The 278,003-nt window shown below is 47.8% G+C and overlaps 2 protein-coding genes across 2 annotated transcripts; one reads left to right on the top strand and one right to left on the bottom strand.

Moving 5' to 3' along the window:
* The first annotated feature begins 40,309 nt into the window (after positions 1-40,309).
* NSG1 (neuronal vesicle trafficking associated 1) lies at positions 40,310-70,185 on the top strand. Its single transcript, XM_045075573.1, has 5 exons — positions 40,310-40,524; positions 40,880-41,034; positions 44,627-44,743; positions 62,501-62,611; positions 68,750-70,185. The coding sequence occupies exons 2-5, from the start codon at positions 40,906-40,908 to the stop codon at positions 68,951-68,953; spliced, it is 561 nt and encodes a 186-aa protein (XP_044931508.1). The 5' UTR covers positions 40,310-40,524; positions 40,880-40,905; the 3' UTR covers positions 68,954-70,185.
* A 237-nt stretch (positions 70,186-70,422) lies between these two features.
* On the bottom strand, positions 70,423-186,907 carry STX18 (syntaxin 18). Its single transcript, XM_004770545.3, has 11 exons — positions 186,644-186,907; positions 117,773-117,840; positions 106,598-106,713; positions 104,840-104,917; positions 104,609-104,675; positions 92,963-93,078; positions 84,706-84,794; positions 75,912-75,970; positions 74,447-74,516; positions 72,087-72,167; positions 70,423-71,363 (listed from the first exon to the last, which is right to left on the bottom strand). The coding sequence occupies exons 1-11, from the start codon at positions 186,809-186,811 to the stop codon at positions 71,268-71,270; spliced, it is 1,008 nt and encodes a 335-aa protein (XP_004770602.1). The 5' UTR covers positions 186,812-186,907; the 3' UTR covers positions 70,423-71,267.
* Positions 186,908-278,003: the final 91,096 nt, after the last annotated feature.

Below are 278,003 nucleotides of genomic sequence, written 5' to 3'. Positions count from 1 at the left end.
ATGGGTAGCGTCTATGTCCACTGGGTCCCCCAAACAGAGTACCACCAAGGAGAGAAGCAGGCAGGTAAGCGTTTTCAGGGGAAAGTGGCATGGTTCCAGACTGGAATGCCTGCTTTGAGGTCAGGCTTGGGTTCGCTTCCCGGTTTTTCCAGCCACCACTGGCCCTGCAGCCCTGTAGGTCTGGAGCAGCAAGGATGTAGTTACCCCCTTACAGATGAACCTGAGGTTCATGTGGGCACAGCAGCCTGCAGAGGGACACGTGGCCAGTCAGGCTGAGAACCTGCTCGCAGATATGCCTGGGAGTCAGCTTGAACTGCTGTAGCCACCTGTGAGCGGGGTTTTCCTCCTTCCTCCGCTTGTCCTCCACATCTCCCTCTGGTATCCTGGGTCCAGCAGCCCTCATCCCCTAGGACCTCCTGTCCAGTGATCCACTCAATCCGCCCACTGCCCCTCCCACCCTTCATGTCCCTTCCACCTCCTTCCCAGTATAAACCCGTGGCCCCTCACACCAGGATCCAGCCCCCAGCCGCCTTCCCAGAGCTGTCTGACCAGCCTCCAACCCTGCCCTCCTCCCAAAGTTGGGTGTCTGAACCCAGCCGGTGTCTCTCTGCTGTCCAGCTCACTTCCAGTGACCTCGGCCGCTTCACAGCCTTCCTCGCTGGTCCAGACCCCTCGGTGCTGCCCTCGGTGACTCTGCTCCGTGGTCTTCATAGTCCTTTCCAGCCTCCACACCCTCTTGCCCATTGTCTTGCTCATGATCTTGATTCCTTTTCCTCTGAGAGGGTAAAAACAAATAGGAACCTCCCCGACCCCTACCAGCCTTTCTGTGTCTGTAGGTTGCTCCCCCGAGTAAAACTACAGCTCTCCACACACACCCCTGTCCTCCCCACCAGCTCTGTTTCCGTCTCAGGACAACCACTGCCTGACCTGCTCTCGATTGTACTGGTTTCCTCATCCAGATGTGAGCTCCCTGGCCTTTTGTCTCCCGTTTACAGCTATCTCCCCTGAGCCCAGGACAGTGCCTGGCATTTGGTGATGCTCAGCAAATAATTGTCAAAAGAATGTTCTTGAAATACCTTTTAGTCAAAATATTGGGCCTCCTGGATAGATTCTCTAATTTTTTCTTTTCTCTCTAGAATCCTGTTCAGTCAGACAACTTTTGTCCTCACGACTCCATTGAAACCAAGCTGTGTCCAGGTCCCCACTGCTCGCCCAGGGGTCCCCACTGTAGCTGACTCCTAGGCAGTACTGGCAGTCCAACAGTGAGTCAAGGCCTCTTTCCTCCATGAGACAAGCATCAGGACATGCTGGGTGGTCTGTTTCTCTAGATTCCCATCGGCTCACCGGCTGCTCAGTCTCCGTCTCTTTCTCCATTCTCATCAGTCTACACTTGACAGCTGGGGTGCCTCTGAGCCCAGGTCCGGACCCCTTCCTGTCCTTGCTGCCTCGCTGGGCCATCTCCTCACATCTAATGAGTGCTTAAGGGCTGTTTGCTCACGACTCTCAAACTTGTGTCCTCCAGGGCCTCCCCTGGCCTCTGACACCCAGCTATCTCCCCATCATCCTCATCTGAATGTCCAGTAAGCCCCCCAGTCTGAAAACTTTCCAAAACCTAGGCCCTGATTCTGCCCCCTACTCTTTCTGACCTCATGAAACAGCAGCTTCATTCTTCTTGCTGCTCAGGCTAAAAGCCCTCAGAGTTGCCCCTCATCCATAAACACACGGAGCGCCTCCTGTAAGGCACTGGGGCCTCTGCAGGTGCTGGATTTGCCTGAGGCTCGAAGAGAAAGACCTGCCCAGGCTGAGGGCCTCCCCTTGAATAAATCTGCTAGACAAAGATAGGAGTTTGTTCCTGTAGAATAAAATTCCAGGGAGCCATTAATTTCAAATATCTTTTCATTCATATTTCCGGTCTCTTCCCTTTCTCCCCTTATCACTCTGCCCCATAGCCTGAACTGTAATAAAGAAAAACTTACAAGTGGTGAAAAGACTCAGAAGTGTGTGAATGTGAGCTGGGACAGCTCAAATTATCTGACAGGGACAGGCCTGGGCCAAGCGTGCCCTCCCCTCTCTGGACATCAGTGTCCTGACTCCTACGGCATGAGCCCCTCCAGCCTTAGTGCTTTCTGAGTCTCCGAAAACAGCCTGCCAGGGCCAAGAACTGCCTTTCCTATTACAAAATTGGGGTGCAGAGGTCAAGAGACTGGGCAGGTCTCCAGAAGAACCCAACATCTTAGAATGTCTGAGCTGGAAGGGACCTTAGAAATGATACCTTGTTTCCATGGGTCTCAACTTCCTGTGAGCTCAGCTGCAAGGTTCCCCTGTGGACTCTGCGAACAGTACAGATTTGGACATTTTAGGCAAGGCCTAGGAGTCCGCCTTTCAGCGAATTTCCCAGATGGCTCTGAGGCAGGTAGTAGGTGTGAGGTGCAAGGACCAGTCCCGCAGAAACCTTGGTCTTGTCTAGATCCCTCGCTGGACTGATGTTCTGAGATGGGAAGCGGTTTGCCCAGTTACAGCAGCAAAGACACGTCGTGTTTACCATGCACCAGGCACAAGGGAACTTGCTTTACTGGAGTCCGCACGTGTGAACACTGTAACCTGTGAGGTTGGTCCTGGGATCCCTCTATTTATAGATGAGGAAAGTGACCCCCTGAGGTCTGGGATCCCTGTGTCCCAGGGCATCTGGGTGGCAGAGCCTAGAGCCAGCACCAGTCCCAGCCCAGCCTGCAGGGCTTGCCTGCCTGGTGTTGATGGGCTGTGGACAGAAACACCTGCTGCCACGATATTCATGAGACTCACAGCCCATCTCTCCGTGGGGGTGAATGGCACCCGTCCTCTGTTTTATTTTCTTCTTTTTTCTGAGTCCTTAGACAGCAGAGAAAAATCAGAAAATATGTACAAGTAAAAGGGAAAAATGATTTCATCAGCCAGGGGTGATGATGAGGCTGATGAAGACTGAACCTGTCCTGACAACAGGGGCCAACACCTGCTGAGACTCTGCCCAAGCCTGGCCTCGGCCCTTCACGGGCTCGGTACCCCTTCCACATTCCGCGTATACACCCTGGCTTGTTTCCCTGCAGCTGTTTTCCTGTGCGCTCAGGTACAAATCAATCTCGCCACTTAGACCTGTTTTTAATCGGCTTGTACCATGCCTAATCCTCTGCCTTTTTCTGCCACACATTGTGAGAAACCTCTTCCCTTGTCCCAGAAACGTGCATTGCCATGCACACCTTGAACTCGCGTCTGATATTCCCATCGCGCTTGCCCTCAGCTTGAGGATGTTTGCGAAGGGCCCTGCCGGGTCCTGGGCTCTTGGGCAGGTAGCTGGTGCTCCACAAACAAGCTCCCTGCCCTTGAATTTGCAAGTTCATCTGCTGGCCGCCCTGGGCGCTTCGTGGCGGCTTTTCTTCCAGCCACCAGATGGCGCCATAGCTCCTCACAATAGGCCAGAGGCGGGCGGGGGTGGGGGGGGTGCGGTCCTCAGCCTTCCCGCAGGGAGACTCCTTGCTGGGCATCCCCCCCAACCTCCGCAGCACCCTGCAGGTGGCAAAGTGCATTCACCCTCCTGAACCCCCTCAAGCCTCCCAAGCCATCTGCTGGCAAAGCAGTGTTCTCTTCCCCCAGTCTGGAGGGATGCGTCCTAAGAAGGGAAGTTGCCTGGTCATGGATCACTTGTCCCTGTTGAGTGTCCTTCCGTGTCCTAGTCTCCAGGAGATACCCTGGGAGCCCCACAGCCTGGGCCCTCCCCCTTCCCAGAAGCTCTAAGAGGAGCCCCCACTCAACAGCGTTGTGAACTCAGCCCAGTTCCCTGGCTTCTCCGTGTCTCTGTACAAATGAACTTACATGAGAGCTCTAACACATGGGTAACCCTCACAAACATGATGCAAAGTGAAGGAGGCCAGACCCGGCGGGCCTGCGTGATGTGATTCCATTCACATGGAATGTCTAGAACAGGCAAAGCCACGGAGAAAGAAAGCAGATGCCAGGGGCTGGGGGAGGGGTAATTGGAAGTGATTGCTCACGAGCTTGGGGTTTCCACTTGGGGTAAAGACATTCTGGAATGAAAGAAAGTGCTTGTTGTGGACTGAATTTTGTCTACTCCCCCTTCCCCCCAAAATGAGGCCATAAGGCTGGGGTCCTATCCCACAGAACTTTGGAAAAGAAGAAGAGATGCCAGAGCTAATCAGGAAGTGGGGCTCCCCTCTGCTCCCCGGAGAGGGAGAATGGGGCACCTGTCTGATCCCCCTACGTCAAACCGCCTTCTCTCCTTCCTCTACCCTCAGGACAAAAACATCCCACTGGCCTCACTACCACCTGAGAACATTCCAGCTGGGCCTAGCCTGTGACAAGCCGACGGACAGGAGACAGGAGTTCTGAAAATCCTGTCTCTCTGCCTCTTAGAACAGATCTTCTTCAATCCCTTGGTCTTTCTCTTTGCTTCTTCTATAACCTCCTCCCGTCCCCACCCAAGGCAGATGGATGCTTCTGGCTATGAAGGAGGACAGTCGTGTTCTCGGAAGTGAAAGAGAATAAAATTAATGATTTTCGAAAGAGCACCCTTCCAGTTAAAGCATAAACCTGACTCAGCCTGGGGCCACAGGAGTACAAAATAATTCTTGTCTGTGGACAGGTAGACTCCGTCCTGTCCAGCTGAGCCTCAATGGGCCGCTCTCCGCAGCGAGGAGCCAGTCCTCTCTCCACTTCATATTCATGTCAATGTTCCCCATCTGAAGATGTGTCTGTTCTTTGGATTCTCTTTTGAATCAGTTAGAACATCTGCCCGGTTCTCTCCCTGATTAATGTGTTAAATAAAACCTTCAACACATATGCATAGTCATATCTGTATGAGAAGCAGGATTTCACCTTTCTCTGAAAATTATTTTTAACAGACTTCCGAAAGGGTCCAGATGTAGACAAAAATTTTCTCTTGTTTACTGTCAATGCCTGAATTTGGTAGGTTTCCAAGCACGGAAAGTACTCACTTGCTAGGGCTGCCATCCCAAAATACCACAGGCTAGGGATTTACACAACAGACATTGACTCTTCCAGCATTCTGGAGGCCAGAATTTGGAGATCAAGGTGTGGACAGGGCTGGATCATTCTGGCCTCGCCTTGGAGACAGACGTCTTCTCCCTGTGTCCATGTCCTGACCTCCTCTTTAATAAGGACACGGATTATATTGGATCAGAGCCCACCGAGATGACCTCATTTTTCCTGAATCATCTCTTTCAAGGCCTTGTCTTCACCTACAGTCACATTCAGAGGCACTGGGGATTTGGACTCGGATCTGAATTCAGCGGGGACACAAGTCAGCCGGTGACACGGTGCAAGAGACAGGGTGGGCTCGAGTCAATGACACGGAGAGGCGGCCGCTGGAACACCCCGAAGGGCCTGGCCCGGATATCACGCCAGGTGACCCAGTTCATCAGTTCGCCTGTGTCTCCCAGACCTGAGAGGGAATCAGCAGCCAGGCTACCAACACGCAAGTCCAATTGCTAAAAGATCTGGTCCTTTTACTTTTGGTCTCTCAGAATCTCAGACGACCAGATGTTCTTAGTGCGTTTGCTTTGGACTGCCCGACCCTTCGGCTGTAGGCAGATGGGCAGAGAGAGTGGACCGCCAGCTCTAAGGAGAGACATTTCCTCCTGCTGGCTGATCTGCCGGTGCTGCTCTGACCTCAGGATTTTCCCAACAGTCTAGGCCATGGGCTCAGGCGTAACAGGCTACATGGGAGCCCAGTGCACAGAGAAGAATCGACACGCTCTGACTTAGGGAGCAGGGGGTCCCTGAGCCCTGTGTGCCGGACCCCTCATCACTGTCCCCACTGCCACAGACCCTGAGGGGGCTTGGGGACTCCAAAGAGAACAGGGGGAAGACCGCAGGCCTCAGGGACCAAAGGGACGGCTGGGAAATACCAGACCTGCACGACACTGCATTTCCTGCCATTTGGGCTCCCGTACATCAACACACAATAGTTCCATTATTTCATCGTTTGTGGTCAAGACCTGCTTTGCACCCCTCCCCCAAAAAACCTAGAAATACAAATAAATGTTTATATTTCTTAAGTATACAAGGAGAAATGGAGGCGGGGATAAGGGGAATCCAGGAGCGTGGTTGTTACATGGGAATGTTTAACATATGGTGATGGGTGGTGATGCATTCTGTGTTTCTGTCCAACCCCCCACGCTAAGTCACCTGGTCAAGCCCTGCCGCCAGTGTGGCTGTATTGGAGATGGGGCCTCTAATGACATGATTAAGATTAAAAAGTTCATGGGGGGGGGGCTGACACTCCAGAGAGCCCCCTCCCTGCCCCCACACACACCGTGAACGTCTGCATGAGAACACGGCGAGCAGGAAGGAGGCTTGTCCCACACCAAGTTACACTGAAGTCCTAACGCTCAGAGCCTCAGACTCGATCTTCTTTGGAAATAGGGCTGTACAGATATAATGAGCCAAGTCAAGTCATTTTGATGAGGCCATACTGGAGTAGAATGGGCCCAACCTGGGATGCCCGGTATCCTTAGAAATGGAGAAATTTGGACACAGACACACACGGAGAGAATTCTATGTGGAAGTGGGAGTTCTGCCACCCCAAACCAAGAAAACACCAGAAGCTAGAAGAAAAGCCTGCAACACACCCTTCTCTACACCTTCAGAGAGGGTACAGCCCTGCAGCCATCTTGATCTGGGTCTTCTGGTGTCTGGCCTCCCAAACTGTGAGACCATAAATTTCCATTGTTTAAGCCTCTCAGTTTGTGGGACTTTGTTCTGACAGACTGAGGAATGTACATGCGGTCCTGCCAATCAACCATGAGCTTCACCTTTAGCCAGGAGCTTCCTGGTGGCCAAAGCAAAGAAGAACTCTCTTACTGGAATTGGAGTAGCACTTGTGTGCTAAGCTGGCCATCTTAAGAGAACTGCTAGGTCCAGAGTGCTCTGAGCAGCGTCTAGCACCCAGGTAGTGCTGAAAAATAAGTGTTACCTGGCGTTTTTATTTTTCTTAATTTTTCTTATTTTTAATTTTCTAGCCACTGAATTTTTTCCCCCAAATATCATCCCTTTGGAAAACAGTAGACTAGAAGCTGCCTAAATTTCCCTCTAGCTCTGCACTTTTAGATTTTATAATCCTCTTCTAGTGGCTAATGTTGGTTTTCAGTCCAGAGAAGTCGCTGATAAGGGATCCGTGTGAGCTGTGGGCTTGGGCAAAGCCACAGGGCCAGGCAGAGCCAGGCTCCGATGCAGAGAGAGGGGTCCTGTTCCCCAGACGTGTGTGAGGTGAATGTCCCCGTGTCTGAGGTTGTGGCCCGAGGTTAGCGATGGGGAGAGCATCAGAATCAGATATGTGCTTTCGGTCATCTTCCCAGGTGGCTGAGGGAAGTGTCCTCAGACAATTTGAATTCTGCTCCTTCCAGCTGTGCTACACTGGGGCAAGCATGCACTCTCTCTGGGCCTTGTTTCTTCCTTTGTGAAGTGATGGGGGTAGACCATCAGGAGTTTCCAGCACGTATTGGGCTCACCCAGCCCCACGTTTCGGGCAGACCCACCAGTCGATCAACCCCTGAGTTCACATGGATTTTGGGATCCTTCTCAACACCATGCTCCAAGCACTGCAGCCAGACCGGTTGTCCCAAAGGGAAGGTCTTTGATGCCCCCAGAGGACATGATCCGTAAAGCTCCATCAGGAGTGCATGTTCCGGAACATCCTCATTTCTGGGATGGGCCCCTGACCACGGCTTTTCTTATCATCTGTGTTTTTGTTCTCACAGTCTGGTGGGCCTTTGAGGCGGTCTTTGTGTTTGGGGGTCTGACCATCTCTGACTAGGTTGTGCCTCCCCCCAGTGGACGCACGTGGGGGCGCCTCACAGCCCCCGCCGCCCTCCCTCACACCCCTGCGGCTCGCTCAGGCGCTGGTGCCCCCAGACTCAGATGGTTTGTGCTCACGAGGAAAGAGCCACGTATATTTCTGGGAGCTTAGGACACCACCAGCCCCAGTGGGCACACACGACGTGGGCGGATGGACCAGAGGGGTCCGGCAAACCCACTCCTGGGCATATATCCAAAAGAACAGAAGGCTGGGGCTCAAAGAGAGGTTTGCACACCCGTGTTCAGAGGAGTGTTGGTCCTGTGGGCCCCGAGGTGGAGACAAGCCAGGTGTCTGTCCACCGACGGAAGGAACCTTGGTGTGCCTTCCTTGCAATGCTGTTGGGCGCAGAAAGGAAGGAAATCTCGTCACATGCTGTCACACAGATGAACCTTGAGGCTCAGGCAGTTGAGCACCTGACTCTTGATTTCAGCTCAGATCATGGTCTCAGGTCGTAGGATCGTGCCCCGGGTCAGGTTCTGTATTCAGCATAGAGTGTGCAGAGATTCTCTCTCTCTCTCTATCTCTCTCTATCTCCCTCTCCATCTGCCCCTCCCACTCTAAAAGAAGAGATAAGCACATATGAAAAACGACCAGTTCTGGACTTAAGACAAGGACTTTGTCGAACGGGGTGATTGGTTTGGGGAAAGGGCTCGAACCCCCAGCCTGGCAAACACCCTGAGGCCAGGCAGAGAAGGGCTTTCTTGTCCTGGCTGGAAGGAACCAGTGGGGGGGTGGTGAGATGGTCATATTGATGGGGGTGGGGACAGTATCTCAGAGGGCATCATTCCTGGTGCCTGTCATTGACCAGGTGTTCTCAGGAGGCCACGGGGCACTGCACGCTGGGCCAGGCTGGGAGCCAGCCTGCTGGGAGGAGAGAGGCTTCATGGGGTGAGGGGGTGGGGCACGTTGGGACCTTAAGGGACAGACTGGACAGTAGGGACAAACAGGTCAGCTTTCATGCACAGAGAATGGGAATTGGATGGTTTGTCTCTGGCCTTGTCACAGGTAAACAAGGGGACATCTGTGAGTCAGATCGAAGTCACATGGGAAGTCTGGTGCTTTGCAGTAAGCTGTTTTTTTCCAGAACACCAAAGGGCGGGAGGATTTCTGAATCCTTGCTGTTTTCCAGGAGCGCGGGGCTCAGGCAGAATTCATTATCGTTGACTTGAATAGGCTGGACTCCAGATGTGCTGTCCTATGGGTTTTTTCCTGGCACAGAGTAGACCCTGAATAACACTCAGGGGACTGGTGCATAAGTGAGTCCATGGCAGGGAGCAACCACCGAGCCTTGGAGAGGTCTGAGGAGGTGGCAACCCAAGTGTTGTGCGGGGCCCCAGGGAGCGGCTGGTCCTCTCACACCTCCCAGCAAAACGTTTATGAGGGATGGGAGGGCAAGAGAACCAGCGTTTGTTAGGTGCACATGCTGGACGAGGGCCCTGGACAGATCCATAGGGAAGACGGAGGGCTCTCTAGTAACTCCAAGCAGGTCCCAAAGCTGTTGAAAGGTGAGGAAGATTGGACGTCGGGCCCAGTGTCTCCTCTCCTGAGACCCCTGCTGCTTTGTTCCCCACCTCCCCGCCAGTGCCAGCCTCCCCACAGCCGCAGGCCAGCACCCCAGCAAGCCGTCTGGCATTTCCTGGAAATCCCCCACAGGCCGTGAGGATGGCATCCAAGCTTTTCAAACAGATTTCCCACCCGTACAGACCAGATCCAGGGAGGCTGGGCTCCCATCCAGCTGCTCTGATGGGAGACCGGCTCTACTCGCCAGACTGGCTCCTCCTCGGCTCGGCTCGGGGAGAGGAGCAGGAGGAAGCCTGGGGCATGGCGACAGATGTCCACCCTTCCTGGAGCCTGGGACGGCCTCAGAACGGCACCTGGGCCTCTCCTCTGGCCAAGGGGACAGTCACCCTAGGGCCTGGTCTGGGCCACCTGCCGGGTGCTATCATCCCTCACCCTTCCTGCACCACCTGCCTCCCTGGCCAGGGTCCCCACACTCCCCAGCGTCTGTGTGGCACCTTTGGTCCTGATATGAATGTGCTGGAACAAAAGGCTCAGGAACCAGTCAGGCCATGGTGCCCAGAGGTTCCCAAGGGAGCCAGTCTTGGCTTCATCAACATCCGCATCCGTGTTCAACACGCGAGTGAGTGTTGAAGCAGAGTGAGAAGGACGGCAGGGGACAGGCAAATGCTCTTGTATAAAAGATTCATCAGGATAAAGTGGCCTCGCTGCTGTTGTTCATTAAACCCGATCTTCAGGGTCCGGCTTCCTCGCGGTAGGAGCCCAGGGAGGATCCCCCGTCAGGAAGATGCCTCCGCCGGCTTCTTCTCCCCCAGGGGGACCAGGGGACTGGTACCAGGTGCTCATAAAGGGAGGTCTCCCCAGCGCCCCAGGAGGAGGTGCAAGCCCCATAGGCACACAGCACAGCCCCACAGTGAGAGACAGTGGAACCAAGTGTCTGCTTCCTTCCAATCTGTCCAGTGCACTCCGGGTGGGTCTGTAACTTTTCTCACCGTTATATCGGGATCAGCGCTCTCCAGCCTGGCTCTTGGGGGTGGAGGGTGTGCCCTGAGTTTCCACTGCCCCCTCTCGTCTGGCAGGGGTCTCCCATGCCCTGGGTGGGCCAGTCTCCCCCAGCCCGACAGCAGGACAGTCTGCCAGAGCTCACGTTCACTCTCAGCTGAGAAATGCCCCAGCTGTGGCCAACCCCCATGTCCCACCTGCCATCCCTCCAGGCCCTGGCCTCATCCCCACCACTCCCCGCCCCCCCCAAACCAGAGCCCACGGCCGCGGGCAATACCTGTTTGGGCCCCCAGCGCTCCAGCCCACCCAGACGCCCACCTGCAAGCCCCACGGCCAGCCGCATGGTCCAGATCCTCTCCCCCACCCACTGCCACCGGAGAGAGCAGGAGGGACTCTGTGGGTGTCACGACGGGAAGGATCTTGGGGTGGAGATGTTCTCCGGGATTATGTGTCTGGGCCCTCTGTGTTATCACAGGGGTCTTTACAAGAGAGGCAGGGGACGAAGGCTGTGCGATGTGGGGAGCAGAGAGACTCTGATCCTAGGGAGGCTCCGTTCAGTGGGAGGAGCCAAGTAGCAAAGAACGAGCAAGGTATTTTCAGAGAATGACCAAGGCTGGGGTGGGGGGCACATGGTCCGCTCAGAGAGCTGGTGTGGGGATGAGGTAGGAGGGCAGCGTGCCAGGTCCCGAGTCCTGCACGCGAGCGTGTGTGTGTGTACACTCGTGTGTAAGGTTTTCACGTACACATTACCTACATTCAGGCATGACACACAAGTGGGATCACATGCAGGCTTTGGCTGCCCAGATACTCTTCCCACAAGGGCCCAGAACACTCTTGCCAGAATCTGGGGGTTTTCCCGCCTTCCACATGGCACTGTTGCCCTTCATTCATTTATTCCCTCAATCAGTCAGTCAACAAACACCTCTGCAACTCTCCTTACCTTGGTTTGCTGTCATCGCCTCCTTGGAGCTCCGTAACCCTCCCCCAGGCCCTGATGCCCACCGAATGGCAGGACTCCCCCCTACAGGGCAGCCAGCTGCTTCTCACCTGGAGGAGAGAATGCTCATCCAGAGGTGTTTCTCAGCCGCCCCAGAGGAGAAGGAACACCTGGGAGTTGGCAGGCCCCACCCCACTTGCCGTGGAACCCTCTGGTCCAGGCGGGGGTGCCTGGGAGCACGTGGTCCCAGCCTGTTCCTGGGAATTCTGAGTTTAGGAGACACCGCATTTCCATGTGTGCACACAACTACCTGGGGCGGGTTAGACGCAGAGTGGAATGCAGCAATTTGCGGGGTGGGGGTGGGGTTGCTGAGTCTGCACTCCCAGCCGGCTTCCCAGGGCGGGGTGAGGGCGGCATGCCCAAGGACCTCCTCCCTCACCGTCTCTGACACTCCCTTTGTCCCCCAACAACTACTTTCTGCTGAGCCCTTCCTGGGAGTGGAACATCCTAAGGGCTTTGGGCGCAGTGTCTTGTTGATGAGTAATAGGCACCTTTTACAAATGGGGAAACTGAGGCACGGGGAAGTTAGGCACTCACCAAGGGGTAGACTGCACTCAGAACACCAGAGCAGGAAAGGACTGAGATTTTCTGGGTGACGGCCGTGTGCCAGAAGAATGTCCTGTCCTGCTGTCCTCAGAGCAGCACCATGGTGCACTTGTTAGAGGAAACTGAGGCACGGGAGCTCTCAAACTGGCCCCAAGTCATCAGTGGGCCCTAAGAAGGCAGCGCTGGGCCTGCATCATCATGGGGTCTCTGGCCTCCACACGTGCACAGCCCCTGAGCAGAGTCCGGGCTGGGGCCCCTCAGTGACCTGCTTCTCCACCTGCTCCCTCACCCCTGCCCAGCCACGATGCTACCTGCCTGTGGCCGCTGCAGCAAACACCACCAGTTGGCTGGCTTGGAACAACAGAAATGTCCTCCTTCCCAATCCTGGCGACTGGCAGTCTGAGATCAAGGTACGCAAACCTGCGTCCTGTCTGACGCCTCCAAGGGGAAGACCCTTTCTGGCCTCCAACTTCTGGTGGCTCTGGGTGTTCCTTGGCATGTGGCTGGCCCACTCTGATCCCTGCCTCCATTGTCTCGTGGTCTTCTGCCCTGTGTCTGTCTGTCTCCTCTCCCTACGAGGATACCAGCCCTATCCGATCCGACGTGATCTCATCTGAACGAATCATGTCTGCAAAGACCCCATTTCCAAATGGGGCCGCATCCTGAGGACCCACATGGATGGAAATCCCATGGGGATGCTCTTCAGCCCAGGATAAGCTGTCTGTCTGGTCTGGACCCCAGGCCCTAGCACCACACAAGAAGCCAGGAGGGGTTGAGGAAGCCACCCATGGACCCCACAGAGCCATGTGCGGGGCCAGCTGTGCAGTTCTGTCTTGAAAAAACAGGGACTTTTCCTCTTGGTTGCGTCACCATCCTTTCTCAAATGTCCCCTCCGGGCCTTTCCCCGCCATCTGTGGCTGGGAGCTCCCGGGCTGTTGCCGTGCTCTTGAGAAGGGAGCAAAGGGTGGCTCAGGGAGATGTTGTGAGTTACCAAGGCTGAAGTGTGTCCGTCACCCTGTTGGCCCAACAAATACAATTTGAACCTAGATACCATTTCTTGTCTTTCTAATTAGTGGATGTTTTTGTTTTTTTCTTACCGTAATCGCCAGTGCCAGCAGGGATGTGCTGAAACAGTGATGTTCACGCAATGCTCGTGGCTTCTTTTAGAAAGTAATTTGATAATGTTTCCCAAGAACTGCCAAAGGATGGGGCGCCTGGGTGGCTCAGTGGGTTAAAGCCTCTGCCTTCAGATCAGGTCATGATCCCAGGATCCTAGGATCAAGCGGCATCGGGTTCTCTGCTCAGCAGGGAGCCTGCTTCCCTTCCTCTCTCTCTCTGCCTGCTTCTCTGCCTACTTGTGATCTCTGTCAAATAAATAAATAAAATCTAAAAAAAAAAAAAAAAAAGTTAAAAAAAAAAACTGCCAAAGGAGTCCTACCGTTCCCTTCAGTGACTCCACTTTTAAAAATCTCTCCTTGGGACATATCAGAGATGTGGTCACATTTTCCATACGAAGATGTTATTATAGCCATTTAAAAGCTCATGGTGAAAAACAAATTGGAAGGAGTTTCAGTGTCTAATCAGAAGGGACTGACCAAGTAAACAATGGCCTATCACCCTGATGGAAGGTGTTTCCCAGAGAGCCTGGACTAATGGAGAAGAACGCCGTGTTTGGTGAAACATGGACCCGAGTGCACATCGGCAGGACTGTGGTGGTGTGTAAGACTGAATGCAAATCGAGGACTTGGGAGCTGATGATATTGAGCCTTGTCAGGCATCCCCATCTCTCTATAGAACAGGGGAACTGTCTCTGGGACAGACGTGGGCCCCAGCAGGGTGGGCAGTGGCAGCCTAGCCATTGTCCCCAAGGACCAGGGGCACCCAAGGATGGGTGGTTCTGGAGCACTGGGGATCACAGCCACCCTGATCCCCATGCCTACTCCCCTCAGGTTCTGTCTCCCTCCCTTCCTCCATCCTCCACAGTGTAGGCAGAGTCATCCTTCCAAAACGCAATCTAGTCATTGCTCTGCCATGCCCCCAAACCCTTCTGTAGCAACTCACAGGATAAATCCAAACCTGGGTGGGAAGGCCAGGTGCTTTGTAGTGAGCTTCCCTGTCTTCCCAGCCTCGTCATTCCCTGCCAGTCACAGGCCATGCTCTTCCATTGCTCTGCACCTTTGCTGATGCTCTTCCCTCTGTCCCAAATCCACTGCTTGTTTATTTACTCCTAGAAAACTCCAATGCATCCTTCAAAACCCAGATTGGTTCCTGTCTTTTCTGTGAACCTTTCTCTGACTATCCCCAAGGGACTTGGAGTTTCCCTCCTCTGCTTCTGTAACCTGTTTAAGAACCCAACAAAGACAGCAAGAGGCAGAGCTGGTGTTGTCTGAATCCAAACAGCTCATGTTCTTTGTCCGACACCTGGATCTGCCGGAACAAAGCATCACAAACTGGGGGACTCAAACCAACAGAAATGTGTCTCACAGTCCCGGAGCCACAGGCCTGAAAACCAGGTGTCCTGCAGGGCCGAGCTTTCTCCAGAGACCCTGGTGACAGTCCTTCTTGGTCTCCTCCAGCTCCTTGTGCCTCCCAGTGTTCCTTGCCTCGTGGCCACGTCACTCCCATCTCCACCTCCACTTTGCACAGCCTCATCTGTCCTTCCTGCGAGTGTCTTAAAAGAACGCTGCCCCTGAACGTAGAGCCCACCCAGGTAATTGCGGCAGCAAAGCCCCTTTTTTCCGAATAAGGTCACATTGCCAGGTCCACAGAGGTTAGGGTGTAGACGGCTCTTTTGGGCAGTCAACTTTCAACTCGTGACATATACCTATAGCTCCCGAATTTCTGATGGAATTCGTCTTGTTTCTATGGAGTAGATTTCGTTTGAACCCAATTCAGTTCCCTCAGTGTTGATTAAACACCTGCCATGGACCAGGCCTGACCAAGTTCCAGACATGAGCCGTGTGGTCCCCTCCCCAGAAAGGGTCCCCACTCTGACGAGGGGGGCTTCCAGGAGGGGGCAGCTGTGGGCCTGCAACAGGGGTGGGATTGCCAGAAAAAGTGACTCTTGAGCCCAGTCGGGGGGCTGAGGAGGAAGAGCCAAGGGACCGGAATGTCCCTGGCACAACCTCGTGAAGGCCCTGGGTGGCGGTTCCTGGCGGAGTCCAGTGGAAGCTGCTGCAGGAGGCGGCTGGCGCTTCGGTCACAGAGGCCCACCCCCCGCCCCCAGGGTGCTGGCAGCTGGGCTCTGCGAAGTGGACTGAGTACCCCCAGGGTCTCAGAGAGCCCTCTGCCCTCCCCACCCGCACCCACCACAGGCTCCCCAGGACCCAGTGTCTGCAGGCTGGCTTCCCTTTCTCTCCTCCTAATGGAAGCCCTTGGGCTGTGGCTGCCTCATGGTGTCCTTGGGGCCGCCCCAGGACTATGACACCGGACTCTCTTTACAATGAAGGAAAAGGGCGACCCAGCCCGCAGTGATGCTCCACACCTGCTCCCACTGGCCTCCGTTAGTGGTTAGCACATGGAGCTAGTTGAAAAGCTTTCTCGGTTCTTCCTGCCCTCTCCTCCTTGCTGGCTCCACCAGAGCCACTGTGATCCAAGCCATTGTGATCCCGAAAAGACAGTCCAAGGACATGATGAAGGGTGAACGCATACAGATCTCCCTGCCCATCCTTCAGAGTTGGAGAGTTCCTGTGGCTCTTTCTAAGAGCACCGAGTTCACTGGGACCCCCTCTCTCAGCCCCTCCACCCTGAGCTCCTGGGGTCCAGATTCTAAGTCCCGGGGAGCCCCACTGTGAGTTGCTGGAAGGTGGAACCACATCTCACCACACACTCGCTTTCCTCTGTCCATCCATGCTGACCCCTGCCTCAGGCTCCCACATCCCACTCATTCCCGAAGCTGCAGTGATTTCTCCAGCCCCAGTGGTGTGCTCCGCAGGGCCCCTGTGCTCGGGCCTCCCACCTCCTTCTGAGCCTTCCCGTGCGCCCCTGTACAATGGGGATAATGGTCACCTCTGCTTCACTGGCTTTTCTTTAAATTGAGCTAAAATCTATAGAACCTCGAATTTACCACTTCGACCATCATTAAGTATGCAATTCAGCGGCATGAAGTACATTCGCACTACAGTGCAGCCATCACCACCATCCATCTCCAGAACTTCCTCCTCTTCCCAAAGTGAAACTTTGTCCCCATGAAATTGTTCACACTCCGGGCTGCCACACCCACCATCTCCTCTCCACAGCAGGGTTCGTCGGCTCCAGGACCTCGAAGATGTGCACCCAGCAGTGTTTGTCCTTTCGGGATCGACTTCTTTCATTTAGCCTCCTGTCTTGGAGGTCCTTCAACATTGAAGCAGCTGTCAGAGCTTCCCCCAAAAGGCTGAGCCTGAAGGTCTTGTTCTCCGTCCACCGATCCACGGACACTAGGGCTGTTTCCCCCTCTTGGCTGGCGGGAGGATGGCTGCTGGGAACTTCACATGCAGATCTCTGTTGGATTCTTTTCTCTTCCTGGTCAAGTCTTTGGAGTAGATACCCAGAAGTAGAACTGGCTAGATCTCCAGAGGTGAGACTGCTGGGTCATAGGAGAAATCTATGTTTAGCTTCTAGAGGAACAGTCAGAGGATGGCCCTTGGTGGCTGCCCCATTTTTCCTTGTACTCCAGAGGGTTTTAGGTGAGAATTGAGGGGGCGGGGAGAGCAGTGCTCAGCGAGCAGAGGAGGCCTGCAAATGTTGGATCCTGGTGTCTCCTGGGGCTCCCCATCCTCCGCAGGGGAGCTGAGCTCCCTCAGCAGCATCCAAGGCCTCTCCAGTCCCCCAGCACCTTCTCCTGCCCTGCCCCCACCAAACCCTGGCTCTGTTGGGAGCCCCTGACAAGGAGACTTCAGTCTTGGTTTGTGCCAGTTCCTCTGCCTGACCCAGTGGCTTTGCCCAGCAATATTCAGTTACGTGCCATCTCCTACAGGAAGATGTCCTGGTTGTCCAGACTCACTTAAGTGCCTTTTAGTGAATCCCTGAGGGTGTGAGAGGAATAGGAAGGAGGAAAGGCTGGAACCCTGGGTGTTTTATTCATCTCTTGACTCTGCCGAAAGCTCCCTGAGAATATGGTGTCTCTGGTCGTTCTGACCCAAAGCTATCCATCCCGCTGATTCGTGGTGCAGTTCAGTGAATGGATGAGGGAATCAACACATCTATGGCCATTGATATGTGCTCTGGTCAAGGGTCCCCTCCCTGGTGTGGGGCTGGGGTGCCGAGCGGGGTCCGGGGGGCTGGGAGCGTGCTCAGGAGGCTTGTGGCATGAGGCTGCTTTGTGGCCTCAGGAAGGTGACCTGCATTCTCCAAGGCTTACCCAGTACCTGCTGAGATCCTGTGAGCATCAGAGATCATGGGTGTGGCCTTCTGTCTGGGTGGTCCCTCTTGGATAGGCTGGTGAGGGGACTCCTCCCCATCCTGGGAATGTCCTCCTCAGAGCTCACAGAGGGGCTCACAGCTATCTGTCAGCCCCAAGAGGGCAAGGCCAGGTGTCCCTTTAGAAACACACCTACAGGGGCACCTGGGTGGCTCAGTGGGTTAAGCCTCTGCCTTTGGCTCAGGTCATGATCTCAGCGTCCTGGGATCGAGTCCCACATCAGGCTCTCTGCTCAGCGGGGAGCCTGCTTCTTCCTTTCTCTCTGCCTGCCTCTCTGCCTGCTCGTGATCTCTCTCTCTAATAAATAAAATCTTTAAAAAAAAAAAAAAAGAAAAGAAAGGAAAAGAAACACACCTACATACAGGTGCACGCAGAGGAGTGGCACCTCAGTCACCAAGAGAATTCCACCTGTGTGGGACAGGCCACCAACCGGCATATGCCAAGAAGAAAGAATGGGAAGCATTCAGGGTCTGACAGACCCAGACAGATATGGCAGGTTGGTGACCTTGCTGTGGCCTCCCAGCTCCTCATAAAAAGGCTTTCTACTCTCAGGACCTGAGTCCCACGAACATGGCCGTGGGGCTCCCAGTCTTCAACAGCTGCAGAGCGGAGAGGGTGAACTCGTCTGGAGTTTGCATTACCCGCAGGCGGAACCCGGGAGGTTCCCCTTCATTCCTCCCACGGCCTCAGGAAGTGCAGGATTTTATTATCATCCCTCTTTGAGAGACAAGGAAACTGAAGCTCGGGGAGGTTAATTCCCTTGCCCAAGGTCACATTGCTAATGAACAGCAGCACTGAGATTGGAGCCCAGGCAGCTAGCTCCAGGTGCTGGGGCCACAGTCTCGGGCCCTCCTGGGGTCCAGACATGATGTGACCAGGAATGGGGGGTGCTCCCGCAAGGGCAGGTCGGCTGGCACCCCCTGCCGCATCTGCAAACAAGGCTTGGGGAGACCTCCGTGTCCTGTTAGAGACGCCAAGGGAGGCACACCTCGAAAAGCCGTGGGCTGGGGCTTGGTTAGGGGACACGAGGGGGCCAGACTCCTGGGAACCAGTATCTCAGCCAGGGAGGCTGTCCTACGCGGGTGGGGTGGGGGGCCTGGAGGCTTTGCCAAATATGGTCAGTCCTGCTGGGAGGCGGTGAGGTGGACCATTGTACCTTTTTGTCTCCCCTGCCCTGTGTTTGGGCCGCTGTGAAATCAGTGGCTAAGCATTTGCAAGCCCCTTATCGACACCTAGGGCAGTACTCATTTTAAGCCAGAATGGGACCTATCTCTGTCCCTCGAAGCCATCCTAAAGTTAACAGACATGCTGAGACGCTGCTAGGGTGCCCACGGTGTTTGGAAGCTCCCTGGAACGGGGGCCAAGAGCAGAGCCAAGTGTCGCCCACCCCCCGCTTCCATGAAAAGCTGGGGCATTTTGGTAACGTCATGAAAAAAGTCCCCAAATGAAGAGGTTTAGCCAAGGTTAAAAGCGGGGGGACTCTGGAGCCAGGCTGCCTGTGGCCCTGTGTGATGCCTTATTCCCCGGCTGATTGCAGGTGGGTAACTCCCGTGTGCTCACGTTCTTCTAGGTAAAACAGAGTTGATGATGGTTCGTCCTTGCTGGTTGTTGGAGAAGCCCGTGAGCTTGTCTTAAATTAGGGGTTGGGTGGACAGCACCGCGTCGGAAAGCATGCCACCCACGAGCAGCTGAACACCTCCTACAGCAGGAGGGGATGTTGCCCACGGGGTGACCCCCATGCTTTCTTGCCCAGGACTTGGTCATCCCCGGTTGGGGCTCCTCCTCTGCCCCAGCCTGTACCCCTGGGAGGGAGGAACCTGGCTGTCTGTATGGAGCATTTGCCTCGCAGCTCACAGAGGTGGCTGAGCCCTTTGCACATGGCTGGAGTCCATGCCTTACTGCCTGGTTCATTGTCTGGGAGGAAATAACCCAGGAGATGCCCCCCAGGGCAGAGGTGGGTCTGACTGGGGACCACGGACTTGCATCCTCGGCCTGGTAGGCGCACATGTGGGAACATGGATGCTGAACTTTGTGGGGGAAAACTTCTGACAGGGGCTGCCCCCCGCCCACATACCCTGAGCACCCCGAAACTTCCAGCTCTGTACTCCTGTCCCCTTCTCCATGACACAGTTTTCCCAGATCCTGTCCACTCCCCTTAGCATAAAGAGAAGAGCCAAAGGGACATGGGTTCAAAACCCACTTTCCCTGCTTGCTGCTGTGTGACTTTGATCAAGTTACTTGCCGTCTCTGGACAACTTCTTCCTCAAAGCGGGGATCATGATGCTTTCCAAAAAGGAGCTCCGAGTGAATTCAGTGAGCTCAGGGAGGACTCAGAGTGTTGGTTCCTCCTCAGATACAGTCAGCCTCCTCAGACCTCCCGTTCTCTTCGCCCGTGTGGGCCCCTTCTGCCTCGGACCATAGCTAATGCTGTGGGGGCTGCACACCCACCCGCCAGTGAGGTCCCCGAGTCAGAAACCCCGCTGTGCCCAGCAAACACTCGCTGATCAAGTCCTTGCTGCCGGGGATTCACACACCCGTCCGCATGGGCTCCTCCCACACGTGGCTGTTAGAATCCTGTGAAAAGAAGCAGTGAATGTCTTTCAACGTGTTTCGGGCGGAGAAACAAAAAGAGGGAGAGAAGCTTCCCGTGTGGAGTGTCAGGTGTGGGTGCGGGGGAGGCTGCGGATTTTGGGGCTCCGGGTCGGGGCTGGGGCTGGGCAGCTGCCGCATGGACACAGCGGGGGCAGGGGTGGGTGGTAGGAGTGCAGATCACACCATTGTCAGGGCTGTGCCCAGGGGCACGGCACCCCACACACCACGACACCACTTAGGAGCCAGTGGGCTGAACTTCTCAGTCCTCTGCGTTCACCTTATTTGGCAAAAGGGTCTTTGCAGGTGGGATTAAGATAAGGATCTCCGGGCAAGATAATCCTGGATTATCCAGCTGGATCCAAGATCCAGGAACAAGTGTCCTCCTGGGAGGGAGAGCACACAGAGAAGGAGGCTGAACTTGAGAGATGGGGCCGCTCTCACAGAGGGAAGAGCAGGAAAGACTCCCCCGCCCCTGGAGCTTTTGGAGGGAGCACAACTCCACTGACACCCCGAATCTGGGCCCTGGGCCCCCAGACTCTGAGAGAGTCGATCCCTGGCCTTGTAAGGCCCCCCCACCCTGTGGTGTTGGTTCCCGTCGCCGCAGGAAGCCAATCCTGAGCTTTGTGACATGCAAGGACCCCTGAGTCTTACAGGTTTCAGCCTCCCTCCCCTGTAAATAACACGGAACTTAAACAGTTGTCCTAAGGATTGATCCAAGTATTTAGGCTGAATTATATCAACTTGCCATTTTTACAAGTCAGAAATAATTGGATGTTGGCGGCTTCCTTGGAGTCAACTTACTGATCTGTGCAGAGCACTTAAAAAGGCATCCGGCCAGCAAGAAGGGCTCAGCAAACATGGAGACACACCCTCAGGGCAAGAGGGGATTACTAGTCAGCTGGGGTGTCAGGACCTCACTGTCTTGGGGTGCAGTGACATTCCTGCTGGGCTCTGAGAGATGGCAAGGAGATCATACAAAAATGGGGCCCCTGGGGGACACCTCCCCGAGACGGGGCAGGAAGGGAAACTGTGGCTTTGGCAGGTGCTGGTAGAGGACAGGGGCAGAGGGGTGCAGGGGTGATGTGTGCGCCTGCAGAATACAGAGCCCTCTGCACCTGCTCAGCCCCCAAGGGGAATCACTCCCCTATCCTGTCACCAGCACGATTTTCCTAGGACACCTGCTCAGACCCCTCATGGGAGCAGACCCTGGGAGAAAGCTAAGACCTCTTTAGCCTGGTATATGAGTTTCCTGGGGCTGCTGGAATGAATTACCCCAAACTGGGTGGCTTAAAATCACAGAAATGAGTTTTATTGCAATTCTGGAGGTCAGAAATCCAAACACAGTGTCACAGGGCCAAACTCGTGGTGTCAGTGGGATTGTGCTCCATCTGGAGTATCCAGGGGAGTCAGTGTCCAGCCCCACATGCCTCACATTCCTTGGCTGGTGGCCCCTTCCTCCATTTGCAGAAGCAGAAGCTTCTGCCTTCTGTGTCAAATCTCCCTCAGCCTCCCTCCTCAAAGGACACCTGCAGTGACAGAGTCTGTTTGTATAAACCAGGGTAACCTTCCCCTCACAAGAGTCTCGGTGTAATCATATCTGCTTGTCCCTTGCCATATACAGTGGCAGGCATGGGTTCCAGGGACCCAGACCAGAATACCAGGGGGCTGTTATTCAGCTCACCACAGCTGCTATTCTAGGTCCCTCCTGCTTTGGCCTCTGTCTCCTTCTGCAGCTTCTGCTCCTCACCTTCCCACATGCTCCACCTGCTCAGGGAGGCCAGTGACCTCCTTCTGGAATGCTCTCCCTTCCCTTCCACAGGGTTCCTCCTTCTGGGGACCTCTGTGATGCCTCCCTGGCTGTCCCTCCCTGGTGGCCCCAGAGCAGTCTATCTGCACCCCTCATCCACAGCATCCGAATCCCCCCGTGTCAGTTCCAGACTCCCATGGGAGGGACACACCATGAACAAGCACATGACTTTGAAGGTAGGAGATTGGAAAGAAAGGGATAGGACAGGTGAGAGCAGCTGGAGGAGCCAAGAATGCCCAGAACAGACACAGGTCAGGAGCAGAAGTGCTCTCCGATGGTCAGTATGAAAGCTTGGAGCTAGCATTGACTGAGGTCTCACTCTGTCCCAGCCACATGACGGTGCCAATGTAGTCCCCATGATGTCCCTAAGAGGGAGAAACCATGATCAGGTCCACTTGGTAGATGAGGACACAGAGGCTCAGATTTTAGTAATTTCCACAAGGTGAGCAACCCAGAGCAGTCTAGCTCCAGTGACAGGTGTTATCCGGTACGATGTTACAGAGAAGAGGGCATGAGGGTGAGCCTGGAGCTCCAGAGCACAGACCTAAGAAGAAACCAGAGCTCGGCAGAGGGAAGTGTCCAGGGAAGTGGCTGCTGGAGCGACATATGGGGTCCCCCTCAACCCCTGCCATGTGACCCATGATCACTGTTGGTACACAGTAGCTGTTATTGCCCATGACTAGCACAGTTGACCACGGTAGGAAAAAATGGCATGACGAGTGAGCTCGGTCCCTGGTGGGAACCATACTCACACAGCTGGAGTCATCCCCTAAGAAGGAGCACAACCGGGAGTCACTTAAGGAGCCCTTCCAACTCAGGGATCCCTAACTGAGGTGCCAGCAAGCACTGAGCTCAGGGAGCATTACTGTGTTTTAGGAGGAGAAAGAGGGTCTGGCCCCTGGAGCATATTGGTTGGGGAGAGAGAGAGAGGAGCTTCTAGACCAGATTGACCCAGAAAAGAGAGAGAAGATGAATTATCAATATGCAGAATGAAAGACGGGATGACAGACATTAATAGATTAAATGGACCAACTTTTTGAGATCTACAAACTACCAACTCATGCACTAAGAACCTGTTATTCTAGGTCCCTCCTGCTTTGGCCCCTGTCCTATTTATTACAGACTTTCAATGTTTAAAATGTGGTACAAAGAAAATTCCAGGCCCACATAGCTTCATCAGCTTATTTTACTTAACACATTAGGATGAAACTACTATTCTTCAAGAAAACTGAAGAAGGAAAACACTTTCCAACTCATTTTATAGGATCAGCATGACCTAATAGGAAAACCAGACAACATTACAAGTTAAAAACAGAAAACAGGGGCGCCTGGGCGGCTCAGTGGGTTAAGCCGCTGCCTTCAGCTCAGGTCATGATCCCAGAGTCCTGGGATGGAGTCCCACATCGGGCTCTCTGCTTAGCAGGGAGCCTGCTTCCTCCTCTCTCTCTCTACCTGCCTCTCTGCCTACATGTAATCTCTCTCTGTCAAATAAATAAATAAAATCTTTTAAATAAATAAATAAATAAATAAATAAAATCCTTTTAAAAAAAATCAGAAAACAAAAAGCTACAGACCAAGATCTCTCATGGATGTAGATGTAAACACTGACAAGACATTAGCAAATCAATTCCAGCAATATATAAAATGAATAATACTATATCATGACCAAGTGGAATTTAAGGAAGGAATTTAAGGAATTCTAAGTGGAATTCAAGGAAGGCTCAGCATTTGATAACTGATCCCTTATAACTCACCATGTTAAAGACTAAAAAAGAAAAGCTACAAGATCACATCAACAGATGAAGAAAAAGCATTTGACAAAAATCAATATCTATTCATGATTTAAAAAAAAAAAAAAAGCCCCAAACCAAAAACTGTTACCAAACTAGGATAGAATAGAACTTCCTTAATTGGGAAAAAAGATATCTTCAAAAATTCTACAACTAATTCACAATTAATGGTAGAAAAATGAATGCTTTTCATGTTCAGAATTGGAAAAAGGCAAAGTTATATACACTTACCACTTCTATTCAACATCATAATGGAAGTCCTAGACAGTACGATAAGGTGAGAGAAAGAAATGGCATATAGATTGGGAAGGAAGAAATAAAACTATCCCTATTTACAGAGGACATAGAAAAGCCTCTAGAAATAAAAAGTTAACTTAACAAGGCCACAGGACACAGGGTCAGTATTCAAAATTCAATCATATTTCTATATACTAAAAGCAAACTCTTTGAAACTAAAATTTTAAAAATGGTGCTATTTATAATTACTCTTGCCCCAAATAAATAATTAGGTATTAACAACAAAATATGTGCATGACCCGTATGTTAAAACTGCAAAAGTACTAGTGAAAGAAATCAAAGAATATATAAATAAGTGGAAAGATATACTATATTCATGGATTGGAATAGTCAATACTGTAAAGTTGCCGAGTCCCACCAAATTGATACATAACGCATCCCAATCAATATGCACAGGTTTTTTTTTGTAGTTATTTACAAGCTGATTTAAAATTTATATGGAGGGGCGCCTGGGTGGCTCAGTGGGTTAAGTCTTTGTCTTTGGCTCAGATCATGATCTCAGGGTCCTGGGATCATGCCCCGCATCAGGCTCTCCACTCAGCGGGGAGCCTGTTTCTCCTTCTCCCTCTGCCTGCCTCTCTGCCTACCTGTGATCTCTGCCTACTTGTGCCTACTTGTGATCTCTGTCTGTCAAATAAATAAATAAAATGTTAAAAAAAAATAAAATTTATATGGAAAAAAATTCTCATGTTTTCCATGAGAAAGAACAAAAGACAGCCCAAACAACTTTGAAATAGAAGAACAAAGCTGGAGGCTGACACTACCTGATTTAAAGACTGAAAACAATCAAAATACTATAATCAAAATATTGTGGTATTGGTGAAAGGATAGACACATAGTTCAGTGGAACAGAATAGGGTTCAGAAGTAAGTCCATAAATATATGGTACCTTGATTTTTGTTTCTGGGAAATACCTCATTGAGATAGAATTCCCATACCATACAATTTACCGATTTAATTTTTAAAATATTTATTTATTTATTTTAGATAGAGAGCAGGAGGGACAGAGGGGGAAGGAGAGAGAATCTCAAGCAATCTCCAAGCTGAGCATGGAGCCCAACAAGGCTCTCGATCTCACGATCCTGAGATCACAACCCAAGCCAAAACCAGGAGACAGATGCCCAACTGACTGCGACTTCCAGGCAGCCCCAATTTACCCATCGAAAGCATAGTACAATTCAATGCTTTTAGTATAACCTCAGAGTTGTGCAACCATCACCATAATCAGTTTTGGAATGTTTTCATCACCCCCAAAAGAAACTCTGATCTCTCAGGCCATCATTCTGTCTCCCTACCTAACCCACGCCTTAGGCCAACCACTAATCTACAAATCTCTATGGATTTACCTATTCTGGATATTTCATATAAATTGAACCATACAATCGGTGGTCTTCCAGGAATGGTTTCCTTCACGTGGTGCCATGCTTTCAAGCTTCCTCCATGTTGTAGCGGGTATCAGTGCTCTTTCTTTTTATCGGTGAATAATATGCCGTTGTGCGGATATATCATATATTATTCATCGATTCATCAGTTGGTGACACTGGAGTTGTTTATACTTTTTGGCTGTTAGGAGCAGTGCTGCTGGGAGCATTCACGTACACATTTCTGTGGGGTCACATGCTGCTATCCTCTTGGGTATACACGAAGAAGTATAACTGCCGGGTTATATAGTTAAGTCAGTTTAACATTGTAGGGAACTGCCAAACTGCTTCCCACAGCAGGTGCATCATTTTCCGTTTCTAGCAGCAGAGCCTGAGAGTCCAACTTCCTTACATTTGGGCCAACACTAGTCATTAACTGTCTTTTTAATTATAACCATCCTAGTGGGTGTAGAGTGGTATCTCGCTGTGGTTTTAATTTGTATTTCCCTGATGACTAATGATGTTGGGCATCTTTTCATGTGCTTGTTGGCCATTTGTATATTTTTTTTGGAGAAATATCTATTCAGATCTTTTTCTCGTTTTAATTGGGTTATTTGTCTTTTATAATTGAGTTGTAAGAGTTCTTTATATGTTCTAAATACAAGTCCCTTATCAGATATTTAACTGATTTTGACAAAAGGACAAAGGCAATTCAATAAGAAGAAATAATCTTTTCAGCAAATTATTGGAATAATTGGACATCCTTGTACAAAAACAAAACAAAACAAAGACCTCCACCTATACTTCACACCTTATACAAAAAATTTAATCCAAAATGGATCATAGGCCTAAATGTAAAATGTAAAAAACTATGAAATGGTTAGAAGAAAGCATAGGAGAAAATCTTTGTGGCTTCAGTTCCACAGTGAATTCTTAGGTAACAACTAACAATAAAAGAAAAAAAACTGATAAATTTACCTTTATCACAATTTGAACTTTTGCTCTTTAAAAGACACATCTAAGAAAATGAAAGGAAGGGTACAGACCGGGAGAAAATATTTGCAAATCACACATCTAACAAAGAACTTCTACTCGGATACTAAGGAATTTCCCAATGTTACCAATGACAAAAGAACAAGCCACCTAACTTTTCAAATGGGCAAAATTTTGAGTGGACACTTTGCCAAGGAAAATAGGTGAACACCCAATGCATGAAATATCCTCAACATCATTAACCATTAAAGAAATGCAAATTAAAAGCATAATGAGATACCACTAAAAACCCATTCAAATGACTAAAACACACACACACACACTCACAACCAGTGCCAGTGCTGGAGAGGATGCAGGGTGATGGAACCCATGTACATTGCAGGTGGGAATTAGGGGATTAGGTTTCAACTCATAAATTTTGGGGGGACCCCCCAACCTTCAGTCCATAGCTGGCTGGCATCTGGATCCTGGGCTCTAGCTTCCAGAAATGTGGGAAACTACATTTATGGGACTTAAGCCCCCCAGACCATGCTAGTTTTGCTATGGGAGCTCAAGCTGGGTGTCTATTCTCTGTGATTTCATTTTCTGGAAAAGATAAAGCTATAGACATGGAGAACAGACCAGTGGTGGCCAGGGGACTAGAGACAAGAGGTTTGAGCTACAAAGGAATTTGGGGGTGATGAACTCGTCTCTGTATTCCCACAGTGGTAGTGGTTACACAGCTCATAGAACTGACCCCTTCAGAAAGTGAATTTTACAAAAATATGCTTCATGTGACAGGAGAAAGCCCCATCTGGCTGTTGTTTGGAGAAAGGACTACACAGAGAAGACGAGTAGAAGCAGGAAGAACAACCAGTCATCCACAAGGCAGAGATGGTGAGCATAAGGCCGGGTGCCATTGAGAGGGAGCGTTGGTCAGACTGGGGCTGTGTTTGGAGGTGGAAACAACAAGATTTGCTGATGGGCCAGATGGGAGTGTGGTGAGAGAAGGAGAGAAATCGGCAGTGACATCTGAGTATTGGTTGAGCGTCTCCCCGTTGGAGAAGACCATGTATGTGGGGGGACACAATGTTCAGTCCATAATAGTGTGGTAAGCCTGAACAGTATCTTTCTACCTAAGTGTGTCTTCATCCCTGGAACCTGTGAATGTTGCCTTACATGAGAATGAAGGACAATGCAGACGAGATCAAGCTGGGGTTGAGATGGGGTTGAGTTGGGGTTGAGATCATCCTGGATTGTCCAGATGGCCTCACATGATCAGCAGAGTCCCCATGCAAGGGGACCTTGTCAGGGGCACAGGAGAGGCCAGTGTGACTGCAGCAGAGATTGGAGTGCACTCTTTGAAGGTAGAGGGAGGGGGCTTGAACTGAAACCACTGGAAGGTAGGACAGGTAGGGAAACAGATTCTCCCTACGAGCCTCCGGGAGGGAACAGCTTTGCCAACACCTCAACTTTGGCTGGGTGAGGCTGATTTCAGGCTTCTGGCATCCAGAACTGTAAGAGAAGACGTTTGTATGGTTGTAAGGCTGTGAGTTTGTGGCAGTTTGCTATGGCAACCCCTGGAAATGAATACAGTCGGGATTAGGTCTGACTGGGACAGAAAATCCCACAGAACAGCAGCTCAAAGGCAAGAGCCAGAGGCAGAGTATGGAGGCTAAGGGGCCAGGGCTGTGGGAGGCTCCATGAAGTCCTTGGGGGCCCAGCTTCTTCCTGCCCCAGCTGCACCATCCCCGCTGGGGCCCTTATCCTCGTGCTCCAGGAAGGCAGTATCCACATAACAGGCAGCAGGAGGGACAGGTGGGAGGAAGGGACAGAGGGGACAGAGGCAAGCAGTGGGCACCTAGATGGTGACTAGCAGCCACCGTGCAACGCTTCTCTTTCCAGAACTTACTTTCCAGAATGTACTGTGAGGTCATGCCTCCTTGCAAGGAATATGAAACCGTGGCATTTTTAACCTGAGCAGACATGTGCCTGAAGGAGATTTTTATTATCAAAGAAGGGGAGAATGTACATTGGGGAATAATTCTCATTTCTGGTAAACCTAACCTGTTTGAGCCTCTGTGAGTTAGAAATTGCTCAGTCTCAAGGAACAAAAATCCTGCCCCATTAGGGCCTGAGCAAATAAAGCTTGGTTTTCTCTGAGAACAAGAAGTGTTTGCTTGCTGGTGCAGTCTAGTCACTTGGAAGATGACCACACTTGGAGGTTTGGTTTCCATCATCAGACTTAGAGCCTCATGGACAGAAAAAGGCTGCTGTGGCTCCAAGCATTGCTTTTGCATTCAAGCCAGGAAGAAGGATGAAGAGTACCGCCAACCTGCATGTCCCTCGTCAACAGGAAAACAAAAGCTTTCCCACGGACACTCCCAGAAGATGTGTGTGTGTTTTGCTTATTGGCCAGAACTGAGTATCATGGCTTCTCTAGATGGAAGGAAGTCTGGAAAACCAAGGATTTCACTTTCCAGCCTTCTATCAGATAGTAGATAAAAAATATTTGTGCCCTTTGACCACTGATTTCACTTCCAGGAATTTCTGTAACAAGAAAGCTGGGCACTGAGAACGGCATATGACTAAAGATGTCCATTACGGTATGGCTTCTCAGTGTGGAAAATCAGAACCATCCTGTGTGTTCAACATTTGCTGTTTGGGGCCCAAACAGTGTGCCAGTCATTCAGTGTCTGACCCCCGCACCTCTGCTACTTCATCTGGAAAACAGAAGAAAATAGGACTTATCTTTTAGGCTTATGGTGAAGACCAGAGATAAGAAATAGTGTGTAGTCAGTGGTCACGCTTCTTAGTCTACAGCCCACCCACTATCCACCCCATCTTTTACCAACCAAAGCTATGCAGAACTGGCTGAAACTCTTTCCTTCCAATCTCTAAACTCAAGAGGGAGAGTTGCTCTGGGACAGGGTCGGGGCAGCACCGGCTTTGAGGCAGGCTGTCCCTGGGTCATGCGGGCGTTGGATGACATCCGCTCTATCATCCTGCTGGAGCGACTCTTGGCCCTTCTTCTGTGCAATGGACTATCATGAGGTTTCACGAGAAGAAGTGTCCCAGGTACAGTATTTGTGATCTAGCAAACCCCAAACAGACAACAGATGTTGGAGGAAGCTTGCTTCCCCTGACCCGGAGGCACCCTGACATCAGCACTGAGAACACTGTAACATGCCAAGGGTTTCCGTTCTGGCTGGAAGATTCCCTGGCCTGAGCCATCCCGGGCTCCTGCCTGAAAGGTGACCCAATTATTAATGAACGCTACAGAGATGAAAGCGAAGACATAATCCACCCCTGAATGGATTCGGAAGGAGCAGATAATGGGACAATAAAATTAATCTTGTAGAAAAACACAATTAGCTGTATCGTTTATAAATCTCCTCTCCTTCTACGTGGGGTGAAGCGGGGAGCTGCTACGCCTGAGCCATTAGCAGCTCGACCTCCATTGCACACGGACCAATGTGTCTTTCACTGGGAAAATATTTTCATTTCACATTCAAGGGGCATCGTTAGAGGTTCAAAAACAATCTCTGGAAGCCAAGATGACCCAGAGAACAGAACGAACGCAGTGGCCTTCCATCCCCCCAGCCGGATTTCTTGTCTATCTCAAGTCACTTCCATGCAACCTGTTCCACAAAGTCTTGGTGATAGGCCTGGAGGGCTTATGAGGAAGCCTCCGATCACAGGGGCCCCCGAGACACGGGCCCAGCCCCAGCTGTGCAAGCTTGATCAAGTACTTCACCTTGGTAAGCTTCAGTTTCCTCAGGGGTAACATGCAGCATGTAAAGGTGCCTCCCTCATTCCCAGGGCTGGGGGTGGGGGATTAGATGTAAGTCTGCAGAGCCGCCCTCCCCCCGCCCCCCCACTCCACCCCCCAGCTTGGGGCAGGAACCAAAACCTGGGTGACTCCCGAGGCTGGAGAGAGGGCCCTGTCAGCAGCAGAAGACAGGAAGTCTTCTCACTGGGGTCTCCTCATGACTCTTACTTCTCAGAGGCAGGAATTGAGGCTCGGGAAAGGCAAGTGACTCACACTTCACTGGAAAGTGACCAGATCCAGGTCAGAGCCCTGCCTGGCCGGTCTGGCTTGGAAGCCACAGCTCTCTTCTGCGACATTGCTCTATGAACAGTTGTGAGCTGAATTATGTGTCCCCAAATTTCACATGCCCAAGCCCCAACCCTCAGGACCTCAGAATGTGACTGTGCTTGGAGATGGGATTTTTAAAGAAGTGATTAGTTACAATGAGGTCATCTGGGTGGGCCCCGAGCCATTAGGACAGGTGCCCTTACAAGAAAAGGAGATCAGGACACAGACACGCACAGGGATGAGCACGTGAGACACAGGGAGAAGATGGACATTTGCCACCAAGGAGAGAGGCCTCACAAGGAACCAGGGCTGCCCTCGCCCGGGTCTCAGATGCCCAGCCGCCAGGCCAGGGTGGGGAGACATGTTTGTAGTGTTTAAGCCCCCTAGTCTCTGGTGCTTTGTCATGGTGGCAGAGGCGAGGAACTCGGGGTGTCCTAGGAACGGGGAGCTGCGGCAGCCTGGGTAGCTTCTTGTGGGTGTGCAAGACATAGTACACGTGTGTGCAGAGTTCCCGTGTGTGCGCACGCACACCCCAGCTCAGTATACACACATGCTCACACGCATATGCACTGTCACCACGTCACGCCGCTGGCCACCACAATGGCAGGGAGGGATCTGGGGAAGGGTGTCAGCCGCTCCTCCTGTGCTCGGTTTCCCCACATGTGAACGGCTCGGCGGACAACCCCTCCTGAGCATGCTTGCGGCAGGTACCGCGTGCCAAGCCTCGGACGTCCGCCAGGTCTTAGCTGCGTGCCTGCCCGGTGGGTGCTGGACGACGTTAGTAGCCGGTCCTGTTGGGCCTGAGTCATGCTGTCGCCGCCCTCCTTGTCATGCTGCCCCGTCCCCAACTGCTCATGCTCCAGCCATTTAGGACCAGTCAGTTTTTTTGTTTTGTTTTGTTTTTTGAGACTTAACTCATATACCATTAAACGTGCCATTCCCTGGTTTTTAGTGTATTCATGGAGCAATGCACCCAGCATACCTGCCTAATTCTAGAATATTATCCTCACACCTGAATGAAGCCCCATGTCTGCTGGTGGTCGCCCCCATTCTCCCCGCACCCCCAACGCCTACTACTACTACTACCCCCAACGCCAAATCTACTTTTTGTCTGCGCGAACTTCCCTTTCCTGGACATGTCACATCAGCGAACCGTACAGCACGCGATCTTCCATGGCCGCCTACCTCCGCCCAGCAGGATGTCGCCAAGGTCCATCCAGGGCGCAGCCCGCATCCACACTTCCCTCCTTTCCGTGGCCGGGCCACGCTCGGTGGAAGGGATGGCCCACGTGTTGTGTATCTCTCTGTCAGCTGGGGGACACTTCGGTTGTTCCCCCCTTTGGCTTCTGTAGTCTGCTTTTATAACATCGTGCTCCACTGTTTGCATGCACATGTGCTGGGCGCCAGTTTAGGAGGGACTGCCGATCCGATGACAAATCTGTGTTTGACTTTCTGGGGACATGTGGCTGTTTTCCACACTTTCCATGGTGGCCACGCCACAGGACACTCCCACTGGCCATGGGTTAGGGTTCCGAGTCCCTCACCTCTCTGCCAACATTTGTCATTGTCCTCTGGTGCTGGGGGTGGTCACCACCACCCATGGGGTATCTCCTGTGTTGCCCCCTCCCTATCACGGCTTTGGCCCCTCCCCCCTTTCCCTTCCTCAGGTCCCGGGGTGCCACCACGGGTTTCTGATTTCAGATCTCACTTCCTTGGGACTGCAGGATTCCCAGGGGCCCTCCATGAGCTTCTTCTGTTTGCCAACAAAGGCTTCTGAGCTGCTGGGTCACCCTGCGGGCAGGTGTGGACCATGGCATAGCCCAGGAACGTGCTCATTCCTGTCTGTCCCTCCGTTTCCCCACCTGTAAAATGAGGTCTGGGTTAGATTAGGGTCTCACATTCAAGTGCCTGCAGGTGCCAAGCAGGTTAGGTGGCCCCAGTGAATGAAACAGAAGCTCCTCTAATGCAGGGGTGAGGCAGCTGTGGGGTGGGGGCGTGGAGGGCAGGTGTGGGGGGCAGGCAGCCATTATCATTTGCAGCAGATTTTTGCTCTATGGGAATGTCTTTGTTGTTAGATGTCTCAGATTTTCAAAAGAAAGTAGAATCTGGATGTTTTGTGAAATCTCCCTGCTTTCCAATAAAAGCAATTTTTTTTTTTTCTTTTTTTGAGAGAGAGTGAGCATGAGCAGGGGCCCAGGAGTTTGCATGTCTAACAAGTCCCCAGGTAAGGCTGATGTCCCTGGTCTGGGGATCCACTCTGGAAACCACAGCCCTGGGCTAACACTCTCTAGAGTCCACTCCAGCTCAGGAATACAGGTTCAGGATTCTAACATCCAAAATGCAGCTGCTCCCCTGGGGTGGGAGACAGGGGTAGAGGCATCACCCACAGGCAGGGTGTGGACAAGGAGTTGGCAAGCTCTGGTGAGGACCGAGGACCACCCTGCAGAGACCAGCAGCCATGTCCCTTACCTCTATCAGGCTTCAATCATGCAAATTCACGCCAGGGTAGGGGAGATGCTTTGAAACTCCAAGTGGATATTTTAAAACTGCATCTGATGTCAACATATTCAATAGATGAAGATGTAAAGCTTAAAAGCATCAGGTCAGCTCTTTGGGCTGTAGAGTTTCTGTGTAAGTTTCTAGGGCCGTTATCATAAATGATGGTTGTAGGCAAGGGAGACTTTCTTCTGACCTTCAAGGTCTTCCGGCTGCAGGAAGCATGAAAATGAGGGGGGCCAAGTTACCAGGAGGGAAAAGCAAAGTTTAATGACACGTGTGCGGAGGACCTGTAATAAATGACCTAAAGAAGTGACCAAGCAGGCAGTTTTTATTCTTTTTAGGCAAAGAGATAATACATCGGTGAGGTCCTGACGGGATAGGGAAAACTGGAGCTTGGGAGCTTCCGTGAGTGAGGAATTCTAAACAATTTGGGCCGGGGTAGTCAGGTGGTAAAAAGTGATCAGGTTTGCTTTTGTAGCCTTCCCAGCTCCAGATGTCCTACCTCTGGTGACTGGGGTGTCTCTGTCCCTCCTGCTGCTGGGAGGGTTCTTTTCACAGGGAGATTTATCCCTGCTTTCGGGGGACGGAGGGGTGGTCTGCATGTCCTTGCACTTGCTATCTCTTGTTTGTAACTTTTGTTTAAAATAATGCCGGGGCTCTGGGGTGGCTCAGTCAGTTGAGCGTCCAACCCTTGATCTCAGCTTAAGTCTTAATCTCTTGGTCCTGGGTTTGAGCCCCATGCTGGGCTATAATTAATGCCAAAGCAGTACATTTTGGGGGCAGCTTACCCTTTGCCTCTATACTACAGACTGGAGGGCTTAAAACAATGGAAACCTATTCTCAGGTCTGGAGGCCAGAGGTCCAAAATTAAGGTGTCAGTAGGTCTATGGTCCCCTCCCCCATAGCTCTAGGGCAGGATCTGTGGTGTGATTCTCTCCCAGTTTCCAGTGGCTGGGGGCACTCCTGTGTTCCTTGGCTTGTAGCCGTCACGTGTCCTGTCTCTCTGTGTCCTCTGCTCCTCAGAGAAGGATACCAGCCATTAGCTTTTGGGCCCACCCAAATCCAGGGCAGTTTCATCCCAGGATCCTCAACCAATTGTATCTGCAGCGACCCTGTTACCAACTGAGATCACATTCTGAGGTGCCACAAGGACACAAAGTTTTAGGGGACACATCAACCCACTGCAGTCTCCTTACTCTTTTTTTTTTTTATGTGATTCTAATAAATGGGGCAATTTGGAATGTCTGCTCCCAGCAAATACTGGGGATGGGGTGAGAAGTGAGGAAGGTCCCAGGCGGTCCCCTGGCAGGACTGGAGGTCACAGAGCTCCCCAAAACAGAATCAGCACTGACCAAGCCCGGTGTGAGGGCTCCCAGCTCTGTGCAGAGAGCTGACCTGATTTTCCAAGAAAAGATAAGATTCTTTACAACATCTTCTGCTTCAGAAGGCAAGGGCAACGTGCCTTGCATTGTAGAATAAACTGGGTCCAAAATTAGGACCATTGGACCGTGAGAGGTAAAATTTCAATTTGGAAAATCCGCTCACAAGGATCCCACTCCCCTTCCCTAGCTGGGTGAGAGAAATAGGGGAGCCTGCCCGACAGAGAAAAGGTCATAAATTATAGATGTTAAAAAAAAAAAAAGAAGGTGCCACGGCCAGAAATCCTGGGTCAACTCAGAGCGTGCTAATGTTGCTGCGACCCAAGCCCAGCCCAGCCCAGTGCAGCTGCTGAGCGGAGACATCGCGGATGGAAAAGCCCCATGAGGTCATTGCCAAGCTGCCTGCAATGCAGCTCAGGCTTGCACTATGCTGTCTCCAGCACACCCCGGGGAGCCTGTGAATTTTAGACACTCTCTCAGGGACCCTGGCTCCGCGGAGCGTGGAATGAATTGCACTCATCCATCTGTGGGCTTTTAAAAAATTCAATAATTAATTCAAGCGTATGGCGGTGTTGTTATTAGAATTTGGCCTTTCTGTGGTTCTTTACTTTGGCAGAGTGCTTTTATAATCAGTTACCAGCTAAATAATTTAGTCCAAGTTATCGCTACACGCTGGAACGCTGGTGCAGAAGCCAGTGCTGGCAATCACGGAATACTCTGGAACAGGGCAGGGGAAGAGCTGAATGAAATGATGCGGCCCCCAGAGTTTATGACCCAGGTCACGTGCAGTGCCTTGACCTCCACATGTCCCCGGTAATCTTGACTCTGATTCGCTTTGGGCTGTACTTTCCATGGTGACTGTGACCAATGAGACGGGGACTTCTAAACTGGAAGGGGAGTAAGTGAACATTCTAGCCCAATCCTCTCATTTTGTGGATGGGGAAACTGAGGCCCAGGAGGGCCCCTGTGCTGTCCAAGGCCACACCACCAGCATGGCCTGCCTGCCCACGATTAAGGGAGTGACGGCACCATGAATGCTGGTCCTGGGGGCAATATTCAGGTTTAGGGAATTCCCCACTCCCACCTCTGTTTTGGGGGTCTAAGTGGACCATGGAACTGGGACACCAGAGGCGTAGCCAGGTCCTCAGGGTCCCTGGCACCCGCGTGGGGCAGGGCTGGGCCTTGGATGGCAGGAGGGGCTGCAGTTTTGTCTGAAGTTCTTGAAGCATCTGGTATTCTCCCTTCTTTGGCCAATGAGTCCTCCAAGCATCTTTTTGACAACACTGTCACCTAAGCCCCTATGGCGTCTATAAGACCAGAAGCCCCACCCCCCCAGAGATGGTTGGAGGGCACTGAGAAACAGAGCACAGAAAGTGCCTGTCAGCACTCCCTGCACATGAGTCCTTGCTCACAGGGTCATGTCCACCCGTTGTGATGGCTCCTTGAGCTGTAAAATACCTGCCCCTTCCCCCTCAGAATTTCCGTGATGCTTGGAAAGAAAAGAAGAAGATGGCAGAGCGAGATCACATAATTCTTCACCTTGGAGGAGGCTCGGGAAGGGTTGACTTCCTAGCGGCTCCAGGGAGGATGGAGGCAAGAGCAAGGATGTTCTCCCTTTGAGTTCTGTCAAGGCACCAAGGGGGCAGATCGTCTGAGGGGGATTTATGTCAAGGGGATTGTTTGCTGAGGCGGGGACAGGCGTGGGGAATGGCTGAGTGGGCCATGAAGACTACATACACAAAACACCAAACAAAACTCAAAAACTCCCCAAATCTAAAACACAAACACACATACACAGAGCTCTGTTTCAATATGTAACGAGTCATCAGGTGACGATGAGCCCCACAATACTATTTACTCAGTTTCTCTAAGGACAAAGAAACAAAAATGTCCTTCATTCATTTCCTAACCATTGCCTGAGTCCTTGGTAGGCGTTAACTGTCGGGGATGGAGTATGAAGGTAAACAAAACACTGAAGCCAGTAGGAACTGAATTTATGATTTTGTCTCTACCTTAGGTATTTTTAAATAAGGTTTGGAGTTTTCCAGAAGTGAGCATTTGCAGCAAGGTTGAATCTGGGGGGAGAATGTCACCGTGATGTCATGGGCACGCCTGCCTTTGGCTTGAATTAGACGGTGGATTTCCTTACTACATACTCGAGCTTGGCTTTACAAACCTGACATTTAAATGTCTGAATCTACTGTGAATGTGAAATGAAGGGATGCCAGTTTCACGTTTGTTTCCAGGTCCTTGCTATAGGCTGGGCTCTGTTCTAGTCTCAGGGGATGTAAAAATGAAAGATTAAGTTGTTCCACCAGGATTGGCTCACGATTCAGGAAAAGGTATAAATACGAGAACCCAGCAGGAGAGAAGCACAGAGAAGGGCCAGGTGAGGCTCAAAGAGGAGGTGACATTTGGTCTAGGCTTTGAAGGATGAGGAGGAGTTTGTGAAATGCAGAGGGGATGAGGGACCTGTTCCCTGCCAGGGAGACAGCATTGGCCCAGGCCTGGAGGCAGGTGCTTTGGGAATGGGCAGGTGGGTGTGGCTGGAGTGCAGGGTCCAAGAAGAGACAGGGAAGACTGCCCAGGGGGGCCCCGCTTCTCTCCCTAGTCCATGTCAGTGTACTAACCCACTCAGAATTAAGGATGGGGCGGAGAGACTTGAAACCATCAGAAAGGAGGTCCAGAGAAAGTAATTAGGTAGGTCTTAAACTTCTTAACCCCACCCCCACACAAAGGTACTAGACATGTTAACTACGCTTATTGTCGAAATAGCTTCACAATCTATACGTACATAGAATCACCAGGTTGTACACCATAATAGACACACTTTTATATCAGTAAAGCTGGGGAAAATTTTTAAAAAGAAAGGGTCTTGGCACTGAAAGAGAAAGTAGATTCGTAGTTGCGGGGGGCTGGGGGACAGGGAGAATGAGAGGGGCTGATAACAGGGACAGGTGTTCTGGAATACAGATGTTCCATACAGATGTTCTGGAATTAATGGTGATGGTTGCACAACCCTGTGAGTATACTAAAAACCTCAACAATGTATATACTTTAAAATGGTGAAATTTGTGGCACGTGGATTATTTTTCAATTAAAAAAAAAAAACAAGACTTGGGGGTGAAACTTGTCTGCCCCATCCTTAATCGACATGGTCGGGCCTTGGACTTTCCCCCCTCCTCCCTGCAGTCTCGGCCCCGGGTGGCCCTCACCTGTGCCAGGGGCCAGGCTGCTAGCAGGGAAGCTGCAGGGCAGCCTCACCCCTGCCTGGGCTCCACCCTTCCGCCCCCTCCATGGCCTGGGTCCAGGCATTTCCTTCTCTGAGCTGCGGAGAGGCTCACCAGGATGCTAGGGAGAGCCTTTTCAGTCCCTGTGAGCTCGAATCCTGTGCTCACAATGAGTGCCTGGCGCCTCATCCTGGCTCCCCGTAAGTCTCCTGGGAATCAAGATCAAGGGGAACAGAGCAGCGAGTAGCATTCAAAGTCGTGGCCGCAGCCAGAGTAGGTGCTGTTGTTTAAAATCATGCAGTAGCGCGTTTGAGTCTTTCAGCACCACTGTGATGGAGGTATTATGACGATCTCCATTTTATGGATGGGGAAACTGAGGCCCAGAGAAGTCAAGCAACTTGTCAGAAGTCACAGAGCATGGAAGTGGGAGCAGCAGGACTGGAAATCAGGCTATCACACTGTCCCCCACCCTCCACCCCACTGCCATGCAGTCTGGACTTGAGCCTCTGGGCAAGGACGTCAGGGAGAGGCTTGAACTTGGAAGTGGCACCAAGTGGCAGCTGACTGTCCTGTGAACAGGAGCCTGGCCGGATGGGGGTTGTGGTCATTGTCCAAGAGGCGGTGGGTGTGTGTCACAGAGTCATTTAGGAAAACCAAATACATGACAAAAATTCTTGCAAGGAGGTCTCCAGTGAGACTGTGTGTATGCTTTAAAACACCCAAAATCGGTCCCAGAAGCACTGTTGTTGGCTCAGCTGGCCCCACTTCTGTGACCCCTGCCACTCCAAGCAGATCTCTTGCCCAGACCCTGTCTCCCCAGGGCCACCTTGGGCCCCTGAGCCCCTTGAACTGTGGTCCCCCCCCGCAGGCTCAGTACCCAAGTAAATCCAGGTGCGGTCCCTCAAGACATCCGTGCACAACGCCCAGGACTTGCGAACGTATCTCACAGGTCATGCAATGATGGCTAATGCTGGGTCATGGAGTGGGCCCCAAATCCAGCGAGCAGCGTCCTCGTGGGAGACACCCAGGGAAGAGGAGACAGTGTGACTGATCTGGGGGTAGGGAAACCAGGCCACAAGCCCAGGGACTCCCGGGGCCTCAGAGGCTGGAGAAGGCAGCACCATTGTCCCCTGCAGCCTCCATAGGGAGTGTGGCCCTGCTGACACCTGAGTTTCGGACCTCCGGCCTCAGGACCTGAGAGACTATACATTCTATGCCCCCAGTTTGCGGTGGTTTGCCGTGGCGGCCAGGAAACTAAGTGTCTTGCACATCCCTTTCCTCCCTGCGTTCCCTCTGCCCTCCCTGGGGCTGTCGCACTTTGTCCACAGCCTCCCAGCAGTGACTGTGACCCTCTGGTGGGTCCCCTGTCCACCTAGGCACTCACCCCCAAGCTTTTGCTGGCTGGGTTGTAGGTCTGTTCACCGAGTCCTTCCCTGCATCCTTCCCCCGGCCAGATGCCACTTGGACACCACACAAACTGAGACTGCAAAGTCCGCGTGAAAACCCAGGACAGCACGAAAAAGCAAGACTGTCCCCTGCTGTCTCTGTCGAACCATGGGTCCTTTGTGTCCCTGTCCTCCTTTGTTCACAGAGCCTTTGAGGGCAGGAGAGGCACACATGGGGTTCTGGGAGGCTCACCCTGCAGCTCCCTGTGTGAGATTCTAGCCACAGTGTGTGTGTGTGTGGCTCCTGTGTTGGGGTCAGTAAAATGACAACACCCGAGATGGGGACAAAGCCACTTCCTCCCGAAAGCACATAGGGTTTCACTTCACAGGTATCACTGGGTCTGGTGCTGTGGTTTAAAAGCCTCTGCCGGAAAGATGCTGGCGGCCGCACCCAAGGCCTGTGGTGGGGGCCAGCACCTGGGACACTTGCTGTCCGCAGGCTGGCCAAGGGTAGTGTCTGCCAAGATCCTGGGTCCCACCAGGCTGCCCTGCAGTCAAAGGCCCACTTAAACCCTGTTGGGGAGCTGGGGCAAGTGGAGAAATCCAGGGACCTCATGTGTCAAAGGGGTGGGGCCCTCCTGGGGATTTGGAATTGGGGCTCCCAGGGCCAGGTTTCTAGACTGGGCTGCAGGCTCAGGGCACAGGCAGGCAGTGGCTGCTCCCGCCATCTCCGGGTAATCCCCGCGGTTCTAGGGGAGGGGAGGCAGGTTCCAGTGATGGTTCTCAGTTGGCTGATGGAAAAGACGCGGCCTCAGCCTTCAGTCGTGCAACTGAGGTGTGGAATGGAAGTAAGACTTCGGGAACCCCTACTCTGTGTTTCCAGCAGGGCCCGAAAGAGACAGGTGCCTGCAAGGTACTTCCCCTGCAGCGGCCTGCCGCCAGCTTCTGGTCTTGCCCGCACGCCACGCGTTTCTTGTCTGGGGAGTCCTGCAGCCAGGGTTGGCTCCAGGTCCGCAAAATGACGCCCTAATCTGGGCAGCTGCGATAGCGGCTGGAAACCCCCGCCCTTCATTCCGCGCCCCCCATCCTCTGCGACCTGGATGCTCCAGGCTGTGGCTGCAGCGAGGAAACCCCCCCTTCCTCTTCCTCTAACCAACAGACCAGAGAAACCTTTCCCTTTCCCTCCAACGCGGCGCAGCGCGCCAAGCGCTCTCTCTACCCTGAATACCCAACCCTCAGGCAGCCCCGCGGCGTCCTCTCAGCCGGGCGCCGTCCCCTGCTCAGGAGAGCTCTCCCCCTCGTGCCGAAGCATTAGCATTCGCGCCTCCTTCCCGCGGGGACACCCTACGCCCTGTTTTCGGGGCCCCCTTCCCAGCCCAGCCGCGCGCCACCGGCCCGCTCCCGTGCCCCCCACTCTGGCGCATCTCTCCCCCTTCTCGCCGCGCCTCGCCCCCCGCAGCCGCCCCGAGCCTCGGGTCCCGGCGCGCCCCTCGTAGTCGGGTCGGGCTCGGGTCCCCAGGGAGGGCTCCTTTGTGCTGCCCCGCGCGCTGCGTCAGGGCGGAGTTGCCGCCGCCGCCACACGCGCGCACTCACCCGCTCACGGGCGGCCCCGGGGGCGGCAGGAAGGGAGGCGGCGAGCGGGAGGAGGGAGCGGCCGCGAGCCCAATCGCTCGGCTCCCCCGCCCGGCCCCGCGCGGCGCCGCCTCCGCCATTGCTGCGCGCGGGAGCGGCCGACGCGGAGGCTCGCTGCGCGCTCGGAGCCAGACCTGCGAGCCGGCGTGGGTGAGTGCGGCCCGCGGGCCCAAGCCTTCCGCCCCAGGGCGAGGTCCGCGGGCCCGAGTCTTCCCTCCGAGGCGGGGTCCGCGGGCCACCGGTCACCCAGTGGGTGGGTGGGTGGGGAACCGGGGTGCTCCGCGCGGGTCCCCGGCGCCGGGACGGGGCGCGCCCCCTCCTCGGCCGCGGTGCGCCCCTGAGCCGGGCACTCGGGTCCCGCGGGGGGGAGGGCCTGGGACCCCCTCCTTCCCCTCCTTCCCCAGTCCCGGGCCCGCGACAGCTGCGTCCTCCCGATCCCTCCTCCCCGGAGGCCAAGGGGGAGCCGGCGAGCTCGCGGTGACTCCCGCCCGGCCCTCCCTCGCAGGCGGCAGCCTCGGGTCTCCTGGAACGATGGTGAAGCTGGGGAACAATTTCGCGGAGAAGGGCACCAAGCAGCCGCTGCTGGAGGATGGCTTCGACACCATCCCCCTAATGACGCCCCTCGATGTCAATCAGCTGCAGTTTCCGCCCCCGGACAAGGTGAGAGCCCCCCGGCACCCCCGCGCTGCCGGGTGCGCACCCCAAGCGTCGGGCGGCGGCCGCAACAAAAGAGACGCGCGGCGTGCGCGGGAGATAGGAAGTGGGGGCGAGCTCGGGCGGAGGGAGGAAGCCCCCCGGGAGGACCGCGTGCCGGCGCGGGATTCCGGATCCGGAGACAGCTCCGTTCCGACAAGGGAGCGCAATCGGGGGAAGGTCCCTTCTGGATTTTTGTAGCAGTCTTGTCCGAGAGGGGCCCCCGGTACCAACGCGGCGGCCCCGGCCCTGCTTCTCCCCGCCCATACTCCCCCCTGCCAAGATAGCAGGGGACTGTGGGTGTGGGGTGAGCCTTGGGGCGCGGCTGCCCCGTGCGCCTGCCCAGGTGGGGCGGTTTCCGTCGGATTCGCCCCTCCGATTCGCCCCGTGCGGGTGAGGAGGCTCCTCTCCTTGGCCAGGTGGACCCTCCTTAAGGGGCTGGGTTCCCGTCCTCACCCTCACCGTCTGCCCCTCCCAGGCCGGCTGTAGATGCTGCAGGGCGTATGTTCTTCTCGGGAGCTTCCTTCTTTTCTTTGTTCCTTTTGTGAAATCTTCTAGTAAGTGCTCTGCTGGCCGGGTGTTAGCCTAACTGGGGACAACCCTTCATCATCGTTTCCCCAAAGTGGTCTTTCCTTTTCTGAATTTAGAGCCCCTTCTTTTCCTGAGTAGAGTATCCAATCAAGTAGTTTCTGTATGTGAAGGATAATTTTTTCAGGAGTTAACGTCTTAAAAGGTAAATGGCAATGATTGAAAGTCTCGACAATTGTATTCCAAAGCTCAAACCTAGAATAATGAACACAGCATCCGTTCTGACCACCTTGCTGCCGCTTAAAAACCACCCAGCCGGGAGCGAGTTCATTCTATTCCCCGAAGTGCGTTTTCATTTATTGTCTCATTTAGCTCCAGCGAGGACATTCTGAGTCAGGTCTTTGTCCTTTATTCCTGCTCGCTGGTGATTGCTGACCACCGGACGGGGATAGGGGGATATCTTGGCGGCAGCAGAGGGTCCTTCCCTTCTGGAAGATTCCTTTATTCCCAGGTGCACCCTTTGACTTACTCAGCTGTCTAGAGTAGAGTGGTTTCCATCCCCCGAACTCTATTGTTTGTGTATTGGGTGGGGGGGTGGAGAAGGAGAGGCGGCTGATGGCAGGTGTTTCGGTTCAGAAAGAGGATCCGCAGGGCACACCTGTGCACCTAGGCCATGTGGGGCCAATTTGGGGTACTGAAAGTCTAGAGGAGGCTTTAGGGGAGGGGTGGGGCAGGGCAGCCAGCTGCCAGAGGCGCATCCCCCTTCCCTGACTTGCTGGGCTAGCTCAGCTGCCCATCCCCCCACCTTTCCCTCCCTCCTCAGCCCCAGAGTGGTGGTGGCCTGTGCCAGGAAGGCTGTGTCCCGAGGCAGCACCTCTGTCAGGTGACTCCCTCCGCTCAGCCTGAGTCTCCTCTTTTGCCCTCAGTCTATTGCATTCCAGAATTGTCTGACACACAGTTGTCTTCTACCGGCCGGGGGTGGGGGATGGGGTGGTGGATTTCAGGTAGGTATGAAATCCTGGCCAACCAATTGGGCCATTTCGAAGTAGCCTAGGTAGATCTGAAAGGTAGTGAGTCTCCCATCCCTGGGAGTGTTCAAACAGTGAGAGGGAATTGGTGGGAGTGTTCAATCAGAGGGAGGGAACCCCCTCTGGGGCATCCAGGAACCAGTGGTTGGGCTAGAAGATTTCTGAGGTCACAGATGAGGAGACTGAGTCTCGGAGAGTTCGGGGGATGGGCCCAAGGTCACACAGTGGAAGGCCACAATCCCCTCCCTCTGTACAGAAGCTTCTGGCAGGGTCCCATGCTCCATCCTGCTTGGGACGTGACCTCTCATGCAAGACCTCGCTTAACACGCACAACAGTGCTGTGCTGCTCACAGGCAGGGTTCAGGGGAGGTGATGTCTCCTGTCCCAGGTGCTGTGGCTGGTGGGGTCAGGCTGGTGGGGTCAGGTAACACAGCCAGGGTTGTGAGTGGAGCCTGTCCTGAGAGTGAGCACTGAGGGCCGAGGGTCGCTGGTGACAGTGGAGCTGGCAGCAAGGCACGGGCTGGTCTCGCCTGACATTTGTTGAGTAACTTTACTGTCATGGCCCCCATTTTACACATGTGGAGATAGAGGGTCTAGTTCGAGGTCACCGAGCGTGTTAGCGGCAAAGGCAGCTGAATCTGGGCCGGTAGAGTATCGACCGGGTTTGCACGGTGCTGAGGGTTGTGTGGACGGCCCCCTCCTCACTGCAGTGGGCTGAGATAGGCCGTGGTCCCATTTCACAGGTCAGGGCACTGAGGTTGGGAGAGGCCAGGCAGGTGCTGAAGGTCACATAGCGAGTCAGGGACACTTGGGATTTGAGGACAGTAGGGGAATGCACAAATGCTCCCTCCAGAGCTGGTGGGCACCCGCACGGTCACACTCGGCGTGCCCGCCCTCTCGGCATCCAGAGAGCCTCGTGCATGGAAGGGACTGAAGGAGGGAAGGCAGGAGTTGATGACAGGTTTTGTGGCCCGTGGATCACTTTTCGGTGGCAGCTGGCATGGGTCACTCTCTCTCCCGATTTTCTTCTCCCAGCTGGATCCAGGGTCACAGCTCAGTCCTAGAGTCCCTCCGGCAGCCCCCATGGCTCGCTATCCTGATTCTCCCCTGGCTCTTCCCTGGGGCCTATGGTTGCAGAGAGACGGTTTCCAACCCCGCTGTCTTAGGGTGGGTGGGTGGGGGCATGGGTGACTGGCCCTCTGCAGTCCTGCTGCCGCTTCTTGTCTCCTGGATTTGAGGTGGAGGAGTGGAGACTAGAGCAGTGGAAACCCTGAGGCCTCCCTGGCCTGTGGGGACAGAGCAAGAAACCGTCCGACAGGCGAGTGGAGGAAGGGGCTGGAGCCTCTGAGGGGGGAGGATGGAGGGTGGGTGGGGGCTGGTGGGAAGCTGCTGGGGGAGCAGGGAAGGGTGTGTATGGGGCAGAGTGGGGCAGGTGCATGGGGGGAGAAACCTCTTCACTTCGCAGTAGAGAGCAGGGGAAGAAGAGCAGGGAGATTCTCCCGGGGGCCATTGCAGGGGCGGAGGGGGGAGAGGGTGGCAGGGTGGGGGCTGAGAGATGGAGGCCTGCTCCTGCTCCTTCCTAATCTCTTTGCCTCTTCCCTCCCTATACCCACAGTGGCACCGAAAGACCCATGGAAGCCGAGGGCACCCCCTGGACCACCGGGGCTTCTGCGGCATCCTGGGTGGTGGAAGGAGCGCGGTGGCAGGAGTTAGCCCTGCCCCCTCTTAGCTGGGGGACCTCTGGCCGAGGAGCTTAACTTCTCCAGCGGGGAGTGACCGTCTTTCCTTCCTGGGGCTGCTCTCGGGATTACTCATGGGCCATTTCTCAGAAAGTCCTGGCCCCGAGATTTCAGGCCAAGGACGGCTGTTCTTTTCTGTGAAATACTTGTGGGTGAAATGCTGGCTGGGCCCCCAGGGTGCCCATGCCCATCCTCGCCGGACAGGTATGTCCACGGGCTTCGGACCACACCGCTGACGCTGTGCTTCTCTGCTTCCCGGCCAAGGTGGTTGTGAAAACGAAGACCGAGTACGAGCCTGACCGCAAGAAAGGCAAAGCGCGTCCTCCCAAGATAGCGGAGTTCACTGTCAGCATCACTGAGGGGGTCACCGAGAGGTTCAAGGTGAGTGGCCCTGGCGGTGGGTGGAGGGCAAGCTGGTCCCTGGAGTGATAGGACCGGATGCCGGTTGTCTGGCCCCTGGAGTGATAGGACCGGATGCCGGTTGTCTGGCCGATCCCAGCTGTGCAGAACCCACTCTGTGGTTTTCCAGATTTTCTTCTTTCTTTCCTTCGTCTTCCGGAATGACCATATACAAGTTTGTAGGAGTGTTTTTTGGTTTGAAAATTTTTTAAATTTTAATTTATTGTTTTAAAAAATTCTGGCATGATTAATACACAGTGTTATGTGAGTTTTGGGTGCACAGTATGGTGATTTGAGTCTGTCTGTGACACAGTGCTTGGAAGGGCAAGTGTTTTCTTCATCCCCTTGACCGACTTCACCCCTGCCCTGGCCTCCCTCTCCTCTGCAGCCGCCAGTTTGTTCTCTAGAGTTAAGAGTCTCATTTTGTGGGGGTGTTTGTTTGTTTGTTTTAAAGATTTCATTTATTTATTTGACAGAGAGAGAGAGAGAGAGATCAGGAGCACAAGCAGGGGGAGAAGCAGGCTCCCCACTGAGCAGGGAGCCCAATGTGGGGCTCAATTCCAGGACCCTGGGAGCACAACCTGAGCCGAAGGTAGAAGGTAGACGCTTAACGACTGAGCCCCCCAGGCAGCCCTCGCTTAGTTTTAATAACAGGGAAAACCCACCCCTAAACTTTCTTTTAGACAATGGCTAACAGACATGTGAAAAATCACTTACCAAACTTTAAGATCCTTACCTCACAGTTGCAGGAAGGACGCAGGCTCACACAAAGGTAAGGCAGCCTCTTTATTACCTGCAAGACCCGCTTCAGGGCCCCTTCCTCGTGCTTCTGAGCTTCTGAGCTCAGGGAGCCTCCCCAGAGGTCAGGACTGCCCTCGCTCCGGACAGTTGTCTAGGGAGGAAGAGCTGCTGGAAGGGGCAGGGTTCCAACCAGGCTGGGGGGCGGAGCCTCCCCTAACATCTGGGTGCCTCCGAGGGTGGAGACGGCTGCAGTGGAGGAAAAAGTTTGGATACGGATCTTCTGAAAGCTTGTTCTTTGAGGACACATGAGAGATGGTAAAATGGTGGCCCTCACCCAGTTTCAGAGGGGTGATTTGAGAGACACCAGTGGTCGCCCCGACCTTGCAGAGTGGCCGTGGCCGCCTCTCCTGTGGCTCTGTGTGACTGTGTGAGCAGATCGCTGATGTCTGGGAGCACAGACACCTGGGCCCCCCGATGCCTGCAGTTCCCAAGGCACCTCTGCATACAGTGTCCTGTCCCATGTCCTAGAAATTCCATGGATTGGTTCCTAGCTGCACACAAAGCTTGCAGAGCTGAGGTGGCTTCACGGGCCGGGAAGGGATGCCAGGATGGGGCGTGACCTTGAATCCCTCCTTCGCGTCGTTCCCACCATCCGCACAGGCTGGAAGAACACTGTGCCAGGCCTGCCTGGCTAGCAGACCCCCCGGAGTCGCATTGTTTTCCCCCGGAGTTGCAGTGTTTTCTGTCTGTGGGGTGTTTCGCCGGGTGATCTAGCTGTCCCGAGAGGTTGGTATGGCTGGTAGACCCCTCTTTGCAGTGGCAGTGTTGAGGTGCAAAAAGCCCCATGTCTGGGCTCTTGCCAGTGGTTAAGGATGGTGTAGGAGCTGAGATGCTCTTCGGGGGGCTCCTGGCTGTGCAGTCTACATGTACCATTAAGTTCTTCACCAGGACCAGATTGGGTTGACCCAAGATTGACATCTCTCTTTCACGCTGGTCAGCCAGCTCCACTCAGATGGCCTGCATAGCCCATGCCCTGCGGATCGCCTCCTGGCGGAGGCAGAAGTGACCTCAATTTCAAGGTCATCCTATCCATCATTCTGATGGTGGAGGCCATCTGGATATCTGAGTGGGTCTGGGTTTCTCATGTCTGATGTAACCTTTGTTCCTCTCAGCCCTGGCATTTTAGGTACTCCCCCCCCCCCCCCCCAGAGTGAGATGCTGTCCTTTGTCTTTTGGGGTCCTTTGTGTGCCAGGCTCTGTTCCCCCAGCTCCCGTGTCCTTTGTTTGTGTTTTTCCCGCATGCTTACCTGGTCCAGGTCCCCGGGGCCCCTGTGGAAGGCATGGGTGACGCATACGGGCCACCGGGGCTTTTGGCAGCATCGGTGTGGTTACCTGGCTTCGAGTACCAGAAGCTGAGGGCTCAGAGGATCCGAGCCTGTCCCTGTGGATGGGGCTGTGGTGGCAGAACCCTGCCTCATCTCTGCCCGCACCTCCTGGGGGACGTCTAAGAAGGTGATGTATACAGTAAGTGATTGGTAGGGCACTGCATCGCAGTGAGCACAGTCTCCAGTCTTACACGTTAAACTGTCTGGGCACGTTCATGTGCTTAGTGCCCATGGCCTCCATTGGGTTCACAGCCACACTGAAGGGCACAGTGCGGAGGCCTTCGAGTCCCAGGTGGTCACGGGAGGCTAGGAGACTTATGACTGGTCTGTGTCTCCAAGGCCAGTACCTCTCCTCCCCTTCTTCCATACTCACCTCCGCACAGGCTCACCCTCCAGCTCCTTCCAGGGCCAGCTCAGCCACCAGCTCCACCATGAAGCCTCCGGGGACTGACCTCACCCTCCTGAGGCCTGTGCTGTCCTTTGTTAGGAGCAGTAACAGGATAAAAACAGGGAGTGCTCCCATGAGTCACACCCTGGGGCAAGCTCGTGAGACTTCTCAGCTCACTTAATCCTTATAAAAATCTTGTGAAGTGTGCCCTGTCATCTCTATCTCACAGTGGAGGGGAAACTGAGGCAGAGAGCTTGGCCCCTGGCAGCGTGTACTTGGCCGTAACCCCCCAAGGTGATGTGGCTTCCCCTGGGAAGCTCCCCGCTCCAGGCAGCCCATGGTGCTGCTTTTTCTCTTGTTTTATAAAGATTTTTAAAATTTATTTTAGAGAGAGGAAAGCCAGCACAGGGGGTGGGGTGGAGAGAGAGAATTCCAAGCAGATTCTGTGCTAAGTGTGGAGCCCACTGACCCGGGAGCTCAGTCTCACGTCTCTGAGATCATGATCTGAGCCAAATTCAAGAGTCACCGGCTCAACTGACTGAGCCCTTCAGGCGCCCCTGGACTATTGCACTTCTAAGAATCCTTTGCCCCTTTGTTGATTTGAACCCCTCCTGGTGACCTCTGCCCTGGGGCCTCCATCTGTCCCCTGAGCCATACAGAACACAAATCCCCCTCCTCCCTGGCAGCCGCGGGATGTGGGGCAGGCCATGTACTTGAGTTCTTCAGTACTTTTCCTCTGGTCTCTTCCATCATGTCACGGGGTCCAGGCTCCCCCAGTGAGGGGTCCAGGCTTCTCTTCAGGTGTGACCAGGCATCTTGGTGAGGTCCAGAGGGGCAGCCCCTCTGCCAGCCAGGATAAGAGCCTGTCCTCTCTGGGGGTACGTCCTGGCACAGGAATAACCTGACAAGTCACTGGGTGACTAGTGATGGCACTGGCCTGGAGTGCACGGGGACTTGGGGAGATTTCCAGGGTCTGCCTGTGGGACCCTCGCTTGTGGAAGAAAGCAGCTCCCTAGGGATCCCTCTCTCTAGGCCGTGTGTGGATGTAAGCCCTTTCCAGGTGTTAACTCATCAGTTCCCACCGGGTCGGGCAAATGACCCCCAAGGTCAGAGTCAGTGGCAGGGCGTGACCTGAACCGGGTGGCCTGGCTCACTTGGCTGGGAGCCCGGGGGACTGACTCGCACAGCTGAATGCCCTGCGTTCCATGGGCACATCAGGCTTCAGTTCCAACACCCTTCTGAGCAGGGAAGGATGTGTACCTGGTCCCCCACACATCTGCCATGAGGTCTGTGTGGGAGACGCAGCCCGCAGGGCACTTGCTCTGAGTGTGGTGGGGACTGCTCGCACTGGAATCGCCTGGAGGTTGATTTTTAACAGAGGGACCCAGGACCCTGGGAACGAACACTGTAATGAGCTCTGCAGGTGACACATTGAATCTGTGGCGGGCAGGCTCAGGACGGCTGACACCTTTGGGAAATACCAAGGGCGTTCGTTCACCCTTCTGGAGTGTTCTCCCAGCCTTTTCTTGCCCAGTTATGTGTTTGGCATCTTTGAGGAAAGCACACAATAGGGCCTGCTTCTCCTGTGAGGGGGCAGCTGGTGGAGGGCTGGGGGGCGCAGGAGATGAACCTGCCACAGGAGGCAGGAGGAGGACCTGCCTCCCCACCCCCAGCCCTGGCGGTGCCAGGGGCTCTCTCATGGCTGTGGTCTGGACAGAAGGTCTTCCTCATCCTGCCAGGGACCTGGGCAGCTTCTGTGTGGCGCCCGCCCAGTCATTCCTTGGTCCTTTTCATTTCCATGTGTGAACAGCAAGGATGTGATTGTGTCTTTTGGCTGTTGAAGCAACAAGTACAGAACGTGTCCTCTTTTGTCTCTAATTTGCCCACTTCAGGAGGAGGGAGCCGGCTGCTTTGCGCCTCCTCTTTATATACCTTTGGATGGCATCCTTGAGACGAGATGTCTTTTTGGACGTTACTTTATGCTTAGCGCCGGGGATGAAGCTCTTGGCTCTGGGGTTGCTAGGCTGGTTGCTAGGTAACCGCTGGGGGTGGGGAGGGTTCTGTGAGACTCCGCCACACTGGGATCGCTGGATGACTCACCCGGGGGCAGCGGCCAGAAGCCCAGGCTTCTGAAGAGGGTAGTGTCAACGAGGAAAAGTGCTCGTTTAATTAATTGAAGGTGTATTTATGCTGAGAATAAACACAGGCTGAGATGTAGCTCAAATTAAATAAACCTAAACATTCTTCTGGGGACGTGTTCCTGCTGTCCCCTCCCCCTTGGCAGAGCAGAGGGTCGGGGTGTGGCTGGGGGCTGCTGAGCCCGCTTTCCCAGCACAGAGGCTGGAGGGGCCATTATTAGGCCCATTTAAGGAAGGTTCCATCAGGTTCTGCTTTGTGGCTGCCTTGGCGGAGAGCTGTCGAAGTGTCTGAAACCCACATGCCTTCTCACCTGGCGCCAGCTCAGGGCTCCGGAGGGTCTGGGGCCAGCCTTGCATGGCCTTGCACGTGGGCGCCTTTCGTGGTACGCACGGAGCTGGGAGGATAAACCGAGTTGGTCTGAACAGCTCCCCACTCCCCTCGTTGGCTGGTGGTGCTGCAGCGGGGGTGTCCCTTTGCATCCTGTCACAAATGATTCCGTGGGCGGTTTGTATCTTTTTCTCACATCCTTAATGACCTTGAGCTTCCTGCGCGCCCGTCTGTTTTCCACACTCTCCAGTAATCCCCCGGCATGTTTCAAGATGCAGTTGTTAAATATTTATGAACGGCAACACCGTTTCCTTGGCATTCGGCAGCGGGGGAGGTCTTCATGCAGGGACACTGGGGACCCTAGAATGGCCTACCAACACCCCGTAGCCGTCCTCGGGCACAGAGCCCACGGTTTTCTGGCCCAGCTCTAGAGTGGGGGCCTCATCCAGAATCCAATAATAAGTGGTTTGAATCATCCTGGAGAGGGGGTGTCTGTGTGTTCACTTTTTTTGTGGGTTACCTAAAATATTTAGTGTTGCACATGCTTGAAGATGTCAGGATTCATCCTGTTTTTCCAAGTTTTTTTTTTTTTTTTTTAACTGCATTACTCAGCAGAAAACACATTTCCTTTCCCCTCCTCCCTGGGGGGAAGGCAGTGGGAAGGGAGGAGGAATAACCTAGCCGCCATCGACCCGGTGCCCGTGGAGGCTCTGAGTGGCAGGAGTGTCATTCCTTTTCATGTTCGTAACACTCTGGAAGGTTGATCTTGCTGGCCTGACTTTGTAGGTGTGGAACTAAGGTTAGCGAGGTTAAGGAGCCAACTCCAGGTCAGCCAGCTAACCAGGGGTGGACGTAGGGTTCAGTCCCACACCCACCTGACACCCTGAAGCCCAACGAGCTCTGTCTTCCACACCAGCCGCTGCATGAGCGCCATGGGATGGCTCTTCCCTGCTTCAGACGTCCTGGTTCCACCCCAGCCAGGCAGTGGAACCCCCCCACCCTCCGCCCACCAAGAAGCCCCCAGCAGGAGGAGAACCCCCAGGCCAGGAAGAGCAGATGGCCACAAGCAGACTCAAATACCGCTCGAGCCCCCTGTCTGTAAAGTAGGGGAGCTGTCAGTTCCCCAGCAGCACGGTGAAAACTGGTGTGTGGACCAGGGACTTGTAAGTCGAGTGGCTGTATGAGTCACGGCTCGGACTGGGACACTCCGGAGAAGCACAGTGGACACTGTGCATTTGGGATGTGAGGGCAGGCACCACCGGCCAAGACTGTCCTAATAAGCATCCAGGAGATAGGGTCCCCCTTATAAACTCCCTATATAGTTCACCCCGAGGCCCCTAGCCTATTTGCTAGTTCCTTTCCTGGCTGTTCTTTCAAGAAAACATCCCTTCTGCCTCTGGGGCAGGACTGCTGGGGCTGGGACTCCTCGTCCTGCCAGGACCCCCACCCCCAGGCCTGTGCCTCCCACGCCTCCCACGCCTCCCCTGCCTCGTCTCTCTCCCCTCACCCATTAATCCTTAGTGTGATAAAATAGACGTGACATATGCGTCCCCATTTTTAAGTGTTCATCTCAGTGACATTTAGTACCTTTGTGGTGTCGTCCAACCCTCACCAGTGTCTAGTTCCAGAACATTTCAGCACCCCAAGAGGAGACCCGTTACCCGTCAGCAGTCACCCCGTTTCCTCCTCCTGTCAACCCTAGGCGACCACCGACCTACGTTCTGTCTCTGGATGTCCCTGTTCCAGACATTTTGCATCAGTGGAGTCATATAGTACGTGTCCTTTGTGACTGCTGCTTTCACATCGTGCGTGTCCAGGGGTCAGTGCTTCCTCTTTCTGGCTGAGTCACATGCAGCTGTATGGCTAGACCATCTTTTGTTTGTCCCTTCATCCAGCGATGGACACGGGCTGTTTCTACCTCTTGACTAGCGACTAGACTAGACTAGACTACCTCTAGCGTTCGCTGTGGCAAACACTCATGTACAACTTTTTGTTCAAAAAATCCTTGTTCTGTCCTTCTGGGTATGTAACCACGAGTTTGTGGAGTAATTTTATGTCTGACCTACTGAGTAGCTGCCCCATTCCCCAGCCCGCCAGTAAAGTCCAAGGCTCCCAGCATCTGCATACGCAGCCAATACTTGTCATTCTCGGTCTAATTATAGCCAGCCTGGTGGGTGCGAAGTGGTATCCCATTGTGGTTTGGATTTGCCCCTCCCTAATGGCTGGTGACAGGGAGCATCTGTCCCTGTGCCCCGACGGCCATTTGTGTATCTTTGGAGAGACCTCTATTCTGGGCCTTCCCCATTTTTAATTGGGTGGTTTTTGTGCTGTTCAGTAGTATTCTGGATACCACGTTCTTGTCAGGCATATCATTTGCAGATATCTGCTACTGTTCTGTGGATGCCTTTTCAGTTTTCTCCTCCTATTCTTTGCACACAATTTTTAGATTTGGAAGTACGATTTATTTTCTCTTCCCTTGCTTGTGCGTTTAGTGTCAGATTTAAGATACCACTGCCAAGTCTAAGGTCATGAAGATTTGCCTTTTCGTTTTGTCCTAAGAGTTTTATGGCTTTCGCTTTTATATTTAGGTCTTTATTCGATTTTGAGTTAATTTTTAAAAAAAATTATTTATTTATTTGACAGATCACAAGTAGGCAGAGAGACAGGCCGAGAGAGGGGGAAGCAGGCTCCCCACTGAGCAGAGAGCCTGATGTGGGGCTTGATCCCAAGAACCTGAGATCATGACCTGAGCCAAAGGCAGAGAGAGGCTTAACCAAGCCACCCAGGCGCCCTTGAGTTAATTTTCGTATATGGTGTGAGGTAAGGGTCGAGCTTCTGGTGTAGATGGCCAGTTGTCCCAACACCATCTGCTGAGAGACTTCTTGCCCCACTGAATGGTCTTAGCATCTAGATTAAGAAAACCAGCCGATCACGGACATCAGGTTTTATTTCTGGACTCTGTTCTCTTCCATTTACATGGTGATTCTTATGCCAGTAGCACACTGTTTTATTTATTTATTTTTTATTTTTATTTTTATTTTTTTTAAGATTTTATTTATTTATTTGACAGAGAGATCACAAGTAGGCAGAGAGGCAGGCAGAGAGAGAGAGAGAGAGGAGAAAGCAGGCTCCCCGCTGAGCAGAGAGCCCGATGTGGGACTCGATCCCAGGACCCTGAGATCATGACCTGAGCCGAAGGCAGCGGCTTAACCCACTGAGCCAACCAGGCACCCTAGCACACTGTTTTAATTACTGTAGCTTTGCAGGAAGTTTTGAAATCGGGAAAGATGAGCCCTTTGACTTACTCTTTGTTTCCAAAATAGCTTTGGCTATTTAGGATCCTTGCAATTTCCATTTCTGCAAACAAGGCTGTCGGGATTCTGCTAGGGATTGCGCTGAATCTGCCGATCAGTCTGGAAGTAGTCTCGTCCTCACAACATGGAATCTAGAGTCTGTGAACACAGGACGTCTTTCCATTCACTTGGGTCTCTGACCTCTTCCAGTAGTGTCCTCTGGTTCACATTGTTCGAGGCCCTTCTCTTTCTGCTGGAGGTAGTGAACTCCAGCAGTATCCACTTTGCCTGAGGCTGTGGCCAGTGCGGCTCACACGGGGGTCTGTGTCCAGCTGCCGCTGCTGCCAGAATCTTGGAACAGGGGTGTTCTCCTCTTTCATTTGAAATCACAGTATTTTTGAGATCTTGGTGTTTGCTGTGTTAATAAACAAGCACAAACACATGTGTACTTATCTATATGGAAACCCCACCCCAGGCTCTCCCTGATCCCTGCTGCTCTCATACACTGTCCCTTCCAGGCCACTGCCTCCAGCCGTGAGGCCCAGGCCACCAAGGGCTACCCCAGATCACATGCTGGGCGATGCCAAGTGCATATAACTCCCACGTAGTAGCTCTAACATCTTCCCGCTGTGTCCTGCTGCAAAGCTCTTCTTGACATCTGCACAAAAGTGATACAATTTGGGGATTATGGAGAATCTGCTCCCCCACCCCGCCCAATGCACACTGGTAGCAAACACGTCTTCCAGCCAACTGGCCACACATCCGCGGGCTATGAGAAATGGTTATTTGTCCCAAAGGGGCAGCTGCCTCCCAGCATCGTGCAGTGCCTGGTGGGTTCCTCTCCTCAATGGGGCAAACCGGGATGGGGGTCCCCTCCTGCAGGACACGGGCTGCTCCAGCCACACGAGCCGAATGCACCGTATTCCTTGATGCCTCTGGGCTCTGGCACAGCCTTCTTTCTCAGAGCACACCCCTTCCACCCTTCCTGCCCCAAAGAGCTGCTCTTCCTTCGAGGCCCAGACGTACTCCCTCCCCTCCCCCAGCCCAAGTCTTTTCCAGCACTGTGGGGGTCTGCCACTACCTCCCCCCCCCCCAGCCACCGTGGAGGAGCTGTGACAAGCCACCACCTTGCAGGAAAGGCCAGGTTGAAGCCGTGCAGCCAAGGACACGCCAAGGGGGCCTCTGTCTTGTCTTGAGAATGTCCACTGGCCACCGGGGGATTCTAAGGTGGAAGAAGGCCAGGCCCTGGGCCCTGAGGGGCTTTTTGCTTTTCTTTGTGGGCCCCTTCCTCTTTAAAAAAAAAAAAAAAAGTGGAAGAAGAAAGGACATTATTTTATGACCACCTTGGTCTAAAGAAGACTGTCATCTAGAAAGGATTCACGATTATTATATAATTATTTCCAGTTTTCTAACAAAAGTAAAACCATTTTCATGGGTCGCTGAGAGCATCACAGGCCCCAGTCCTGGGCCTGGGCCTCACATGCCTCGTAGAGGAAGTGGCCCTGCATCTAAGTGAGTCCCCTTCCCCAGCCCCTGGAGCTCCCCAGCCTCCGCCCCCGGGGGCACGGGTGGGGACCGGCGCTGGCTGTGGACCCAGGCTCTCCAGGCCTCCAGCATCCCGGGTCCCGCCTCCTTCCCGTACGTGATCGTTTCCCTCGGAAAACCCAGACAGACTGGCACCAGCAAACTGAATTCATGTCCCATTGGATTCGGAGATGCTCTGGGTTGGCTCCGGGTACCCGAGGGTGGCTGGATAAGTGCCCCCGGAGAAGATGGAGCTGGGCGGCCTGCCAGCTGGATCCCTCTACACGCTCCCTCCCTCGGTAGGCACCAGGGAGATGGGCTCCAAAGGAAGTGAATTAGCTCCATGGGGCATCCAGAACCAAGCACCACCAGCGAGGCGGCTCAGAACAACACACATTTATTCTGTTACAGTTCTGGGGGCTCCGAAGCCCTGAATCCACGTCACTGGGCCACATCGTGGTGTTGGCAGGGGGCTCCTCTGGGGGCTCCAGGGGAGGATCTGTTTCCTGGCCTTTTTGAGCTCCCACCATCTCCCCATTCCTTGGCTTGGGGCCCCTTCCTTCACCTGCAGCCCAGCGTCCTCCAGTGTCTGCTCTCTCTGCATCCCTCTTGTAAGGACCCCTGGGATTTCACTTGGGCCCGCCTGCATAATGCAGGAGAACATCCCATCTCTAGACCTGGATTAAATCCACTCCAGAGTCACTTTTTGCATATAAGGCAACATGCACAGGTTCCTGGGGTTAGGACCTGGGTGCCTTTAGGGGACACTGCTAAGTCGACCCAGCTGGCTTGCCTTGCACTGGTCACCTGCACTGGCTAAGCCCCAGTGTCCCTGCTGGAGAAATGCAGTTTGTAGTAGTGCCTTCGGGTGCTGTCCTGAGGGGTATCCCAGCTTTACTGAAACTGCCTGCCTCGGCACAGAGCATGGTGGAAGTCTCTGGAGCTACTCTTCATAGGGTACTTTGGCAGAAGGGGGCCAAGGCTGGGGTGGGAGCTTAGTTGCCCTGAGACTCCAGAAATTTTGTGCAGAAGGGGATCCTCTGTTTACCCCATGGTGCTGGGCTTCGGTTGTGTCCCAAAGCATCTGGAAAGTTTTAAGGAATACCAGGGCCTAGGTATTGCTCCCAGCATTCCACTGCTGGGGTTCTGCTGGGGTCCCGTCTGGGGTCCCCTTGCTGGGATCCTCAGGGGGGGTCCTGTGATTCTCACACACAGCTAAGGCAGAGCCCTTGTGTTTAAGGCTGGGTCCCTGCATGTGGCTGCTGCTTCTCGTCTCATAGGCACCCCTGGGCTCTTCGCACCATGTGGTGGTCTTGTGGCTCGACCTGAAGGTGGGGTCTTTTGGGTGACTGAGCCTTCGTCAGGCCAGACATGCACTGCAACAGTGTGTGGGATCAGGCTTCCCGCTGTGTAACAAGGGTTCACTCTGCTCCCTGGGGTCCCCTGGTGCTAGGCTGGCCTGCCCATTTCCTTTAGAGAGGGAACCAGAGGTCGGGGACAGATGCCTTTTCCAGAGTTGCTTTGTGTGTGGGGTGTGAGCAGACTTGGAACCCAGGGCTCTTGACACATGTTGGGCAGTGCATGGCTAGTTTTGTCTTCTAGTTGGAGTAGTTGTAGTCTTCTAGTTGAAAGGTGGGGCTGCTGGTGGTTAGGGCTCTCCAGAATGCTTCTGGTCAGGGCCTGTTGACCTCTGAGAAAGCCTGAAGAATGCTCCCAGGGGGAGCGCCTGGGTAGCTCAGTGGGTTAAGCCGCTGCCTTCAGCTCAGGTCATGATCCCAGGGTCCTGGGATTGAGTCCCACATGGGGCTCTCTGCTCAGCAGGGAGCCTGCTTCCTCCTCTCTCTCTCTCTGCTTGCCTCTCTGCCTACATGTAATCTCTCTCTGTCAAATAAATAAATAAAATCTTAAAAAAAAAAAAAAAAAGAATGCTCCCAGGAGACAGGTATGTCTGGGTAGGTAATTTTCACACTTTTTTTTTCCTGGAATATTCTTAGTTGTCTCATGGGAGAAGGGGAGGTTTGTGAAACTCTCCAAATTGGGACACTCTTTTATTTCATTTGACTCACTGAGGAAGAGGAGATGCTGGGCTATGTGGTCTGTGCATGTGCTGCTGGTGTTAGGAGAGGCTGGGATGTTCCAGAGCCTTCCTGGAGGCAGTGGGCCTGGTCAGGGTTTTGGAGGGTGAGGAGGAGAGAAGGTGATGCAGTCTGGCATGCTGGGGAGAGACAGGGATGACAGCAGACAAAGAACACCCATAGGGGAGGTGAGCCAGCTGTGAGCCCGGCTCAAAGAGCTCTGGCATTCTGGGCTGTGTGAGTTCACTCTGGGCCATCGAGTGATGGGCTAGAAACCTCGTGGTATGTGCTCGAGAGCTCACAAATACACGACTGGCGCCTTAACCAGCAGAAACTGATGGTCTTGCCATTCCAAAGGCCAGAAGCCCAGGTCCAGCGGGGGTCGGCAGGGCTGTGCTCCCTCTGGAGCTGGGAGGGGAATCCTTTGTTGCCTCTTCCTAGTTTCCAGTGGTACCTGGTGACCCTAGCATTCGTTGGCTTTGCAGACGCATCCTTCAGCTGTCCATCTTCACAAGGTTCTCCGTGTGTGTGTGTGTGTCCAAATTTCCTGTTTTTATAAGGACATAGTCACATTGGATTAGGGCCCAATGACCTCAGTTTAATCACATCTGCAGAGACCCCATAGGTCACATTTAAAGGTACCAAGGTGTAGGGCTTCCCTATTTTGGGGAGGGGGAGAAAGAGTTGAACCCCTAATGGGCCTAGCACGTGAGGCTGACATCTCTCCAAACCCTTGATCCCTAGTCATTCTCCCAGTGAACGTGTAAGAGCATGAGGCTTTGTTCTCCTCTCCAGAGGCGAGATATGCAGGTGATGTTCTTAGGAACACAGCTGGCAGGTGGCAGAGCTGGGATCCAATTCTGAGCCGTCTGGGGATCTTTCTGGAAAGGCCCATGCTCTCTCCTCAGGCCATGATAACCACAGGGGAACATTATGCCACACAGCAAAGAGGAAACCTACATTTCTCTTCCTACCATGGGGCACTTCCCAGGTCTGTGCAGACATGGGGACAAGGAGAGGTTTGAGGTTTGCAAGGTGTGGGGGAAGAAGAGTGGGGACAGCCTCCAGGAAAGGGGTTTTGCCCCAACGGGCATCTCCTCCTGCCTGTCTATGGATTTCTTTCTTTGCGTCTCTCCCTTGACTATTCCTGGAACTGTCATGTTCTCTTTTCTTGGTTCTGTGAGCTCCTCAGTCATCAGGCCTGGAAATCCCAGATAAAAGGCCCAGGCCAGGTTCCAGGAGGAAGGCCCCAGAGAAAGTGGTTCCCCACAGCCTCGCTGAGAGATGGGGCTTATTTTTAAACCTAAACAGATGGGGCGCTGGGAACCAAACACAGTTGTGGCTTCCAAATTCAAGGGACAGGCTAAAGAACACCCTAGGATGTAAGATTATGTGTGTGTGTGTGTGTGTGTGTGTGTGTGCGTGTGTGCATGTGTGCGTATTTTCACTGAGAATTGTTTGACATACACCATTATGGTGATTTCAACGGTGTAACACAAAGACTCAATATAAAAATTGGATTGTTTGGTTTTTTGCTATTGAGTTGTAGGAGTTCCTTATGTATTTCAGACTTTAACCCCTTATCAGATACGTACGGCTTGTAAATATTTTCTCCTCCACAGGAGGTTGGCTTTTCCATTTTGTTGATGGTTTCCTTTGTTGTCCCACTTTTAGTCTGATGTCCCACTTGCCTATTTGCAGGTGTTGCCTTTGCTCTTGGAGTCAGATTTAAAAAAAAGAAATCATTGCCAAGACCAATGCCAGGGAGCTTAACTCCCCTCTGTGTTCTTCTAGGGGTTTTATACTTTCAAGTCCTATGTTTAGGTCTTTAATTGCTTTTGAGTTAGTTTTTGTCTCTCATGTAAGAAAGTGGTCCGGTTTCATTCTTTTGCATTTGGCTGTCCGGTTTTTCCAGTACTGCTTACCGAAGAGGCTGTCCTTGCTGTATGTACATTCTTGGCTTCTTTGTTGGAAATTAACGTATGTCGGCTCATTTCTGGGTTCTGTACTCTGATTTTATGTCCCAACCATACCAGTTTGATTGCTTTTGCTTTGTAATATAGTTTGAAATCAGGGAGCATGATACCTCCAGATTTGTTCTTCTTTCTCGAGATGGTTTTGGCTATTTGGGGTCATTTGTGGTTCCATGCAGATTTGAAGATTGTTCTGTTTCTGTGAAAAATGCCACTGGAATTTTGGTAGGGATTGGATTGCATTCAATCTGTGGATTGCTTTGGGCAGAACGGACATTTGAACAATATTCTTCTTTCTATTATTTGTGTCATCTTCACGTTTTCTCATCAGTGTCTTAGAGATTTCTGTGTACAGGTCTTTCACCTCCTTGGTTACACCGGTTTGTAGGTATTCTTTAAGATGCAATTACAGATTTTTTTTTAAAAGATTTTATTTATTTATGAGAGAACACAGAGTGTGAGCAGGGGAAGGGGCAGAGGAAGAATTAGACTACCTGCTGAGGGGGGAACCCAAGGCTGAGCTCCATCCTAGGACCCTGAGATCAAGACCTGAGCTGAAGACAGATGCTTAACTGACTGAGCCACCCAGGTGCCCCAGATGGGCTGTTTTCTTACTTTCTCTTTTTGGTAGTTTGCTATTATGTATAGAAACACTGCATATTTTTGTGTATTGGTTTTGTGTCCTACAACTTTATCGAATTTGTTGATTTGTTCTGAGAGTGGAATTTGGTGGAACCTTCAGGGTTTTCTAATATGTAATATGTCATCCTACAGTAGTGACAGTTTGCTTCTTCCTTTCCAATGTGCATGCCTTTTCTTTTTCTTAATTCTCTGCCTTGGGTTTCAGTACTGTGGTGAATAGAAGGGGTGAGAGTCGGCATCCTTGTCTTGTTCCCGATCTTAGAGGGAAAGCTTTCAGTTTTTCACCACGACGATGTTAGCTGTGGGCTCATCCTAGGTGGCCTTTATTGTGTTGAAGCACGTTCCCTCTATACCCACTTTGTTGAGTTTTTATCATAAATGTTGAATTTTGTTAAATGCTTGTTCAGCCTCTCTTGAAGATGATCATGTTTTTACCCTTCATTTTATTCACATGATGGATCACATTGATTTGCGGGTGTTGAACCATCCTTGTATTCCTCGAATGAATCCCATTTTATTATGGTGTATGATCCTTTCAGTGTATTACTGAATTCAGTTTGCTAATATTTCATTGAGGAGATAATATTCTAACAGGACTTCTTAACCTATTTTGTGCCACGGGCCCCTTTGGAATGTTTTCAAATACCTAAAGTAAAATACAAAGGGTTATGAGGCATGTGGCTGGCTCAGTCAGTTAAACATCCTACTCTTGATCTCAGCTCAGGTCTTGAGCTCAAGATCATGAGTTCAACCCCTTGTTGGGCTCCATACTGGGCATGGAGCCTACTTAGGAAAAAAAAAAAATACAGAGGGTTATGAAGGAATCTAGTTCTGTTAGATACAGCTCTTGCCACAGACCACCTTGGGGAAGGCAGCCTGGCAGCCCTGGACAATGCAGAGCCCCTGAAGCGGGCCTTGCTACCCCAAGGGTCTACTAGCAGGTGGCGGGGTCCTAGGCATGGAGATTGGGTTGGGGTAGGCCCACATTCTGGTAGCCTTGTGACCCGAGTGAGGGCAGGGGTGACGAGCATGACAGCAGTGGCAACAAGGGCAAATGCTTCTTAGCACGGTGCACACTGTGCCCAGGGGCTGGCCTCAGTCAGACCGCATCAAATCTTCAGCCTTCTAATCCGCCTGGAGAGCTGGGTCCTTTTCGTGACAGGAACCAGACTCAGAGGAGCTGAGCACCTTGCCCAGAGGTGCCCATCCTGTGTCAGCATCAGCAAGGCTGCTGCTCTTGTTGGAAAGCACGAGGGTTCTGGCTGCTGCCTCTGTTACCGTACGGCCCTCGGTCTGCCATCCCCTCTCCTTCCTTGCAGATTTGACCTCCTTCAGCTCAGCTCTCTGCTGCCTCTGCAGTCTCCCTGGACTGTCTGGGTCTGTGGCTTGCCATGTGCCATAGTGGCCCCCAGAACCCCGTGGTGCCTTTCCCGTGGGCACCTCGGGCCCCAAACTATCTGTGACTTCATCCTGTGCCCATGCGTCGGGCCTGGGCTCCCTGTGTGGCATGGACTGTCTAGGCAGACTGTGGTTTCTCTGACCTGGAGAGGGTCATGGCCCGGACAGTCCAGGTGAGGGAGGGTACCCGAAGGTCACAGGAAGGGAAAAGGCGGGTGGAGGACGGAGATGGTGATTGGGACGGGTGGGACTTAGGGATGGGGAGGCAGGGCCTAATGGGAGGTGATGCAGAGGCTTCTTGCCTGCCTGGGGCCTCAAGGGCTGTTCCCTGGGCCAGAGAACACAGGGGACAGGTGTTGCCCTGGCTGCTGTGAGCGTGAGCTGGGGAGGAGAGGGAAGGCGGGTGGCCAGGATAGGCGTGCGAGGGAAGGGAGGATCTGGGTGCTCGTGGGCCCTCAGGTGTGGGGGCTACCTGGAGCGTGTCTCGTGCCCACCCAGTGCCAGAACGGGAGGGCGCAACTGGGAGGTGGGGAGATGTTGTCTTGTGGCATGGGTGAGGGGACTGGGGACCACCACAGCCCTACAGTGGAACTGGGGCCACGGTGCCGTGCCTGAGGCAGAGGAATGGGGACGCATGGGGCGGCTGTCTGTCCATCTGTCCTCTGGGTGAGCGTTCCTCACACACATCTTCTCACGTGGCTCAGAGCTACTCTGTTCTCCTTTCACAGATGGAGAGCCAGTATGGTAACCGGGGCCCTGCAGGATGAGGGGACGTCTGTCCAGGGTTCCCGAAGCCCAGATGGGGCTCAGTGCGCTTGGCTTGAGGCCATGCCCAGCTTGCTGGGGGCTCATCCCCAAGCCTCTTTCACAGCCCCAGGGAGTGGTGGAGTTCTGCCGGTGCTTAGCAGCCTTGGAGCTATGTGCAGTGTGGAGAGGGAGCTCAGGGGACTCTGGAAGGGGAGGGGGAGGGAAGTAGCTAACCTTTACAGAGCCCCTGTCCTGTGCCAGCACCCAGGGCCCCACTGCCTCGGACTTTCTCCCCTGAAAGCTGTCTGCTAGCAGGGTGGGGAGGCTCCCCTGACCTGACCTGCCGAGTCTTTGCATGAGCTTTTAGCCTCCGGACATGCCCTGCCCTTGCCAAGGGGGCTCCCAGCAGCCAAGCGAGCAGCTTTGGTGCTCAGATCCCATGTCATTTTGTCCCCCGTGCTCCGCATTCTCGGGCTGGGGCAGGATCTCCTGTCCCGCACCCATTTGCATGGGTTGGCTGAACCCATGCTATGTGCCGGCCAGCCTGGCATACAGCGGTGAAGAAGGCGTGCCCCTGCACCAGTGGGGACGGCTCTCTGGGGAGGGGGCACACCTGACCACGCAGGAAGCTTAAGGGCAGAGGTGACGGGGGCCCAGGAGAGTCTGGCTTTCCTGCTTCGCTGGTCCTGGCCCCACGCAGAGCTGGTGGCCCGGGCTCAGGAGACATCTGGAATAGCTGATGAGCTGCTTGCTGATGAGTCACCTTGGTTACTGTCAGCAGCAGAAAGGCAACCCGCACCCCTGGCTCAACCATGCTTCCAAGTGTCTATAAGTCTCTATCGTGTCTGTATCCCGAGCTCCCCAGACAGGACCTAGAAGACTAAAAACAGGGCGTTTACAATAAAGAGAGCTTGTGGATGTGGTGAGAAAGTTGTTCAGTGACAAGTGATTCTGCTGACCTCTTGTCCCCGAAGCCTCCTGGGACTCCAGTGTGTCTCCTTCTAGAGACGGTCTCTTCGTGCACCGGAGTGTGTCCGTGTGTCTGTCTGGCTGCACCCGCACGCGGATCTTCGCAGTCACCCTGATGGGCCCCACCTCTACCCACAGGTCTCCGTGCTGGTCCTCTTCGCCCTGGCCTTCCTCACCTGTGTTGTCTTCCTGGTTGTCTACAAGGTGTACAAGTATGACCGTGCCTGCCCCGATGGGTTTGTCCTCAAGGTAAGGCTCCGCCTCCCCAAGGCCCCAGGCACCCTCCCAGAGGGGATAGGCACTTGAGAAGTGGGGGCTTCTCCTGCTTCTTCCGTCAAGCTGGGCGGGGGGGGGAGAAGGGGGGAGCATGGAAGGGAGGCAGAGAGGCAGGGGAGAAGGCGATCTGTAGCAAGGCAGCTCCTGGGACTTGACCTCAGGCTGGGGGAGCAGAGGCCCTGAGGGAGGAAGGGCTTGCATGAGGGGGACCGGGGGCAGGGTTGGGCACATTTCCCACACACCTTGGCTGCCTGCTCCCCCTGGTGCCTGCTTGGCTGGGCTCCCTGTGCACGTGGAAATGCTTGCTTTGCTCTGATGCCTCTGCGTTCCAGAAAGTCTGCAAGGAGCACAGAAGCATACACCAGGGGCAAAAGGATTAAGTGAAGACAAAAAAAGGGCGGGTGTGGGGAGAGGTGAGGGGGAAGAGGTGAAGCATGAGGAAGTAAGATGGCCTCGCTGTTCACTTGCTCCTGTTTCCCACACACTCAACATCTGGGCCCACATTTGGTTCTGAACTCTCCAGAGCCATTGTGAAGAGGGAAACGGATGATTTCCTGGATCTGGTGTTGCCAGAACTAAAGCAGGAGTGGCCCACGGTGAGCACACACACGGACGGGCTTGGTTTGTCATCTGTGACCCGGTGACTTTGCTCGGTTTGGGTGATTCAAGGGCCACAGAACCCTCACATGAGTTAGCTGGCGAAGCCAGAACTCACGTTGCCCTTCAGCCCTTTCTCTGCACTGCAAGTGTGTTTGTCGTTATGTCATGCCTGCCGTGGGCCCCTTGCGGCTGCTCTTATCCGGGTGCTGAACTCCAGGCAGGACCCATTGGCTGAAGGTCCCCACCTTTGGGAAGCTCCCTGCTATTCTCAAAAGAAACGTAAAGTCAGTCGTATACTGAGTTAGGTTATAAGCGATGGAAAATAGAAGAGCAAAGCAGGGTTGGGGACTGCAGTTTCTAGAAGAGTGGTCAAGTTTGAGTAAAGCTCATAGGAGGCCAGTGAGACAACTGTGTGGGGCACCTAGTGCCCCCCCCCATGCTGTCTTCAATGAACCCGTGCACCTCCTGGATGGGCTGGGAGAGGTTATGGTCTGCTTGGAAGCTCAGGAGATGCCATGGTTTAAAGGAGGCCAACCCAGAGGGCCTGGGGGCTTCAAGGAGGGGAGGGATGCCCTTGACCAAGCAAGCTCATTAGCAGACGCTGGAGACTGGCAGGGCCAACCCAAGCTGGCTAGGGGTGCAGCGGTGCACACAGGACAGCAGGGCTGTGCAGGTCTGCTTAGCTTGGAAGACTGGGGGCAGGGGGATGTGAGCCAGCTATGGGCCAGGCAAAGGCCCTGGGGGAGGGCAAGGGGGAAGTGAGGGCACAGCCACTCGGTTGCCTGTGGAGGCTGGAGGTTTGGTGAGATGACCCAGGAGGCTGCTGCAGGGAGCCTGGGGTGAGAGAAGGGTCTGGCCTGCTCAGGGTGCTGGGGATGGAGAGACGACTTGGGGCATAGGGTGCAGGGAAGGAGGAGGGGAGGACGTGGTCCAGAGCTGGGTGAAGCAGAGTAGCTGATGTCATGGAGAGGAAGGAAAGCAGATGCAGGAGTGGTGCCCTGATGGGAACAGGGTGCACAGAGGACAGCTTCCTGGGGACTGGGCAGACTGTTTACAAACAACCAGGCTGGCAACTCCATCGGGAGAACCCAGGGTTTGCTTCCGGACTGTTCTCTCTGGACCAGGGCAAGCTGCCTGCGTGGAGGAGGCAACAGGCTAAATTGCCCAGCCCACAAGGCCAATTCTGCTGGAAAACCTAGGCTGGGCAGGTGGAGTCCACGAGAGGAGCCCTTGCAGGGGGAAGGGTAGGTCTCTGGGTATTCAGAGGCTCTGTGGGTGAGCCTGGGACCCAGCCAGCCTTGGGAATTGAGAGTCCGGTAACGTTCTGTCCGGGACTTCAGCATTTTCCACTGGCCTTTCCATCTAATTGGGGGCAGGTGTCCTTCCTGGAAACCCTGGCTGGGAAGACTGGGGAGCTGCTAGTCTGTGTCTAAAAGCCCTTGGCTAAAGCTGGGGGTGGGAGGAAGGTGTGTGTGAAGGGGGGTCCCATGGGACCCCCAGAGCCAGAGGGACCCCACAGGGGCCACAGAAGTCCTGGCATGAGCCTGAGGACAGCTGCCTGTGCTGTGGGTGAGGAGGTGCAGGCCACCCCCACCAGGAGCGTCATGGGGGGATTTAGGCAGGCAGATAGGGGCTGCGGGGATGCTCGGTTTCTGCCTTTTTCCTACACCTTGAAGTTATGGGAGTACTATGGACAGGCTTTAAAAGGAATGGGAACTTGCCCAAGCTGCCCATTTTGAACTATGGGTATTTCCTGTAGACCGTCCACATGCATTCTCACCGTGGTGCACGAAGGTGCATGTTCTCACCTGTGCACGAGGAACACTGACGAACGCTGGCCATGGGCCAGGGGCTGTTTGGAACGCGCTTGCTTGGATTACCTCGCTGGGCCGATGGTCATTCTGTCTGAGGGTGGAGGTGCAGGGAGCTTTGGTGACCTCCCCACACTCGCCCACAGAGGGGCATGAGGCTGCAATGTCTGGCCTGAGACAGGCTGGGTCAGAACTTCCTGGGAGCCCCTGGCCTCAGGCTCCCCCCAGAACTGGGGTTCTCGCCTACCACCAGCCCACCTCAGTGCCTCCCCGCAGGTTCCTCCAGCAGTCCGTGTGGGCAGCGGCAGAACCGTCCATCCTCCCTGGCCCGGCGCCCAGAGGGCAGGGGGAGGGGAGGCATGCTGTCAGGTCTAGAGGCCCCAGCCTAGCCTGGCGTGGAGGATCACATGGCCCAGGTTCTTGCAGGACTCTGTGCTGGCGAGTGGAGGAGGGGAGGACAGAGTGAAGGGCCGGTGGCAGCGCTGGCTGGGGACAGGGTGGCTGCCTGCCTGCTGCATGGGGGCTGCTGCTTCCCCCCAGACACAGCTGGGTTTGAGCTGCTGCTGAGATGCAGGCGTCCCTTTGGTGGTGCCCCTACAGCTTTTGATCTTCTCTGTCCACTGTGTGAACACGGACACATCACAGCTTCTTACCTGAGCGGCCCATCGCTGCCTTTGGTCCTCATGGCCACCCAGGAGGTGGGGCTCCCCTGCCCCATGTCGTAGGCAGGGGAGCTGAGGCTGGGAGCAGAAGGAGCTGCGGTAGACATGACCTATGGCATGGGCAGGCCTCCACGGTCACGCTCTTTCCAGGGCATGGCTCCTGCTGCCCCCACGGACACCCTGGACAGGCAGACTGGGGTGGGCAGCACGCTGCAGACTGTCCTCTCCCGGAAATGGCTCCCTGTGTTCCCTGAGGGCCGGTAGGTAGGTGTGATCCTGGTATCTCGGGCAGTAGGGAGCAGGGAGGAGGCAGGAGGCCTGTATTCTGTGGGGCAGACAGTCCTGGGCTTGAAGGGAAGGCCCGTGGTGACTATGTCCCATAACCAACCAGCCAGCAGCTCGGAGCCTCTCTCAGTCGCCCAGGCAGGAAAACACACGAGGCACTGGCCTGGGCAACAGAGACACGTGGACATGCTGTGGACTGTGCTGGACCCCAGTGCTCTCCACACGACCCTGCAGCCCACGCTGACCTTTCACCCCCTCACTACCCTCCCAGATCCACCAGTGAGGAAGCAGTCCCTTGCGGGCCAGGCACTGGACCAGCCACGCCAAGCAGGCACTGACCGTGCTCTGCTGAGAGGCCAGGCTTGCCACTTCCTGGTGTTGGAGCCACAGAGCCTGGGCTTCCCAGGGGAGGGCCACAGGGTGGGCGCAGGGGGCTAGCAGGGTTGGTGGCCTGGGCTTCGGCCTGGTGTTTTGGCATCCCCAGTGCCTGGCATGCTGGGCAGTCCACCCGTGGGAGAGCTGGTCCTCAGCCATGCCTGGTCACTTCACACTGACACTTCTGTGCCCAGCGTCCTGGGAGAAGCATCTTGGGGGAGAGGGACCTTCATCATGAGAGGCTGCCACGTCTGAGTGAGTGCACAGGAGCTTTTCCACGACTGGGGTGGCAAGCATCAAGTGCTCAGCCCTGTGTCCCTGCTTTGGACGCCAGGCAACCGCCAGGACCTGAACCTGCCTGCTGGGGAGGCCTCTGGGTTCAGAGGACATTACAGTCTGTCCCCCAAGAGGAAGTTGCGCAGGCTCTGGTGTTTACCTGGTTCAGAAAGCACTTGGCAAGCTGTCAGGGATGAAGAGAAGGTCAGGAGGGGGAGAACAGCAGCGTGGGAGGCAAAAACCCCAGTCTGTTTTCTTCTGTCAGGGAGATGGCAGGTGGACCTCGAATCTACAGAAGACCTCAAGGAGCAGCCCCCCACCCCAATCTGCCTTTAGCTTTCAGAGACTGTGCAAGAGCTGGCCCCAGACCAGGGCGAGGCTCCTGGAGGGGGTTCCCCGGCTGCATCCCAGGCTGGACCTGGGGTCTCCTGGCGCCCACATCCACGGTGCAGCAGCCGTGGCTGGCCATCCTAGCAGTGGCCTGAGGTGCCCAGAGATGTGGTCATCAAAGGTCCTGTCAGTGTCTACATGATGCTTGCCCGGGGGAGGTGAATGGACACTTAGAGCAGCTGGGCTTCTTGCTGAGCCCCGTGAGGTGGTTGGAGTGCTGTGGGTTGGGCTTGGTCTTTAGGTCCTGGCTGTGCACCTGCCAGCTGGGTGGCTACGGCCAAGACTGGCCAGAAAGATGGCATTCAGGGCACTGAGCCTCAGAGTATCTGGGATGTTTGAACATACAGATGGCTCCCAGGCAAATGTGCGGAGTTAGACCTCTCGGGGCTGGTGGAGAATCTGGGCTGTGAAACCCTTCCTGATGACCATGGAGGTGGCCAAGGCCAGGCACCCATCTTAGCTGCAGTCTCCTCTCACCATCTGAGAGAGGCACCATGGTGTTCATGCGTGGCTCTGGTTGCTTAGACACGCGGGTTAACATGGCTTCCACAAGGTGGAAGTTGACCTCTCTCATGCTAAGGGCCAGCTGGAAGGCGGTGAGGTTCTGTGAGGTCATCCTGGAGCTCCGATTCTGTCTCATTACTGCCCTGCCAGCTCCCAAGGTATTCTTCCCTGGGCAAAGGCAGCCAAGAAAGGGCTGCGGGAGAGAGCCAACATCCACTCCTGTCCCACTGGCCAGTGGTCCCATGGCCTCACCTGGCAGCCAGGAGAGCTGGGACATGTTAGCTGGGCGTCAAGTGCCTGCTTAGCTCTGGGGGGATGGCTGGTGGAAGACAACCCACAGCCCCAAGCACCTCCTTTGTGGGTCTGAGCTCCACCTCTTGTCGTGTGGGCTGGCCACATCAGCCGTGGTGGGGCAGTGGCCTAGCTTGGCTCCTAGATTGATAAGGAAAGGCAGCCTGGGGTGCAGGGTTTTAACTTTTGGGGGTCCTAGACCGTTGACTAGCTGATGGAGCTGATGGTCTCCCCACCCCGTATCTCCCCAGGGTTCTGTTTCTTGTAGGGGGCAGAGCCTCTTCCTTTGTCGACAGATGTCTGGGATAGCCCCTCCCCACCCCAACATGCTGTCTGGGGTCCTCAGGGACATCTTGCTGCTCTCTGGATCACAAGGTCACACTGTTCCCTCACAGGACCTTGCAGGCCTGGTGTGGCTGCCTCTGGGACCCAGGCCACTCTTCCCAGTGTGTTCCTCGTGCTGCTGTGGACTGTCTGCGAGGCCGGTCTCCTCTGCCTCCAGCGCTCTCCCTCCGCCTCCCCTGTTAAAAGCCTAGCTCCCAGGAGGCCTTTCCGACTTCCCTCCCTTCACTATTTGACTAGGTGGTTTCTGGTAGATGGAAGATAAATGACAACCAGGGTGAGATCTTTAGAGAAGCAGGAAGGCCCAAAGTCATTACACACATGCCCCAGGAGCCCAAGGACTGCTGTGTCCTGGCCTTGTTAGGGAGGTTGACCCTGTCATCTCCCTAAATCGGTGTCTGGTGGTTGCTGGGCTGTGCCAAGCAGGACCCCTTCCTGCTTTTGCAGATCCTTCTTTTTCTCCTCTCGGCCCTGGGAAGGTGCTCGGTAAACATCTGTGAGGTGTTACCTGGAGACACACACTGGCCTCCCCTCCAGCCTCGGTGCCCACGTCTCAGTGGCCTCTTGTTTTTCAGAACACACAGTGCATTCCAGAAGGCTTGGAGAGCTATTATGCGGAGCAAGACTCCAGCGCCCGGGAGAAGTTTTACACCGTCATCAACCACTACAACCTGGCCAAGCAGAGCATCACGCGCTCGGTCTCCCCCTGGATGTCTGTTCTGTCGGAAGAGAAGCTGTCTGAGCAGGAGACCGAAGCTGCCGAGAAGTCCGCTCAGTGAGACGGGCAGGTTCCTTACGAGGTGTCACTTGAAGGTAACCAAGGGACTCGGAGGGACGTTTCATTAAATATAATTACCGATACTTTAGAGGTTACTCATTTATGGTGCAACTGCTTCTGTTTGCTGATGCTGCTTTGCAAATACAACTTGCTGCCGGCCACTCATGGGCATAAAACCAAGTGCATATCAGCGTTGCTTAAAGAGCTCTGACACCACTTTCCATGTTAAGGAATCTTCATTTAGTACTTTACTGGGACTTATTGGAAGCTATCAAAAAATAAATTTACACTGGATATGCAAGGGGTTTGGGTTCAGACAAATAATGCATTTTGTGGAATTGATTTATTTTACATGCCCCGCCCCCGCACCCCTGCCCTCACCATTTGCAGTCCTTAGTCCACAGCCATATTCAGAGTGATCCCACGTTGCTAAGAGCAAGCTGTCCTTCAGAATTTCTTCCAGCCTTCAGTCAGGCAGCAACAGTGCCATTGCTGAGACGCACAGTAGTGAGAGGTATAGAGAAGGAAGGAAAACAGGACATCCGGGAGTGGATGTACCCCTTCTTTCCCTGTGCTCATCCCTATGTGTGCACGTGTCCCGCTGCCGAACACTTGGGGTCTGTATTCCCCCCCCCCCACCGGCGTTGGCATCTTGGGTGGGGAGCACCATGTTTCGCTCCAGTGCACGTGAGGCTGTGGAAAGAGTGGTCCCTGGGCTGCGGGCTCCAGGACTCTGTCCCCCCATAGGTAGTCCGTCTGCTCTGTGACGTGTTGAATAGGAACAAAACCGCTTTGGTCTTTTGTTCTCTTTGGTTATGAATAAATTTGTACCAGTAGCCCTGTTAGCAAGTTGGTTTTCAAAACTTATTTGTGTTGGAAAAGTGAAAATGTAATTGCTGGGGAGCCAAGACTGACTTATTTTGTGAACCAGAACTCCTTTACTGTAGAAGCAGGCAGGAAAGGCTGAGAGGGGCTGGTGTGGCAACTTGCAAACCCAATGACGACATTTCAATTCACAATCTTTGTAAAAAAATGATGTTTCAACCTGAATCTTGACATTAAAGTATATGTTTACAAAATTGCCAGTTAGATAAGTATGTAAGACGATTAAATAGAAAAAAGACATTCACAGACATTTTCTTCTATGTTATTTGAATGTGTTGTTTCTGGTGGACATGTCAAACATTTCACTGTTTTTTAGTAGATCAAAAATAAATGACAACTAGTGCAAAACCTGTTGCAAACAAGCATGGTGATCACAGTTGACTCCATTACTGTTTCCAAAACCCGATTTCATTATCAAGGGTGTTCTGAAACCAGGGTTGTGGGCTTGGGGCTGGGAGTCAGGCAGGTAGCGAGCCTGAGCTGCGCATGCAGTAAAGGCTGCGAGGTCCCTTGGCGAGCGGGGACCACACGTCTGTGAGCGTGGCCAGGCCATGTATGCGCACCGCTAAGGCAACACATTCCTTGTACCATCTAGATGTTTTATTGGCTGTAAACTCACTCACAGGTAACTTCTGACACTTCCGCTCTGTGCAAACAAGGAACACAAGGAGCCCGCAGCTGCGCGACAGTCAGTATCTCACATGGGTGTGGGGCCCCACGGACCACCAGCGAGCTTTCTGCACAGAAGTGGCTCCAGAAGTCTCGAGCTTCCCACTGCAAACCGGTGCTCCTGTTTCTTCAAGGGTCAGGCACACAGGTCGGGGAGCCGTAGGCCAGGTTCCAGCTCTGGACACAAGCTCCAGTGCCCCCCCACCCCCCGAGTGCCCAGAGTCTGTCCCCACCCTTCTTCCCTACCCAGCAGGCAGGTGTCTGCTGCACTTCTGTGACCCACTGACAGGACACGAAGTAGCTCTAGGTGCATTTATTACATTAACAGAACAATGGTTTGCTTCTAGAATATAGTGAAGCTATCACAGGGCTCAGGCAGAGAAGAAGCCACAGGAAACAAAGAAATGATCATTGTGAGAAGTTACCAACCGGCACTTCTCCCCGAAGCCACTGGAAGGGCAAGGCAGGAGCCTCCCTGAGCCCCGGGCCTCCAGCTGTAGGTGCAGCCAGTGAGCCCCCTCACCCCCACCTCACCCACCTCAAGTCAGGATTGCTGCTATATAGGCCACGTTCCACTTGTGTTATTTTCTCTTTCCGCTACCAAATGGGCTTAAAACCACAGGCCTGGGTGTTCCTTCTGTGAGAGTGTGCCTCTGTCCCAGCCCCCTCCCCCCTGAACGGCGCAGTGATGAAATCTCAGTCCTGCTCCGATCCCGGCAACCCTTGACCACGCGCCATCTGCCAGGAGCAGCCAGGACAGGCTAGCTGTCATACCAGTCCAGGAAGAGCAGGGAGAAGGAGCACATCACCAGGAAGAAGAGGACCCACACTCGGAAGCCAGCGTTGTTTTTAATGGCCTGGGAGGGGTGGGGAGGAGCACAGGGATTTGCGTCACAGGGGATCCTGGTTTCAAAGCCCTCAAGCACTCCACCTGTCTGCACACTCCCCCTCCACTGGGCAGGAGCAGTGTATTGCTGGAGCCTATGCTGGCCGTAATTATTAGGCAAAACCACAGAGTGGGTCTAGAATCTGTAGGCAAACAGGTATTTCCCTGTTTCTCCCAGGAAACACCCAGAAACGGTCCATGTGTGTCCCAGAGTTAAAACTACACGCATAGACCAAGTGCACCGACCATGACTGGCCAGGCCGCGGCCCCCGGGAGTACAGTGCCAATGGTGGCCCCATGTCAACCCAGCCTGAGCACCGTACCCAGAGGACAGAGTCCACCGTGGTGGCCCCAAAAAACAGGAACCAAGGCTCTGGCCCTTTGGGTAGGGAGCGGTTTCAAAAAGCTTCTCCAGTGGAGCCCACCCCTGGCTTTAAGGAGCTGGTCCAGCCCTTGCCAAGAGTGACCTCATATGCCTCTCACTGTTCCTTTGGAGGGCCGTGAGTCATGTCTCTTGGTAATAGCGGGGGCCCAGGGTTTGGTGGGGATGGAGATGAGGCTGTGTGGTGCCATCAGGTGAGCCCTGGGGGCTGGGCCCCAGCAAGGCACTCAGGCAGCCATGCCAGCAAGACGGCGGCTGCTGCCCAGACGTGGTGCCACACTGGGGAGACCTGGGGGGCCCAAGAGTACTCACCTCTCTGATGTCTTCATTACCCTCCTTGATATTCTCAGTTGCTCCGACAACTAACTGGTGAATGCTGTCAATCTCGGCTTCCTGTGGAAGGACAGTGACAGGTGACCAAAACACGCTCTCTTTCCCTAAGTGTACAGACATCAGAAGCCAGCAGCTGCCACTTAGGGAGGAATGGGACTTTACACACATGAGCCTACGAGTCCTCACAGTGCCCCGAGGGGTAGCAGCAGCCCCATTTTGCAAAAGGGAAACTTAGGATTCAGAGAAGTTTAGTAACTTGCCCGAAGTCACACAGCAAGCATGTGGCAGGACCAGGACAGGAACCCAGTGCCTGTGCCCCATGTATCCCCAGCTGCCACCTGCTGTCCCTCTTGCTGGTCAAGAAGGGACAAACATGAGAGCTGCCTACTACACAGTAGCCACGAAAAGCCAGGGGCTTTTCTTCCACTCTTTCCTCTACTCTTTGGACGTCCAGAGACAAATGCCTCCAAATGCATATGCTTTAAAACACGTTAGCTCCTTGGGGCACCGGGTGGCTCAGTGGGTTATAGCCTCTGCCTTCGGCTCAGGTCATGATCTCAGGGTCCTGGGATCGAGCCCCACATTGGGCTCTCTGCTCAGCAGGGAGCCTGCTTCCTCCTTTCTTTCTGCCTGCCTCTCTGTCTACTTGCGATCTCTGTCAAATAAATAAATAAATAATCTTAAAAAAAAAATTACAAAAACAAACAATACAAAAAAAATCCCACGTCAGCTCCAGGAAAGTGCTTTGTGCTTCACCATTTTGTGTCTCTCTTAGAAAAGGAAAGAAAACAAAACACAAAACTAAGCACCTGGGTAGCTCAGTCAGTTAAACCTCTGCCTTCCATTCAACTCATGGTTCCAGGGTCCTGGGATGGAGCTCCATGTCCAACTCCATGCTCAGCGGGAGCCTGCTTCTCCCTCTCCTCCCTGGTTGTGCTTGCTCTTGCTATCTGTCATTATCTCTCTTTCTCTCAAGTAAATAAAACCTTTAAAAAAAAGGGGGATCTGGGGCACCTGGGTGGCTCAGTGGGTTGGGCCTCTGCTTTTGGCTCAGGTCATGGTCTTTGGGTCCTGGGATCGAGCCCGGTGTCGGGCTCTCTGCTCAGAGGGGAGCCTGTTTCCCCTCCTCTCTGCCTGCCTCTCTACCTGCTTGTGATCTCTGTCAAATAAAATCTTAAAAAAAAAAAAAAAGGGAGAAGTTAAAATGTACAAACATTAGCTCCCATGTACTGACAGGCTGCCATGAGCCAGGCATGTGTACCTCTATACCAGCTCTAAGGGTGACACAGGGGACACCTGCTCCGCTCTGTGGAGGGTGGCATAGCTCAGGGCACCCTGGGTTGGAGCCAGTCTGTCTGACCCTCCCTGACCTCTGAGCTCTCCTCCCACGCTGAGATGCCTCTAGAAACAAGGCGTGTGCTCTGACAGGGACAGCTGACTTCACTTTTGTATGTATCAGGAGGCTTCTATGTGAAGGTTAGCATACAGACGCCTGAAGAGTTCCTTCAGCGGGCTGATTAAAAGGACAGCTCTTATGAAGCTGAACTTCCAAACTGTTAGGCTTCATGTACCTAATTTACAATGACTCGACTCTGGCTGTGAGGTTCAGGACAGGTTTTGGGAGTAGGGTATCTTAAGCCAATGAGCCCAGTTTCCTACAATGGAGCAAAGTGATTTTGTCTTTGAAACTCTTCCATGGTCTGTGGGTATTATAAACAAAAGGACAAACCGATCAGGTCTCTAACAGCTTTGCATTACTGGCTGGAGAAATTTCAGCAGGGGAGGCAGGTACACATAACATAAAATCCTCTTAGAAGAATGATCCTATTTGCTGTGTGGATGTGACACCTGAGGGCACAGACCTGGTACTCAGAGAGGGCCAAGTCTGGGCTCTCGGAAAGGCCGACTCAGAAGCTACTTCCCCAGCAGGTGCTGTGCTGGGGGCTTTCTGGGGGCCCACCTCTGAGACTTACAGCAGCCCTGCAAGGGTCACAGCCCTGCAGAGCCAGCGGGCCGGCCTGGTTCCCTGAGGGCATGAGAACGAAGAGCGACCAGACTCCTGCCACCTTCGTGTGCTCCACCAAACAGCCTGGCTGGGCCCTCAGTTGGGTCTGGGCCACCTGAGAGCAGAGATGTCCCTGCCATGCACAGAGGCTGCACCAGGGGGACAGGAGGCCTTCCCCTGAGGAGCCCTCTGAGCACCCATGGGCCGCGTGCACAGGGCTCTGGGTGCTCGGGTGCAGAGACCAGGCCAGCTCAAAAGGAACGGCTGGACTTCACAATACATTCATTCTTTGAAGCTAACACTTTGAACAACGATTTTTTTTTTTCTTTCTTACCTGCTGTAAAACCTTCTCTGTGAATATCTCCTGGAGTCTGGAGATTTCAACCACTCTCCCTTCGATTTGCCTTCATTTCGGGGGAATGAAAAAAAAGAGGTTACAGACAACCATTAATACTTGGTAGTTCTAACAAGAATGCTATGCATTTCTAAAGGGATTGTCTAAGTGAGAAATGGAGGGGACACACCACACAGCCTCCAGAGAGGGAAAGGGACAGCGTGTCATCCGTGAGAGAGGGACGGGGCACCGTGTCAAGCTTGGGGGAGGAGACAGACGTTTTACTTCTCGTCTCTCCTCTTAAGTCTCCCAGTTTGGAGGGTATTGTGCCATTTGGAACCACGTCCTCCCCCGGAAGCTGACCCGCAGGGCCCTGGCGTGGAGTCCATGCCCCGGTTACAAAAGGCAGTCTTCTAGAAGGCCTGTACCCAGCCTAGTAACCACAATAACATGGTGGGGATTCAAAAGAAAGCACCAGAATGTGCTGACAACTCAACTTTGTTACTGCTCAGTAGGTTGAGGGAGAGTCTTTCTGCCACTCTAACCAACTTCCTGTTGAAAGGAAAAACTCTGATTCCGTCTGAAAAATCTATCTGGGTTCAGCAACCAAGTGTCTGGGCTTCCTGTTCAGGGGCAGCAAGGGTGTCCCAGGGGTGGCCTGGGGGCTCGAGCAGGCCTAGAAATGAGGATGAGCTCCCAGCCCAAGAGGCCTGCTGTGTAAGGGCAAGAGGCAGCCAATCATCCCAGGGCTTCGAGGTGTGGGAAGGGAGAGCGAGGTGCACAGGGGCAGGGGTGGTGAGGGTGGAGTGTCAGAACAAGGACCAGGAGGCCCACGGAAGACAGACAAAGGTTACAGAAGAGCACAGGCCGGGTGCTGTCAGAGGGAAACACCTGCATGCGGAGTCCCCAGGGCTGTGTAGGTACAGTGCCGGGAGGCATTTTCTCTTGGGATGAGCCCACAGAGCAGCAGGGCTTCCCATTCAGATGCTTCAAACATTCTTGGGGGAACAGGCCCCAAATGCTTCCCCTGAGGACCAGCCAGCGATGGTTCACATGGGCAAACACAGCCACTTGCCTTTGGTGCCGCCGACCCCGGTGCTGAGGGAGCACACAGACCCTGGCAGAGCCAAGTGCAGGAGGCTGCCTCTGGTTGGTGGTTCATCACAAGGCCCTCATCTCACTGGGAGTCATGAGGCGCAAACAACCCCCATGAGCCCCCCCCCCACAGTATTTGGTGCAATCTGCTTGAGGTCACTGGGAACAGCATGAAAGGGGTGACGAAAGGGGGGCCCACAAGGTGACAGAAATCAGTAAAGTTGGGCACCTGCCTTCACCTCCAAATGGCTTGGGGGGGGTGCATGTGGCCAGGGCCACAAGCGGACACCATGGCACGAAAGTGAATTTATTCCCCATTTCTGGGAAAGCTATCACGGAGGCCAGCAGCCCGGAGAAACCACATACACACCTCACTTCATCGAACAGGCTATTCATTTCACCAATGAGGCGCTGGTTTTCTTGTTCAAACTGTGAGGAAACAAACACATGCAGGGTGATGTCATACCCAACACAGCCAGAGGCAAGTGTCTAGCAAGGCCTCTGCACAGAAATCTTTGATCTGCTCTCTAAGGATCACCACCGAGTCCCTCCTTCCAGCATCAGCGTGACAACATCCCTGCGGCTGGACTTGTCCCCACCTGCAAGCCGCTCTGATGCCCATGAAGGTGAGCCTGGAGGCACGGCTGGGGTGGGGGGTGGGGAGAAGCTGTCATCCCTCCCCCTGCTCTCCTCTGGCTCCCACAGGCCTGTGCTGTCTGCCGCTGGGTCCACCTGTTTTAAGTGGAGTGGTGAGGTCCAGCAGCTTAGCTGAGAGCAGGGCAGTGTGATTTCAGAGCTGTGCTTGGCCAACCCCATGACCAGAACACAGGCCCAGGAGCCAGAGGAGCCGTGTTCCCAGGGCTCAGGCTAGCAATCAGGCTTCAGGATGCAGTTCGGGTAAGGATGCTGCCCTAACACGTGGGAACTCGTTGACTCTGTGAAGCAGACAGCTCTCCCCAGCCGTTCTTGCCAGCTGGACTCTGGCCCAACAAAGGACAGTGTGTCTGAAGCTTCACCATGGTGTGGGGCCAGCCGATCTCCTCCCCCTCACCTACAGGACCACGCACTCCGCCTTCCCATGACCACTCAACCCTGGGGCAGGGTTCCCACAGACCCAGCCCAAAGGCCACCTTCTCCGTGACCTATCCCGGGCCCCCAGGCTTGAAGCTAGTCCTCAATTTTCTAACCTTGGCCTAGTACCTTCCGAACATCTCTTAGCATATTTCAGGCCTTGTCAGAAGCTGTGCACATCCCCAACTCCCTGTGGGACTGTGAGCTGCCTGAGGGTGGGACCGGAGTCAAACCCAACTCTGAAAAGGCCACACACCCATTCTTCCTTTCACATCTGTTAAAGCTGCAGCTGCATCCACAGAAACTTTCTGAGGATCTGTGTGTGGCAGGCGCTGCGCAGGGAACAAGTGGAAGCAAGCTCTCGCCATCCAGAGGCTTTGCCATTTGACTGAAGATCCCGCTACCCCTTGCTCCTGCAGGGACTCACGGTCTCCCAGCCCCTCCATCCGGCTCCCACTTCACGGTTTCCCTGCCACTCCTTCCGGCTTCCCTCACAGGAAGGGAAGCAGCTGTGCTCGCTCACCCCTGTACCTGCCCAGGCTGCTGCCTTTGCTACACCTCCTCACCCCTCCCTGGGTTTCCCTGTCCTCCCTGTGCCTTGCTTACTCCCACTCACTGGAGACACGGGTTGGTGGGGGTGGGGTAACTTCCACGGGCAGGGCCTCTTAACAGTCCTCCACTCGTCCCTCCCGCCCTCCACGCGGGTGTCCTCTGTCCCATCTGCCACACCCTTGCTGCACCCATTCTTTGCCTGGCACCTAAGCTCTGTCCTCATCATCTTTCAGTCTCCTCTCGTCTCCCTCCCACTCCTTGAGGGGTCAAAGTGAACTAAGATGCCAGTCACGTCACGTGGCAGCACACCAGCCCTGTCCCGTGGCCTGCAGATCAGTGCAGAGGTGTGGCCTTCTCCTGTGGCCCGCTGCCCCCCACCTCCGCACAGGCTGGCGGAGAGCTTATTAGGCACCTTCCTAGTGACTAGGCACCTGAGGCAGAATGAATCACCTTCCTCAACCTCTTATCAAAAGCTCCTCTGCATTTGGCCCATCAGCTGCACTTGTTGCCCCCGTTCTGGCGTCTTCCCTCCTGGGGCGGGGGCTTCTTCTCTGGCCTCTCAGCGCAGGGCAGGGCCTGACACACTCCATGGCACTGGTCCCCAGCCCCACTGCTTGTTCGAACACCAAGACACCTTTGCTCTACCCCAGACCCACTGGGTCAGAAGACCAGGGACGCAGGGGGCTGGCTCAGCTTGTAGAAAGGGAGAAGTGCTGGGGAAGCACATGCAGGGCCGCCCTAACGCCCCCGGCAGGCTGCCTTGCTGGCTGCTGACAATGCACCCAGATGGCCCTTCTCCTTATGCATGCAGCTGGTTATTTACGGGAATAGAAACTTCATTTCTGACTTTGAAAGTATCAACTCAGTTAACGGTCAACAGTTAATGAGGAAAAAATACAATTACTTCGGCCTGTAGGAGCTAATTTATTTTCAATAATTCTCCCAGGTACTACTTAGGGTTTTTATTTTTTGCTGGTGGCATTTTCTTATTTTTCTAAAGACAAAATATGGCCCTGTCCTTTTAAACCCTCAGCCCTTTTATGCTTTTTAAACTGTTCCTAAGCAAGATTAACTAGGGGTTTGAGATGGTTTATTACGGGAATGTCCCCTGGGAACAAAGCTCTCTCTTCTACCCAACTCCAGGGCACGTGGCCCCTGCTGCACATCCTTCTAGGCCTCCAGGTAACTACTACCTCTGAAAGACTCCTGCCAGCCCTGCTCAGAAGTGGGACCAGATTCTGGCTCTCATTTCTGTTCAAGCCTTGGGTTCTTAAGGGCACTGGCAAGCATCCAGTCCCTGGAGGAAGTGGGAAAAACTAATGCCTCAAGGGATCAAGCAGCAATAGCGCTGAGGAGAGAGGTTCACCGAGGCCAAGACCTTCATGGAAAGCGGCCTCCACTGGGGGTGGAAGTTACAATGACAGTGTGTTTTCCAAAACGACAAAACCTCTTTCCCACAGCCAAGTGCAAGGTGGTCAGTTCATGAGACCTGGTGGGTCTCGCTCGGGCAGATCAGGCAGTGGCCAGGCCGCTGACAACATTCCTTGCACCAGATCTCAGGGTAGTTTCCAAAGCTGTCTCAGTGGCAAACCCATACAACTTTCCTCTCATCTGCTGAGTAAGACAGGGAGTGGCAAATGCTGGCCGGCAGGGGCTGGTTGGGGACATGCCTGGGACTTCAGTGAGCCAGCCCCTACAGCCTCGTGGCAACTCCTAGATGACCCTGGACCGGTCACTGGCTTCTGTTGGGCCTGTCATGTGACCAGGCCTCTTCATCAAGAGAGGTGGTGATGAAGCCGAGGGTGGGGAAGGAGGGCTCCTTTACTTTCTAAGCTGGACGGACACCCTTGGGCAGCTAATTTCCTGTGCTGTCTTCATCACTAAAACGGGATGCTAACACGACTTAGTTAGCAGTTCTTTAACCCACTGAGCCACCCAGGTGCCCTAGTTAGCAGTTCTTAAGAGGAAGATGTGTGAATACATGTAAGTGGCTTACAAAGCGCATGGCTCACAGGAAGCTCTCACTGAGTGCAAGTTATTATTATTTAATTTCTCTGGAAGTGAGATTCCAGATCTGCAAAATGAGTCATGAAATGCTCTGAAGGCCCCTTCCACCTCTCTGGTTTCAAACTTTAGAGAGCCGCTGTGACTTGAGGTCATCTCACTTGCTCCAGCATGAGAAACACTTACACCACAGTCATTGGGGCTCCCTGGCAGCTGCTGGCATCTGTCTCCCAGGAGGATGGGGACTTCACAAGGAGCGGTACCTAGCAAGGCCTGGGCTCCATGGTCAGCACCAAGGACAGGGGTACCTATAGGCCCTGGGAAGGCAAATTCCCCTGGGGGTCTAAGATACGTGTCACCCATCTCTGTGAGGCACTGGAGAGGGGGATGTGAGGCCTACATGATGCGTAAGGTGGACAAGGAGGGCCCGAGAGGCATGACAGCAGCCAGACTTTGTGGGCCTCCTACCATGGCTCTTTCCACTCCATCTTGTTTGGTCTCACACCAAAATGCAGCGTCTGCTCTCAGCACAGACCAACGCCCCCAGCAACCTCCCCCAACCCCTCAACCACTGTGGAAGGCACCACATTTAAAGGTTAGGAATGGGAGCTCTCCATGAAATGGGGCCAGCAACAGAACCTACCACACGGGTGGCACACACTAATGAAGGCTCAAGTACCTGGCATGTGGTGTGTGTTACATGTGTGTTAGGCACTATTATTTAACCGCTTGACTCCATTCAGAAGTCAGTTAGACTTCCAAATAGGGGGCCCCAAAAGGGTTTATAATCTGGTTTAAAGGCTACAAAGCCACATTGTGAATACATTGTTACAGAAATCCTTTTCTAATCTAATCCTCTTTACTATAGTTTTAAGAAGAAAATCACTCCTACAAAGGCCTTTGAGTATAAGACGAGGCCAGAAGAGGTTATCTGCATTGCAAAGAGGCAAGAGCAGCAAACTGAACAGAAGACTGTGAACCCACAGGGGCTGGAACCCACAGGGACTCAGCCCAGAAAGCACTCTGTCCCCTTGGCCCAGGACCTCTCAGGGGTCTTCCAGATAGGATTTCTTTGTGCCAAACAGTTTCATACTCATGGCTCTGTGACTCTCACCTCCACTCCTACGTCTGCCCCTGTGAACCCGAAACCTCCCCAAGGTGTGGACTTCAGCTCTCAGCTGTGTAGTGCCCAGATTCTACCAACAACTCTCACCAGGAGGGCAGCCACAGATCACAAGCCCTGCTTCCAGGGGCTAGCACAGGGAACAGGGGCTAGGGACACCTTTCAGACAGATTTGAGAACAGAAGTCACACGCACGTCTTTAAAAATCATGCTGAGGAATATATCAATTAATGCAGGTGGTTTCACTTGAAGCAAGAAGAATGAATGCAGCCTTAGAAAAGGAGGTATTTTCTCTAAGTAACATCAGAAAACAATTTGGTTTCACTCAGCCTGACCACAAAACATCTGCTTATATTAACTCAAACGTTAATATACCTGCATCATGGGTTATAAATGGAAATTTACTGTGCAAACCATATAACACTCTGCAACCATTTTGGAACATGTAACAACTGCTCCTATGGGTGAAATAATGAATTAAATTGGTATTATAGGGCTTAATTCACTATTTTACCCTGAGGAAAAATTCCAAAACAGTGATTATGAATTATGACCACAATTTGCTACAACACTTGCTAATTTAAAACCAATAGTGCCCTGCTTCTTTTCATGTTCAGGGTTGAGTGTATTAAGTAAGATTTGGGTTGGCCAGACTGTAAGACACGGAACTTGGCCATCACTCCCAATTAAGAGAGAGGTTAAGTGAGCATTAAATAGGCAGCCCTCAAAGTTCTGAGTGTCACCTCCTTCTGCCCAATCCACTTGCAGGAGCTCTGAACAAATTAGGGAGGTCTTGCTGGTTCCGATGGCTTCAGTCACTGATCCTGGGATCAGATTGGGAACGGTTGGTAGCATGTTTATAGAAAGGGACTCAGGACCCAACAAGGAAGTGGAAGGATGGGGCACCAGCAGTCATTGAGTACAGAAAAGCCTAATGTCGGGACCCTTTGCTCTTCCTCTGCGTTGTCTACATCCCCTTCTGGAGAGGCGCAGTGAACGCAGGTGTGCCCTGGGGCCAACACGAGCAGAGCAGCTCCCATGGACCCTGCATGCTGCCAGGTACTCTGCATTCCCAGCAATTCTGTGGGGTGGTGGTTCTTGCCACACTCAAGTCCAGTGAGGCAAATCTTCTTGGCCCAAATTACACCGACAGACAGTGATATAAAGAGGATTTGTAACAGACTCTATCGAGTCCCTGAGCCCTTTGTCATCTCTTGCTGGGATAGGGCATCAGTGGATTACAGATGTCCTTGCTACCAGCCTTTCTCTGGCCCATCCCAGCATGCTTTGAGAGGCTTCTAAGGGTCAGGCATCAGCAAAGGTTAACAAACTTCTGCTGCTCACCACCTCCTACAGGAGAAAGGCAAACTTCTGACTCTTACTCAAGCTGCTTCATTTATGAAGTGTATAAAAGGGAAAAAAAAAAAAACCCCAAACCTAACAGAAGGTAAATTCTGCCGGCGTACAAATCATTCAAGGGACAGAACTCTGCATATTTTTTCTCCAGCAAAGAAATGCGGGTCCTATTACATTATTTGGGGGAACGTGAGATCATTACTTTCATTAATAAAATTCTGTACAAACTGAAGAGAAACTGAGATTTTAAGAAACTTCTGCCGTCATTTGGTTATAGGAGAAGGGAGTATGGTCTGACCGTCCTTCGCGTCCACAGGCCAGCTTCTGCACCTCAGCCTTCCTCCCTGTGGAGGCCCCAAGGCACTGTCCTTTGCCTTGCTCCTTCTCCCCGGGACGCACTGCTTCAAACATCAGCAGTAGGATGTCTCCCGCATTCACATCTCTAGCCTGAGCCTCCACTCCTACTGCCCACCAGACATTTCCCACGGATGTCCCAGAGGGTGTCTAAAATGGAATTTGGCATCCCCTGCCCTGCCCAGCCTGCTCTCCCTTCTGACTGGCAGCATCGTTTCTCCAAGTCGGAAAGCTCCAGGCTCCTCCTCCCAGTCCAGCTTAGTCCCCCAGCACCTTTCTCATTCCTGCCTCCACAGCTGTGCCCGGACGCACCTCTCGTTGCCTCCTGACTAACTAGAATCCACACCACAGTCCCTCCCCAGCCACCCTCCATACTCAAGGCTTCCGGCTGCCACATCTGCAGGGCCTGGGGACCACGGAGCACCTACTCAGAGGGTGCACTCTGGAACACCGGAGAATCTAGAGGAAGGCAGGGGCTTGGCAAAGCCACTTGAAGTTGTTGACTTAGTCCCTTAACTCAGAATCACTTTTGCCTGTAAAGAACAAAGCTCTGCTTGGTATTCCAAAGCAAATACCATAGGCTCTGAGGGAACACCCCAAAGCAAGTCCTAGGAAAGTCATAGCCAGTAGTACTATCACTGGGATCAGTTCTATGCTTCTAAGCTGACAATTTTAAAGAGGAAACCAGTTGTCTGGGAGAGAGGGGTGGTAAATGTTTGTGAAACCAGATTGTGTATAAAATACATATGAATCGGGGCGTCTGGGTGACTCAGTGGGTTAAAGCCTCTACCTTCGGCCGTATCATGATCCCAGGGTTCTGGGATCAAGCCCCACATCAGGCTCTGTGCTCCCCACCCCCCCACCCCCGTCTGCCTCTCTGCTTGCTTGTGATCTTTGTCTGTCAAATAAATAAATAAAATCTTAAAAAAAAAATACGTATGAAATTCCACTGAGCTCCAGCTGCCACGTGCATCACCCTCACTCAGTGCTCTCTGCACATGTGCATCAGTGACCTGAGAGCCTGCGCACAGGCCAGTCTCTTCTACCCTGAGCAGCAGACAGCTGGCTGCCAGGGAAAGGTGGGGGAACTCGTGAGCACTTGCTGCATGCCTGGCACCATGACACACAACCCTCCCAGGCAGCTCGCTCAGTCATCAGCCCCACTGTGGGTCAGTCCTTTATTCAGCCTTGGAGAAGAAACAGCAAGTCTGGAGTGCAAGAAGATTCTGAGCCAGTGCTCTTCCCCAGCAGCTGCTATCCTAGGGAGTGGACCCGTGCACCGGGCCACCCTCACGGGGCCCAGGCTGCAGACCCGTGTGTGTACCACTGCTCAGTGGAGCCTGACTCAGTGGAGGACGTCTCCTCTGCCAGGCTGCCCATGTCAGCTTGCCACACAAGAGAACATACGTAGAAGGCTCGGCGTAGAGGGGGCATTCATAAGTACACATAATATCAGTATTAACTTAGAGTTAGAATGTTCTAGTAATGCATACTGATGATCCTACTCATCAAAAGCACTCATCATTAGAACACTGTTCTAGGCTCTAGGAACATGGCCACGAAAGCAGATAAGCTCCTGCTCTCGAGGCCCTTGTATTCTAGTGGAGGGATGAGGGAATAAAATGGGGTACAGGGACAGAGGGGCTGGGGGCCACTGCAGGTTGGGTGGTTGGGAAGGCCTCTCTGAGGATCTAAGAGTTGAGACCTGCAAGCTATGAAGACAACAGTGAGGAGAAGGAGCCTGGCAACACAGATGCCTCAGTCCACGAGGCTCAAGGCTGGGATGAGACCGGATCCCTCTCTTACTTGACACAGCTTTGCCTCAGAGCTCTACTCCCTCTCTCTTCTGGAAAAGGAGAAAGGTTAGAAATCTGGGGATGGAGGGTTAGTAAGCTCTTCCACTTATTACCAGGACCTTGGGCCAGACACTACTGCTTTTTGCCCAAGTGAACAGGAGACGCTGCTGTGCCCCCACCTGAGCGTGACTAGTGACCGGGTCACAGAGATGATGATACCAGTGAAGTTCCATCCCCCCTCAACCTCTGCACAAGTTAAGGTGTTGTCATTTGTCAGACAGAGTCACTCAAAGTGTGCCTGTGGGAGGTGGGTTCCCCGCTCCGCAGGTGGAGGACAGTAATACGCCAGGGCCACTCTAGGGAACACTGCTCCTTGCCCCAGGAAAACGGACCCATTCAGCTTTGTCATGCCAACGTCTGCACGAAGTGTACACAGACACTGTTGTAAACGAGCTGGCAGGGGCCTGTGCCAGACCTATCAGTTTCCTTTTGAAACTCACCCAGAGAGGACAACAACTGGCAACTAGACTCGGCGGTTCCAGTGTTGCTCTTCATTTATCAGTCATCACTTCTGCTTTCTCCACATTAGCACAACACCGGCAATGCAAACAATTAAAAAGCACCCCAGCAGTAATTATAAAAGACCCATTTAGTCTGGAGAACTCTTTTACTGCAGCTGAAAATAAATCTATTATTAGTAAAATTATTCCAAGGCAATTTCTTCTTTAATTATGCTACTGCAAATTTAAAACTTATGAAAAGCGTATTAAGAATCAGATGGAAAAGTTGTATCTAAAATATTTATTTATAACTTTGAAAACCTGATATAACAGTCAAAGCAAGGGAATTTAGGATGACCTCCTAACTAACACCAGTTAGCAACACCTGACTGGGCAGAAAAACCTTACCATTTGTATTTCTTCTGGGGATAATTCATCGTCACCTTTGCCCTCTCCCCAGGTGCCCAGTTCAGGTTGTGATTCGGCTGGAACCTTTTCTGTTAAAAGAAGAAGAAGAGGAATGAGGAGGTGGAGGAGGAAGAGGAGGAGGAAGAGGAGGGGAAGAGGAAGGAGAAGGAGGAGAAAAGCCGAAGGCAAAATAATTCATTTTAGAAGAGGAGGACTTGGGATGCAGGCACATTGTGAACATGGGATGGAACAGGATCCTATGGCTTGTTCCACATCCGGTTACTGAGGCACCACACCACGGTTCCCCTACCACGCTTCGATGTGTGTGTGCATGTGCGTGTGTGCACGAGCGTGGGTGGAGTAGGCACCTCACACAGTGTCAGTGCCACGGTGAATTCAGCGAGGTTGCAAACCAAAGGGACAGTCTCCAGAACCAGTCTTCAAGTGTATTTTTACCTCGAAACACAAATACACACTCCCACGCTGCCTTTGCTTTCTAGATACTGCCAAATATATGGGTTTTCTCATTCATGAAGATCGAGGAAATGACATACTGCTCCCTAACCCTATTCCTCTCCCAGAAGTAACCGGTGTCAGCACTCTGAGGCGGCCTCAGACCGGACCTGGCGTGTTCACATACACACGGGGATGCAAGCCCTTGCTTCCCCCACACTTCAGTCTGGGAATAACATGGGGTTTTGTGTGTGGGGGGGGCTGCTTCCTGTCTAGCATACTGTTCTGAAACAGTGTTGCTGTTTCTGACTTCCCCGTATCTCAGGAGACTATCCTACCTCAGTCACCTAGATCTGGTTCCCTCTTTCAAAGTGCCACGCAGCGGTCTGCTGTAAGGACACGAGGCTCCTTGCAGAGCTGCACCGCTGCAGAGGAACCTCAGTTACCTGGATTTCCCGCTGCCGTAATGGCACCGTGTGCCCGTCCATCCTTTGAGCCTCTCTGGTGTACTCCAGGATAGATGTTGAACACCAACTCCTAAGTGGAGGTGTAGGAACGTTCCAGAGAACTTTTTGACCACAATCACACAAAGGGGGGATGGAAGCATTCTGAAGTGAACCAACTGCTCAGACTCCTAGGAAGGGCCGTACCACCCAGGACCACGCTAGAGAGGCCTGCCTGGCTTGAAGGGGGCTGCGGAGGGAACAGGGTAATGGACGGAAGGGATCTGCCCCTGGTAGACTCTGTAACGGGGTCTCTCTTTCTAAAGGCTGATGTTGCATCTGGTGTCTCAATGCTGCCTCTAGGCTTGTCAGGGGCTGCCAAGTACCACTTCTTTTTCTTTTCTTCCTCAACCTCAGGAAATTTCCCAGAGCTGAGCTCAGCCCCATGAGATGGGCACCAGTCCAGAGTTTCTGTTTTGAGACTGATAAGGGAACAGAACACATGACAGCACCGATTCAGAGAAAGCAGTTTAGGCCAACCCCATATACAAGGTATCACTCCAGACACATTATCACAAAAAACCTCCATGTCATCTAGAACATGGCTTAAGTTTAGAATAAACGGTGGTTTTGCTAGACCTGTATTTATAAAAGACATATTTATATCTAACTCACATATAATAAATATACATGCAAATATAATAAACATATAACTGATATATAAAAGAGAGACTGAAGGCACCTGTAAGAACTAGGGGGCTGTGTTTCTGAGCGGAATCTTCAGGCAGCAAACTTCGCACTTCGAACTCCCCCCACCTCCACCTCTAGAGCCCTCTGTTTCCTATATGACCTCATTATGGTATCCACGTCAAGCTTTTACTCTGATGTCAAGGGTAAGAACACCAAAATTAGAAACACAGGAACATTATTCACATCAGCTCCAAGGATAAATGGATTCTGAGCTGGAACGCACAGTCTGGTAAGAGGATGTGTGCAGGCTGCAGGCTGCTGACCTTGGAGTGGTTGGGAGCCACCCCGGCCTGCCACCCCGGCAACAATCAGTGGGGAGCACAGCCCTCGTCCCGCCACCCTCTACACAGCCCTCCCTTGGCCCAGCACCAGGCCCCATGTGCAGGCCCTCTGCCTGGCCAGGCCCCACCTGCCTTGACCGCTGGAGGCCCCGCATTCCTGCCCTTTCCATGCACCGTACTGCCAACATCACATTCCACTCCACGCTTTCTGGCCTCTGCGTATTTACACACACTGTTCCCTCTGTCTAGAATCATTTCCATTTTAGGTCCAGACTCAATTCTTAGGGCATTTCCTCCTGAAGCCCCTCTGGGGGATCTCTGTTCTTCCCACCAGTGGCTTCTCTTAAGGCATTGCTCACATTCTCAGGGGCTGGAATCTTGTCCTTCCCATCAATTGTGAGCTCCCTGAGGGCAGGAACCATGGCTCACTGGAGAAGTGTAGGAAGTATTCACAACAACCAGACCCATCTTAACGCTAGGGGAAACCAGTGTAAGGAAACAAACTGTAGACGGGAACAGGAAGGTGGCGCCTGAGCAGCTCAGTCGGTTGAGCGTCTGACTCTTGATTTCAGCTTATCATGATTTCAGGGTCACAAGATCAAGTCCCTATTGGGCTCTGCTCTCAGTGGGGAGTCTGCTTCAGATTTTCTTTCCCTCTGCTCCTCCCCTATTTCCAGGTCGATTGTTCTGAAATAAATAAAATCTTAAAAAAACAAAAAACAGGGCCATGCAGACCTCATTCTGGCATAGTAAGAATATGGAAGGCGGCCTAACATCTGATGAGGACAGAAGGGCTGCATGACCACAGAGCTGCTTGATACCGGGTATTGCGTGAAAAGTAACCAAGCCAGCGGCTTTTTTTTTTTTTTTTTTAATATTTTTTATTTATTTATTTGACACAGCGAGAGAGAACAAGCAGGCAGAGAGGCAGGCCAGAGAGAGAGGAGGAAGCAGGTTCCCTACTGAGCAGAGAGCCCAATGCGGGGCTTGATCTCAGGACCCTAAGACCATGACCTGAGCCAAAGGCAGAGGTATTTTTTTTTTTTTAAAGATTTGATTTATTTATTTGACAGCGATCACAAGTAGGCAGAGAGGCAGGCATAGAGAGAGGGGGAAGCAGGCTCCCTGCTGACAGAGAGCTGAGCAGAGATCCCAGAACTCTGAGATCATGACCTGAGCTGAAGGCAGAGGCTTAACCCACTGGGCCACCCGGGTGCCCCAAACTAGTGGCTTTTTTAAAAAAAACAGGAGTGTGGCAAGCTCTGCCCAAAACTATACCACCTAGTCCTCTCCTGAAGTATTTTTTGTCAAAGTTATAGCTCATGTTTCAAAAGAGGAATGAAAAACAGAACAGCTAAGCTGAAGGATTCCACATAGCCCAGATTTAAGTCCTGCAAATTGTAGACACGCTTAGCACAAAGTCAATGGGCAGATGCATAAGCCCGCAGGGGGAGCAGCTAGGGCTGGGGGCACAAGACTGACCGCCACCATCAAGGTCGGGATGGACGAAATGTCAAAGGCCCCCAGACAACAGGGCAGCAGCTCAGAGGTGGCTGTAGGCTTCTCCCCTCCCTCACAAATTCCCGGGTGAGCACACACAGGCCTGGGGCTCTGCATGGCCCAGCCCCATGACTCCCAAGTGTCTCCAGCCCTGAGGCTTCCCCTGAGCTCTAGGCTCAGTTTCCACCTGAAAATCCATCAGATGTTCCAGGCCTAGCATGCGCAGACAAGAATTCTGGTGCTGCCCCGCCTGCTCCTCCCAGCCCTGCTGCCAGACTCTGCTTCCTCCTGCCCTCCTCCCGGCCATCCATCAGGCTGCTAGAGCCCCAAGCCCTGGTGCTCCGTCCCTCTACCTCTGCCTCTCCCATCTCCCATCTCACCTACTCACTCATCTGCAGATCCAAAGTATGGCTGGAGTTGGGAGCGATTCTCTCGACCACCACCTCCATCACCACTGCTGCCTCACATGTGACACTGTCACCCGGCGCCCAGACAGCAACAGATCCGGACGAGCCCCCTGCTGCCACTTCTTCCTCACATGGCTCCATCCCATGCAGCAGTTGGAGAGGCTTGGACTACAGTCTGATCTGCCACTCTCAGCCTGAAAGCCTCCATGGGCTTCTGGCCACACACAGAATGAAAGGCAAACCTTGACCACAGCCCGCACGGCCTGCAGGCTCAGGCCTCAGGCTCCGCCCTGTCTGTCCCTGTGCTGTCTGCATTAGGGCCTCCACCTGCAGACTGTGCACGCATGTTTCCATGTGCCAAGCTCATTTCCCCGGACACCTCTTCGCTGGCTGAATCTTCTGCCTGGAGAAATTTTACCTTCGCCACATCCCCTGTTGCATCATGCTTCACTTTCTTGCACTTCACAGACACCGTGTTTTGTCAAAGTGAAGGTCTGTGGTAACCCTGAGTCAAGCAAGTCTATGGGCTCCATTTTTCCAACAGCATTTGCTCACTTGTGGGGTTTACTGCCGTTTAAATAACATAAATTCTTCTCATCCACATACTTGGGATGCTTTTCCATTTATTTGGGTCATCTTTAATTTCTTTCAACAGTATTTTGTAATTTTCAAAATATAAGTTTTATACTTTGGTTGAACTTATTCCCCAAGTACTTTGCTCTTTTTGGTGCTCTAAGGGAACAGTTGCTTTTTAAGTTCTACAGCTCTACAAACCAGCTCTACAAACCAACCTAAGACAGGTGATTTGTGGAACACCGACTGCACAGGCCAGACACTGCCAGGCCCTTCATACGCGAGCCCACGTGATACTCACAACAAACCACGGCCACATGGTGCCACAAGAAAGCTTAGACTGAGGGTTTACATAACTTGTCCAGGGTCACAGCTCAGGACAGAGGCCAGGCTGTGAAACCAGGTCAGTCTGACCCCAAAGTCACTTCCGTGACCCCCTGCTGCAGCCCTGTTTCTGCTCTTCCCTTACAGACCCACAAACAGGAAACAGATGAAGGTGGGATACACAATGGTAATAGCTTTCTTTTGGGAAAAAAACCAACAACATGTACTATTTAAAAATCTGTTATATAGGCAAGAATCTGTACAGACAGGAAATTGTGTACATTTTTAATATTCAGATTTTACTAGTCCTTGGGATGCCATGTACCTAAGGGAAAGGGGACTACATAACAAGCATCACTGAATGACCTGAAGGAAAGGGTGGTCTGTGCAGTTGCGGGGACAGTGAGGCTGAGCCAGCAGAAGCAGGCAGGTGCCAGGGTGCAGGGGAAAAGGCAGGAGGGGACTGGCCACAGGGCATCTCAGAGACATCCCAGGACCAAGAGATTGTGGGGGTGGCGGGGAGTGTCTCAAGATGCAAGGAGAGCAGTAAGCAAAGGCAACACCAGTGACAACTTCCTACCATCCCCAGGCCCCTAAAAAGTCGGTATCATCACCCTCATTTTAAAAATGGGGGAACTGGTGCTCAGAAGTGCCAGGAGGTGTTAGAGCTGGGACCATGACAGCCTCAGAAGAGACACACTTCATACCATCCTGTCTCCTATGCGGGGCTCCTGAGCTAAATTGGAGCGCGTGCCCTTAGTATCTGGAGTGCTGGTTGCGTCAGGAGAGAACCTCATGATTATAAAACAACAAGTACTGACTTTAAGATGAGAATATAAACCGTGAGGAAGAGGGTTCTTTCAACCTGACGGGGTATTTCGTGTTGCCCAGAGGCATGAGGTTCCTTCTACATGAGGAAACACTTCCACAGTAACTAAAAGCAATCGGCACTCCTGACCACCTTCCTGCTGCCTCTCATGGTTTTCAGTGATGGATTGTTTCAAAGATTTATTAAGCGCCTCCTGTGTCAGGCGCTCTTGTGGGTGCTAGGGTTAGAGCAGTGAAAAAACAACAGAACTTTCCTGTCCTCATAGAACCTACATTTTAGCAGGAGAGACAGATCATAAAGAACATAAATGAGTAAGACAAACAGGACGGCGGCACAGGCCAGGGAGAAGGATAAAGCAGGGAAGGTGGGAAGTGCTGGGAGGCCTCAGACCTTCATGTGCCCTTTACTCACCCTCATTCCGGGGGGATCCTAGCCTGACACAGGGGATCGATGCTGCCGACGGACCTGCCCCCTGACCTCCAGACTCCCTACTCAACTCCCAACTCCCTACTCAATACCTCTGCCAGGCATCTCAAAATTAACATGCCTGACCCTGAGTTCCAGATCAAACCGATCTCCTGCATCGCAGTGAAGGCCAGCAAACTTCATCCTTGTCCAAACCACCATAACCTTCCTTGGCCCCTCCTCCTTGCCTGTCCCATAGACGGAAGCGAATGCTGTGGCTCTACTTCGACGTATCCAGAATTCCAGCACTTTCCCCTGCTCCCCTGCTACCATGTGCGTCGTGCTTGTCTCTGGGGGACTTCAGCAGCCTCTTCACTGTCCCTATTTCCCTTCTTCAACTGAGCCACCTATGGGGCCCCATTCTAACACAGTGGCTATGACAGTGCTGGCCTCCCCATGGCTTCCCACCTCCTTCAGAGTAAAAGCTGTAGTCCTCAAGCAGCTGGTGCCCTGGCCTGTCCTTGCTTGCTGTCCCTCTGCCTCGCTCTCCAGCCTCCAGGCTGCTCATCCACCCTGCCAGGCGTGCCCTCTTGTCGGGGCCTCTGATGTGCTTTCTCCAGCCTGTGACACTCTTGCTCAGAGAGACACAGGCCTCACTCCTTGCTGCCCCTGGGTCTCTACTGAACTCTCAAGCTCTCCGACCTCTCGGATGGGCCTAATCTCTCCTATGACCGGGACCCTCTATCGCACAGCACGTACAATGACGGTATACTACACTGGTGTGATTATGCCATTAACTTGTTTCCTGCTGGACTGTAAGCACAGGGGCCTTGTATTCTACTCAAGACTATCCCCAGCACCCAGCACAGTGGCCAGCACAGCAGCACTCATGTGGGCTCTGGGCTCAGCAAGGGCAGACAGCTGGCCTCAGCTGGGTCCCAAGGATCTGTATGGGCTTCTCCCCACTCTCATCAGCCCTAACACCATTTCTCAAATGAATGAGTGATGGAATGAGTGTGCTGTGTGTGGCATGAGTAAATTTAGACATGCTATCACCATATGCTGTCTCGTGAAAAGCTGGGCCCCATTAGTTCATGAGTGATGCTGTGGTTTTTCTTTTATAGGGAACAGTGAAGATAGGACATGTGCAAGGCCTCTGGCCTATGGGATCAAGACAGCCCCCAGAGAGGACAGGCTTGGGGTGTATATAGTGTAACCCAGGTGCTGCCCCTTTCTTGGTTTTTACTTTGTTCAGGTTACATAATCTCTTCAAAGCTCGATTTCCTCACACATAAAATGACGACAGCACTAACTCACAAGACCCAATGAGACTCAATCTGTTGACAGCCCAGCATGAACCCAGCACAGTGGAGGGCTCACTGGATGCTGGTCTCCCCACCGCTCCCCACGGACACTGTTTCCAACCACAGAAAGCACCGCTGGCATCTTTCAGGTAATCATTCCCACACTGCATTCTGAATTCCCTCTCTTGTACAACACAGGGAGAAAATCAGATGGAGAGGCAGTGTAGATCTATGTACCAATCCTGAGTCCACCATTTATGAGCTTTTAAGTTTGCCAGCCTCTCCCAGCCTCTCAGAAGGCTCACCTCAAAAACTGGTCCACAAAACCCATCCCCGAGGGCTGCTCTAAGGATGGTGGTGGGGACTGGAAGGATTCAGGGCAGTGTCTGGCGTCCAGGAGACGCGCTGGAAATAATAGCCACTGTGATTAACACGGACGAGGGGACTGAGGAAGACGGCCGGGCCCTGGGGCCTCAGCACGCCATCATCCTGAGATTCATGCAAAGCAAAATCCCACCCCTGCTATGCTTCAGATACAGCAAACTAGGCACATGCTGCCTACACAGGGTGGCCACGCGGGGTCAGTGCTAAGAGGATGCTGAGATCGCAAGACAGGGCACCACATGGGGCAGGGGAGGCAGTGTCCCACCTTTCCTGGGGCTGGTGGGCAAGATTCCTTGAGCAAAGTGCTCTTACATTCCTCCTGGTTCAGAGTCCCCAGCCCCCACCATGGTGATGCACCACAAGTCAGGCCCTGTTCCTGGACTCTGCTGGTTCTGGGGTAACTGGAGGAACCATCCTGCCCAGCCCCAATAGATATGAGCTCCTAGTGGGACAGAAAAAAACGCTGTCCTTCTGTGTTTCCTTTGCTTTATGCAAGTACAAACACCACAAGATGTCTGGGACAGTGTTCCCTTCTTTGCTTTGTATTTTTGCCAACACGTCCTAAGGAAGAGATACGAGGCAAGACTTGGGTTTCAGTTCATACCTGGGTATTCTTCAGTAGCAGGTTTTTCTTCAGACTCTTGTGAAGGATGCTGTGAACCTTTCTCAGAAGACGTGGATTCTCTCGCCTTTGTATTTGGCTCTGGTTCCAGCTTAGATCTAAACAGATAAACAGCAACCATATAATTTGCTGACACCAGACAACAGAGGGAATCACGTGTGACCTCTGCACATGTGTCCTGTGCCCTCTGTAGGAGAACAGGGTTGCTAAGCAGCAGCTATCCCGACACACCTCCCGTGGGGCACTTACTACAAGGGACCGGGGCCACCGCCTGCAGGGAAGGCTGGGCACCCTAACCGAAGCTCGCAGGGGTAAGAATGCAGTCAGTAGGTGCTGAAGGCAAGAACGCACGAACCCACCCCACATACCGACACCACACTCAACACGTGCGCGGTGAAGCCTGACTGCTCAACAAATCCAGGATGCGATTGTTTCACACCAGTGCAAAAGTGTTGCTAAATACACACACACCCACACATCATGTAGTATATGTAAGTAGTATCTTAAATAAATTCACTACAAACTCAAGCGACTTTTCTCAGGAACCAAGGCCTCTGCACTCCTTCTATGCCTGTCCTATTTTCCACCTTCAGGGTGAGCCTCGATCTCACCTCACTCAGAGAGGCCTACCCTGACTGTCCCATCTCAAGCAGGCTCCCCCATGTCCCACTGTGCCATAGCCCTTGTCTTCTTCATTGGCAGGCAGCATCTGGGATGACCTCGCTAGTTCCTTTGTTTATGGCCTGCCTAGCTCCACAAGAGGGCACGCTATCAGAGCAGGCTCCTGGGCTGTCGGCCATGGTCACCATGCAGCCACAGGTCCCAGATGGGTGCCTGGCATTCAGTGTTTAATAAATACAGGTTGAATGAATGGATATCTTCTGACAGTCAGTAATTAGCTAGCAAGAGAAAAAAACCTGTTGATTATGAAACAACAAGCCTTGTAACAGATTTCCTGGGACCCACACAGCACTATAAAAATTATGGGTAGATTGCTAAAAAGATCTATGGTGAATTCCATATTACTAGCCAAGAAGACTACACATAAAAGGAACAATGTAAATATACGTAAGGATGATCTTGTTAATGCCAGCTAACATTCATGGAGGACTTATTATGTATTGGGCATTTTTCTAAGCACACTATATGGATACATTTTTTTAATGCCATACATCCCTATAGGGTAGGCAATGATCTGACCTTCTTCCAGAGGAGGAACCGAGGTATATGGAAGCAAGGAAACTCGCCCAGGTCAACCATTTCATAAATTAAGGAACCTGTGTCAGAGGCTGCTCGTAACAGCTGCTCTCTGGACAGCAGAGTCTACCCACCATGTTCCATGAATAGGGACTTCTGGTAGAATGAATCAGAAAACCGAGTCAAAGCCAGATAGGGACTTTACAAAATTTTAGAGCCCTTAATAATGCTAAACTATATTTTGAATTTCCAAAAAGGATCTTTCCCAAATAACCTGACTGCAGAGACCACTCTCATGGGGCTTTTGGAAAAAGACTAGTGTGCTAATAAGAAAGGCTGTTTAGGAAATGCTCTCCTACAACATTCCTAAAAAAATTTTCCAAAAGTAACTAACATCAACCTCCCTAAGCATCCAGCGATGGTGGCTGGGAAGCGTCAGTCTAAAGCTTAGTGCCTCAAAACAGCAATAATCATTTACTCTCCATCAGTGTTTCTGGGGCCAGAAATTTGGGAGTGGCTTGGCCGGGCAGTTCTGACTGTGGGTCCTTTCTAAGGGTGCAGCCCGATGCCAGCTTGCCACATGCCAGCCTGATGTCAGGGGGCCTGCCAAGAAGGCTCCTTCACATGGCTTCCAAGTAGGTGATGGTGGGGAGCCTCGTTCTCTCATCAGGGGTCCACGGGAGCATCACTGTCTCCCCAGAGCGAGCAGTCTCTGAGACTGTGGCAGAAGCCTAGGCACCTTTTATAACAGCCCAGAAGTCATACGCTGTTATTTCTGCCCAGCTGTCATTTCTGCCCAACGCCATGGCCCAGGCAGTTACAATGGTCCCCTCAGGCTCAAGGGGAGGGGACACAGACCTCACACCTCCCTCCCAGTGGAGCAGTGTCAAAACTGATTTTAATAAGACCATGTGGGATGGGATATGTTTAGATGCAGCCATATTTGGAAAATACATCTGCTACTCCAAGTATCACAAATACGGAGATACAGTTATAAGGATATTGATCACAGCACTATTTACGATAACAAAACAATGACTTAAATTGTTCACCAAAAAGTGCCAGGTTGATAGGGAGAAGATTCAGGGAAAGAGAAAACACCATTTGTAATAGCCAAAACAAAAGATAAAAGACTAGCAAGGACAACAAACATCACAGTATAGATTTAACAAGAAAAGCCCGAACCCATGTGTGAAAAGCTAAAAGATGTTCTTGAAAGATACAAAAATATCCTGTAACAAATGGAAAGAGACATATTCTTAGATGGGAAAAAGAAATATAAAGATGTCAGTTCTTGTGGAATTTAAGAAACACAACAGATGAAAATGGTGGGGGTAGAGAGAGGTAAACCATAACACAGACTCTCAACAACAGAGGACAAACTGAGGGTTGTTGGAGGGGAGGTGGGTGGAGGATGGGCTAACCAGGGAACGGGGACTGAGGAGGGCACTTGTGGTGACCACTGGGTGCTGTCTGGATGTGATGAATCACTCAGTTCTACTCCTGAAAAACCAGGAGAAACCTAGATGCAGCTTCCAGTTGTCTTCTCCCGCTGAAATACGACAGACAGCACCTAATTCTCCCAGCAACGGGAATGAATGCACATACAGAGTGCTGTCCCCACGGAAAGCTCCCTGGGGCCTTGGCATATGGCCTTTTCACTGGGAGTCAGTCATGCAGCTGGGAGCATCCAAATAGCTAGCCTTAGTTACTCAGTCTTCAGTTCCTCCAGAGGTCAAATGCAAATAGTCTGGTCCAAGGCCCCTCTCATAAATCACACTGTTGGCATAAACTCTCTGGTGTGACGGTCTGAGGCTCCAGGTGTGCAAAAACAATACACCCTCTCATCGCGCAGGATACACCAAGAGCTTGGAGATTATCTTCCAAACACTGGCCCACAGCCAGTTTCTTCACAAGGTGCAGAGTTGGGACACCCTAATGCTATGGAATAAACCTTCTCTGCACAACTTCTACTCCAAATTTGCTAGAAGTTTTCATCATGAAGGCTTTATGATAACTTTGGGGTGTACTCTTGAGAAAGAAGTAACATTTTACCAGAGCAGAAAGGATATGGTAGGCCCAGGGAAGCTAGGAATGGGGCCACTGAGTCACAGGATGGTCTCTGCACTCTGGAGAAGTATTGGCTATTTTAATAAAAAATTATTTTATACTTTCACAAGCCACGGATGAGAGTTCCAGTTACGGCACACCTGTCCCCCAATATCTGTCATTTTTATTTAAGCCATTCTAATAAATATGAGATGGTATCTTGTTGGTTTTTTGTTTTGTTGTGAAACAATCACATGCAGAAAGATCTTCAGTATAATCTGAAGAACCCTTTCTCCTGAACCACCAAGAGTAACCTGCCAACCTGTCCCTTTCACCCCGAGTATTTTAGGGATTTCCTAAAAACAAGAGCATTCTTTGATACAACCAGAATACAACATAAGAATCACGAATCTTCATGTCGCTACACTACTTCCAGCCTTTCCCTGGACCCCATTCTATTTTGCCTAGTTGTCGCAATGATTCTCTTCCTGATAGAAAGATCCAGTTCAGAATCACAAAGGCATCTGGTTGTCATTTGTCTTCAGGCTCCTTTGGTTTAAACACTCCTATTCTCTCTCCCCAAGTTTCATGACCTTGATACATGGTGATGTGCCAGTTATCCTGTAAGACATCCCCTAATCTGAGTGTGTCTGATCTTCCTCACGGCTGGATTCAAGTTGTGCATCTTTGGCATAAAAAGTGATATTCTAGTTACGTTCTTTCTCAGTGCATTCCATCAGGCTGCCCATGGTTTCACTTTGAGCACCTGACTGAGGTGGTGGCTGCCAGGCTTCCGCACTGTGAGGTTACGCTTTCCCCCTTAGTGGTTAAGAAGTTATGGGGGAGGGAGAGCTTTGATACTAAGCAATTATCAATTTCAAACCCTCAAAGTACTCACTTCTGTACTCCTATGTAGATGGACTCACGATGTCCTATTTTATTCAGTGGGTTATCATCTGCTACTATCTTTTACTTGATGCTCAAACTGTCTCTAATTTGGCCAGTGGAAACCCCTTCAAACCGGCTTGGTCCTCCCTCCATGTTCCCATCATCTTTTGAGCCCTTTCTTGCTGTCTGCTGCAACAAAATGGTCCAGGTTCATGTTCTACTTTCCCTGCCCCAGCCCCAGACTGAGCGAGCCGTTTCCACAAGGAGCCCTGGTTCCTGGAAGCTGAACCAGCTTCATAGAAGCCAAGATCTGAGTGCTAAGCAGGCTTATGGCTACTGGGGTGTCCCTGCTTCCAGGCCTATTTGCATACCCACCCATACATACTCATTGACAACAATATTTATTTCTATTTCCACCTATGCAAACTGCACAGGAGTACATCCTGGTACCTTTCCTTCCAACCCAACACCGCAGGGTTCATTCTGGCCTCTTCCCTTTCACTTCCCCAACTGTGTGAAACCTGGCTTCTATCATCCTTATATATTTACTTATTTGATAGGTACCCCTACATAACCAACCTGTCATCTCCACTGCCACTCTTACCCCCACAGGGGCACATCCCTCTGCTTACTCTGGCTGTGACCAGCCTTGGGAGACTGTGCCCCTCCACCCCCGCCCCTGCACTCACTCACCCAACTCTGTCCCACTCTACAGGGGCAGGACTCAACTGTTTAGGAAGAAGGGCTTAATTGACTTTTAAATAAAGGGCTCCTGTAATGACTATAATCCTTTGTGTTGAGAGTATGCTAATGGGCCAGTTTTTAATTTAAAATGAATAAAAGACTGCAATGCAGTAGACAAAGTAGAGAGCATTTTTTTCCCCTAAGTGATAAAAACAGATCTCATTATACACAGAATGTCTACTGCAATCCTCAGGGAAATTACAAATTAACTAGTTGAAGGTACTTTGAAAAAAGCAATTTTTAAAAAGTCATCAGAAAGATCAGTTTATGCCCCATGATTTATTTAAACTGTCTCTAACTGAAGGCTGAGCATTTCATAGCTGCAGTCAACACGGTTTCCACCTGGCCAACATCTGCTTCCAGGTCCCTTATTTGAAAACCCTGGGATTCTATTTAAAATTTAGGAAGAGTAGAAAGAGAGAAAGAGGGAGAAATCAGGCTTCTCAGTTTTGAAACAAGAAGGTATGTGGAGGAAATTCTTTGCCTTATACACAAGTTAAAAGAAAAGTGATTAATATTCCAGAGTTAAGTACGGCTCTAACACTTCTTTTCTGCTCCCCATCAAGGCTCTCTGTAGAAAGAAGATATTTTTGGTACAGGGTATTAGATACCATCATTCCAGAAGTGGCTTTCCAACGCAGGTACCCACCCCAGCGTAGGCACTGTGCGCACACAGAACAGGGAATGCCTCCCAGTGCTGGAAGTAAGCCGTCCTCACTCCCACACGGGTGTCTACTGGGCATCCGGCCCCAACTGCCCAAAGTGTGGTCCACAGACCTGTGCCAGATGACGAATTGTTTGTTACTGGTCGGCTAAGAGACAAGCACAAAAACCAAGAGCAAGAAACATTTATAGCAATTTGCCACTGCCACAAAATCAGAAACACGTCCACGGAACAGGGTACAGAGTTTAGATGAGACTCCGGTGGTGGGGTCGGCCGCAGCATCGCCTGTGAATCTGACCTGTGCCGGGGAGTGCGCATCTGTGTACGATGGACAACAGACAACACATGACAAAAAAGCAGTCCCTCACCTCGAAGGTCTGTTGTGAGCCAGGGGTCAGCACACTTTTTCTGGAAAGGGCCAGATGGTACATATTTTAGGCTTTGGAGAACATAGATGACCTCCATCTTGTATTCTTGGTTTCCTTTTTTGTTTTACGAACCTTTAAAAATGGAACAACAATGTTCAGCTCGAGGGCTGTACCATCACAAGAAAAGGCTGGACTTGGCCCAGACACAGTGGTGTGCTGATCCCCAGTTCCAGAGAGTGAGTGCAACCCAGTCATGGGTCGAGAAACAGGGCACATGCTTTCAGCTCTCGGATGAGTCAGATTTTAGGATGTCTAACACGGTGACTGTAGTTCTAACACTATATTGTACAACTGAAACTTGCTAAGAGTAGAACTTAAACAATCGGACCCCCCAAAAAAAGAAAGACAGACAAATATGTGAAATGACAGGTATGCCCCTGGACGAGATGAACAGAAGCAGGAGCCATTCCACAACGTGCCTGTGTATCTAATCACCAAAGCGCACACTGTCATCATCTTACGAGGTCACGTCACTTACACTTTGGTAAATCTGACATTTTTACAAGGAACAAAATCACTGCTATGGACCTCGTATCACATGGCATCACTTAGAGTTTTCCTGCATCTTTGTCATCATCCCTATCCCTCCCCCATAAAATTTACTTAGCTCTTAGTATGTGCAGGGTCCTGGGTTAGGGGCTGGATTTTAAGAAGTAAAAGGCACAAGGCTGCCCTTGCCAAGCTTCCAATCTAGTTGAGACGAAGGAACTGAATCATAAATAATAATACAAGTACACTCTGTAAGATCAAGTAAGCAGGGGAGAGTATGAGTCACAAGAGCACCAGTGCCTTTTTTCAAAAAGGAGGAGGAAAAAAGGAATGTAGTGAAATCTTGATCTTTTGTACCAACTTAAGGGAGTAAATAATAAATGTAAGGTCAAGCACCCAACCACGGGATCAGGCAGTATTTCCTGAAGTATGCTTGCCCGAGATTCAGGAGTGAAGGACTCCACAGCGAACAGGGCTTAGGAAATCAAGGTACGGCAATGTACACTCAGTGTTCCTCAGGCTCATTTGACCAAGAAACTATCTTTAGAGTAACACTTACTTAGGTCACCAGAATCCCCTCAGGTACCTTAGGAAACTCTCACATTACCCTTCATTAGAATTAACAGTAGGATCTGCTAATATTCTGGAAATTAACTTTGAGCTACATGGGTAAATGCAGATGGTGCCTCATCCTTCCTCCGTAATGTTTCGTATCACCCAATGTAAGAAGTTCGGGCAGTGGGTCTGATCCTTCTCAAATCTCCCTTGAGTCAGGAGAAAATAGCCAAAAGTTCCCACTCTAAGGACATCATAGTACTAGTGAAAGTAAAGTGTTCAAATCTGGGCCTAAACCAGCACACTTTAAAGCCAGGTCATGGGTCGACACAGGATCAGATAATCCACCCCTGGGTAAGAAAGAAACAGAATTTACAGAGACAGGCCTAACAGTGTAAGTCTGAATCTGTTCCGGGGCTCCTATCTAGCCTACTGTGCCTCCAGAGACAATCCTCTGAACTCGCAGAAATGAACATCGGAGGTTTGTTCTGGTTTCTAGACAGCCACCTTAAACCTCTTCCCCAAGAAAAAGCCAGTAATACAGGACCTGATTACTTTCTGAAAAGGGGAAATGTTTCTGATTAATTCAGATGGCTTTTAGAGTATATTCCTGGGAAGGCATGTGATAGTTAAATTATAACCAAAATATTAGTGCTTTAAGATGGTTAGGATGATAAAGGGCATATTTCAAACCTTTTTGGGAAGACAAGGTCACTTATACCGATGTTGTGTCCACAACCTTTTCAACTTATAGGCTCTGACTGTGTAGACCTGAGGAGCCAGGCATTAGTGACCATGCCTCACTCCTTCCCTCACTCAAGAACCATTAATTGAGCACCTACTTTGTGGCAGCCTCTGATCAAGGTGCTGGGAGAGCCAGAGATGGAAGACACAGTGTCTCTGCCTTCAAAGGGCTCAAGGTCTTAGCGCAGGAGAAAGAAGAGACACGAGACCACAGTGAAAGTTCTTACTGGCTGTCAGGTCCAGCTGAAGACAACCGGCAGCAGGTGCCACTGCCAACTCAGAGAGCTCAGCTGCTGGGGAATGGGAGAAAAAAGTCACACTTGACAATGGCGCTACCCTTCTAAGAAAACACAGAGAGAGAAAGAACAGCAGAAAGATCAGCTGAGACCACTTCTGGCTTAATGAGCAAAACATTTCACCCATTTTGGGATAAGCGCCCTTTGCTACGAGAGACCAGCATGTTATCATCACTGTATGAAACGAACACCGGCAGAGAGTATCTTTCACTCTACACTATGAAAGACTTCAAATAAACAGCCTGACAGTTCCCTCTCTACCAAATATGCTTTACTTCTGCCAAGAACAAAAGAAACATGAGAGTAGCAACTCTGCCCTAAAATGGGAGCACTCGGGTTTCTCCAATCTAGTTTAGGGGAATGATTTTTATCAATACCCATCACCAATCAAGACAAAACAGTACAAAAACAACCCACAAATCCAACTTGTGAACTTATCTTTGGGCAACCTGTCCTTCACTCACCCAGCAGCCCTCAGGGAACGGCTTCCCCAGACTGGGATGGGCATCGTGCTGCGTGATGGGCTTGGGGGTCTGAGCAGCTCTCCAGAAGCGTACATGTTACACCGACCTGACAGTGTGCAGGGAACCCACACAGAAAGGAGCCACCAGCAAGGCCCGCGGGGGCCAGGGAGTCTTTACAGAGCAAACAACATCTTAACTGGGGCTGGAAGGATAAATAGGAGTTTGATGGCTGGAGGAATGGGGAAAAGAGGGGCAGAAAGTACAGGGATAGGTGAAGGGCATTCTGGGCAGAGAAATGAGCAAGGACTAAGGCATGAGGGCTTCAAAGAACAAGGCTTCCTGAGGACACAAAGTTATGTAGGGTCAGAGCAGAGATCCACAGGGACTGAGTGAGAAGCCAAGGCTGCTGTCTGACTGTAGTGGGCCTTGAATGTCATGCTATGAAGCTGAGCTTCTCTAAGACACAGGAAGTGAGGGAGTGGTAACATTCTATGTGTGTTTTAGGCCGTCGTCTTCTGGGATGAGGTGAGGAAAGAACAGGGAGGAGCTGGACGGACTACATTGTGTGGGCCACATAGCTACTTCCCTCAAGGTCTTTTGCTCAAAGTAACTGGTATAGGCCAGCTATGCAGCAGGAGTCGAGCCTGTACTTGACTGTTGAAATGAGAACAACTCCCATCTGACTGATCTTAATTTGTCGAAACCTCTGTTGAGAACCAGGAAGTGAGGGGGCAGCAGCAAAAGCTTCTTCCCACTTTTACCTGGGGTACCTGCTAAGTCTCAAGGGTCAGGGTCCGCTTGGGTCAGGTAGCAGAAATGGGTGCCTCTCCCACTGGTAGGTGGGGGGCCGAGTGACCACCACCCTGGGGGGGATGGTAAGTCACTGGTGGCCAGGCCCACCCTCCTCCTCCAGGACGGCTCTGTGCATCCCACCACTTGCTCTCCTCCCCAAGCTGGGGCTGCTTTCATCTTCTGTCATCACTTTCCCAGACCCTCCTCTTTCCATGTCCAGCACAAAGCCCATTGTTTGAGAAGTCGGCCACGTTACCCTGGCATTCAACCATGGTTCAGTTGTGTGATGCTGAGTAAGGAGCCCACATTCTCTGGGCCTCGACGTCCTCAATAAAACCAGACACCAGTATTATTAGCAAGAGTAGTTGTGAGGATCTAATGGAACTGACATGCTAACAAGCACAGGGTGAATGCGCCATCGTAGGTAACAGCCCAAGCTAGTTACCACTCCGCACATCCCAGTGCATTTTGTTCTCATGACCCAGTAAGGTGGGGATCTTGAATTTTTCCATTTTACAAGGAAGGAAACTAAGGTGTAGAGAAGTCAAGTGATCTTGCCAAAGTCACACAGCTTCTCAGTGGCAGAGGCAGGCTGTCCAGCTTGACTGTGAGCTCTGAGACCTGACACTATGCTACTCCTTAGCTCCCTTTCCCCCTCCTGAACTTGGTAATCGGCAAACTGACATATCCTGATTCAGTGGGCTAATTTCTCATGTTTCCATAGCAACCCAGTCGGACTCTAAGCTTCTAGAGGGCAGAGACTCTATCTCTTTCTCTCTCTGCATATCCTTATCACCTTGCTATAATGAATAGTAACTACTTGCTGGTCGATGACTTGGATCATCTACTCACTATCCCCACAGATACTTCTGTCTGTTGGCATTACAATTTCAAATCTGCCTCACCAGTGCACAGAAGAGTTAACACAGCAGGCCTGAGACTGCCCTCCTGGGCAAGGCCTATGTGCAGGCTCAGCCCTGGGCCGGTGTCTGGGAACTGGGGCTTCGGGAGGGTTCCCACAGCCCTAACTGCTGAGGGGTTCCCTGTGCCTGAACTGCTGTATGGACAGTGTGGTGTTTGCAGAAACATCTGCCTTCCTGCTGCGAGTCTGGAATTTGGGCGTGTGCCAACCAGGAAGGGCCTCTGTGAACAGCCCCCAGTGAGATCCCTGGCCGGTGAGTTTCCAGTGAGCTTCCCCAGCGGGCATTTCTCACGAGTTGTCACAAGCCTCATGCTGTGTGACTCCACTGAAGGGGACTCTTGGAAGCCCACTCCCAGTTTCCTCTACACATCACCTGTTCCCTTTGCCATTTGCTCTGCACCTCTTCACTGTGACAAATCCCAGCCACAAGTTCCGCAAGTCCTCCTAGCACGCCCCCTAACCCAGGACTATACTGAGGGTCTCGGCATAACCAGAATTAAGAAAATTTGTCCCCACGCAGTATGTTCTGTTACTTTCTCCAAGAATGCCCTAAAATAGTTCAAGGCCAGTTTAGAAGTGGTCAAGAGTTGAAGCTGGGACTTAGCACTGCCTGCTCATTTTAAGACTCCTAGCTCAGGCTGGGTGACCAGCTGCAAAGGAAGCAGCTTCGAGTCCCTGTGCTCTAGAAGCTGGCATGCACCCCTTTGGGGAGGACAGGCTGGGGAACAGACCCATGCCACAGGAGATACTAAAGGCTAGCACTGATGCTTCCTAGCTTTGTGGCCTTGCGCAAGTCATTTAACCCCCTGGGGGCTTTAACTCCTCACTTGCAAAAGGGGGTTCCTAAGAGCACGTGGCATCAAGTGCTCTGTTAGAAGGGAGGTGCGCACTGATGACCTAGGGAATGCCTCACAGGGGCGCACTGGCTGCTGGGCTCCCGCCTCAGGAAAGGACTTCAAGAGAGCAAGGAGAGGCACCGGGGACAAAGAGAAAGACATACGATGGCTAAAAAATGTGCCAGCCACACAGGACTGTTACCACAAGATGGGCCAGAGCATGGATTCTGAATGAACAAACAGCCTGGGCTCAAAGGGCGGTTCTGCCGCTTCCTGGCTGTGGGACCTTGGGTGAGTTACCCAGCTTCACCAGTGGCAGCCTTCCCCTCTGGAAAATGAGGATAAGAATGGTACCTGCCCCATGGGGCAGGTGGTGCAGAGTGAAATCACCAATCTAGGACACTGCCTGACACAACAGTCAGGGCTCCGTAAGCACTAGTTATAGCATTTAGTGAAGATATCCAAGCACTGTATGTTGCAAAGCATAAGGATTCTACACACATAAGAGTTGCTATCACAACTATTATTGATTAAGGAACCCCAGACGAGACAATACTTACAGTCTTTTCTTATCCACCACTCGTTTAACTCGGATGGCTCTCTGTTCTGAGTAAAGTTTACATACTCCTGTTGTAGGGAAAACACCAGAACAGAGACCATTTAAAACCATTTCGCAGGTAAAGGTGTCATTAAGTATAAGGAGACACTACAGTCTTCGGCTAGCACAGCTAAATTTTGCATCACGTCTATGGTGAAATGCCACATTCAACCTTTAAGATAAAATGAAATACTTTTTAAGTAATCTTCAACGAAATCCAGAACCGCGCTCCTGTGCTCCTTCACTTGCTGGGAGTATATCTCCTTGTGGGCTGGAAGAGAAAAGGACAGCAGTCAGGTCTCTGCACTCGACTACACAGGGAACAATTCATCAGCTTCCTCAGAACAGTTTCTGTATGCAAAGTGTTTGCAAAAATACAGCGGTAAGAAAAGTCTGCATCAAGTGACATTACATTTTTAGAAGAGGAAGATTTATTGGGCTTCGCAAGAATAAAAGATTTGGAAAAACTACAGTCAAAGAATTTATGGTTTACTACAACACGCAGGGATGGTACCTGACGTGCCCCACTTCTTGAGAGCTGACCCCATTTGTAATACCAGCATCCAATGCTCAAGCTGACCTTCAAGTAACATGTTTAAATCGCACTCAAGCCCCACACTACCCCACCTGTCTGGGCTGTTTTCAGTCTAGAACATTCTGTCTTTGCCCCTCAGCTACTCCCATTCCAAACCTTCCTTCTCCACAAAACCCTCCTTGACTCTCCTAGCTATAAGGATGCCTGGCTTCTGCGAACTATCATGTCTGCTTCAGGTCTGTGTCATTTATTTTGGTAGGACAGCTCTCATTTCCTGAGACTGAGTGCCTCCCACATGCAGGTGCTCCGCAGGGACGTGACACATATGACTGCTAAAGCAAAAGGCAAGCTGGAGGCCAAGTTTTTACACACAGAGAAGCTAACCAGGTTCAGAGTCAATAAGAAGCCCATGGTTTGGTACTTAGTTGCTGGTTTATTCATAATCATGTACTTCTAGATTATTTCAATGAATGTTTAGGCCTTTAAGGGTAGGAGACATGAATCATGTTTTTACTATTGGGCTGCTTAACCTGAGATTCATTCACATGAGCGACTATACACAAAATTCTGTGAGGATGTGTGTTTCTCTGGCAAGAACATACATAGCTTTCATCAGACTCTGAGTGGCCCATCAGGGCTATGATGGAGGCTTCCTAATAGAAATCGAAGTCAAGAATTCAGCAACCTCTGGCCACTTTGAGCTCTGTGCTATTTAATGGAACCTGCCTCAGCACATCACAGAAGGGCCAAGGAAGATACACGACTAGGGAGGCTGTCTCACTGCCCCCGTGAGAATGAAACATCAGTGAAGACGACGTGCTACTGAGAACCCAGGAGCCAGCCACAGTGCTAAGCATGTGCTGAACTCAACTGGATTCTCCTAACAACCCCAAGAGATACACCCTAGAACTGTCTCCACTACAGACAAACCAAGATGCACAACAGAGTGCCTTGCCCAAAGCTGTGTGGGTAGAAGGTGGTGGAGCTGGGGCAGGGGTGCACCAAACCAAAGCACCCACGGCTCCAGCGCCCTCCTCTTCAGCGTGACAGTCTGCTCTGGAAGTTTCCTACTCCAAGTAGAGAGCTGAGAATGCCCTCTTCGGTCCCTGTCCACACGCCATTGACCACTGACCCCCTAAATGCCCCACAGAGCACAGGGGTGCGCAGAAGCTGTCCACTCTGGCCCTTAGGAGATGCGTGGAGAGGTCCTCCTCACCTCCCTCCTCCCACTGTTTAACCTGAATCACGGCCTTTTCATTACTTTCATGGCTGATCAAGAAAAGAGGAATTTTAAAGTTTTGAAACCTAAACCTGAACAATAATACTGGAGAGCCCTTAGCTGGGCACGCCCTGTGAATACTGGCTGAGGCTTCACAAAGTCCCGGCGGGTGGACTGCACCACTCAGAGCACCTCACCTTGAGTTCTCAGCTGCTGAATCGCTTCAGAGCAGGTCCTCATGAACGTCTGAGCGTCCTGGTCTATCTGGTCTCGTTCTGTGTCTGTCATCCTTCCATATTCAGACATGACGTGGCTAATAAAAAAAAAGTGGGGCGGGGGACAAAATTTTGAAGCAGCCACAAATGACCACAGATGTTGTCTGGATGGGTTGTGAAGGGAAGAGAAAGCTTCTCTATCAACATGACATTAAGCCGAGGCTGGGTGAAGACGAACTGGCCAAGCCAGGAGGTGGGGGAGCGTTCTACACAGTGGAGGTGATGGACACGGAGGCCGTGAGTGGGCAGCCCACTGGGCTGGCGTGGCGGCATGGGCCTGAGCGGAAGTGTGGGCTTCGGCTCCAAGAGCCACAGGGCCACCAGTGAAAGGTCCCATGCCACACGAGGACAGGAGAACACCCTGCGAGCCACAGGGAGAATCACGGGGGCTGCTATCGGGAGCCTTGAGACATGTGTGGGAAGCTGATTCAGGCTGCCATTTTTTCCACGTTGACTAGCAATCCTCATGACCCACAATAAAAGAGCTTTTGGAAACATTTCATTTCCCTGATGTTAAGTTAGAAAACGTGAGCTAGGGAGGGTGCTCAACTACACGAACGCAGCACTGTGAAGCTCAAGATACTAGGTTTAGAGTGCCTGCTCCTCTTCCTAACAGGTAGGCAGGTGTGGCAGCACTGTTATTAACAGTGATTCTAATGAGCCTAATTAAACACAATGGAGGTTGTAATGGAAATTTAAAATCACAAAATATCAAGTTAAAAGGGACCTCAGAAAAGGTACAGACTCAACTCATTCTGTTTCAATCTACTAGCCCTGCCAGCCACTCATCCTCCCTGAGAATAAAACACAAAGTACCAACTCAACATGTGACCTACTTCCTGCTACTCACGCTCCTACCCTGCACCCCAACCACACGGCTGCTCTGCTGCCCACGATTGGCCACACCCACTCCTGACCCTGCTGCAGCCTGGAATGCCATCCAGCAGCTGTTCTTCCAACAGATGTCAACACGCTTCCACCGCATTCGGATCTCAGACCACAGCCAGCTTCCCTGACCACGCCCTGCACTCTCCCCCTGCACAGACCACTGTCGCTGATTCCTCAGTGCCTGTGCCAGACAGCACATTACTGTGACTGAGATCCAAAGGCCCCTTCCACCCTGCTTTGTGATACAGGGTCTAGGGCACTCCTCTACTGCCGTCTGTCCCTTGCTCTGCCTCATTCTCCTTCCAGCACTTACCACTCCCTGAAATATGGATGTTGATCTCCTCCCAGGAGCACGTAAGCTGCAGGAGAGCAGGGATTCTGTCATTTTCCCTTTGTTTCCCCAAACCGAAAATGCTGTCCAGCACACAGCAGGGGTCCTAATAGTAGCTGAGCTTGTCGCTTGCACCAGACACTACTCTCAATGCCTGGTACGTATTTCATGGACTCATTTAATCCTTGCAATTCATCCACTCATTTACCTCTATACTAAACCCCCATATGGCAGGCACCGTGGCAGGGACTGGGGGTCCACAATTGGAACAAGGCTTATTTCTGATCCCCGCAGAGGGCAGGTACCAAACCATGGGGGTGTTGACACAGAATTAAGGGACACAAGGAACTGTGGGGGACAGTGTTGATCTGCGAGTGGACGGGGGACCAAGGGGTGAGAGGTCAGTGCATGCAGGGGACAAGGGACAGCGGGAAAAGACCTACTACAAATGCCCACCTGCAGGTCACTGTTGGAATGACCATACAATGCATGGGCCACACAAGGATCGTCCAGAGTGTGAAAGGGAAAACGGGAGTGCACCAGGTGCTCCCCGCACACTGGACAGCTGGACCATGGCATTCTCAGGGCTTTGTGTCACTGCAAGGGGCAGCATGCTACCTGTGCACAGTCAGCGTCTCCACACTGAACATCTAGTGCAAGTCTGCTCTAGTTTTCAAGGGAATGTAAATGCTATTGTGATAAATATACATTTCTTTAAAATTGTACTGAAGCTACAACAGCTATTTCTCCAGTATTAATAGGTTTCCCCCAAATCCAACAATCATACAAATACTCCATTATCAACTATAGAGGAGCCCACGAGGTACAGAAGCTGGGGACGGCTGGCATAGCCACTGGAGGACCTCAGAAAGTCTGCATTTTCCATGGGGCTAGCCTGGGGGTAGATGGAAGCAGAACCTGGGTGGTGTTGGGTGCAGGCATGGTGTATCTGAGGAAGCTGTCTTTAGCAACAAGGACTGGCTGGCTGAGAAGGGAAAGAGGAGAGACGAAGGTCCAGAGCACGGCAGGCAAAGGTGTGGAAGGATAGACGTTCAGGCGTCAGGTCAAGGATAGCACAGGAAGTTTCGGACATGACAGATGAAGAGATGGAGCAACTTGAAAGAGAGTTCAAACTCTCATTTTTCTGTGAGGATTTAAAAACAACACCAGCTGTATAATGGGCCTTTGAAACACATTCATCAAAAGTAATGAAGCCCTGCCTGTGACATAGCCCCAAATTAACTATCACAAAAACAGAATTATTACTGTTTTGAAAAGGTTAACTATCTGGCAAATAAATCCCCAAAAATATATTCTCATCGGACATGCATACAGAAATTCATCAAACTTTAATTTTATTTCCTTTATGACTTACAGACGGATAATTTTATTATAGACCCCAATTTACCAAAATATTAGATCCAATTAAAGGAGACCAAGTTAGGTATAGGTCTAGATTAGTCAATTCACTTTAAGAAAAAGGGAGGAAAAAAATGGGCAGTAAGTTTATTGACTGGTTCAAAAATTCGAAGGAAATTTTTTTTTTTAATTATATGATCAGTATAAAGGGGCAAGTTTGAAATTACAAAATACCACTAACACCATGCCTATTACTTGAATATGCAGTTAGGTGCCTCCTAAAGATAGAGAATAGATAGTGTAAATGATTTTTTTAAATGATTTGAGAGAGAGAAAGAAAGAGCTTGTATATAGGGGTATGGTGGATGGGGGTGGGCAGAGGGAGAGAGAGAATCTTGAGCCGACTTGCCATTGAGTGTGAAGCCCAACACAGGTCTCAATCTCATGATCCTGAGATCATGACCCGAGCAGAAGTCAAGAGTCAGACACTTAGCCGAATGAGCCACCCAGGTGCCCAGTGTAAATGATTCTACTCCCTTTCAAAGGTTACTGAAAAGGCATGGACAAAAGTTGAAGGCCACAATCTTATTTTTGCTCTAAATATTACACCAGGGCAAGGACATGGCCCTGTCCACAGTACATGCCTGACACACACCACAGATTACCCTGCTGATATCTAGGCTACAGATATGAATATAGACCCTGCTCTCCATGAACAACATCACAATAGGTAACACTCACAGCCTTATGTGTACGTTTTTACTTCACAAGCTAAAGGTTACATAAAGCCTCCTGTGCATTAATACTACTCACTGTGCTAAGTGTGTCACATACCCATTTAATTCTCAAAACTCCATGAGGTGGGTACTATTTACAATTCTCATTTTACATAGAAACCAATTGAGGCATAGAGAGGTTAAGTAACTTGCCAAGGTTAGACAGCTAGTAATTAGTCTAACTGTAATTCAAACTAACGCATCCTGGCTCTGGAGTCTACGTTCTTAACCACCACCCCAGGGACCTCTCATGTCAAAAAGGTAATAGAGTTCAGGGGAGAGGATGCTTTTTCCCCACTAGTTGGTGGAAAGGAAGGTGACCTATGAACCCAATCTTGAAAGGCAGGATGTGGCCATGGGGAGACAAGCGTGGACACTCTCAGGAAATAACAGAATGGAATCAGGAGAGAGCAAGTCTATCTGGAGAACAGTCAGTGGTTCCATCGGGCTGGAGCCCAGGCCAGGTGGAGCAATGAGTTTTTGGTGGGCCTCCAGCACTAGTCGAAGTTTCATTCTGTAGCCATTGGAAGGGCTGGGCTGGATGAAGATGAATACGGCAATATCTCGTTAGATGGAGGAGAGGGGGAAAGCTCGGGTAATAGGTTACCAAACAAGGCAGAGAAGCCTGCCTTACTCATCTCTGTCTCCTTAGCGCTGTGTAAGGGGGAGGCGCTAGTGCATTTCTGTTGGACTGAAATTCAAGAACGGAGCAATGGCAGAGCGTGGGTGGTGGCAAGGACGGGAAAGAGGAGATGGGTCTGAGAGGTGAAGCTGTCAGGAACAACCCAGCGCCATCAGATCCTGGGATCTGGGGCCTGGATGAGCAGCAGACATGGATAGAAACAAGGAACACAGAAGGAAGAGAAAAAGAGCTGGAAATATAAAAGAAAGAAACCACGACTAATGCTCATCCTTACAATGCAGTGTAGAAGGACAGAAGTAACGCTCTGGAGACCAAATGTTCCATGACCGACACTGTTTTGAAAAAAGAAACCAGGGCAAATGGACTTTTAGAACCGTTTGGTGATAAAATCTGGGATACTAAAGGAGATTTTAAGTAACAAAGGATGGCTTTCTGAAGTTCTAGGATCTAGGATCTAGGATCTAGGATCTAGGAGAAAGGGGTGTCACTGTGAGACACAGTGCCACGGCCACAGACCGAGGCAGGCCGGAAACCTAACAAACTGAACCACAGGAAGACAGAGGTCCCCTCTGAAACCCCAGAAACAGACTGCTGTCACGGGATGGGCACTCAAGAAATGCTTGCTTGCGTGGATCTTGCTGAATTGATCTGACCATTTTAATCCTAATCTCCAGAGGGCCACTCGTCAAAGTCTGGCTCCGGGAAGGAGAGGAGGAGGCCAGAAGTGGGAAGCCATGCTGGAGGGAACTGTTGGAGTCAGAGCCTGAGATGAAGGGGAGGGGTGGCAGCTGGAGGACCAACAGCTAATCCCTCACTGTTTGGCTGAGCTTAGGAACAAGTAGCAATCGGACAGACAGAGATCAAAACATTGGCTGTATCATAATGACTCAACTCAGGTGGTCCCCAAATGGGGCTTGGCAAGTGTGCTGCATGTCCCCGCTGCACGTGCCTTCCCATGCTTCCGGCCTGCTGTTCTTCTCTTCCCTGTGCACTCTTCCAACTGCCAGGATGAGGGGTAACCGCTTCCTGCTTTCTGAGCTTGCTCCCAGGCTCTCTCCCATCTTCCTCTGGGCCCGCAGACACTGCCTTCTCTCTGCCTCACATGAGTGCAAGCCCATCTCCAGCTCGGCCCCTCCACCTGGCACCAGCTCGGCCCCCACAGTGCTCCGTGTCTCCCCTGCGCCACCGACCTTTGAAGAAGCAGTGTACACGGTGTCCAGACAGTGTGGGTGTGTAGTGAGCACTATGTGTATTGGTCACTCAGGGCACTCTTCCCCTGTCTACTGGATCTTTCCCAGCAAACATGGTGTTTTATCTCCCAACACGACCCAAACCAAACCAAACACTTCAACTCTATGTCTCCTACCAGCTACTGCTAATCTCTCCCTTCATCTGGGTAAAACTTCTCTAACAGGTTTGCACCCCGGTCTCCATTTTCCTGACCACTGTTTCCTGATCCCAATCCAAATAAGCTTTATTCTCCCCACTCCACTGCTGTCCTCACTCCTGGGGGCCCCGACTCCACAGCTGTCCTCACTCCCAGGGGCCCCCAAGGCCCCCATGCCAGATCAGCCCTTACCCAGTCACTTGGCACACAGGATGGAGCCAATGGCATCCCCTCCCTGGCCTGTGTTCTTCCTGTGCCCTTCACAACTCCACTCTCCTGATTTTCCTCCGACCGTACCTGCTGCTCATTTTCAGGCTTTTTATGGACACCTCCTAGCCCCCCGAAGACTTATAGATGGACAGTTCATGGTTCAGCCCCTGAATCTCTTCAGGGTCAACACTGTTCCCTGGGTGAGTCAGTCTGGTCTTGTGGCTTTAGCAGCACAAATACCAGCTTTATGCTTACAAGTCTCAATCTTGTAACTCAGTCTGAACCTCTCCTAGAACTTGAGATCCAAATCTTATTGCCTGATCAACACCTCCGCTTGGTTGTCGAATTCACCTTGTGAATATGCCCTCAACTGAGCCCTGGCCTGCTCTTCCCAAACTTCTGTTCCTTCCACCTGCTCAGGACCCACACCTCAAGTCCTCCTGACCCCTCTGTTTCTCTCCCAATTCCTGCCTAACCCATCAGCAAATCTCTTTGGCCCTACCTTCAGAATATTTCCAGAATCTGACCTCATGCTATTACACTCATGGCTATGTCTCTGGTTAATGGCACTGCCATCCCTCACCTGGACTTAACCATGGTCTCCTAGCATGTCTGCTGCTCCAGCACGGTCCTATGTCCTAACATACCAGCCATACTGCTCCTGTTAAAAAGTAAGTTGCATCCTATCGCTCCTCCATATAAGACCTTCCAGTGGCTTCCTAGCCACGATAAAAACCAAGGTTCTCGCAAACACAAGATCCTTAAGACAACCCACAAGATGTGGTTCCTGCTATCTCTCTGAGCTCACCTTCATCAACCCCAACCCTCCTGCCCTCATCACACCAGACCCCTCACTGCTCCTGTGATGTCCCAAACATGCTCCTACATCAGGATCTTTATACTTGCCGGCTGCCTTCTTCTGGAATGTTCCTTCCCCAGATAAACTGGCCCTTTACTTCTTTTAGGTATTTACTGAATATAAACTGAATGTCCACCTCTTAATGAGGCCTTTCCTAACCTACCTTTTCATAAGACTGATTCTGGACATATGCGAGCCACTTCCCCTGCCCCTTCCTCCTGAAAGCACTTACTGACCTCTAACACTCTACACAGTTTACTCTTCTTTCTTGTCAAATGTAAGTTCCATGAAGGCAAGGACTTTTGTCTGTTCATTGCCATATCTACCTCATCAAGAGCAAGGCATAGGATCTGGCAGGCTAATAAATCAGTACATCACAATCAAAAGCTTTCTGAATGGCCTGACTGAGCACATGTAGGACAGGCCTGATACTGGCTGCAACTGTGCTCCTTATAAGGCCACTCCCCAGCAGATTTTATCCCACCCTCCCAGACCCTACAGACCCCCTTGCAGAGCTCTTCCAGAGCCTTCCCTGGAAAACCCATTGCCTCCATCTTTTTTTTTTTTTTTAAGATTTTATTTATTTATTTGACAGACAGAGATCACAAGTAGGCAGAAAGCCAGGCAGAGAGAGAGGAGGAAGCAGGCTCCCTGCCGAGCAGAGAGCCTGACTCGGGGGCTCGATCCCAGGACCCTGGGATCATGACCTGAGCTGAAGGCAGAGGCTTTAACCCACTGAGTCACCCAGGCGCCCCGGCCATTGCCTCCATCTTGATGACAGCCCCTCCTGAGAGAAAAGGGAGGAGTAAGCTTGGGAATCTCAGTCCCAGTCACAAGGGAAGTCTCCTGTGGATATGGCACCTTCCTAGCCCCCAATCCTAGCTCCTCATTTTCTGGGGGAGAGCTGGAATGACAGAAGGAAGCCCCTGGGTTCTTGGAAAATAGATGGCCCTAACCTCATGGGTAGTGAGGACCCACAGACCCACAGATCAGACCCACGATTCTCGGATTGTGGAAGAATGAGAGGTGAGTGTTTCCCTATCCCAATACACCCCAGCATTGCGTCTGCTTACCTAGTTTGGCTTCACATGGTAATGCCAGGTAATGCTTAGAGAACATGCCCTACATAAGGCATATGCTCTGTCCCTCCTCCCCAACCCCCTAGGCAGAGCAGAGGAGAAAGAGCAGGAAGGAGGGGGAGGCCTCCAGTCTTGTGCTCCTTCCTACTAGAAATGGTCTCATCAGAATGGAGGCAAGAGGGGTCAGGGACAAGTGAACAAGAAAGGTACTCACTTCCAAGTGAACACACGCCCCGTGGGTGGAAGGGACCTATAAATGACTAATTCCAAGAATATTAGATTAACATCCTTCTACTCTATATTTTGATTTAATGGAAACTCAGCCCAGTGAAACTGAAAAGGTCTAAAGGTTAATTTGACAAAAGCGATCACTCAATTAAAAGGTGATGTTCCTTTAGGAACATTATACATTAACCTTTAAAGCTCGAAATTGACAGTATGGTTATTCTATTAGTAAAAACAGAAACCAAAGAAGTTTTCCCCCCAAGTGGTATTGTTTTGTTGCCAAGGCATTGCAGAAAAGGTACATCCACCAAAAGTGGAGACATTATTTTTAATTAAAATCATTCAAGATATCCAGCCAGAGGCTACCTCCGTTGCGTGCTGTTCTGCTCTAGTAAAATGTCATTACTAAAAAAAATTAAATGGGTCAATAAAGTCTGAGCTCTACATTATGGAAAAAATTACAGCTTCCTAATTATGTCAAACTAACATAGCTTTATGGGTCTGAAGGCAATTTTTCTTTCAATTCCATGTTCGTACTCCGTCCAAAATGTTCCCGGCCAAGGCCAGCACACAGCACTGGGAGGCAGGAGCAGTCAAGAAGCAGGCTGCAGACCACCACTGTCCAGAGGAGAACATGATGGGAGCCAAGAAGGACAGCCCTTCTCCATCCAGAGAATGCAGGTCGCTGAGGGGAAGCCTGCTCCCTAGTCCTCATGTTTCTGTGTGGATCAGCTCCCCTGGTGTGACCCCCAACTGCCTTCCTTAGCCTCCTGGCAGGGGAGAAGGGGACTTCTTTCTCGGATCGTTAAGATGGCAGAAGGACCCAGGCACGGGCAGGGACACACGCATGCACCTGGCCACAGCTCCTTGCTCTCTCTCCTCTTTGGGATCTGCCTGCTTATAGACAGCAGAAGCTCTGCTGTCGTCCTCCCTCTCCTGTGCCAGAAAGGGGCCTGCCCCCAGGGACTGCAACTGTTCAGTGGCAGCAATGGCTCAGTGAGTCTAATTCCGGAGCCTTCAATAAGGCCGCCCACTCCCAGACCTAAGCTCTGCCTGTCACTCTGTATTTTACCAGTGATCAAGCTGATCACTCTTCACCTCCACCATGTTGACCTGACCTTGTATCCCACCCACCTACCTTCCTCCCTCCCTCCCACCAATCTCCGGCAGAAAGAAGAGGCGTGTTCTTTTTAACTGCCCACCCCTCTAACTTCATCCTAGGTCACATGGGGTTCCAGTCCAGTTACCCTTCACCAAGGGACTTCTGTGTGTCAGGAGCTCGCACAAAGCACATCTAATCCTCAGGAGACCGTCATCCACATGGAAAAAAGAGAACAAGCACGAGACGGGAAGTGAGCTCTTGGCACTCACATGACCTGGCAGGAATGGGGCTGAACTTAGGTGTGACTGACCCCCCACCACCACCGGCCCCGGGCCCCTGCTCTGTCAAAGGGACCATCACAGCGGCAGGAGTGGATGCAGAATGCATGAGCTGGCAATGAACAGCTGCCACTGGTTAAAGCAGTAAGGCTGAGTTTCTATAATGAGGTAATGGATTCGTCAAGACCAAGAAAGCCCCGGGAGCTAGAGTTCTATCTGACGCTCAAGACACATGACCAATAAGTGGCAGAGCAGGATCAGCCCTGGATCCCAGGCATCAGTCTGAGCGTCTGCTGCCAGTAGCTGGGAAAGAGAAAACCCTGGGCCAGCAGCCAGCTGTCACGAGTGACATCGGGGAGAGGACTTGGAGTGATCTGTGAACCAGGACACACAGTGTGTGGGAGCTGAGGAGAAATAAATGCCTTAGTATCACCATTGTAATCACAAGTTTAAAACTACTACTGTTCTGTAACAGCAGCCTTATATGATAATCTTATAAATGCGTGGAAATGCACTGCATTTCAATGATGCTGTCTTATGTGAATCTCTCAACGAGCTAGTGAGGGGTCATCAAACCCTCTGTTTAGAGCAGGACTCCACAAATTTTTTTTGAAAAGGGCCTGAGAGTAAATACATTCAACTTTGCAGGCCACGTAGTCTGTCACAGTCATTTAATTCTGCTGCTATAGTGCAAAAGCAGCCAAAGGCAACACATAAATGAATGGGTTTGGTGGTGTTCCAGTAAACTTTATTTAGAGACACTCAGATGGGCATTTCATTTGATTTTCATATGGGGTGAAATCTTGTTCTTTTCCCCCAGCCGTTTAAATGCTATTCTCAGCTCATGGGCTGTACGAAACAGGTGGCAGGGGGGACTTGGCCTCCAGGAGGTGGTTGGTTAACCCCTGGTTTAGAGACGATGTTGGGTTTTACAGACTGATTCTCTCAGGTTCACAAGGCCAATAAGGGAGTGGGGTGGCCTGGAGGACACGAACATTTAAAACATTCGCCTTGTTGGATGCCTATTGAAGGCAAAGGGAAGTGAACAGTGGCTTTCTGTGAAAGGCCTCTACAAACACTTACATAAGACAAACAGAAAGGAGCTGGACCAAGAGGTTTAGGCCAGTTTTGTTAAGCTTTCCAAAATGACTACAGCTTCCATTTTTATGGACTATACACTTGATATCCATGTACACCTCTGGAAATAAAGTTTACACTGCCATCTAGTGTTGAGCTAGTATTTTAACTGAGAACTTAAATAAGGTCTTCTTGGTACTAGGCACTAAGAGTGATTTACTACATTCCAAAATTATACAATGAAATACACTCAGAAGCATAAAGCTGCCATTGATGACATTTCACATGTCCCACCCAACCTTCCCATTAATTCACATAGGACACTTGGAGTGCAGTCCCATGGTAGGCTCTACCATCACCAGGTGCCAGTGGAGCTCAGGCAACCATGGGACAAGGCGTCTGCCCTGTAATGCTCCTGCATCTGCTGAAAGCTGGGGTCTATTCCAGAACCCACTTTGGAAGTCTTGATCAAAATGCTTTCCTCTTTTGAAAAACCAACCTAACCAAACCCTCCCTAGATGCAAGGATTCTTGTCACGCGTGTTTACATGACTTGCATCGCTCTGTTGTTTGCTCGATAAGCATGTACTGAGAAACTGTCTCATCCATTTCTATGTGTTTCACAATGTCTGTGGTACCTAAAGAGAGACAAACATGGGAGCATCAGCACAGAAGGATGTCGTGACCCCAAGGACATGCGGGCTAGCAGAGCCTTCCCTGGATACAGGGGCTCCCACCTACTTGCAGATGCCAAAGCCAAACTGATCCTCCTCAAGTCAACTCTGAGTTAGTAAGTACAAAGTAAGGACAGAAGCTCAAATGGAATACAGGTATGGGAAAGAATTCAGTCACCAAAGACACGGTAAAAAAAAATACGCACTTACCTATAAGCATTAATATAATCTTTCCTATGTTCCAGAAGAAAATCTCTCAGTTTGCCAATGTGTGAAATCTAGAATCAAAAGAACATAAAGAGTTTATATAGAGAGATATGTCACACTTGTCTGCAATAAATTTTAAATTAATAGACTATGGAATAGAGGTTGCAGACAAATTCTGAAGCTACAAACTGAACACTTCGGTTTTGAATTCTCACATGTAGTTGAGCCTTGAACAATACGGAGGTGAGGGGTGGCGACACCCTCCCAGTCGAAAATCCTTATATAACTTTTGACTCCCCCAAAACTTAACTCTTAGTGGCCTGTTGACCAGAAGCCTTACCAATAACATAAACAGTTGGTTAACACATATTTCATATGTTGTATCTATTATAAACTGTATCCTCACCAGAAAGCAAGCTAGAGAAAAAATGTTACTAAGAAAATCATAAGGAAGAGAAAATCCATTTATAGGATTGTATTGTATTCATCAAAGTAAAATCCACATAGAAGTGGGCCTACACAATTCAATCCCATGTTGTTCAAGGATCACCTGTCATCACTAACTTGTTGGTTAACTTGCCCAAAGTCACCCACATTCCTGGGCCTTAGTCTCCCATTGACAGTTCCTTCTTCCTCTAAGTGTTGTGATATGATCTAAGTTGTTAGAAGAGATAATCTCAAAGGAGCCTTGAGGTTAAATGAGGTAATGCATGTCTAGTAACAACACAGCATGTGCTCAATAAAGGCCAATTCCTTTCCTGATATGTCTTATATCTAAAATTTTATAAACAAATACTCCTTCTTCCGAGTGTCCTGGAGATGGATGCTAAGGCTGGAGATAGCAAGTTTATAGACAAGGCCCCACAGAGCAGCAGAGTTAAAAGCTTCAGGGGCAATGACAGCTCCTGACACAGCAAACCTCCATCTTCCTACTTCCCCAGCTGAACAAAAAGGACACAAAGGTACAAAGGACTCTATTTGTGATGGCTGGCATCTAGTATCATAAAGCCCTACTCTAAAGCACCTGCCACATGGAGTTAGGGATTAAAAAATAAGTAAAATAAAATTAAAAAGGTAGGAAGAAACCTACAACTATGGCTGATGAAGACCAAAGTGTTTCCAGAAGGAAAGAATGATTAACTAAGTCGGTGGCCTGCTCTGTCCTTTGACCACTGCTCACTCTAGCTTCCTCCTAATGCCCTTTGTATTCATTCCAAACATACATAACCCCAGCCTTGAAGGGTCCGTTGAACTTTCATCTTTTCCATGAAAGTTTTTCTGTCAAGGACAACTCAGGCTAATTTTCGCTTTGCTCTCAACTTAAAAGCACTTCTGCATACCACCCACGTGGCCTGAAGTTACACAGGGCCCTGTCCTCTGGCTTCCCCGTCAGTGGGATTAGGAACCAAGCAAGCAGGACTGAGCTGCTTCCCTGCAGTTCCAAGCACAACACGCAGCACAGAGGGCGGTCCTTAAGTCTCTGCGGAACGAGTATGTGTCTAAATACAAAGATAGTATTTACCACAAAGGAAATGTTCAGCATTGGGCTGCAGATACGTCAATAGGGGTTCAGTTAAATTTCCCACAAAGTCGAGATGAATAATAAATGTGGTTCAGAAAAGTACCTCCAGGCATTTGAAGGGCAGGACTCAAACTAAAAATGAAGTGTGGCCCTAACATTCACTTATTACCCAGTTAACAGACAAGAGCTGAGAGTCGGCCTGACACCCCTGACCCCGTGAGGTCCGTCCTCTCCCCCACGGCCCTGCTGTGGGCATGCACAGCATCGCTAATGGTAACCAGTTTAGGAGAGTGAACCTCACAGAGGCCAAGTGATTCATTGAAGGTGACACATATAGCACGTGGCCAGGCTTAAAGGAAAACTCAGGACGGTCTGAGTTCAAGTTCAGTGTGTTTTCCTACACAACACAGCTGCCTTCCTTACACCCTTACTCCGATCTACCCCTTAAAAGCACTATAAAATCTGACCTTTAAGACTGTGGGGAAAATATTTAAGAGAAGTACAAACAAGCTATTTACTGCCCCACATGTATGATTTGAAGGTTACTCTGCTGTGTTAAACTTTCAGTGGTTTATATCCCCTTCCCCAGCCCCTACCTACAAGGGGCCAGGTAAATAGCACATATGAGTAAAGCAAGGGAGGTGGATGGCTGTTGTACAGTTGGCAGTGGTAAATTCTGGATTTAAAATACGCTGAAGCCAAAAGAGGCAGCTTTGTGGCTGATAAAGTTTTCTGTAAAAAGTTTTAACAAGTCCAAAGGATCTTCGGCCCATCCCCTCACTGCCCAGCACCCCCACCTTCAGCTAGCTGCACTCGACCAGGAAGCCACGGTGCACGGGCATGAGCACCAGCAGCAAGAAGGCCCCAGAGGCATCTCAGAAAACATAAACTAGATGGCGTTTCACTTAAAGTATAACAAACGTGATTCCAAATTCTTACGTTCCGTAATGGCAAATTTCTATAAAATAAATTTATTAAACTGAAGCATGTTCCGTATAAAATGAAATTCTTGGTAAATTAAGAGGTAGTACGTAATTACGACTTAACAATATCACCAGTATGATTCGATACTTAACAGGAGTAAAATGAACAAAATAATATTTCAAATGCATAAAAAGAAAGAAATAAATGAGCATTAAGATTTCTGTAGGTGGGGCACCTGAGTGGCTCAGTGGGTTAAAGCCTCTGCCCTCTGCTCAGGTCGTGATCCCAGGGTCCTGGGATCAAGCCCCACATTGGGCTCCCTGCTCAGCAGGGAGCCTGCTTCCTCCTCTCTCTCTGCCTGCCTCTCTGCCTGCTTGTGATCTCTGTCGTCAAATAAATTAAAAAAAAAAAAAGATTTCTGTAGGTATCTGACAGCCTTGAAATTCTATTAGATTTCTAAAATAAATACACACATACACAAAAATCACAACAATCAGTAAGAAAAAAATATGTCAATAGGTCCTTGATGTGTCTAAATAGACAGAAACTCTTAAGTCCCGAACAGTCCCTATGTGATAGGGCTATCTGCATCATGAACGATTTGACAGTTTAATCACACGAGCATGACCATCATCTTTGTAAAGATTCTTGGCCAAGCTCTGATCTGTTTAGTGTTGTGCTTAGTCCTATTTTTGAGAATAAACTGCCAATGATAGTATACTTCATATGATTCTGAACAGGCCCTTAGGTTTTCAAATTTTTAGAGGTTGAGTACTTGTATGCTTTCAATTCTGAGCACCTCTACACACACTGCCAGTTTTAAAAGAACCACCCATATGTGTGTATCCAAAGAGAATGCCTCTTTGGCATTTGAAAGGCCAGTGTCAAGTCTAACATGAAAATCAGAGTAAAATGAAAGTGTTATTGCCCTGTAAAGATCTAAAACTAGTATCAATTTCTTAATCTTGGTGTCACTGAATGACATGGGGAGGGAGAGGCAGGGAGAGGGTCCTGGGAAGAAACAAGAGGTTACTGGGAAAGTCTGTGGCACCAGTGGGTGACAAAATGCAGGGGCTAAAAACAGGGAGTGTTCTATCACAGCCTCGGGCAGATAAGAGACACACCATCTTCATAGCTCTGTGCTTTTGTGACTGCTCTTCCTCTGCCTGGAACAACTTTCTTTATGGCAACTCCATGCCACCAGAAGAATCCCTATTCATCCTGCAGGCTTCCACTTAAATGTCACCTCCTCCAGGAAGTCTTAACACCTTCCTTAGTATTTTATAGATACCCATCAGCACTTCCCATAGATCATTAGAAGTATTTATCTGTGACCACTAGACTTCAACTGAGTTCCCTTGAGGTCAGGATCTATGCCCTATTCATCTCCAGGAGTGAAAAACATTGGATGAGGAAAGGAGGGGGAAAGAAGTTTGTGGGGGTTGAAAATCCAACAGAAAGGCCTTCAAGATCTGATAACTCCCGACATAGCAGTTGGATCAAAAAGGTATCAGAGGTATCACAAGACTGCACCTAAACAACTGTGAACAAAGTAAGAAAGATGAACATGTCGGCTACCTATGACAGTCATCCTCCCAGAAAATCAGTGGCACGTGTTTTCAGAAGGTAAGCTCAACTGAAGACATGTAACCTAACACACTTCATCTCTCACAAGGCTGATCGCCTCCCGTCTGACTGACAGTAGGCCCACCACCGGAGAGTTTTCATGACCACACCTGTGGTCTGACTACACTGCCATATCATCTGACACATGTCCTTCATTTCTAACACAAACTGTCATCTAAAGTAAGAATGGAACTGTATCTAAAAAAGAAAAGAAGAGAGGAAGGCAAGATGTACTTAATATCTGCACTGTGCCAGTCACTTTAAGCAGGTTGTTTTGTTGAACTTGGACAACAACCCTGAAATAGATTCTTTTTCTTGGTGGAGAGAAACCAAAGCCCAGAGAGGTGGTATTACCAGTGGAGCTGGGGCTGGAACCCCTAATCACACTGAGTCAGCACGGGTTCCCTCAAAAGCGGTCACTTAATGGACAGGCTGGTGTTTTCTAGTTTCGGTCAAGTTACTTTCATGCCTGCTGTGTACTGTTATTTCGCCTGTTAAAGAAGGAAAAAACCTCCTGCTTAATACTGATATTAAGAAATTATAATGAATTTTTGCTCAGGTGTGATAACAGTAAGCATTATGATTACTTTAACTTTTTATGTTTTTAAAATTCTTACCTTGTAGAGATGTATACTGAAAAATTTACAAGTCAAATATACCACTTTTTTGTTAGAACGAAACGATACCACCTCTATCGTTTTGAATTTGCTTCAAAACGATACAGGGGAGGGAGAGTATCAGATGAAGCAGGATAGGCCGTGAGTCAGTACGTGTTGAAGATGGGGGTTCTTTATAGCATTCTGTCTACTTCAGTATGTATTTAAAATCTCCCTTAACAAAAACATTTTTCTTTTAAGATTTATTTATTTGAGATCACAAAGTAGGCAGAGAGGCAGGCAGAGAGAGGAGAAGGGGAAGCAGGCTCCCTGCTGAGCAGAGAGCCTGATACGGGCTCAATCCCAGGACCCCGGGATCATAACCTGAGCCGAAGACAGAGGCTTTAACCCACTGGGCCACCCAGGTGCCCCTAAAAACATTTTTTAAAAGTCTCCCGTTTAGCATTTTCTTCCCCTAACACTTCTAGTCATTGGAAGTATATAGATCTGCTGCTGCCAAACTAGTAATACTCCATACTTGAACCAAAAACTAAATTCCATGTGAAATCTCTACCTACTTTATCTCTAAGTACTTTCGGTCTTTGCTTAAAGTTCCATTTACCAGGTCCGATGCCCCTTTGAAAAAGCAAAAAAAACCCCAAAACCTTCAGTGAGAGGGGGCCGTGTGCCCGGCGGTAGTCCCAGAGCTGCATGTGCGTTTGCTCCCCTAATTCTCCCAGGCGTGATCGCAGGGAACACCATCACACCTGTTCTACAGATGAGAAAACAGAGTCAGAGACAGGATAAATAATGTGCTTGGGAGTGAAGTCTGGTATCAGACTTGAGTTCTTAACCTCCGAACCGAAGCACAGATTGTGCACAGGTCACAACTGTCGTCCCCCAACAAGGGGGACGACGGAGGAAGGTACCCGAGTGAGCGACGTCACGCTGATCCTCTCTTCCTCCATCCTACTCGGCAGTGCACTACACACTTGCAGACACCCAACAGCGATGGCCACATGCTGACCACCCGCCACGGGGCTGTCACACCGTGCGTCAGCTGCTCGGTCCATGTGCGCCATCGTTCACTCTGCTGGAACAACTGGACGACTTAGACGTGACCCCTGTTCCCGTTTAAGACACATGGAAACTGCGGCTCATGCAAGGTTACAAGGCTAGTGAGAGGCAGAACTGGGACGGATCACAGATGTGTGTGCCTCAAGGGTGAAGTTACCCGTCCTGTATCATCCTGCCAAAAGACTAATCAGACTAGTAAGATTTAGCTTACTGAAGTTTGGGGTTTTTCCTCACGATAATATAATAAAATTCAATGCTGAATTTAAAATGTTTTTTTAACTACGTGGATACAGAAAGATCCAAGAAAGGCTTCCACACACAGTGCTCATTTTAAAAGTCGCCTATATGCTAGGTATCTAAGTAGGAAACTTCACATATTTAAAGGGAATGTGTCCACTGGCTCACGTCCTCTCCTTCCAGGTCAGCTGCCATGTGTTGGGTTTTGCAACATAGTAGGCTTGGGGTTGGCAAAGCTACTCGGATGTGGAGAGGAAGGCCCACAAACATAAGCAAGGAAACAGGATGGTCAGGAAGCCCGGCAGTGCAATGCTGATCAATTTGTTCTGAGTATCGATCATCAAACTACCACAAAACATGGCTTAAAAGAACAATGAAGACAACTTCCCAGAATGCTTTTCTTCCTGAGTGCCCCTATGGCCACCTCCATACAGTTCGGGCAGGATCTGGGCAGAGGAGCACAGTCTGGGCGGAGCACAGTCTGGGCGGAGATCAGTGGGCAAGAGAGGGATGGGCAGGAAATCCAGGGAGGGCAGAGATTCTTGGGTTCTGACCTCTGCTTCGCCACCCACTGCTGAGGGAGACCCCCATCCCCACTCCTTAGGCTTTACATGCAGGGGCTTCAGCCGGACCAATATTCCTGGCCTCAGACTGGGGAGGAGCAGCAATGTAACTGGCTTATGATTTGGAGAAAGGAATGAGCAAGCTCGGCTCTGTCTCGCCCTCTCCTCTGTGCATAGCAGCCAGCCAGCAGAGAGGGCATATTCTGACCCAAGCTCTCCCCATATTTGGCTACAAATCTAAAGCCAGGTTCCCCATGTGGCTTTTTCAAGTTCTGACGCCTGTATTTCTCTTTCAGGTGGTTCCAAAATTGGGCTGAGAAGAAAGGGGTGCTTTTACAAGCTCCCCTAAACTCTTAGCCTTTGCCAACTGAAATTTTGAGCAAGTTGCTTAATCTCCCTGGGCTTCACTACAAAGAGAGGGAGTAAACATTGTTTTTAAAAAACAGTAGTATAATGAGCTACCTGCCAGCTTTTACTGAGTGCATACTATGCGGCAGGCCCCCGTGTGAATGCTCTGCACCCATGATCTCATAGACTCTTCATGACCCTAAGGCATAGGTTCTATTATAATCCCAATTCACAGATAGGAAGACATGGAAGTATAATTCTGCGGAAATGGTTCTGAAGAAATGGAAGACTGTGACTCCCACACCAGGAACCTGTATGTTTCTAGTCTCTGTGAGTCTGCCCACGAAGATGGTTCTGCTGTCCCAGCTGAGCAAGGCAGGTCTGAGAGACTTGCTTTTACTGCAAGTGTAGATGGATCGTTCTGAGATAAAAAATGCCCAACACTGGACAGAGCTGTTTGGATTAAAGGCACGGGCTCTAGCTATGGGAGAGCACCAAGCTAACAGGCACACTCCAGGATCAGCCAGGATCTGGCTTTTTTGGGGGGCTGACACTTCACCCAACAAGGGATTTGAACTGCGTTCTAGAACTACAGGTGTTCATCTGACTCCTGTATTCCTTTTGTTTTCTGAACATCAACTGAGTTCACTTTTAAGTAGCTATATAAATTTAAAGACTCTTTCCCCAAATCAAGACACTGAAATTCTCCATAACCCATTTATCATAAAAGCAATGTAGTTTCTAAATCAGATGCATTTGACAGGGTAAAAAAAAAAAAGAGTCTCACATCATATGTCCTTACACAAAAAGGTTTTACTAGGAGGGACCAAACAAAACCAAAAACTTCCCAGTCTGCACACTCGTGAGATTGTGCGAGGTACCCTGGGTGAGTCTGAGCTGCCAACACAGTGGGTTTGCCCACAAGCTGTTGTTGGGGGGTGGGGATGGGAACCCGGCTTGTCTGAAACACACACTGCATGAACCATTTATAGGAAATATGTGAAATGGCACCTAAAGTTGTACACACGCAGAAAGGAACCTAAAAGATCGCCCATCAAAATAACTGATGCTTGTCTGGCCGGTGAGACTCGGACATTTTGTTTTCTTAATATCTTTTTGTACTTTAACATTTTTCTACAATTAGTATATATAGTCTTTGTAATCAGACAAAAAGTGTTTTTAAACAAAAAGGCAAATCTTCCCACATACTTCCTGACTAAAAGTGTACACTGACTCCCCATTAGCGACAAATCAGACCTAGCCTAAGCCTGAGGCCTGGGGGTCCCTCTCTCTGTGGACATCTCCAGTGCAGAAGCGCCCCCCCCCATTCCAGTCTTCTGCCTCAACTGCTCTGCTTAAGGGAGACACCTCTTAGAAGTCTTCTCTGCCACTTCCAGGCCAGGTTAAGGCCCCTTCCTGCAAGCCGACCCCTTTCAGAGACGCTGATTAGCATCTTGTGGAATGTTTTTGTGTCCATCTGATATAAGCCGCTCAGGCACACACCGGCCCAAAGCCCTTCCTCAATGAGTCAGTGTTCTGAACCGCACGGATTCTCTACCCCTTTCACAACCTGAGAGCGGGGTAAAACCGCACAGTCCGGCGGCTCATACTGGACATTATCCACTAGATGGCGACACCAGGACTGCCGCTGGGGCAACAGCAGGAACTCGAGAACACATCACCCTTTTCTCCCAAGGGCTTTTACTATTTCTCGGGTTCTTTGTTGTTTGATCTAGAATCAAAGGATTATTAAAGGTTAATTATTCTGCGCAGGCCAAAGCTGAAATGACATTGTTTGAAAACTTACACGTGCACTTGGAGGAGTCCAAGACAACTTGAAAACCCTGCACTCGAGGCACGGCGGACACAAAGGGAGCTGTAGGCACATGGCTGCCATCTGCCATCCCAGGCGGCAGGCCCAGCTCTGTTTACGTGTGTCCCCCATAGACCAGTCCTGCGAGCTGCTCCTGGCCGGGAGCTGTGTAAATTACCCAAAGCAAGATAAACTGCAAAACAAAAACCCTGGTACAAAATGGTGGGATTCTTCTCAAAGGATGACTGCCTTTTAACTGTGGGGCGAGTTCAAAGCGGTCACAAGTGTCCTTTGCTGGTCACAGCAGTGGTTTGACTTGCAAGCCACCCACCCCCCACCCCCACGATAGGAATTCTGTCTGCTGGCACTCACAGCCCTTCCAACAAAGCCCTGATTGATTATGAAACACTAAGTACCGATTTGCATAATTTGCCTCTGCAAGAAACAACCATTGTTCAAGATTAAAGAGACTCCAGTAGGTCCCTCTGGCATATTGTAAAAAGTTCCCTGTTACACAAAATCATTATTTTTTTTCATTCAATCAGTGGACACAGCTTGCTGTTCAGTTTAGTATGCAGCCAAAGACACAGCCAGAACCACCACTGCCATATAAATGTTTGCCAACTACTGATAAGCTAAAATGATTTTTCACAAGGATTGTGTTCCCGAGTTTCATTGGAAGGCCCACTAACTAAATTCTGAACCCACTCCCTTCAGTCCTAACTGAAAATACATCAATACCAATTACAGCTGCAAGTTCAGAACCAAGGCGCCTGTGGAGCACGGCAACCCTGCAGCCGTCACGGCGGGGGCTGTCTGCGCCCGGTCCCCAAGCGAGAGAAGCTCCCCACTGACTAGTCACCCACAAAAGAGCCTGGCAAGGCCACAGACACCCACTGGCGCTCTGGGTCTCAGCAGCCGGCCTGTTAAGGGACCGCCTACAGGAACCATTCCTTTCTTGCTTCCTTTCTTTCAGCAGCTGTTTAGGAAGCAAGAGCACACAGGCAGGGCCCCTCCCGGCGGCCCCCCTCCAGATTTCTATTGCAGGATGCTGCCACCATTCAATGACCAGGGGGCACTGGAGGGGCCACAGTCATGTAGGCAATTCTGGCCACTCCCTGCCTGCCTTCACAAATTCCTAACGCCCTCTCCCCAACCTCCCCCTCCTGAAGCTCCATCCTTCCTCTGCTTCCTGGACCCCACTCTTGCCAGGTTCTCCTCCTAAACCTCTGGCAAACTTTCTTGACCTTCATTCACCACTGCCTCTGCCTTTACTAACCTATGAGACATACTTGGGTTCAGCATGCTCACACGGCTGTGTGCGCAGAGACTCCCTCCCTCTCATCCACAGCTTTATTCACCCTCCACAGAACACATCCACCTGCCTCTGCCCGGCTCCAGGCAGGTGCATATAACCTCCACCATGAGTCCGGCTGGTGCCTCCAGAGCAATGTGTCCCAGGCACCAATAAACCAACCATTGACACTCCTCCCTCCTGGCTTACTCAGTCCTTCCTGTTCCTGGTCCCCGCCCTCCAAGAGAAAGAGCTTCTCTCGTGATGCCCCAAGCTAGAAAGGTCATTTTAGACTCTTCCCTCTTTTCCACCCCACAGACTAAACTGGTCAGCCAGGCCTGTCCACTGGAACTGAACCACCGTCCAAACTCCGGTCCTTCCTGCACCCATCCCACGTTCCAGACCCACAGAGCCTTTCCCTCATGAAGACTTCTCTTCACCGCTTCTGCATGTTGGCCCCCACTGTTCTCTCCACCTGCAACATCTTCTTTCTCATCAGCCAATCTTCTACTTAAACATGCTGGGCCCAAGGAGGTAGTAACGCACGGCATTGTGGGTTCGCTCCCGCTTTCTCTGCATGAAGCCCTCCTTGAGGCACTCTATGTCTGTTACTTAAATGTTATAAGTGTTAGTTTGACGTATATATGTTACGCACATTATATATGTATGTGAAAATATACATGCATAAATACATAAATGTTATTAGTTCAATATAGAAAATGCTCTATTCCATCAATTTGGAAACCTCATTAGAAAAAAGACACACTTGATCATGACCTACAGAAAACTGTAATCAGTAGCTGAATAACCTATTCTGGATTTCTCTTGAGAACCAGTACCAACCTTACCAGACAGCAGTTTTCAGAATTCAGCATGTGCTGAGAGAGACAGACAGACACATGGAGACAGGGGAACGATAAATGTAAGCACAAAAGAGGAGAGAGACTGATGTTTCTATTTCCACCCTTCTATTCTGGCTTCAGTCTTGAGTAGCAGGCAGCTGGGATGGTTAAACTAGGAGTCAAGGAAGACGAATATTTGTTGGGATGAATTTGGTGGCCTAATATCTCGTATTAGCAACCTGAAAAAGTATTTCTTCTAACATTAAGCTTCTATCCCTTTGAGAAATTTAGAAACTAAAAAATAAAATCTTAGATTCTTCGTGTTAATGAGGTCATCAAAGAATGTAGGACGTAATATTGAAACCAGAAAGAGCACTAGACAGCACATAGCGACGCAGGAGCTAAGTGCAGCTTTCATTTTAAAACAGGTCTAGGTTTCTTCAACTTCAAGAAAAAGCAGAAGCCTACAACCTTCCCAGCCTTTTCGTCCTCATGCTTCTGACCTCAACTTTTCTCTCTACATCTCCTGGTCTTCGTGATCATACCTCAGTCTAATTAAGCATCCTACGCTTGTTCTCCTAGTACCCCAAACTGCGTTCACATGGCATTGCTAGCACATTCCCGTTTCCAAACTCTGTCCACTCCTGGTCTCTCTGGCCTTTCTCTGTGCCTCACACATGCTGTGTGACACAAAGGGTATAAAGCAAGTAAACCTCTTCCTTCCTGGATTCTCAAGACCAGAAAGGGCCTGGATGATGCTTACCTGCTTCGTCTGATGGTGAGGAGCCCACTATCTCTTCCGGGTCACCCATTCCACTTGGAACCGTGCCAAGTTCTTTCCCACTCTGAACTGAGTTCAGCTCCCCACCCCCCTCACCCCTCGGTTTTCTCTCTTCTCTGAACTAAACATTCTCAACCCCATCAAGCCTTCACTAATCTCCTCTGAATGTTGCAATGGGTCTCAAAAATCAAATGCGGTTCCCAGAACTGACTCAATATTCTGTGTGTCAGCCGGAAGTGCAGAGGAAAGCAGAAACATCACCCTCCTGTTCTAGCTTCTGGGCTTCTATTAAGGCTACCCAAGAGCATGCTCACTTTCATTTCACTGAGTGAGGCTGACTTCACACCAACTATAATCATTTCTTCCATGACTGCTGCTGCTTATCTATGCCTTCCCTATAGTCCTATTTTCCCCACTTCCTGTTATTTGCCACTCTCATCATTCTTCCATTAAAGACATCTATGACTAAAAATAATCAATTAAACAAATGGGGTGAAAATGGAGCTGAAAGAGAAGTAAGGAGTAAGGAGTTCTAGCCCCCTCCCCATGGACCGGCAGCTCAACCAGCCACATGTGCCTCCACAGTACAAATCTTCAGTTCATCTAAAATGAACAAAAATATCACGGAGACTTTTATGACAGCCTTCTGAAAGCCCCTCTTCCCCGCACTTCCCTGCCTAGCAACCCGACACAAACGAGGCTAGCGGCGGGTACGGCCCCTGCTTCGTGAGCTAGGGCTGGATAATCTCCCTACTTTCTTTTCTGTGTGCCTGGAAACCTTCTTTCATTTCTTCCCTTGACAAATATGGCAGACCCGGAATGGGCCAAGCACAGTAAGATGGGAGGTAATAAAGAAGAAGAGAGGGAGGCAGGAGGGTGAGGAGAACAGGAAGTTTCAACTCAAGGGTCTTACATGGCTTCACACTGCTTTTCAGATCCCATCCAAGCCACATCTGGGCCAGAGACACCGTGCAGATCACGTGCAGAGACTGTATATACAGAGCGTGTGCAAACGCTATGTGTGCAGACTGTGTGTGCAAACTGTGCGTGCACAGACTGTACAGCATACATGAGAGACTGTGCATGCAGAATGTGTGCAGAGACTGTGTGTGCAGAGACTGTGTGTGTGCAGACTGTGCACAGACGGTGTACAACATACACAGAGAGACTGTGCATGCAGAGTGTATGGAGAGACTGTCTGCTAAGCACGGAGACTGGGTGTAGAAACGGCATGTAGCGATGGCACATGTAGAGGGTGTGTGTGCGGAGTGTGCACAGGGCTGCATTCCTCCCAGTCCCAGTTGCCCGAGCACGGCTGACACAGATGGGAGTCTGGATCCCAGCTCCGCCACAGCTCTGTCACTGACCCGTGATACGGCCTTGCGCCAGCCGCTGAACTTCTTCAAACTGTAACTTCTGACCATGTAAGTGGGAAACTGACCCAGAAGGCGACCACAAGCCATCAACGTGAGCAGTGTCCACGCAGGCTCTGTCTCGGTGTCAGGCCCCTAGCACCCGCAGCAAGGGGAAGGGCTGCCACAGGGAGAAGGCAGGAATCTCTCACAAAGCTGTGGCAGTGGGGAGTGTGGCGAGTCACAGCAGTGTAAGCAGCCGCAGAATTGGATGCAGCACAAACCCAGCATGACAGGAGACGAGTGGCCGTCGCACCAGTAACCACCACTGACTGAGCAGCGTACTCCACGCCGGTCTTAACCTATTGAACCCACACAACAACCCCTGTTGTGGGTGCCGGGGTCACCCCCGGCGAGAGAAGGAAACCGAGGCCAGAAGGGAGGCTGGACACACAGCCTGTGGTTCCACAGCAGCTCGCTGACGTCGCAGAAGGAATGCCCAGAGGTTCCGGCCCGGGAAGTCCATGGTGAACCTGCACCTCGGTAATGGGTGGTCCTCGCGGGTTCTGAGGTCAGGAGCAGAGGTAGGCAAGGGCACAGAGTGACGAGCGAAGGGCAGTGGCACAGGCGATCTGAGCTGGGCTCTGCTCCACGAGAGCGGGGCATCTGGAGAAGCCCTTCCAGAAAGCAGCTGAGGGATGACTCCTCTGGGTACGACCAGCTCCTGAAAGAGCTGCACTTGGCCTCATGCTGTGTGTCCTGCTGTAATCTGACCACCTCCACAGAGGACTGCCCCTGATGTCGGCTTAACTTGGGTGCAGAAGGTGAAAAGCACACACCATCCCTACGACAGAAGAGACTACACTGGGTTCCAGCACACATTTTCAACAATCTGCTCAAAACAGCTCATCTCCCCCACACTTGGAATCCATGGCTGTTTCTTCAGCTGCGCATCAGAGGAAGCGGCTGGTTTGAGTTTAGGAGCCATGAAGAGTGTGCAGATGCTCCTTCTCAGATGCTAGGATCCCAGGCAGTGAGCAAGATACGCTTACTAGTAGAGGCCCTAGGGAAACGAATCAGCGCCGGGGCCGGCGAGTCCCAGCCCCATCCCGCCCTTGGTGCTCAGCGCCCACACAGGGTCAGACAGTAGGCACCACTGACATCAGCATTTCCTTTCCGCGGAATGCACAGATAACCTCCTGCTGGTCCCGTGTGTGAGGAATGCGCCTCCAGTGCCCAGCTTGCCCCTCCTGCAGCCCTACACGCTCCACCACGTCTTCTCCCCGCTTCCCTCGCTGCAGGTGCTCTGCTCCGAGTCACCACACGTGGTCTCTGGGAACCACTGCGCACACCTGCACTCCACAGCCAGCCCATATCCGTTCTGTTCCCTTGGAAAGCCCAGTGTGCTCGTGAGCAGGTATGCTGGACTCTTCTGATGCTCTCCCAGCTTCTCAGAATGAGCTTAAGGATTTAGGTCCTTGAGATCCTCGTTGATTCAGATTTTCTGACTCAGAACAACACAACTATGGACAGAACCTTGGAGAGACTGGTCATAAGAAATTAGAAATATTTATAAAATTGTTCATAAGGCGTAGGTGAAAAAGTAGAAGATGTACCTAATGTGTACACATTATAAATATTGTTAGGTAAATGTTCAACAAAACAGTAACAGCAACCACTCAGTACTTACTATGACGCCAAGGAGAGCTACAGGGGCTTTGGTCAGATGACCCCACTTAATCCTCACTGGGACCCTCTGAGGTGGGGCCATCATTAGTCCCTCTTTCCAGATGGGAGAGGCTCACTAGTAAGTTGGACTTACTAATCTCTGGCTCTTCCCGTTCCCTTTAGAACTTTGACAAGAGGGCTACGAGGAAAACAGACTCCATTTATATCTGAGTTCTTCAAATTGAAACCTCAACTCTATCTTTAAAATCACTTATGTATCTTACAAAACAAATAGTGTAAAATTCAAATTTGTGCTTCATTTGGGGGGGGGTTATATTCTTAATTTCTTGAGTTGCCCTTCCAAAAGAATCATGAATATTTACAGTCTTTTACCTTTTTACCTGGCAAAGAGGCCTATGAGCCTCTGGCAAAAACTATGTGCCTGATCTCTTCCCTACAGAAAACAAATATTCCCACAGATACAAACAGACTTTCTGCTCACCATTTTGAGTGCAGAGGCTGTTGGTTCATAGGAACTCGGGTCAAGAGCCTCTGATGATAAAACATGGTACAACAGGCTCAAACACAGGAGGGTCCAAACTTTCTGCAGACCCCATGCACATAAGGAGCAGCTCAGATTGAGGAGATAGCAGTGGGCTGTCTGTCTGCAGAGTCTGTCAGAACGGTAATGCTAAGCAGTCATGCCAAGGGGTGGCTGGAGATGGCACAGGCCCTGGGGCCTGCAGGGGTGGGAGGGGGGCAAGCAGGACAGCCACCCACACAACTGCCTTACAAAGACATGTACAAAAGGGGCGATGGAACTAACTGATCATTGTCACAGCATCATAAACATTTAGTGTTTATTATGTGTCAGGGCATGGCATTAAGCCCTTGCATTTAACAGATGAAAAACAGCTGAGGAAACTGAGGCACAGAGCTGTCAAGGAACCTGCCTCAGGACATATTTCTAGCAAGTTGAAAAGCCAAGGTCCATATTCCAAAGCCTATGCACTAAATTCTTCAGTCTGTGCCTCCAAATTTGGACTCTGCAACATTAAGACTCAAACTGAAGAACCGTTCAGACCAAAGAAGAGTGGCTGGGCAGCCCCTCTACCACTGGCCACAGGCCAGACTCTAAACTTCCTGCAACCAAGCTGCCAACTGGTCAGTTTCGTTTATCAGCTCCCCTGGCAGAAAACACTAAGCACATAAAACACATTTATACTCCACAGCAGTGCATTCCACATCCCAGGAATATGGTCACTCCTTTTTGTGGTGAAAATTACAAGACCTTTAAAAAGTGTGTATCCAGTGTTCATTTTGGATTCCCAAAGCCTGGCGAGGTTCCTAGCTCCACAAATGTCAGCTGAATGGGTGACACATTCTATTAAGAATTTGTCATTCTAAAACAAACATTAAAGAACAACTATACCTAGAACTAGTTTTTCTTTTTTAAATACAGAATTTTGTCACAGTTTTTGCAAATGTTTTAGTATACACTAAAGGCACACTCCCCTGTGTAACAATCAGCCAACAACTACGCACAGTTGGTAACCAATGGCAACCCTCTCCACAAAAGGTGAACAGATTAGCAAGGGTATAAAGTTTGTGGCCACAAACAGCTTCTACCCAAAGGCAGATTTTTATTACTCAGGTTAAACATATGCACTCAAAAACATGAAATGCTGCCCTATTGACATTTTAAAAAATGATCTTTTTATTTGAATTATAATACCAACTATAAGAAAAAAATATTTGTGAAGATGACAAGGACCAGCACGTACATCTACAGAAGTGAGAAAACCACAAATAAAAATGACGTACCACAGCCTGCTCCCACACTCATTCTCCTGGGATCCTCCCCTTATTTGCAAGCCCAGGGCAAGAGTTACATCAACATAGATTAGTTCTCTGAATCTTCCACCCATCCCGGCAAGTACCGTTCCCGTCCACCAGGTGGTGACCTGCACCACACTGTTGCTCCACCAACAGTATAGTACATCAAAATGACAACAGCCTGGTTTTAAGATGATTTGTCTCTTGAGGATATACATTTGGTTTAAGTTTCCACTGCAAAGTTAAAGTTCTTAAGATAGGTCATGCAGATCAATTGCTCCTGTAATCTGAAACTCAAAAGAGCAAGTAATATCTAAACAAGGGGAAAGGGTGGCCCTGAGCTTATAAGGTTCTCTAAAAGCCAGGAGACAGTCAGCCTGGCTACCTCTAATCTCATCATCAAAACTGTTACCTTGTCCAGTTTCTGCTTCACATCAGCAAAGAGAAGAGTGAAATCAATGACGGACAGTACAAAGGGAGAACCTACACTCAACTTCCATACCACTTGATAGAGGCCAATAATTTACATTCAACAGAAAATACTGCTTGATGATATTCAAACCCCAAAAGCATAAGTGCTTTGCTTTACTATATTTTTTTCTCTCTTGGTAAAAACAAAAGCAAATGACATAATGTGCATTTTATCATGAAGCTCTGAGAAAGAGGGTTTGGTAACCAGATACCCAGCCTTTCCTCCAAAGTCATCTTTCAACTGAGAGAATGGGAATAAAATGCAGAGTGTGCCGGCCTCAATCAGGAATACAAATGTTCATATTCCATGCAAAACTCAGGACCTGTTTCATCAATCCCTGTCTTCCAAAAAAATAGATTCCTTTGCTTCATTATGGTCTTCTTTGGAGTAAATAAGGCATGAAACTTAAAGCACTTCTGTAGACGGCAAAGAAAAACAAACAAAAGAGGCAGAAAATATTATTTCAATTAATAAGTTACAAAACATTCCAACATCCTCTGCTTGAAAAATGAAAATAAGACTGACTGGTTTCTGGGATTTAGAAAAAAACCCAGCAAACTGCTAACTGCTAAGTTTTATAAAATGGGGACTAGCCTGATAAAATTGATTCCTAAGTTCAAAGTAGCATCAAATAATTTAGCTCCTAAGAAATCATTTGCTAGAGAAAAATCTGTGTATAAAAATACCCAGAAAAGTAATGGTTAGACCCTGAGCTATACATTACTAACTTTGATTCTGAGAATCAAATTGTGTCTCTTCATCCTACTTTTAAGATTTACTGTTTTACCTGGACACAAAAACGTTTAAGCCCTATATTATATGTTTTAAAAGTAAAACCAGTATATACTATTTAAATCCTTTTTAACAATTTTTAAGATCATTAGGTAAAGCATCTGAGACACCACATATATAAAAATTTCCTTTCTTATCACAGACACAAATTTTAGTTAAACTCACATAATCAATTTGTAGGCAATAAATTTGTCATCAAAATGTAACACTAACTGTTCCCCCAAACACATACATACACACTGTAAGAGACACATGTAGCAACATACTGAAGAAAGGACAGACAAACTTTACAATGTTCAAGAAATCCTTCAAAAACTCTATACTATGTATTAGTATCTGATGACTATTTCAAAAGTGCCAAACCTAATAATGGGTAAAGTGTTCTCTTTCTACATTTAAAGTCTCATTACAGTAAAAATTAAAATAAATAAATAAATAAATAAAAAGACACATCTCCCCAAGAGTTGGGGAATAAGCAACTAAAAATAAAATGCCAATTTGCAGTTGTGAAGTCAATGTCCTAATGGTGAGAGCACAGTTTTTAAATTTTATTTTTATTTAGACTCTATGATTGTGGTCTATTTCAAAATTAAACAAACTAAAAAATTTTCCCTCCTTGCAAAATTAAGAATTTCCATATATACTAAAATTTAATGCTTATTTTGTAAAACAAAAACAAAACTGTTTAAATTTTCCTGGCAACTAAGTGTGTATTTTGTTTTTTAGTTGGAGTCTATAAGTACATCCGTAATTTCTATGCCTATCGTTCAAAGGGGGCACTTCAGGGATTCCTAGAACAATCACTAAGGCTCTTGAAAACAATGCAAAACTTCATCCATACTGAAGAATTCCTATTTAACCCTTATTTTCAATTACAGTCAAAGTGTGTGTTTCAGAGCCATGGAAACCAATATCCCTCTCTCGGCAACTTCGTCTGGAGAGAAAACATTATTAAATGTCACATTTGACTGTCACAGTTTCCCCAATCACTTCCCGCGTGTTTATTATCAGACTCTAATTGTGACTTTTGCAAACTGAATTTATACTTTCACACAAACTTCCAAAGTTTTTCCAACTTAAATAAAAACCCACAAAAACTGTGGGAAATGTTTCGCTTGAAAGATAAAAGTAAACTGGTTCAAATGTACATGTGCAATAATCAGTGTTTACTTTCTGTTGCTCAACTCAGCTTATAGCACTTTCAATATCTGCATTCAACTTAATTTTCTCATCACTTAAAAAAAAAGAGGGAACGCTTTCTTTCTCTCCCATTTTGCTCTCAAAATATAAACTCATTTAATGCAAAGCATTCCTGAATCAGGAATGTTTTAAACTATAAGCATATCTACTCTCAATAGCATTCATATTACATACGAAATGCCATTTCTTTCAAAACTTCAGTCTGAATATTTTGTAAATCTAATTTTACTTTACCTAATAAGCAGGAGACATTTTACTATGCAAGACCCAATTACAATTTTAGTAAATGAAAATAGCAAAAAATCTGGTATTACAATACTAAAGGAGGAAGGAGGTTAAGTATTGACTCATTTACTTAAGAAGTTGGGGTTTTTCCCCTATAGGCACCTCTACTATAGATTTTAAACTACATTTGTTTAAATATGACATACCTTTAGCCTGGGAGCAATTTATCAGTTAACAGGATCTACTAAGAGAGGGAATATACTTAAGGTAAGGAAAACACTAGAAACTATTTATGCTGCCCTTATTCAAAGCTATTTAGAAAACTTGGCTATGTGCTTTTTAAATAATCATTAAAAACGGTCTAAAAGAGAACTGTGATATAGTTAATCCACAAGCCAAGTGATGCCATTTAATCTCAGAGACAGAAATTTGTCTAAGGGGATCTAAGACATCTATATATGTAAAACAATAATACACATTAAAGGTAATAAAACTAGAAGGAAATATTTCCTAATAGAATGAGCACATTTTAAAGTTTGCATGGCTGGCAACAGAAAGATTTTTTTTTTTAACTATTAAAAAAAAAAAAAAAATCTCCTGACAAGAGATTCTGGGTTTGAAGTATGTCACACCCCAGTTCCCCAGCCACGATCCCAGTTCATTTTTTAAAATGAGGTCTATTTCCTGTAATTTTAGATATTTTAGAGTACAATTATTTTACATTTTTATGATGCCTTTGGGGTATCATTACAAATATTTTTATGTGTTTAAACTTAGGAAAGTAAAATTAAGTAATAGCTTCTCTTAAAGGGAGCTGTCAACTCTCTCCTGAACAAAAATCTTTGTTTTAAAGCAATCTAGAGATTTATATCCCTAGTAACCATAGAAATTAATCTTAAGCTTTAGAAAAAAAATGCATAAAATGCTCCTTATTTAATTAAAATCAGAGCTCTGCTCTTTAGAAATAAGGACCCTCTTTTGAACAGAAAGAACTCTCTCCACAGAGTAGAATTGTTTTAACTCAAGGTAGCATTCTTTGTGACAAATTAATCAAACACATGTTTAATTGGCTCTTGAATTTGTGTGCATACAAAACTAAATACTTTGTTGGAAAGGATTTGCTCAGGGAGTATATCCACTGAAAACGTCTGGTAAGAAAAGAAAGTGAAACACACAGGACCTAAACCCTCTTTGTAGATTATCTAAATGTGGGTATAAAAAGAGCAAGCAAAGAATTTAACAGGAGAACCACGCCCAGCAGAACTCACTTTGTTTTCATCAGGAAACTGGAACTATTATTCACTGCGTCTTAATATGAAGACTGATCAACACCTCCTAACTCAAACTTCACCCTGGGATGACTATCACTCTCTGGAGTTCACACGCACGGAGACAGAAACAGGTTCTCAATTCTTTCCCCATCTCACTACGAAGCTGAGCTCAGATTTAGAAACCAGTCAGGGACGTCTGGGGAGGCAGCCGGGTTCTTCGGGCAGGGGTAGACTGCTCTCTTCCCCAGCAGTCTGAGAGAATGTGTGCCCTGGAGGGACGGTCAACAAGAGCTCCTCAAACTTTTGTCAAACATCAATGCTTTCAAGGCTTATGCAGTGCAGGTTCTGAAGAAATCTGGTGAACTTTCATGAGATTTAAATTTTACAGCTTCAGGTTTTTTGCTGCATAATGAGTATTTTTTAAAAGTTACGCCACATTCTGCTTCCACTATATTTTCTGAAACCCACTCATTTCGACGTTTCGTTTTGGAAAAGTGAGACAAATACAAAAATGGTTAAGAGCTTAGTGCAGAATCAGGAAACAAAGATATCGATGATCATGTCAAAAAACAAATAATACATGTTCATAAAGTTCATACAGGATGCATGTTCATACAGGATATTGTAAACACCAAGTGCAAATTATACATGTTTCTGTTCTCACACAATCAGAATCTGAAGAGATTTGGAATAGGTGTCTCTCCATGTGAGTTCAGGCACTGCTACGAATGCGAAACATCAATCATTTTCTCTAAGCAACCCAACTTTTTGGAAAAGACACTGGCGTTTACTTCCCATGCCATCCATAGCTGATCTCACAGTCCTCCAAAGGAAAAAGTCCCCAAGCATTTAAGAGAATCAAGATGTCTTGTATAGGTAGTAAGGTGCAAAACGGGATAGAAAGGGATTAAAAACTATAAATGATATGACTCGGTAGTTTCCACTGTACTGGACACCAGAATGTGTTCAGCTTTATGATTCTAAACACTCTTGCAGGGAGGAGGGGATGACGACATGGGGAGGGGAGATGGGGCACAGGGGTGGGCACAGGGGCCAGGAATTTTGATTGTGATATTAGAAAATGACACATCTCATTATCTCTATGGCACGCAGCATACCCGCCTAGCAACTAGGCCCCAAATCAGACACCACGTAGTACATGTCCATGAATTGGTTTCACTTTTAATTCAAATTATAGTCACCAACAAAGACAAAATCTAAATATCTATTCTGAAGTATCAGTAGAAAAAGCTCTTTAGTTTTAAAATAATCTCAAAGCATAATGCCATTTTGAAGCTTTAACAGCATGATGTTTGGTAAAAATGAAATATCAATGCCTCCTTGAAGCAGAGTTGTAATACCTCCCTCTGCTTTTAACCTTACACATGTGAGAACTTAGGAAAGAAACAAGAACCCCATTTTCACAGAAAGCACAAGAACTGGAAAGAGGTTCGTGGACTGAACCACTGTTTTGTTGGTATGTTCTTGGCTCTTCTCCTGCTCATGTAAGAAAAATCAACAAGGTAAATACATGCTTTTTCTCCTACCTCCTTAACCCCGAGTGCCACGTGGCTTCCTTTAGGACTTTACCTAACAGCCAAAACCCTGCCTCGGGCTCAGACATTCTAGGCCTGCAGTGTGGGCCTAGAAAGATTACAGAACACACACAAGAGTCGATGGAGGTGATAAAGCAGACATTATGAGGCAAAAAGGAGCAATAATCCTGGCAGTAAGAAAGTCCATGTTAACCACCGGTTTGTACAGGGGACACAGGAGTGTTCGTGCAGAGAAGGCATCTGGGCACACTCCATGCCCCTGGTCAAGTCACTTCTTCATGCTTTGGTCTCCTTGCTTGGAAAAGGACGAGATCCTTGATCCCCAAGTCCCTGATCCCCAAGGCCTATCTGAGCTCCAGAGATTCCATGAATTTTCGTATTTGACTAAAAACTGAATAGTGAGTCTTCAAGCAAGTTTTCACATCGCAGTTTTATGGGTAACTAGAATTTAATTTACAAGGGAAAGAATTTAGCACTTACTTAATATCTTGGGACGGGGAGAATCTCAAGCAAGCTCCACACTGAGCACAAAATCAAGAGCAGGCTGCTTAACCAACTGAGCCACCCAGGCACCCCTAGCATTTATTTCTGGTAACCTACTGTAGGGCAGAACACATTGCATATTTTCACATATTTAATCTTCACAACAATCCTCTATTATCAACTTTCCCATTTTATCAACAAGAAAACTGAGACAAGCTAGAGGTGTAAAATCAGATCTGTCCAATTAATTATTCATGCTCTTTCTGTACATCATGGGCTCTTTTCTGCCACAAAATAATGGTATGCTGAATCTCCCAACGAGAAACTGCGATCCAGTGCTTTGTACGCATATGACACTGTGCCAGGCAGGACACACACAGGTGGGAAGCACGTCCTTCTCCCCACGGGCCCTACCTTCTGGGACTAAACCATAAAGGGGTATGGCCTGGATTGCAGCAGGCCACTGAAAGCCCTACATCTGCCATGAAATCAAGGGGAAGAACGGGTATGGTCGGCTGGAAAAACAGAGACCTTGGACTTTGGAAGCGGGAAGAAGAGGGAAGACTTCACTGGCCTCACACAGGACTGGGTAAAATTTACATCCCCCCTGGCCCTCTCCACAAGCTGTCCAGATGATTCTAAAGTACAAGCAGGGCCAAGAACCACTGATGGTGGGGACACAGGAAAGAGGACTCAGGAATCAGTCACTAGCTCTGTGGCTGTTCCCCAATTACTTAAGCGATCTTTGCCTCAGTTTCTGCATTTGTAAAATGGGAAAAAATAATAGTATATACCTCTTAGGGTGCGTGAGGATGAAATGGGTTATTTTCTGCAAAGGGCTCAGAAAAATGTCCAGCATATAACAAATACCACGTAAACATCTGAAGATCTTGGATGCCCAGTAAAGGACTTTCTGTAAGTCAACAGTGTTAAATGTTCTCTTACACAGAGATGACAGAAGATGACAGCTTTTCTTCTTTCTTTCGTTCTTCCTTTCATATTTAAATTGTATACTTAGATGCAAGAAGGAAATGGTAACCTTATGCCAGTCCCACTTCAGCACCAGGGCCCTCACCCTTCTGTCTGAATTTACAAATAGGAACAAAATAATAATAAAATTTTTAGGGAAAATAATCTGTTGAGTAAACTGTAACCAGTAAGATTTTTTTTAAAAAGGAAGTTCTCACAGTACCCTGGCAGTAAGAAAGAACAAGTTAAAATGGATATAAGAGTTCAAAATAAGGGCGCCTGGGTGGCTCAGTGGGTTAAAGCCTCTGCCTGCAGCTCAGGTCGTGATCTCAGGGTCCTGGGATCGAGTCCCGCATCGGGCTCTCTGCTCTGCAGAGAAGAGAGCCTGCTTCCTCCACCTCTCTCTCTCTCTGCCTGCCTCTCTGCCTACTTGTGATCTCTGCCTGTCAAATAAATAAATAAATAAAATCTTAAAAAAAAAAAAAGAGTTCAAAATAAAATGACAGAGCACAGGGGCACCTGGGTGGCTCCATCGGTTGGGCGTCCAACTCTTGATTTTGGTCAGGTCATGGTCTTGGGATCATGAGATTGAGGAACCCCTGTGTCGGGTTCCTTGCTCCATGGGGAGTCTGCTTGAGGTTCTCTCTCCCTCTGCCCCTCCCCCTGCTTGTGCATGTGTGTGCTACCAAATAAATCTTTAAAAAAAAAAAAATGACAGAGCGCAGTGGTGCTGTCAACAGACACACTATGGGCTCTAAACCTGGCCACATCTCAAACACTGGGATGGTGAAGGAGAATGTCAGTGATAATCAGAATACATGATTTTTAAAAATCCTAAAGTTGAATTATGGTTCTTTAAATAAGTGCACCTTTGTCAAGATCTCTTTGTCATTTATACTTTCAAAAACAAAATTTCTCCTTTTTCCTCCACTTACTATATACATTCCCAAAATGAAGAAATGGAGAGTCAGAGGGCCTGCCCAAGGCCACGGCTCCAGGAACACATAACAATCTCTTGAACAGTAGCCCTGGGAGGGAGGTCGGGGGAAAGCAGATGCCTGGGCAGCCGGGGGAAGCAGCACCCAGCACCTGCTGGGGCATCTCCCGGCCCTCACATCCCCCCATCTCAGAACACAACCCAGGGAGATCCTGGGGCCACAGTTCCCCGTCAGTGAGGGGCTTGGTGAGGAGGGCCTGTCACAGATCCTGCCTCCCCTGAACTGCTCCAGCCAATCCGGTGGCAAGTCCTGCATATTCTGCGGCTTGAGTGACTCCTAAACGCAGCCTTGCTGGTCGTCCAACTCCTCACTGCTGTCCCTCTGCAGGCTTGCCTGGCTCCCATGCTGCGTCCACGCTCCCACATCTGCTGCAGGGCTAGCCCAAGCCCTGTGCGGGGAGGAGCTGGGCCTGGGATAAGTGTGCTATTTGAAAGTCCGCAGCATGGAGCATCATTAGCCACGAAGGCTGACCTCCACGACAGTGGGCAGAAATGCTGATGTTTTACCTCTAACGCTCTCCGTGCTACATAACTGTTGTACCATGGGTTTGCAATTGAAAAGACCCGACCACTGGCCACATTAAACCATGGTGTTGGGTGCAGATTCCAATTCTAGAAGCCTTAAGCACTCCAGGCATGCAGAGAACAGATGTTCCAAGTGCTGAGTGAAGGAAGGGTGTGCGGAGTGCTGACCTCTGTGCCCTCTGCAGGAGGGAGGGAGAAGGCTCCCGCACACCAAGGCAAGCTACCCAGTCTCTTTGCAGGGTGCCTGGCCAACATGAGGACCGGCTTCTTCATGTTTTACACAGAACTGAATTCCATAAACCCAGCATGTCAGCAGCACGGTTTCTGAGGATTGTGGCTGGGCCTGCCAGCCCAGATCCATGACGACCCAGACGGGCTGTAGGAATGCATGATCACAGGCAATGGCCCAGACTCCCTCTCAGGCTCCACAGAGCCGGGGAGATGTGAAGACATGATACTCCCCCCATCTCCCCAGTATTCACACAAGAAAGCCTCTTCGATGCAGGTTTAGGATAGTGTGACCTCCAATTTAGCTCTGAGGCTCAGGCAGAATTGCCAGGATCATGGGACAAAATGCCAGCATAGAGCACAGACTCCCAGTCTCTAAGATGTTAACGACGCACGGTCAATGAAGCCAAACGGGGTGGGGGGCGAGGGGGGCACTAAGGAAAACTAGAAAAAACTAGGAAAAAAGTCACCATTCAACTCACTCAGCATTGACTCATCGGGCCCCAGAGCCAGAACCGGTGCTTTACTATTCTGTGAGGAATACCAACAGCATCGACAGACAACCGAACATCTATTCCCTCACTCACTGCCTCAGAGAACACTCGGCACCAGGCGATGTGGCACTGTCCTACAAGTATGAACTCACGGAATTCTCATAAACAACGTTATGACGTAAATAGTATTCTTATTCCCATTTTACACATGAGGAAACTGAGGCACAGAGTTAAATGCTGTGCCCAAAGGCACTGAGCTAACAGGTAGCATAGCTGGATTAAAACCCCGTTAATCTGACTCCAGAATCTTCACTTTTAAGGACTGCCTATTACATGCTACAACTTATAAAATCTGCCAAGAAGATATGTTCACTGGTCACCAGAACCACCTTGTCATACCATCCTGAGATAAATCTACTGTGCCTAGAAGGAAATCTGTATGGACCCTGCTGAGTTAAACCAAGATTAACTTTATCTTCTAGACACAAGAATATAGGAAGACAATATACCATCACAGCCGGAGAGCCTATTTCTAAGTGTTTCCATGTGAAGGTATAGGATAGGAGTCAAAGAGAGGTATGATTACTAATTACTGGACATGGACAGATGCTGTGGGAATTTCTACTTACTAAAGAAGTCACCTAAAACTTTAATGACAATATTAACAAGGAAAATCTAACTTAACTCTCGTTCCACAGAACCCCAGTGCACACTTTGTTACCGTAAACTACAACTCATTTATAAATGTCTTCTCTGGAAGTGGTTTTTGTTTTGTTTTGTTTTGTTTTGTTTTTTTGAAGAACAAAAAGTGGAGGGAACCACTTGCAGAAAATAGAAAAACAAGCAGATTCGAAGTGACTTTTCTACTTGCTTGCAAAGTAAGAGTGGATAACAAGCCCAATAATGATAATAAACCCCACGCAATGAGGACACCACCGCCGATCCATCAGCAAGGTTTCCCTTCTAGACTTGCTGTGCTTTGAAACACCTCCTCTCACCCGTTCTGGCATCTTCCATCCTCGGCACAATGACTGGCACACAGTCCCAGTCGTCCATCAATATTTACTGACTTACTAAACAGAAGAAAGTACATGTGTTTGGGCCATTTGTGTCACTGGTCCAAACCAAAATCAAAGACTTCATAATCTCTCCAAGAAATATAGTTCTGTGATGTTAATTCATGGTAAATAACACCATTGTTAGGACAAAACAATCAGTTATAAAACACAGGCAGTCAGGACATTTAGGGAGGATAATAAGTACAATTAGCTTATATCCAAAGAGGTATAAATTAGTATTCCAAAATACTAGGCGAGTAGCAAAGCATTTTTAATTTTAAGAAAAAGATCTTGGTTTCATAGTAGATGAAAAAAAAAAAAGGAGAAAAAGATGGGGGGGATGAGAGACTCTAAAAGCTGGGGAGACTGAAACCTCTCTCTTTGAGGGCATCTGAGTTAAAACATCATCTGTTTCCAAGGCTTAGGGCTATTTTTGCAAGAAGACAGAAAGCTCACCTAGACAGCATATTCCAGCTCTAGAATTCCTGCATTATAGCATTCAAATCAAAATACACAACTAGGCCGAACAGCCAAATGAATTAAAAAGGTGCCACTTCTTAGCCAGGGGACAATTTCAGGCTATCCTGAGTTTACATAAAACAAACATTTCAAAAATTTACCCCAGTGCCTAACAAACTCTCCTTAAAAGATCTTTTCTTTTAAATTAAAAACAGTAGCTTTATTAATGCACAACCCATTTCAAATTTGAAACACAACTCTAAGCCATACCTTGTTGAATGGAAAGCCATAATTGTAATGTGGAATGAGACCAACTGAAATCAATGTAAGATATCTGAAGTAAGTAAATACTTTTTTTTCCTAGGGGGTAGTATGAAACGTATGAAATTACAGTAGTAAGAAGTTATTAATTTGAAATTATAAAGTGGAATTGAAGACTTCAAAATATTCATAGATTTTTTTCAAAGAATTTTGAAAGCAAAGAAAACCATATCATTCTCTGGAAAAGCCTTACCTTTTAGTAAAACAACACTCAGTGTGCACAGTTGCTTGACCATGTCCTGCAAAGCAACAGCAACATGGATCCCACCAAGCCCGGCACTGTTTAGAGTTGGGTTTGGAGGTTCACAGGTATTATTACACTGATTGGCTTCTACACAAACATCCATTATTTAATAGCTAATCCAATTTAATTATTAAACCTGAGCCAGGTGAGAACAGGAACTGTGTCAAGTTACGTGTAAAACAGAATACTGTGCCAAGCAGATTTATGAAAATTCCAACAATCAGTAGGCAAAGAATCACAAACAGCAGAACGTCACCTCCAAGTCAGAATAACTAACTACTGGGCACTCAAAAATGTTTGCTAGATGAAAGACTAAAGGAATGTTAGTTCGATGGGGAAAATGGCCTGTTAAGTTTATTTTCTTCCACTAAAATGACTGATTAAAACAGCAGCTACTCGTGGATTTCACCCCACTGCCCACAGTCCAGATGGGTCACTGTTCCCCACCATTAGGATCCATGCCTGGGGTTGGGGGGGGCGGGGAAGAGCTGTGTGTGACTTATCTGAGCACAAGCATCAGTGACTGTGTATCTATGATCCTATCCTCAGAGGGATTTTAAAGTAGGTTCTTCATCACCTGGTATTACAAGAAAAAAAAAAATCTTGCCTCTTCAACTATATTTTAAATTTCCTTTATAATAACTTTATTTTCTGCTTTTTGTGAAAAATGCAAAATATAAAGAAGAAAAAAAAAATCAACCCATCATAACACCATAATCCAGGAATAAGCTTTTACCGCTTAGATGCATTAGGACTCATTTTATGCACATATCTTTTAATAGAACTGAAATCTTCTTATATATACAATTCTATACTCTTAATTTAATTGACACCATAATGAGAACTTCCCCATGTAATTAAAAATTCTTCTAAAAATTACTTTCATGGCTATATAACATTTCATTGTTAAAATTCACTGTAATTTGATGGTTTCTCTACTGCTAAATGGCTAACTTGTTTCCTCTAATTTTTCACAGGGGTAATTTATGCTGTAATGAACATCTTTTTGCTAAACCATACCAGAGTATTTTTGTATACTGAATCTTTAGCAATTTAGTATTGCTAAATCTTCTAGTAATTCTTTAAGGTAAAGTCTTAAAAGAGGAACCACAAGACCAAAAATTACCAACAGGGACCCCTGGGTGGCTCAGTTGGTTAAGCAGCTGCCTCCGCTCAGGTCATGATCCCAGCGTCCTGGGATCGAGTCCCACATCGGGCTCCTTGCTCAGCAGGGAGCTTGCTTCTCCCTCTGCCTCTGCTTGCCATTCTGTCTGCCTGTGCTCGCTCTCTCCCCCCACCCCCCAATAAATAAATAAAATCTTTAAAAAAAAAATTACCAACAGCTTTAAATCTCGGCATGTACCACCAAACTGTATCCTAGACCGAAGACAGCCTCTGCCTCCTGCGGCACCCCAGCCCCAAGCACAAATCAGTGCTGTGGTGCTGCCCAGAGTGCCCTCTCTTCCACGATTTAAAACAGTCCACAACCTGATTAACCTAATATCACTAAACCCAATTTTTTTTGCCTCAGGTTAATGAAAAATTTCTTCTCTCTCTCTCTTTTTTTTTTTTTAAGAACAGAGTAGCATTTATTTCCTAATGATAATTTTCTACACCACAGGGCAGAGTGAGACTTCAGTCTCCTCATCTGGAAAGCGAGGACAGTCAGGCTGCACGAACCCCGAGACTGTGCTGATTCTACCGTCTGAAGATCTTCTCTGTTGTTGCACAGACACCATGTGCGCTGGGGTTCACAGGACACTGACACAGGAAAAGAATGTAACTTAGTCACTCAAAGCCGTTCAGCTGTTACTCATCTTGTTTTTCCTGGAGCAAATCATGAACAATAACTCCACAAATTGGAAATACATAAATACAACTGCCATCCCGTTTTATAAAAAGAAAGATAACATTTACTTCCGGTATTTAAATTCATAACCTAGTTTCTGATTCTCAATTCAGGCTCTATAAAACTAGATGCAACAGCTGGAAATTCTGACTCAAAATTATGACTTCGCAGCAAACCAGATGCGATATCGAAGATAAGGTTTCCTGGAGAAGTACAGCATTTTTAGAGGCAATCAAAAACCTGTATTAAATTTTCTGCAGAAAAACAGAAACCTCCAGGATACTCCTAAGCATTTAGAACCTGCACAGTAACAGAAAGACAAAGCTGCCAATCTGCAGTTCACATCTCTTAACAGCCACACAGCATATTTACCTGATGCACGCACACAGAGCTCTATTACACTCTCAGTATAACACGCCTACAAGTACCTACCAAATAGCTCAAAATCACTGTTGGCAAAAAGAAAATAAATAACACTAATTTTTTTAATCCTATGAAAATTACATTAGGATAAAAAGTACCAAAAATACCCTAAACATTATTTTAGCAGCAAACTCAAGCAGACCCCTGTTACTTGAAAAACAGTAAAAAAGTTACCTAAAACAACGTAACTAGGAAAAGAGAAAAACAAATCAGGGAAAGTGACATTATTATTAAGTCAGCAAGACAGCTACCAAGTCAAAAACTTCACTTGTAAAAAAAAAAAAAACACAAAAAAACCCATTTTTATTCTTGAAACTTAAAAATTAATTTCATAGCATATAATGCTGTTGGGGGACAAAAACATTTTCCCTTTTATATCTTTTCAAAGGAAGCTGAAATGGTTAGTAGATTTGGAGTGAAGTTTTACCCAAGAATTTTAACGTCTGCCCTTGGATCTTAGTAAAAAAAAAAAAAAAAAAAAAAAAAAAAAAAAAAAAAAAAACTGAGTTCTTATTAGATGCCTTGAGTTGAGAAAAAGGACACAGCTCTTTGCACTCTTGTTGGGTGCTCGGGTGGATAGCGGGGGCAGGCACCCCTGGGGGTGCAGGGTGACTTGTGAAGGTGCACCTGGCTTGCACACTTTTAAGGGGATTGATGTCCAGGTCTTCCACCTCCATAAACGCCCCCCTCCTGAAGCGGCTCTGCCTGGGAATCTGCTGAAACCCATAGCCCACTGGCTCTACTTTCCCACAGGCCCTTAACAAGCACCTCACCCACTTCGTAAGAGGAGGGAATGCAGCCCTCCCCACACCCAAATCTTACCATGGGGCACCATCCTGGGTGCCCAAACCTCTAACAAAGGAACACTTGGAAATCCCAGCTGAGATGACAGAGGGGACGGCTCCTGACTGCACAACAAACCCCCTCCCAGGTCTACGAGGCATCCTTTTTTTTCACTTATTAAAATGAATGAAGGATCGAACAGTTGCCACCAGATAGATTCTTTTTAGAGTTTTGATGGCAGTTTTGGATGTAACTCAGAGGAAGTTCAAAGAACTGAGAGGAGTGGCTGTGCTCTAACAAACTCCTTCCATTCTTGTCCACATGTTGATGCAAACAAGGTTTCTTACCTCTTATGTTACAGGAAATGAAAACTAAGAACGCAGTTGCTATTGAACATGGTCGGATTCTAGAAAAAAGCAATATTCACTCACTTGCACATGATCTGGTTAGGGGAAAAAAAAATCCATTGCCTTAAAAGGTTTTCTGAATGAAATGGCTTTTTTTGTTTTAATCCGTATACACTAATAACAATCACAAAGGTAACTCAACAGAGAACAATTCAGCGTCTTGGTCACAGCTGGAAATTTTTTTAAAAATTAAGTTTCAATTTGCATACCCATTTTTATTGCAGAGATATATAAGAGAATGAGCAATAAAAGGTTTTCAAGCATAAGCAGAGATAGGGTAATATTATGTGGGGGAAGTGAAGTGAAAATACAAATTCGAGGAGAGAAAGAAAGGTTGTGAAATTTATAACTATAATAAAGTTTTTTCACGGATTCTTTTCAACAAATGATGGGTAAGTTCAAATACAGTATTTAGATTCTGTGGGATACATTTAAATGAGTAATCAAAAGTTTCACTTTAAAATGTCAAGTTTTATAGTATCCTGGAAATTATATCCTTCGCAACTATTTAAACTTACAATGAAAAATTATAGATGTCACAATATAAACATATGTGTTTATACATAAACATATTTATGTGTGAAAGGTTACCTAGTTTTTTCAAAGTTCTTTTAAGGATAAATGAGCGAAAATGTTTAAAGGTCCCTGGCTTATGGTCTGGTGGGGTGAAAAAGACTTAACATGTATAATTACAGATACTCAAAGTTCTGTGAAGCAAAAACAGACGGAGACTATAGCCATGAAACAGAGGTGCCCAACCTAGTCTGGGGGAAGGGCTAAGAAAAGTAAGCCTCAGGAGGATAAGTCTTGTGCCCTTCTTATTCATTCTTATATTCCATGGGTCTAGAATAAATGACTGAAGGTGATGTTTGAGCTAAGAAGTAAATAAAAATAAGGGGTTGACCTGGCAAAGACTGTGGAGGCAAAGACAGCTTCAGATAGAGGAAATAGCACAAGTAAAGGCTATGAGACAGAGAACATGAAATGTTTGAGGAACCAAACTGGACCATGCCATGCATTACAATCTCTATTAGAGATTTTCTTTTTCCTAAAGAGGTAACTGGAAGGAAACATTTTAATCAGGGAAATGACCTAATCAGGTTTACTTTTTATATATTTATTATCTCTCAGGGGGAAAAAAAAATCTGTTGCTAATCAGGAAGAAGAAGGAACTCATTCATTCATCCATCAAGTATTAACTGTGCATCTGTTTTGTGCCAGATACTATATTGGGCACTGAAGATACAGGAGTAAACAGATAATGAAGCCCTGGTAGAACGTGCAACCCATCAACAAGCATTTATGTTGAGAGAGAGAAAAGAGAAGGTACTTGGGAGACTAAGAGAAAACATGTATTTGCTAATCACCTATCTGCAAAGGACCTGTCCCCACAATATATAAAGAACTCTCAAACCTAACACTAAGAAAACAATACTCAGTTTTAGAATGGGCAAAAGACTGGCACAGACACCTCACTGAAGATGGCGAATGGGCATGTGAAAGATGTTCTGCATCTTTAGCCATTAGGGAAATGCAGATTAACATGAAATATCACTACATAATTGTGAAAATTGCTAAAATAAAAAACGCTCACAATAACAAGTATTAGTGAGGATTCAGAGTACCTATAACTCCCACATTTGCTGGTGATGATACAAAGTGGTATAGCCACTGTGGAAAATAAGTCAGCAGTTAATTTTTTTTAATAGTACCTTGGCCTGAGATAGAATTTATACAGCATATAATTTACCCATTTAAAGTGTGCTAATCAATGGTTTCTAGTATAGTTACAAGTTGTACAACCATCACCCCAATAAATTTTAGAACATTTTCATCACCCCCAAACCCCATATCCAGTAACAGGCACCCCCCATACCTCCCCAAACTCTTCCAGCCCTAGGCAACCAATCTACTTTCTCTATGTCCACCTGTCTATGTTGATATGGATCTACCTCTTCTGGACATTTCATATTGATGGAATCATACAATATGTGGCCCTTTGTGACCAGCTTCTTTCACCTAATGTGTTTTCAAAGTTCATCTGTGTTGTAGTATCAATACTTCATTTCTTTTCCTTGCCAAATAATACCAGTTGTATGACTATATCACACTTTATTTATCCATTCATCAGTTGATGGACATTTGGATTATTTTCACTTTTTGATCATTATAAGTAATGTGGCTAAGAACATTTGCACAGAGGTATTTTTTATAACATTAAGTATATACTTCCCATATAACCTAGCAATCCCACTCATGGGTATTTGCCCTAGAAAAATGAAGATTTATGACCACCCAACACAAATATTTGTAGCAGCTCTTTCCATAATTGCCAAAAACAAGAAACAACCCAAAAGTCCTTTAAGAGGTGACAGATGGATGGACGGATTTGATATATCCATATCAAATACCACTCAGTAATAAAAGGAACTATTGACAGATACACACACATCCAGAGTGAATCTCAAAAGCACTGTGCTAGCTAAAAGAAGTCCCCAAAAGATTCCTATATGATTCCACTTACATAACGTTCTTGCAAACACAAAACTATAGCAAGGAAGGCCAGGTAGGGGAGGGGTAGGAAGACAGGTGTGGCTACAAAGGGATAACATGAGACAGATTTTGGGGAGTGATGAAACCATTCTGGATCCTGATTATGCAATGGTTACACCAAGTGTGTGTATATGTATGTATGTATGTATGTATGTGTGTGTAGGTATGTGTGAGAATGTGTAACGTTAAAATCCATAGAAATGTACAGCGGAAAGGTCAATTTTACTGTATGTTAATTTTAAAACAAAACTACGGTTAAGAAAAAAAAGAAGCTAACTGGGAAGACAGACACGGATCCTCCCAGCACCTTATGCTCCAGTCTTGGAAAGGAAGCATTCCTTATTTACTGCATGCTTATCACCCACAAGTCACCGTGTCAGAGAGCTGATCTCAGAACAAATGATTCTGGCCCCCCAAACTCAGAGGTACAAAGTCTTCTGAGTCCAAATGTAGGGTGTTTGTTCACGTAAATACAAGCCCCCCCCCCACCGCCGTGGTTGCTTGGGAAAATTATGAGCCATCGTTAAATCAATCAGTCATGACTAAAACCCCTCCTAGAGTACAGGACATAGAAATACTGAGCTGAAAAGCACCTGCTTTAGGGCTTTCAACTTGGGGCTCATATCCCAAACCACTGCTGTTTTGTTTTTGTTTTCTGTGTGTTCACAATGTCCTAACAGTCTATCAGGTGGGCCACACCACACTTCCATTTTAAAGCTGCTCTGGAAGAAAACCACCTCTCTTTAGATCACCCCTTCTTGCCTCTGGGTTATGCTATGTAGCCTGTATTTAACTTTAGATGATACCAAACATAACTTCCAGAGTTGAAAATCCAGGGTTTTATTTGGGTTGCAGTCAGAAGCACAAAGAAACGTCACTTTAATTACACAGGTTTTACATATATAAAGTTTATTACTTTAAAGCAAATACTGAATCCAAAACTTCAGGAGGCCCATGAGTAGTACATCCCAAAATGTCAGGATCATTATTCTGAAGTCAATAAGAAGGAGCTGGTTTGTAGCAAAAACTGAATTGAACATGGGAGCCAAAAGACCTCAGTTTGAATGATGACAAACTTTGCTTACAATAGGGCCAGGCTCCAAACAGCTGATAAACAAGCACATAATATGTTAAAAATAACACATAATATAAACAGAAAATATTAATAAGGTGTGCTAAATGGTGAGGAACATTATGGGGGATGGGGAGAAAAAGTAGAAGTGAAGGGAAATCCAGGTAGAGCGTGGTAAAAATCCGGGTGAAGTGTGGGGAAAGAGGTGACTTGCAATTTTAAATGGGGAAGTCAGGATGGCCTCTTTGAGAAGATGATGTGTAAGGACATGTTTGAAGGAGGAGAGATAAGAGTTAGCGAGACAGAGATCTAGGGGAAAACATTCCAAGTAGAGGGGGCAAGGCCCCTAAAGTCCCATAAAGGCCCAAAGACAGAATTCCTAGCATGTGTCTACTGGACATCTCCAAGCAGAGATGCCAGGCAGGGAGTCAAACAGAAAGTTAGAAAGGGAAGTCTAAGCTAGGAAAAAAACTGGGGAGTTACTGGGATTCCAATAGAGCTGCAGGGCTGGATGAGATCACCATTCAATCATTCTTTGAACAAATATTTAGTGAGTGCCTGTGTGTCAACTCCGTGGTGTAAAGAGGGAAAGGAGACAGACAGAAAGAGAAACTCAGCCTCACAGAACACCTTACGGTTCAATTCTAGTTTAACCAGAGCAATGGGGGGAACACAGGGGAAAGAAACTGAGATAATAAAGAAAGTTAAACAAAAGATTTAGTGTAAAATGTAGGTAATCCTAAATCAGATTCGTAATCTAGGTGATGAGCTGCAGGGCTACACTCCATGTCTCCGATCATCACTGACACTCTGTTCATCAACCTGCTCTTTGAGAAATTCAGGAACAAGAGTCAGAAGATGAATCAGAGGTACCTTCCTTCCAATCTGTTTCAAAGAGGAATTTTGCCTGCCCAGCCCATGTTCATGCAGATGCTGGCTATTCCTTGTATCAGCAATGCACATCAGGGCTGTTATATAACAGTGTTAGTTTTTTGTTCTACACAGCTGAACATTTTATTTTAATCATAGCTATTCATAAAAATGAGTATTTCATCCCCCCCATATGTGACAGATATCTTAGGGAGGGCAGCATAATTTTGATGCAATACTAACAGTGACTCATAAATAGGCTTTGCTTCAAAAGTTCTACAGTTTGGAATATATGTTTTTTGGACAACCAAGAGAGCCAACAAATGTCCATTTGAACCCGTGTGGCAGGTGAATTAACAGTCCCTTAAAACCTGGGGGATGGCATGTCTGTATATTAGGTCAGCTGTGTGCTAGAAAATCTTAAATATTGGACTGAAATGTGTGCTAACACCCGAACACCACCCAAGATTAGTTTATGTGCACTGCCAGGTTAGCTGAGGTTCTCTTGAACAGAAATTAATTCTAGCTAGGTTTCAAAAGGAGGGGAGAAGTACTGAATGGATAGTAAGGTTATTCAACATATTTGAGAGATGGACTAAAATTCAGTGTTTATCAACTTAAGCTCCACTGACATTCTGAGCCAAATAATTCTACGTTCTAGGGGAGCTATCCCAGACCTCGCAGAATGGCTCAGCAGCATCACTGCTCTCTATCCAGCCAGATGCCAGCTGCAGCCCCCAAGCTGTGATGACCAAAAACGTCTCCAGATAAAGCCAAATAACCCCAGAGGAGGTAGAACTATCCCCAGCTAAGAAGCCTGGTTGAATGAATAAAACACCAGGAGGAGAGCAACAACAGAGATGGGCCTCTGAAACCACTGGAAACCAAGACTGGAAACTCCTCCAGAATGCCCGACTTTGAATTCCTTTTTCTCTGTATTTTAGCTGTTGAGTCCCAGCAATGGAAACATGGCCACCAATAGCTCTTGACTTTTGTTTGTTAAAGTCTAGGCCTCTGAACAAAGAAGAAGTCTTTTTCCTAATTCCAATTTTTAAAGACTCCTAGGGAAGGGTTCTGATTATTCGGATTTGAAGGTGGAATCTGCCCCTGGTCTGGGACCTGGAGGGAGATGTTGTCAGGAAACACAGCAGCTTTTGCTGAAACCACCAGCTTTAAGTCAGATGAAGAGCAAGAAGGTGCTATTGTCGATAAAAGGCTGGTTTGGGGACAAAGAAAAAATAACAGGTAGGTACCACAACCATTCAATATTGGCTCATAAGCATAACCACTGCAAATAGCCAGGACATCAACAGTTCTCCACAATGCTGAAGTGGATTTGTTTTTCTATATTTTGGGCATGTTTGCAAATAAGATTCTCTGGGAAACATTTGAGTCAACTGGGAGACCACTATTAATTTCTGGATAAGTGGGCAAGCAGAGTCCATTAGTACCTATTCTACACTTGGCTGTTTTGTCACTGGTGTATTTTAAAGTGAATTTCTGGATGGCACATTTAAGTAATCCACAGATGAAATCTGGGAATATTATAATATTATTGCCCACAGTCAGACATGACAAAGGACTGACAATTGGTATGCTTTGTGGGCTACTAACAAAATATACTTTCAACATGTGACTCTGCCTAAGTCAATGGAAGACCATAATTGGACAACCATTGCCCAATTTGTGGGCTAACATAAAACCAAATGTTTGCCTTGAAACCTTCCAATTGGATTCAAGAAAAAAAAATCCAGGAATATGATAATATAAAAAGTCCAGAAATATGATAATCAAAAGGACATGAATGCATTCAATTCAGAATTTAATGAAGAAAACAGTCTTAAGTTAAAATTTTTTAAGATCATCGCCAAAATGAAGAGGAGACGGGATAGAGGAAATCCTTCCGGCTTCTCTCATTAGCAATTCCCAAAAATTATGTTCTGTATTAATTCAAGAAACACCTGTCCCTTGAGAGGGACAGAAAGAGGGTGCACTCTGGCCTGGATCATAAGACAGAACTCTTAAGCCTATAGAAGTAAGCTCAAACACCTGCTTATCACCTTCTCCCAGAAGATGCACCCTGTTATTGGGTCAGGAACCCATCATAATCAAAGAAAGGACAGAGAAAACAGTCTGAAGCAAGAGATGAATCCCCTTGGTCAGCTTTGTGGGACCTGGGCCTAACAGTCACAGCACTCTTTGTTCTTGTATCTGTGTTATAGTTGGTCTTAGGGGCTACACACCCCAGTAAGCAACACAAAGAAACAGTATTTTCAAAGTCAACCACTCGGTTACTTAAATATGGCACCCCGGAAATCTCTAAAACCCCAATGTTACTACAAATCCCATTCCTCTGTTTTATTTTTTGTTTTATTTTTTTTTTTTAAGATTTTATTTATTTATTTGTCAGAGAGAAAGCGAGCGAGATCGAGCACAGGCAGACAGAGTGGAAGGAGAGTCAGAGGGAGAAGTAGGCTCCCTGCGGAGCAAGGAGCCCGATATGGGACTTGATCCCAGGACGCTGGGATCATGACCTGAGCCGAAGGCAGCTGCTTAACCAACTGAGCCACCCAGGCGTCCCAACCATTCCTCTGTTTTAAACAGACAACCAACAGAAAGAAACAACCAAGGTTCTCCACCCTCTGGTGGGGTAAAGGTGAACTCTGCTCCCAGATTCACTGAAAAGCCAGAGGCTGGGACATCTTCTTGCTAATGCACTAATAACGTGCTAGTTGGCAGTCATTAAATGACTACAAACTTCTATCTTTCCTTATAAAGGACTGATATTCACTTACTGCTCTTACAAATGCTGTGATTTCTTTCCACCTTGCATGGAGAAAACCATGCAAATATGTAAGAGTCAATATTGGCGGAAGAACTGTAAGATTTCACCTCCCACTGAGGGGGAGAACCCAGCCTAAAGGAGACATGATGGTAACCCCTCAGACTTCGAAAACCATGAGGCCAGGACCTGTACACTAGGACTTCATGCATCAGGCAGCACCCTGAAAGTGTTCAGTAACTGCATACCAAGTGATTATTTTTGCAAGGCTTCTTTATGAGTCAGAAAGCCTTGGAGATACACAAATCAGAGAAATGTTTCTCAAACTTCTCATTGCAGATGGGGAAAACAGTTGCATAAATCATTAAGTTAAGCAATTTGTCAAGCACAGTGATAGATAGTATTTCAATAGAAAACAGACTTCATGAGTAAAATTCATTTTCTCATTGTTCTCATTTTTAAGAATCAGAGTAAGAAATAAAAATATTCTTTCTTTCAGCTATTTGGTTATGGTAAAAGGGAAGGGGGTATAAATGTTACTTAGATGTGATTTCTATTAACTTTTAAGAATCCTTCAGTCCCAACCTTTTCATGCTAAAAACCCTGAATGGATAATCCACTTTGTCTCCATTTTTCAACACATCCATTTATTTAATCTTAATCCCTTAGGACATGGCTTTTCAACTCTTCACTGAAACTATCCCCTACATAACCAATTAACCTGGTCAAACCTCCTGGTCTTTCCTCTGTTGCATGATTCTTAGCCCATTATCTGATCAAAATTCTCTCTTCCTGGGGATCCATGGTATTCCAATCTGTACCCTTTATCTTCTGAAGGCGCACCCCAGGAAAAGTCCCGGCTCCTGGATAAAGGACCTCTTCTTATTACTTTCTCCCTAAACTTGACTTGTGGAATCCATATCCATCCACGGAGCAGTATATGCAGAACATACTGCATAAGTTTTGTTGAGTGAATGCACTGTTGCCTTAGGAATGTTCTCCCATACTAAATGTTCAATACTCACTAAGTGTTACCGCACTGACCTCCCTCCCTCACCCAAATCCCTCCAGCAACTCCGTAGTGTTTTGTTTTGTTTTTTAAAGATTTTATTTATTTATTTGACAGACAGAGATCACAAGTAGGCAGAGAAAGAAAGAGAGGAGGAGGCAGACTCCCCACTAAGCAGGGAGCCCGATTCGGGGCTCAATCCCAGGACCCTGGGATCACGACCCAAGCCGAAGGCAGAGGCTTTAACCCACTGAGTCACCCAGGCGCCCCAACTCCATAGTGTTTTCTACTACTTTAATTGTTATTGTTATATACAATCAATGCTGACATTTGTTATGTGTGGATGCCTAACTTTATGGCCCAGCGGCCTTCTGTGGTCCAAGTTAATAAAAGCTGGTATTTCTTGAACATTTACTATGAGCAGAAACGACTCCTAAGTCTATATATTAACTACCCTATGAGGCAGGTACTATGACAATCCCCATTTCACCGATGAGAAAACTGATGCACACAAAGGCAAAATAACTTGCCTGAGTCGCACAATGAGAAAGTGCCAAACGTGGGGCTTGAAACCTAGGCAGGCTGGATCCCAGCACCTCCATTGTCCACCACCACACGCACTGCAGGCCTTACACTGGGCCCAGGGACTTGTTTTAGATTATGTACTTATCAAAGGCAAGCATGGTTTTCCTCCCAACTGTTCTTCCAGTGCAGTGTAGAGTGCTCTAACAAAAATAAGGTATGTTAACTGTACTAGTTAAATAAAGCTTTATACTTTGCAGTTATTTCTTTCACTTGATTCACTATATTCATTCAACAAAAGTTTTCTGCATTTCTATGTGACCTTGCACTGTGGACTGAAAACCAAACAGGGTATGGTCAGTGCCCTGAAGCAGGGAAAACAACCAGTTAACAGTTGCAGTTTTAACAGACATAATTACAGACTGTGTCATTTCAACCAGTGAACAAACCAGTACAATTTTCTATGTGTCCAGAACGTATATAAAAATAAAACTAATAAAATAAAATACTAATAAAAGAATCTTGATATACCAGGAAGAACATAGGGGTTAGAATGACAAAATCCTGATCTGAATTCTTGTCCAGGCACTCTGGGGTTAGTGGCTCCAGTCAAGTGAACTTGGGTTCTCGGGGGCTCAGGTCTCTTGCTCATCTATGAAACATGGAGACCTTCCTAAAAGGAATGTTAGAATCAAGTGAAAATGGCAAAGTGGAATATTTCCTATACTTGACCTCACATGGGCCCCATAACAGCACAACCCAAAAGACTACACTGGTCTCTATCAACAGAGCAGAAGGTAAGGTCCTCAACTATAAAAAACATAATTTCTCCAAGACAATGTTCAATTAAGTATAAATAACCGGACAAATACAAGTGTCTTTTAAAAAGAGGTATAGTTTGGAACAGGGAGGTCTCAGAGAGCTGGGTCATTTTTTTAATAGGAAGGGTAACTGGCTGGCTGAAAGGGAAAGCGAGGGTGTTCATGGAGGGGCATTACCATGCATAAGTTCTCTGGTGAGGGAAATCAGACCTACACAGTGAAACCACGTAAAAGGAAGGGAGGGAAAGACCAGCATTGGTTAAGAGGGGCTTGGATGATCTTGTATTAAAAAAAAAAAAAAAAAAAAAAAAAGATATAGTGGCCAAGCCAGGGAGAGAGGACAAAAGGCAGACAGCGTGTCTATCATGTAGCCAACGAGGAGCAAGTGCTTACCACCAGCCAGGCATTATGTTTGATGCTGGAATACAATGGGAGCATAGAACACACATCCAGCCTTTGATCTAAAGAAGCATATAGTCCAGTGGGAATGGCATAAACAGGTTAAAAAAAATGCAAAAATCTAAACCATGCTAAGCACTATGAAGAAAGTAGCATCAGTGGTCCACATGTTATATAATGAAAGGACGAGTGCAGGTCTAGGAAGCGGGTGGAGAAAGAAGCAAGAATGTTTTTAATGAATTAGATAAGGAAGTAAATGAGAGGGTCCAAAGGCTCTCTCAAGTTCGTACTTTGGAAAACTCTTTCACCTTCTCTATGAAGATTCTAAGAAGCACAGGGATAAGAAGGAGGTAGTTATTCTATTCTCCCGACTGTTCTTGAGCAAATAGTCTCAGAAATATTAAGCATAAGGGATCTGTGATCTTCTTTCAGTTTAATTTACCCACTGTAATTCTTAGAAAGTACATTCATGCAACCTGGTAGAACTACTTCTCTTCCCCATGACAGAATCCTTAAAACCTCCCAATGAAACACAACTTTTAAAAAATAATATGGCATACTGGGAATGGCCATAAAGTTTCTAGAAAAATTCATGGTCTAATATGCAATGATTACAATCCAATAAATACCTCAAAACATTTGTTGCCCATGCTAATTGGAATGTGGATGAGTTGAATAATAACTCATGGCGGGGGGAGAGCTCTGAGTGTTGCACAAGCAATCTCAAAACCGTGTTCATCTTTTTGTGTTTTAAGAAAAACTTGAATTGCCAAGGTTCCTAGATAAAATGTAAGTATTTTGAACTGGCCATGGCAATTTATCGTAATTCTCACGCAAAGACTCATCAAATCACAAGTGGACTTATGAAGAGAAATGATTTGAAGGGGATTTTTGAACATTACATACTGAATCTCACAATGGATACCAGCCTGATGAGCAAATGCAACAAAAATGTGTGAAGAGAAAAAGACTGGAAGACATATTTGACAAAAGAGAGATGTTACAGCAGTCTACTGCATTTTTTTTTTTAGTCTACTGCATTTTTAAAAAAATATCTGAAAATTACTTTAACTATAGTTTTCTCAGTGTAGGAGGAAAATAAATTATTTTTCCTAGCACATTAAAAAAAAAAAAAAGAGTTCTAGTCAGCAGCAATATTTAAGGGCTATTTTTTTAAAAAAAAATACCTCTGAGGATATGATCCCCTCCCCCACCCTACACAGTCTTTTCTCCAGTGCAAATTATTGATTTGCAGACAAAAGTATTCAGAAAACAAACATCTGATTATAACATAAGCTACTGCTAATACAAAATCTTTTGTGACGAGAAAAATCAGTATCTCAAATCTAGGAAGGTAAAACACTAAGTAGCAAAAATGAATCCTTTAAGAACTATCAAACCAAACAAAAAATAAAATTAGATATAAATTCAAGTTTTAGACTGTGGTCAATTGAGGTCTAGACAAAACCCTATGTTTGTTCACTGCCTAGTCTCCAGTCTGCTCCAAGTTTGAAAAGGTAATTGAACACAGTCTATAATTACTGGATTAGACACAGATGGGCTCTGTACATTTCAGGGGGAAAAAAAGCACTGTTTTGATTCATTTTATGATTGCCTGTAAGGTCAGACTTTTCAAAATGTACTTTCATCTGTTAAATGGTTTCTCAAATTCCCTGGGGTATATCTTCAATAACTGTGATGTTTTAAGCAATTTGGGCCTATCAGATCCTGTCTTTGAATGTAACTAGCTGCCCATTTTCTAGTATTATAAATGTGCATGTAGGTTAATTGCTACATCTCTTACATATTTTCTGAAGTTGCAGTTTTGGGGGGGAAAACTGAAAAATTGTGCCCCTTTTCCGACAGGAATTGGTCGTGTTGATGGAGATTTCCAAGACAGGGAAAAAAACATAGCTATTTGATAACAAATGATTTAGTGTCATCTAAAGACCATGAAAAAGTATTTTCTATCTGACTTAAGTGAAAAAACAGAAACAAGGAGACAGCAACATTTTAGACAAAAGTTATAAGCAAAGTTTAGATTTCTTGCAAGTGAATAATGTGTAAAAACACAATTAACACATACTTGACTCAAACCCTATGCGTTTTGATGTAATAACTCTAAATGACTGAGATGTATGCTGTCTGTGCTAACACAAAAAAGAAAAACACTTTCTAACCGACAAGGAGAAAACCCCTACACATAACATTCTATATCACAATTAATGACATCATTATATAGCAATGTATTATAAATTCACAGTGGAAAATAATATCTAACTTGGAGAACTGGGAATTTTGGTCCCTTTAGGGTACTGTCTACCCTATTTCCAAACATCTCCTATTAAAACAATTTTTTCAATAGAGCTAGACATAAAACTTTTAATTATGAAAATCTGTGGCATACCCAACAGCTTGGGTTAAGATGCCATAAAAAGTCTTCTTTTCTTAGTGTACTTAGCCACAGAAAACAGGTTCATAGGCTAAAGGCTCGGTCAAAGGAGCCCCCGGCCCCACCACACAACCCCAGGAAGAGCAACAGAATTCCAAGAGCTGCTCGGTGTCGGCAGTGGTGGGGTCGCCAGAACAATCTGCACTTTATCCCCACCTTTCTTAATGTCCTAGGATAATTTTAGATTCTCCACCTTTTTAGAAGTCTCCTTTCTGATCATAACTTCATTTTCTACTCCCAAAATTCACTTCAGTTAGCTGTGTGATCCCGTTGGAACAGAAACATCCCAATACCAAAAAAATTAAGAAGACCACATCGAATAAATAAGGAATCATTCCAAACAGTTTTTTAAAAATATATATCTTGGAAAGTTAGTTTTGTGTGTTTTAACAAATAAGGAGAAACTCAATAAAATAATGAAAACATTTTAAAAACCTTACGCTGAAATTCATGAACTTACACATGTAAGGAAGTGTTTATACCAAAGATTTACAGCCATGTAGTAAACTCACTGATCCTCTGTGAGATGCATGAGTGTGATCTACTTATAATCTCCTCTTATCACAAAACCAAGAAGTTTCTAAACCACACAGATAACCTTGTGTTTTTAAAACCACACTAATTTGAAGAGAGAAAGTTGTAGGGAGACGAATGTTTTTATCACTATTTACATGAACACAGCTGTCATCATTTCACTTGTGTTTCTACAAAGTGTTGTTGCAAATATAATGATCCACATGTACTAAGGAAGTGGTTTTATAAAAATTAAATCTATTACATATTTGCTGTATCTGAATGTAAAATGAACAGCTGCCTCTATTTTATATTTCACGTATATTTGGATTTTCTTATAACAATTTGTTAAATGTAAGATATATTTGTATTTGAATGACTAGAAGCTCAGAGTACCACATAAATGCTGAAGAAAATTATTAACAGTTTCCGCCTATGCTCTTCATAGAGCTCATACACAAAACTAAGATAATATCAGAATAAGGCATTTGTACAAAAAACCATGACAGAACTTTAGTGTTGTTACTGTGTGTTTCATGCTTTCTTCCTAAGGGTGTATATAAAACTGAGAGCAATAAGCCAACCGAAAAGGTAAAACTGCCAAAGAGGTAAGTATGTTTAGGTAAATCCATTTGTGAATTTAAACGGGAGTTTCACAAGATAAGTTACCAAAAACTGTGCTTTAATGTCGATTATAAACATGCAACAAGTTCTTAAGAGGGTTTTTGAAAAAAGATATACATGCTGTTATAAATTAATGCCGTTCTTCCTTCCTCCTTCCCTCTCTTCCTTTCTTCTGTAATTTCATTTCCACAGCCACAGAAAACATATTTTGAAAGACTATAGCATGTTGAATTGATGTGCATTATTCCGCACTGAGGCCCGAGTTTAGCCTGGCTCTTGCTCACAACCATTTTGCTCACATACACACGCACTTTACTTTTTGACATTAATGTTCCAAATAAACTGCAAGCTTAAAATCATGAAACTGACTGTAAGAACAAAAGCCTGGAAAGATTTCTTCCTAGCCTTTCTCAAAAAAGGCCTTTCCCTTTTTAAACAATTTACATGATGTTTTATGGTCCTTTGAGAAGAGAATTATAGTAAATGGCACTCCAAGTGGGTTGTGTGAACCCACAAACCACTCCTCATAAAAACTGCTATAATTTTCCAGGACAGGGACAATAAAATATCATATACAAGCCAAAGCTAAATCACGGTGTGACCACTGTAACAAACACATTATTTTCATGAAAATTAAGCATGATAAAGCTAACAAAGAGATGACAAAGAGAAAACTTCTGACAGATCTTTCTCAATCTACTTAGCATTTACACAAGCCTTTACAGAAGTTTCCTCTATTCCCTCAATAGCTTGAAATACAGGTGCTAATCTAGTACTCAAGTTTCTATGTGTAATTCATCTGTTTTCGGTGAGATTAAGAAAATAAATAACTTCGACTGTGGCTCAAAGAACACTTCAAATACGCCAGCCAACCTACCTAAAATTATTTAAACATTTTTGTTTCTAATCAAATGTTAAACTTTATGGAAAGTTCTAATGAAGTTTTTAGGAGATGCATTTCCAATCTCAGACCGCTAGGGACCCACAAGTGTCTTCCAGTCCCAAATCAGTAACTTCACAGTTAATCGAACTAACAGGCACCAACAGGAGCGGCAGAACCCTCCTCCCTCACGGAACCACACTCGTTATCTGTACAACAGATGAGGACGCTGCCCAGAGAAAAGGGGGTGAGCGTGAGCTTTCCAGAAGATGTAAGTTATTCAAATGGTGTTATTCTTCAATCACCATCTCCTCGGAAAACGTCCCACTTTCCCTTTTCCTGCAGTAGAATTACTTAACGTTAAAACTGAAAAAGAATAGAAGTGCTTTTCTGATCTGGCGGTGGGAGAAATGGCAGTACCACACTGATAGAGAAAATAAAGCCTGCCTAATACAATTCACTGTAGCTGATCACAGCAGCTTATTGCTAAATCAGGCATAATACTGAAATTAGGATCGGTAAGCCAAGCCAAAATATCTATAAAAGAGTATCATTTACAGAGAGTTATCTTACGATGCAATAATCATGGTAAAATGAAACAACATTTTCTACTGAAATCTGTTATTATTACTTCTGGTTAGAGAGAACTATGTAAAATATTTACAGCACCCCTTTAGAGCAAAACACTGGGAGAGAATTGGAATGAAATAGTATAAGACAAACCTGATACAAACCTTAACAGATAATATTTTACCGCTTATTAGATTCCTCGCTAAAATGGATGGCTCTTTCTAAAGTAACAAATCATGCTAAACTTATCCAGTACTTTTGCATACAGCTCCAAGTTCCCAACTCATTCTAAAAGGTCACTGCGAATTTGCATTCCCAATTTCTAGGAGAATATGGCAGTGATTCCATGAACTGCTAAGACACTGTACACAGAAATCCGTTCTTCTTTCCACAGTCATACAAAATGAAAAATATTAAGAATAGAACAATGAGCTAGAGAACAAACAATACACCTGAAATGTGTACTGGCCAAATTCTTTCATACAAAAACGGACATTTTTACAAGAACAAATATTTCTGCTCTTAAATCAAACTTTAGTAAGACACCTAAAAGCTGTTTATATGAGGTATAAAGAATAGTCACATTTAAATAACATGCTACTAAAAATGAATCTGTTATCCTTGAGCTTAAATAAAATTGTTCATGATAAAATATGTCGTCATATTTGCTCAGACAGTCCAGTGGTCCTTTGTTTGTGTTTATTGGAAAGGCCTTCCATATACTGAAGCTCCAAATTAGAGCTTCCCAAATGGAATTTGCAGAGAAAAAAAAACACTGATTCCAAAAAGACGACTGTGCAAACAATACATAGTTCCAAGATAAATAAATCTATCCAAAACAACTAAACTATTCTTCCAGGTTAATCAAAGACTCCTGCCTAGCAAAATCTACCTTTCAGAGAACATGAGACATCCACATGTCAAAGACTTAAAATTAAAATGATCTTCAGAATTTAAAACTTTTCACCAGCTCAAACACAGCAATGAACAATTTATCTAGTCTTACAAATTGATTTGAAAAATCTTGGAAGATGGGAAATATATTTCAACTCATCCTACAAAATCCAACCTGACCCCTCCTCCGTTTACCAAGGTCTACCCACCCCACCCCACCCCACCCCACAGCCTTTATTGGACTCTACATTATTTGTCAAAATCCTTATAAGCAAAAAGAATTCACTGAATCTCTTTTTGCTCTACGGCCTGGTTTCCTTTAGGTCCCTCACTGACATCTCTCTGGCCCCACAGCATGGGGGTACAGGCCGATCTGCATGGCTGGCTATACAGACATCTTATGAAGCCTTTACAATTGACCACACAAACACAATACCACAATGTAGGTCAACTTGTGCACTCAAATACCAACGTGAAATTTATATGGAAGTAAAGTATAGACCTAAATCTGAAAGGGTAGAATTCCACCCAATGATCCTAAAATTATTTCAAGGAATCAATCTCCAAGAATGCATCATGAAATCAGAAGAGCCCAGTTAAGCTTGGGGCGGGGGGGGGGGGGGCAGGAGAAGAAAGAAAGAAAATGAAAGACTTTAGAAGCGGCAGCAAAGGTTTCACCAATCATTATATCATTGAAAGGACTCAAACTACAGATGAAGTTAGAATACAGAAGACTGTAGAAAGGGCATTTAAAATTATTAACTGATCAAAAATTTGTAGTTGTCATTAAAAAAAATACAACTTAGCAATTCAGTTCAGAAAGAAGAATATCCCCAGGAACATACACATCTGTTTAATATTACAAGCCAACTGTCAACATCCTAAGTGAAGTTTTAATTTAATATTTTTTCTTTCTTGATGTTTTACCTTTAATCAATGCCTCATGAGAGTATCAGCTTTCTATAAGAAACTGTTAAATATAAAGAAATGTTATTGTAGCATGTTTATAAAATCATAGTTCGAGAACTTTTTATTTTTCCAAAGCCTGACCACAACTTAATTATCTGCAGGACATTCCAGGCTCACAATTGCAAGCTCCAGTTCCCAAGCAATTTTAAACAATATCTACTGTACAGGACAGAGGGTACACAACAAACCGCAACATGGTTATATTTCCAAAAGTCAGCATTAGGCCCTTTAGACATGGTTTTTATTTTCATTAAACAGTATTTGTTTCCTCACTAATCATTAAATGGTTTTCATCACTATCGCCTGTTTTCCTTTCACATGCCGGTTGTTAGCATCAGTGTTTGTGTTCATAATAAATAAAAAGGTGACCCACCCAGTTATTTAAAAATGAACACACACGATGTCTGGTTCAACGAGTGTTAAAGATTCGGCATCATACGCACACCCTGAATACCATTCTATTTTCATCTAGACTCTAAAAAAACTTTCAGAGAGTAATAGACTCTGTACATACTCCTTTAAATCAGATTTAAGCTTCATGCCTGCTTATGTTATTGTGGGCACACAGATCTAATCAGCGGTTCAAGACATTACGTGGGAAAATGGAAGAGGAAGAAGAAAAGACAGCAAGTTCATATTCCTGACCATAATGGAGAGGAGTTGAAAATATTGCCAGTTCCTACAGACGGATGAGAAAAGCAGCCTGATTAAAAGTAGCATGCCAGTAACTGACCAAAATGCGGGGGAGCGACTAATAGAGCATTCCAGAACTTTAGGAATGACTCTGAGGAAGGAAAAGCTTAAAAAAAAAAAAAGAAAGAAAGAAAGAAAGAAAAGAAAAGCAAAAAAGAAAGTTGTATGCTACAAGGTATTAGGAACAATTTAAAAATATGTCATGTAGAAGAAACAAACCTACATCAAAGTCAGAGGTAAAATTAATAGCCAATACAAAGAATAATCCAATAAATAATTTGGAAAACTGTCAAGAAGTCTGATACTTGCCTTACTGCATTGGAACCACCAGAGGTTTCAGACAAGCCAATTATTTAAGTCCAAACGGACTAGCTTTGGGTTTTGGATTTACTGGCCAGTGGTACAGGAACTCAGAGAGACAGAGCTACAAATGCAGGGTGTGCACATGTGTTTATTTATCAAATACTTTTATCACATTTCCTATGTGTCAGGCACTCTGAAAGTGCTTCACTCTTTCAACCTTCCAAAATTAGGTACCACTCTATTACCATTACCTAGATCAGGAAATGAGATAAAACCAGTTTATCTACACGTCACCTGCCAGCAGGTACTAGAGCGCAGAGTCACTGCTCAAAACCACCATGCCACAAGCCATCCCAGGTGACATGAACTTTATCAAGATAAGAGCTCCATTACTGGAGGGACCCACATGCCTAACTTCTCTGACTCCTGCCTCTGCTGGTCTCCCAAATGTTGCCAGTCGAGGCCCTCTTCTCACCCGAAGTTCCCCTCTGGCAATCTTGCTCCTTCCTTAAGGACTCAACCTCAAGGGCGCCTGGGTGGCTCAGTGGTTTAAGCCGCTACCTTCAGCTCAGGTCATGATCCCAGAGTCCTGGGATCGAGTCCCACATCGGGTTCTCTGCTCAGCAGGGAGCCTGCTTCCTCCTCTCTCTCTCTGCCTGCCTCTGTCAAACAGATCTTGCATCTGTTCTCGGTCCCAATGGTCACCAGCTTGGCTCAGGCTTTCACCACGTCTCAAGAGATCTTCCTCCTTGCCGCCAGTCCTTCTCACCTCTGCTGGGTCTGCCATTAGCCAGCAGTAGTATCTTTCTAAAATCCATACCTGATTACGTCAGTCTTCTACTGAAACTTGCTATGGTTCACCATGGCCTTCAGGATGATGCCCCTTCTTTGCCATTCTAGGGAATACCTTTTATTCTTCAAGACTCAGCTGGAGACTCATCTCTCCTATGAAGCCCTTCCCCCTTCAGCCCCTCTCAAGTGAAGAGGTCTTCATGTCAACTTCTATAGCCCTACATACTTTGATAACACCACTTTTGACAACATGCTTTAATTATTTGCCTCTAGGTGGGTCTTCTCACTAGACTGAGTTTCTCCAAGTCTCACCCATGTCTGTATGTATGTCCAGTACCTACTTGTATGCGTGACACATGCTGGATGCTCAATATATAGTAAGTGAACAAAGAATCCATTCCCAGAGACACCTTCCGTTCAAAGTGTGGCCCCCCACATCCACAGCTCTCATCCTCCTGGAAATAGCTCCCCAGATGTCCACTGGAAACCATACTTCTCCTCCTCTGAAGCTCTGTGTACCGGGTGGAAGCCTTTCTTCCTCCAGATGGAGTAGTATGGAAAGGAAAGTCTGCAAGTACTACAGCTTTTGGCTACCATGAAGCAAGAGCTTGGAGGTACCTTCAGGAAGATCTTAACACCATGAATGGCAGAACGGAGAGAAAAAAATCAAGCCTTTGGTGACACTGCTATGTCCCCTGGGTCCCGCCATGCCGGAGGTTAAATCATACCACTAGACTTTTCAGAGATACAAATTAATACATTCCCGCGATTGTTCCAGCTAATTTGCAATGGGTTGTCTCTCACTTGTAGCCATAAGGCTGCTGATGCGGTAAGATAGTGTTTATGGGAAGAAATCAAGCTATACATTTGAAGAAATGCACAGAAAGAGGCAGAACAAAGACAGGGTAAGAGTGAGCAGCAAGTTAAACCGGACAGGTGATAAAAACAGTCCACAGGGTGCTCCAGACACAAGGAAGAGAGAAACTCAAAGTGCCCGCCATTCCAGGGGGCACTAACCAGGCCCTTGTAGGGGTAGCCTGTGGGCCACTTATGAAAAGAATAAAGTTTTACAAAGAGCGAGAAAAAGAAATAAAAAAATAACAAATGCTTCTTTTTAAAAAGGCCTTTATGAGAAAAAGAAAAGGCTTTGGGATAATTTAATCTGGAGAAAGCAAGTCCTCGAGGCAATTTAACTTGGTGAAGGGTTATTTATAAGGAGGTGACTAAACAGCTGTTCTCCAATTTCACAGGGCAAAGAATTGGAGGAAATTGATTTACATTTCAGCACGAAGCTAAGGCAGGCAAAAGGAAGAAGTGCTGGAGGGAGAACTGTTAATGATGAAGAAAGGCTAAATGAAACACTGGATTTTTATGGCTTTTAAAAGATGGAAAATCACCGATGTTGATTTAGTTTTGAGTCAAACTGGTAAACACACATTTGAGAATGCCTTCTATTCGTGTACTCACATATGAGCTACTGCATCCCTCCTATGGGCCAGGCCTGGTGCTAGGCCTGGGAACCCCAAAATGATGAAGAAGTGGCTGCCCATCCCAAGGCTGCAGTGCTAGCTGGCTATGAGGGCCCGGCGAGAAAGACAAAGAAGCATCAGATCAAAGTCCCACTTCTCCCTTCCCACCCCTCATACCCAAAAGCAAGCAATACAGTTTGTGAGACCGCACCACAGCACCTGGAAAGTTAAGCAACGATGCAATCATTACATGAGAACACGAAAACAGACACACGAAAGCTGTCATAGCCAGAATCCCTTGCTTAATGAATAATGTGGCAGCAAACGCTTTGAATTCAGGAGAAAGAGACCACTTTAAGAGAGAACGTGGCTTTCACGATGGGAAGAATTTGAGTAAACGAAGGGGAGTGAGCCAGCCACGCAAGAGAGACAGTGGGAGGCCGAACAAGAAAACAAGAAAGTAGAGGAGGCTGTAAATGGAGTAGGTTGGTTAAAGCTGGTGGGATGATCAAGGGGGCACCGGGTGTAAAAATGGGAAAGTGGATAGTATTAGCTTTATAAGGGCCTTTGAACACAGGCCAAATAACTGAGAATTCGTTGTGTGGGGAGTGCGCGGTACTGAATGCTTCTGAGCAAAGTAACATGATGAAAGCAGCATTTTCAGCCCAGTGGCTCAGCTCCAAAGGAGATGGAGGGCTCAGTTTGCCTGCATCACTGCTAGGAGTCAAGATGGTGAGGGCCTGAACCTGCATGGCTACAGTGCAGTAGATGAGAAAGAGGAAGCCGAGGCACCTTTTTGCTTAATTCATTTCCCAAGTATGTGTGGAACTCTACACGGTGCTCTGTGCTGTGACGGGGAGTGCAACACAGTCCCTGTGCTCTCGGGCCTGAGAATTAACTGGCTGGGGGAGTCCAGGGAAAGAAGACCGATGGAACCCCCTGCAAAGATAGTGCTTAGCATGGATGAGCGTCTGGTAGGCTCTCATTCTGAGAATTTTATTTACACAAACTGGAACAACAACAAAATGCCAAAATATAAACAGAAAACCAACTCTCCCAAAATATCACTTCATGTGTATCATGGGAGATACTGATTTTTACTGCCAGTTTGAGTCATGGAAAAGTACAGAAGCAAATATGCCCATACTGACTGAGCTGTACCAAGTAATGAATATAAAAAAGGCTTTTAAAAAGAGAGAGAAGGTCTTTCTTTTGGACTGAAATGTTTCCAGATTTCATCTTTTGACATAACTGAGATATATTCACAGATTTCCCACTTACCCACAGATAGGTATTTAGAAGCTTTCAGAAAATTCATCACCTCTCCTTGATATCTTTTTTTTTTCCCTTCCTTCCCTTAATTTAATTTTGATTTAACTTCCTCTTGTCACTGCTTGCTTACAAATCACAGCCTCTATGTCTGGAGTCAATTAGGGCTATAAAGTACCCCACCACGCCTTCATCTGGGGACCCATTTATATACATTTTCTTATTTCAAGAGGTAGAGCTAAGAGCCTGTAACACCAAAAGTTTCCAATCAACCATCACATTCTATTCTTTGGAAATGTATGCTTCTCTCCATAGTTAAGAAGGCAACATCAAACTACATATTTTGCAAGAATATTTCCTTTCCACCTGTATAAAGATGAATTGTGCTTTGGGAATTCATTTGCCAAAAAAATGGGTTGAGTATGTGTAATACATGCTTAATAGCAATAACATTAAAAAATCTTTCTACCATTTAAAATTAAATGTAATTTCCTTATTACTTTAATGGAATCCCTTGGAGTTAAAGTATTTAACTAGTCGCTTTCACATCAAGTATTCATTATATAATTCCCTTTAAATATTAGGTATATTAGGTATGTAAACTGTCCATTGACAGAGTAAAAACACACATTTCCACTGAAACAGAAATAGGAGAAGGACAAGGCAGCTTGATTCAGAATCTGATAATGGGTTACAGATTCTCTTCCAGTTCAGATTTATAGTCAAAATGCCATAAGAGTCATTCAGCACCTCTAACCTTTCAGGTCATATTTGGAAGAGAAGTATGAACTGCCACATCACTAAAAGAAAATCTGTCTGAGGCTGAAATTCTTGACTTTTCCTTACTGCAGTGTTGAGCTACAAAGGGGGAGAAAGAGAAATAGATCTCCTATGAAAACTACCTTAAATAAAAAGATAGAAATGAACTGTATAAGGTCTATTCATAGGAAGGAATTCCTTTGTCATTACATTTTAGGGTCAGCCTTGAGAGGGGCTGCAAGACAGTCCTGTGTATTGCTGGCTGGTACTGGCCTACTGACTAACCCCATCCTACCCCACAGGACACCTGATAGACATAAGAAAAAAGCTCTAGGGTGGGCAGACATCCTAAGTCATGGATTATGGATGCAAAGCCCTAACCACACTTTAAAACCAACCCCTCTCCCCTCCAGCCTTCCAGTCTCCTTTTGGACCTCCCACTGGCTGAACCCAATCAGAAGCCAGAGTACAAGGAAACCCAGGCAAGCACGCCATAAAAATCAGCCGCCTGGGGCAAGAACAGAGTCGAAAGGGTAGAGAATGGATCTGGAGGGGCCAAAGGAAAATACAAGGCACACTCCATTAGCTATTTCTCACACTCCTTCCACTAAACTGAGCTTTTCTCTGTAGATTTTACCATCCTGTGCTTTCCCACCTTGGAGTCCTTGTCACGTGTTCCTGTCCTACTTCTTTCTCCATTTCCACCTGTGGGAAGTCTATGAGGCTCACCTAAATGTTACCTCTTCCTCCAAGTCTCCCGTTAAACCTACCCAGTAGTAATCTCTCTGTCCTCTCAATTCTTGAAGTTCCTCTACTGAAGATAGTTATGGATATGTCTTAAACTTACTAGTTTACTTAACACCCAAGTATTTTACCTATGTTTATTTATTTACTGTAAGTTTCTCATTAGAATACTGGGGCACCTGGGTGGCTCAGGCAGTTAAGTATCCAACTCTTGATTTCCGCTCAGGTCATCAACTCAGGGTCGTGAGATGGAGTCCCAGCTCTGCCTCCATACTCAGTGTGGAGTCTGCTTGGCATTTTTTTTCTGCCTCTGTCCCTCGCCCCATGAATGCTCTGGCTCTCTCATTAATAAATAAATCTTAAAAAAAAAAAAAAAAAGGAATATAACCTCCACAAAAGCATAGATTCTATCTTAACTTTGGTCCATCCAGGAACCAAAACCAGGGCACAGCCTATACTAGATGCTCAATAAACATTTACTGAATGAATGAATGTTCCCTTCTAGAGTGTAAGCATTTGATGGCCAAATGAAAGTCTCTCTCATCTATCCTAAATAGCAATCTGAATGCTTTCTTTAGTCACAGCCAGATACTCGACAAATAGAAGCTGGTAAAAGTAGCTGCCGTGGAGTGAGAATCTACAATGTTCCAGCCTCAGTGCCAATAGCTGTACATACAGTAGCTCATTCAATCCTCACAACAATCCTAAAATGTAGCACGGCACAACTGTGTTTTCAGGATCAAGGTCCTCATACCCCCAACTTCCAGAACTGCCTGCCGATGGCTCCCAGCTAAATCTGTCTAAGGAACTGCCCTCAGTAGGGGAAGCTGCTTCACCCAACATTATGGTTCTTCCCTGGGGGAAGCCTGCATCCAATGGCTGACCACCACAGCAGTTTCAAAGGCCTGACCCCTTGCGTCACCTGGGTAATTCTGAAAAGTCATCTCGGCTCTGCAGTTCTCCATGGGACTAACTACTGAGTGAATAAACAAAGTAACAAATTAATGTCCCAGACCAAAAAAAACAAATCAACACTTTGTCAAGTACCTATAATGTAAAAATTGGGTTTCCTTCCTTCTCAGCGATTTTACTGATAAAAACCATAAACCTTTCCCCCTTTTCCTCAAAAACAGACCACAACACTGCCTATAAGAAATGTATGGTCCCTGGGTAATTGTCGATTTAAAAAAGAAAGAAAGAAAGAAAGAAAGAAAGAAAGAAAGAAAGAAAGAAAGAAAACTTGGTTGGAGGTGGCTCTATTTCCCCTACAAGCTAGTCAGGAACTTCCAAATATATAGGATTTATGGGCCAAAATATGCTCCTGAGGACAGCAAATGATGTGCCAACATGCCAAGGAAAAAATCACCAGTGATCTGACCTGTGGAATGCCAAGACCTGGGACAGCACTCCTCGCCACGTGGATGGCCGTGCAGTCAAGGCCTGGGAACCCAGGGCATGCTCATCAACCTAGCCTCATCCTGGGCAGCTCACTCGACCTTCTGCACGTAGGTTTCCTCATGAGGAGGGGAACCTAACCCATAAGGACAGTCAACTAAATGAGAATGCTCTTCGCACCATGCCAGGCAGAACAGGTGCTCAACAAGTGGGAGCTATGGCTACTGCTGAGGAGTTTGCAGAATGACAAACCAGAAAGGAAAAACATCCGTGCAACATTTGTAGAGGATTTTCTTGTAGAACTTCAGAAAGCCTGAGCTGAAAATCCAGCTGACTTACAGGAAAATTACTCCCTTTACAAAAGGTTTTACCACAGACTTCCTTTAAATAGCCCCCCCATCATGCATTTAATATATAATCAGATACCACTTATTAATGACACTTTTCATATTCAAAGATATTAATTTCTTCTCCATTTCCTACCACAGCAAAGAAAAACTCATCTGCTGGGAGTTTTGCTTTTTCTGTCTTGCTTTCATTTCAAAATATGTGCTCACTGAAGAAATTCAGATGGATAGAAATAGGAAAAAGAAATCATCTGAGTCCCCTCTCCAAGAGACAGCCACAGTTAATTTGTGGTGTATTCCCTCCTGATCACTACTTTCCACACCTAGAGGTTTTGTTTTTTTTTTTAATTTCATATACATAATTTTGTCTTGCTTAAAGATTTATTTATTTTAGGAGGGGCAGAGGGACACTCCCTGCTAGTGGGGAGCCTGATGTGGGGCTAGATTTCAGGACCCTGAGATCATAACATGAGCTGAAATCTAGAGTCAGATGCTTAATGGACAGGGTCACACAGGCATCCCTCATATACATAGCTTTTTTTAAGATTTTATTTATTTATTTATTTGACAGACAGAGAACACAAGTAGACAGAGGCAGGCAGATACAGAGGAAGGGAAGCAGGCCCCCCGCTGAGCAGAGAGCCCAACGTGGGACTCGATCCCAGGACCCCGAGATCATGACCCGAGCCGAAGGCAGCGGCCCAACCCACTGAGCACCCAGGCGCCCCTACATAGCTTTGATTCTATCTGGTTTTGGTAGTAAATTTTTTAAACTAAAGTGATAATATAAGCAATTTTCCTCATGCCATGACTTCCTCTTCAGTGTGCTATGTTTTCCTAATAATTTCCCTGTACTTGGGAATATTGCTACCTGTCTCTTTGTAAAGTAACTGTGATAGTTGCCATCACAATCGTCATTAAAATCATCACCATTGCTATTATTATAATTATTGCTGTTAGTTTTTAAACTCAAAGACCTCCTACTTCCATAAGACAAAATATTCATATTCATTTTTATTTTCTTCAGTTTTGCTTTGGCAATGAAAGTTTTAGTTCATCTAGAAATATATTTTAATGTGTATACAGCAAGATATAGACAAAAACAAACCAGAACTTTTTTCAGAGTGCTAACCAATTATCCCGCAAATCATCACTGAATAAACCTTTTTTTCTTACTGATTTACAATGCCCCTTTTAAATCTTATATATATATGTATATATATTTTATATATAAATTTTACATTTTATATTTATAAAGGTAACCCACACACACTTGGCCTTATATGCTTCACTGGTCAATCCATATACACATACATTACTTTCTGTCTTTAAAATGTTTTAATATCTGGCAAAACTAGTATCCTCGCCCCAACACACACTCTTCCACTCTTCAGCAATTATTCTCACACATACTTTTTTCTAAGTGAATTTCAGAACCACTTGCAGGTTCCTCTCAAAAGAGTTCTGTTGCAATTTTGAGAAAGCTGCACTAAATCTACAAATTAATTTCAGAATAATTGATATCTTTATAATTTTTCTTCCCTTCCAGTACACAATATGTGTTTCTATTTACTCAAGTCTTCCATATCCCTCCACAAAATTCTGAAGTCTTCTTCAAATGGGACATTTCCATTTCTCATTAAGGCTATTTCTAGTAATAATTTTTGTTACTACTGTAAAATTTTCACTCAGATATGAGATGACCACTGATTTATGTGCATTTATGCTGCACAAGAGCTCTGGAGGATTCTGGGGTAGGACCATAAAGCACCGCTCTGGATTTAATTCACACTGCTCACAAAGAAGCACCACTGGCTCAATCAGCCAGTTTCCTGTCACTGACATTCTCTGAGCTCACACCCACCACATACTCAAATTCACTTGCTCTTCAAGGCTCTGCTCCAATTTGACAGCTTTTCTGACTACCCAACCCCTATCTGTTACCTACCCCTTTTTTATACTCTTCCAGTGCTGATAGTAAGTTCTAATATATTTAACCCTTCAAAAAAATTCCCTTCAAAAAAATTAGGGATAATTTTCCTTTTATCAATATTAGGACATCAATATTTTTTTATATTTGAGAAAAGATGAAACAGAAAACATGTGAAATTATAGATTTTTTTTTTTACCTTTGAAGAGATTATAAACTTGAGACAAATTTGGTGAAAATGTATTATTGTTTAAAATAGTGATGGGGTGCCTGGGTGGCTCAGTGGGTTAAGCCTCTGTCTTCGGCTCAGGTCATGATCCCAGGGTCCTGGGATCAAGCCCTGCATCGCATCAGGCTCTCTGCTCAGCAGGGAGCCTGCTTCCTCCTCTCTCTGCCTGCCACTGCCTACTTGTAATCTCTGTCTGTCAAATAAATATATTTTTAAAATCTTTAAAAATAAATAAATAAATTTTTTTTAAAAAGTGATAAACTGAAAGCAGCCCAAATATCCTTCAGTAGGGGTTCAGTTAAATAAGTTATGTGAAACTATTTACTTATCTACTTATTTAGAGAGAAGGAGGCAGAGGGAGACAGAGTTCTAAGTAGGCACCACTCCCAGCGCAGCCCGAGGCGAGGCTCCATCTCAGGACCCTGAGATCACAACCTGAGCCAAAGCCAGGAGTCAGATGCTTAATGGACTGAGCCATGCAGGCGCCACTATGTGAAACTATTTTTAATGACTATATAGCCAAATAAATTAGTGACACAGAACAATATATACTGACATAGAAAAATGTTCACAATACACTGTTAAGAAAAAAAAGCAATTAAAGGGAAAAAAAGGAGGGGCTACCTAACAGCAGTATAGAAAAATTCTTTCTGTTTAATAGGAAAAATGCCTGGAAGCTATGTACTGAGACTGTAGTAGGGGCTATCTCTGGCCAGTGGTACTATCTGTGAACTTTATTTTCTTCTTTACTCTGTTTAATGAGCACTTAGTACTTTAATAGATTTAAAATAGTGAACTTCAAAAATATAACCCACAGATAACAGTCCATTACAAGAATACAGACTCACTATTACACCAAATGTATTTACAGAAAGAAACATACCAAACTCCAGCTTTGAAAAACAAACTCATTGTCTCATTTAAGTGAAAAATTATGAGTACATAGGAATTCAAGGATAAAGTCACACAAGACACTGAGCAGTCGTCACCGCAAAAACCATATTCAGATATATCCTGGGAATTTCAGAAAGAAGAGTATTGAATCCTGGAACCATCCTGTTGAAAAGGTCCTTAAGGATTACCCAGCCAAAGCCCCTCACTAAATAAACAAGAAAAAGCGAGAAACAAAAACCAAAAAAACAAAAGACATTAGGTGAGTTTTCTAAGATCACCCAGTTAATTAATGACAGTCTAGAGTATTTATAATTCAAAACCTATGCTTTTTAATGCCTTTCTCAATTCTGGAGTCAAAATATGCTGCAGGCTGTATCACTTCTATTTAGACTGTAAAATGCAAATGTTCATTTACCAGGGTTTTCTTATCATCCAACTAAAAAGTGAACAGAAAAGTGTACAGTGGTTTGAAATGGAAAGATTCACACACTTGGTTAAGCATATACCTTATGTGCTGCAACAGAGAGTTTTGACAAATAGCCATACACTGGACTGTGACAAGGAGATGGAGGAAACTAATATTTACAGACTTTGAGAACCTGAAAGTCAGGGGAAAAAAGTACTACTGAATTTTAAACTAAAACGGGGCTGCAAGCTTTAATATCTAAGTTATAGAAGTTCAACATTCAACACATCATCCTTTCATTCCTCCAGTTTACTCACTTTCTTCCAGTCAGATCTGAAGGGGCCTCTTTTTAAGTCAGTCTTAAACCTACTATGTCATAAACTCAATGAGTTGTCTATATACAAGCCATAATTAACCACTGTAGACTTCACTGATCTTTGCCCACCAGAGGGAGCCCATATGGATTTCCATGCAACAAGAAACTTCAAACATCAAGTTTATATGAATTCCATCATTAGAATCATATTATTCATAATATCAACATTTTAAAATCACTTAATAATATTGTATTTCTATCTTTCCCAAAAGATAAAAGTTAAATGAGATCAGGTACATCAAGTTCTTACCAGAGCTCCTAACCTACAGCAGAAGCCCCAAAATGATTGACTTTCCAGAATTTGTATCCTCTTGAGTACTAATCACACTGCTCAAAATAAACGAACTTTTACACAAGTTGATGTGAGCTTGGTTGATATCTGTCCCAATAGATAGTTCTACCCTCAATATGTTGACAAATCTGGTTTTCAAGCCTGAGGGTCAGTCAGACCCTAAACAGGAAGAATTCATTAAAAATGTCATCCTAGGGACACCCGGGTGGCTCAGTTGGTTAAGTATCTGCCTTCGGCTCAGGTCATGATCCCAGGGTCCTGGGATCAAGTCCCACTTTGGGCTTCTTGCCCAGCAGGGAGCCCACTTCTAGCTCTGCCTGTTCTGTCTGTAGCTCTCTGTGCTTCTGCTCTCTCTCTGACAAATAAATAAGTAAATAAATAAGTCATCCTCAGGAGACCCATGTCAGCAGCCCTGTCCTAGTAGGTGATACTCTGAACTGCTGGTGACCCGCCAACTAGAAACTTGAAAGAGAGAACTGTCTGACCCATTCTAGATGTTTCTTGGCATGAAGGAGAAAATCAACTGACTACCCCTGGGCACCACATCTCTGTAGTACGTGATACAATCATGACCACCAAGACAAGTCTCTTGCAAGGATGAAGAAAGCAAAACTGAGGGGAAGAGAACTCTGCACAAGAACCTGGCATCGAAAGGAGCCCCACTGAGTCTCTATCCCCATCTTCGATCTGGTGAGCCTGACTCACCTTCTTCCACTTCTCACCATCTCAAGGCCCAGGCCAGAGTTTGCTGGATGTGAGGCCCACTGCACAGCTCCAGGGAGTTGGCTGGGCATATGTCCCAGGTGCCTATTTTGCAGACTCAGTGGTCTCCAGGACAGAAATATGACAAAGTGGGAGGATCCCACTGGGTTCCAGCTATGCTCTCCAATTCAGGTTTGCCATAAAGCACTGCCATTGGAGACTTATCCACCACTTGCTGTCTTTTTTTTTTTTTCCCTAAGATTTATTTGAGAGACAGAGCAAGCTTGAGTGATGGGAGGAACAGAGGGAGAGGGACAAGCAGACTCCAAGCAGAGCATGGTGCCCAATGTGGGGCTTGATACCACAAACCACAAAATCATGACCTGAGCCAAAACAAGAGTCGGCCTATCAACCAACTGAGCCATCCCAGTGCCCCCACCACTTGCTGTCTTCATAAAACTCCAATGTCCATCAGGCTCCTTGGATGTATTTTCTACTGTTTAGAACCAAAAGAAGGCAGGAGTAACTGGAATGCTACTCTAACTTCGGAAAGAAATTTATGGTGATGCCTATTACCATTTAACTTTCTAGCTAGAAAACCAGGAATTATTTTACTTCTTCGTCCTTCTAACCCCACTTGTTACTGCCTGCTGCATATCTACTTCATCCGTCCACACCTGGCCAACCCCACCGCCTCTAGTTCACTGCTTTCTCCCAACTGGCTGCAACAGCTTCCAATTAGCTCTTCTAGGTCAGTCTTGTGACACTCCAAACCCACCCTCAATACTGCTGATTATTTTAGAACACAAATATGGTCCTTTCATGCCTCTGCTTGCACAGCTCAGAGCACAAAGCCCAAACTCTATAGCACTGCTGACGGTGCTCTCACCCAAGGGGTGCCAAACTTACCCTCTATAGGACCAGAGAAAAAATATTTTAGGCTCTGCAGGCCCCGCTAGACTACAATTCTGCCATTCTATCACAAAAGCATCCACAGCCTGTATGTACACAAATGAAGGCGGCCACATTTCAAGAATGCTTTGTTTTCAAAAAGTGGGCAGCAGGTCAGCCTTGGCCCCTGGGCCAAATTGTCCACATACTCTATCCAGTCCAGTCAAGCCTTCTCTCCTGCCACTCTGACCCTCCCCCAGGCCTCGTCCAGAAAAGGGTTCCCCGCTGCAGTCTTGCCTCTGCTCCCCACATCACCCTGCTGTTGTGCACTGGGGCCTCTGCTTATACTCTTCTCTTGGCCAGGAACATGATTTATCACCTCTCCTTTGTCTGGCGGAACAGTTCTTGTCCTTCAAAGTCCAGGTTGATCTCTCACTGACTCCTCAAGGAGATTTATTTACCCTTTATCTGTATTTCCAAAGCATATGTCTCATAGCTTTTCGTGTCCTCACAATGCCTGAAACATACCAGGCATTCAGTACTTACAGGATCATGGGAGTAAATGAATTACTGAAAAAAACAGAATTTCAAAAATTGCAGTACACAGTTAATATGATCCATAAAAACACAGTATCATGAAACTAAGAGAGGCCTTGGAGAACATTAACACAGTGGTTTTTAACCTGTGTGTCTCTGAGTCCTATGTTTGATTTCCAAGAGGCTCCTCAAGGAGAAGGGGGAAGGTGGCAGAGGGATAGGCTGGCTAATGAATCCCTTTCTTCCTAACCCCCTCCCTCCAGCCTTAGCCATAGCTGCTGCTTATTTCATTTACAATAAGGTTCTGTTTTAAAAAAGAGAAAAAAAATCTATATGATTTAACAAATGCATGCTCTGTTTGCAGCCTACATCCTAAATCTGCATTATTTCCTGATCTATTCCTGTCCTGTGTGGTCCTATGTCCAGTTTCTCATTGACCCCCGGCACCTGCTGCCTGGTGTCCTTCTTAGAAGCATGCTCCCTGGACTGAAATCCCCAGTTCCGTATTACACTCAATCCTTAGAATAATGTCTATCTCTGACTGCTCTGGTTGATAATCCAGGTGGTCCCTCCCAGCTCAACTTCTGGGTCCCTACACTGGCACACAAGGTAAACCACGTGATGTCAAAGGAATCAAGGAGGACCTGGGGACTCAATGCTGAGAGGTTACAGCTGTCCCTCAAACAGCTGTCACCTCAAAAGTTGTGCTATTTGTATGTCTGCTTCTCCACAAGACTGTAAACGTCTTGAGGTCAGAACTGAATCTTAATAATATAAGAAACTACTTAATATTTATTCCAGATATTGGATTAAGTGTAAATGTATATTGAGTAATATTCAGGAATATTAGGAACACACATTTCTAGAATTGGAAGGACCCTTGCACAGAGATCAACTAGCTCCAAAACTGAAAGCAAAGGAACAAGAAATACTGACTACCTAGGTCCCTGCCCTGTCTAGAACCTATGGATTCAGTGGTAGACAGCACAAAGTCTTTGTCTTCACAAAGTACAAATTCCAGTGGATACACATAAGTTAACAGATGCATGATATGTTAGATAATGAAAAGAATGCAGCAGGGTGAGGGGCAGGGAAAGGATGCTACTTTATACAAGGCAGTCAGGGAAGGTCTCATGGAGGCAACATATGAGCAGAGACCTGAAGATCAAACCACACAGAATCTGGGTGAGGCGTGTCCCATGCAGAGGGAATGACAAACACAAAGGTCCTAAGGTAGGAACACATCTGTTCACGGGAGAAAAGCAAAGGGGTTAGGGCAGCTGGAACAGAGTGAATGAGAGGAGGGGGGCCAGGAGGTGAGGTCAGACAGGCAGCAGGACCAGAGCTCCTGGCTTTGGGCCACTCTAAGAACTTTGAATTTTAGGCAAACACTCAAGATAATCAGTTCCTTAAAAACTCAAATAAATTAAAAATGTTCAGCTTTCACAAAAGCAATGTGTAGTAAACAAAGAAAACTTCATTTGCTAGCCTTATCCAAAAATAGAATTTCCAGAGCCAAGGGTTGCTATTATGTGACAGGGAATCAGAACACCTTTGTTTTACAAGAAATCACTGCAGTTACATAGTCCAAGTGCTCAGTGTAAACGGAGTGGAAACTGAGGCCCAGAAAGTCTATGGCCTAACTCCCTCATGACAGACCTTGCACTACAGTGCAGGTCTCCTGATGGTCTGTTCAGAGCCGCTCATTGGCTCCTGCTGCCCTGGGCCCAGCCTGGCTACTCAGAGCATCCAGGTTCCCCACATGGTGCTCCCCCAGGACTCTGCAATCTTTATAAAGCTTTATAAACCTTTATAAAGGTAAGATAATGAAAAGTTGACACCGGAAGGCACCTCCACACAAATGCCCACACCAAAAGCCTGTCCCTACAAACTTGCACGATTCTTCATTTTCCTTCCCCACAGAGCTGAAGACAACCAGGCAGCTGAGGGGAAGGCAGGTCAGGCACTGTGCCGGGCGCTGTGAAGTACATTTCAGTTGGTACTGCCTGCCCACCCTTACTGCCTACTCCTCCTCGGAGCACTCCCTTTTCCAAAGTTCTAGAGAGGGGATAATCACCCAACCACATGTTGGGGTGGACATATGACTTGGCCATAGGAAGAACCTTAACCCCCTAAGGCCATGAGGGCTCAGGATGCAAGCTGAACCAACTAGAGTCCTTTCCCAGGTTTTATGGATAAGAGCTGGAGAAGGAAGCTCTATCCCCTGTGTTTCCCAGTTATGTGAGCCAAGACAGTCCCATTTTGCTCAGGTTAGCTTATATTAGGTTACTGCTACTTACAACCCAAAGAATTCACACTCCTGCAGGGACATGCATACCTTTTCTCAGTTCATCTGTATAACAATCTTTTAAGGCTGCTATTATTCAATTTTAGAAGGAAGGAAACTGAGGTTAAGTAACTTGCCCAAGTTCCATACAGTGAGCACAGGGTCTTCAAATTCATACAGTAAAAGGCATTCAAACTCAGGTCCTTTGCTTGAAACCCATTCAGGATCCACTTAAGAATTTCATATTCACTCAAGAAGGAACTCAACTGCCATTCAAAAGCTAGAAAATGTCTGGTTTAAAAGGTATGAGGACATAGCATGGGAAATAAACAGCATCAAACTAGGGTCAAAGGACCTGGCTTCTACATCTGGCTCAGTTCTATGACTCAGCTATTAAGACTCCGAGCAAGTCATTTCACTTACCCGGGTGTTTGTTTTTCCACCTACAAAATGAGAAGCCTGTACGATATGAACTTGAGATCCTTTTAAGTACTTAACAAAAAAAGTCCATGGTTCTGCTTTAAGCATACAGATTCTATTTTCACTCTGTCAGACAGGATGTCAAGCAGATCTCAACTTGACTGCCAGGCCCCAAAAACGGCTGCCTAGGCCATAATGACACAAAGGATTCTGAGCCATAAGATCTAGGAAATCAGTACTGGTTTCCATCGTCACAGGAAGGTAGAGAGAGGCACAGCTGCATTTGTTACTGCTGATAACCGAGTTTCACCTTCACAGAGGGATGCTGTGGTCCACACTATCGATGCTCCTGGCTTTTGCACAGGATTTTCACTGTTCCTTCGTATACCTTCTTGGTTCCTCTTCACAAGAAAGGAAGGAAAGTATGGCTTGGGGAATATAGCTGAGAGCCACTGATGAAAATGTCTGAATGGCTTACATGCAGTAAAGGTAGGGGGCAATGGGGAACAGTAACAATCAGTGTGGTTCTCTATGACACACAGTCTCAGAAGATGCTGGTAATTAGCCTAGGAGTTCAGTAACGCATGATCACGCCTATGTGACAGCAGTGGAAAATGATCCTCAAGTAAGAGGACTTGCCCAAGTCACCCACTTCCAAGTAGCAGAGCCCATATCTGAATCCACATCTTCTGTATCTGAGTTCCCATGCTTTGTCCACTCCCAAGGTCCCCATTCACCTCACAGACTGAAAGTGTTGACTAATCCAGTTCCCCCTGCAAAGCAGCATACTCATCATTGTTTGCAGTTCTTCAGATACAGAAAGTTCCTCACCCCAAGATAGGTCGTTACCATCTGTTCATAATTTAATGGGCACACATGCATTGAGTATACTTGAATTCAGCAAAACTGAGCATAAAAGTTAAATATTTAAAAGGAGTGATGCTGAAGAAACTAGCCAATGGGGGGAAATTAAAACTCAACACAGTTTTATTAATCTTAATAAAACCTCTACAACAATTCAGTGAGATGAAAAACTGACATCAGGAATATGCTTTGTCCAAAATGAGGAATGAGAAGAACTAGAACTGAATCAGGTAATGTGCATCCTAGAAATGACAGAGTGCAACTCAAGGAAGACATTCAACCGAAGGCATTACTGTAACTGCTACATTTCCTTAGGTTTGATGACCAGAGCTAACCCCGAACCAGACTATGTGTTCGAGCACTGGCCAGACTTTTATGTATAAGGAATCCAGGCCAAATAAAATAACAGTCAGCCTTCTGATGCATGTGACTGTGGCAAGAGCACAGGACACCCCTCACTGGCTCTATACTACATTTTGAGGAAGGGGGATTGTGGAGGGAATGGCTGCAAGAACAGGAGGTAACACACAAAGCAACCACAACATAAAAATCAAAATTCCTTGGGGCGCCTGGGTGGCTCAGTGGGTTAAAGCCTCTGCCTTCAACTCAGGTCATGATCCCAGGACCCTGGGATAGAGCCCCGCATCTGGCTGTCTGCTCCACAGGGAACCTGCTTCCTCTTCTCTCTCTCTCTGCCTGCCTCTCTGCTTATTTGTGATCTCTGTCTGTCAAATAAATAAAATCTTAAAAAAAAAAAAATCAAAATTCCTCAAAATTCCTGAATAACGCAGCCTATGTCCCCCTTCTTCACAGATTCTCCAAGCCTTAGCATCTACCCACATCATCAAGTATCAGAACTGGACTTTTCAATGGCACACAATCTAACCCTCTAAGGCGCAAAGTTCTTCTCCAACATCTCTGACAAGCAGTCATCCCTCTGACTGTCTCCGGAAACAGGAAATTCAGCACCCCAGGGTTCTATTATTGCCCTTGAGGCTCATTAATTCAAAAGCCTAAAGCATGCTCTTGTCACTCAGGGAGAGGCCTAAGGCCTAAACCTCCTTAAGGTTTGCCATCCCAGCTGTGCTTCTTGTCTTTACCACTTGCATCCCCTACTCCAGAAGAGGATCCAAAATTAGCCCAGTGCTCATAAATCAGTGATTTCAGAGTTAGAAAGGGACCTCCCAAAACCAACTGTGACTTCTACATATCACAATTCCACAGGAGGAACCTCAGGAAGAGCCTGGGCCAACCTGGGGGGAGGTAGAGAGAGAAAATCCTAGTTTCCTTTCCTCTCATTTCAACCAGAGAAGCTCTTCCTTCAATCTTCTATAAATAGGGAATCAAAGCAGTTTAAAAGTCTTCTGCTGTTTGAAGGAAAAAAAAGGGAACATATACAGGTAAATAAACTAGGGCCATAAAACTTGCTTAATAACCTCATACAGCTAATAGTTGAAGGGTTAAAACAACAACTTGGTCTCTTGGCTCCTTCTTTAGTGCTCTCTCTACCACATAACATTCGTCTGCCATTAGAGCAAAGTTCCCACATTCCAGCCACACTCAAATGCTTATCAAAACAATTCAGTAACATTGCAGAGTGGCTCATCATTATTTGGAGTAATTCAGACAATATAAGTTCTTCCCAAAAAAACCCTGAAATATCATTACTAATTTCTTTGCAATTTAATGGATGGACATGCATTGAGTACACATAAATTGAGCACAAAACTTACTTATCCCCACACCTTTGTGCACACTCTTAGTATCTCCGTGATTCTCTGTACTGGAATCAACTACTCCCCTTCTAAGATTTGTTTCAGGCATCACTGCCTCTAAAAGGCCTTTCCTGGCCCTCATGTAGAGGGGACAACATTCACCAGACAACATTCACCTCAGCGCCCTACACACTATCTAGGAGGAGGTATGGTGCTTCTGTTGTTACTGTCTCCCCCACTACTCCTTTTAAATTGTTATATTCTAACAAGGTGCTGGACAGAAGGCAGTTGCCTAATAGATGTTTACTGATAGACTGAATGTCTTCACCTGGTCCAATCTGCCTTCTGACCCTCCCATATCCTCTGCAAATTGCCACATATTAACTCGTGCATACATTCACTGAGAACTATATGAAGGCCGACAAAGTACCAGGTATTGGACTGCATGCCAAAGAGAAGGGGATATACCATGAAATTCATTTAGTTTTAGTTTGAGGGCCCCTCACTTGCCCCTTCCAAAGCTCTGAACCTCTTCCTGTGATTCTGTACTCCTCTTTCTTAAAAAGGACAGAGAGAACTGTATAAGCTTCAAGCTCCACAAATACTAGATCCACCCCTGGGGCCAAAGATACAAAAGTGAACAAAGCCAACATTCTCTCTCCACTTAGAGAGTTTCCTGTTCAGTGGGGAAGACAGACAACCGTCTGTCCATTCGTTCATTCAAAAAACATTTCCTGGGCAGCGCCAGGGGTCGGGCATTGGGATTCTGAGGTGACACCAGCTCTGTTTCTGTCTTCAACGAGAAGTTCTCTGCTCTCCTGAACGAAAGCCTACTATTAGGGAACAGAAAGCACTTTAAATAACAGTGTTTGTGAAAGGTTACCCTAAACCAGTCTTAAGACCTACTGATCCCCAGCATGTAGCGCTGAACCTATAGCAGGATGCAAGCGCAAGGGAAAGGTCAGGTATAATATGATCTTCGATCTCACTGAGCCAGGAAGGGGGTGGAAGAAGAGAGAGACGAAACAAGTCAACAGAACAGGCAAATACACTGTGGTCGGTGCTGACACACAATAGGAAAGGCCTGTGGGGAAGTCCCCCCGACGTTTAAGTCTGCAGTGACCGTGACCTCAAAACCTGGCCAAGCAGCCCAAGGACTGCATACAAGAGACTCTCGAGTTCCCATTTCCCGAAATAAGGCTGCTCCTTTCCCAAGACAGCTGGAGGCTCCCTGATACCAACTCTCCTGTCCCCACTTCGGACCCCTTTCTTCCCAAGCTGCTCCTTCAGACAGAGAATACCCGACAGAGGCTGGTCCCGGGCCTGGGGTCCACGTCGCGGGTCCGCCCCCCTCACCCGCCCGCCCGCCCGCCGTTTCCATAGCAACCAGCTCACCACTTCCCGCGCCCGGCTGGAGAAGTCGCCCTTGGGCCGGGGGCTCCGGCGGAACAGCTCGTCGCGGCTGCCATCGACCCCGCCGCCCACTGCCACTCCCAGCGCTTTGTTGCGCGTCTTCACGGTCTTGACGCTGGCCCGGAATAGCAGCGTGATATCCACCGCCATAGCGACCTACGCTCCCTACCCCCTTCCTGGCCGGCACACGTCAGCAGTTTGCGACCGCGGCGTGCGACCCGCCGCTGGAGGACCGTTTCCGGCTCCGCACGCCTCCCCCGCCAACGCGAGGCGAGAAGAAAGGTTCCGGCATCCGCAGGGTGACCGCGGTGAGAGGCAAAAGGTTCCGGCTTCAGCCCCTTTCTTCTCCGGGCAACCTCGGAGGCCTTGGGGCAGGAGGTCAGGCTTGGGGCGTGTGGCCCGGGGAGCAAGAGGATCCGGAAGTCAGAAGAATGACTCCGGTTTTTTGGTTCTCCCACTGACTGTGCGTGGGTGCGGGGAGTGAGGTGCACTGGAGGCGACCCTTGACCTTCAGGACTCAAAGCACGTGGTCGATGACCACGTGCTACGGTCGAGCAGGTGAGCGAGGCACAGAGCGAGAGGACAGGGGCCATTATTTTTCAGCCTACAGCCACCAGATCTGTAAAATTAAGGCAGTGTTATTGTGACAGTTGAAGGCGGTAACACGTGTCAAGTGTTTTGGCGCTGCTTGGCTTGCAGTGGCCAATAAAAGTTACCGCTATTAGTAAGAACGCTGCTGTCATTCTTCTTACTATTGATGTTGGAGAAGAAGAGTACAGCAGAGGAGGCATCACCCAGAGAAGGCAGATTTGGAAAGATGAGGCGGAACTCATCAGACGAAGACAAGGGCAGAAGAGTGTCCCCTGTTTCTGTTCATCCTTGACATACAGCTTTTAAATACCCTCTGAAGTCGTAGAAATTTAAGTTAACTACAACTTAGCCAACGAGTTCTCTCTGTATGTTGACTCAAAGCTCAGATTTAATTTACCTGCTGGTTGCTCTTTCTTTTTAAGGAGACTGCAGGACTAGGGTGCGTTAAAACAGCGGTTGGCAAAGCGTGGTCCCCAAGATAAAAATTATCTTCCTGACACCAAGATGCTCCCTGCCCTTCACTCTCATTCTCTCACAAGTTGTACACAGTTGAGTTTTCCAGAAGCCGTGTGACTTGTGACATTGCAAATATGCTGAATGCTGAACAGCTGTCTTCTATTAAGCCAGACTTTAAAGAGGTTTGCAAAAATGTAAAACTGTGCCATTTGCGCTAACTTTGTTTCTGAAATGTATTTTTTTCACAAAAGGATCTCATTTATGTTAATGAGGAATGGAATTATTTTTGTTTTTAAATGAATAGTTTAGTTTTTTTTTTAATTTCTAATGTGGTAAATATCAATAGATAAAACACGTAGGAACAAAGTTTGTTTAGGGTTGTCAATAATTTTTAAGAGTGTAGAAGAGTTCTGAGACCAAAAGTTTGTTTTCAATAAGTTTATGAGAAATAGATGTCACATATACTTGAAAGGAGGAGGGAAAGTGTTATTTAAAACCCAAACTGTAGCCACTTCAGCCTTCTTCTAGGAAGAAAAATAAATGTCCACACAGCTTTCTTACACCCATGTAGTAAGAGAAAATAAGAAAGAAATTACTAGATCTCTGCCAGTGATTCAGTATTGCATAAATGGCCCTTTGTTTTATGGAGACATTAATGAATCTTTGGCTATGTAAAGTCAAGCCTGGGGCAGAGTAGAAGGAAAGAGAATTAAACAGCTCTGCATAATAAAGTGAACGGGATTGAATTAGGGGAAAGCTGGGGAAACCAGAATCCTAGGGGGAGGCCAGGAAAGGAAAAAAGAAGTTCCTAGAGAAATGTTTTCAAGTGGGAGGGGACTGAGCTAGCTACACCAGACCTTCAGTGAGTACTGCCTTGTAGCATTCCTGTGTTGGGGGCAGTTGGTTTTGGGAGGTAAAAAGGTGGGGATGACGTTCTAAGTTTTCAATCTGCATCTGCAAAAACGAAGATTGTGGAGATGACACCCAAGTGAGCTTAAAACATTAGGCACTAAAACCACAAATGACTACAGTATGTAAAATTACTCAGAAAGTCACAGACATTTTGAGGAAGCTCTTGGGCTGCACACAGACTACAGGCTATGATATTTCACTGGGGCTTTTTGTTTTTGGTGTTTTTGCTCTTTTCACATCAAAGAGCAAAGTGACTTCAGGTTGGCAATAACCATTTGAAACCCTATAAAGCTGAGAGGCACTGTGGTGAAAAAGGAAGAACAGAATGTCTTGGGAATGAACTACACACTGTCCAGTTTGACATAGAACATACATTATGTTTCATAAGTAATAACACCTATTCATTAGGCCAGACACTTTTCTCTTTAAAACAACAACAACAGTAAGTCATAGTGGAGTCCCTGAAGGTAGCTCCCCATAACAGCATCCTCCATACAATCAGGATAGATTGTAAAATCTTTGGGGGACTCACAGAACTCATCAAATGCAGCCTCTCTCCAACAGAGGGTATATATTGCACATCCAAATGCCCAACCCATGACAGACATGCTACGTATGAGAAATAGAATTCTGTTGTTAGCCATTGAAATTTTTGTTATTGTTACATCCTCTAGAGAGGTTGGTTTTATAACCCACTCAGTGAGGGAAAATGGTAAGCAGGCATCTGTTGTATAGAGTATGAATTCTTGTAGGTAGAATGGGGAGACCAGAGTTTTTTGGATCCACAGGATCATGGACTTGCTGAAGACCCTCTGTACAAGTTTATTTTATTGTTCATCTCATATTCATGTCACCTCCCTAGGAGAGGTTTATAGCTTTTTGACCTATTGAATGACTATCTTGGCCAGGTGATTCCTCTTCCCCAAGAAAAATGACCTGTGTTACAAACGTAGGAGATAACATGTGGTTTACTATGCTCTCTTTTCCATCTGCCATGACAACCCGTAGTGTTCCAGTGTTTCATGAGCCTAGGTCCCTGAGTAAAGATGACATGGAGCACAGCCAACCACTGACAGGTACTGGCAATGAGAAATCTGCCTTTGTTCTTATTGTCTATGGAGATTTGTGGTTTCTTGTTACTGCAGCATGATTAGCCTATCCTGATTAATACAACCTCTCTCCAGATATCTGCACAAACAAGTCTATTAGATGCATTCTTCACTTACCTTCATTACCATGTTACCTCCCAGTGGTAAAGCGTGGAGAGGAAGGACTACTGGTTCACACCTAGATCAAATCAATAGTGTTAGACTAACAGAAACCCTGGACGATTGACCATGCCATGGTAGAAGTCACACTGAAAGAAGACAGGACTGAAGACCATGTATTTTCAAATTAGGAAGTTGACTTAAAAAAGAAATTAATTGAAAAAAAAATTTTTTTCTCATAGGCTTTAGAAAGGACCATGAATCTAGGGATGGGAAGCTCAAAGAATAAACTTTTGTTCTTAAGAAGGAACAGACGGAGCTAATAAGTCAGGGTGCTGGAGAAGATGGAACCTCTGTGTGTGCCAATGGGAATATAAATTGGTGGCACCATGTTTGAAAACAAAAAATTAAAAATAGAACTCACTTAGGGGTGCCTGGGTGGCTCAGTGTTTGAGTGTCCAACTCTTGGTTTCAGTTCAGGTCATGATCTCAGGGTTCTGGATAGAGCCCTGGGTTGGGCTCAGCTCAGAGTGTACTAGAGATTATCCCCTAAGCCTCTTCTCTCCCTCTACTCCTCCCTCTGCTCGAGGCTCTCTCTCTTTCTAAAGTAAATAAATAAAATCTTTTTTATAAAGGGGGGAGGCACCTAGGTGGCTCAGTTGTTAAGCAGCTGCCTTTGGCTCAGGTCATGATCCTGGGGTCCTGGGATGGAGCCCCATGTTGAGCACCCTGCTTAGCAGAGAGTCTGCTTCTGCTTCTGCCCCTCCTGCTACCCTCCCCCACTCATGCTTTCTCTGGCTCACTCTCTCAAATAAATAAAATCTTAAGGAAAAAAAAAAAGGGGGGGTGCCTGGATGGCTCAGTCAGTTAAATGTCTGTCTTTGGCTCTGGTCATGATCCCAGAGTCCCAGGATCAAACCCCACATTGAGCTCCCTGCTCAGTGGAGAGTCTGTTTCTCCTTATTCTACTTTCCCTGCTCATGCTCTCTGGCTCACTCTCTCAAATAAATAAATAAAATCTTAAAAAAAAAAAAAAAAGAACTACCATATAATCCAGCAATCCCATTTCTGGGTATATATCCAAAAGAATTGAAATCAGGAGCTCAAAGAGATAACTGTACTTCCACCTTCAGAGCAGCATTATTTACAATAGCCCAGATTTGGAAGCAACATAAATGACCATTAACAGATGAATGGATCAAAAATTGTGATACATATGCACGATGGAATAGTATTCATCATTAAACAAGAAGGAAAACCTGCAATATGCAAGAACATAGATGAACCTGGAGGATTCAGAACATAGATAAAACTGGAAGATTATGTTATATAAAATAAGCCATTTGCAAAAGGGCAAATACTGCATGAGCCACTTATATGAAGTATCTAAAATAGTCAAAGAGAAGGTGAGAGTAGATTAATGGTTGTCAGGGCAGAAAGTGGAGGGAGGAGTGGGGAGTTGCTGACTGATGAATATAAAGCTTCAGTGAAGCAAGATGAATGTGAAATGCAGTGCCTAAGGCTAACAATACTGTGTTTACACTTAAGAATTTATTAAGAGGATAGAACACGTGTTAAGTGTTCTTACCACAATAATGAAAATTTTAAAAATGAGAGGGAGGATTTTTCCCAGAAGATCTCTGTCATGAACATGCTATGAAGAAGGCACACATTCCAGTTGTGTCTTTCTACAATGCCAGCGTTATTCTATCATAAAGCAAGGTTACCATGATCATAAAGCAGATTCAGGATTCCAAACTCAGTGGCATTTCACCATGTGTTTTAGCTTGGCTTCTTACATGTCACACAAAACAAAGCACAAGACAAGTCACACAATGTCACACAATATCACACAAGACTAAACGGGGGTAGGAAGTTAATGAATCAGACTCCAAGTCACTCTGTGAACATGCAGTTGAATGAGGACCCATTTGGTCCAGGTCAGTTCTCAGCACTTATTATATTATATTCCAGCAGTGAAGGATCTCCCCTCTTTTCAGAGATCAATCAGGCAGAGCCTTCTGGAGCAGTTGCCTTTTTGAAGTGGTCAGACATAGAGGGGTCAGTGTCTGAGGAGTCTGACAGTTTGCTTAAAAAAATCCTTCTCTTTTAAATGGATTTAATCAGTCTTGGGTCTTTGCAGACCTCCTCTGTTTCTGCTGGCTAGCAGTTCTGAGTGTGTCTGGTATGGGCAATGCCCTTGGCTGCTTTCATCATTGCTTGACACAGACCCCTGCCTGACATGAGTGACTTCATTTTGCTCGCTACACTCTTACAGGAGAAAAAAAAGGGAGGGAAGGGGGAAGGCAGGAGGCAAACACAAAAGGCTGTTGTGGCCCAGCCCTTCCAGGGGCTACCTCAGTCCCTCCACACCCTACCAGAGTACAAAAAAGAGGAGTGCCCACATTCTTTATTCTTACCCAGTTATTGGCTTGGTTTCTGAGACCCTTGTCCTGACCTACTGATCTACTCCTACTTTCTGTCATCCCCCACCCTGTGATGAGCTAAATGTTGTCCCCCAAAAGATAGGTCCACATCCTAACTTCTAGAACCCCTGAATTTTACATTATCCAGAAAAAGGATTTTTGCAGATGCCATGAAGGATCTTGAGATGAGGATATCATTCTAAATTATCCAAGTTGGTCCTAAATTTAACAACAAGGGTCCTTATATGAGACGCACACAGAAAAGAGGAAGCTATGTGAAGACAGCAGCAGAGATCTGACTGAGGCAGCCACAAGCCCCAGAATGCTGACAGCCATCAGAAGCTGGAAGGTGCAAGGAAGGACTCACCTCCTAGAGCTTCTTGGAGAGCCTGACTCTGCTGATACCTTGATTTTGGACTTGTACCCTCCAGAACTGTAAGAAATTATTTTTTTCCTATTTTAAGCCACAGAGTTTTTAGTAATCTGTTACTGCAGTCTCAGGAAACTGATATAGACCTTGACTACCTCCCCCTTCTCCTGCCCCTCCTTCATTGCGCATTCCCTGGACCTCTCCCCTCCAATTTGATCCTCTTGGTTCTCAGTCACTGTTTGGACAGCCCCTCAGCTGCCATGCTGCCATATCTTTCCTGGTTTTAATTGTCTTGCAATTGCCTACTTTTCTGCTTTTGTTTCTTCTTTTAACTACCACCATCATCCATGTTTGGAGAGTAACTTCTGTGTGCGCACACACACACACACACACACACACACACACACCTGGAGGGCTGGAGGGCAGAATGACCTGAATTTGGCCAAAACAACACACACAAGATCCCTTTTGCTAAATTTGCAGTGGAATGGATGTCCAGTGGGTCACTGGTTTGTACCAGATGCTTCACTCTCAACATATGGCACAGAGAAGGTAGATACACTCAACTCATCCTTTCAACTTCTTATCAAGGAACTGTTTGAATGCAGAACATGAGAGAGAGCTTGTTTGGAGGGTCTAGCAGTAGTTCAGAGCATCGGGAATGTTCCTACCCAGAGCGGCCATTCTCAATCTGAAGAAGCATTCAACTTTGGGCAGTTCAAATTAGTGCAAAAAGAGAAAAGGGACACTTGCCCATACAGCCATATCAACCTGAAGGGGGTGGAAGGGCCAACAAGTGACAAGATGCCACCAGAACCCAGTGGTCTGCAAGAGAGTCAATCCTAAGGAAGGAGCATATGGCAAGAGAACAGGAACCACTTGACAAGGGGCTTGGCATAGGCATAAGGTGTCTCTTGGTTTCTCCAAGTCCTTGCCACCACATCCATGTGAGTACCTTTCAAGTGACAAGGTTGCAAAGAGTAAAATTGTGGTGGGCATTTTCTATGGCTTGAAATTCTGCCAGTCACTTCTCAGAGGGTCACCAAGAGGAGTTTACCTTATCCAGAACATTATCTCAAACTAAGTCCTTTTGTTGATTTTCATATAGGAAGACAAGGGGTGTGTGTGTGTGTGCGTGTGTGCACACACACACGTGTGCTTGCACAAATGTGTGTGTAGGGGGATAGTGAAATACAAGGGTTAACCAACTGGTTTTCTGTGATCTCTGCCACTGAACAATGGTCTTGGGAAAGACCCCCTTACCTTCTGAACTTCTAGGAGACTTTCATGGTTTCCTGGTAGAAGTTGGTCTTCATGGCAGGAGGGCTGAGCATGACGGGCACGGGGTTTGGCACAGCCTGAGGATCTGACTTTGCAGGCGGTGAGTTCCCTGAGTTCAGACTACTCTATCAGGACCCCCTTTACTCCAGTCCTTGGCTCCGTAAAGATTGTTGAAGGTGAGAGTCACAGTCTGGTTGGAGGACTGCAAGCCTGGACATCAGGCAGAGACAGAGGCCCATGGCCTGCCAAGCCTCCAATAGCTGATGGCATGCACTCCCCAGGAACCTCACAGAGGTGGAGACGAAGGAGCAAAAGTCTTCAGACAGGAGTAAGAAGTTACTGCTCTGTTAACCCTCCTCGGGATCCAACCTGGAGACCCCGGACCCTGTAAGACCTGGACCAGCCTCAACTATATTGCATGCACGTTGTTCTCCTCTCTGGACCGTGGTGACTGTGAGTGTTTTAATATCTAAGGAATTTTTGTAGGGTACATAAGGGACATTTATCAGATCTCTGAGTTATTTCTAGTTTAAAAAAAAAAAAAGGTCCAGGTAGCAGTTAGCAGAGGACAAGTAATAAGAAAAGCAAACAAACAAATAAAAAGTATATGAAATTAGGAAACTGAAAGACTAGAGTGCTTTGGATTCCAACTACACTACTTACAAGCTGTGTGATGTGGGCTGAGTTACTTCACCTCTCTGAGCCTTGTCTGAAAAATGGAGGAACACCACATCTATTCACTGCTGCTGATTCTGGGAGCAGGGCTTCCCCCAAAGTCCCCTTTCCTCCTCTCCATGGAGCCAGTATTAGTCATCTGGTTTTTGGGCAACGGTTACCAGTCTACTTTTTTTCATTTGTTTGTAGCTGATCTATCAATGTTTCTGAACCGAGGGCATTGGCTCTTTTGCAAATGTCTGTGGGGTGCAGTGACTAGGTGAGGGGTCTGTTCTGCAAAACTGTACCTCACCTCAGAGGAGAGCTAGGAATTAGAATGCTACCAGACCTCTCTTTATCTCTCTCTACCTCTCTCTCCCTCGATATAATTATGTCTACAAACCAGCTTTCTTTGCTTCTTTGCTCATGTGGCCGAACATGGGTCTCCCCTGCCCTCAGCTGAGTTTATATGTCATGCTGCTAGTAGTCATAGCTGTATCAGTCCCAAGGCCAAATTCTGAGCATGCAGACAAAAGTTAGTCCAGCTTGGGACACACATCTACCCCTGGTCCAATCACCTATGGCTCAGCATCTGGAGTCACATGGTTCACATGGCCATCAGGACACCCTCTGCTGGTTGGAGGCTTTGGGGGTGGGGGGGTATAAGAGTTTCCTATGGCTGCTGTAACAAATTACCACAAATTTACTTGCTTAAAAAAACAGTTCTAGAGGTCAAAATTCCAAATGGGTCTCGATGGGCCAAAATTGGACATCTTTGGGGGCCATTATCTTGCCCACCACAGGAGATAGCTCCAACAGAAAGGCAAGATGGTGATGAACTGGGCAGATGCCCCTTGCTTTCTTCCTAGCTGAACAGAGAGACCCACCTGCTTTTTTCCATTTCTCAAACATTTCTAGATCTGCTCCTTGTAACCCTCCCAGGCTATACAGCAATAAGGAAAACTGAACAGTCATCCTTAAAGGATAAACTCTTGTAGGAGGCTTTCAGATATCTTAAGTCAAGGTGAAGTTCCTCTGAAATCTTCTAGCCCTTTCTAGCTCTTTCTGTCAAACATGGTGCAGGACTTGACTTGCAATGGTGTAACCAGCAGTTGTCTGTTCAAGTAAGCTCTGCCCTCACCCCACAGGTTTGGAAGTTGGTGCCATTTTTTCCCGCCCTCACTTCATCCACCCCAGGAGTTTCATAAATCACCTCATAAAAGCCCATTTACTGGCTTCCCCAACATAATGGCAAAAATAAACTGCTCGATGCACACTTGGAAACTCCCTCCAGAAAATGTACTCATCGTTTTGTTGGCATGGCATCTTGGTTTCCAACCTGAATTTCTACCATCTTTGCTTTTCTGACAGTATCTTCTGTAATTAAGAAGGCCGAATCCTCTAGTTTTTATTGAGTTGGACAGCAAATCGCAGAATAAATGCTTTCGCTTGCACTTTAAAAGGATTTAATAGGCAAATATTTTTCCTACATCCTGTTTCAAGGGGAAAATGTGATTTTAGGGGGACATTTTATAGTTCACAACAGGATATTGAAGGGCATTTGGTTTTGCTTAGTTTATTATGACTGTGTTTCTCCAGCATGAAGTGGTGTTTTTGTGATTATTTAGATAAGTCTGATTAAGGTAGGTTGATAGCCATAGAATTATGGAAATTTAGGACTGGAAAGCACCTCAAATATTATCCAGGCCAACTCTCCTCATAGTTCTGATGAGAAAACAAGTGACTTGTCCAAGATCACACATTGAGCTGGCGAGAAAAAAGAGATTACATTCTTTATCTTCCAACTATCCTATGACCCCGAACCATTTATGTGTGTGTGTGTGTGTGTGTGTGAAAATAAGGGTGGAGGTAGGGGGATGACATTTATACAAAGGGATACATATGAATCTGTAAGTATTTTTGAATTTAAGAATTGAGGTAATTAGTAAGTGTTGATTTGTGTGTGTTTTATCCATCCATCCATCCATTCACCTATCCACCCAGTCATTTAGCCATATTTCAAACAAATTTTGAGTGTCTACTCAGTAAATGGCATTGTGTTTAGTACTGAAAATATACAAACAAAGCTAAGGTTCCACCCAGGAACAGGTCAAAGCCCAATGGGGCAGACACATCTTTACACTGATAATGATAATTAAACATAATAAGTGCAACAATGGAGTTTGTTGTTTTTAAATGACATCACTAAAGAATGAAATTTTCAAAACTTTATATATTACTAGCCCACTCTCTGAAGACAGGAGAAGATCAGCATGAATTAGGCTCTGAGTCACACAGTCCCAGGTTCAAATTCCAGTCACTTATTAGTAATGAGATCTTTTTAGATATTTCCACATCTATGAATCAAAGATAAAAATATCCAACCCACAGAGTTGTTACAGGCATTAAATGATATGATCTATGTAAAACATGTAACCCAGCATCTGGTGCAGAGCTAGTAATGAAAATAGAGCCATTGTAGCATTGAGAATGTTGAGGTTGGTGATAGATTGAACTTCACAGCTGATGGCACTGGGATAGCTGTAGGTGGCAGAACGTCTTCAAATATTGGCGGGACCCTTGCTTTACTTTTGGGTCTCTGCAGCACCCCCTGAATGTACCTTGGATCAATGTTGGAATTAATGGAGGCACTTAGAGAATAATTGGCTACCATGGTTTGGGTCTGTCTCAGAGAATGTTTCTGGGAACTGGAGTATTTATTCTGGAGAAGAGCAGAAGATTTAGGAGGGAGGGTTGAAATAAAGTCCCCAAGTGTATGAACCAGTGGATGGAGAGCAGCTGTTCCCTATTTCTGTTTTGGACAGAATGAGAGGAAATGAGCTTACACTGAAGCATGAGGGATTTAGGCTAAACTTGAAGAAGAATTTCCTGGATGTGGGTGTTACTGGACTTTGGAATGAGTTACTAAGGTGTTTAATATCAAGACACTGTCTCTTCTGGCCACAGATCTTTGAGTCTGGGTGCATTGGCTGCATGGAGGGTGGTTACACACTCAAGCCCCTTTCAAATTGAAGAGTCCATGATACCAACACAATCCGCCCACACAAGGACATGAGTCCCAGCCAACCCCAAACCTCAGTCCTAGACTTTGGTCTATCATAAGAAACGATGGTGATACTAGCTGGACGATTACCTCCAGCAATCTGCAGTTCAACATTCCACAAATACCACAATTGCTTAGGTAGGCTGGTTCAGTGACCAAGCACCTCTCCTCTTTGAAAATTTATTAAGAAATTCTCTGTGGGGCTTCTTGCACCAAAAGTGCATTTAATAAAGCTTGGAATTTCCTCACAACACATTCATTCTTGTTGATATATTTTTAGATCTCCATTATTAGTTGTCTTCACCTTTCTTTGCTGTGTCGACACAAGGCAGGCCAGCATAGCAGGATTCCAAAAGTTATCAATAACCAGGAATTGGCCGCCCCGCTGGAGTTCTTCTACCCAACCCTCCTGAGAAAGCCAAGCTTCTCGTGGTTGATTTAGGAATCCTTTAAGCCAGTCACTGGTTTTAATAATTGTTCACTAAAAGGACAGGCAAATTAGAGCTCTAAGTTCAAACTTGAACATGCTAGTCTCATTGTGAGCATTGGTGGGAATAGTTCTGAGTTTTTCCCCCCAAAAAGTAGTTTGTGGTGGGTTAGGTTTGTTTATTTAAAAATAGATTTAAGGGACGCCTGGGTGTCTCAGTGGGTTAAAGCCTCTGCCTTTGGCTCAGGTCATGATCCCAGGGTCCTGGGATCCGCCCTTCGCTGGGCTCTCTGCTCAGCAGGGAGCCTGCTTCCTCCTCTCTCTCTGCCTGCCTCTCTGCCTACTTGTGATCTCTGTCTGTCAAATAAATAAATAAATAATCTTTTAAAAAATAGATTTAAAGTTGAGTGGCTGTAACTTACACACAGGGTTTTTAACAAAGAACCTGCATATCAATTGTTTAGTGGCTACCAAATATGCCCCCAAAGACCCCAAAGTGTTTCGTTGGAAATGTCACAATCTATTAATTTAACTTATGAGCACCCTAATTGTTTTGTTTTGTTTTTTAAAGATTTTATTTATTTATTTGGCAGACAAAGATCACAAGTAGGCAGAGAGGCAGGCAGACAGAGAGGAGGAAGTAGGCTCCCTGCTGAGCAGAGAGTCCAGTGTGGGGCTCGATCCCAGGACCCTGGGATCATGACCTGAGCCAAAGGCAGAGGTTCCAACCCACTGAGCCACCCAGGCACCCCATGAGCTAATTGTGACCAAAGGGTTTTCATATGTTGGATGCCTCCAGTGGACCAAGAGGACACTGTTGGGGACTACGAATGAATCCAGTCCAGCACTCCTTCCTCTGTTATAGATGAAGGAGTCGTGATTTCCATAACAGAACATACTTTTTTATCCAGTTAATCCCCCCACAGAGTCCAGAAAGATGTGCAAGTAGTCCTTTACTCCAGGTTCCTCCCCACAGAGGACCGATAGAGGGAGGAGTGTCAAAGGTAACAGCTTCACCCACCATCATCCCAGAGCGTGGGGCCTTAGCCCTCCCTTCCCCAGAATCCCACTGTGGCTGCCCCTCTGGTCTGCAAAGAGACGTCCTCCCCTCAGACTTTCCTTCAGTCCTTCCCTCCCCACTCCTGGGTCTGGCAAAATCCTGGAGGTCCCATAGGGTCTTACCCTTTCTTGGATTGTCATTCACATCCACACCTGCTGCTCACGCTAGGTCTAAGCTGGGAGGGCTGTTGATTGTGTAAATGAATCAGACCTTGCGATCATGCTTCATGTGTAAGCTCTGCTGCCTCCTTTTCTTTTTAAGATTGAATGATTGATTGATTTTAGACAGAGAGCATACAGGGGAGCGGGAGGTGGGAGGTAGGGGCAGAGGAAGAGGGAGAAGGAGCCTCTTGGAGCTCAATTTGGGGCTCGATCCCAGGACTCCGAGATTAGGACCTGAGCCGAAACCAAGAGTGGATGCCCAACGGACTGAGCCACCAAGGCACCCAGAGACCCAATGTCTTCTTCCTCCTCCATATTGAGTTGTAGTCCCTTTGTTTGTCTCAGCCTTGGGAGGTGTAGGTTCCAGGAAATGGAGGGTGGGAGCAGAGGTGAACATTCATTCCCCAGAAGTCAATAAGCTGAAGTTTCTGGCTTCAGTAACTAATTGACATGACTAGAGACAGAGGGTGGTGATGACAACAATAGCAAGTCCTTATGTATCACTTATCGGCTTCCTTACAAACGCTATTTTAGGTGCTCTATGGGCAGTAAATCACACCACCCTATGAGGTACGTAATCTTATTCCCCATTTTATGGGTATGAGAAATCAAGGTACAGAATGGTTAAGACACTTGCCTAAGGTCACACAGCTAGCAAGTAGTCGAGCAAGAGTGAAATTCACGCAGCCCAACTCCACTGTCTGAAATGCCTCCCACGGAAAGAGCTGTCATGCCAAGAGCGTCTGTGGGCCAGCCAGCCGGAAATGGAGAGCAGCTGTAGGAAATTTGGGACCCAGAGGCAGATTTGGGGGCTATCCGCCCCCGTCTTGGGCTCCTGGCCTGGCTAGACCTCCCCACCGGGCTGCTCCTCCAGCTCTAGATCAGCATCCTCTCCTTTTCTCCATTTCACTTACTTTCGCCCATGCACCCTGCTTTGTAGCCATCAAATCCCACCCTGACATCTCCAGGCTCAGTTTGCACTTTCTGCTATTGGAGTTACTCCAGCGCCAAAAGTCCCGCCTCACCATTATTCCATTGCCTGCCCATTGGACTTCCAGCTCCCTTTGCCACCAGCATCCTAAAGCTCATGCTTATATACAGCATCCTGAAGAGGGATTTGGTGTAGAGTAAAAAAGCAGATGCAGTTACAATAGAAGGAGAATCTTCACCAGGTGGTTGTTTGCCTCTGGTCTGCTCTGCCTCATCCCTGCTCCTGGAACAGGAAAATATGATAGCCCCATATAAACTATGTGTAATTTACATAAAAGAGTTTCCAAATTTACTAAGGGAGCAGACAGCAAAAGGAAACCCACAATTAAGGAGTCTTTGCACGCATTCGGTATCTTTCCCTGGCTGAAGTATCATCTTCCTGAATTAATGAGGTCTGGGCAAAAACTGCAGTGTAAAAGTATACTTCACTTTCAAGACCTCGGGGCATGTATCATCCTGGGTGGGGTAGGAGGCGGGGGTGGAATTGGCAGTTAGAGCCCAATCGGCTCTGTTAGGAAGTTTTGCCGGACTGAAACTGTCAGGCTGATACCATAGGTACGGACAGGAGGAGGATGCGACGTTTGTATACCATAAGCTCTCCACCCACTGGTTTTACTGCCCATCCTCCATCTTTCACTTAGCTAATTCTCTATCCACCCATCTGTTACATACTCCTATCCTACCCAGTTTGCAAAAGCACTTGAAAAAGGTAGCCAGAGATCTGGAGGCAAGAACAATGAAGGGAAGAAAGGGTTGGGCAGGCAGCAGGAAATGCCCAAGATGAGCTTCAGTAAGACCAGAGGCCACTGTCCCCTGAGCAACTGGTGGCAAAGATCGAGCACTGGCTTTGGAGTCGTGCGCTGCTGGTTCGGCACCCTGACTCACGCAGTTACCCACACCAATGAGTTCCTTCAACTTATTTCTTTGTCTTTAAGATCAGAATCACACTTTCAGCCACTGGGATGTTCATAGATGAAGAAGTACTGTAAATAATGTGTTCATTCGATGACTTCTGTCATCGATGCAGGCAACAACTGTTTTATTCATTCTCTAAGTGTTTATTGAGCATTTACTACATGTCAGTTGCTACTCCAGGAACTGAGTTGGCGAGTAGGATAGCCCTACCCTCACTGAAGTTTCTTCAAGTACTTATGGGCCTTTTCCTAGATAAAAATGTTCACACCAAGTACAACATCAGTATACAGTTTTTCTAAGCCTTGGAAATGAAAGCAAGTATAAGAAAAGGTATCAAGACCCAGAATCTCAGACACACGCTCATGTGACTTCATCACACACACACAAAAATCACAAGAAGTTTTGCTGTTTGTTGTTTGTTTTTTAGGAAATCTACAACTGTTTATAGAAAAGAAAAAGTAAGTAGGACCTGATGTTTCAGCTGCAGGCATAATATCCCAGACATTTCTGAAACCCACAAGGATAGTTTTTACTTCTCCAGAATATCCCTCCTCCCACCGTCTGCCTTCCTTTTTCCTCCAGGGGAGTAATAAACACAAACCCTACCTTAGAATATTATAGGAAATATGTGCCAGCTTGGAAAACACAGCCCCAACCAAGTCTAAAGGATTGAATTCAATCATTCATTCATTCATTTACTCACTCACTCACTCATTCATTCATTCAACAAATGTGTATTGCTAGGTATTGTTCAGTGAGTACCCTGCAAGTGTTTGGCGCAAAATGGTACAAAAGGAATGAACACAGGTGTCAGAAAGAGAGACATTAAACATGTCTGGGATAAAGCCATGACTGCTCTGAAGAAGTGATGAGCAGAGGCAGGTGGTAGGGCATCTCCTTGGATGGGGAGAGAGAGAAATATGGCTTCAGGAGCTGATGAGCCTTGCACAGGTTACTCTTTTCTCCCCCCTCTCTCCGTTCTTCTTCTTTCTGCCTATTCTCCCTCCCTTCTCCTTGGAAACCAGTAATAAAAGAGAAACATATGTCTAAGAGGCGGATACAGTGAGGGCTTTAACACCGAGACCAATGGGATAAAATTCTCAGGACTTAGAGTTCAGTATCCAAGCCCTCACTGGATGCCTGGGTCTCTCTTAGAAAATCTTCAGCAGGGACCGTCTGTGTTGGATGTAAATACTCCTGTGGATGATGAGCTCTCTCCTTTCTGGAAAATCCCTTTGCATTTGGGGACGCTCCAATGTGTTCATTCAGCAAGTATTTACAGAACCTCCAATGTATTCCTTCCTCTGTACCAAGCACCAGGAAGACTGAGATGAATCAGACCTGCTCACTGCTCTCTAGCCACTGCAGGCTTCTTGCTTCTCTCTCTCTCTCTCTCTCCCTTATTTTTTAAGGTTTTATTTATTTATTTGAGAGAGAGTGAGAGAGCATGAGGTGGGGGAGGCTTATGATGGAGAAGCAGATTCCCAGCTAAGCAGGGAGCCCGATGCGGGGCTCGATCCCAGGACCAGGATCATGAGCTAAACTGAGGGCAGAGGCTTTAATGACTGAGCCACCAATGCGCCCCGCCTCCTTGCTTCTTCAAGGCCACCGCCTCTGCCCTGCTTTCCCTGTTCCCTCTCCTATTGTGTGGCTTTTTGTTCAGTCTGTGTGTGCCTGTGTGTCCATGTTTCTTCACAGAACCAGGCCCTCGACTTCAGGTGTGGTCTGGCTCATGCACCTCTCGGGTCTCCCATGCTAAAGAACGTTCTTTTATTAAAGTGGCTTAGAAGCTCATTAATGTTTTTGGCAGCCAGGCCCTACTCCTGACTCACTGGAGCTGGCGGCCACAGGTGCCCTGTCTTCATCCCATGTGCTGCTGCTAAGCCTCGCCTCCCCCGTCGCCTCCCCGTGTGCGGCACTTTTGGACAAATGTTCAGCGCCCGACACCTGCCCTTATTAAACTTGGTCTTATTACATTAGTTCCCTTGTTCTAGCTCCTTGAACTTTTGAATCTTGTTTCTGTTACCCAAGAAGACCTCAACAGCTCAGCATCTCCTGTTAAAGTGTGTGTGTGTGTGTGTGTGTGTGTGTTTGCATGCACACACCTCCTGTCTACAGCTCTGAAAAGCCCACCCATAGGATTTGGGACACTCCTCCGTGAATACAGTTCATTCAGACCCAAATTTATTCACTCTGCAACTTTATTCAACATCCCCTAATAAAACTTTCCTTCTCTGAAAATTTTTTGCCCAGGTATTAGAAAGAAAATGGAAGCAAATTAATCCTCACTAGGGAGTGAATGACTGATAGTTTTCACCCTCTTAACTACCCCTGGGGTGTCTGGTTGTTAACACAGGTGAAAATCTTATTGGTGAAATACCATACGGTAATAGCTATATGGTAAGTGGAGATTTATTTTGAATTATATGATTCAGCTAACTGTGACAAAGAGACCTTTCAAGGCAATACGTAACCCTCTCTGTTGAAGCTGCTTAGAGAAGGAGGCTGGCTACCTTCAGGATCTAGAAATGTTCAGAGAATCCTCAGTGTGCATTCCATTCATCCTAGTTATTCACCTGGAAACTTCATTGAGCTTAGAAAGGCAGTGGTAAAATTGAGTGACGGGTATTAAGCAGGGCACAGGATGTAATGGGCACTGGTGTTACATGCAGTTGATGAATCGCTAAATTCTACCCCTGAAACTAATACTACACTATACGTGAGCTTGAATTTAAATAAAATCTTGAAATTAAAAAAAAAAGAAATGCAGTGGTGACTTCAGAACTCCAAGACCCTCCGATCTTTCTCCGGCCTCAACTTGAAACTCTCTCTTGTTCTTGGAGGAAGATGGTGACTTGGGTTCAAATCTGTTTCTCAAGGCACTTTCTTGTCCAGACCATACACAGGTACAGTAAAACTTCATGTTTTCTTGTGTTGGGGTGAGAGCAAATGGACTAAGCTTTGTGCCGCAGGAGTCTCGGTAAAATTGGGTAGAAGAGCTTTAGCAGATCAAGCCTTTGGGAAAATTCTAATGTGGTATTAATGCCACTTTCTCATAGGATTGTCAAAAAAATTAAGCTGCCTAATGACTGTAAAATTCTAAGCACAGTACCAGGCTTTTGATATCTATACCTATTTATTAGCTAAGAAAGTTAAGTTAATACAGAACAATTCTTAACACAAAAACCTCCTTATGGTAGCTTAAACAGAGACAGGTGTTATTTTCCTCATGTAGTAAGATGTCTAGAGTAGTCACAGGCATCGGTTCAGCAGCTCAAAGATGATGGGGCCAATGTCTCTGAAATGTTTTGGCTATTCCCTCGTGGTTGCAAGGAGGCTGCTATAATTCCAACAGTTGCATCCTTGCTCAAGCCAGGAGAAAGGAGAAGACTGCTAACCACATCTGATCTCTTTGGCTGGGAAAGAGAGAGCTTCCCCCAGAAACCCATGAAAAGTTTTCTGTATAAGTCTCCAGTGCCAGACTGAATCACATGACTATTCCCTAGCTGCAAATCTAGGGGACAGGATCCTCATGACTGATATACCAGCAATGAGTCATGGCCAGGAGGAAGTACGGTGTTTAGACACTAAGAGTGATTACCACAGTGATCATTACCAGCTTGAGTCTGCTTCTCCATCCTTGTGCCCTTCATTTGTACTGAGTTATTGGTGGTCTGGTGCCAGTTATGAGTATTCTCCAATGTACTCCAATGTACCTGCTCTAAACCAGGTTTTCTCTTAACCTCCTCACTCACTCCTTCCTATTATTGAATATTGCTTCCTGATACCCTCATTCCCTAGGAAGTTTTCTGTACTAGTCACAGTGATTGATTATGCTGTGTAACAAAGAGCTCTGGGATGGTTAATTTTATGTTGTCAGTTTGGCTGGGCTCAGAGAGGCCAGATAGCTGGTAAAACACTGTGTCTGGGTGCATCTGTGAGAGTGTCTCTGGAAGAAATTACCATTTGGTTGAGTAAAGATCTGCTCTCACCAATGTGGGCAGGCACCATCCAATCCACTGAAGACCTGAATAGAACAAAAAAGCAAAGAATTAATTTGCACCCTCTCTAATTGAGTTGTGATGTCCATCTTTCCTGCTCTTGGAAATGGGAGCTCCTGATTCTTGGGTTTTGGAACTCCAGGACTTATACCAGCAGCTCCCAAGTTCTCAGGCCTTTGGACTTGGACTGAATGACACCGCTAGCTTTCCTGGTTCTCCAGCTTGCCGATAGCAAATTATGGGACTTCTCAGCCTCCAAATTCACATTAGCCAATCCCTATAATAAAATAATTCTCCTCTTATCTATCTCTCCACATATTCTATTAATTCTGGTGTCTGGAGAACTCTGAGTAATACAAACTTCCAAATAGCAATAATGTTTATTTCCTGTTTACAAGCCTGCAGACCAGCTGCAGTATCTCTGGTCCAGGATACAGGCTCAGCTCTCCTTATGTTTCTCATTCCAGGGGCCTACCCAGAGGAGCAGTAGCTACCTAAGAGATATTCTCCCCATGACAGAGTGGGAGAACGCAGGACCAAACTGCATGAGCGCATTTAAAGCTTCCGCTTGCGTCACAACTGCTCATACCCCATTGTCAGTCAGAAGGCCAAGTCTGACAGGGAAGATGATCCCTCCCATAGGGAGTGAAGGAAAAGCTAGTATTTGCTGAGTAAGGATCTAATCCATCATGCCTTCCCCCCATTCAAATGTGGGTTGGAGGGCTTCCTTAGACACCTGTGAGCCTCAGTACAGCTTTGGTTTCCAGCTTATTAATCTTTGTTAACCTTATCTATGCAGTTGTCTATCTTCCCCACTAGACCAGACAGAACTCCCAGAGGACTGGGGGACTTGTCTTGTTATCTCTGTGTCCCCACATGCCTGGGGGTGAGGGTGGGAGGGAGCAACATGTGCCAACTTCCTGGGGGAGGATGGAACTGGGTATCAGCTTCAGAAACCTGAAAGGAGTCAGACTGTGGCAGGGCATTCCTTATGTGAGACTGGTTTGGGCTTGACTTGGGAGGCAGCAGGGGGACCCTGATAGGGTTCATTCTGGCCTGGAGGAATAACGGGAGCATATTTGGGTTGCAAAAGAATTCCTTGTGCTGTAATGTGTTGGAAAACTATTGTGGTCTCATCCAGATGAGGTGGTAAGTGTGATTGCTATGGTCATGGTGGTGAATTATTTAATAGATTATCAGCAAAGTAATAATGACCTAAAGTTAAAAAAAAAAAAAAAAGCACGAAGGATAAGTTACTTGAACACCCTGATCAGACTCTAGTTCTCAACATTACTTAAACTTAATTTTAGCATGCTGTAGATAATAATCTATCAACAGAGGTTAGGTCTTCCATGTCCTACAACATCAAATGTGGCCTCTCGGTTTCCTATTTTATTCGATGGGCTACAATTCATTACTATCATTTTTTAAATGTTTGAATTGTTCTAGATATAGCCAAATGGCTTCTGTGTTCTTCTGATGTGTCCCCATCACTGTTCAAGCTCTTAATTTCTGAACACCAAGATAGTCCAGACTTATCCTTCTGTAACCCTCGGACCAGCCATTTCTCCATGGGTCCCTACTTCCTTTTTGTTGAAATGGTATTTAGAAGCCAAAATCTGGGTGCTTTGTGTGCTTTTGAAGTATCATTACTCTCACGTACTCTTAGTGATATGAAATATATATGTGTAATGAACACACATATATACACACATATTTTACTATGTTTACTGTTGACCCTTGAATAACATGAGTTTGAACTGCGAGGATCCACTTATAGCAGTTTTTTTTTTTTGGATAAAGATAATACAGTACTTATAAATGTATTTTCCTTATGATTTCCTTAACATTTTCTTTTTCTCTAGCTTACTTTACTATAAGAATACAGTATATAATACATATAACATACAGCATATATGTTAATTGTTTATGTTGTTGGTATGGCTTCTGGTCAACAGTAGACTCTTAGTAATTAAGTTTCAGGGAAGTCAAAAGTTACACACAGATTTTTCAACCAAGCAGAGTGGCAGAAGGTTAGGGGCCCTCACCTTTGTGTTCCTCAAGGGTCAACTAATTATTTCTTTATGTATGTAGCTATTGAAAACCATAAGGTCACATCAACACCTCCAGTTGTAATCTAACCCATAGGAATCTTCCCATAATTATAACTTGATTTTACAACAACAAGAAATCTTTCCCCTTTAATATGTCTGCTTATCTGATCAATTTCCTTGTGTGTGAGGAGGACACACAGTCCTCCTTTCCATGGTCGTCCCCTCCTTATGAGGATTCTTCTTACTCCACTGAGGCTCTGTTACATGGTGCTAGGCATTCTCCCTATATGGATGGCCTCCTTCCCCTGCTTGGGTTCTGACCTCTCTTCAGGGTTACCCTCCACAGTCTGTATCCAACACTTGGCACAGAGCTGCCCCACTTGGTGGAGGCTTTTCTTATCCAGCCAGAACTCCAACAGTCACACTGGGCAGCCTTCATATATAGCACTCTCCTTGGGTTTCTATATCCCACACTGGGCCACGCCTTACTGCATTTTAAGGAATGCGTGGCAGCCTTGAGCGTGGGCCTCACAGATCTTCAAGGATACCAGTGTAAGAGATGACAACCCAGCAGCTGTGCTCTGAAATCCATCACTGCAGTAGCCTTAAGGACATTCATCCATCAGCACCATCCCTCAAGAAACCTATTAAATGCTAACTTTCCATTCTGCTCTCCCCCAGCCCCTGGCAATCATCGTTCTACTTCCTGTCTCTATATGTGGAATAAGATTCCATATTTTGTTTATCCATTCATATATTTATGGACATTGGTTTGCCTCCATCTTTTGGGTATATGAGTAATGCTGCTATGAACATGGTTATTCACATGTTTCTGAATCCCCTCTTTGGATTATTTTAGGTATTTACCCCATAATGAAATTGCTGGATCAGATGCTAAGTCTCTGCTGAACTTTCTGAGGAACTACCAGACTGTTTTCCGCCACTTTGCATTCCTGCCAATAATGCATGGGGTTCCAATTACCCTACATCCTCCCCAACCTGTCATATTTTCAGTTTCTTTCCCTCTCTTTTTGTAATAGCCATCCTAAATGGATTGCTTTTTTATATATTATATGCTTTACCTATTTATAATTCTTATATTTTTCTTTCACAGGAATTCAGGATTTTGAGGACAAGGGTCTTTGCTTCATTCACTACTATATCCCAAGTGCCTAGAAATAAAAGGTCAGCATGCAGGCGATGCTCAGTACAGATTATAAGGTTGTTGGGGTTCAGATGCAGGTGCATGTACAATGCACACATTGCATGTGTGCAAGGGCACACAGTAAGAGCTGGAGCCTGAACTCCAGTGCACGTTCCTTCTGCTGAGGTCTACAGAGTACAGAGGCTGTCTCACCATTGAGGCTCATGTCCACCCTCTGCAACATCACACTGCCTTGAGGGTTGAATGGCCTAGTACCCCCACATGGCTGCCAGGTCTGGGGAATGGGGTAGACCACCATTCTTTGTACCTGTGCCACCCGAAACAGTGTGTGCCATACCGAGCAACTGAAAACCAGGAACGGAGCTCAAATGCGTCCAGGGGCAGCTCAGTTCCCTCCTTCTGGAAGGTCGTACCTATTTTCATAGTCTGTAGCTCTGCCTTTTTCAAGGGCTACAATGAAATCTGAGCAGAAAACAAAAAGCACTCATTTCTTTGGTCCTCTCTGAAATCATTACATCATTACTAAGTTTCCACAAATTACTATTTGATGTTGGAGCTCAAAGGACCCCACTCCCAGAACCTGCCTTCTCACACCTCTCTGTCCCTGCACATGCTGATCCTTCTTCTGCTTGGAATGCTTTTCCAAGAATTGATAAAATCCCTCCACTTCGAAGGGGTTTGACTCTGTGAAACTTTCTTATCCCTAACCTTGATCCCACATTTAGTTATTCAGTTTTCCCTCTGCTACTATTTTCATGCTTAGCTGGTTTTAAACATTTAAGGATTTATTGTGGTTCTGTGCTGGTCCTAGGAAAGAAACAGAGAACAATATATAGCTCGCCCTAGAACCTACCACATCTCACGCATCGCACACCCTGGCACATATACACACCCCACACACAACATACACACATACCACACACCACACCCCCCACACCCAGCACACACAAACATACACATCATCCCCACTCCCAGACCACACACACACCACACACTCCATCCTATATACACACTCTATCCACACAGAACACACACCACACATAGCACACACATACAACACAAACAGATCGGCTGTCCTGACACTGAGGTCCCGCCAATCCAGCCAGGCCCGGACAAGCGACTCCCATTATGTCGCTTTTCCTGGTCAGCCTCAGCCTCAGGATTGCTCTGGCCTCAGATTAGCCAGGGCGGCGGGAGGGATTGGGGGTGGGGGAGCTCTATTCAATTTCGGAAAAGAGGAGATGGAAGATAATCCCGCTCCCAGCTTGACGGAAATGGACATGGAGCGTTTCAGTGCTGGCCATTCTGGGGAAGGCGTCCCCCCATCTCCCACCACCGACCGCCCTGTCAACGGCGGCCCCTCGGTGTCGGGAGCGGTGCGGCAGGGATGGATCCCAACCCGGCCCCCTTCGGAGCCGGACGGCTGCGCACACTTTGAAGTGCGGCGGGGGCCTAGTGAAGGGCGTGCTGGGCCGCGGGATCAAGAGGCAGCGCCGCCCCGAGACGCCGCAGGGCAGACAAAGGGCGCTCGGCCGCCTCCCGGAGCGGGGCGCGACAAAGGCGGAGACAAAGGCGCCAACCCCGCGCCCCGGAGCCCGCCCGGCTCCCCTCCTGACCCCGCGCCCCACCTAGTCCCCGATGCCCCGGCCCCCCGTGCCCCACCTGGTCCCCGGTGCCCCGGCTCCCCGCGTCCCTCTCGGCCCGCCAGTCCCCGGCGCCGGCCCCGGGTCCGCTGTCCCGCAAATTGCCGCGCAGGTCACTCCCGAACTCTCCTTTGCCCAGCTCTGGCCCCAGAGAAATTTTGTTTATGACAGTGCGACCTTGGGTTTCTCCTACAAGGTGAGAAGTTCCCAGTCTCTTTGCACTGTAATTATGACTTAAAGCGCCTAACGGCTAGGCGCTCTTCTAAATCCCTTAGCTCCGGTTAACCCATTTCCGGCTCCCGTAACCCCGCAAGGAGGCCAGGGTGGTGGGGGTGGCGGGTGATGGTTTGGCCCAGGGTGCAGATTCAAAAATGCTGGCACGGACTGAGGGTGGTGCCCCTAGGCTGGCTGGCTCCAGGGTCCTTCGATTTGGTGTTTTCCAACTCTGCTTTTTTTTTTTTTTTTTAACCTTTTAGAACATATTGCATTAAAATATTATTTATCTTGGATAGTGAGGAGTTTTTTGCACCCTCTTAAATTTTGTACCTAGTAAGGTCATGCCTAGCCAGTACGGACTCCTCTCTGCCTGGCATTGGAGGCCTTGGTGTTCTCCCTAGCTCCCAGCCACTGGGGTTACTGACTCCCCGGGATATTTCAGAAGGAAAAAAGCTGAAGTTCAAAGGGAACTAGTCGCTGAAGTGACTTGTCCAAGGATTTCCGATTGGCAAGTCTGACACCAGTCCTGAGGTAGTTAAGGGTCCAAGTTGTGGTAAGGTGTAGGGGCTTGGGCTAAGTTCTTCTGTTTTGGTGGATTCGGACCTCATCATAGCACACTCTTCTTTTTTTTTTTCTTTTTTTCTTTTTTAAGATTTTATTTATTTGTCAGAGAGAGGGAGAGAGAGCGAGCACAGGCAGACAGAATGGCAGGCAGAGGCAGAGGGAGAAGCAGGCTCCCTGCGGAGCAAGGAGCCCGATGTGGGACTCAATCCCAGGACGCTGGGATCATGACCTGAGCCGAAGGCAGCTGCTTAACCAACTGAGCCACCCAGGCGTCCCATCATAGCACACTCTTAAGAGCAGCATCACAAACATTACATATAGATTTTTTATTACATTATTTTGGAGAGATTTTTTTATAATTTTAATTTCCCTTTTACTTGGCTGCAAGGCCCTCATTTACAGTGGTTGCTATTTCTTACGACTGATTGGGCACACCGGGAAATTCTTGCAAAGTGAGAAAATCTAAATCATTTTGTCATGTAATGAAACTTTAAAGAATAATTAATTTAACATTTTAATGATGTTGACATGGTGCTACCTTCTGTAGACATTTAATTATACATTTATTAGTTTCGACTTTGCCGTTTGCATTTCTCATGGTGGAGCCAAAAATTACTTTCCCAGGTCTCCAGAATTTTTGTTGGAAAGCCTTCCTAGGGGCTTGTGAGTCCTTGTACCTCCCCGAGGGTAGCTAGCTCCTAGGATGATCCCACCCACTCCAGCCCCTGCCCCACACTGGGAAGGTTTACCTCGCATCATTCTAGTGTTGTGGCTTTTAAATAAACAGAACCTCCTTTGGTCAAGCCCCTGCTAAGCTCTGAGCTTCTCCAGAGCAGGTTCTAATGCAGCTACATCTCAATTACCCTCTGACCCCATGGAGGGAGGACACTGGTCAATATCGGCTGAATTGTGATTTTATTATAGAAACGGGGGAAGGACATCCAGTACACAGTATACCAGGAAAGGGGTGGAGAGTCCTAGTGCGACTAGCAATCTTGTGTGTCCCCAAGGAGGTCTCTGACTCTCTCTCTGTTGTGGGAAATGAAGACGGACTAAGAGATTTCTATTCTGTTGTCCTTTTCAGGCTACCGTATCTCCAAGCAGATATGGGTTTGTGGAGAAAGAAGTTGGGGTCCATCTGAATGAGCATCATGAGAAACAAGGGCTCGAAACTTGACTTTGGCAAATGGGGTCCGTCGTTGTTGCAACCAGAGTGTCTTGTGATTTTCTGCATTTTTTCTGGGTGCAATCCCTCTATTGCCTCCTTAGATCCTTAGCAGATATGGACAACCTGCCTGTGTCTTGTGGCACACGTGACTCCCAGGCTGTAAGCACATGTGGATTTTTACTGAGAGCCGGGCGCCAAACCTCATGCATGACAGGTACTCAGTGCATGGCCATTACGGAAGGGTGTCTTCTCAGGATGAGGAAACTGAGGCACAAAGAGGTGGAGAGGAAGCAGCCATCTTGTGGCAGCCACAAGCCAGCTGCTGTGATTCTTTTTTTTTTTTTTTAAAGATTTATTTATTTATTTGAGGAGAGAGAGAGAGAGTACTGGTGGAGGAGCAAACCAAAAGAGAGACTCTCAAGCAGACTTCAAGCTAAGCGTGTAGCCAGATGCAGGCTCGATCCCACGATCCCGAATTGATGACCTGAGTGGAAACCAAGAGTGGGTTGCTCAACCAAGAGTGGGTTGCTCAAACCACACAGGCACCCTACTGTGATGAGTCTACACAACTTTTCCTGCAAGAGGAGGGATTTTACGTCTGCAAATTGGGTGGACTTTCTTCTTCCCTGTAACCAAACCACAAGCTGAATGAGGTCACCTTTCCCACCAGGACAGGTTTCAGGAGAGAAGGCAGAGAACTTTCTTCCTTACTTAGGAAGTTCATCCCCATTTTCACACCAACCCATCTTAACCCAAGCTTTCGGGCCAAAGGCAAATGTCTTGGAGCCCTGAAGCCTAGGTTCCTGTTCAGCTCTGGTGCAGACATGATTAGTGACTCTGAGCAGTCCTGCTCTTCTCTGCACCTTTGTGTCCTTGGCAGTAAACCAGAAGACTAGATTAAAGCAGGGCTTCTCAAACACATCCTCTGAGGATCCTGTTAAAATGCCATCTGATTCAGGATGTCTGGGGCAAGGGCAGAGAGTCTGCATATCTTATAAGCTAGCTCCCAGGTGATATGGCTGCTCCTGCCAGACTTTGGACCTACTTTGAGTAGCAAGGACCTGGAAGACTTCTGGGCTCATTTCTTGCTCTTGAAGGGCCAGACCTTGAGCTGGGGCGACAGCAGACATGAGAAGAATGACAAATAAAGAATTGCCCAGCTCCAGTCCAGCAAGGGTGATACAGACTATGAAGCAATTCCAAGGGGTCCTTTTGACCAATGGTTACAAAAATCATTGTGGCCATGATCATCACCAACAACAAACATCGTGCAGTGCTTTTTTGCTGCCCAGAGCAGCTGTCACATCCTTGAACCCAGCTGACCCCTGCATGCACCCTGGTGGGAGAGGAGGACATGGCTAGGGAATCTATTCAGTCCTGGTGTGAGGATTTGGGCAAGAGAACAATAGCCCCTAAACTATTGTTTCCCAGTGGCCCTTTGATTTTCTTAGCAATTTTTTGGTGCCTGCTCTCTGACCCCTTTCTCTTTTGTCTCCTGCTGCACCTCCTCCCATCCTAATTCTCCCCTCCCCCAACACACACACACACACACACACACACACACACGGTGTCAGGGGGAGAAAACCAGTATGCCCACCCCCAGATTTCCCACTTTTGATCTGACCAAATAGAATCCAGCTTCAGGGGTGGAATCCTGGCCCATTGTGGGGGGACCCGGGGCAAATCACTTCATCTGTCAACCCCACAACTCCCATAAACTTCTCATTTATTACAATGATCATTTTCCTGAAGGTGGCATTTATTGAGGATGCATGCTGTTTGGGACATTATGCTCATGACTCCATCCTTACAACAAGGCTAGGGAGTAGGAACTATGACCATCTCCAATTAGCAGATGGGGAAACTGAGGCTCTAGGGAGTCTTCCTGCCCAAAGTCACCCAGCTGGTCCGTGTGATAGATTCAGGACATCAAAGCTTGGATGCCGTTATCAGAGATCATTGTAGATTTATAAACAGTTGTAAAAAATAATACAGAGAGATCCCTTTATCCAATCTTCCCCAGGGGTAATATCTTGCACCACCGTTGTATGGTGTTGCAACCAGGATATTGACATTGATACCATCCACCAATTTTATGTAGATCTCCTCAGTTCTACTTATACTTGTGTGTGTGTGTGTGTGTGTGTGTGTGTGTGTAGTTCTGTGCAATTTTAGCGTATGTGCACGTGTGTGCATTAAGCACCAGTGAAGCTAAAGAAGGGCTCCATCTCCAGAAGGAGCCTCCCTGTTGTCTAAAGATAACCACACCTTCTCTACCCCATCCCCATCCCTAACCCCTGCAACCACTAATCCTGTTCTCCATCTCTCTAGCTTTGTTGCTTCAAGAATGTTCTGTGCAGGTCCCTGGGTGGTTCAGTGAGTTAAAATCTCTGTCTTCAGCTCCAGTCATGATCCCAGAGTCCTGGGATCGAGCCCCACATTCGGCTCAGTGTTTAGCAGGGAGCCTGCTTCCCCACCCTCTCTCTGCCTACTTGTGATCTCTGTCTGTCAAATAAATAAATAAAATCTTAAAAGAAAAAAAAAAAGAATGTTCTGTGAATGGGAGCATGCATGTATATGCTTTAGGGGTTGGCTTTTTTCATTCAGCCCGATTTCCTTGAGGTTCACCCAGTTTGTTGTGCATGACCATGCTTTGTTCCTATTCATTGTGGAGTGGTATCCTGTGGTATGGAGGTACCACAGTTCCATCGTCGTCCACTGAAGGTGGATGTGCTTTCATCTGGTTTGCAGATTCTGCGTATGAGGAATAAATCTGCTGTAAACATTTGTGTACAGGTGATTGTGTGAACATAAATTTTCATTTTTCTGGAACAAATGCCCAAGGGCATAAGACTCTTGTTTTTTTTTTTTTAAGATTTTATTTATTTATTTGACAGAGAGAGAGAGATCACAAGTAGGCAGAGAGGCAGGCAGAGAAAGAGGAGGAAGCAGGCCCCCCACTGAGCAGAGAGCCCGATGTGGGGCTCGATCCCAGGACCCTGAGATCATGACCTGAGCTGAAGGCAGAGGCTTAACCCACTGAGCCACCCAGGCACCCCAAGACTCTTGGTTTTAACCCTGATTTCTTGTGGCCCTCCAGATGAGATGCAAAGATAAAAATACCACCACCAACAAAAAAGCAACATTTATGGAGATCTTACTACATATAGCACTATCATAAATATTTTGCATAGATCAACTCATGAGTCCTCAGTACAACCTTAGGCTTAGATCCTAGTATTGTCCCATTTTACAGATAAGGAAATTGGGATGCAGACAGGTGCCATAGTCTAAGAACACACAGGTTGCAAATGGCCAAGCCAGAATTTGAACGCAGGCTGTCTCATTCCCTATCTGCCTCTTTAAGCACTACCTGACCTTTCTAGGAATTAAGCTTCTTTTTCTTTTTTGGCAAACTTTTATGGAAGAAAAACATATCCAGCAATTTTTGCATACCTTAAGTGCATGGCTTTACGAATTTTTTACAAAACGATGACTACCCTTTTGAAACCCCCCACTCCTACTGAGATACAGAGCGTCACTGAGGCCTGGAAGTCTCCCTCATGTCTGCTCCTAATTATTATGTCCCACTAAAGGAAACCACGCTTTGGACTTCTGTCACCATGGGTTTGGTTTTGTTAGCGTTTGAATTTTATGGACATGAAAACATACAGTGTATTCTCGTTTTGCATCTGGCTTCCTTCCCTACTGTATACAGTAGTACTGATTCTTTCTTCCTACTGCACCATATTACATTGCTTGGGTAGACCACCACTTGTGTATCTCTTCTCCAGTTGAAAGACGTGTGGTTCGTTTCCATTTGGGGTTACTATGGTTAATGCGGCCATAAATATTAGATTTTGTTTACTTTGAGAGAGAGACAATGTGCAAGCAAGGGGAGGGGAGAGGGAGAAGGAGAGAGAGAATTCCAAGCATACCCCATGCTCAGCACGGAGCCCAAGGTGGGACTCGATCTCGCAACTCTGAGATCACTACCTAAGCTGAAATGGAGGGCTGGATGTTCAACCGACTGAGTCAGCCAGGCGCCCCAACAGTTACCCAAACTTTTTATACCAATTCACACCCCCACAGGCTGTTTAAGAGAATTTCAATTGCTCCACACCCCTGTTAACCCTTTGTATTATCAGTTTTTGTATTTTAGCCATTCTGGAGGAAGTATCCTGGTAACTACTGGTTTCAATTGCATTTCTCTAATGGTCTATGACTTTGAGAGTTATACATATGCATACTGGTCATTTGGATGTCTTCCTAAATGTTTATTCAAGTTTTTCCCCATTTAAAAGAAATGAAACTTTTTCTTAATAATTTATGTTATCTCTATTTTTTGAAGATGAATATTTTATAGGCTATATATATATATTAAAAATATATGTATTTCTTACCATTCTACAGCTTGCCTTATACTCTCATAGTAGTGACTTGTTATCCTTCTGATATTGGGAATGTGTGTCTTCTTTTTTCTCATCAATATTCATCAGTATTATTAATCTTAAAAAATCGACTTTAGGATTTGTTGATTTCTCCCCTAAGTTTGCTTTTCATTTAATTGATTTCTGCTTCTGTCTTTTTTGTTTTCTTTCTTTTAATTTCCTTAGGTTTATTTTTCTGTTCATTTTCCAGGTTTGGATCTGAAAACTCATATTAGAGGCCAGCAAATTTTTTTCAGTAAGATGCCAGATAATAGGTATTTTAGATTTTGAAGACTATGTAGACTCCAGTACAATTATTCGATTGTAGCATTATAGTAAAAAGCAGACATGGATAATGCAGAAACAAGTGATTTTGCTCTGTTCCAATAAAACTTTATTTATAAACCAGATTGGAGAGGGGAGTAGATTTGGCTGTTGGACTATAAGTTTGTTAATTGTTTCCTCTCTCAGATCATTGATTTTTAGTGCTTTTTCCTTTTTCTAAAAGATTATTTGTGTATTTATTTATATGAGAGAGGGAGAGAGACCAAGCAGGGGGAGTGGCAGGCAGATACAGAGGGAGAAGCAGACTCCCCACTGAGCAGGGAGCCCAATGTCTAAATGACTAAGCCACCCAGGCACCTCTGCTTTTCTCTTTTCTGATATTTGTCCTTGACCTTATAAATTTCCCTACAAATTCCATGTTAGTTGTATCCTACAAGTTTCAAATGTGTCATTTTTGTTATAATTTAGTTCAATATATTTTAAAAATTTCCATTGTGTTTTGACTCATGAATTGTTTAGAAGGATATATCTTAACTTCCAAACATTTAAGACTTTCCCAGTTATGTTATTATTGATTTCTACTCTAATTTCACTGTGATTGGAGGATATAACTGCATGATGATAATCCTTTTAAATTCGCTGAGACTTGCTTCTTTGCACAGTATGTGGTTTCTTTCTATGAATATTCCATGTGTTCTTGAAAAGAATATTTACCAGGAAGTTGTTGGTTACAGTGCTTTGTTGTTGTTACAGTGCTTTTTTACTTTTGTTGACTCATATTTATCAATCATGTTGTCCACATTTTCTCTAGCTTTACTGAATTTTTGTCTGATTTCTCTTTCTTTCTTTTTTCTTTTTTTAAAGATTTATTTATTTATTTGAGAGAGAGCATGTGTGTGTGTGTGAGAGTGTGTGTGTGTGTGTGTGTGTGCGAGCAGGTAGAGGAACAGAGGGAGAGGAGAGAGATAACCATTGAGCAGACGCTCTGCTGAGTGTGGAGCCTGGCTTGTGGGTCAATCCCAGGACCCCAAGATCATGATCTGAACAGAAATCAAGAGCCTATCAACCAGTCAATCGAGTCGCCCAGGGACCTCTGATTTCTCTTCGGATAACCAACAGAGGTAGTTAAAATCTGTACTATGATCGTAGATTTGCCTATTTCTCCTTTCTCTCAATTTTTGTTTTATTATTTTGAGGCTATGTTGGTGAGGAAGTGGAACAAAAAGAACCTTCATGCACCATTGGTGGGAAGGCAAATTGGTGCAGCCACTAGGGAAATTGGTATGGTGGTTCACCAAAAAATTAAAAACAGAATTCCATTTCTGGCTATTTTTCTGAAGATAATGAAAACACTAACTCAAAAACATATACATCACCATGTCCTTGCTGTGTCATTTACAAAAGCAAAGATATGGAAGCAACCTAAGTGTCTACTGATGGATGAGTGGGTAAGAAGATTATATATATAAAGAGGATCATAGATATGCTCCTTGCCAGCTGCAGTTATGGAACAATAATCAATAGCTAATTCCAAGTCAACTTTTGTAGATTGGTCATTAGAGTGCTAAGGGTACCAAATTCTAGCCTGGGGTTGTGACAGGGATTAGATGCTATGACCCAGGTGAGCTAGTGGGCTGGACATGCAGGGTAGTAAATGTCACTAATTTATTTTAATCTTGCTCTGCCATACCCTGTTTAAGTTTACATTGCCTTTATATATCTGCTCTGCCCTACATTAAACCTTTCATCTAGTACTTTCCAGAGAAAATAAAATATTATTCTATGAAGCACTAAGGGCTCATTATGAGAATAGCCAAACAATTCAAACAAAAGGTAACAACAACTTGAGCCTAACACACCAGGGTGAGGGCACATTATCATCCCTAAGAAATAACCCTTGACTTTAAATTAGCAGAACTTCCAAGAGAAGCGAAACCTTAAAACAGGCAATGAGAAGAATATTTTTTATGTTATTTTCTTTAATATTGTGAAATAGTTCTAGTAATAAATCTTGTCTTAAAGAATATATTGTTGGGACGCCTGGGTGGCTCAGTTGGTTAAGCAGCTGCCTTCAGCTCAGGTCATGATCCCAGGACTCTGGGATCGAGTCCCACATTGGGCTCCTTGCTCGGTAGGGAGCCTGCTTCTCCCTCTGCCTCTGCCTGCCATTCTCTCTGCCTTGTGCTCACTCTCTCTCCCTCTCTCTCTCTGATAAATAAAATCTTTAAAAAAAAAAAAAGAATATATTGTTTTGAGGCAGCTGGGTGGCTCAGTTGGTCCAACTCTTGATTTCGGCTCAGGTCATGATCTCAGAGTTGGGAGATGTAGCACCACGTTGGCTCTGGGCTCCCTGCTGGGTGTGGAACCTGCTTAAGATTCTCTCTTTCCCTCTGTCCTTCCCCTCCAACTCTTGTGCACATGTATGTGCTCTCTCTCTCTTAAAACATTTTTGATTTTTTATTTTTTAAAAGATTTTATTTATTTATTTGACAGAGAGAAAGAGAACTATCACAAGCAGGCAAAGAGGCAGATAGAGAGAGAGGGGGAAGCAGGCTCCCCGCTGAGCAGAGAGCTCGATGCAGGGCTTGATCCCAGGACTTTGAGATCATGACCTGAGCTGAAGTCAGAGCTTTAACCCACTGAGCCACTAAGGCGCCCCTTTAAACATTTTTTTAAAAGAATATATTGTCTTTTTAACCATATGTTCAATACATATAGCTACTTATATGTCTACACATCAGTATAGATAATAGCCATAATTATATTCTCATTAACTATATGTTAATAGAGTTACCTCAGCTTTTCCTATTCTTCTAATTTTAGTACTTTAGGCTCTTTATATGTAAGGCACATGTTTCTTACAATCACGATATAACTGAGTCCTGCTTTTATAGATGTCTGACAATTTTGGATTAATATAAATTTGTTGGAATGTATTCCATCTCCTCGCTCTGCTGCCTTGGTAGTCATATGTTCTGTTATCATTCCTATGCTGGTTACCCTAGAGGATAGAACACTACCCTTTGATTGACTGCATCTACTTTTGGAAGTTACCACTCTCTGGATAAGGCAACACTTTAAGCCCATTTATCCCCTTTGCTTTTTGTTCTGCATTGTCATGTATTTCATTCCACATACACGGTTGACCGTTCAACAACCTGGGGCTTAAGGACTCTGACCCTCTGCACAGATGAAAATCCCTATGTAACTTTTGATTCCCCCAAATTTAACTACTGACAGCTTATTGTTGATCGAAAGCCTTACTGATAACAGAAACACTTGATTAACACATATTTTGTATGTCCTATCTACTGTGTACTGCATTCTTCCAATAAAATAAGCTAGAGAATGGAAAATATTAAGAAAATTATGAGGAAGAGAAGATATATCTACAGTCCTATACTGTACTTTTTGGAAAAAAAAAAGTTGTGTAGAAGTGGACCCACACAGTTCAAACCTGCATTGTTCGAGGATCAACTGTACTCACCCATGTATGACTCTTCCCGTTGTCCCTCATTTCCTCCCTCTGTCTTTGTACTTTGATTTCAGATCATTTTCCTTGAATATTTTTTGTAGGGATGGTCTTCTGGCCACAAATTTTCTAAGTTCCTGTTTGTCTGAAGTGTCTTTCTTCTATCTTCATTTTATTATTATTATTATTATTATTACTAGTATTATTATTTATAGAGAGAGTGTGTGAGCAAGGGACAGGAAGATAGAGAATCTTGAACAGGCTCCACACATAGCATGGAGCCCTATTCTCACAACCCTGAGACCATGACCTGAGCCCACAACCAGTCTAACCTGACTAAATGAGCCACCCAGGTGCCCCTCTTCCACCTTCATTTTTATTTATTTATTTATTTATTTTAAAAGATTTTATTTATTTATTTGCTCGTGCTCCCTTTCTCTCTAAAATAAATAAGTGAAATCTCTGAGAAAGAAAGAAAGGAAGGAAGGAAGGAAGGAAGGAAGGAAGGAAGGAAGGAAGGAAGGAAGGAAGGTGTATTTTCACTGGGTATGGAATTCTAGATGACTATTTAAATGTCATTCCATTATCTGGCTTCCATCATTTCTGTTGAGAAATCTGATGTCAGTCTCACTGTTGCTCCTTTGAAGATAAAGTTTCTTGTCCTTTAGTTTTCAGAAGTTTATTTTACTTATTTGGTTTATGCTCCTTGCCTTTAGTGTTCAGTGTGACTGTGATTTGCTGTACTAGAGTCTCGGACTCCTTGTTTTGATGTTTGATGGTGACAACCTTTGAGCTCCAGACCCCCTCCTGCCCCTGCTGCCCCACCTCTGGGCAAGCTAAGAAAGTCTGGCTGCTCCCTCCATTTGTACCAGTGGGAAATTCAAATCACACAAGCTGGGGTCATGTGTGGGAGTCCTCATCTCAGCTCTGTCCCCTAATCACCATAAAAACCCAAGCCAGTCTTTTTAACTGGCTCTTTCAATCTCTTTTTGTACCTGCTTGGGGGAACTGGCCCTGCTGTCCCCAGAAAGCCTCATTATGTGAGTAATAAACTTTTCCCCATCCTATTGGTGCATGTGTAACAACATTAGTTTCAACATCCAAACTGAATTTTTTTTTTTAAAGATTTTATTTATTTATTTGACAGAGAGAGATCACAAGCAGGCAGAGAGGCAGGCAGAGAGAGAGGAGGAAGCAAGTTCCCCGCTGAGCAGAGAGCACAATACGGGCCTCGATCCCAGGACCCTGAGATCATGACCCGAGCCGAAGGCAGCAGCCCAAACCACTGAGCCACCCAGGCGCCCACATCCAAACTGAATTTTAAGTAGATGGGTAGTTGTTGGGATGGAGGAGGGAGGTCCATTCAAGATCTGTAGGGTGAATAAAACATGCCTAGTTATTTACAAGTTTCCCCAACTATCCAAAAGTAGAGTGTTTCTATGAAACCTTTCATAGGCCAAAATGGCATAAAGTGAAAAGTAGACCCTATCTTCTGAAAGTTCATATTATGTCACTTCACTTTTATGAAAGACCTACATCAGGGGCACCTGGGTGCCTCAGTGGGTGGAGCCTCTGCCTTCAGCTCAGTTCATGATCTCAGGGTCCTGGGATCGAGCCCCACATTGGGCTCTCTGCTCAGTGGGGAGCCTGCTTCCTCCTCTCTCTCTGTCTGCCTACTTGTGATCTCTCTCTGTGTCAAATAAATAAATGAAATCTTAAAAAAAAAAGACCTACATTAGTATGGTAACAGCTTTTTTATAAAAACAAAAATCTCCTTTGGATTTTTTCTATTCTTTTCTTTCTTTCTTTCTTTCTTTCTTTCTTTCTTTCTTTCTTTTTTTTGATTAGTGAGAACAGGTAGGTTTTTCATATATATGTGTTCATTATCTCTCTTCATAGAGAGAAAGAAAGAAGAAAGAAAGATGATAGATGGTTTTATTTAAAGGGATTTATTGTAAGGAATTATCTTACATGATGTGATGGCTGATGACTCCAAAATTCTTAAGGCAAACCAGCAGGCTGGAGATTCAGGTAAGAGTTGATGTTACAGTCTTAAGTCCAAAGGCTGAAAATGGAGACAGAATTTCTTTGTTGCAGTTTTGAGGCAGAATTCCTTCTTCTTCAGGATACCTTAGTTTTTGCTCTAAAGGCCTTCAACTGATTGGATGAGGCCTACCCACATTATGTAGGGCAATCACCTTTACTCAAAGTCAACTGACTATAAAATACCTGGACACTGTTTGGCCAAATAGTGGGTCACTGTACTATAATCATGTTACACATACTGTTAACCATTACATGCCATTTTCTTTCCCTCCTCTATTCTTGGGACTCCAATTGCAAATTGTTTAACGTTTTCTGCATGGTCTCTTACACAGCTGATTTTTTATATTTTTTATTCTCTTTTTTTCTCAGCTTTAGTTTGAATATTTTTATACTTCTATTTTCCAGTTGACCGATCCTGTCTTTTAATATATTTATTAACCCAACTATTAGAATTTCATTTTCTACTATATATACATATTTTTCAATTTTAGGATATCCAGTTGATTCTTTATAAAATAGATGCTATTTTGTGGTAATTTTTCTCCATCATTTTCTCTATTTTCTTGGGCATATTAATTGCAGTTATATTCGAGTTTATGTTCAAAAACTCCAGTATCTGGTTCCTCTGTGCCCTGGTTTTACTCTTTACTTTTCTCTTGATTTTCAGTATTTCATCTGGTTGTCTGACCTTCTTACTAACATTTAATGTGTGCTGAGAATTACATGCGAAAAACCAGGGCTTCTGGATGATATCATCATATTCTTTCAGAAAGAATTTGATTTTCTCCTAATTGACAGATAAAGCATGGCCACTTGTCTTTAATGGAGCCCGTTTCCCATTTACACATATTCTTAGGGTCTGGTCCCTTTACGATCTCAGCTTAAAAGCCTGAAGTGTTTATTAGGAACCTTCATCCTTGATTTTCCCTGAACACCAGTTTTTGCTTCCCAAGCTCTGAATTATGCACTGAGCCTTCTAGCTGTTGCATCCCAGTTGGATTCTCTGAGTCTTTCCATGCGACTGCCTATTCTATGTGGATCCCCTTTGTCCAGTATTGTGTCCCCCTCCTTCATAGGTACTGGTTACCCCCAATCTCTAGGTTGTTATTTTTTTTTCCCTTTATCCTTCTGATCCCAGAAATACATTGCATTCTGCTCTAGATCACTGCTTTCCATCTGGACTCTGTGACCTACACTGTGAAAACTATGCTGAGAGCTCAAACCAGCTGAGAATGCAACACACACTTAAGTGTATTTCTCTCAGTCTTGATCCCTCAAGTCTGGCCTGCATGGAATTTTTTTTTTTTCATACCTTCAAACAACATTTAAACATTTTTTTTTTTTTTTAGTTTTCGTAGCTGTTCTCAGTGAGAAGTTTAGTCTGATACCAGCTACTTTTCTACCACCAGCAGCAGAAGAAATCTGAGTTAAGTTTTGTATGGAACATATAGAAAATTTCTAACTCAGTGTGGGCTCTGTTCTCAGATGAAAAAGGGTTAATGGTCTGTTTGGACAGTAAGGAGGAGATTCCAGTATTCTTTGATTTTTTTTTTCCCCAAAGCATGCAATCGTTCTAATTGCCTTAAAAGGATGTTGATATTTGAGAATGAAGAGGGGAGAGTGTCTGTCCCGTGTCAGTGCAGAAACCCAGGGCCGTGCAAAAGTAAGACAGGCAGGAAGTACAGAGAGCGGCTGGGGTTCAGGACCCTCTCGTGGATGTTCCTCAGTGGGTAGGGGAAATTGCAAGCAACAATCGTGTCTACCACCATCTGTGCTTTTATTCAGTTCTTCGAGAGTCCTGGAGACAAAAGGAAAAAGATCCAGGGATCTAATTTGAGGAACCGAGTTCCTCACAGCTCTGGAGTTTGGAAGTCTGGAATCTAGACTGGTTTCCGGTGAGACCTCTTTTCCAGCTTCTAGGCAGCTGCCTTATTGTTACGTACTCACATGGTCTTTCGTCTCTGTGCCTAGAGAGAGCGTGAGTTCTCCGGTGTCTCTTGCTCTTCTTATAAGGACACCCTGCTACCAGATAAGGGCCCCACCCTTGTGACCTCATTTAGCTTTGATGACATCCTTTATGGCCCTATCTCCAAATGCAATCCCATTCTGAACTGTTGGGAATTAGGGTTTCAACATTTAAGTTGTGTGGGGGGTCCTATACTTCAGCCCTAACAGGGCTCCCCAAGATGATGGTCTGTGATAAAACCGAGACTGAAGCTGAGATTCCCCTTACGAGATGAGTCCTTGTTGGAAGAATGTGTCTCGGGCCTCTGGGCCTCCCATGGTGGGCACTCAGTGAATAGCTTACTGAGCAAACCTAGAGGTTAAGTGGGATGTCCTATCAGTACAATGCAGTTTTTCCTTCTGTAATGTAAAAATGGAGGCCCAGAGAAGGTAAAGGTTTGCCCCTAATCACACAGCAAGTTGGTGGCTGCAGCCCAGCCTCCTGCCTCTGAGCTCAGTGTTTTCTCCCCACACCTGGGTGGGCCTCTTCCACTCCCTCACTCCCTGCTAGAATCAGAGAAAGGGGAGCAAATCTGTGAGTCCGGGAGTATGCACCGACTCACTTCCTCTCACAGGATATTTGTGTTTAAATCTCTGCGCCAGGCAGAGGAAGAGAAATCCAAGCCATGTGTGTGTAGTGGGCTCGAGGCGTTCTGAAAGGGCCTGTAGGTAGTGAGGCCAGGAGACAGGGTCATCCTGGGCAGTCCTCGATCTGCTTGTCCTCCTGAATTTCTACCCCCAACCCCAACTTCATCTTGTGACACTGGGGAGTGTGTGTGTGTGTGTGTGTGTGTGTGTGTGTGTAAATTTGGAAAATTGGACTGCGTCTCTGTACCTAAGGCTATAGTTTTCCAGTCCCCCATCCCAAATGAAAGGAAAGCCAAATTAGTTCATGTCTTCAGATCCAAATTTTAATTTAAAATTTTAAAAAGTTAAATGTTCCTTAAAATGTTAAAAAAAAAAAAAGTATTTCAGTTTTCAGGATAGAGGAACAATTCTGCCACAAAGCTAACAACTTTCCATGGAAAAAAAAGGAGATCTCTGAGTAGTGGTTACAAAGCTTCCTGAACCTTCTGGGCAGGCTGAGTGTTCTGCCTCTGACCTTGCCGCGCACGCTGGCTGGTGTTTGGCATATCCCCCGTCCTCCCTGGGCCGTGGTTTCTTCTCTACATCGGTTTGTTCATATGAAGGGATCACCATTTGTTGGTGGGTCCTCTCCACAAACCTATGTTTTGGAAGGGAAGGGACACAGCCCTCCGATTACAAGCACTAGGAACCAACTCTGACCCACTTCCGTAGAAAGGCGACATCTGGGACGATGGTTGAGGCTTTCAGAGGCCACAGGAAGGCTGACAGCAGGCTCTGGGAGGGCAGGAATCAGAGCACCTGTGGGATGCAGGGCGAAGGAGTGACGGAAAGCGAGTCCCGGCCCATTAAGGGGGTTAGTGGGCCCCGGTCCTGTGCCCTGTCACATTGCTCCTTTCCAGTCTGCACTCCGGGACTGCTTGAGTTTCCTGTGACTGTTGTAACACATTACCACAGCGAAACTACTCTGTGTGATACAATATTGGTGGCTGCGTGTCTTTATACGTTTGTCAAATCCCACAGGATGGGCACCACAAAGACAGACCCTAATGTACATGGGAATTTGGTGGCCAGCTTTGGGTCACGTGCCCACCTCATGCATTGGTGTGCATTAGAGCAGGTGTGAGAGCTTGCTCACTGGGCTCCAGCCCCAGGCTCTCTCAGTCAGCAGGTCTGGAGAGGGGCCTGGGAACTTGCATTTCTCACACATTCTAAGGTGAGGCAGGCGCTGTGGTCCCGGAATCACACTTGGAGAGCCGCTGGGCTAGGAGAAGGCAGAATTCCTTGACTGTCTTCCCACACCGCATATATCTGATGGGAAGAGTAAATTTCTAAAAGGTCATGGTGATCCAGGAGCTGGGGGACATGGCTGCTAGGCGACAGGGCACACGCGGCCAGGTTATTAGTTAGGGGTTTTGCTCTAGAGAAAGTGTGTGGCACAGTCCATGAGAGCAGCGCGTTCAGAAATATGGGAGGATAAAGAGGATCTACCGGAGATCATGCTGGTCACTGAGCCCCACAGATGGTAGCAGGTGCTAAGTCCCGACTGAGCATCCAGTGGCTTGGCCACAAGCACTCCCATGAGGGATGCAGGCTCCTTGGGCCCATAGATGAGGTCCCCGCGACGTCCTTGTTGAGACAAGTTTACCTGGATCTTGGAGCGAGAGAATAAGCTGGAAGGCGAATCTGCTTTTAATTCTCAGAAACAAGGAGACTGGATCAAATGACCTGTGGGACCAGCGGACCAGCCCAGCCTGAGATCTAGTGCACTCACGTCCCAAAGCTAATGATGTCATCGCCCTGGGCTGTGTCCGATCTGTGTAGTTAGGTTGATGGGATTAATCAGCTCATGTTAACATGCTGATGATCATGAAATAAAGACGGACCATTTCAATAGGAGACTAAGGGCTGAGGGACGAACGTGGAATCATCTGGACTTTTACAAAGGTCATGGTTGAATTATCACAAAACTTCCTTTACTCAAAGCAGATGCTTATTGAGATTAATTTAGTGTGAAAAGTGAACCAGACTGAGTATAAAAGACATTGTCTCCTCAATTATGTAACAGGACACCTCCTCATTGTCCTCTACTCACTGAAGATGATTGCGCATTCCCTCCGGGACATTTCAGCCCACTGTGCTGAGTCTCCATGCAATCCCTCTTTTGGGGTTGTTCAATGAGAGCTCAGTGTTCACACAAAGACGAAGTGGGCACGAACAAAAGAGAACATCAATTGGGAAAATGGGGGCTGCAGACAGAACCCATCTTTCTGCTGAAACCACGTACGTAGCAATTTCTAGAGATACGCCTCATCCGAAGATGAGAAATACACAGGGAAATTATTGCCTTGTCTCAGGTGCTCATGTGACGTATGGTGGTGTCGGTCTGGATCACCTGAGTCCAGAGAAGGAGCTCTGTAGAGGGTCCCATCTGGACCCCAGCTATATTAGTCATCTTCACACTTTATCATCTTTTCAAAAGAAAATAAGTTCTCTTCCTCATTTGTCTATTTGTTACAGTGTTCCTTCTTAAAACTTTTGTCTTTGTTTCTGAGACCCTCTGGAGCCCTGATTCTGCTCCTACCTCTTGGCCTGTCCTTGCTCCTTCCCCAGATCATCTTCCAAAGTCCTTGATCACCTCCGTTACCTCACTTTGCCTTTGCCGGGGCAGACTGCAAGTTACCTTACAGCAGCAGTGGGCTCCCTGCCCCGCTGCAGTGAGGAGCTGGCAGAGAGCTGGGCTAGATCCAGACACAGTAGCAGGAACCTGGGTTGCAGGGGGCTGGCAAAGGCTGAGGGCAGGTGTAGAGGGTAAGCAGGGAGGTGAGTGGAGGGGCTGTACCAGGAGAACAAGGCCATTTATCAGATCCGAAGGGCCAGTGGGAGGTTGGGCTGGCAGTTGAGGCAAGAAACAGCTGGTTGGGTACATGAAGAGTGGGAGATGGAGGAGGCCAAAGGGCTCAGAACACAGGCTATTCACCCTGGAGGTTGCCTGAGCTCTTTCTGTGGGACTGGTAGGGGGAAGCAGGGAAGGTTTAGCCAGCTTCAAGAAGGTGAGAGGGTAGTTCTGTGAGAATTAAGAAACATACTGCTCTGGGCCAGTGCAGCTTTACCCTCAGGGCATATGGCTTGGGGATGGAGTGTAGTCTAGATTGCAGTCTCCTGAGGGGTCCTCATTGTGCAGTGCACGGCTTGGACAACCATGATGGGCCCTGGCTGAGAGACTTTGGGTTAGCCAGATGCTTTTCTCTCTGCAGTTTAACTCCCGACTTCCCAATGCTCCCACACACAAGGCACCTCCAATTCGCCTCTAACCCCATGGGGTGGCAGTGGGAGCTCCAGGAGTCAGAGCTAGAGTTGGCATCTGCTGCTTGACTTTAATTTTTTCATTAAGTAACTTACTTAATAAAGTTAGCTATCTTAAATGTATAGTTCAGTGACATTCAATCCTTTTGGTGCTGTGCAAGCTCGACCTCCAGCTAGTTCCGGCACATTTCACCACGCCCCCAGGAAACCTTATTCCCATCAAGCAGCCTTTCCCCATTCCCTGTCCTCTAGTACCGGGAAACGGCTCATCTGTTTCCTACCTCCATGGATTTACCTATCCTGGATGTTTTGTATACGTGGAATCAAACAGTACATGCTCTTTGTGAGTACAACATTCCTTTTTGTGGCTCATGCTCCCACTATGGGCAGAAAGCATTTTGTTTATCTGTTCACCTGTTGAAAGAAACATGGGTTTTTCCATCTTTTGACTATTGTGAAGAGTGCTGCTGTAAATAGGCACATGCAACATTTTGTTGGAACAATTCTTGTTGGTTTCCAGTTCTTTGGGGTATACACCTGGGAATGTGGAATTGCTGAGTCCGAAAGGGATTCAACACTTAACTTTCAAAGAACTGTTAAACTGTTTATCGCAACCATGTTGTGCCATTTTGCATTCCCACTGTCAGCGTATGAGGGCTCTGATTTCCCCTCGTCCTCACCAACGCTTGCTATTTCCTACTTTTTAAGACTCAAAGCCATCCTCAGTGGGTGGGAAGTAGTATCACATTGAGGTTTGGATTCACATGTCACTGATAACTAATAACGCTGTGTCTATTTTCATATTTTTGTTGGGGTTTTGTAGATCTTCTTTGGAGAAATATCTATTCAAGTCCTTTGCTTATTTTTTGGTAATTTTTTAAAGATTTATTTATTTATTTGAGAGAGAGCTCAAGAGCACGAGTATGAGTGAGTGGGTGGAGGGGCAGAGGGAGGGAGAGAGAACATCAAGCAGACTCCCCACTGAGCACAGAGCCCGATGCAGGACTTGATCCCAGGACCCCAAGAACGAGACCTGAGCCGAAATCAAGAGTCGGACGGACAATGAACTCACTGAGCCACCTAGGTGTCCGCCTCATTGCTCATTTTTATTTTTATTTTTATTTTTTTTTTAAAGATTTTATTTATTTATTTGACAGACAGAGATCACAAGTAGGCAGAGAGGCAGGCAGAGAGAGAGAGAGAGAGAGAGGGAAGCAGGCTTCCTGCGGAGCAGGGAGCCTGATGCGGGGCTCGATCCCAGGACCCTGAGATCATGACCCGAGCCGAAGGCAGCAGCCCAAACCACTGAGCCACCCAGGCGCCCCTCATTGCTCATTTTTAAATTAGGGCTTGTTGTTGTTGTTGTTGTTGTTACTGACTTCTAATGGCTTTATATATTCTTTATATATTCTCATGGATGTCTGGCTTTTATTCTTCTGAGTCAGAGGTGCTTTAGTCTAGGTTCCTTCACTTGAAAGAAAAACCTTCAAAGTAAGTTTCCTCTTGCTCTTGCAAACTGTCAGCAAGTTACTGAGAGCCCGTGAGCCTCAGTTTCCTTGTCTGTGAAAGGGGGGAATAATAGACCTGCTTCCCAGGGTTGTTCTGAGGATCAAATGTGCTAATATGTGGAAAGTGCTTAGAACGGCACCAGGTCCGAAGCTTTTGCTGCTACTAATATTATTCTGATACACTAGCACAACTGGGCCTGTCTGCAGCTTCATTTTAGGTCCAGGCAGAGGTGAGAGAAATTATTCCATTGGTGAGGTCCCATTAGACTGAAGTCATTTTCCATATATATATTTTTTTTTTTAGATTTATCCTCTCTACATCCCTTTGAGGTGGGTAAATGATGTTCACTTGGGGAAACTGGGCTCAGAGAGGTTGGATAACCTGCCCAAGACCCACAGCTAGTAAGAGCAGGATGGACACTGATGGGCCTCCTGACCCCTCCCCCACCTCAGTGAAAGCCTGCGGCCCCAGCTGCTATCAGCACACTGTCAGCCCCTTTAGAGAGGAGGGCTACCTCACCTAAGGTCACAGCCCTTCCCGGGGTTGCCTGCATCTGATGGGTCTAGGTGGGGGCATCCAAGCCCTGCAGGTATGGCTGAGGGGCAGTCCCAGCTCCAAAAGCAGCCCCCCAGGGTTGTCTGAAGCCATGGTGGGCCCGCATGGCAATTCAGTTTCCCATCCAGTCCCGATTCTATCCCTGTCCCCCGTAGCAGGCTTCCTGCACACTTGCTCTGACAGCTTTCCCGGGACCCGAGACTTCCAGCCGGGACGCCTCGGTCACCTATGTGCTAATCTCATCCAAGGTCACTTCTCAGGGATTTCTCCCCCAACTGCAGGGGCTCAGGGCTGGCTCAGTCTGGAGCCAAAGGGCACTCTGCTTCCACCACACATCTCCCAGGATGTGAGGGTGGAGAGGAGGACTTGGTCTCCTAACGCTGTTCACCTGGGACAAGAGGGCAGTGGGGGAGCATGTCAGGCAGATGCGAGAAGGTAAGCACCCGAGGTGGCTGTGCTGTGCTGTCCAAACACCTGGCCCATCATCGAGTAGAAGCTGGTGCGAGAAGAACGTGCTCACCCATTGTGGGCAGAAGGTACGGAGCAGGAGGCCACAAGCAGGACAGCCCAATGCCTGTGCTTCCCAGCCAGACCTCCAGAGCCCAGCTGATGTGGTGGTTTGCTGGGCACCCCTCGTCTGTCTACTTAGGCCTAGATGGCTGGGACTGGCTTCCTTTTTGGGAGGAGGGCAGCTGAGGGAGAAGGATGGAGAGAATCTTAAGCAGGCTCCAGGCCCAGTATGGAGCCCAACGAGGGGCTCGATCCCACAACCCTGAGACCATGACCTGAGCCAAAAACATGTTGGACACCTAAAGGACTGAGCCATTATGGTGCCCCAGGACTTTCTTTGTTAGAAAACAGCCAATCACTTTACCTCAAAAATGTGCAAGCAAGACTTACTATGTCTGAATTTTGTATAGGTTTTTTCTCTCTTCTTCCCTCTCTTTTAAATCTTGTTTTTAGCCATTGTTCTCTGACAAAGAGAGATTGTCAGGGTCTTTGGCTGTCTCCCTCATGTTGGAGTGTATTAGGGTTCTCCAGAGAAACAGAAGTAATATGATCTATCTATCCATCTGTGTATCCAAAGATATCTCTCTAGAGATATGGATTGGCTCACCCAGTTATGGACTCTGAGAAGTCCAGACCCAGGAGACCTCCTGGTGTATTTCCAGTCCACATCTGAAAACCTGAGAACCAGGAGAGCTAATGGTGTAAGTTTCCACCTGAGTCCAAGTCCAAAGGCAGAAGACCCATGTTACAGCTTGAATACCATGAGGAAGAACGAAAGAATTCTTTCTTACTCAGCCTTTTGTATCCTTCAGACCCTCATTGGATTTCATGTATCCCACATCCACTGGGAAGGTCCCCCTGCTGTCCTCAGTGTACTGTCTCAAGTGTCACTTTCACTCACAAAACCCCTCATGGACAGATGCAAATATCTGGGCCCCCTGTGGCCCAGTCAAGTTGACACATGACAGCAGCCATCTCAGTGAGTACATGTGAATGCAGGGGTCTAACCCCAATTCCTCCAGGCTGTTCTTTGGCCATATTCCATAGATGGTTGTTGACTGTTGAATGGGTGACCAGTTGCTCAAAGGGACGGTTGTGTGAGATGCCAGTTCCTGTGAAGTTGTGGGACTTGGGATGGGCCATCTCAGTGTGTGCTGAGAGCAGCCATGGTCCCAGGAACTTGGGGATGCCACTGTATTGATTTGAATAGTATACCCTACACATTCACGTTCTCCTGGAACCTAAAACATGTCCTTGTTTAGAAGTAGGACCTTGGCCGAGGTAGTTAAGTTAAACTCATACTGGATTAAGGTGGACCCAAAATCCAATGACACTGTCCTGGTAAGAAAAGGACACCCAGATGTTCAGGGAGAAGAAGGCTGTGTTATGGGAAGATGGTGGACAGATGGAGTGATGTGGCCACAATCTAAGGAATGCCAGGGGCCGCCAGAAGCCGGAGGAGGCCTGGAAGGATCTTCTCCTAGAATTTTGGGAGGAAGTATGGCTGTGATGACACCTTGATTTCTTATGTCTGGCCTCCTGACCTATGAGAGCATAAATGGCCCTTGTTTTCAGGCACCTGACTTGCGGTCATTTGCCGCAACAGTCCCCTGGAAAGGAGCACAGTCTTGAGTAAGCACTGGGCCTTTCCACCTCTGGAAGGTCACTGCCCAGCACCATTTCTCTGTTGTGAATCGCTCACACAGTTTGACCAGAATCCCCTCTGGTGCGCCTGTCCCCTCAATGTAAATGCTCCGTCCCTGTTGGATTTTAGTAGACCATTTTTGATTTTTTCATTTTCCTGTTGCTTCTCCAGGGCAGGCAGTTCAAATTAACTTGGAGAAACTTCTCTGCATTTTGGATAGGAATGGGCTGCCGACATGGGACTGCTACATGAGCCGGGCAGGGAGTGGCTGATGGCTCCTCTTGGGGATCCGGGCCACCCACTCATGGAACAGAAGCTTTTCTTCCACTGGGGTTCTGCTGCGCAAGACCCCCCTGACCCAGGAGCTTCCGGGGCCCGGCCTGCAGGGGAGAAGTCCCACACAGTACCCTGGAGTTTGCAGGCTTCCAACCCTTCCTGGATATGAGGGGGCTTTTTTTCTAACTATAAAATTAATAGATATTCATTGAAAACAACTCAAACAGTGAGTAAAGGCACAAAGTAGCAAAACGACCCTGAATGGCATCATCCCTACTCATTCTTAGCCTTGTGACTCTCTTTCCTTCCTGCCCTTCTCATGCATGCTTCTCTTTGTCTGTATATAGGCTTGTATTTTATGAGAAGATGGGTGCAAACCACAGCGTCTTGGAAGCTGCCTTTTCACTTTATGACGTATTGTACACATCCTTCCACACCCACAATTGTGGACCGAGAGCAACATTCGAAATGGCTGTCCTGTGGCCGGTACCTCTTCCGTGAACACCCCGTCCGAGAGTGAGGTCAGAGGGTGGAGGTTCACTTGGCGGAGGCTGAAGGGCAGGGCTCCAGCCCTGGATGGGTTGGGATGAAATGACTTTTTCCTGTGACTTCTGTTTTCCTAGATGTCGAATGTGCGGAAGGCTCTCTATTGTTAACCTAATCAGATCTCCTAATAGTGTTGTAGAAACAAAGGAGAGATAGTTTTTAGGCGACTGGATAGAACTCAGGATGATGAATTACACGTCCTGAAGTGTACAGTTTGGAGGGGGGTGCTTGTTCCCCTATTTTTTCCTGTGGGATCCTGGGGAGGTATTAAGAGATGAAGTCATTGGAAAACATGTCGCTTATGGTTGAGAGTGCCCCAAATATTGCTTACGTCCGCCCTAGGAGCCCACTGCCGGTCCTTAAACCTCAGCTTTGCCTACTCGGTGAATGCACTAGGCACGTTTCCTGACCTCTGTCCTCCTTGAGTTCCCAGGGCTGCCGTTACAAATTAACCAAAAACCTGGCTGCCTTAAACAACAGACATTTCTTCCCCTGCCGTTCTGGAAGAGAGAAGTCCCAAATCAAGGTGTCCACAGAGCCGTGATCCCTCTGAAGTTTCCAGATAATTCTGCCCGGCCTCTCCCAGCGTCTGGGAATCCTCAGCATCCCTCCAGCCTCTGCCTTCGCCATCGCGGGGCCTTCTCTCCTTCGTGTGTCCCCATACCCAACCCCATGCTAATCTAATACAGCCTTGACTGAACTTGATTGCATCTACGAAGTCCCTATTTCCGAAATAAAGTCACATTTGGAGGTTCTGGGTGGACGTACCTGTTGGGGACCACTTATTCAACCAATACACTCCTCCTTCAGAAGGAGATATATTTTAGGGAATTAGTTAATACAAGTAAAACACTTAGAAAAACAGCTGGCCCAATGAAGCCCTCCTAGAAGCGGTCATTATAATGCAAGGAGCATTTGAAAAGACTCAGAGGAAAGATCCTATGTAAACGCCCAGCAAAGGACACCTTCCTGGCCAAGCAAACCCGAGCCTCTCCACCCCGCCTTGCTAGTCTTTTTGAGTCTTTGTCTTTTATATGCCAGAATATCAAGTTTTCCTCTTGCAATCCTTCCCTTAAAGAATGGTTTATCTGGCCATTTGTTTATGTGTGGAAAATGCATAAAAATTTATAAAATAAACCCATTTACTTCCAGACGAAAGTTAGCATTTTGCCTGGAGTGAATTTTTGTGGCTGAGTTATAAAATTCTGAAAGTAAGGGTTTCTTTTTTTTTTCTTTCTTTCTTTCTTTTTTTTTTTTAAGTAAGGTTTTCTAATGAAACTGTGCTGGCCTTTAATGAACATCACTCCCCCTTGCTATAATAAAGAATGTACAATATTTGGCATGATGCACTCTGGAAAAATCGCCTAATATGTAATACGAGTGATTGCCTCCTCTGTGAGCCAAGCTCTGTTTCCATTTTGTGGAGGTAATTCAGCTCAAGTATTTATTGAGTGCCTACTAGGTCTCAATCACTGTGCTGGGCACAGGGATCTAAGGAGAACATTAGTGGGGGTACAGAGTCATAAAAAATAGTGAGCTTTCAACCAGGTGCATGTGGGGCCCTGTTCTCAGTGCCCTGTGTGCCCACATAATCTTAACAGGGTCCCCACTCACAGATGGGACACCAGAGGTATGGAGAGGTCCAGATCATTTGCCCACCATCTCGTACCAGCAGGGAGAAAGCCAGGGGGCACACCCACTGTCCTGGGAGGTCGGTGGAGAACAGTGGCTGAGTTTAGCACCATGGGGTCGGCACGGGGCTGTGGAAGCCCATGGAGGACCACCTCCATGCACAGTCTAGGAAGGCCAGAGAGCGCTTCTTAGAAGGGCATGCTTAGGGGGAACTGGAGCAAGGGCAGGTGAAAGAGAGGGGGCACCAGTGAGCACTGTCCCCAAGCTTAGAAACGATGCAGTGTGTGCACGTCTGTATGCCCACCTGGGTGGGGCATTGCTAGACCGCATCGTGGTCGAGAGCATCACGAGAGTGATCCAGAGAAGTGGGCAGGGTCAGCAGGAGGGACAGGGCAGATGCTGCCTTAAGGAACTTGGAGACCCTCCTGAAATTGAAGGAAGGCCTGAATCAGGGTTTTAAGGAGGAGAATGACCCATAGGTCTGACTATTCTCTTTCTTCGCCGTAACTGGAGTATTTCAGGACATGTCATTTTGATGTTTATTTGGGGGCTGGGGAGAAAAAGGGACTATGGGGGGGGGGATACAGTACTATCTTAAAATTCCATCTGGTACTGTCACAAGGGTGCACCTTGTTACAGACACTCAGGGACCATGACCCAGCTCTGCCACTCACAGATTCTATATAACCTCAGGCTTATTGGAAGTCCTCAAACCTCAGTCTTCTCACTGTACAATGGGGGTAAGGATACTTACCTCTCATCGCTGATGTGACATTTCCAAGAGATACTATATAAGTCCAGCACCTGTGAATGCTTAATATATCTTAGAGGTTCTCCGGCTCTTCCCCTCTGTCCCCTCTGTAGGTCACATATGTTGATGGTGGCTCCTTCTTGTGTTAGGTTCAAACTACTCACTGACTTGTCCACCTGCTTCCCCAGATGCCCAGACAGATCCTTTGGGTACACACTGCTTCCGGTCGTAGCCAAGGGATGGGGGAAGGGCTCTAGGCATGTGTGAGGCGACAATAGGAAGGAAGGTCATTTCAGAAGAGGGCTAATAGGTGGCACAAGACTGCCCAGAGTATCTGGGAGAGGAAGAGAGTGAGCAGGGGTGCCCGTTGTGCCAGAAGGTACAGGGGGACTTTTTAGGGGGAATGGGAGTGCAGAGAGCTGGGGCACTGTCCTTGACACACTCATGTACCCCTGCAAGGTTTTGAAAAGGGGGTTCAGATTTGTTTAAGTCTAGGCAGGAGCCCTGAATGCAGCAGGAATATTTCCCAGCAAGGGTGAGTCTGCAGAGAAATGAGGAGCCTGGCTGGTGAAAGCTGGCTGAGACCTTCAGACCTTGGGGTTCAAGCACAACTGTCTGGAGGACTGCAAAGTTTCAGCTTGAGGATCGGGGTCGTGAATGCCCTCACAGGTTGGCAGCATGACTCCCAGGCCCTCTCCAGGGACCTGACCCCTTCGCCCCTTCCCAAAGGTGCCGTGGGGAATCCAGGCTGGAGCTGGGAGGCTTTCTTCCATTTTTTGTCCCATGATCATTAGGTTTGCTGATAAGTGGGGATTATTAATTAAAGGGATAAAGCGTGTGCTTCCAAGGGTGATTACCGTTACTGTAAATCAGACTTAATGGCGGCAGAAATTCATTAGGGATTCATTTCCTAATGATAATGAATTGGCTGGAGCAGATGTCAGACGCAGCCGTGACCGTAATTCTAATTCCAGGCTCCAGGAGCGGGAAGTGTTCGGGACCAAGGAATCAGAGCACCCTTCTCAGAGCTTTAGGGCTTTGTAGTGTGTCCTGGGCAGCCACGTGGACACAGGCCTCTCCTGAGGATCTCTGGGCCTTTGTTCTTACCACACCTCTTCCAAGAACAACGTTCCCATTACCTTGTCTCTTGAGCCTCACTTTCCTTGGAAGATTTCCCTGACTGCTCTGGGGCGAGACCAGGGCCCCTCTGAGCTCCTGAAGCTCTGATCGCCCACATCTCTGGACACCTTTGGGGACAGGTCCTGGCTTAACTCTACCTCTGCTTCCCCAGCACCCAACACGTAGTTGGCGCTCTTGGTGATGGCTGAATCAACGCACAGGTGAGCGGGCACAGGATGTTTTGCTGATGTGGTTGAACCTATGGCTGACTGATTCTGTTTGGAACTTGGGAGCCAGAGAGGAACCACCTGGACAGAAGGAGTGAGCCCCCTGGTCAACAGGAACATCAGGCCCACCATGTGGACCAAGGTGAGTCCCCAGGCACATGGATGCCTGGGCTTAGCAGGTCTGGGGGCTGGTGAAATTCACAGCATGTTAACCAAAGCAGCAGGAGGTAAAGGACCCCAAGCCTGGTGCTAAGACTGTGAAATATGTTATCAATGGTTATGTTATTGTGGGGAGCACATAAGAAATTCACGCCAAGCTCAAGAGCTTAGCATAGCGTTCGGCACCTGCTAAGCATGCAACAATGATGAGCGCTTATTATTATTTTGCTGAACTAATGAGGCAGAATCTCTAACTTTGTAACCAGGAGGAGAGCAGTTTTGCTTGTATGTATAAACCCATGTTCATGGAGGGAGCCCAGGTTTCAGGAGGATTTCAGGAGGGGCAGGTGGAGAGGGGGCAGGAGAAGGGAAGGACTCAGGAGGACTCAGAAGGACCTAGGTCTTGCAAGAAGGTCAGGATGTGCCCAGGGAGTGGGGTGGGAAGGAAAGAGAGGGCCCAGCCCCTACAGTGCCAAGCCCTCAGTGGGGACCAAGACATGGCCTCTGCAGGCCTCTAGAACCGTCTGGCCAGGCAGACCAACTCAGGGGGCTGGATGATTTTTCCTAATACAGGACATGGCCCTTCCGTATCTGCCCTCTCCAGCCAAGTGCTTGAGGAGTGAGCTGGGCAATAATTGGGTCCTTTATGGACAAGGAACCAGGCTCAGCAAGGTTGAGTGACCTGCGGTGGGCATTCAGCTGAGAATCAGGACCCGTCAGCCTGCTTCCATGCTGTCCAGAAACCTGACCAGCTGACCTCAGAGGAGGCGCTCTTCTCTCCAGACAGCAGGCTCACTCGCTAACTACCAAAGGGGAGGAAAGTCTTTTCTGATACTGTATTTCGTTTGCTGGGCCAGGAGTTAACATTTGAGTCCCTACGAATTGCCAAAGCTTCTTGGGAATGTAACCTGTAAGGATCTATTAACATGTGGAAACACACATTCCCTTTGATCCTGCAATCTCCTGCAGAAATGAAAGCCCTAAAATGTAAGACCATGAGAACAGGATGTTATTGTCACATGTTTGTGGTGGCAAAAACCCGGAAGCTGTTGGAAAGTCCGTCAGGCCTGGAGTAAGGTTGAATAAGTTCCAATCCCCGCCTTTTGGGAACATCAACCTTTTAAAAATTAGATTTCTATGTACTTATCTGGAGTCTGGTCCTTGATACATGGCTAAGTAAAAAACAAAAACCAAATATACAGAACACCGCCTCCAAGTTGGCCAGTAATGCGAATTATGCAATGCCATAAAAAATAATTAAAAAGTTCTATATGTGGATTTACATTAATTTGCTTGGGCTGCCATAACAAAGTGCCACAGTCTGGCACTTTGAATAGAAATGGACTTTCTCATGGTTTGGGAGGCTTGAAGTCTGAGATCAAGGTATTGGCAGTATTGGAGTCTGGGACTAGCTTGAGGTTACTAGATTTGGGGTGATTGTAATGGTGGGAAATATTAGGAAATGAGATGGGGGCCAGGTTGTGTAGACCCTCTCCACCCCCTACAAAGAAAAAGTAAGACCCAGAGAGAGGCCACATGCACACCTGTTCCAAGATCCTCCTCATTGTACTGCAATGAGTTCTCACCATTGGGTGAGCCTGTGCTCTCCACACTGTACAGGTGAGGAGGGAAATTGGATGGAAAGGTTAAGTACAGTGACTCGCTAAAGTCACTCAGCTAGTTAGTTGTACGGTGGTGCTGTTGGGTCTTGCCTAATCCCCCAGAGCACGTTCTCACGACACATCTGGATGCGGTTGGCCATGGCTGCTAGTATGGAGGGTTTTCTTCCAGAGTGCCTTTTTATAGACTGGTAATGAAATTCTCTTGTGCTTTGTAGATCCCAGCTTGGCCTTTCAAAGATGATCCCGCCTCCAACGGGAGGTTGGAGGCGTTTTGTTTGTCTTCCTGGCAGCTGTAGGCAGGGGTACTGCCGTTTGAAAGTGGGTCCTTACGTCGTGGGGGGAGACAGTAGTCGTGGCAGGGAACACATCATGTCAGATGCGTTAGCTGTGATCTCATTCAATGCCACTGCAGCTTTGGGTAGGGCTATTACCCCCACTGGACAGAAGAAGAGACAGAAATTCGTATGTGGTTCCTGCCCCAGAGCAGGTGTAAATAAGTGATAGAGGCAGGATGTGTGTTTGACTTCACCTTGCCCTTCACCGTTCCCTGCAGGGCCACTGCCTAAAGCTGCATTCTGGTGGTCATTCTTCTGGACCATTTTACATCCCTGGCTCTGGGCCTCAATTCTTGTCCCTTCCCCTGGCTGTCTCCAGATTTTCCTAAATCACAAATCCCTGCAGCCATTCCCCTGCTTCAGACACCAATGAGGTTCCACTGGTCTTGGGAGAAAATTCATCTTATCAGCTATAATTCGTTCCTCCATTGAAAAATGAGTTTTCGGCAGGCAGTGGGGGAGTGGAAGGGACACCTGGCTGTCTCAGTTGGTAGAGCATGCAACTCTTGATCTTGGAATTGTGAGTTCGAGCCCCATGTTGGGTGTAGAGATTAGTTAAAAACAAAATCTTCAAAAAAATAAAATAAAAAATAAAAATGAGTCTTCTGGTACCTGGGAGCCTCAGTTGGTCAAGTGTCTAATTCTGAATCTCTGCTCAGATCATGTTCTCAGTGTTGTGAGTTCAAGCCCCCCACTGGGCTCTGTGCTAGGCATGGAAGCTACTTATAAAAAAATAATAATAATAAATAAATAAATAAATAAATAAAATTAGTTTTCTTAGGACTTGTCCTTTTGGAGAGAGGACTTTTGAACAGAACAGAGATAATAAGATGGAACAGTAACAAGCAGAGCAGGATTGCGTTTTATGCCCCACCCTCGAACAGGTAAGAGAATGTAGCTTCTGCATTTTCTGTGAATGCCCCAACCTGTGTGGTTGGGCACTAACAGAAAGGAGAGAGGAGTCTACAGTTTGATAGTCATGGTATCTCAGTTTCTCTCCCACAATTAAAAGTCTACTTGGTGGGGGGCTGGCTCAGTCAGTTAGGTGTCTGACGCTTGGTCTCATCTCAGGTCGTGATCTCAGGGTTGTGGGATCGAGGCCCTTGTCGAGCTCTGTGCTCAGTGGGGAGTCTGCTTGAGGGTCCCTCTCCCACTGCCCCCTCTCTGCTCTCTATCTCTCTAATAAATAAATATATCTTAGAAAAAAAAAAAAGGCTCCTTAGGTGTCACAGAGTCTCTTTCAAATAAGTGCCTAAGCTGTTAGGGTTTCTCCTTCTCTCCTGGCATCCACAAGGACCAAGTGAGGCTTCTATGACCCCATGCTTGGCTCTGGTGACATGTCCAGTTTGGTCTGATTTGGTCCCTGTGTGGGATCTCATGAGGGGCATCTGGGCCCTGCTGTCCTTCTGGGGCATTGTCTGGGCACTCAAGGCAAATGGCCTTGACTCTTAGCCTTCTGTTCTCAAAGATCCTGCGTTGTGTGGCTTCTTCCTGCTGTCTTGGGCTCCTATTCGTTCCCTTGGTCTCTTCCCCCTTGCCGGGGCTTCTGGGGACCTTTGAATGCTCTTGATCATAGATAATGAGCAGTGCCCAGACACTAGTGTATCTAGACATTTCTTCTGCCCATGCTTCACTGTTGCCCTTGGCCGCCATGTTGGAAGCGTAGCTTCGCCATAGCATAGCTTCGCCATGTGCAACATGTAACTTCTCATAGAAGCTTGCAGCCCCCTCTGGCTCTGCTTGGGCAAGCAAGTCAGGAGCCGAATGGAGTTCTAAAGCCAAGCTGACTTTTATGCTATCTTCATGGCTTAACTTTCCTTCATGCCTGCAGGGCTAGCCTTTTTTTGGTACGGAACATTTCAGCAGGGCAAGTTAGTGGCAAGTCAAGGTTTTTTTGAGGCAAAATCTGCCATTGTTCCTTCATGCCTGTCTATTTCCTTGTAGCTGTTTTCGGGTGTTAGAAAATTGGATTAAGCTTCAATCGCATTTTCCCCTAAACACAAAAGTCCAAAATTAGTAGCACATTTCTAACAGACCTCACTTAAAGCCACATCAAATTAAATAGAGTCATTTTAAAACGTCCTGTATATATTGTGTAGCATGGATTGGAAAGGTTTATGAAGTGAGGTATGTTTGTAAATACTGGAAAGCTCAAAATTGTTTTGACCTTGTGATATTTGAACCATATTCTTGTAAATTGTATTCAACTTGGAACTGACATCCTGTGGATTTATAGTCCTTGCCCCCGACATATTGCTTTGCAATTTTATTACAAGCTCATTTTGATGATGTTTTGTTTTTATAAACCTTGATGTTATCCGAAATTGCATAAGATCAAAGGATTTCAAAGATAGAAATCTCCTTTGAGAGCTCCTCTTCATCCCTCAGAACCCTCTCATCTTAGGGATGCATTAACTGAGTCTCGAGGAAGTGAAATAAATTATTTAAGCCACCTAGAGTGTGGGCGTCTGGGCTGGGAGTTGGATTCAAGGCCCCTGGATGCAGATGGGTGACTGGACTGAACACACACTTTGAAGGGACATAGGGAGGCCTGAACTTCATGCTCAGCTACCTTCCTCACAATCTATATAACATTGGTTATGTTGCTCACCTCTCTGAGTCTCAGTCCCCCCCCCATCCTATGAGGTGGGGAGATGTGTCCTTATCTCAGGGTGGTTTCAAGAGTTAACAAGCATGAAGCACAGAGCCCAAGCCCTAGTTCCCAGAAGATGCCTTTTTCCTATCCTTATCTTTCCCTAGTGGCTCCTTGTCCAATACACATCCTGCTGGAATAGTCTGAGTGTGAAGAGAAGTGGGGGAGGGGACCAAGTGAGCAAAGGTGGTGATGCTTCATTTTGTCGGTGGATATGCAGGCTCTGGGTCTCCAGGGGCCGAGAAGTGAGGGGTCCTCATGGGTGGCTGTCACGGGGCTGCCACGGGGCCACACATGCAGGTAGGGAAGCTCTAGCTATGGAGATTTCTGCTCTGGAAATTGTGACCACCTTTGCTACCTCTCCAGATTCACACATCTCTTTGCATCTGTGCCGCTCCAGCCTTGAACACTGACTTAGGAACAGGATGCGGCTCTCTGTAACAGAATGTCACCAGAGGGCCTTAACCAAGGAGAGGTTTATGTTTCTTCATAGCACAGGGAATCTAGCAAATGTGGTCTCGACTGGTACAGTGGCTCAGTGATGCTCCCTGGTACTCTGGCTTCTGCCTTTCTGCTCCATGTCTCTAGAGCATGGCCCTCGTTCACAAGGTCACTTCCTGGTTACGGGCTGGTCACTTCCTGGTTACAGGCTGGGCGGTCCAGCCCCAGTCTCCCACCTGAGATGCAGGAAAAGAGGGAGAAGAAAGCATCAGCAGACAAGGATGTAGAAGCTTTCCCAGGAATACTTAGCCAGCTCTCCTCATACATCATGGCAGATTAGAGCTGGCCAGGAATTCCTTGCCACTGCCCTCACTGAGGGGCAGGGTCTGTGTCCTCTTACCCTGACTCTGGGTGGGCTCAGGGCCACCTGAGCAACACCATACAGCAGAAATGGTGCTGAGCAAGTTTCCAGATTGAGGCTTTAAGGAGGTGACGGTTCTATTCCCTTTCTCTTGGAACGCTTGTTCTTGGAACTGAACCACCATGCTGGGAGGAGGCAAGTCATCCTGCGGACAAGGCTCTAGCCTACAGTTGCCAGGCACAGCCAGCACCAGCTTGCCAGCCACAGACGGAAGCCATCTTGGAAATGGATCCTCCAGCCCCACCGAGCCGCCCCAGGGATACATGGTAGAACAAGATGAGCCCTGCCTGATCCCCATTACAGAGCAAATAGATGATGGTTGCTGCATTAAGTCATGAGGTTTGGGGTTGGTTTTTTGCTCGGTAGTAAACGCCCAGAACACATGCCATCAGCCAGAAGGGTGTCACATGTTCACCTCAAATTGCACAGTAGGCTGCATGTGACTTTAGCAGGCATATTGTCACCTGGAAAGAGAAACGCATTGTCTTAGTAACGAATAAAGGACAGGTAGAGAGGAGGCAGCTGTAATGTTCTATCAACTCCATGGTTGACATCTCCTATCACTGTTGCCTCTCTCTCTCTTTTTTACTCTTTAGTCCCTAAAAAATGTACTCCACAGGCATATAGCATGCCGTCTATATGTCTACTTACAGATTATATATGTGTAACAACCATAAATATGTTGCAAATGCTATAAACCTGACACAAAGTAGAAATTTCAAAGGGGGCATTTAAAAATATTAAACCAAATTGTTTTATTCACTCACAGTGCCAAGACCAAAATTATTAATAATTTTTTGAGTGCTTTTTAATTTTAATTTTTATTTATTTATTTTCAGCATAACAGTATTCATTATTTTTTGCATCACACCCAGTGCTCTATGCAGTCCGTGCCCTCTCTAATACCCACCACCTGGTTCCCTCAACCTCCCACCCCTTGAGTGCTTAAAAAAAAAAAAAAAAAAAAAGATAACTTCATATAATCTATAGCTAACATCTCCAGGCACAATAATATAATCATTCAGGGAAGTTTGTTGTTAATGTTAGTGGGTGTGAATCCATATTTAGTTCATTTTTTCTTGATGAATTCTCTCTCTCTCTCTCATTGCCATTGCTTTTGATGAGATGTCAGAGTTTTTAACCTAAGAGATTACAAAGAGCTCGCACTTGGAGGAGGAGAAATGCCAAATCTGCTGGGTTTTTTTCTCCTTCAGGTTTGTACCTTTAATATTATCTTCCATCCACAGTTTGTTTGCAGGGATTTTGTTCAACTGTGGGTCCATGAGAGTTTGGGTAAATGGTGCACTGACAAAAAGTTGCAAACCCACTTTATGGAGGAGCGATAAGTTGTTTATGGGGGAGAGAGACGTACACGACACCAAACAGGCTGGGGGAGGCGTGGACACCCCTTCCCCTCCCACTGTGTGAGGACTCCTACTTCTCCAGTCAGAGGCCCACATCAACTTGCCAGACTCAGTGAGCTCCTGGGCACCAGTATTAACCCACACGTCAAACACAGGCTAGCCTGATTTCCCAACTCCTGCTAACTGTTAGATAAGAATAAATCAAGGTAGAAATTCTTGTGCATTTCTTCACACCCAATGCATCATCTTACATTTCCCCTGCCATGCATTTTTCCACTTTGGAGACCAACTGCCTCTTACCCTGTAAGCTTCTCGTGGACAAAGCTTCTGTCCTGTTCATCTCGGAATCGCCAGTGTCCGGGACTGTTCGGACACCCAGAAGTTGTTCTCTTGGTGTTCACTGAATGAATGAATGAATGAAAAAAAAGAATGAAGGAGTAGCAGGGCCCCAAGGTGTAGGGTTGGGTTGGGTTCAGGGTGCCTGGGCCAGCTGAGCCCTGTACATGCTCAGCAAACATTTGTCCCTTGTCCTGGAAACAGAAAATAAAATACGGTGGCCAGTGCCTGAAGGCAGCAGAGTTTGCTCCCTATTACTGCTGAAACAGATGACCGTAGATTTATTCTTATAGTTCTGGATATCAGAAGTCCAACGTGGGTCTCACTGGGTTAAAGTCAAGGTGATGGCAGGCCTGCCTTCCTTCTGGTGGCTCTAGGGGGAGAAGCCATTCCTTGCCTTTTCCAACTTCTGGAAGCCACCCTATTCCTTGACTTGAGGGTCTCCCTCCATCAAAGCCAGCAATGACATCCCTCTACACTCTGCTTCTGTGGCACTGTCTCCTTTTTCTGACTGACCTTCTTGCCTCCCAATGATAAGGACCCTTGCTATGCCATTGGGTCCACCCTGAAAATCTTGGAGAATCTCCCCATCTCAAGGTCCCTAACTTAATCTCATCAGCAAAGTCCCTTTGGCCATTCACCATTTCCAGGGATTAGGACACTGACTTCCTTGCGTGGTTCACTGCCACAGTGAACTGCCATCCAGTTTGCCTGCGACAACCAGTTTTAGCACTGAAGGTCCTGGGTCCTGGAAATTCCCCTGGGCCCAGGCAGAGTAGGCCTGTTGGCCATGTGGGCAGGCGGTATCACATAAATGAAGTTTCCTTTGGAAACTTCCTTTATCTCTACCTCCCACTCCTACCCAAGATACATGTTGGCAATCATCCCCCTAGCGTCTGACCCCGTGATATGCATCTGAAGGGTCTCATGACTAAGGTTTTATTGGAAAGTGAACAATGACCTTTTCCTAACAGCAGCTGGCCTCCTTGAGGTCCTGGACACCTTGCTTCCCAATTTCTTAGAGACTTACACTGTCCCTAACCCCCTCCCAACTTGGAAAGCATATAATGAACCACTCCTCACCACCAAATGCACCTCTTTCTGCCCACGGTTCCTGTCCCCACACTTTAATAAAACCACCTTTTTGCACCAAAGAGGTCTCAAGAATTCTTTCTTGGCCGTTGGCTTTGAACTCTCACATCTTTCCAATATCACAGTTACTGTTATTACGTGAAGTCTCTGTGCGATGCTAGGGTGCCCTGAAGGGACACCCCCCCACTTCTCTTACACCTCATTCCTGAGCCTTTCTCTCCTCAAATTCCACTGCAGCCCAGCATGGCCCTGGGTCCCCCGTGGACACTCTTCCCCGGCCCCTACATCTGCCCCCAGCAAAGGCCAAGCGTTACCGGGACAAGACCAGATTCTCGCGATCTTAGACCTGTGACCACACTGAGCAGCCCTGAAGACATTAGAGCAGGACAGGAAGGGCTAACACAGGTGAACGTGCTGTTCTCCAGAACCAAACCCAGTGTCTGGCTTGCTCCCCAGGCTTGAGGTGGGGCCCTCCTGAGCTATCAGCCCACCAGGTCCCTCAACCAGAAGTTCAGGGTACGGATGGTGGTCTTGGCAAAGCATCCAGCAAGGCAGGAACTTCTGGGGTCTTCTCTTCTTCCTCTGGAAAGAAATAGCAAGAGGAGTGTCCCCCACCCACATTCCCAAACACAGTAATTTCTTTAAGTTTGTTGTGAGGTCAGTCTACTTGACTTTGGGCTATTCTGCTGATTGGTGTTTGTTTAGGAGACAGATCTGTTCTGCATGAACAAGTCTGGGATATTTGATGCCCGCCCTCCCCCCTGCAACTGGCTGCGCAGGAGGTGGCCATAAGGGCTCAGGACAGTGTAATCTTGACCTTGAATTAGAGGATTCTGCATCTTCATTGTGATTGCATCTTATTTGAATTTCACTTCCTTTTGGAAGCCCTGGGCATCTGAGGCTGGATTCCTGCATTTAAATGAGCATCCCACTTGATGGGGCTTGAACAACGCTCCCTCCCGCACATCCAGACCTGTGCAGGACCAGGGCTGCAGAGCAATTGTCAGAACCTAAATGACGTTTACGCAGACAATGAATGTAAGTTCTAGAAGCCTCCTCCCAGCCTGTGCCAGACTGGCTCCTGGGCTGTGGGAGGTGGGCCAGGTGGACCCATTTGCCACCCTCCTGGAGCAGACGGTCCAGCAGGAAGCCCCCTGATGCAGAATTACCCACATAATTAAATATAAGTCACAAGTAAGAGGATAGGCCAGTGGCTGCTTGATACATTTCTGGTCTCAGCTGGTGTGTACCCTCCCCATTGTCTCCACTCTGAACGGCTGGGCACGTCCTGGCTTGGGCTGTCCCCACTGTCGAACAACCCCCTACGCATCCTTCAGCCTTCACTCCAGGTATCTCCCACTCAGGACGGGCTCCCTGCCCTCTTGCTGACCCTACACTTTGCTGTCCCTTCCCGTGTGAGCTGTCATTACCACGATTGCCCTGTATCATCACTGACCTGTTTATTCTCTGGCTCTCTTATTGGTTGCTCATATTTGTTTTTAGAGTAAGTTTTATTGAGATAGAATTCATAAAACATGAACTTCACCCTTTTATTTAATTTTATTAAAATTTTTATTTATTTATTTGACAGACATCACAAGTAGGCAGAGAGGCAGGTACAGGGCAGGCAGGCTTCCCACTGAGCAGAGAGCCCGATGCAAGGCTTGATGCTAGGACCCTGGAATCATGACCTGAGCTGACGGCAGAGGCTTAACCCACTGAGCCACTCAGGTGCCCTGAACTTTACCCTTTTAAAGTGTGTTGTTGTTACCAGACTACAGAGGGTCTGCTACCTGGTGAATTACAGACAAAGAATACCCTGGAGCAGTTGCCTGGCAAATAGGATATGAGAAACAAGCTCCAGAGTCCTGACTCCCTAGGAGGGTTTGGAATGAGTACTCAGAAGGGGATTTTAACACTATAACAAAGCAGAGGTAACTGTTTGGCCCATCAGGCACTCCCGATTCCTCTGAGCAGGTGTCTTCCTCACATGTGTCTCCTCATGTCCCGGCAGTCTGTTACTTTGTTTTGAAAGGTAAGATTGACAGCTAGCCAGAAGCTTCTACTAGAAGTTTCCAGAGTTTTGGGGGTGGGGGGTGCAGGCTGGCCAGTGATGCAAGCTCCTTAGTTTATTTACCATTGGGACTGTCTAACTCAAAACATTTCCATTGCCCCAGAAAAGAATCCCTGTACCTGTTAGTCTCTCCCAATTTCTCCCCCTTCCAGCCCCTAACAACCCCTTTCTGTCTCTGATTTGCCTATTCTGAACATTTCCTATCATGGAATCACACAGTATGTGCCTTCCTATGACTTGTCTCTTTTGCTTAGTATGACTTCAAGGTTCATCCATGCTGTAGAATCAGACTCTCCTTCCTTTTTTATGGCTGAATAATATTCCATGGCGTGGAGATAGATATTTACATATGATATCATATATGCTATCATATATAGATCTCATATGTAGATAAAGATAATATTCTGTTTGTCCTTTCACCCATCGATGGACACTTGGGTTGTTTCCACTCTAAGGCTCTTAGGAATAAAGCTGCCATGAACATTCATAATAGAAGTGTCTGCATGGACCTATGTTTCAGTATGTTTCAGTTCTCTTGGTATAGACACAGGAGTGGGATTTCTGAATCACGAGGTTACCCGTGTTTCTTTTCCAAGTTAACTGAGGCTGTGCCTTCCATGCTCCCAGCAACAGTGGAGGACCATGTGGACTTACCAAGTCTTTGTGGAAACTGGTTACTATCTATCCTTTTGAGTATAGCCCTCCTGGTGGGTATGAATTGGTATCTCATTGAGATGTGATTGCATTTCTAGGGATTAGTGACCCTGAATGTCTTTTCTTGGGCTTCTTGGCAATTCCTGTATCTTCTTTGAAAACAGTCTACTCAGATCCTTGACCCATTTTTAAATTGAGTTGTTTTTCATTGTTGAGTTGAAAGAGTTCTTTATGTATTCTGGACACAGGAGTTTTTATGTATGTATGTATGCATGTATGTATGTATTTATATTTTTTTAAAGAGAGAGAGAGCACCTTCAAGCCGGGGTGGGGAGAGAGAGAGAGAGAGAATGAATCCCAAACGGACTCCTTGCTGAGCACTGAGCCCTATGTGGGTCTCGATCTCATGACCCTGAGATCATGACCTGAGCTGAAATCAAGAGTGGGACACTTAACGGAGGCGCCCATGGAGAGGGACTCTTATCGCATCCATGATTTGCAAATATTTTCTCCCATCCTCTTTTTACCCTTTCTCATTAGTGTCCCTTGAGAGAAAAATTTTCATTTTGGTAGCGTCCACTTATTTTTTTCTTTGGTGGCTTGTGCTTTTGGTGTCCTCTCTAAGAAACTGCTGTGTAATCCAAGGTCATGAAGTAATTAGCCCAAGGTCGCATAACTAAGGAGGAGGTAAAGGGGATAAATGACGGGGACCTGGGCCGACGGGGACCTGGGCCAACAGACACAGGCAAAGCTCTCCTCCCGCGGCCCCCTCTGCCTCTGAGCTGCAGGGTTTACAGTAGAAGGGTGACAGTGATGCTGTGATGGTTGCTTTCTTTCTTTTAAAAATTTTATTCATCTATTTAGAGAGAAAAAAACATGAGCAGGCAGGGGGAAAGGGTGAGAGAGCATCTCAAGAAGATTCCCTGCTATGGAGCCCAATAGGGGCTCCATCTGAGGACCCTGAGATCATGACCTGAGCCGAAAGGGAGAACTGAATGCTAACCAACTGCGCCCCCCAGGTACCCCTTTGATGATTACTTTCAAATGTCACTTTGAAAGGACCACTGGGTGCCTGGATTAAACCTTGTTTCTGGGTGTGTCTATGAGGGTGTTTCCAGAGGAGGTTAGCATGTGAGTGGATGGACTCTGAGTAAAGCAGATTACCCTCCCTGAGTGAGTGGGCGTCATCTAATCCCCTGAGGGGTTGGATAAACCCAAAGTCAGAGGAAACAAAGAATTCACCCCCTTCTTTTTCTCCTGGCTCATTGAGCTAGGACCTCTCATCCCATCTTCTCCGCCCTCGGACTAGGATTTATGCTGTTGGCTTGCCTACTTCTCATGCCTTTGGATGAGAACTGGATTTCCAGCTTGCAGATGGGAGATAGTAGGATTTACCGGCCTCCCTTGCCAATTTCTCAAGATAAATCTTCTTTCACTCCCTCAGTGGTGTGTGTGTGTGTCTCCCATCTCCCATTGATTCTGCCTACTAGCTTTCCTCCTTGTCATTGTATAGTCTGCTTCCTCAACCCCGGGATCCCTTTTTTTTCTTGACTAACTCCTACTCCATTCTGCTCAAGACTCCCACCTCCAGAAAGCCTGCCTTCCTGTCCCCTCCCCACTCAGGTTGGGGCAGCAGCTTTCTCAGAAGCCATACCACCCGTGCTTCCTGTGTCAGAGGTGCAGCTAGAGTAGGAAAGAGTATGGGCTCCAGATTTGACTTCCAAAACTTGACTAGCGACTTCACAGAGACTCTTTCTTTAGCAGTCACAGGGAGATGGTCCTAAAAGAACCCAGCTTGGAAATTCGTTGTGAGGATTAAATGAGATAACACGTGCAGGCGCTTGGAACAGTGCCTGTGCAGACAAGCGCTCAGCAATTGTGAACTCTTTCTCGCTCGCACCAACTGGCCATTCTTTGCTCTAAACCCTGACCAAACTGCTCATGAAGTAGGTGTACAATAAGTATGAGTTGCGTTGAATTAATAATTGCAAAATGTGCAGAGCCATCGCCTGCCTGGCTTCCTTCGTAGCCTGTGGGGATTACATGCGGTGCTGCAGGAGAGAGCTCCAGGAGGCTGGTCAAGTCCTGGCCATCACAAAGGCTTCGTATCCATGTACTGTTGCTAAGGGAGCCTGTCCCTTGGGCTCATTTAGGATTAACTTTGTACACTGCAGCACACGTGATCACGATCTTCTCAAAGGCATAAGCTGAAATTAGGACCACTTTGATTCAGCTCTGGTTCAACTGAAATGAAACTGTGTCGTAATCATATTGCACAAATCGGGGACAGCAGAATTTGACCGTGATGAACACTTGATCATTTCACACTGTCTTGCTTTGAAGGGTGAGCCTGTTTACATTCCAACAGCCAAGGGAAGCCAGAAAACAAAGTTTTCTGAGACAGGAAGGGAAAAGGCCAGTTTAACTTGAATTCTCTAAGAGTCCTCCTGTCCCCGTTTTTTGAGATGCAGCAAAAACTTCCTGGAAAGACAATGAACTAGAAGTTCTTTCTGGATCTTCATCATCGTTAAATATAGAATTGATATGAAATCTTGTCACAACATCACCTTCAGTCTGGAAGCGTGTCCATCACTGCACATGAACTTACTAAGTACTTATTTACACATCAGGCTACTATTTTATTATAAGAGATGTAAGCTTGTTTACTTCCATATCGTAAAGAGACTCACCAGCCTTGACTCAACCACTGTGTCCATGTTGCACGTTCTTCTCAGAAAGTGTTGGATTCTTGTACCTCGTTCTTCTCCTTTTGGGTTGCAGAGAGTGTAAAATAATGCTTCCAAGCATATTTGTGTCCAAATACAACATCCACCTAGTTTGCTTGTCACAGGACAACTCAGCACATTGGGGACATTATTTTCATGCCATAAGAGATGAGAATGAAGCATGTCAGTTGGGGATGAGCCCTCCAATGGACCCAGGACCCAAGCTCTCCGGCCACAGGTAGTGGGGTAGAGATGCCAGGAGGCCCAATGTGTTCACACCCAGAGGATGGATTTCTGGTGTTCTTTTGACCAGAGTCAGGCTCCATCGGAGTCAGTCCATAGCTTTACTGTGTCCTTGCTCCCAGGGAAGCCAGCCCATGGCCTGCCTGATGACAAGAGTCTTTCCCGAATGGTTCCTCCATCTTTATTGCATCCATTCATCCATTAAAAAAATAAAATAAAATAAAAATTACTGTATGTTGGGAACCGTTCTCTATATTAGGGAAATGGTGGCTATCACACATTAGAAGTCTCACTTCTGAAGGTGCTTATATTGAAATGGCAGGAAAGGAAAGCAGATAGTAGACCAAAATCACCACGGTGTATCATGTACGAGGTAGGTGAGCGGTAGCAAGCACCCTTCTGCCGTGTGAGGACACAGGGAAAGACCAGGAAGCAGATCTCATCAGACACAGAATCTGCCGGGACCTTGATCTTGTCCTTTACAGCCTCCGGAACTGTGAGAAATCAATGTTTAGTATTTACAAGTTGCCCAGGGGATGGTATTTTGTACAAGTAGCTGACATAGACGGAGATGATTACCTACAGAACTTCAGAGTTTAAAGCTTTTTGAGAATAGTGGTAATAACAAGGGCCACGTGCCCCGCATCCATGATTGCGGGTGTGTGATATTTCATTCCGTTCTTCCAGTGAGTTCATGGCTTCCTTCCTTTTTGGGAGTTACTAGCTGCCTGCTTTTACAAGTGAAGACACCGCGGCCCAGAGAAGGGAAGTAACTTGTTCAGAGGGCCAAAGGAGGAATTAAAGCCAGACTCGTCCGACTGTGGAACGAACCCACGTTGTTTTCAGTTTTTTCTCCTGCTGGTTTGTCACTCATAACTTCCCTTTCCTGTAAAGACAGTGGGTCGTGCTAATCCCCCCGAGTTCTAACACGCGTCCCTAACTCGGACATTTCACCTGTGTTCTCCACCCGAAACTTTGCTTCGCTTATTACCTTTCCACATTACAGCCAAAAGGCGGAAGTGACCCCTGCATCCATGGATAGATGACCAGATGACCACGTGGTCCATCCATACAGTGGCTGGTCAGTCAGCCTCAGAAAGGAAGGAAATCCTGTCATGTACTATGCTGTGGATGACCCCTGAGGACATCATGCTAAGTGAAATAAGCCAGTCACAAGAAGACACACACTGTATGACTCTGGGTCCACAAGTTCTTGAGAGTTGCCAAGTTCCCAGAGAAAAGAGCACAGAATGGTGGTCGCCAGGCGCTGGTGGTAGCGGGGAATGGGGAGCTGTTTCACAGCGACCGAGTTCCAGCTTTGCCAAGACAAAGAATTCCGGCGATGGATGGTAGTGATGGTTGTACAACAGTGTGAATGTGCTTAATGTCACCTACTTGTAGTTAAAACGGTCAATTTTACGTTACGTGCAATTTACCACGATGAAGAAGGGGATAGAGAATGATTAAGGAAGGACCTTTTGGAAAAACCGTGATTCGCTTTGCAGCCAGAGTGTGTGAGGCAGCGGAGGGCGGTGTCTGATGAGCAGGAGGGACACAGCTCGGGTTCTGGCCTTCTGCTGCCTCGCTCCTGCTGGGAGCCCAGCTCTGGCCGGGCCTCTTGTCTCAAAGGCATTTCTGAAATGCCTCGCCCGGGAGGGCACCACTTCCTGCCGCAGGGACAGGGCGGGATCATCCAGGGAACTTGTCCCAGAGCATTGACCTCTCTGGCTGGCTTCCCTCTGTCCGGTGCCAGGCGTCATCTGGAACCTCTAAAAAGTTCATTTAGCACAAAAGGGGGAGGCTGTGGCATTCCGGGTCTGCCCCTTATTGGGAGACCAAACTGCTCTTTAAAAAAGGAATTAATTCAAAATAAGTCCTCAGGATCACAAATCATTAACAGACATGTTCCAAAAATGTCCACATAATTGCAACTCCAGGGGTTCTGAAGCCTTCTGCAGCACACACCGGGAGGACGGTTCGGGATGAAAGGAGGGATTTCTCTACCAAGATTCTAACTTCAAATGTGAACTGGCTTCCCAGCCCCCCACCTTTTTTTTTTTTTAAGTCAGAAGAGGGATCAATGGGAGGTACTTTTGTTTCATTTTCCTTTTTGTATCTTCTGGCTTCCGAGTGGGGGGCAAGAGGTTACAATCCAGTGGGAGGGACCGCCCTTGTGGTTTTTCAGCCTGTTGGATACAGAAAGGCCCTGCGGATGTGGTGAGGATACCGGCGCTTGATCGGGGTGCTCTTTGGATCTCAGACTCACGCCACGCTGGAGCCCAAGGGCAGCATTTCCCAGGGGCGCCCCTCCTCTTACCACGAGGAGGAAAGTGAGCTCCTGGAGGTCCTGCGGCCTGCCCTGGGCCACCCCACTGCTGAGGGCCAAGCCTCCAAAGGAACTTGAGACCTACCGTCCTATTTCCTGGCAAGAGAGAGAGGGATGGTGACTGAGGAGACATGGGGCTCCCCTGAGCTGGAATGGGCTGGATGCCAATCCTGGGGGCTTCCAGGAGGAGGAGGCCATTTGATTCAGAAGCTCCTACTGTGGTGGGAAGAGCTCTGGGTCCACACATGTGCCTCCAGGGACAGAACCTGGTTCTCTGGCAGGTTTTGCTCTTCCTCCGGGCCCCACCCTGACCCTTCCTCCCCAGGGCTTCCAGTTCCTGTTTAATAGGTTCTGGAAGAGACTCAGATGGTATTTCAACTTCAGAGGGAGCGGCAGAGTAGGGAAGCCTTTCTGAATCTGCCCCCTGGGGCTTTGAGCTACACAGACCAACATTCCTCCTGTCCAGCTCTGCCCTCCGCCCTCCCGAGGCCGGCTGGGTGCCATGCCGCAATTTCCGCCCCCTAATCTAGCAGTGACCGTTGGCGGGGGCCTTCTCTCTTTCTCTTTCTCTCTCTGCTCCCCTTGGTGCTGGGGCCTCCTCAACTTTAAGGCTGATAGGGTCTTGTCATGAAGTCTGGCTGGAGTAGGCTGAAGGAAGACAGAAACTGATAAATTTCCTTTTGATCTTGGATCTGCAAAGCCAATAAGAAAAAAATAAATCTCAACCCTGGGCCCACCAGGGTGGGTCAGGACCGATGGAAACCAGAAAACGTTCTTTCTGGAGCTCAGGGTTCCTTGCTCCCCTGGCACGTTACATAGCCAAAGGAGGGGGGCAGGCCAGGGAGGGGTCCCCCAGCCTCAGAACAAGGCAGGGAAACTAATTAGGTGAAAATCATCTAAATGGTTTTCAAGGCATCACTTGATTTAAAGCATTTATCACCGCCTAACGCATAATTAACAGCAGGACAAACGATTGAACGCAAGCTCTCCTCTATTCATAGGGATTATGTTAATTTTCATTAATCTCATATATTACCATCTCTCTTAGGATGAATGTTATCTTCAAGGCCCAAATGCCTTCTTTGATCTTAGGGAGAAGAAAAAAAAGAGAGAGAGAGAGAGAGAAAGAAGAAAAGATGGCAACCTGTGTTTGTTTGGAAATGACATGTTTACAACAGACTCAGATTAGAGGATAGAAGTGTTTGGTATTCAAGAGTGAATCCAGCCATGAGAGGAAGGAAATCTGCTTTCTGCAGGGAGGAACGAGATGCGGGGCTCCTGGTGAATGCCAGAGACGGGGTTGGCCTTTTCCTTTGGGTAAGCTCTTCAGTTTCCAGTGTTTACTGAGGTTCTAAGAGAAGATACTCACGTTCCACAGTCCCGTTCCATGACTCCCTTATCTGATGTTATGACACGACATGTTTGCTCCGCTTACCATCCTAGCCCACCGTCCTGGGCGACCATTCTGATTTCAACACTTAGTGAAAACATTCCACTACCTAGTAAAGCAATTGGCCTAGCCTTCATAGCCTCACCCTTCCTGGCGCTGAGTCTGTTAACCCCTTCATCCCTGAAGCCCTCTGCAACCTGGCTGCCCATCCCACTCTGCAGATGAGGCTCAAGTGAGTCTGGGGACACTGGGGCTGTTTGTCTCAGCCTGAGCTGGGATCCTTGCCCTGACAGGCCCCTCCAGAGCCTGCTGCTTGACCTCTGGGCTAGGTGGCCCGCCTGCATGATCAATCATGGAAGGAGGGCTCTGGTATACCTTCAGACCGTGTGAACTCTTGTTCCCCTGACCCCCTTGAAGAACTGGGCTGCCTGTGCCCCCCCCCCGCCCCTCCCCCCCGCCGGCTCAGCTGTGCCTCTGGCTTGGTATGTGGTCTTGGTCAAGTAGCTTTGCCTCTGGGGCCTTGATCACCAACTTCTGAAAGCTGCAATGACAGCTTAGAGTTAGGAATCTTTTGCCCAGTTCTGGGGGCTGTTGTTTTCCCATTTTCCAGATGGGGAAACTGAGACAGAAGAGCACTCCTCCCCTTTCCTTTTCCTCTCCCCTCCCCACCTCTCCCTAACCCCTCCCCCAACACAGCTGTGAGTTGTAGGCCTGGGATTTGAACCCAGGTGGGCAGATCACTGGACTCCTCCTCATCTATATGCTACATTGACTCATAAATTCAAACTAGGGGTTTCTCTGGCTTTAAAATGATAGCCTCCCCATACAAGTGACTGTAGTTGTGGATACACAAAACTACACGGGTAATAAAATTATACACCACTTAACACACACACATTCTCTCAAATGAGCACAAGTAACACTGGAAAATCAGAATAAGATTGGTTGATGACATCAAAGTCGATGTCCTTGTGATTGTTATCTCTCTGTGTTATTCCACACAATTGTGTGGGAACCTGCGATGATTTCAATTAAATTTCAATTTCAATTAAAATTTAGAAATGAACCAAAAAATGATTGGCTTTCATCCAAAGACCCATTGAGGAGCTTTCTGGTGTATATGGGAAATGTTGAGAATACTTGAATTATAAGACCTCGTCCTTGCCTAGAAATGTAAAGGATTAATAAATAATAAAAACAAATAACCACCATTAATGAATGACCTGGGTATCAGGCACAATGCTCAGCACTGTGTGAATCTCCATGGCAACCTCATTATCACGAGATCATTTACAGGCTGAAGAGGCTGTGCCTCACAGAGGTTGATGAACTTGCCCGAGGTCACCCAGCATGTACTCAGTTGTGGTGGTAGTCACGGGTTTTGAACCCACGTGGACTCTGCCTCCCACTCTGCCCTATTCTCTTCACACCAAGGCAAAGCTCCCTGAGCACTTGCTATGCATTATGGGCCAAATAATGGCATTTGGCCCTGGCAGTGAGGCTAAGCCAGCCCTATTGTCCCCACTTTATGGATCAGAAGACTGAGGCTCAGGGTAGGAAGATACTTGAATCCAGTCACTTTTTCCTCCAACAAGGAGGAAATGGAGCAGAATGCATGTCCCCCAGCTGCTGTTCTGGGGTTCAGGACAGGCCCAGGGTAGAAGGCAGGGCCTAGATAAGCCAAGTGGGTGTGAGCAGAATCTGGGACTGTTTATTCAGCGTTAGGGGAAAAGATTTCGTCCAGGGTCCTGGTTGGCGATAAAGCTGCTCTGTTTTCAAACCAAACATGGCCTTTCCTTCGAGGACTGGGAAGTTAGGCAAGAAAGATATTACATGTCTCTCCTGTGGATCTTTCCAGCCCTATCACTGACCACATACCTCCCTGGGGGCAAGTCGAAATGGTCTCCCAGAGAGACTCAGATCCTAGCGGGCAGCTTCAAAGGACAGTCATCCAGGAAGCTGAAGTTTAAAAGGCCCACGATGAGTCTGTTAAAAAAAGGTGGCCAGGATATATTGCTGGTCTGGGCCCCATGGTCCCTGACCCTGACAGAGGGTCTCCCGGGGGTGCAGAAGTGACTGCAGGGAGGGCGGGCTCTCATCCCACCCTGGGACACCCAACTGAGCAGAAAATCAGTACCAGGCCCTGGAGCTCAGTGTGTTCTCTCCCTTGGATCCACGACAGTCTTGGGAGGAATGAATTCTTACGCCTGCTTACTGACTGCTGTTATCGCTGCTGGTGGTTGGAGGGGCTGTTATGGTTTCTGTTGTAGTGGTGGCTAGTATTAGCTAAAGACCCTGACAGTGTGACTCTGACATTCCTCCTGCTGAGCGGTGGGGTCTCAGTTCCCTAGCTGCGACCCTGTGTGGGCTGGTGCCTGTGGTGCCCGCAATTCCACGTGTCTTCCAAGGCTAGATCATTAGATCATGAGAACACCGTGGGCACAGCCTCTTAGAACCAACTGCCATGCTGTCAGGAAGCCTAACGCAGTCTATGGGGAGAGGCCCCTGTGTCCCAGCCAACAGTTCAGCGACAGGCAACATTGGATGCCAAACAAGATGATTCCCGCTTTCAAGCCCCTGTTGAGTCTCCCAGTGGTGACCCAGATGTTGGGAACAGACAAATTGCACCCACATTCCCAACCCACAGAACCATGAATCTAGTAAGATGGTGGTTTAATGCTGTTACACTTAAGAGTTCATCTGTTACTCAGCAATGGTAGCTAGAGCAAGCACAACAACCATGGCAATAAAAGCTAGAATTTATTGAGCCCTTGCTGTATGCATAGCACTGGATTAAGAGCTTATAGAGTCTGAGGCAGAAGGAGCTTTCTTTCTGGACCAGTGATTCTCCAGTCCAGGGAGATGAAGAGTTCCCCATTTCCCAAACCAGCTGAGTCAGCCTCACGCCCAGCACCCCAGTGGCTGTGAGTTTACCGGCCAAGGCAGGGTCAGACAGAACCCCAGAGAAGGGACAGACCAAGTTGATTCAACTGGTGCAGCAAATATTAATAATGGCCCTTGCCGTCTGCTGGGCACCTGGGCTTGGAGAAGACAAAGTTGCACGATGTAGGTGACAGTATAAACCAGAAGGGTCTGGAACCCATGACAATTTGTCTCTTAGGGTTCCACAACCTCTTCACAGGGCTTTTCTCTCTCCCCTATCCCTTCCCATTTCCTCCCTCCCTCTCTTTCTCCCTCCCTTCCTCTCTGAGGCACAGAGATTGAGCAACTGTCCTATATCATCCAGCTGGAGAACAACTAGCCTGGATCTAAATCCAGGTCGGTTTCACTCCAAAGCCTGCGTCTTTCATTATCCCATGCTGCCTCCTGGAGTAAGCACTGGATGTTATGGGGGATGCTCACGGGATACAAGGTGAGCTGGCAGGGTGGGGGTAGGGGGCGCGTTGCAGGGGGAGAGAAAGCTACCCTTCCTGGCCTGGGGGGCTGGAGTGTCTGTCAGTGTCCATTGTCCCTTCTTCTGCAGAATGGACACATCACTACATTTGACAGCCTTGTTTGCACCCGGGCGCCCAAGCAAACACGCTCTGACTACTGGGATGCAAGAAGTCTCGTATGGTCCTTCTAGAAAGCCTCCTGAGAAAGAGAGCATGCACTCTTCTTCCCATCTCCTACAGAAGCCTTCTGTCGGGAGGGTGCACAGGATGCCTGGGGCTCTAGTCCTCACTTTGGACCATGAGGGTGAACATACCCCCTGGGATTGGCAACACGATGCTGGAATGAGCCTCTGGCTGCAGACTGAAGAGCTAGGTCACTAGCCCTCCATCACCCAGCTGGGTCCCTCTTGTCTGCCGTGGAGACCGAGCTGACTTGCTGAGGTCACTGCTATTTACATTGAGTTCCGGTTCCTCCCAGTTGAACGTGAGCCTGAGTGACACTATGGGACAGCAGACACGGCTTTGAGGAAAGGAATAAACTTGGGTCGGGTTTGGAAAGACAGGCAGGTTGGAGAAACGTGGGGACGTGAGGACGGGGACCACAGGGGTGAGGAGGGTGTTCCGGGGGCGTGTGGAGTAGGACAAAGAGATCTAGGAGCTAAGCCCACTTGCAGAGACATTTTCTTCAAGAGCTTTGAATGCCAGGGAGAGAAGAAGATACATTTTCACTTGTGAAGGGCTGGGGAGCCCTAGAAGGGGTATGAGTGCAAGGGTGACCTGAGGTTTTCATGACCGTATTTAACCCCTGCAGAGATCTGTAGGTAGAACTGGAGAGTGGTGAGCCAGGGCCAGAGCAAGGGGGTGGGAGTTGGCTGGAGAGAAGGTCCGGAGACCCTCGTTTCCAGCCAGCCTTGGGATAGCTAACTGATGGGACGGGGGTGTGATAGTACCAGGGCTAACTGTGGCCAGGAAAAGGACGGTGTCCCAGAAAGTGTGCTAGCATGTGAAGCCGCTCCCAGCATACCATTATTTGACAAAATTTGGCCCCCCACACAGTGTGCCCAATAGGATCAGTTCCTGAAAATTAAAAGAAAAAAAAAAACTACATGCATATTTCTTTTTTAAAAGCCAGAAATGTTATTCCCCAATTGTGAACAATAGTTACTACTAGGTGGGAGTATATAGGGGTGATTTCTTTTTTCCTTCTTTCTTTCTCTCTTTCTCTCTCTCTCTCTCTTTTTTTTGCTTGCTCTTTTCTTTTTCTTTTTTCTTAATTAAAAAATTTTCTTATATTTTATTTATTTATTTGACAGAGAGAAAGATCACAAGTAGGCAGAGAGGCAGGTGGAGAGAGGGGGAGGGGGAAGCAGGCTCCCCGTAGAGCAGGGAGCCTGACGCAGGACTCGATCCCAGGACCCTGGGATCATGACCTGAGCTGAAGGCAGAGGCTTTAACCCACCGAGCCATCAGGCGCCCCTTTTTCTTATTTTTTTAAAGATATATTTAGGGACACTGGATGGCTCAGTTGGTTGAGCGTCTGGCTCTTGATTGCTGCTCAGGTTGTGATCTCAGGGTTGTGGGATCACACCCTACATTGGGCTCCTGGCTCATCTCATCTCATAGTCTTCTAGTCTCTCTCCCTCTGTTCCTCCCCCTACTCTTTCTCTCTCAAATAAATAAATATATAAATAAATAAAATCTTCAAAAGAAAAATATTTATCTCTTTATTTGAGAGAGAACTGGGAGGGGGTGGGCATTGGGAGAGAGAGAATCCCAGTCAGACTGCCCACTGAGTACAGAACCTGACCCAGGGCTTGATCCTACGACCCTGAGATCATGACCTGTGCCTAAATCAAGAGTCAGATGCTCAACCGGCTGAGCCACTCAGGCCCCTGCCATTTGAAATCATAATTCTAGCTGTAGCCCTGCCCCAGACTCACGGAGCTCTATGCCAAACCCCATCCTCACAGGTCATGTTTAGCCCTTTGATTCCCCCTTTTTGATCCTCACAATACCCAATGAGGGAGGGGCCTTACTTTTCATCTTCGTATGTTTGAGGAAACCAAGGGGTCCCAATGTAGGTGCCTTGGTCAAGGGGAGGGGACCAGGGGCTCGAGGAGGGTGATGTGGTGAGGGAGGAGGCAACGCAGCTGGAGGCAGGTGGCAGGGAATGGGGAGGGACGGTCCTTTGTCAGTAATCCCAGTGGACCGCATGCGGACCTTGACAGTTTCTAAAGCACATTGTGTCCATCACGTACGCACTCTCTTCACAGCACACACGTTAGAAGTGATGATTATTCTTTTATGGAAAAGGAAACAGAGCCTCTGAGCTTATTAGCAAGCTGCTCAGGATAACAAAGTAGGGGAATCAGGACTGGAACCCAGAGCTCTCAAAATTCCTTTCTAATTTCTCTCTTACTGCTGAAAATGTGTGTTAGTTTCAGTATATATTCGGAATCTATTGGGCCCTCCAAGCCCCGTAAACATCAGATTCCTTACTTGCAGGTAGAATCATTTTAAAAAGAGACCTCTGACCCCTTTCTTTTGGCCAAAGTCCTACTCTTAAACTATTTGGCCTGACCTGTCTGTGATTTCTTGGCCCAACCTAACCCTGATGTCACCTGCTTGAGCCTGACCGTCCATCCTGCTCCCTTAGCTGTGTTCTTGACCAAAGTTGGAGCTGCCCTTGACCCCCAAGGGTAACACTTCTTCCCCATCTGCCTGACACCTGAGCTTCCATGCCCCACCCCCCAAGTTCCCACAGGTCACACACCCTGGCTCTGCACCATGGAGTGGGGGCAGCGTGCCCAGTGTCTGGCTTTCCCCATCCTCCACCTCCCTCCTTTGCCAGCCACATTCTGAGAGTACCAAGGCCACCGCTCCAGGGGAAAAGCCCCAGAGAACACTCTGTCCCTCATGTCAGATGGTCCCCTAATTCCCCATGGCCTGATCTTTTGCTGTTTCAGTTTATCACAAATGATTTTCCAAACCAGTGGATTTAATTACATTACACTTAGGGAAATTGGTGCCATTTCTTAATTACTTTTATAGTTGGAAAGCAATTACTTAGCAATCACATGAAGGTCTTCTTGTGTTTCCTGAAGCTCCGTAGCCTTAAAAACATGTCTTTGGGGACAAGACCTGGCTTTGAAGAGATTGGGTTCATTCTTTTTTGGAACTGGGGTAATTGGGTCTGGGGATAAGGGTTAGTTTTGCAGTATAGAATTAGATTAAAATTTTTTTTTTTTAATCATGATCCACTCAGTTGTGTAAGCTAAAACCTGAAATCCTTCCTTAACATTCCCCCCGCCCAACTCTGCACCTGTCGTTCTTACCTGCTTTGGATTCTGCCTCCTGATTCCTCTTAAATCTGTCACCACTCTACTTTCCCCCCACTAGTCCAGGTCACCACCATTCCTCTCAGCTGGCCTCCCTATGTTCACCCCAGCCCCCCGCAGCAGCTTGAATGATGCCCCCCCCAGACATACCTTTTGTCTACCCAGAACCTGCTAATGTGGACTTATTTGTAAAAAGGGCCTTTACAAATGTAACTAAGTTAAGGACCTTGAGGGGCACCTAGCTGGCTCTGTCAGTAGAGCATGCAACCCTTGATCTTGACGTCATGAGTTCAAGCCCTGTGTTGGTGAGGAGCATACTTAAAATTAAAAAAAAAAAAAAAAAAAAGAAAAGGAAAAAAAAGAGGGTTCTTGAGATGAGATCACCTGGATTGCCTGGGTGTGCTCCAAAGCCAAGGACAAGTATCCATAGAAAAGAAGGGGAAGACACACAGAGGGAAAGTCTGTATGGAGATGGGGGCCAAGATCGCAGGGATGCCAAGGTATGCCACAGATCACAGGAAACCACCAGAAGCTGGAGAGAGGCGTGGGACAGATCCTTCCTAGAAGGTTCAGAAGGAATGAACACTACTAATACCTTGATTTGGGATTTTTGGCCCCAGAAAGTAATATACTCCCCTTCAGGCAATTTTCATTGCTTGTCATTCCTGTGCCCAAAACCCAATGGCTTGCATCTCACATAATGAATTCCAAGATCCCGACCATGGCCTCGGGGTGACAAAATTTAGACACTGGCTCCCTCTCTTTTTCAGCTCCTACCACTCTGCACTGGCCTCCTTGTCTTCTTTGCTCTTCCTCAAACACACCAAACCCACTCTCGCCACAGGGCCTTTGCACACACTCTTCCATCCATCCGGAATGATGGTTCCCAGAGACCCATGTTGCTTATTGCAGTGGAGGCCCCTCCTCTAAGTCATAGCCATGGAGGAGCCTTCTGTGGCCACCTGACAGACAACCATACCCCATCCCTTCCAATCCTGCTCCATTTTTCCATCCAAGCTGTCCTTCTGTTTCTCTTGTTGCCTGTTCTGGTCGCTCACTTGCCCACTGTTCATCTCTCTTTGCTAGAATTGCAGACCCCAAGAGCAGGGCCCCATCTGTGAGATTCAATCTTGTACCCTAAGCGTCTACAGCAGCACCTGGGACAGATGCAAAATATTTGCTGAATGAGATGAGTGAATATTTGCCACTGGGTGAGCAGCAAATGAAGGCTCCTGGCTCAGGGTCCTCTAAGTGGGCATTGGCTGATGAGTGGGCCATGTGACCCCTAGAAGTCCCGTCCCCTTCTCCGTGTGTCTTTCTCAGAACAAAGGAACAGGAGACGGCTGAGGTGGATGGAGTGGGGTGGCTTTCAATTACAGGAGTGCGCCCCAGCCCGGGGGCCAGACAGACCTGGGTTTGAAGTCTGGGGGCCACACTCATTTGCTGTGGAACTTAGGAAAGTTATTTTCTCTCTCTGAGCCTCAATGTTCTCTTCTGTAAAATGGGCTAACCACATTATAGTGTGTTGTGGACAGAATTTGACGAGGTGAGCAAGATGACCGCCAAACCTCACAGGCCTGGCAAAGGTCCGCTCCCTCGGCTCAGTCACTCCACGCAGGGAGAGGCGGTTAGCTCCTTCCTCACCGCCCCTCATGCTTCTAGCCTGGGCATACTTCTCCAGCCCTGGAAAAGTAGGGGGAAATTCGTGGTATAAAAGGATAGTAAAAAGAAACCCCACACCCATGACTTCATCACCCCATCACAGCCCCTTCCTCTCCTTGTCTACCTGTCTCCTTGTCCACCTTAGGATTTTAGTACTTGTAAGCATGTTCTAGATGCAGGCTTTATTTATTTTTTTTTTTTTAAAGATTTCTTATTGAAATAGACACTGGAAGGTGCACGGACCATAATGTGCAACGGGCTGGGTTTTCCCTGCTCGAATACACCCATGCAACCAGCACCCCAGAACCATCCCCCTGTCCCCCACCTCCTATCTTCGTGCAGTTATTACATGTCCCACAGGCTTGGGCTTCAACATATGGATTTTGGGGAACACAGACATTCAGACCATAGCATTACATCCGGCCCCTCAAAATCCACATCCTGCTCTTGTGCACAATGCATTCATTCCATCCCAGAGGAGTCGAAACTTCTGACATGTTCAAGGCCATCCCTGAAGTCCAAGTCCAAAGCGCCCCACCCCTTCCCCACCCATCTCTAGGGTTAGGTTCTGTGCAGCCTTGCTTGGTTTAAGGGCAGGCAGACCACTGTGAAGAGAAGTTCTTGTTTTCCTTCTTCACACAAAATATTCTTGCATTGATCTATACCTGGCTTTTTTCACCGGAGACTGAGAAATTCACTCTTTTAAACTATATAGTTTGAGGGCAGCTGGGTGGCTTCTTTGGTTAAGCATCTGACACTTGATCTCGGCTCTGGTCTTCATCCCAGGGTCTTGAGTTGAAGTCCCGCCCTGGCCTCCATGCTACGCATGGAGACTACTTAAATAAATAAATAAAGTGTACAGTTCAGTGGGTTTTTCATGTACTGCTGAGCCTCGAACAATTCTGGGATGAGAGGCACCGACCCTCTGTGCAGTCGAAAGTTTGCATATAACTTAGGACTCCCTCCAAGCCTTACTACTATTAGCTTACCTCTGACCAGAGGCCTTGCTGATAGAGTGAACACATTTATTAATACATATTTCATATGTTATATATTGTATTCTCTCAATAAAGGAAGCTAGAGAAAAGACGTTATTAAGAAAGTTTAAAAAAGGAAATCATAAAGAAAAAATACATTTAGAGTGTGGTCTTTATTGAAGAAAATTGGTGCGTAAATGGACCTGCACAGTTTAAACCCGTGTTGTTCAAGAGTCAACTCTGTTCACGTAGTTGTACAACCATGACTGGTGTCCAATTCTAGAATACTTTCGTCACCCCCAAAAGAAATCCCAAGTTAAAAGTCACTCTTATACCCTCCTACTCTCAACTCTCTAGCCATCATTAATTTCTTTCTAATAGTCTATCTTGGAGATCTTTCCATGTCAGAACATGAAATCCTTCCTCCCTCTCTCTCTTTCTCTTTCTCTTTTCTAAGTAGGAGTGTGGGGTTTCAAGGTACCAGTGTGCTACAATTAATTCACAAAGCCAGACTGGCGGCTTTGGGGTGTTTCCATCATTCCCCACTATAAGCAGCTTCGCAGTGAATCACATTGTCCTGCGATGCATAACAGCATTTTGCCCCTACCTGAGCAACACCATGGGATGAAGTCACCAGCAATATGGTGGCTGTGGTCTGACTGGGTGCCCCCCGCCAAATTTGCATGTTGAAATCCGAACACCCTGGGGGATGGTATAAGGAGGAGGGGTCTTTGGGAGGGGAGTTAGTTCAGGAGGGTGGAACCCCCATGACAGACATTAGTGCCTTCTAAAGGAGCCCCCCCCCCCCGCCAGAGCTCCCTGGCTTCCCCCAGGTGAGGACACAGCAAGGAGTCAGCTGTCTGCAGCCCAGAAGAGGGTCCTCACCCCAGAACCCAGCAGTGCGGCACCTTGATCTTAGACTTCGACCTCCAGAATGATGAGCAGTAAATATCTATTGCTTAGAAATCTCTCTGTTTATGGTATTCATTTGTAGCCAGTGCAAAGGAAGACGATGGTAGGATCAATTCCCAGATAGAGAATTGTGGGGTGAAAGATGGTATGAATTTTCTCTTTTGATAGATTCTTACAGGCTGCCCACCACAGGCTTTTATCAGACAGACACTCAGATGGGGAGGGAAGTGAGATGGGGGACAGGAGGAGGGAAGTGTGGCCACGGAGAGAGTGGAGGGACTGGAGAAGGGGAGGAGGCCACTGCAGCACTTCGGCTGAGGGGTAGTGGGTAGGTGAGCAGAGCAGATTACATCTGGCAGGTGAAAACCAAAAGTTCAGGGTGTAGAGAGGATAGTGGAATGTCTGTGAGGCAAGGATAGGAAGGTTGCTCAGGACGATTTCAGGGGAGGCAGAATTGGCCCTCTGATCCACTCTGACCTTCTTCTATACTAATTGAGTTTTTAGCTGGGTATGTGACCACACAGTGACTACTTTCCCAGACTCCCTTGTAGACCAGTACAGCCATGTGGTCAAGTTCTGGCCAATGGGATGCAAGCAGATGTGAGGCGTGTAATTGCCAAGGCATGCCCTTAATGTGGGAGCATACCCTCCTCTGTCTCCTTTCTTTTTACTGGCTGGAGAGTGGATGTGAGTGCAGGAGCTAGGGACACCATTTTGGGCCATGAGGTAGAAGTTTCCTATTAAAGCAGAGCAAGAAGAGGGAGCTTGGATCCCTGATAAGAGAGAGATGAGTCTCTATCTTATTAAGCTTCTATTATTCTGGGTTTCTGCTACAGCTTCCAGACCTGAATGGTTGGTTATACTTGGTTTGTGCCCATCACTAAAACAGGAGCTGTGGGGAGCTGGCCAACCTATTTATCTTTTGGGATATTGAGAATCCCTTTGTGCCAGGGGCTGTGCTATGTGCTGGGGTACAGTGTGTGGCTAGGACAGATATCCTTACTTCACCTAGGGACCCTCCCTGAGGAGGGCATATTTAAGCTGAGACCTACAGAAGGGCCAAGGCAGGTCGGGAATGGGGTTTCAGGCAAAAGGAACAACAGAGAGCCGCATATTTGAGGCTCAGCAAGAGTTCAGGATGAAAGTGGGACTTTTATATCAAGAAAAAGACAACCTATCTGAGTCCCCTTCTGAAGGTTTGTGCTCAACAGGGAAATGTTAAGTTAGTGGCTATTGAAATTTCAGAAAAGGTTCAGAGATCTCCTTCTGTAAATGAAACACCAACCTGCATCTGGAACTTTCCTCCCAGTGTCAATGCTATGACGTGCTCCAGTGCACGCGTCCCCTTTGGTCCTCTCAAGCTAATTGCCTTCAAGGAATTAATTAATTGTATCTCTGGTCCTGCCAGCGAGAATATTCCCAAACTCTGAAAGCAAGGGCTTAAGCAGTATGTTTCAAGTCAGTCTTAAATGGGCCAACTTAACGAATTCCGAGCGTTTCTGTCTTTATTTATCTTTGCCCTTTTAGGCAACAGCAGGCCATGCTGTGGTTTTCTTTCCTGTTTCTGTGCTTAGGTTGGGGCTGTGGTCTTTGAGGGCAGGCTGAGTTTCCTGGGCAGCACATGTTTGCCCAGCATACCGTACCCACCTGTTCACGAATCAATTATTCACGCAACACGCAGAGACTGTGTGCTGGGAGGTGGGTGATGCCCGAAGCCTTTGGACAATGGTGGTGCTGGGCAGAGCAAGTGGGCAATGACAGTGGTGGGACAGACACGCTAGGGAGGAGCTGTGGGGACACAGAGGGAGGTACCTCCCCCTCCACCTGGAGCCAGGATGCAGGGGGTCAGGAATCTTCTGGAGCCTTGGAGAAGGGAGCACTGGGTTGAGTCTTGAAAGCTGATGGGAGCTGGCCAGCCTGCTTCACTGTGCCCCCAGTCTGGGTGGGAGCACAGACAGGAGATTCATCTTGAGGTTTTAGGAAATGTCCTGGCTTCCTGGGGCCACTGTCACAAATGGCCATAAATTCGATGGCTTAAAACAGCAGATATTGATTCCTTATTCTGGAGGCTGGAAGTCCAAAGTCAAGGTGTGGTTGGGGACACGCTCCCTCCCAAGGCTCTGAGGGAAGAGGTTTGCTGCCTCTTCCAGGTTTTGGTGGTTGTTGGCAATGTTTGGTGCTCTCAGCTTGTAGATTTTTCAGTCTATTGTCCAACTCCATCTTCACATGATCCTCTCCCTGTGTGCCCAAACTTCGCTCTTTTTCTGAGGACGTCCGTCGCTGGGGTTAGAGCCCAGGCTAATGCCGAATGCTCTCGGTTGACCTTGATGACATCTGCATATACCTTATATCTGAGTAATAGGTGAGGTCATGTTCGCAGGTCCTGGGGGTTGGGGTTTGGACACACGTTTTTGGGGGGAATACAATGCAACCCACAGCAGGAAGTTCATGAAGCTTGCCCTTCTGCTCTGCACTTGAGCTGGACTTGAGTATCCTCTGGAGTCCCATTACAGCTCCGGGGCATAGAAGAGTGGTGTTCGTGAACACGTCTTGTTCTTGCTGCCCCAGAATCGGCAGATTCACCCACCTGGTCCAAGCCACCCTGCAGAGAACAGGGGCATGGAGAGGACCACAGATGTCTCTCTGGTGGAGCACAGAATGTGAAATCAGGGAAGAAGGCTGCCCCACACACAAGATCCCAAATGATGACGGCAGAACGCGCCCTAGGTCGAGGGGGAGAGAGCACCGGGTCGAGGTTGGGAGGCATTCATCCGAAGTGCCTGTTGAAGTTAGGACAGTTTGGAAGGAGCCAGAAAGAGGAGAAAGGTACAGGAGCTGACTTGGGCAAGACAGCCCCCATGCGTCCTCCTGGCGTTCCCGCTCCTGGGACGGATCCCCAAGTCGTCAAAATACCTCGGTCAGATTAAAGGCTACCCAAGCCATTTTGCTCCCAAACAAAATACAGCAACTCCTCCTCCACCTAGGAAACAGCTCGGCCCTGAGGGCTCCCAGTCTGTGCCGCTTTCTGGTCGGAGCGTCTGGCCTCAGTGCTGCAGGCCTAGTGCCCCAGAAGGAGGCCCACTCGCTCACTGAAGTAGCCTCTGCTGCAGTGTTTGGCTGTTTGCATTTCTTGACAAAGGAAATTTGTTGGACTTAAGCTGCCAAGGGTTTGCATCTGGATCCTATGATGTTTGGCTTCGGGAGGGCTGTGCGCAGAACCGGCTCGGGGCCTCCGCCAGCCTCCCTGTAATTAACTTAAGTGCTCCGAAGATGAAAGCTTATTTGCCTGATCCCGGATTACGGCATGGGTCGCCAAGGTAGGCAGAGCAGCCTGGACGAGTTATCTCCCACTACTGAGGTTTCCAGAGATACCAGCCGTGGACAGTGGAAATCAGGAAGTTTGGGCATGTTGGAATTTATTAAATTTGCAGTTAAAAAAAAAAAAAAAGTGCTAGCGTGCGCTCACACACACACACACACACACACACACACCAGCCCCAACCGTGTGGACGCCAGGACAAGGAGGATAGGCGGAAACGTAATTTTACGTAACGAAGTGGTTAATCGTATTTCTCTTTCAAAACACTTGTATTATCAATGGGCCTCACACTTTTGTGCTTCTAGCTTCGACAACCGAGCAGAGACACGAATTTCCTGGTTTGGTGTAACTGCGGGGGCTTTCCTCCTATGCCTCCTCCTCCCCTCCCTCTCCCCTCCCCCTCCTTACCCCCTCAGCTGGAGTGGGGAAGGTAGCTTTGATCCTGGATGCTCTGGGGGCCTGGGGGGAGGTGGAGAGGGAGGGGGTGGGGATTCCTACAGGTGATTTTTCGGCCTGAATTCCATTGTGACAGCAATGATTTATTTTAACTACTAACCCAGGAAAGCAGGCGCCACCAGGATGAATACCTCCACTAGCCCCTAGCAGACTAATTTTACTGTTTATGAATCACTAATATGTTGAAGGGGGGAAAAAAAAAAGAAAGAAGGAAAGAGAGAAGGAAGGAAGGAAGAAAGGGGGGAGCATTTTAGATTACTCGGACGAAGGCTGGGAGAAAGAACCCGGCGATGCCCGAACAGTCAGTCCCACATGGGAAAGATGATTTTGGATTACAAGATAGAGAACACATGGGGTCCAGAGAGTTGCCCCCCACGTCCGCAGCGGGCAGAGGCTACTGGCAGATGAAACACTTTCATCTCTCCCAGGGAGATAAACTGGCTGGTCTGGATGGGCCTCTTTATTTACAAAAGAAAATTAAATCCGTTTTAACACTTGCACCGTTCATAGGAAACACATGTTGGCTGGTAATTGTTTTGAACTCGATTTTGAGCCCGGCCCAGCCACCCCGGGCTGCTCTCGCGTTTTCGCACTGGCTTGGGATGGCCGTGGAATTTGCCGAGAATTTCTTCCCAATTCCAGAGGCTCCGTGAGGGGACATTCCTGGGCCGAGATGGCAGAAAAGTGCTGTTGGGCTTCCTGCCTCCTAGAGGAAAGCACTTTCCCCTCGCTGCGAGGGGGCTGCCCCTGCTCCCCTTGCGTGTCCCTCCCCCCCACCAGTTCTTATCAGGAGATTGGGAAGGATCAAAGGGACCCCAGGCCCTAATTGAGCCCAACGGCCTTCCCTTCCGTCCTGCCTGAAAGTTTGCGCAGAAAGAGAAATAAAAGGTTGGGAGATTTTCCCAGGAGAGCCTGATCCGGTTTTACAGCTGTGAGGTATCATCCTGTTCTGGGACTCGCTTTTCAAATGTTAATCTGCACTGGAGCCTCTGGGGTCCCACCCAGAATGCAGATTCTGATTCCTGGAGCCCTGGAGTGGGGTGGGGGCAGGAGTAGAAAAATGGGGGCCTGGACTCTGCATTTCTTCTAACAGGCTCCCTGGCCTTGCGGGTGCTGCTGGTCCCAGAGTTCTGCTCCTTGGCTCCTCAGGGGGTAGCAAGCATCCAGTGGTTCTGGAACTCTCTCAGGCATCAGAATCCCCCCAAGGGTTTGTTAAAATAGAGTTCCTATTGCATAGCCGACCTAGGGGGAGGCCTGGCCGTGTGTTTTCCCATAAGCTTCCAGGTCACAATGCTGCACTGGGGCCCTGCAATTTGAAAACCACTGTCCAAAACCCACGCCCACTCTGGGGAAACTGAGGCACAACCATTCCCCCCCCCCCGCGAGGTTATATTGCTCCTGGGTGGCTGAGACGGAGCCAGAATTCTAGTCCAGCGCTTGCCCTACTCTCCATTTTCAAAGGTAGGAGAAGAGTGAGCCCATTTTTCTCCGGGGACCCCTCACTGTCCAGGCTGTAGCAATGGGGGTGCTATAGGACAGAAGACGGGTGTGACTCGAAGCACCCAGACTGCTGTCCCCCTCACCCCGGGGTGTCAAAAGCCATTCCTTTGCTCTGGGATGCCCTTCTCCCTCTCCTCCTGAATTACTTATTTTCAAAGCTCAGCATCAGTCTCGCCTCCTCCAGGCAGCTCTCCTCTCCTTCCCCTCAGCACCTTCTGCATCTCAGTATCATCCCGCATGCCACTTCCCTGCAGTGTGGGGCCAGTCTCTGGGGGACATCTGGAACAGGTCAGGGAAAGCAGCGGGAAGATATTTCCTGAATGAATGGATACCTTCCCAGTGGCATTCTTGCCGGTGTGTGTCCTTGGAGGGGTTACTTAACTTCTCTGAGGCTTGGCCCCGTCTGTAAAATAAAGACGCTAATGTCTATCCCGCAGGGTCACTGCTAATGGACATAATATCGGTAAAGGCTCCAGGCAGACTACTGGTAAGTGAAGAACCACTTTGTAAAAAGCTGTTATTTATTTATTTATTTAGTAATCTCTGTGCCCAACGTGGGGCTTGAACTCACAACCCTGAATCTCATGCTCTACCGGGTGAGCCAGCTGGGCACCCCATGTTTGTTGTATTTGATGTTCTAACTATTCATCATTATTACTGCCTTCGGGTCAATTTTGTATCCTTAAGTTTGGCCTTTCCAGATTCCCTGTTAAAATGGAAATGTATTCTGAGAAAGCTAATATCTCAAGGACAGGCAGGACTGACTCACACTCGCTCAGCTCTTAGTTTCCCCGACAGCTTCCCCCAGGCTGAGTCACCAGAGCCTCACAAAACACCAGTGAAGGAAGTGTTCTCAGCCTGAGGCTTGGGGAGGTTGAGGTCCTTGCTCCTGTTCACAGGCTTTGTTTGGCCTCCAAGCTCCTCCAAGGGCAGCTGGGGAAGCCGGGAGGTGTGCCTCCCTGCCAACCGGGTCTGGTTTCCCCAGGACCGCAACTCTCCGCCTCCTCCTTTCTAGCTCAGCAAACAGCTCCCACAGATCATAGCTTTTCCATCCTTACAATGTATTTTCCAGGATTTGCTTTTCCTGCTCCCAAGGTTCAGGCATCAGAGAAAGGCGGGAGCACTGCGTGCTGTCCCAGCCCTGAGCCTGCAGAAGGAACAAGGCCCATTAAGGATCCCACACATCCCCGGGTGAAAAAGGGACTCACTGGGTCTGGGCTTGGTGATTTCCAGGCTCAGCTCTGGGGGCATTCTGACCACCCCCCCATCCCCTACCCCAACCCCTTGCTGATGCACCTCACTGGGAACTCCCCTGCTTTCTCCACCCTATAGCGGCCAACATGGGCTCCGTCTTCAAATGTCCTTTCACTGCTGCTCCCTGGCCAGACCCTCCTGGGTCCTCCCATTTCTCACTCCCTTCAAGTCTGCTCAAACGTGCCCTGGATGCTCTCCATCCCTGACCCTGACAGGAAACAGTGAGCCCCGCTCCTGTGCCCAACACCTTGCTGCCTTATATCCCTTTAGAGAGCTCATTACCACCCGGCTGATGGAGCTGTGTCTTGTTTGGGTGACTGCCCAGGAGAATACAAGCTCCGTGAGGGAAGAGAAGCGTCCTTGCTACAGGCATCTGGCACCCTGATTCCCGGGTTGGCTCTTTCGAGGCCCAGTGCTGGCTCCTGGTGTCCGGGATGTGTCAGGCATGAGCCGCACCCCAGAGGCAGTCCTGTAAAGGCAAGTTGTAGCTCCGTGTGACAAGTGATGGCTGGTGCATTTGAGAGGCACGCTGTGTGTAATGGCGGCCAACCAAGGGCTAGAGAGTCAGGTGGACTTGAGTTTGAATCCTGCCTCTAAGATGGATTAGCTCTGCAGCCTTGCTCAAGCCCCTTAAATATGCTGAAATCACAGGTCCTTACCATTAAATGGGGAGGATACTAATGGAGACTTTGGGGGTGGGATGTGACGTGGCATGTCAAACGCCTGGTGTGTGGTTGACACTCGATGCTTGGGGACTGCAGAAGTGGCACAAAGAGGGATGGATTCAGATTTTGCTGTGGTTAGAGGTGGCTGTGAGAAGCTTCTGAGAGAGGACAGAACTTGAACTTAAAGGGCCTGCAGGCCGATGAGGCAGAAGACAGCACTATAGCCCGGGTGTCTGTGTTCAAATCCTGGCCGTCACCATCGGGTGACCTCAGGCATGTCACTTACACTTGCCACACCTCAGTGTTCTGACTCCTAACATGGGGGTCTAGCAAACACACGGCAAATGTTCACAGCTCTTGCCGTCATTGTTATTGTTGTGGGTGAAGGGAGGAGGTCCGGCCAAGCAGTGGCAGGTTCTGAGGGGTGCAGGTGGCTGGCCATGCTGAGCTTAAGCCGAGTTGAGGGTGAGCCTGGGACAGGTGGTCCTGTCAAGCCACAGAGGAACCCTCACTCTGAGAAATGGGTGTAAGGCCCTCCCGATTCCTCATGGGAGCCAGGAGTGGATGCTTGGTCTTGTCCCTGGTTGACCATGGGGACATTCGGCCTTCAGTCCTTCCCCAAACCCTCCCTTTGGCTCTTTCCATGAGAGAAACCACAGCATCTTGGTTCAGGTGGACCTCAGCGATGGCAGGATCAGAGGGGATCTTGGGCAGAGCCGTGGCAGGCATGAGCGGCTAGCTCTGTTTTGCAGAAGAGAGGCTCACCTGGGCCACACCCAGGCTCTGGTTTCTGCCCCCATCCCTCCCCCGCTGTCTCTCTGCACATACAGAGGCGAGATCCCGAGGCAGGAGGGGGAGCCCAGTTTTTGGAGACAGAGGCCCCAGTGTAAAGGGCTTGAAATTTCTCTAAAAAAATTTTTTTTTAAATGTTGTTTTTTCCTATGGTTTGTGTTTTGCTTACTTGGGGGCTACAGAATAAGATCTCTTTCCTTAGTCAAAGATCTCTTTTCCTGTTGGCAATACCTGATGGCATCTGATCCTCCCTACCCACGTGCCAGGGGGAGCCCAAGGCCCTGGTCCTGTCCATTCGTGGATGGCGGGTGCCCCGTGAGCACCCCCATTAACTTAAGAGTTTAGCCTCCCTGAGACAGAGGGTCCCGGATTCCTGCCTCCCATCCCAGGCCACGTCCTTAAATCAAAGGCCCATCTCTTCATAAATGGGAACATGGCGGGAAAGTCCAACAGACTTGGCCTTGGGTCACTGTTTTCACTTCCAGGCTGTGGGATGCCAGCTGGGCAGCTCACCAATTAGGTCTTGTTGTCATCTGTAAAGACGGGAATCATATCAAGCCTTCACTGGGTAGTTTTGAGGATTAAATAAGACAATCTATACAAAGTACTTAACATGGGGTTAGCGGGGACATATGACCACCCAGGCACCCATCCAATTTTTATTTTCAAAAAAACTTATTTATTTATTATTTTAAAGAGCGAAAGCGAGTAGGGGAAGGGACAGAGGAAGAAAATCTTCAAGCAGACTCCCTGCTGAGCACAGAGCCCCACACAGGGCTTGATCCCTGGACCCTGAGATCATGACCTGAGCTGAAACCAAGAGTCAGTGGGTGGCTTAACCCACCAAGCCCCCAAGGTACTCCAACAATTTCCAATTTTGAACTTTAAATACCTCTTTAAAAAACTCTATCTTCAAATATAGTCCCATTTTTGAGGTACTGAGAGTTAAGGCTTTTCAGTATGTGAACTTGGGGTGGGTGGTGGGGGAACACAATTCAGCCCATCATGGCCACTGATACAAATGCTTGTGGAAACCCTATATGAGTCACATACCAGGATCCGTGGCTCCTGTCTAAAGTGAGTCACTGGAAACTGGTTTATCCGGGGGGGTTAGGTCCAGATGCAGAGAATCAGCTAGTTTGTGTGAGCTGATTCTCCATTCCATTTTACACTTTTTGCCCAAAAGTCCAATTCCCATGGGCCAAGGGCGCTATTGACTGCTTCCCACTATGGGCGTGATTAGCAGCCTGGCATGGATCTTGGGGATGAGGAGCTGGAGGATTTCCTGTAAATCAGCAGCTTACTGCCCGCTGCCCTCCAGGTGAACACAGTCTCCTTATCTGTTTGCAGAGGGTGGGCTGTGGGTGAGGGAGGCTAAGAGGTGGGGAAGGGAGCGGCAGGGGAGTGAGGGTGCGAGTGTGTTGAGGAACAGTGAGGCTTTTAGTCGCAACGCTCTGGAGTCCACGGAGAGGGGACCCCAGGGCAACATAGTCCTGTTCCCCTCCACCCCAGACGATCACCTTCCTGGTCCGGTGACCATCCTTCCCGATCTTTAGTTCTATGCCTAGATGTGTACCCATGTGTATCAATTCACGTTTATAAATAAGATTGCGTGTGCAAAGCTACGTAGCATGGGGTTACACGGCAAGCAACAAGCCTTAAGATTCTGGTAGTCTGCTTCCAGAACTCAACATGTAACCACTACTGTGCTGCTTGCCTCTGCTGTTTTGTGACCTTCTTTTTTTCTTTTTATTTTTTTTTGGTAAATGATTTTTCAGGGCTCTCTATGTTAATCCACACCGATACCACCTGATAGTCTATTTTATTTTGTTTTTTACTAATTTTTTAAAAAGATATTTATTTATTTATTTATTTGAGAGAGAGAGAGAGTGAGCACGAGCAGGGCATTGGAGCAGAAGCAGAGAGAGACGCAGGCTCTGTGCTCGGCAGAGAGCACAACACAGGACTCTGGGATCATGACCCAAGCTGAAGGCAGCCGTTCAACTGATTGAGCTACGCAGGTGCCCCGATACTGTTTTAAATTGGAAAAGATTTTAAATGCTGGTACTCCAGTTTTTAAACTGGCCCAGCAATGGGCTAGCAACCTAACATTGAAAGCACTGCTCAGTGATCTGTTGGCAGATGGTCTATATGGTGGGGAAGCTCTTGATAGGATTTTCATCCTGTTTTTCTGAATTTCACCAACTCTGACTCTTTCTTTCATTAATCCTCACCCTCCAGTATTTCCCAATTCTCTGAGAGGAAAGGTAAAAGGCCTGCTAGAACACAACCTGTGGAAGGCCTCACTGCCTCCCCATACTCTCCTCCCATGATTCAGCTTTGCTCTGTCTATCCAGACACATTGCCCTTTCTGCCCTTACCCCAATCACACTAGGCATTTCTTGGCCACGGGGGGCCATGGCCCTGGATGTTTCCTATGCCAGGAATTCTCTTCCTTTGAATATCTGTTTGGCTAACTCCCTCCCTGCCTCAAATCTTGCTCAGCAGTCATCCTCAGCTGCCCTGTATCTGCCCTGTATCCCCAGCCACCTTGGAAGTCACTGCCAATCTCCTTTACCCGCTCAGTTTCCTCCTTAGCACCTGCTCCCTCTACCATATTATGCAATTCACTTACTACGCCTATGGTTGTCTGTCTCCTTCCACTATAATGCAATCTCCACCCCAGGGATTTTTGCACATTGTTTGCCTAAAACAATCCTGGCCATAGTAGAAACTCAATGTATATTTCTTGGATGAATGAATACATTTAAACAAAGCCCATTTTCTCAGATCCCTAGGGGCCTGAGAGTTCATCTAAACCAAGCTCCAGGGGTGCCTGGGTGGCTCAGTCGGTAAGTGTCTGCTTTGGGCTCAGGTCCTGATCTCAGGGTCTCAGGATCGAGCCCCACATGGGGCTCCCTGCTCAGTGGGGAGCCTGCCTCTCCCTCTCCCTCTGCTGCTCCCCCCTGCTTGAGCTCTCTCACTCTCTCTCTGTCAAATAAATAAATAAAATCTTTAAAAACAATGAGCTCGGGGCGCCTGGGTGGCTCAGTGGGTTAAAGCCTCTGCCTTCGGCTCAGGTCATGATCCCAGGGTCCTGGGATCGAGCCCCACATAGGGCTCTCTGCTCAGCGGGGAGCCTGCTTCCTCCTCTCTCTCTGCCTGTCTCTCTGCCTACTTGTGATCTCTGTCAAATAAATGGATAAAATCTTAAAAAAAAAAATAAGAACAATGAGCTCCTAACCTATGAGGAAATTTCCATTCTCCACTCCCACTGGCCACAAATTACACAAGGGAGAAACCTCTTAACACACTGGGTTCCACTCAAAGACACGAACACGCACCATATGGCACAGAGTCTGACACACAGTAGGTGCTCAAAAACGTGGCTCCTCTTTCCTTTCCCTGGGAAGTGCATCTTTCAGAACACCTGGTGGGGGCGGCTGCTCAGTAAGAATGGTCTAAGATCCTGGAGACTGGATGAGACAATCCAATGAGCACCTGCCGTGGGCTGAGTGTGTTCCCCTAAATCCATGTGTTGAAGTCCTAACCCCCCAACCCCGAAAAATGTGATTATAATTGAAGATAAGGTGTTTAAAGAGGTATTTGAGGTTATATGAGGTCATTAGTGTGAGCTGTAATCCAATCCGATGGGCATCCTTATAGGAGATCAGGACACAGAAGAACATGTGAGGACATAGGGAGAAGACGGCCATCTACACATCAAGGAAAGAGATCTCAGGGGAATCCAACCTGCCCACACCGTGAGCCCAGACTTCCAGCCTCCAAACTATGAGAGAAGACATGTCTGTTGTTTAAGCCTCTAGTCTGGGATTTGTATATGGTAGCCTGATTGGACTGATACAAGCCACAGACAGGAGCAGGCTGACTTCCCATTTATTGAGCTGACATTTTACAAATGAAGGCCTTGTGGTTCTGAGAGGTGAGGAACCTGCTCAGTGTCTTCCCGGGGCCTTCTGAGCCCATCTCCTACTCCCAAACCCCAGGCCCTTTGCATTGCATTGGTCATGGCTAGAGCCAGGTCCCGAAGCAGAAGTGGTCCAAGTAACACCTTTGCCAGGGAGCTTGACCAGGAGAACACCCCCCACACCTGCACCCTCATAGCCAACTCCCTCCCAGACCAGAAGTCTCCATCCATTCAGGAGGGCGCCTTTCTTTCTGGTGAGCTCTGGGGAGGGTGCCTGTAGATTCCTCCCAAAATCCTGGCTCCAGGGAAAAAAATGTACAGGACCATTTCCTTTGGGGCTTGTGATTAATCTAAAACCAGCCCTCATGAAAGCAGCTACAGTGATAAATCCTGAAGATGTTTATCCTGAGAATTCCAGGCCTAATTTACGGTTGCTCCAAGCAGCACAGTCTCACCAGCCATTAGCATCATTATAAGCAGAATAGCGTTGACAATTGACAGCAGGGATATGGTGTAGCGCCTTAGGGTTGGGGTAGGGGGTTGCAGCCCCCTCCGGAGGACCCGAAGCCACTCTTAATCAACTTCCACCCAAGATGGGATTTAACCTAGTCAGCCCCCAGAACTGCATCAGGCCTTGAATTTACTGACAACAACTTGTAGGACCAGGTAGAAACACATAAACAAACACAATTAGGAGGGCTTTCTGTCTTGTTAGTTAAAGATGCACAAAAGGCCAGTCTGAGGCATCGCTGTTGGCCACTGTTGCCACAAACACATCTGGATTCCTGAGAGAGGGTTCAGTTACTTGGGGCAGCTCAGGAGTGCCACAGGGACACCCAAGAAGGGGAATGGAAGGAGGAGACAGACCTGGACATGAGCCCTGGTTCCCTGTACACAGATGAAGGAGTGTGGGCAGGGCCAGTAACCTTTTGAGGTGACTCTGAGTGTTCAGGGTTGGGGGAGGGGTCTTACGTGGACACAGTAGGTCCCCAGACAGACAAGCCCCTCTTCTTGGTACAGTTGTCTTTCTAGAACCCCCTTCCTTCCACCCTCCAAGTGATTGTCAGTAACTGGTGAATGCACT

Source organism: Mustela putorius, unplaced genomic scaffold (genome assembly GCF_011764305.1).
Source record: "Mustela putorius furo isolate JIRA1106 unplaced genomic scaffold, ASM1176430v1.1 tig00000083_pilon_pilon_pilon, whole genome shotgun sequence".
Taxonomy (NCBI): Eukaryota; Metazoa; Chordata; class Mammalia; order Carnivora; family Mustelidae; genus Mustela; species Mustela putorius.
Note: the sequence above shows the minus strand (reverse complement) of the source record. Positions and strands in the feature narration are given on the sequence as shown.

Coding starts and splice junctions, on each gene's coding strand:
- NSG1 (XM_045075573.1), top strand. CDS start 40,906: ATGGTGAAGCTGGGGAACAATTTCGCGGAGAAGGGCACCAAGCAGCCG. Junction 41,035..44,626: donor AGTTTCCGCCCCCGGACAAG/GTGAGAGCCCCC, acceptor TTCCCGGCCAAG/GTGGTTGTGAAAACGAAGAC. Junction 44,744..62,500: donor GGGTCACCGAGAGGTTCAAG/GTGAGTGGCCCT, acceptor CTCTACCCACAG/GTCTCCGTGCTGGTCCTCTT.
- STX18 (XM_004770545.3), bottom strand. CDS start 186,811: ATGGCGGTGGATATCACGCTGCTATTCCGGGCCAGCGTCAAGACCGTG. Junction 104,676..104,839: donor CGTTGAAGATTACTTAAAAA/GTATTTCATTTT, acceptor TCCCTACAACAG/GAGTATGTAAACTTTACTCA. Junction 71,364..72,086: donor GTAATGAAGACATCAGAGAG/GTGAGTACTCTT, acceptor CACCCCTCCCAG/GCCATTAAAAACAACGCTGG.